Genomic DNA, 288,358 nt, shown 5'->3' with positions numbered 1-288,358 from the left:
TAAGTAACACACTTTGTGACTATGGAGACTCCAAACTCGATAGATTACATAAGTACCATAGATGTTCGTTTGCCTACTGTTTTATTTCTACAGAGTGATTTTTTCCACCGTGTTGAAATTACATGAATTGATCGATGAGAGGATACGGAACAGAAAAGGTTTAACGAACTTATATCCGGAAATGCGTGGTTTCCATGCTGCAGACCATTTATTCAAACATACTTTATTACAGAGACTGTAGTCTAATATGCGCTGTACCATGCAGCTGTGGCTGACGTATGCATGGTTTCCTCCTAGAGGGTGGTACTGTTCCTCAAACGTCATGCCCTAGCGCCCCGTCTTGCCATGGTAATTAGTAATGTTGTGTCCGACTAACTTCTCTTGCTCTCTCACCTAGTGGTGGTTGTGACACAGCGTTGTGCACCATGGTTCCGTATTCGAATCGAGAGCGAGAGCTTGTCGACACGGTGTTTACTTACGGAAAGGCAAATGGCAACGGGCACCGGGCAGCAAGGTTTTATCAAGAGACCGATCCCCACCGACAACAACAACAGCATTCAATGTTTGCAACAGTGTTTCGCCGTTTGTTTGAGACACAGTCGTTGCAGGAAGCGGGAAATCATGAAAGATGTACCCGAAATGTTCGGACACCATACTTTGAGGAAAATATGACTAACACAGTGAAAGGAGACCACCGTGTCAGCACCAGGCAGTTGGCCCAGCAATATAGGGTAAGCCAGACGGTCGCGTGGTCTATAACAATTGTTGCTACCTTTATGACTTACAGAGTATGCAGGGTTTACTATCGACAGACTTCCCATATCGGAAGCAGTTTTTTCAATGGTTTCTTCACGATTCGGGTGTTTGTGTCATCCATCATATCCCCGGATGAGGCCACCTTTTACGTGACATGGTACCTTCAACTTACATAACAGTTATCTGTGCGATAGTATGCAGAACCCACATAGTATGGTGACAGCGAATCATGAGCATCCGCGTAACGGGTAACGAGAATGTGTGGATAAGGATCATTGGCTGTCGTAGTTTGGGGCAAGTCTTCCTTTGACGCCGCCTAAAAGGCCGGAACTATCGGCGTTCCTTGCGGGTGACTTTTCTGCCCTGCTGGAAGAAGTGCCCTTACTGATTCAAAGAGTTATTAGACTGTTAAGAAATTGTGCTCTTGTCCACTTGGCCATTAACGTCGTGACGCATCTCAGTCATGTCTTCCCTGGTTGATTGATAGGAGGAGGGTACGCCGGCCGCGGTGGTCTCGCGGTTCTAGGCGCGCAGTCCGGAACCGTGCGACTGCTACGGTCGCAGGTTCGAATCCTGCCTCGGGCATGGATGTGTGTGATGTCCTTAGGTTAGTTAGGTTTAAGTAGTTCTAAGTTCTAGGGGACTAATGACCACAGCAGTTGAGTCCCATAGTGCTCAGAGCCATTTGAACCATTTTTGAGGAGGGTACGCAGTGGAATGGCCTGCTCGTTCACCGGATCACAGCCCGTGCGGTTTCTAGTTATGGGACTATTTCATAAGTATCGTGTATGCAGAGCCAACTCTAGGTGTGGAAACATTGGAGCAGCGTACTCACGCTGCCTTCGACACTGTTCGGGTGCAGCTTGGCAGATGTGAACGAGTGAGAGAGAACTTGCTAAGGCGCGAACACGCATGTGTTGAGGCACATAGAAACCATTTTCAACACATGTCTCTGTAACAATGCATGAATAAATAAATCGTCTCTAACACAGAGACCATGCATTTCCGGACACGACGTTCATTAAATCTTTTTTATCCCGTATCCTCTCATAGATCAGTCACTAGAGTTTGTTCACGGTGGAGAAAAATCACTCTGTTTATATGTATTTTTCAGTATATCAAAAATCCATATGATAAATAAGGAAAAGTATCAGCAGAGAAATAAGAGTTTCCAAATCAAGTAAACTAACCTGACTGGAGAATAGCTGTTCTGAGATTCTGGCTGAGAGTGCACCTCAAGTGTAAGAAAGCGTTAGTGGAGAAAATACTTATGTCCGGATTCCGTAATGCAACTTGGCCGTTGGCACGCGCACAAAACCAAGAGATGACAGCTTATCCGGAATCCCCGACGACGGAACAAGGCGTCGCCCAAACCGACGTGTCCAGCGGGCGGCGGCAGGAGTCCAGCCGGCAGCCAAGGCCGCGCCGTCCCTATAAGAGCGGCAGCCGGCGCTTCGCACAGTAGTCTCTGCAGTCCGCGCAGCACACACACATCTCAAAACACCATGAAGGCTTTCGTAAGTACCGGCCACGGTAGCTCGTAGCACAGCGTAAGAGGCGGTGAGCATGGGTAGATATCTACCACTCCAACCTCCAGATATCAGACACTCAGGTCCTTACCAAACGTTGTATGTCGATAGAATAACAACCAAAACACCGATTAAGTTCGTGCTGTGTGCTGTCGTTCAGTAGAAAATGCGTAAACGGCAATTAAGAGTGGCCCCAGAACCACGGAGCATAGGAAAAGCGAATGTATGGGGGAATGATTTGAAGATGTCGTTGGTAGAGCGCCATGTCATCGTACCAAAGATCCGCTGTTTAAACCCCCCGGCACGTTAGCTCAGGTGTTCCGTCAGAAGGTTAGCTGCCCTTCGTAATTAAAAATCTGAATGACTGTATCAACAGTGAACTTCAACGCGTGTCATGGAAACTCTGCCACGAACTAATGCAACAAACAATAACGCCGATGACGACTTTTTTAACTGTTCTGGCTTGAAACCGTTATATGGAGAAACATTTTCCTGATATATAGAAGTAGTTTTCTGAGTTTGTAGCAATGTTCTTTTGGCAGTCTGCATTGCTTTGTTAGCTGAAAGTAGCAAACCTATAGAGCACATTTGTATAGATAGGTGTGGTGTTACGTCTCACAGACCGTCATTAGGAAAGAACATCATCAGGACACTTTGAACGCGGGATATTTGGTACAATGACCTGGCGCTCTACCAAATCGTCCTCGCGAGATCTTCATACTATTTCCTGATACATACAGTTATCCTGCGCCCAGTAGTTCTGGTTTAACTTTTAATTACTGTTTAAGAGCATCTTCTGCTGGACAACAGCACACAATACGAACTAAATCGATGTTTTGGTTGATACTCTGTCATTGCCATTGGGTACCAATATGGCTGTGTGACATCTGGAGGTTTGCGTGTAAGTAACAATAAGAGCAGGCTCCTCCTACCCACGGTAACGTTTCTTGCCCTGGTTCGTAGCAGTTGTCTCCAGTATGTGACCAGTTTCGCTAGGACACATACAGTAAAATACCTAGCCATATCAGAGAAGTTGTTAATGTCTTTCTTTCTTCCACGTGAACCTTTATCCCACAATGGTTGCAGGGTCAGCGTGGTTACAATGGAATTGGCAAGGTTAATTGAAAGGGATGGCCGGATGCCCTTCCTGAAGCCACCCCATACACCTGAGAATCAGTTTACCCCAGTTGTCTGCGTCCAGTGTAAATCATGAAATAGTGCAGTAGTGTTACAAATGTCTGCGTGTCGTGTAACTGAGGCGGGATGTGGGGACCAGCCAGGTATTCAGCTAGTGGGATGTGGAAAACCGCCTAAAAACGACATCCAGGCTGGCCGACACACCAGCCAACGTCGTTAATCCACAGGGCTGATTCGATCCGGGGCCGGCGCGTCTACCCGAGTCCAGGAAGCAGGTCTCGGCTAACATGGCGGGTCAGAAGTTGTTAATACCTATACTGGCTAAAGTAAGAACATTCAGGTACCTGAGAGCTCTACACCTGAGGAGGATGTTCCCTTTGGAAGTCAGAAAGTATCGCTACTGTTAATGACCTATGTTAAAGATATAGAAAACACTATTAGTTGGTACAATGATCTGATAGTTCCACGAGATTGTGGAGAAATCCATCCAATTCATAACGACAAATCAATATGCACTCAAGTGTTACAGTTAGCTGTCAATGTGTCGGAACATTTACTTGTCCATTCCACAAAACGTTGTAAACATAGACTTCATGAGTTCTCGAGTTCCAAGGCCTGTTCAGACGAAGTTTAGCTTTGTTTAATTTATACTTTCCTCTTCAAATTTTCTTTACCAGGGTATGTTATGATGGATTTTCGTTCATCAAAACTGTGTATGTTACATATATCTGTGTTTCTGCTGTCCACAGGTGTGCTCTTTCCTCGTAGTGCTGCTGGTGGCGGCCGTGTTGGCCCAGGAGAAGGCCAAGGAGACCCTGAAGGGCGCCGAGGCCTACTACGCCTACGCCGCCCCCTACGCCTACAGCGCCTTCGGCTACCCCGCCGTCAGCGCCTACTCCGCCTACCCTTACGCTGCCGTCGGCTACCCCTACTACTACCGCTAAGAAGACATCAATTCTGACATGATGTCCCCTGTACTGATTCTTCTGCTTGTCTCTTTTCTCTAAATACAACTCTATCACAAAACAAAAAGTTGTGTCGATTTGATTTCTAATCTTATAACATTAACCCTTTACAAAAAAAATTAATATGTAGTATGCCACTAGGTCAATTATTCTGAGATAAACCACACATTTTTAATGTAATATCACCCATTTTTAAAGTCTGTTTAACGATATATACTCACTACACAAAATAACACAGGCTGTAGCTCCACAGGGAATCATCAATATGCAGTACAAAATTTAGCTGCCAAAAAACATCCGTCTCATTTCTCGAAGTAAATGGCTATAAAACCAGCTAAGTTCAGAAACCAGTATTTTACAAAGCATGCCTCTCATTCCAGATATTTTGGATGATTACTTAAATAAAATGATGACCTGATTTTCAGAATAATGGTCTCATTTCATGCACCTTCATTACTGTTATACACAAGGTGAGTCTGAAATAGAATGTGTCATCAGTTTCAGAGATCAGAATCAACATGTTGTTGTTGTTTGTGTCTTCAGTCCTGAGACTGGTTTGATGCAGCTCTCCATGCTACTCTATCCTGTGCAAGCTTCCTCATCTCCCAGTACCTACTGCTACCTACATCCTTCTGAATCTGCTTAGTGTATTCATCTCTTGGTCTCCCTCTACGATTTTTACCCTCCACGCTGCCCTCCAATACTAAATTTGTGATCCCTTGATGCCTCAAAACATGTCCTACTAACCGATGCCTTCTTCTAGTCAAGTTGTGCCACAAACTTCTCTTCTCCCCAATCCTATTCATTACCTCCTCATCAGTTACGTGATCTATCCACCTTATCTTCAGCATTCTCCTGTAGCACCACATTTCGAAAGCTTCTAAACTCTTCTTGTCCAAACTAGTTATCGTCCATGTTTCACTTCCATACATGGCTACACTCCAAACAAATACTTTCAGAAACAACTTCCTGATACATAAATCTATATTCGATGTTAACAAATTTCTCTTCTTCAGAAACGCTTTCCTAGAATCAACATACGAGTATAAATGCTCACACTGCATCCCATTCTCTGTATGTTAGTATTTGGAGAAGGGGAGTATAATGGAAGGCATGTTTATCGAGATGTCTCTTATAGAATTTAGCATTTTGTGAATCACACAGTATTATTTCATCTTGAAGGATGTGTCAATGTCACACTATTTTCATATCTCACACTGATTAAATACACATCTGTCATCATTAAACAATGCTGGTAAGAAATGATGACTTATGATACAAAAAGTAACTACTTGACTTTGCTTATCTTATTTATTATTAACAGCAAAACACAGATGGCTAACGTGAACGTCTGAACGATTGTATCAAGCACCACTCAATACTACACTCACGTTTTATCTGGACATGAATAAGCATCTAATCCAAGACCACCTAACCAAAGCTTCATTGTGGAGTTAGACATATCGAGTAGTTCATTTGTGCCGGTTGTTGTGCCACGGCGGTTCTAGGGGCTTCAGTCTAAAACCGCGTGACCGCTACAGTCGCAGGTTCGAATCCTGCCTCGGGCATGGATGTGTGTGATGTCCTTAGATTAGTTAGGTTTAAGTAGTTCTAAGTTCTAAGGGACTGATGACCTCAGATGACAAGACCCATAGCGCTCAGAGCCATTTTCACATTTCTTCATGATAGTTGCTGTCAATCGGTATACAATAGGAAGTAAACCTTGCTGTTGTTCACACGAGAACAAAACGAATTTTTACACTACAACAACCAGAGTTTACGTTATATAAAAATCTCAAATACTCCATTACAGGGAATAACAGCTAATCTCTGTAGCAGGAAACCTGCTCGAATCGAGGTACCGAAATCTGTGTCGTACAACTACAGTAATCAACTTGTTCTCCTTAATACTTAATTAAATAAGAAAGGGAGGAACTGCGTAGGACGGCGCAACGCATCAAAGTCGACAGCCTTACTACAGTGCAATATATGAAACGCATTGAATACCGCTTCTGATTTTCACTGTAATCTAGAGATTAATGTTTGTAACACCCCAAGTAACCCGATAACCCAAATAAGAATGTCATGATAATTTAAAGTAGAGAACAGTGTTATTCTGACAGGTACGACGAGATAATGAACTTAAATTATTGGAGATATTATAGTTGGATTCAACCTTCATCAAAGTGAACAGTTACCAAAAAAATGAACATAGTATCGAAGACTGCAATACCTGATTAGCCTGGAGCAGGAAACATTAATACGACCACACGAAGATAACACGAATATGCCGATTGTAGAAGTTGTCGCAATTGTCACGATCACCGAACTGAAAAGAATCGTAATTGATCTGATCCTTAGGTGTGCGTGTGGTGTGATGATTATAAACTAACTGCTAAGAAGGAAGAATAAAATTGTTCGTCAGTAATGGAAGTCACATGTGTTGGCTCCATCATTAATTGAACTGTGTGAAAGTTGATGATCAAAATTAATTAACTGTAAACTTTTTGATTTGACTTGATGAACATTGAGCATTGAAAGTAGTGTTTTTCCAAGATAATATCACGACGCACGAAAGCAAAATAGCGTTATAGATTATCTCTGGATTTGCGTCGTGCCGTAGTGAACAATTCTGCCTAGCAACGTAACAACAACTACTGATACTGAATTTTTCCTCGCTTCAGTGGTGTGAAACGACGCCGCTGATGAATGATTCACTCAATACTGCAGTAACTAACTAACCGGGCGTAGCAAATCGTCATAAAACCATGACAGACAATTAAAATCAGCAGTTCGCATCGCTGAGAAGAAAGTGCGGACTCGCAAACGGGCTATCATACATTACGCGAGGACCAATTTTCTTTAGAGATTTTCAGGTGCTGGTCCACGTTATCCGACGTGGACAACCATCACTGAGCGTCGCGTCTCCATTCCACCGACCGAGCTGCAGCAGCAGCGGCTCAACATCAACAGCGACAACAAAAAGGGGAGAGGGGACGTCACATGTTCCTGCTGTAGCACGTATAACAGTGTCGTCCTCACATTATGACACTTGCTACAGTAAAACAGAGACGCCTACATACAGTTTGTAAACCTACCCGTTGTTAGACAGACGCAAATCAGTTTTCGATGTAAAAGATATGTCAGTTCAGGAATGTTGCTGAAATAAACATCCAGTGAGATCTAATACTGTAGTGCGCTATGAAAGCTGTTTCATACGATAGCATCCTGGTGTAAAACGTTCTCAGTCGTCTTGAAGCGTCAAATTAAAAATTCGAGCTTTCATCGCTTGCTTCCATCATCCTCACGAGGATAGGTAGACGGGGATTTACTTCATCTTAAGGGATGCTTGCCAAAAATCGCTATCTGGTACTCTACAGAGATATTCGTTGTTAATCTTTAATTGATACAACCTGTGTGCAGTAGAATATAGTTTAAGTAGAGTTAGTCATTTAATCATTCATTTATCAGGTTCCTTGAGACCATGCTAGACAAACGAACCTAGTCGTGGAACGACTCAGTACATAGTTTACAGAATGATGACTAGAAAAATGCCATATCATCAGCTATGCGGGGAATTCATGTATATAATACGAGGATGTTATAAGGAAACCTTTCGACTTACATTTGAAACGGGATTTATCATTCATTTTTTTTTTAGTTCCGTTGAAAATCTACTGAAAATTAACCTGCTGAACACCTTCCTGTACACGGTTTGTGGTAGTCTTATCCAACTACACGTCGACTTCCGGTTTAGTGTTCACTGAATGAATGTTGCAGTTTCCTCTGAATGATCCAATACTGTCGACAGCAACTCCCGTGATATGACACATGAACAGGTATGGTACAGTTAGATACACAGATACATAGAAATAATAAGCAACAGTTTGGATGTAGAATATCATGCAGGAGGAAGATGAAGATGTTACGCAGTATGCTGTCCCATTCCAGTTACAGAATTTCACTTCAGTCATTACTGCAAAGTGAATGCATTACATCAAAAAAACAGAAAGTTCTCGGAACGAAATTGAAACTGTGCTGTTAGTTGTGCAACAACTTTCAGAGCAGAATATTGGTCTTCAACATGTTACACCTATCTTGTGTGCTTATGAAACTATAAGCGATCCACTAGAATTGTGAAAAATGTGTAATAATCAATTCCTGACAACTGCAAGATAAATCAAAATATTACTGCTGTATGTGAATGTAGAACTCTCGAAATTTGGTATTCCAAGAGTTTTGTCACGTGTACCTAAAATGAAAGATAAAGATGACTCAGTTATTAAAACATAAAGAATAAAGACTTCAGTGGATACAATGAACTGTCAAGTAGTATTCGGTAGATCAAAGTATCACATGCGAGCTTTGTACTGTCGACTATACAAAGGGACCATCAGGTGCGGTCGGTTTCCTGTCCGATTGATTCCTTAGTAAATCCTCTTTATAAAAAGTGTCAAAGAGATAGTGTTTTCGAAAGAACGTGACAAAGTCCTTCAAGGCAGTAGATGAACGTCTTAGTACATATAACTTTTTGCTAGTCTCGCTATTTGGTTCAAGAAAGGAGTATCCATAGAATTTTGATTTTATTCTTTTGTGTGTGAGGTCCTGACAGGGCTACAGAATAGACTGAGAACCAAAGAGTATTCCCGACACATTTAACACACAGAGAAAATATTTCAGCATCAATGATATGCCATTAAATATTAGAGGTGACTCAAAAATGTTTCTGTTCGGAGATGACTCAAGTGTTGTTGTTAAAGATGTGGAAAATGATTGAAATGATGTGGCTAGTAGGTTAGTCGGTAACGTAAGATGGATCAACGCTTAACTGCAACAAACGCTATGCATGTAGTTTCTTAAATTGATATCTTGTAAAAGTGTTGTCCCAAAATGGACAAACCGTAAGTGAGGTCGGTTGTTTTAACTTTTTCGACAGAGGGAATATGAAAAGGATTCTCGCAAGTGCCACGTTCAAGATCTTGTGCAAAAACTGAATGCTGCCATCTTCAGCACAGGATTAATCTCCACTGTATGTGAAACTGAAACGGGAATACTTATTTACTTTGCTCTATTTCAGTCAGTAATCTCCTATTTCAAAATATTCTGAGACAGATTTGTGCACTGACAAGGAATATTCTTAGCTGAGAAAAGAGTAGTAAGATCTACAGTGTCAGTTCATGAACTTTGTGTAGGTCTTTGCTCAGGTTTTTCGGAACTGTAACTGTACCATACCTATTCATGTGTCACATCATGGAATTTTTTGTCGACAGTATTGGATCATTCAGACGAATACAAAATTGTTAAGGCTTTCGTGGCCACTTGTTGACAAACTGCCTATTGGCTTTTGTCTCCGGTTCTTCGTCCGACGTTCATGTAATGATTTTTCTGACGTTTCGCCAGCACAAGTGGCTGGCATTGTCACAGCTTCACCCTCCATTGCCGGTGGTGAACTCCACCGGCAATGGAGGGTGAAGCTTTTTTCTTTTTATTTTTTAGAAGGTTAACCTTATAAGATAAGAAACGAAATTGACACAACTCTTTGTTTTGTGATATAGTTGTATTTAGAGAAAAGAGAGAAACAGAAGAATCAGTACAGGAGACATCATGTCAGAATTGATGTCTTCTTAGCGGTAGTAGTAGGGGTAGCCGACGGCAGCGTAAGGGTAGGCGGAGTAGGCGCTGACGGCGGGGTAGCCGAAGGCGCTGTAGGCGTAGGGGGCGGCGTAGGCGTAGTAGGCCTCGGCGCCCTTCAGGGTCTCCTTGGCCTTCTCCTGGGCCAACACGGCCGCCACCAGCAGCACTACGAGGAAAGAGCAGACCTGTGGACAGCAGAAACACAGGTATATGTAACACACAGTGTTTTAGTGAAAGAAAATCCATCATGATATACCCTGGTAAAGAAAATTTTAAAGAGAAAAGTATAAACTAAACTAAGCCTTCGTCTGAACAAGCCTTGGAACTCGTGAACTCATAAAGTCTATGTTTACGTCGTTTTCTGAAATGGATAAGTAAATGTTCTTACACAATGACAGCTAACTGTGACACTTCAGTCCATGTTAATATGACGTTATGAATTGGCTGTATTTGGCCGTAATCTCGTGAAAGTATCGGATAAATGTAGTAACTAATAATATTTTCTAAATCTTTAACATAGGTCATTGACAGTAGCGATACCTTTTCAATTCCAAAGGGAACACCCTTCCTGAGGTGTAGGGCTGGCAGGTACCGCAATGTTCTGCATTTAGCCAGTAAAATTTAAAGGCATTAACGACTTCTCTGATATGGATAGACATTCTACTGTATGTCTTCTAGATAGGCTGGTCGCATACTGAGGAAAATTACTACGAACCAGTGCAAGAAACGTTACCCAGATGTCAGACACCCACTTCGGTAGCAAACATTGTGTGTCGACAGAGTATGAATCAAAACACCCATTTCGGTCGTAGACTGTGCTGTCGTCCAGCAGAACATCCTTAAGCAGCAATTAAAAGTTACACCAGAACTACTGATCGTAGGATAAGTGTCTGTATTAGGGAATGGTTTGAAGATCTCGCGTGGACGATTTGGTAACGCGCCAGGTTAGCGTACCAAAGATTTAGCGTTCAAAGTCCCTTGAAGACGATTTTTTTTTAACTGTGATCTGTCAGCCGGAACACCACACCTATCTATACAAATGTACTCTGTAGGTTTGCTACTTTCAGCTAAGAAAGCGAAAGCAGACTGCCAAAAGAACATTGCTACAAACTCCGAAAAGACCTTTCACATATCAGGAAAATGTTCCTCCATGTAACGGTTTCACGTGTAAACAATTGAAAAAATTGTCATCGGTGTTTTTTTTATGTAATTTTGCTCGTTATTGTTTGTTACTTTTGTTCGTGGAAGACGTCCCATGACATACGCTGAAGCTCACTGTTGGTCCAGTCATTCAGATTTTTAATTACAGAGGGCAGCTAACCCTCTGACGGAACAAACTGAGCTAACGTGCCGGCGGATTTAAACGGCGGATCTCTGTTACGATGATCTGGCGCTCTACCAACGAGATCTTCAAATCATTCCCCCATACATACGCTTTTCCTATGCGCCGTAGTTCTGATGTTACTTTTAATTACCTTTACACATTTTCTACTTGACGACAGCCCACAGCATGAACTTATTCGGTGTTTTTGTTGATGCTCTATCGACATACAACATTTGGTAAGGACCTGAGTGTCTGATATCTGGAGGTTTGAGTGTTAGATATCTACCAATGCTCACCACCTCTTACACTGTGCTACGAGCTACTGTGGCCGGTACTTACAAAAGCCTTCATGGTGTTTTGAGATGTGTGTGTGCTGCGCGGACTGCAGAGACTACTGTGCGAAGCTCCGGCGGCCGCTCTTATACGGACGGCGCGGCCTTGGCTGCCGGCTGGACTCCTGCCGCTGCCCGCTGGACACGTCGGTTTGGGCGACGCCTTGTTCCGTCGTCGGGGATTCCGGATAAGCTGTCATCTCTTGGTTTTGTGCGCGTGCCAACGGCCACGCTGCATTACGGAATCTGGGCATAAGTATTTTCTTCACTAACGCGTTCTTACACTTCAAGTGCATTGTCAGCCATGCACTGAGAACATCTCTTCACCAGAATGAGATTTTCACTCTGCAGCGGAGTGTGCGATGATATGAAACTTACTGGCAGATTAAAACAGTGTGCCGGACCGAGACACGAACTCGGAACCTTTCCCTTTCGCGGGCAAGTGCTCTACCAACTTTTTTTTAAAATTTTGGACTTTGTTGTTTTTTTACATAATGGAGTAACAATAATAAACATAAACCGCTGCTTGCATTTTTTTATATAAGACGATGACCTTTATAAAAGAAAACATTTCAAGGAAACGTAAATAAGTGGAGTCTGTTTTTTTTCAGTTTTGTGTAACGATAACAAACATAAACTGCTTCTAGCATTTTCTTTAAATATATAAGACGATGACTTTTATAAAATAAAATTTTTCTGGGAAACGTAAATAAATGGACTTCTTTTTTTTATATAATAGTGAAAAAAAATCCTGCTTCTGTCTGCACGAAACAATAACGGTCTACGTTCCTCTTTTGGGCGCGTATCTCGCTAATCCCGTTATACCTCGCGTTGGTGCCGGGTACGTCTTCACGTGTGGTTGTGTATCCTCTCCACTGTCCAGGTCTTTTCTTGTTCTGATACTTATACATTACATTCTCCTGCCCGGGACACCCCAAACTGGGTAGGGGATCAAGCATTTGACGATAGTTCAAATGATTTTAAGTTGGTATGGACTTAATCAAGAGTGCCGTGTGCGCTGTGTCAGTATTTGATAGCAGAATTCGTGAGTCGTTAAAACACGATGATACTAAAGCTTTGAGTTTAGTAATTTTGTCCGAAGTGGTTCGTGTTGTGTTTCCTGTTATACTAGTTAGTGCACACTCCAGTGGATTTTGGTGTTGCAAATGGTTAGGGGAGATTCATGAAGGCACGCTCTAAGGTACTTGAGTGTCAGCCATGAGTGTACTTTTTTATAATATAGAGGCGTACTACGAGGTAATAATGTCGTTGTGTATGTGAATTACTTTCGCATTGAGCTCTGCTCTCGAAGTTTTTCTTCACAGCGAATCAAGCACAGGAAAACTCGCATCGGAGGTGAGCTATAATAGAAAGCGTATTTTGCCGATATGTATTGTTAGCGACGTAACCATTGAGACTACATTGCCGAATTTGAACCATTTCAGAGCGGGATTTCCGTGTGCTACCATTGGTTCTGGATTTGCTAGTTGGTACGCGAGAAGCCAGCATTTGAATAGACTCATATTTTGAAAATCTGAAATTTAATTTGAGATTTTGAGGCTTTATTTTGACGATTTTTTTGTATTTTTCAGCTCGTTTAGTGTGGGGCTGCTAGTTTTATAAAGTCACAATCGTGGACTGGTCATTGTAAAGCTCTTACAATTAAAAGAAAAGAAAATAATCTTTCATTAGTTTAAAATAAATGTTACTCCCCGAGTTGCCATTTAACCATAACTAAGAAAGGAAAAATCTGTCAGTAATTTATTATAAGAAGGTAAGAATTTGAAAGGAATGCAAAAGTTACAGTTCTGTCAGTAGCAAGTAGCATGAGCACGCTGAAGTAAGCGATTAAATCTGCACAGTTGAATTGAGAATAGTTGAACGAAACAGGGTCATCCCCAACTAACAATGGGACTGACATTCACAAAAGAAAAGTATGTTTACTTTCATATACTTAGTCATTATTATTATTATTATTATTATTACTATTATTATTATTATTATTATTATTCTTGATTGTTATAATTATTTCTTGTTGTTATAATTATCATTGTACTACTGTTATAATCTCTATGTTTTTCTTTAACATCAATACTGCATAATACGTTATATGTCCTTAATGTTATGTAGAAACTGTAACTCGTTCAATCTGAGTATGCCTGGTTAGGTGTAAGAGAGGGCCTCAAGGCCCTAATCTTGCCAGGTCAAATAAATGCATAAATAAATAAAATAAAAGTCTACAGCCTTCTGGCTTAAAACATCAAAGTAATTTCATAAGACGTTGCCACTGAAATATTACGGTTAATTAAACACTGGAGTCGGTGAGAGTATTTCTAAACAGTTTATCAAAAGAATGAACTGATATATACACTGAAGCTCCAAAGAAACTGGTACAGGCGTGCGTATTCAAATACAGAGATATGTAAACAGACCGGATATAAGACAACATGTGTCTGGCGCAATTGTTTGATCGGTTACTGCTGCTGCTACGGCAGGTTATCAAGATTTGAGTGAGTTTGAACGTGGTGTTATAGTCGGAGCACGAGCATTGGGACACAGCATCTCCGAGGTAGCGACGAAGTGGGTTTTATCACATACGACCATTTCACAAGTGTACCGTGAATACTAGGAATCTGATAAAACATCAAATCTCCGACATCTCTGCTGCCGGAAAAAGATCCTGCAAGAACGGGATTAATGACCACTGAAGGGAGTCGTTCAAGTGCAACCATTCCCCAGATTGCTGCTGATTTCAATTCTGGGCCATCAACAAGAGTCAGCGTGTGAACCATTCAACGAAACATCATCGATATGGGCTTTCGGAGCCGAAGGCACACTCGTGTAACCTTAATGACTGCACGACACAAAGTTTTACGCCTCGCCTGGGCCCGTCAACACCGACATTGGACTGTTGATGAGTGGAAACATGTTGCCTGTTCTGATGAGTCTCTCTTCAAATTGCATCAAGCGGATGGATGTGTACTGATACGGAGACAACCTCATGAATTCACAAATCCTGCATGTCAGCAGGGAACTGTTCATGCTGGTGGAGGGTCTGTAATGGTGTGGGACGTTTACAGTTGGAGTGATCTGGGACTCCTGATACGTCTAGATACGACTCTGACAGGTAACACATACGTGAGAATCCTGTTTGATCATCTGCATCCATTCATGTCCACGTGCATTCCGATTGCGTTGGACTATTCCAGCAGGACAATGCGACACCCTATACGCCCAGAGCTGCTACAGAGTGGCTTCGAGAACATTCTTCTGGGTTTAACCACTTCCGCTGGCCACCGAACTCCCCAGACATGAACATTATTGAGCATATCTCAGATGCCTTGCAACTTGCTGCTCAGAAGAGATCTCCACCCCTCGTACTCTTCCGGATTTATCAAAAACCCTGCGGGATTCGTGGTGTCAGTTCCCTCCAGCACTACTTCAAACATTGCTCGAGTCCATGCCACCTTGTGTTGCGGCACTCCTGCGTGCTTGCGGGGCCCGTACACGATATTAGGCAGGTGTACCGGCTTTTTAGATCTTTAGTGTATCTAAAGACATTACTAAGCATTTATTGGTAGCGGAACAAGTAACCAGAGGTGTCGCCTAAGGAAGTTTATGTACTTTGTCTTAGTAACAATTTGTTTCTCTGGAATTGGACTTCGAAATATATTACGAAAATAATTTGAATCTGAAACTTTTCAACACTTTAGTGATTTCTAAATGATTGATGGTATGTAAACGTTAAAGTTCAAACTATCATGATACTGAGGTCGTATTTTGATGCAAAAAAAATGTGTTTCAGTTATTTAGTTGAATATTGCTACATGCTAACTCACGTATCCATACTATACATACGTATTGAGTGAATAGATACACAGGAGTCTGAATAATCTAAATGATACAACTTAATATCAATTGTTGCTGTTGTAGTCTTCAGTCCTGAGGCTAGTTTGATGCAGTTCTCCATGTACTCTATCCTGTGCAAACTTCTTCATCTCCCAGTACGTACTGCAACCTACAGCCTTCTGTATCTGCTTAGTCTATTCATCTCTTGGTCTCCCTCTACGATTTTTACCATCCAATCTGCCCTCCAATACTAAATCAGTGATCCGTTGATGCCTCAGAACATGTACAACCAACCGCTCCCTTCTCCTAGTCAATTTGTGTGACAAGTTTCTCTTCTCCCCAAAGTTAATTACAGCTGAAGAATAATTTATTTGTGAATAAGGGTTTCCTATAGTACTGGGAGATTGACTTGCCATTTCGAGCAAGCATAAGGTTACATATTAGTCACATCCCTGCTCGTACAGCGTTTCTAGGAATCTCCGTTCCTCTGAGAGGTTGGATAGAATTCTATGGCACTTCTTCACGATTAATTATCAGTTTTATTTTATTTATAACGTTTCCTCGGTTTTTTCGTGCACTGTGACTGGATGTTGCTGCTGGAACGCTTTAACAGACTAGTTACATGGACGTTCGTAGACTGCAATTCCGGCGCAGTGCAAGTTCACCCACACAGCTGTACTAGATCTCGGTGTGCAACACCAAGTGCTTGCCCATAGTAACAGCAATCAATATACAAGAACGCATTATCAGCGGTCAAAGATTACTCAAAAATGCTTTACTCGGATAACTGAATGGTAGCTGTAATAATTAATACATATTCCACGATGAAGATAATCGATAAATTTATGACAAAAATTTTTTTTAGGAATTTGTTGTAAGGTATTATAGGACCAAACTGCTGAGGTCATCGGTCCCTAAGCTTACACACTATTTAATCTGACTTAAACTACCTTACGCTAAGGACAACACACACACACACACACACGCACGCCCGAGGGAAGACTCCAACCTCCGACGGGGGGAGCCGTTCGAACCGTGACAAGGCGCCCTTAGACCGCTCAGCTACCCCTCGTGGCAAATTTACAACTGTCAAAAAGAATGACAAATATAGAGCCACGAAAGGGTATAGGAGCCTAACAGTATCAATCTCTCTGATGGACTAGGTTTTCCTGGATTATGTTCATATGGTCTGAAATGCGATTTCGCTGTAAATACATACACAGCCCTAGAGGACTGCGCTGAGTAGCCCCGTTAGTGTTAGTGATTCATTTGTCACGGTCATCTACGATTGGATGGTGCACAGGAGACCTTTCAGGAGACTGAGGGCAGTGACAGAGTGAGTTTAAAGGTGAACAGCGTTCGTAACATTCATTCTAGAGTATGATCACGCCCCACCGACGAGTACATACTCTTGGCGAACAGCTTCAGTCATTTGATCGGCGTCGCATTGAGGGCCTGCTCGAAGCTGGATGGACGTAACGACTGATTGCTCCTTGTGTTAGACACAGTGTACCGGTGGTGTGTCGCTGTTTTAAACAATGGTCTGTGGAATATTCTCACACCGGTAGACCACGTTCTCGATGTCCGCGTAGCATAGGCGCACGTAAGGATCGACGCATTGATGGTCGGACGAAAACAGGGCAAATGTGGCACCTGCTGTGTTTCCAGAGACGCCTGGTAACCGTCTGATTGCAGCAGGAATTAGATCACGTATGTCTCTGGCCAGACTACCAATGGCACCAGAAACCGACAACCACGGCTGCTCTGGTATTGTGAAAGATTTTGCTGGAGAGTGGAATGGCGCCTTGCTGTCTGCAGTGATGCGAATGGTGGACGTACACATACATGACGTAGACATGGTAAGCTGTCTATTACAGACAGCATTCAGCAATGACACACAGGTCCCACCCCAGACTGCATGGTGTGGAGACCATCAATAACAGTCACGTTTGGCCTTTCACTGAATTGCAACAAAAGATCGAACATGGATGGGCTCTGCATTGGTACCACTGTTTGGCCACCATATACTGTTGCAAGTAGGTTTCATTTGGTCTCAATCTTTTGTCGTACACTTCTACAATCATGAACTACATGTCACTTCACTTAAGCAAAGTGACCTTGCATTTACATTTTTTTCCGGCAGTATAGATCTTATCTTTCGTTTCGCTTATCTTAGTTGCCTTTGTTTCATCTTCACTCCCTTCAACCACAGTGCACTCTATGGTGTGTCATCTGCCATCTGGTTGTACAGGCAACTAGAAACCTCGTTTTTTTCGCCCGGCCTCTTCTCCCCGACCAGCTGGCCGTCCCATCAAGCACTCGCCAATTTCTCTCCCGCCGTGAGGTCAGTTCAGAGGCAACACAACCTCCAACAGGGCTATGGCTAGTAAGGCACCAGTTGGAGGACAGCTGTACATTATGTGCTGTTGTTGTTGTGTTCTTCAGTCAGAAGACTGCTTTGATGCAACTTTCCTTGTTAGTCTATACAAACCTCTTCCTCTCTGCATAACCACATCCATCTGAACATGCCTACTGTATTCAGCTCTTTGTCTCCCTCTACAATCTTTAGCCCCCACACTTCCCTCCAATACTAACATGACGATCCCTCGATGTCTCAGTACGCTTTTTATCAAGCGATGTATTCTTTTAGTCAAGTTGTGCCACAAATGCTTTTGTTCACTTCTCATTACGTACCTGATCTACCAAATTCATCTCCAGCGTTCTTCTGAGACATCATATTTCAAAAGCTTCTATTCAATTCTCGTCCGAAATGCTTAGCGTCCACCTTTCATTTCTGTACAAGCCTACACTACAGACAAATACTTTCAGAAAGCGCTTCCTAACACATTCATTTATATTGGAACTTAATAATTTCCTCTTTTTCAGAAATTCTTTCCCTGCTGTAACCAGTCTTCATTTCATAGCAAAATTCATCAGCTGGCTTTAGTGTCTCATTTCCTAGTGTAATTCCCTCGCCATCTCCTGATTAAATGCGACTAAATTCCATTGCTCTTGATTTGATTTTGTGGATCCTCATCTTACATCCTTTAGTTCTTCTGAAATTCCAAATTCTTTGTTGTCTCTGACAGAATTACAATATCGACGGCAAACCTCAAAGTTTTCATTTCTTCTCCTTTGATTCCTTCTCCAAATTTTTCTTTGGTTTCTTTTGTTTATTGCTCAATATACAGAGTGAACAACACCGGGGATATGTTATAACCCTGTTCACTCTCTTCTCAACTGCTGCTCCCGTTCCATGCCCTTCGATTCTTGTAACTGCCGTCTGTTTCTGTACAAGTTGTATATAACCTTTCGCTCCCTGTATTTTGCCCCTGCCACCTTCAGTCTTTCAAAGAGTACATTCCAATGGGCATTGTGAAAGCTTTCTCCAAATCTACACTCCTGGAAATGGAAAAAAGAACACATTGACACCGGTGTGTCAGACCCACCATACTTGCTCCGGACACTGCGAGAGGGCTGTACAAGCAATGATCACACGCACGGCACAGCGGACACACCAGGAACCGCGGTGTTGGCCGTCGAAAGGCGCTAGCTGCGCAGCATTTGTGCACCGCCGCCGTCAGTGTCAGCCAGTTCGCCGTGGCATACGGAGCTCCATCGCAGTCTTTAACACTGGTAGCATGCCGCGACAGCGTGGACGTGAACCGTATGTGCAGTTGACGGACTTTGAGCGGGGGCGTATAGTGGGCATGCGGGAGGCCGGGTGGACGTACCGCCGAATTGCTCAACACGTGGGGCGTGAGGTCTCCACAGTACATCGATGTTGTCGCCAGTGGTCGGCGGAAGGTGCACGTGCCCGTCGACCTGGGACCGGACCACAGCGACGCACAGATGCGCCCCAAGACCGTAGGATCCTATGCAGTGCCGTGGGGGACCGCACCGCCACTTCCCAGCAAATTAGGGACACTGTTGCTCCTGGGGTATCGGCGAGGACCATTCGCAACCGTCTCCATGAAGCTGGGCTACGGTCCCGCACACTGTTAGGCCGTCTTCCGCTCACGCCCCAACATCGTGCAGCCCGCCTCCAGTGGTGTCGCGACAGGCGTGAATGGAGGGACGAATGGAGACGTGTCGTCTTCAGCGAGGAGAGTCGCTTCTGCCTTGGTGCCAATGATGGTCGTATGCTTGTTTGGCGCCGTGCAGGTGAGCGCCACAATCAGGACTGCATACGACCGAGGCACACAGGGCCAACACCCGGCATCATGGTGTGGGGAGCGATCTCCTACACTGGCCGTACACCTCTGGTGATCGTCGAGGGGACACTGAATAGTGCACGGTACATCCCAACCCTCATCGAACCCATCGTTCTACCATTCATAGACCGGCAAGGGAACTTGCTGTTCCAACAGGACAATGCACGTCCGCATGTATCCCGTGCCACCCAACGTGCTCTAGAAGGTGTAAGTCAACTACCCTGGCCAGCAAGATCTCCGGATCTGTCCCCCATTGAGCATGTTTGGGACTGGATGAAGCGTCGTCTCACGCGATCTGCACGTCCAGCACGAACGCTGGTCCAACTGAGGCGCCAGGTGGAAATGGCATGACAAGCCGTTCCACAGGACTACATCCAGCATCTCTACGATCGTCTCCATGGGAGAGTAGCAGCCTGCATTGCTGCGAAAGGTGGATATACACTGTACTAGTGTCGACATTGTGCATGCTCTGTTGCCTGTGTCTATGTGCCTGTGGTTCTGTCAGTGTGACCATGTGATGTATCTGACCCCAGGAATGTGTCAATAAAGTTTCCCCTTCCTGGGACAATAAATTCAAGGTGTTCTTATTTCAATTTCCAGGAGTGTATGAAAGCTATAGACGTAGGTTTGCCTTTCCTTAACCTATGTTCTAAGATAAGTCGTAGGGTCAGTACTGCCTTGCAAGTTCCTACATTTCTCTGGAACCCAAATTGATCTTCCCAGAGGTCGGCTTCCACTAGTTTTTCCCTCTTCTGTAAAAAATTCGAGTTTTTTTGCCAACGTGACTTGTTAAACTGATAGTTCTGTAACGTTCACGCCTTCCAGCACCTGCTTTATTTGCAATTGGAATTTCTTTATGAAGTCTAAGGGTATTTCCCCTGCCGCAAACATCTTGCATACCACATGGTACTCTGCCATGGCTGTCTCTCCCAAGAGCATGAATAGTCAATTCCAGGGGCCTTGTTTCAAATTAGGCCTTGCAATGCATTCTCAAATTATTCTCACAGTATCGTATCTCCCATCTCATCTTCCTTTGCTTTTCTCTACCCTTTCTATAATATTACGTCCAAGTTCATTTTCTCTGTATACCCCCCTTTATATATTTCTTCCAGCTTTCCCTTATATGCTTACTACTCGTTTTCCATTTCAGCTCTTGATATTCGTACGGTTGCTTCTGCTTTCTTCTTAATCTTCCTGTAGACAGTAGCTATATTTCCCATAGCTGTAAGTGCTTCTGTATCCATTCATTTGTCCTCTACTGACATCAGCTTAACCATTTTTGCACTTCATGTCAATCTCATTTTTCGATGTCTATATTCACTTACGCCAACTTCATTTACTGCATTTTTATATTTCCTCCTCTCATCACTTAAATTCTTTTGTATTCTTATTTTGTACACGCGTTTCGACACGGAGAGAACTTAGTGAATAAAACACATATAATAAATGAACATAGCACTTTATTTAATGCTGAAAGAATACTCATCTTTTGTTGCTCTCGAATCTACTGTGAATTTAGATGACAAGCGTGGGATTATATAACTCTTATTTCACCATAAATATACAAGAAGCAGCTGCAGACATCGTCGTATTGAAAATTTGTCGTATTTGAACACTGAATGTTCTATGCACCACTATTGTTTAACACTTGTCAGCACGATTACAGCTCTGTACTCAGTACACACTAGGTCGACATGAACGCGGCAGAATGAGGACTCACGGTACCAGACACAAGCAACTACAGGCGGGGTGGAACCAGAAGTCAGCTTTCCTCCTGCGACGTATATCAAAGTAGGCAGCGCGGCGGTGGCGCGTAGCTGTGCTGGGAGAACCGGCTGGAGCCTCACTGGATTGGCGCCGCCGGTGACGCTATTTTCGGTAGTCGACTGCTAGAGCGAAGTTGTCGATAGTCGACGACACTGGAAATGCAACATCTCCCTTGAGATACAAGTATTTCTACTAGGCCTTGCTTTTTACCGATTTCTTCCTCTGCAACTTTAGCTGTCTTATCTCCCAACTCGACCCATTCACCTTCTACTGTATTCCTTTCCCCATTTTCAGTCCAACGTTGCTTAATGCTCCCTTGAAACCCCCAACAGCTTCAATTTTCCACATTTTTGCAATCTTTTCACTTTTAATCTGCAGTTCATTACCAATAAATAATGGTCGGAGTCCATGTCTGCCCCTGGAAATTTTCTGGTTTCTAAATCTTTGTCTTAGCATAGCCTGCTACAAGAGGTGGAGTTCGTGTGCCTAATATGGATCGTCCTTACCGGTATTCACTGTAAGACAAAAAAATGCACACCATGAAGGAGTTGTACAAATTGACATTCACCCGGGTATCGGCGGAAAATGCAAAATTGTGAACTGTGGCGGCTGATGGAGGATTGTGTGACGCTGCAGCCCAATTCCACCGTGCAGCTGGCAAGAATAGCAGACAGGGGATATATCGACACCAGAGCAAAAATCTGCGAATTTCATTTCGTGCACTCAGTTGGGCAATACCTAAGCCTCACAGACAAGCAGGTGAACAACATATGCAGATGTCAGCATTTGAGAGAAGATGTGTAGTTGAGCGCAAAGAAGCTGGTTGGTGTAATCGGTCGTTACCTCGATATTTCAATAGGAGCGATGCCACTGTTCGACAGTGTTCGCAGGAATGGTTGAACCACGACCGAACACAGTTTCAAGAAAGAAGCAGTCGACCTAGAGAGGTGACAGAACGTAACGACCGAGAAATCGCCAAAGAGGCGCTCAGAGCCCGAACTCATCATTATCACTGAACCGACGTGCACCTGGTGCTCCAGTGACCACAAGAATCATTAATTGGTGGCTCGCAGAAAATGGCTGACGTCACGGCGTCCCTTGCGTCGACTGTCATTGACCTTTGTACACCAACGAGCTCGTGTGCAATGGTGTCACTTACATATGGTCTGGCATCTTATTGACTGATCAGAATGTCTTCAGTGGTGAGTCCAGCTTCAACCTCAGTGCCGACGACCAGCGTTGACATGTCTGGAGACGTCCTGGACAGTGGTGGGATATAGACCTCACTCTCGTTCAGCATACGGCCCGACAACCGGGGTGATGGTCTGGGATCCCATTTAGTTTCACAGCATGACACTTTATCATTATCTTAGTTCATAGCGGTACTTCGACGATATTCTCCAACCCGTTCTGTAGCCCTTCGCGGTAAGCCATCCGTGCTTACATTTCACCGAGATAATGACCGCCAGCACCCGCAAGAATGTCTACTGCATGTATTCGCGCTTCAAAACCCTACTTTGGCCAGTAAGGTCGCCCCGATGTCTCCCCATTTGAGAACGTTTGTAGCATTATGGGCAGGGCCCTCCAACGAGCCAGGAAGTTTGACGATCTATCGCGCCAACTGGACAGTACTTTGCGTGATATCCCTCAGGAGGAAATTTAACGTCAGCCAATTTCAAGCCCAATAGCTGCTCCCAATAGCTGCTTGCATAAGGACCATAGGTGACCAATGCGTTATTGACTTGCTCAATTTGCGAAGTTCTTTCTCTTGAATAAATCATTCATTTTTTTCTGAAACTGTAGTCCTTTGTCTCCGATTTCCGTCCCATTCGGATAATTCCACATGGTGCGTCAGTTTATTTATTCATTTTTGTCTTAGAGTTATTTCTGTTTTGTAATTATCGTCACTCGCATCTTGATTTTCTTAGCGTTCTAATGCGCTGTAAAGACCACGTTTCTCTTTGCGTGATAGAAGATATCGAAACCGGTCATAGCTGTCAACGCTACGCGCCTGTAGCAACAAATAAATTTGTTTCGCAAAATGTATAAGATTTCCGGTTTACTGGCTGTGACAAACGGTGATAAATACTACAGAAGAAGAATGATGCACGGATTCAGTGTCTCGGCAAAGTGATTGTACCGACAGCCGGCACGCTCTAATAAGTGCGGTCTCGCCAAGAATCGATGACTCGTATACGATGGACAACTGCCGATAGTCGTCGACAGAGGCGGATAAATAATATAAACAGCAATTACGATGTTTAATGGCGAGGGCCATTGGCACCTCGTCCTGAAACCATTCCACAATAACAACGTTGCCCATAGCAGTTGTGATCTAATTCAGACAGGATTGCTGATGTCCTTCCTGTTTGGATACTTCTACAGTTTTTAGTGGTCGTGTAGCTACTCCTTTCCCAAGCTAGGTAAACAATCGGACTTATTAACGGCAGTGTGAGAAGGTTCGTACAACTACATAATTACGCTGACGACTCAGTACTTGCAACCAGGTGTAGCTCAATTAAACATTGAAAAGAAATCCTAATGGAGGACCTAAATGTAGTGGGAAACTACTTTAGAAAATGGAGAAAATGTCACCAAGAAGGTTTCCTGCTTCCACCTAAATAATGAACGCGCAAGATGAAAGCTGTACATACAGTTCGAAAATACTACTATCTATCTATATCCGAATCCCGCTCCAGCTACTGCCGGGTCTGGGTGCTGACGAGTCCTCTCCATTTGGCTCGGTCCTCCCACCACTTTTCTTCCTCCACTTGCTGCCAGGTCACACCTCTCCTTTCAACAGATATTCTCACTCCCCTTTTTCCACCGTGTTCTTGGGCGTCCTCTTGGTCTTTTCCCATCCATCTTTAGTTCTTCCATAATTTTGGGGAGTCTCTGCCCATGCATCCTCTTAACATGGCCATACCATCTTAATCTCTTTCTTTCAATTTCTGCTCTCATACTTTCTGGTTAGAGGTCCTTTCTAATCTCTACATTCCTTACTCTGTTCATTTTTGTTTTTCCCTTAACTGCTCTGAGAAATTTCATTTCCCCTGCTTGCAGTCTGCTCCAGTCCCTTTCTGTCATTGTTCATGTTTCTCCACCATAGGTGACAATAGGGATGTAATAATTCTTATACATAAGGAGTTTTGCTCTTTCTGACAGCTCATTATTCCAAATCAGATGTTTTATTGTTTGGTACAAATTGCCTCCCTTCTGTAACCTCCTATTAATTTCGTTAGTTATTCTTCCATCCCTAGATATTTCAGTCCCTAAATAAGTGAAACTTTCTACCACTTTGAGGGGTTCTCCATTCACGGTAATATTTCCATTGATTCCTGTCTCTCTTCCAAATACCATTACTTCACTCTTATCTTTATTTATTTTTAATCCATACCTTTTCATTATTTCCTTCCACGCATCAAGCTGTAACTGTACATCTACCTCTTTATCACACCATATTACCATATAATCTGCAAAAACTATCTTTTTGTCTTTTTCTTTTACTATATCTTTAACTGCCCTATTCATTCCCTCCATCACAACATTAAAAAGCGCAGGGGATAGAATACTTCCTTGCTTAAGTCCTTGTCTTATTTCGAAGTATTCAGAGTTCCCCAAAGGTGTTCTAATTCTACAATTGTGGCCTCTGTACATTGTCTTTATAACATTAATGTATCCATCTTCTGTATCTATCTTCTTCAGTTCTTCCCAGAGTCTTTCCCTGTCAACTGAGTCATATGCCTTTTCTATGTCTATAAAAACCATTATCACCCTTTTGTTATACTCCCAACTTTTTTCCATCAGTTGACGGATAGAAAATATCAGGTCGATCGTGCTCCTTCCTTTCCTAAACCCATGCTGTTCTTCACTCAGCTCCTTTTCTATCTTTTCACTTATTTGATTTAGTACAATTCTTTCAAAAATCTTGGCTGTATGACTCTTGAGGGTTATTCCTCTGTAGTTTTTACAAAGTCTTTTATTGCCTTTCTTGAAGATGGGAACAATGTCTCCTGTTCTCCAGTCGTCAGGTATTTTACTATTTCTCCACACGCTTGATAGTACTCTATACAGCCACTGCATTCGTACTGGACCTGCTGGTCTCATCAAGTCCACTGATACTTCATCAGGTCCTGGGGCTTTCCCCCCATTCATCTTCTTCACAGCTTTCTCCATTTCTTCCCGTGTAATTTGTCCTAATTTTGCTTTCCAACTTCTCCCAAGTTCTCCATTATTTGTTGTTTCCTCTTGTACCTGTTCCTCAGCGTTTAACAGCTTCTTAAAAAGTTCTTTCCAGAGATCTTTTATATTCCCTGGATCTTCAGTTATGGTACCGTCCTCTGTTTCCATTTTTACTGGTACTTTAGAAGCCTTCCTTTTTATTTTTCATCGTTTTATAGAACATTTTTTATTGCTCATCACATCTTCTTCAAGTTTTTTTGTAAACTCCTCCCATGCCTTTTTCTTTGCTGTTTCCACTATTTCTTTGCACTTCTTCTTTTCCTCTATATATCGTTTATGGTCTTCGTCATTTTTAGTTTTCCACCATTTTCTCCATGCTCCATTTTTTCTTCTAACTGCTTGGATTGTGGTATCATCCCACCAACTTGTCTGTCTTATTTTTTTCCTTTCCAGATGTTCTGCCACACACTTTTTGTGCTGCTTCGACTAAAGTGTCTTTGAATAAACTCCATTCTTTTCCTACATCGCAGAAAACTTCCTTTGGCAATTTTTGTGTTATTAATTCTCTGTACTTCTCAGCACATTCACTCTCCTTCAATTTCCAATCCCGTATCCTCATCACTTTCTTCTGTTTTCTATTTTTCACACACTGATTCATTTTCTATTGTCCCACCAGTAATCTATGGTCTCCATCTGCACTCACAATTGGAATTACCTTCACATTTGTTACTTTCTCTCCCCATTCCCTATCTACTAGAATATAATCAATTATACTCTTCGTTCTTCAATCCCAACTGTATCTGGTGATAACATGACTTTCTCTCTTCATAAACCAGCTGTTTGCTATTTTCATTCCATTCCTCTGGCACAAATCCAGGAGTCTTTCCCCTTCTTCATTTCTGCCTCCAAATCCAAAACACCCCAATACTTGCTCAAATCCCTTTCTGCCTTTGCCTACCTGTGCATTTAAATCTCCCATCACTACATTAGCACTCTCTATATGGTTTTCCAACACTACTCTTAGAATTTTAAAAAAAACTTGATAATACCCTTTCTTTCAGAGAGCATCTAACAAAGAGAGTCGAAGATTTAAGAACAAGAAAGAACGTCGTCCGAGGTAATGTAGTACAGTCTGAGGAGCATCGACATAACGCCCCGCGCTCATCTACTTCTCAGCCTCTGAATACTGTGCACCAGTCTGACGAAACAGTCCTTATGCACAAAAAATAGACATCGAGTTAAATAAGACCATGAGAAGTCAGTCCCTGCGCAATGACAACCAGCACTAAGTCACACTCCATCCATTCAATTAAGACGAATAAATGCTTCTACAAAGAAGCACAAAAAGATTGAGGATGATAAAATCTACCTATCCATCCATATATCGACGATGCAAACCAGAACCCATTTCGCTCTAGATGGCGACCAACAAAACAACATGGATCGCTGTGAAAGATGAGTTAAACATTACAACCGCCTGGGCTCAATAAAGGCCTGAATGACAAAATAATAATATGCCTTGTAGCACGTAAACACAACCAAGATATGACATACCACAAGAAACACGGTCAGTGACGGCGGAGAATCATAAACCATCAGACACGTCATAAAATAATGCCCTACAAGACTTCCTGCTGGCGACAGTTTACATACATAGTTTACACACATACGTAGCCGGCCGGGGTGGCCTTGCGGTTCTAGTCGCTCCAGTCTGGAACCGAGCGACCGCTACGGTCGCAGGTTCGAATCCTGCCTCGAGCATGAATGTGTGTGATGTCCATAGGTTAGTTAGGTTTAATTAGTTCTAAGTTCTAAGCGACTGACGACATCAGAAGTTAAGTAGCATAGTGCTCAGAGCCGTTTGAACCATTTGAACACATACGTAAATACATACACACATATAAACATACAAACATACGTACCCTGTATGTTCTTTTGTAATGTTTTATTATTTATTATTGTCCACACTCTGTTATTATCTTTGTAAACCGTCGTCTCCATTTTTTGTAAAGGTCTCGTTGCCACTGCTGTGGAGGCCGAGTTGCCACTGTTGTTGCGATAGGCCGAGTTTGAGATTTCGTGAAACGGTTTCTGGTGCAATTCTCCATTAAGATAATTTCTCCCTGTCACGATTACACAGCAACACCCCATCGTCAGGTAACAGGTCAGGAGAAAGGAGGTTCTACAACAGTCCAACAAATTATGAATAAAGTCACACAAACTAGTCGATATCTTCATCCTCGGCGCCGCCCGTGGCGCTGGTGGACCTCGCGCAAGAACGAGTCTGGTGGCACTGGCGCCACCTCACATACACTACTGGCCATTAAAATTGCTACACCACGAAGGCGACGTGCTACAGACGCGAAATTTAACCGACAGGAAGTAGATGCTGTGATATGCAAATGATTAGCTTTTCAGAGCATTCACACAAGGTTGGCGCCGATGGCGACACCTACAACGTGCTGACATGAGCCACGATTCCAACCCTTTCTCAAACAGCAGATGACCGGCGTTGCCTGGTGAAACGTTGTGGTGACGCCTCGTGTAAGGAGGAGAAGTGCGTACCATCACGTTTCCGTCCTTGATAAAGGTCGGGTTGTAGACTATCGCGATTGCGGTTTATCGTATCGCGAGACTGCTGCTCGCGTTGCTCGAGATCCACTGACTGTTGGCAGAATATGGAATCGGTGGGTTCAGGAGGGTAATACGAAACGTCATGCTGCATACCAACGGCCTTGTATCATTAGCAGTCGAGATGTCAGGCATGGCTGTAACTGACCGTGCAGCCACGTCTCGATCCCTGAGTCAGCATATGTGGACGTTTGCAAGACAAACAACCATCTACACGAACAGTTCGACAACGTTTGAGGCAGCATGGACTATCAGTTCGGAGACCATGGCTGCGGTTACCCTTGACGCTGCATCACAGACAGGAGCGCCTGCGATTGTGTACTCAATGACGAACCTGGGTGGACGAATGGCAAAACGTCATTTTTCGGTTGAATCCAGGTTCTGTTTACAGCATCATGATGGTGACATCGCGGTGAACGCAAATTGGAAGCGTGTATTCGTCATCGCCATACTGGCGTTGAAACGTCCCCTTAGAAAAATTATACACAGAATTTTTCGAAGGGGACGTTTCAGCGTATCACTCGGCGTGATGGTATGGGGTGCCATTGGTTACACGTCTCGGTCACCTCTTGTTCGCATTGACGGCACTCTGAACAGTGGACGCTACATTTCAGATGTGTTACGACCCGTGGCTCTACCCATCATTCGATCCCTGCGAAACCTTACATTTCAGTAGGATAATGCACGACCGCATGTTGCAGGTCCTGTCCGGGCCTTTCTAGATACAGAAAATGTTCGGCTGCTGCCCTGGCCAGCACGTTCTCCAGATCTCTCACCAACTGAAAACTTCTGGTCAATGGTGGCCGAGCAACTGGCTAGTCACAATACGGTAGTCACTACTCTTGATGAACTGTGGTATCGTGTTGAAGCTGCATGGGCAGCTGTACCTGTACACACCATCCAAGCTATGTTTGACTCAATGCGCAGGCGTATCAAGGCCGTTATTACGGCCAGAGGTGGTTGTTGTGGGTACTGATTTCTCAGGATCTATGCACCCAAACTGCGTGAAAATGTAATCACATGTCAGTTCTAATATTAAATATTTGTCCAATGAATAGTCGTTAATCATCTGCATTTCTTCATGGTGTAGCAATTTTAATGGCCAGTAGTGTATTTGTGCCTGTGGTGCTTTTGCCCTGACTCGGACGATACAGCAGGTACTTCTATATGTAGGATCCTAGAAAGGATCGCTAGTTTTGATGTGTCCAATTATGATCTTTATATTAAAAAAGACATAAACAAAATACACAAACCTGTTAAACACACATTCCCGTATCAGGTATGACATATGACCGCCTTCAAGGCGCTGGCGTGCAGGTACTCTGTGAATTTCGCTATGACTGCCTGACAGGACTCAACCTGCATTTCGCCAATAACACGTCGAATTTCCTCCTTTAACTAGCGCAAGTTTCGTCGTTTATTGACATGGAATGGAGGCGTTGGCGTGTAGCTAATTTGCCGCTCACCACCACATACCAAAAGGAACAAGCGTACGTGGAAAGGGATGGGGTGTGGACGGCTCGCCACACCCTGGCCCAGCTGTTGGGTGTTCTTGTTCGACTTTGGTATGGAGCTGTCGTGCCTGATAGACGCGGTAGTAATCTCTCGTGTTCGGCGTCCTCGTCGCCGGTAGATCCTCGGTCATGTAGCTCAATTCGACCAGGAAATCGTGAATGTGTGTGAGAGACAGAGCTATGTGGCCCACGGCGACCGGTGGACAGAGATATCGGATCTCACCTAGACCACGGTTAACCTCTTAGCATGAAATAATCCTTATCTAATAATGAGAATCAAAATCGATATAGGGATTAATGAACACAGGTTCGTCGTAGCGAGACTGAGTATCGTTATCCAGAATCCCCAAAAATTATACAACGAAAAAATACTTATTCATAAAAGCAGTTAAAAATTCGCTTGACGCCTTCCTGAGGGACAATCTCCACTCCTTCCAAATTAACAATGTAAGGAGTAAATGTGGCCTGAATTCAAAGAAAGAGTATCGACACAATTGACAGGTTTACACCAAATAACTTAACAAATGACGGATCTGATCCTCCTTGGTACACAAAATAGGTCAGGAACCATTGAAGAAACAACGAAGAAAGCATACCAAATTTAAACGAAGGCAACATCCACAAATTGGCTTTCTTTTACAGAAGCTCGAAATGTAGCGTGGACTTCAATGTGAAATACTTATAACAGTTTCCACAACGAAACGTAGTCTCGAAACCTGGCAGAAAATCCGAATAGATTCTAGTCTATGTAAAGTATCTAGCAGCAAGACGCAGTCAAGGCCTTCTCTGAACGATAGCAATGGAAATACGAGCGCTATCCCGAAAGTAAGTTCCGATCGGTCTTTAAGTGGAAACCACTTGGAAAATAAAAATGTTTTATTTGCTACAGTTGGTTACACCTTCCAGCCACATCTCTACATAGTCACCGCTCCGACTTGGACATTTCTCGTAGCTTTGTACCAACTTTCCAATACCCTACAAAATCCTTTTCTTAGAAGGCAGCCGCCTGTGGTATCCGCCATACCTCCACTCTGATTTGCAGCTCCTTGTCTGTGCCAAAACGTTGCCTTCATAGCCAGAAATTCATGTGAGCAGAGATGAAACTCAGAGGGAGCCAATTAAGGGCTGTATAGTGAGTGATTAAACACTTACCACCAAAAACACTGGAGGTATATCTTCATTGCCCGCGCAGAATGCGGCAGAAAATTGGCAAGAAGGAGAAACTGTATGACAGTCATGTTATGTGGGATGTATGATATCAGGGGAAGTCTCCCACCAGGCCCTCATACTTGCTGGGAAACACTATTTTCTAGGCATCTTCACGTGCTCAACGTGCGCTCAGAAATGAAAAGAGCGATGTGACGCGATCGATGGGCCTAATAGAGACACTCTTCGACACATACATGCAAAGCTTCATCGGACTTTCACAGTAGTCTCCATTCCGTGACCGATCGGAACTCACTTTCCGGAAAGACCTGGTACTATCGATGAAAGTGCTGTTAAAGCAGAGTTACTAAACACAGCCTTCCGAAATTCCTTCACCAAAGAAGACGAAGTAAATAATCAAAAATTAAAATCAAGAACAGCTCCCAATATGAGTAACTTAGAAGTAGACATCGTCTGAGTAGAGAAACAACTTAAATTAATTAATAAAAGCAAGTCTTCCAGTCCATATTTTCTACCAATTAGGCAGTAGGATCAGTCCACTAAATTCGGAATACTTGTCAGTTGATCTAGAATTATCTGAAGACTTTATGCAAGCATTTCAAGATAAATTAGATAAGCTTAATATAGCACATAATCAAAAATTATGTGAAGACTTCATGAGAGAATATCAAGATAAATTAAATTAGGATGATATATCACGCACACCAAATTATCTTAATATTTTGTAATAAAATTTAAAGAAGAAGTTATCTAGAAAAATATTTTCAGTTGCCAAAAATTATTTCAATTATTCAAGCAATACTAATAAAACCTATTGAAATATTACATACTATAGAAGAAGATTGTTCTATATTCTTAATTGACCAAGATTATCTGCTTGTAGAAACTAAATGTAATCATATTCTTCATAAAGATCGTATTAATAAATTGTTAGCAATCCAGATCATTCTACTTGTCCAAAGTATATAAATTTAATTAAAATTTTATACATGATGAAGAATAATTATATCATGGATTAATTGTTCTTTCTTATACTCATTGTTCCAAAGTTACTTTCATTCCTTGTTATAAATTTACAGAATTAGAATTAAAATTAAATCTTAATATCTGTTCACAGTTTCAATGTCTAGCATCGACTGTATACAATTACTTTGTAATTCTTTTTATTATGCTGTAATAACATATTAGTTATATTGGAAGCTTTCATCAAATAATTTTAAAAGAACAAAGGTTAGTCCTAAATGCTGATCTTAACTTTGAAGAACCACATGAGGCAATAAAATATCTGTTTCTCTGTTTATTTGTTGTACTATTACAATTTCATTATATTATATTACAATTACATAATCAGTCATTCCATTTAAATTTTCTGTATGTGCATCCTTAATTTTGCTTACATTTTAAAAATAAGTTATCTGACTGCGATGCATGTCTTTAATTTTATATTCTCCATGTTTATGAACTGATGGTAAAACTTCTTCATGAATCCAATCTTGAGGATCTACTACAAAAGATATCTTGGACTTCATAACCAAGGAATTTAACAGGCTCATTAACGAATTTTCTTATTTTTCTCTACATTTAGGTAGCATCATTTTACCGCTACTGAAATTTTTATATCTTTTACAGTATTTTTTCTTAACATGCAGTTTTACAGCTTCTCTAGACCGAGCATATTCTCAAAGATCAGCCTGGCAACAAATTATATGCATACTTACGAAAGCACTAGTAACAAAGAAACTGGGCTATTGTTGTCTGCATTATGTCTTTCTTCCTCTTTATAAAGTGGTTTTACTAACGAATATTTCAATCTGGCAGTAAACTGACTGAAATAGACTGTCATTGGTATGGCGTGAATTCGTGGAAGGCCATGCCTCAGGTTCAACACCACTTGTGGATGAAAACTTCTAGATTTATTTCGTGAAAACATTTAAAATTTCCCTGTACAATGGAATGAAGCAAAAGGCCAGTTAACAATAACCAGTAACCACTGAGCTCCATAAGAACTTAAAAATTTGCTTTGAAATTCATTCTCTTTTCAAAAAAAAAATGCGACAAGATCAACATCAGAGTGCTTAAAGGCTCCGAATTTACTCTAAAATACTTTCTGAAAAAAATTAACAACCAGGTCAAAATCAATAACCACCAAGCGTCGGAAGACTTAGAAAGAGCCTTTAAATTTTTAAGAACTACAACAAGTCAGGATCAATACAGAGTCAAAGAAGGCTTGTAAATACCGTCCACAGCTTACTACCAAGAGGTCACTTCAGCGGACGGCAACATAATGGGCAGCGGCAGCAACACACTTTCGATGGAAAACAAATAGCATAAGCTTCTCGTGAAACAGAGCACACATACATTCCAGTTAAAAAAGGAGTCAGGCAACTGTATTTTAAACCTGTGCTGTAGTAACGAATTTTCTACACCATGTGCTCTGGGTACATAAAGCAAGGACCGGAAAAACTTAGTAAATACAGAAAATATACTCGTGACAACAGTCTGAAAAATATAAGGATTCGACTACGGAGCTTTAAATTGACTAGCAAATCAAACTTTTACTTCGGAATAGCTACACATCATCACACAATAACACACTCAAATGGTTCTGAGCACTATGGGACTTAACATCTGGGGTCATCAGTCCTCTAGACCTAGAACAACTTAAACCTAACTAACCTAAGGACATCACACATATCCAGGCTCGAGGTAGGATTCGAAACTGCGATCGTAGCAGCCGCATTGTTCCGGATTGAAGTGCCTAGAAGCTACATCTACATCTACATCCATACTCCGCAAGCCACCTGACGGTGTGTGGCGGAGGGTACCCTGAGTACCTCTATCGGTTCTCCCTTCTATTCCAGTCTCGTATTGTACGTGGAAAGAAGGATTGTCGGTATGCTTCTGTGTGGGCTCTAATATCTCTAATTTTATCCTCTTCGCGAGATATACGTAGGAGGGAGCAATATACTGCTTGACTCTTCGGTGAAGGTATGTTCTCTAAACTTTAACAAAAGCCCGTACCGAGCTACTGAGCGTCTCTCCTGCAGAGTCTTCCACTGGAGTTTATCTATCATCTCCGTAACGCTTTCGCGATTACTAAATGATCCTGTAACGAAGCGCGGTGCTCTCCGTTGGATCTTCTCTATCTCTTTTATCAACCCTATCTGGTGCGAATCCCACACTGCTGAGCAGTATTCAAGCAGTGGGCGAACAAGCGTACTGTAACCTACTTCCTTTGTTGTCGGATTGCATTTTCTTAGGATTCTTCCAATGAATCTCAGTCTGGCCACAGCGGCCGGCCTAACACACTCAACACTGCCAAGTCGCTCTTAAGACTTACCATCTTTACTCATCCAAGATCCAATCTAGAGTGACGAGAGGACGCCCTCCCTGCAACGAACTTCCCCCAGCAGCCGGAAGAGACCAGAGGAATCCTTTGCGCCACCAGTTTATCTACTGTCGAATGATTACCAAAAGAGTAAAAATCTCTTTGCTTAGACTGAGAAAGCTATGTTGGCTACACTGTTGCTACCACAGCAGGCTGCCAGATGCTGTACTTCATATAAGATCAATTGAAGGACTTATTTCAATAGTGGTACAAGTCCATTTTTGTTCATCCTGAGATACAGAGTCCTAAAGTTAAATGAGCGCTGAAAAATCTGCATTTGAGATACTATAAATATTCAAGCATATGGCTTCTTGCTAGAGATGAACCTTTCTTTCTGTTTGTTTGGCTCATTAATTTCAGAAGCATTATAGACAGAAAAGTGGAGGTAATGGAGTTGTAACACTATTGAAAGAAGCCCTTCAATTCAACACGCTCGCTCACTCACTCATTCGTACACATCATGCAGAGAGAGAGAGGAAATTTGGGAGCACAAAATATAGATAATGTAAATAAGACCAGAACCTTACTGGAGAAATTGATACTTTACTGTGATTGTGTGTCACTGAATGAGGAAAAGCACGAAGTACAAAATAAAATGACAAATAACTGAGCGTGAGAGCACGAAATACAAGTTAAATACAATGAAACGAATCTAACAGAGACGTTTCACAGGTATTCCTGGTGAAACCAAGCAGTAACACGGATTGCTGAATAAAAACACTACCGACGAGTAACGGAATAGACAAATTCTTAATGACTACCAATTTAATTGTCCATGAAAAATCGTGTCTCACGTATCAGAGGCAACACTTGGCCAGTAACTGCCGGACATCTTTGCATAGTCGTAGGCATAGGTGGTATTATACACAACCCACCATATTCCAAATACCAATGGCAATCTAGCAAAGAAACTGTGCTGCATCAGTGTAACAGACCACAGACTGGTTCTTGGTAAAATTCAGCAAAAAGCATACGGTAAGGAACAGCCGTTAAGGCCGCGGATACGAGCACGTCGGCTAGGGGGTTTGCGGCGACCGCTCTCAGTTGGGCGCGTATGGCAACATCTATTAGGTCTCGTGCCTCGTGTCACGCACCGGATGATCCCCTTCTCCTCACAGGAAACATGCTTTATGACTGGAAAGTTTTAATGGTAATTTATGGGGTTTGCTGCCTTGACCTTGGAATTCGGACTCTAGCCCCTTTTGGCTGGTTGCGCTACTCGTTTGCAAATCTCAAAGCCTCCATGCAAGACAACAATTTGTTCAATTCAAAAGAAGTAATATGATTCTGGGCGAATACTTTCCGTGACTGATCTCATGCCCTGGAGAATGTTGGGCACATTGCCACGTTCCGCGACCGTCATCTACAAAGCGGTAACTACCGTGCGAACACGCTCTATATATTCGGGTAAATTCTCAGTAGGCCCTTGTACCCGCCAGTAATGGTAGCGCTCTAATTCATTACGGACGCGGGGTTATAACTACAACTGTATCACAATGCCCCGTTCCCTAAGTATTTCCGAAAGTACACTTCTCAGTGAACCTCGGGTCAAGGAAAATATAATAAATGCAATATAACTGAGTAGGGAACCTGCAAGGCATCAGCATGAATCTCACAGCCAGGCCGTTGTGGCCGAGCGGTTCTAGGCGCTTCAGTCGTGAACCGCGCTGCTGTTACAGTCGCCGTTTCGTAGTTACAAGTCTAGGGGACTGATGACCTCAGATGTTAAGTCCCATAGCGCTTAGAGCCATTTGAACCATTTGAATCTCAAAACGGACGATCACCCATAACAGCTCTTCAACTTGGGGCAGTTGGTCAAAGACTAGATTGTAAACGCCCCGTAACAAATGTGTAACTAGGTTAGACAACTTTCTACAGCAGATCTATCACGAATGTTAGCATCAGTATCCTAGCCCGCCTCACCTGGGTGGCGCCACCCCTCTGTGTCACCCGCCTCTTCCAAACTTATCGCACTGGTGGTTACTTGTAAATACACTCCTGGAACTGGAAAAAAGAACACATTGACACCGGTGTGTCAGACCCACCATACTTGCTCCGAACACTGCGAGAGGGCTGTACAAGCAATGATCACACGCACGGCACAGCGGACACACCAGGAACCACGGTGTTGGCCGTCGAATGGCGCTAGCTGCGCAGCATTTCTGCACCGCCGCCGTCAGTGTCAGCCAGTTTGCCGTGGCATACGGAGCTCCATCGCAGTCTTTAACACTGGTAGCATGCCGCGACAGCGTGCACGTGAACCGTATGTGCAGTTGACGGACTTTGAGCGAGGGCGTATAGTGGGCATGCGGGAGGTCGGGTGGACGTACCGCCGAATTGCTCAACACGTGGGGCGTGAGGTCTCCACAGTACATCGATGTTGTCGCCAGTGGTCGGCGGAAGGTGCACGTGCCCGTCGACCTGGGACCGGACCGCAGTGACGTACGGATGCACGCCAAGACCGTAGGATCCTACGCAGTGCCGTAGGGGACCGCACCGCCACTTCGCAGCAAATTAGGGACACTGTTGCTCCTGGGGTACCGGCGAGGACCATTCGCAACCGTCTCCATGAAGCTGGTCTACGGTCCCGCACACCGTTAGGCCGTCTTCCGCTCACGCCCCAACATCGTGCAGCCCGCCTCCAGTGGTGTCGCGACAGGCGTGAATGGAGGGACGAATGGAGACGTGTCGTCTTCAGCGATGAGAGTCGCTTCTGCCTTGGTGCCAATGATGGTCGTATGCGTGTTTGGCGCCGTGCAGGTGAGCGCCACAATCAGGACTGCATACGACCGAGGCACACAGGGCCAACACCCGGCATCATGGTGTAGGGACACTGAATAGTGCACGGTACATCCAAACTGTCATCGAACCCATCGTTCTACCATTCCTTAGACCGGCAAGGGAACTTGCTGTTCCAACAGGACAATGCCCGTGCCACCCAACGTGCTCTAGAAGGTGTAAGTCAACTACCCTGTCCAGCAAGATCTCCGGATCTGTCCCCCATTGAGCATGTTTGGGACTGGATGAAGCGTCGTCTCACGCGGTCTGCACGTCCAGCACGAACGCTGGTCCAACTGAGGCGCTAGGTGGAAATGGCATGGCAAGCCGTTCCACAGGACTACATCCAGCATCTCTACGATCGTCTCCATGGGAGAATAGCAGCCTGGATTGCTGCGAAAGGTGGATATACACTGTACTAGTGCCGACATTGTGCATGCTCTGTTGCCTGTGTCTATGTGCCTGTGGTTCTGTCAGTGTGATCATGTGATGTATCTGACCCCAGGAATGTGTCAATAAAGTTTCCCCTTCCTGGGACAATGAATTCACGGTGTTCTTATTTCAATTTCCAGGAGTGTACTTGGCACGAGAAAACAATTGAATAGGCTAGTTGTCTTGTTCCTTAGTAAGAGGAAGGGGCCTCAGATCAGAGATACGGTTCCGCAGTGGAAACTCGAGTCTGAACACTCGCTGTCTGCTTGCTACTCGACTTTCCTTTTGATGTAGTGTTATCACTGAGCTCAGTCACTGATAACACTAGAACAAATAGAAAGCACTGCACCTAGCTCGACAGTTAGGTCGGAGCAAATACGAATCCGGCTGTCTAAGGACGCGCGAAACCTAGCTGTTGACTCAGCAAAGCGGCCTCCTGTTGGTTGCCGCCATGACTTAAGGTTATATTCAAGATGATCCCTTTTTAAATAGGCCAGGCCAAGGAAGCTACTGGGATCCATCTCCAATAATACGCCCCTGCATAACCACAACAAATATTGGACAAGAATATTAACCAGTAATGCAGTCACTAATGAAACCACGAGAGATGCCAACAAGGCGACGACAAACTCCTTTCCCCTGCTCCCCGCCCCTTTTCGCACTAAGGAACAATTACGCTTTCAGCTACCATTGAAATTTACTGTCATTGGTTGCGAAAGGATTTCATGGAAGGGACAAGCTCCAGGTTCAACGCCCCTTGTGGTTAACATCTAGATTTACTTCGTGAAAACTTTTTTTTTTTTTTTTTTTTTTTTACAGTGGAATGAAGCGAAAGCCAGTTAACCACTTTTCACTTTAGACTGCCTGCATGCTTAGTTGCAGGTTGCTTTGTTAACATTTGCAGGACCCACACAGCATCGTGCAAATACACACGTATCAAACAGCCAATTACCATACCTAGGAGCCACCATCTTGCTCTGCTAGTTCCATCTCTGACCCCTACTCCACCATTTCTAGTCTCATAGTTCGCTCTGGCCCCTGCTCTGTCAACTATGTTCTCACAGTTTGAGCTCTGACTCTAGCTATGCCATCTTTGATGTCGTAGCTCATTTATTTGTAAATCTTTTGATCTGTGTGACCGCCACGAAGTCCTCTCCTGTGCCAACATTTTCGTCTCATAGTAACACTTCCGACCTATGTCCTCAATAACGAGGGTGAAAACCTTAAATTTGTAATAACAAATCGAAACTTCGCACCGTTATCCTGTAAGCTGGTAAGCGTGCTACAAACAGCGTGCAGAATGGCCTGTAGGTGGCAGCGTGCAGGTGCACACATACCGTCGCGGTATCAGTATAAAGATGGCAGTCCCAGTTGCTACTTGCACCAGGGAAGAACAGCGTTCTGTTATTAGGTTTTCGCGTAGTGAAGGTGTGAAACCTATTGAAATTCATCGACGAGTGAAGGTTCAGTACGGTGATGCATGTTTGTCACAGCAGCAAGTCTACGAATGGAGTAGGGAGTTCGAAAGTGATGTGGCTTCAGTAGAAGATGCTCCTCGTCCAAATCAGGCACAACGAGTTGTGACTCTACAGAACACTGCAGCAGTTGAAGCCATAGTGAAGGAAAACCGCCGAGTGACACTGAATGACAGTGCAGCATGTTTACAGATTAGTCATGGGTCAGCACAGCACATTGTGCATGATGCGCTCCAGTTTCACAAAGTGTCTCCAAGATGGGTGCCACGGCAGCTGACTCCTGAAACGCGAAAACGACGTGTTGATGCTTGTGAAGAATTTCTTCGGCACTTTGAACGAGAAGATGGTGGCTTCCTTGCAAGAATGGTTACTGGGGATGAAACCTTGGTTCACTTGCACCAACCGGAAACGAAGAGAGAGTGCAAGGAATGGCGCCATTCCTCATCACCAAAACCAAATAAGTTTCGAACAGGACCATAAGCAGGGTATGTTATGCTGACACTCTTTCCGGACGAAAAAGGCGTCATTTTGGAGCATTACATGCCTAGAGGGACCACTGTTACCAGTGCATCATACACAGATCTCCTAAGAAATCATCTGCGGCCTGCAATCAAATCAAAGCGACGTGGTTTGCTGTCATCAGGTGTCCTTTTGCAACATGACAACGCAAGGCCACACGCTGCCCGTACAACAGTTGCAACAGTCACAGACCTGCATCTTGAGTGTCTTCCGCATCTACCATACTCACCAGACCTTGTCCCAAGTTATTTCCATGTGTTTGCACTATTCAAAGACGCGGTAGGAGGAAAGAAGTTCCGTTCTGATAAAGAGGTACGCCACGCGATGCATGAGTGGTTGCGTGGACTACCAAAAGATTTTTTTTCTAAAGGAATTTATGCGCTTTGTAAGCACTGGAGGACTTGCATTGAGCGTGGGGGATACTATATTGAAAAGTGATACAACTTTGTACCACTTCCACACAATCAATAATATTTTAATAAATATTTAAGGTTTTCATTTGTCTCACCCTCGTATTTGCTGTACGTATTCAGTTTCCTGCCTTCCTCTACAGTTTTTACACTCTAAAACTTAGTGTCGTGGAGGTTAGTCCCTGCTGCTTTAACGCTTGTCCTATCATCCTGTGCCTTCTTCTTGTCAGTGTTTTTCATTAACTCCTTTCCTCTTTGTAACCAGTGAATTTAGTCTGTATAAATTGGTGAACGGCGGTCGTGCGCCTTTCTAGGTTCGTGCACGCTCCAGACCGCATACTGTAATATTCAGTTTCTTTGTTTGTCAGATTACTAGATAATTCAGATGTAAGTATAGATTATTAGTTAAATATTAATCTGGCTGAATTTCGTAAGTAGCTACGATGTAAAAATTACTGTATGTATGTGAAACCCTGATCCGATGTAAGATAGGACAGGGTGTCTCACGTATGACACAAACGTTGTGATCACCATAGTACATGTTCCATTACCAGGGAGACAAGCTACAATGTCCACGTACTTCACGCTCTCATTATCTGTCTCTGGCACGTACACTACTGGCCATTAAAATTACAAATTTAACCGACAGGAAGAAGATGCTGTGATATGCAAATGATTAGCTTTTCAGAGCACTCACACAAGGTTGGCGCCGGTGGCGACACCTACAACGTGCTGACATGAGGAAAGTTTGCAACCTATTTCTTATACACAAACAGCAGTTGACCTGCGTTGCCAGGTGAAACGTTGTTGGGACGCCTCGTTTAAGGAGGATAAATGCGTACCACCACGTTTCGACTCTGATAAACGTAAGATTGTAGCCTATAGCGATTGCGGTTTTGTCGTATCGCGACATTGCTGCTCGCGTTGGTGGAGATCCAATGACTGTTAGCAGAATATGGAATCGGTGGGTTCAGGAGGGTAATACGGAACACCGTGCTTGGTCCCAACGGCCTTGTATCACTAGCAGTCGACATGACAGGCATCTTAACAGCATGGCTGTAACGGATCGCGCAGCCACGTCTCGATCCCTGAGTCAGATAGGGACGTTTCCAAGACAACAACCATCTGTACGAACAGTTCTACGCCGTTTGCAGCAGCATGGACTATCAGCTCCGAGACCATGGCTGTGGTTACCCTTGACGCTGCATCACAGACAGGAGCGCCTGCGATGGTGTACTCAACGACGAAGCAGAATGCACGAATGGCGAAACGTCATTTTTTCGGATGAATCCAGGTTCTATTTACAGAAACATGATGGTCGCATCCTTGTTTGGCAACATCGCGGTGAACACACATTGGAAGCAAGTATTCGTCATCGCCACACTGGCGTATCACCTGGCGTGATGGTATAGGGTGCCATTGGTTACACGTCTCGGTCACCTCTTGTTCGCATTGACGGAACTGTGAACAGTGGACGTTACATTTCAGATGTGTTACGACCCGTGGCTCTACCCTTTATTCGATACCTGCCAAAGCCTACATTTCAGCAGGATAATGCAAGACCGCAATTTGCAGGTCCTCTACAGGCCTTCTACTGGCCTGGCCAGAACTTGCTCCAGATCTCTCACCAATTTAAAAGGTCTGGTCAATGTTGGCAGAGCAACTGGCTCGTCAGAATACGCCAGTCACTACTCTTGATGAACTGTGGTATGGTGTTGAAGCCACATGGGCAGCTGTACCTGTACAAGTCATCCAAGCTCTGTTTGACTCAATGCCCAGGCGTATGAATGCCGTTATTACGGCCAGAGGTGGCTGTTCAGGTTACTGATTCCTCAGGATCTATGGACCCAAATTGTGTGAAAATGTAATCACATGTCAGTTTTAGTATAATATATCTGTCCAATGAATACCCGTTAATCATCTGCATTTCTTCTTGGTGTAGCAATTTAAATGGCTAGTAGGGCATTATATTGTTCTTAGTCGTTTTAAGACGACTTACGAGCGACCTCAAAAAGAAGTCCACGAAACTTATGCGCCACACAGGATTTTAGAGTAGGTGTTAAATATTGCTGATAAATCGACTGTTCAATATATATTCGTCCCTGCTGCATAAGTTTGTATTGTCACAAACGACAACCATTCATCAATTAATGTACAGTAGATTCATTAGGTACAAAGAGCGAACTGCGAGATCAAAGATGGCAGAGTAGAAATCAACCTAGAAGAACAAGGATGACAGAGCAGATGGTTTTCAGTTCGAACAAGCAGACCAAGATGATGGCTCAGGGGATATGTAGAAAGAGCTATGTGACGAAGATGTCGGAGCAGGTGACGGAGATGAGACAGTGAGAAAAAAACTGATGGAGCAGGGGCTCAGAAATCGAGTTAACAAAGCAAGATGCCATCTCTGGGATGCATAGAACGAGCTACTACTGCAAAAATGGAGGAGGAGGAGGTCGAACTACCAAAGTACGATGGTGGCTCTGGGATACATAATGATTGGCTGTTTCATTTCTTATGGCAGTAAAGTTCTGGTGGGCTATGATTGAGGGAGAAAACTGATAGTGCATGTGCATGCGTGTGTGTGTGTGTGTGTGTGTGTGTGTGTGTGTGTGTGTGCGTGCGTGTGTGTCTGTGCGTCTGCGAAACAAAGCAGCCTGCCGCTCTCCTCATGGCAGTCCTGTATGTGTGTGTGTGTGTGTGTGTGTGTGTGTGTGTGTGTGTGTGTGTGCGTGCGTGTGTGTCTGTGCGTCTGCGAAACAAAGCAGCCTGCCGCTCTCCTCATGGCAGTCCTGTGTGTGTGTGTGTGTGTGTGTGTGCGTGTGTGTGTGTGTGTCTGTGTGTCTGCGAAACAAAGCAGCCTGCCACTCTCCTCATGGCAGTCCTGTGTGTGTGTGTGTGTGTGTGTGTGTGTGTCTGCGAAACAATGCATCCTGCCACTCTCCTCATGGCAGTCCTGTGTGTATGTGTGTGTGTGTGTGTGTGTGTGTGTGTGTGTGTGTGTGTGCGAAACAAAGCGGACTGCCGCTCTCCTCATGGCAGTCCTGCCCCTGCATGTGGACAACCCAAAAGTAAGAAATCGTATCTTGCCCAGAGAGGACTTTGTCCTCCTACCGTCGCTCTCATAACCGGGCATGAATTTTGGTTCTCTAGACGAATGTTACTGTTTCACGAGTGTGCATACTTTCAACACGCCCACACCTCAGGCTGAGCAGATAAGCAGCTGCCTCAGTCAAGCTGCTATCTGGATAGTGTTGTTTAGTGAACGCGACGAAGCCTTAATTGAAGCAAATAAATATCGTTTGTTCCCATGGAAATTTTAATGTGTGACTTTGAGTGTCTTTTGGCCTTTGACACTAAACTACATTCAAATTTTGTTGTTGTGGTGATTTCGGCGGAAATTGCAAGGAGCCAGTTGGAAGCGGTATGTGAACAGTTAGCGGTATACATATTCCATTCCAAAAATCGAATCTCTGCATCTTTCCTCAAAGTGCTTCGCTTTGCTGCAGTATGTTAATTAATGACTCTGGAGTAGTGAGAAGTTAAACTTGTCTCAGGAGGCTAATGTGAGGCTCGCGACCGGTCGTGGAAGTGATTTCACACCCGTTGTTGTGCAAAGATTGACTCTGGGTTCTCCGACAAAAGCCTGCAAATAAATCAGGGAAGCAGTAAGTCGCGCAATTTGACTCGCACGCCGTGCGTCGTGAAGAGCGTTTGTAAACTAAACGATCGCGACTGAGACTACGGCGACAGCACGGCATCTCAGAGGACGGACGAAAGGATCGTTCCGTCTCGTCTCTAAATTTTTTTCTTACTACTTTCGGATATGTTCCGCCTTAATTCCTTTCAGTATTACTATCCGTGAATCATGATCTGACACGCCATTGCCAGCTTTTCTCACAATAGCCCTATCAATTGGAGAACAATGTTTGAAGATATTGTCTGTGGTAGTGCAGCTGCCCTCCTTGGTTCTGGTGGTGTGGCGATGAAGGGGGGGGGGGGGGGGGGGACGCGAGTTCTTTTCTCTACTCTACTGTACCTGCTTTTAGTCATAGTGTTTTACTTCCGGTACAGATAATAAGTCCACCTACTTCGATAAGTTTCTTGAAGTTCATCCCTTTCACTCTGTGTTAATGTATACTGGTTCAGCTGATGAAAAGCAGAGTTGAAAAAGAAAATACCTTACAAACAAAGGCCGCGTAACTCAAGCTTGGAGGCAGTAGTTCGTAGGAAAATATAGGGGGGTTCGGGATTCTAATCACTTGCACAAAAAGTTCACACGAAACTCTGAAAAATACGGAAAAAAATCTATTTCAAGGATTTAGATCTGTCCATGACAGTCAGTGCACCATTACGGAGGGAGATATACGAGACTGGTATCTCTTAATTGCAAATGTGAAGAACATTATTGATTTTGAGGCTTCTTCTACATGGTCAAACAGATTCAGTAAATTATATGGTAAAGAAAGACGCAAAATTACGAAGTTTGCCTCAATTAAACGTATAGAGGAGACGTCACTAGTATAGAGACATTCAGAGTTAACGTGAAGATGAAGCTTCTTGTTCTCCCCTAAGGTGTATAAAGCCAGTCAGTTAGGTTTCGTGTAAGAACTACATGCAAACCGCATTTCATCGTTCTGAGGAGAAACAAGTTTAGTGTCGCTTGTGCATTCGATGAATTCAAAATGACACGTGTATTCAATAATGTCAGTGATAAATATCAGTGGATTACTGTTTCCAAAATTTTCGTCTGTCTTTAGGAACATCATAGGAAATTAGAACCAGAAAGTGGAAATGGGCTGTTTACTTCCAAAAATTTTGTAATCAACATTACAAAATCTGAAAAAATGTACACCGCGAGCCGCAATTTCCTTGTAACTGAACCTCAAGTTGCGATACGTAAAAGCCACGTATAACACCATATATCAAGCTTGCTGCTTTGACCGTGTATTTACTTAATGGGTAGAGGGTATCGAACAGTAATGTCGTAGCTATGTCAATTAGTAGAAAACTGAAAGGCTATATTTTGGAAGTAATGAAGGTTGTGAAGTTCACGTGAGTGAAACAACTAACGGTCGCCAGCCTAATTAGGCATAATAATTTGATACATTATGTCTAAAGTAAAATGAAACTGAATTGCTAGAGTGACATCCGTTAATACTTCTTTTAAATAGTGCAATGAATACACACGACTACCGGACGAGGTGAGTAGTGGGTAGCAGTAGCTACTATTTCCTCAAATCAGCAATCCTAGGAAGTTAAATGATATTTCGATCATAGCAATAATAGTTACTATCTCAATCATTAACCAATTCAGCACTAAGATGTTACTCAAGACATCATGAGACTAAAACTGGACATGACAAGAGCAATTTTGAGATTCACACACATGTTTATATCACTGGAATTATTATTGAAAACCACTCACACAAACATACTGGTCCATATTATGATACATATCTGAGTTGCTGAACCAGGCGGAGCAGTGGCGCAATAGTCGTGGCAAGCAGGTGGCGGCTATCTGTTCTCAATCTATTGCTGTTGAATTCTCTTTATAAATTCTTCTCGGCGAGAGCCATTCCATAATAACAAGAGAACCATACGAAAACCGAAACCACATCCGAGGCAATTTCAATATAAACTGGCATTCAAATGCCTCACTTGGTACCCTCGATGTTAACCGGCTAGCCACTGAACTGCGTAGCGTGCTCCCCCAGTAGCCGCCCAGATCGATCAGCAAATCCACCTTTTAGCGTGCGCCAGGCCACTTACGTAGCGGAGGGGGTTCCCTAAGCACGAACCAGTTTTTTACCTTCATATTTATCTTTCTTAATATTCATATTTTATAAAGTTTCATTACTTTTAAACATTATTAAGTTTTTTGTAATAAGTACATTACAAACTTCAACTTCTTCTGACAATTCAAAGATCTTCACTAGTAAAGAACAACTACTTCATAGTCACCTTACACATAATTACACTGTATAAACAATTTACAATCGATATTGGTGTTACAAATGGGAGAAAATAATTTTCAGTGTTACATCCGAAATGCTAACATTTGTAGAATATAATTCATTGTTTTTGATGGACTTGACATACAGACAGCTCTATCAATATAATTCGGATTCCACCCAGAACTAATACGGGGGTTCAGCATCTCGATAAAAAGTTTTCAGCAGTACAAAACATTTTTCAGAAGCTGTCAGAGAACATATTTTTCGATAGCTCTTTGTCGTTTTAGGTTCATAAGCGGAACATCATTGTTAAATTTCAGTCATTTCTGCATTGTCTGTTTGTATCATCACATTTTACGAGACTGATGACGTATGTCTAGCACACAGCACAGTACGCAGAACAACGGCCACATCATTTCTTACTCCATTCCGGTAATATCTAAATAAAACTATTAATCAGTGTAAAGTGTGTCAATGCATTAATTTTTCTTTTATCAGGTGTGCCCGGTGTAAGGAAAATGTTTGTTTTCGTCATCCGTAACTGCGAGTTTTCCTGACAACTGCAGAGAATAAGCAAGGGACCGTTTCATTGTTAGTAAAATATACCTTATTCAAATAACATAATAAGTACTTCGCTACAGAAATTGTTATACAATACTTAATTTCAACAAATTAAAGTCCCAACTGATGCAAGTCGTCTATTATGTAACATCATACACTGCCTTGATTTTTTTTTCCTCTGCGAGTTACGTGTGTAACAATTACACAATTACACCTACAGCAATCGATATGGACTGCAAGTTATTAAAAAATTTATGATCTGACATATTTCCGATATGGTATAAGTGCTTAAAATTCGCACGTGCACTTCGAATTTTACGCTATGTGGTGCTACGTTCTCGTTTCACAGCTGCGTCTTCTTGTTCACCGATTCACACACTGGGCAGGCAAGGGCTATACAAATCGCTGCTACAAGCGGTTCTTTGTGCTGTAAAAATAAGCAACTTTAGCATCTTTCAAAAAAATACTTGCAGTGCGTCATAGCAGCTAAAATTCTGAGAGGTCACTTCTTACGGTGTGAAAAACTTCAGAATACATTTTGACAAGTCGGTTTGAACCATTCCCTTATATGGTTCCCGAGTGACCCTTCAGGAAACAGTACTGCAGCGTAAAAGTCTACACTTAGTGCGGGGAATACTTACTTCCGACTGATTAATGACATGGACAGCCAATCAGAAAAGCTCCTGCCCTCAAATACTTCAGATAGTTCTTCATTCATCCTATAGGAACTTCTGAATTCAAATAAAAACAAAACCAAGTCCGAATTATTTCCGGAAATAAAATATTAATTCATTTAACACCTAACCTTCCTTCTGGCTGCTTTCATACAACAGCCTACACACAGGACAAGAGTTACATGTTTACACAAGATTTCTACACACATACTTTTACATAGTTTTCAATATAATAAAACATTCACACTACACGTATGTCCTACACACATTCTCTCCCTCTGTCCACAACAGTTACATCACAAAAAAATTATAAAAGAATAATTCTGAAATGCTTACTTTTACTTCAGCAAACTATTGTAGGAAAGCAAAGATAATTTTTAGAAAAAAATTTATACAAACTGATGTTTTAGTTGTAGTTTCAGACTACATCATAAGTTAATATATTACAATTGCTAACTCTGTTTTTCAGTGCAAGAAAAGTTATCACAGTTTTCAGGTAAAGTTTTGTATCTCCGAAAGTATTAAATGTAATGAGCTGATGTAAAACAGTCGTAGTAGCAACAGAAGACTGTATATGGTAAGAATGTCTTCCACGAGAAATGAGTGTGTTGGGGGGACGCTACAAATGTAGAGTGTGGACATAAAACGTGAGAATGTGGGTCTCGTGGGAGGCGTGTGCGAGATAATTCCTGCAGTCGCGCTATCCTCTGCCCCCTCGGTGGCTTAGATACAGCCGGCACGGTAGCTCAGCGTGTTCGCTCAGAGGGTTAGCAGCCCTCTGTAATAAAAAAACTGAGCTAATCGATCAACAACGAACTTAAACGGATGTCTTACGACGTCTGCCCCGAGCATATGCAAGGAACAAAAGCGAACAAAATGAGATTAAAATAAAAAAAGATGGATAGAGTGCCTGCCATCTAAGCAGGAAATACCGGGTTCGAGTCCCGGTCGGGGCAAACATTTTCAGCTGTCCCCGTTGATATATATCGATGCCCGTTAGCAGTTGAATGTATTAATACAATTCTAATACTAAACTTCGTGATGTGTGTAATGCTGTACTATAAAATCCCAAGAATTGACACACATGTTTTAGCACCAATTAATGGTTTTGTATCATTTTAACAAGATTCAAATCTGCTTTTCGCCTAAATACATTCGACAAAATATTTACCTTCATCGATGTGTTGTACAATATCATTCACAATCAAGCAAGTGACGTTTTGTGCTGTGCCCGTAAAATCTAAGTACTACGCTACTTGGTGACTGAGAGAACATTTTCCTACAAAACGTGTCTGAGGTACGAGAACCTTCGAAAAGGAAAAATGTCAACTATAAACCCATCTATTGCGAAAGGTTTTGACAACCTTGATAACCACATGGGTTTGAGATTTCTGAATTAATTTAAATTTATTGTCACTTGAAAAGTATCTCGGCAGTATTATAACCAATTCCCCGGAAGCAGCTTCCAAAGTCTCTTGGATACGTATGGAAAACTCTGAAAAATGAGCTGACTGTAGTCTACGGTATTGAAGAGCTTATAAATAAAACCGTGAGGGAACTTGAAAAATTAATGAGCACTAAATCAATGCCAAACAAAAGTTTTCATCATTTTAATATGTAAGAGTAAATAATGTATACAGTGCCTGTGAATATATCTTCAGTAGAAAGATCATTTTCAGAGCTGAAGAAGCTACTCTAAAAGTTCAGCTAACGAGGGACTGTCTCATTTGGAATTAATTCAGTTGAAGCTTGCCCCGTAGGAGAGCTCAGAAAAAATGAACATTTAATGGAGGCGATGGTTACTAAATATGCTTCCCAAGAAAGAAACATGGAATTTCAGTTCCGTTGACCTTACAGAGATGATCCACAGAGCTAGATATTAGGCCTGATTATTGCAATGCCCATTCTTTCAGATTAAATGTTATGAACTGTTATTTCAGTCTTTAAGATTAAATTTTACTGTTTTAAGTTAAAATATTAGTAGTTGTATTATCGACACGAACCTGTTCCGTGACTTACTATTATTTACTTAAAATTATAATATTACAATTATCAGTTAATTTATTAAAAATATATTTATAATTACTATGTAATTAATTTATTTTAGTACTGATCAGCTACCGAGGGAAACAGTGCGCAAGAGCACACAGTGTTGCAGGTGCGGACAGAACGACACAAAACAAGGAAACGAGACATTCTTCAACATCAAGGAATGATAATTCATGTGAATGATAATTCGTGTCATAATATGAATGTGATTGCTATCGAATTTAATAAGAGGTCACGATTGTAGTACTACTAAATTATTGCATTACACATCTGTCCCCCTTACACACATCAAAAAAGTTTTGCATCACCCCAGTTACAGGAACTCCTGAAGATAGACGTAGACTGTGGATATTGTACCCTTTGACTCTTCAGAGATGTCACTAAGCCTGCCAAAAGATGTAAACAACTATGCAAGAGAGGTGCCTATTAGGGGTCCGACAGCCGATCAGTTCCAGTCTTTCCACGAGGAAGGAGGTACACGGCTCGTGTTGTCTGTAGTTCAACCATGCCTAGACGGTCAGTACCGCCGTTCGATCAAGTGTGCATTGTTACTTTGTGCCAGGAAGGACTCTCAACAAAGGAATAGTCCAGGGGTCTCGGAGTAAACAAAGCGGTGTTGTTCGGACATGGTGGAGTTACAGAGAGGCAGGAACTGTCGATGACACGCTTCGCTCAGGCTGCAATCGATAACCGCTACCTACAGAGGAACCGTGACAGCAATGCCACCATGTTGGGAAATGCTTTTCGTGCAGCCACAGGACGTCGTGTTATGACTCAGACTGTGCGTAATAGGCTGCATGATGCGCAACTTTACCCCCGACGTCCATGGTGAGGTCGATCTTTGCAACCACGACACCATGCAGCGCGGTGCAGGCCCAACAACATGCCGAATGGACCGCTCAGGATTGGCATCACGTTCTCCTCACCGGTGAGTGTCTGATATGCCTTCAACCAGACAACGGTAGGAGACGTGTTTCGAGGCAACCCACTCAGCCTGAACGCCTGAGACACACTGCCCAGCGAGTGCAGCAAGGTGGAGGTTCCCCGCTGTTTAGGGGTGTCCCCGCTGTTTAGGGGTGGCATTATGTGGGGCTGACGTACGCCGCTCGTGATCATGGAAGGCGCCGTAACGGGTGTACGACACGCAAATGCCATACTCCGACCAATAGTGCAACCCTATTGGCAGCATATTGCCGAGGCTTTAGTCTGCATGGACGACAATACGCAACCCCATCGTGCACATCTTGTGATTGACTTCCTTCAGGTTAACGACATCGCTCGACTAGAGTGGCCCGTATGTTCTCCAGACATGAACCCTGCCGAGCATGCCAAAGGCTGTTTATGGACGACGTGATCCACCAGCCACTCTGAGGGATCTAAGCCGGATCGCCGTTGAGGAGTGGGACAATCTGGACCAACAGTGCCTTGATGAACTTGTGGACAGTATGCCACTACGAATACAGGCATGCATCAATATGAGAGGACGTTCTACTGCGTATTAGAGGTACCGGTGTGTACAGCAGTCTGCACCACCACTTCTGAAGGCCTCGCTGTTTGGTGGTACAACATGCAATGTGTGGTTCTCATAAGCAAAAAAATGGGCGGAATTGATGTTTATGTTGGCCTCTGTTCCAATTTTCTGTACAGGTTACGGAACTCCCGGAACCGAGGTGATGCAAAGCTTTTTTTTGATGTGTGTATTATATCAACGACTCTTCAGAATATTTAGAATAATTAACGCAAAGAAGGGTGAGTGTTGTACTGGGGTTATCTAGGCGTGCATGATGTTTCCTGGTCGGTGTTTTTGCCTAGCGACGGATTTTAGGACCACATGGAGCAATGCGCACTAGAGGCCGCCATAAGCAGTATCTGACATTATCTACTGTTTTTGTTGTTCTGACACATGAGGTTTTGTGCACTGTTTTCAAAATTTGTCTTCTACAGATCCAGGTAACATGAAATGTATTAACTAGTTAGAATATATTACTAACTCTTCATTTACAAATGTTACAGTGAGCGAAATTTTATATATTTTTAAAACTAAACTGCGCTAAAGAATTAAACTCTCACTTTTTTTCAAAAGCAGTTAGTTTTCCCCTGCTACTTGCATAAGCGTGGCGCCCTGCGAGGCCACCCTCAGACTCGGCAACGCTTCAGACAGCAAGGTATCGACACATGAAAAAAAAAGGCCAGAGTTCAGGTGTTCATGTGACTAGTGAGGTGGATCCAAATGTCACATTGCCCCAAATTTCACCAAGTTCTGCTGAAGGTCACCGTGGACGTGTCATATGTTTGGAAGCCACACACCGTCAGGTGACTTGCGGAGTATGTAGAAGCTCGTTACTGCCTCCCTCGCTCTACTTCTACTCACATATCACCAACACCACTTTGCTTGACGCCTCTGCGGTTGAGGTCTGATCCGCAGTGCACAGCATTGAAATCCCGCGATTTCTTGTGAGCTGCTGAGGAAAACATTTTATACACATCCCCACTCAGAATCTCAGAATAGACACGAAAAGGCCTTGGGGAGGTGGTGTAAAGAGCGTTAGTGAAGCCACGTAAATAAAACAGCAATGGGTTGCTCTAAGACTGCTCAGTTTGGCAACGCCCTTAGTGCCACCCATGCACCGTTCTTGAGCACTTTACAAATGTACCTGTACAGCGACAACCCTTCAGCAATTCCCTGGTGCCTGCAGGGAGGCAGCCTCTCGACGCCATTCAGCTGAGTGGCACTATACTGTTGCTCTAGCGCTTAATTGCGGCCATGCGGAATCTGAACTATGACGAATCTGTAGATGTCAATGGTTGTGGTTGTATAGGTGCATTTCGTAAAGTGCTAAAAAGAGCTAAGTGGGTGGTGCAGAAGATTTTGCCGAACTAAGGTGGCGTAGATTGTGAGGTAACGGTTGGGTTGTGGCGCCCTGAAAATACAGGGCGAGTCAAAAGTCCATCGACACCTTCATAAGTTGGAAGATTACAGGGAAAATTGAAATGTGATGATGGCAACATGGGTTTGAGGTGGGACTGCAACTTTTGAAGTGCATGGCATTTATGGCCGCCATCTTGAAATTCTCCATTTTGGATTCAAGTCAGTTTTTTTTAATGGGAAGAGGGGTGTATGACTCATCAAATAACAGTCGCTTGAGCTCTGGAATTGAGTGGTGTAATTTGTTTTTGTCTATTTTGTATAGTTTAGAGTTTATTAATGTTCAAAGTTGGGAAATTACCTTCATACCGACTGCTACACCACATGTTCTATATGTTGGCCAACCCGTGCAATGCACAACTGTAGTCGCTGCCACTACATTAATAACTTCTAAACTTTTAAGGGGATTAAATGGCAATAAGAAAAGTGGTACAAGTGGGCAGCTTCTGTGTAGCGCTTTGCATTGGATATCTGATTGCGCTTTCTTTCTAAGAGACTCCATGGTTGGTTGGACTCGTTGTTGGAAGTTAGTCGCGAGCAATGATGGAAGTACTGTTGGGCAGTTGGAGGGGAACAGCCAGCAGTGATGGATGTTAGATGTGAGAAGTTAGCATTGATGGAGGGTAGAGGTCTGAAGTGCTGGCGTAGACTAACAACGCGGAAGTGTCCGACTTTGAGATTGAAAATTATTCATGATTGTATATCTTTGTACTGGATGTCAGTGACGATTTATATTCGTCTTTGAACTGGTTGTCACATTATTAATGTAAAAAATTACACTATTTGGTTTGCAACAAAATCTTTCCTTTTCTAATCACATGTCTATTGACAGTTAGTGGCTTTAGTAGCTAGAATCTTTTATTTACCAGCCAGTATTGACACTCGCTGTTTTGCAGTAGTTTTGTAATGAAGATTTTTCTGAGGTAAGAAATGTTTCAAATGGCTCTGAGTACTATGAGCTTAACGTCTGAGGTCATCAGTTCCCTAGAACTTAGAACTACTTAAACCTAACTAATCTAAGCACATCACACACATCCATGCCCAGGGAAGGATTCGAACCTGCGACCGCAGCGGTCCTGCGGCTTCAGACTGTAGCGCCTAGAACAGCACGGCTCTGAAGTAAGAGCTTAATGAAATGTATATGTTATTGTTATGATTTCTTTTTAGTCAGGATCATTCTTCTGAATTAATTATTTGAAGTCAGATCGCGTTGCACTTTAATATTGTGGGGCAGTGTTGACATGATAAGAAAAAGTAAAGAGAAAGAAGACGAAGTAAATATTCCAGAATTCAAATGGGGTACAGCTGCCAATATGAGTAACGTAAAAGTTTCAGTTTCTCAGTCATTCAGCGATTTAAGTACAGACAGACACATTTAAATAAAGAAGTTTCAAAATGTACAGAAAAAGTGCGTACAACGAAAGAGTAGGCTGAATGGAAGATGAGGAAATCTGACGAAGGAAAGTAAATCAAAAAGGAAAGTAATTACAAAAATAGTAACAGATAAGGAAAAATTATAGACATTAACTCTGTGTCATCAAAGTTGTCAGTGGAACTCATACTGAGATCACAGATATAAAAGGAGGTGACAGACGTATTGCTTTGTTTTTCTTCCTTTGGCCTTTTTTGCACTTTGACAGCTGAAAAATCTGGTTTGCTCAGCTGTAGGTGGCGTATCCGGGATCTCGACAGCAAAACAGGTGCATTGAACCGGCGGGGCGCGAGACCTGCTGCAGACAAAATAATGCAGCGTCAAGGCTGCCCGAGGCCGGGCTGCTATAAAGGAGGCCCCCGGCCCCGGGTCCACACAGCAGCCGCGAATCACAGGCATCGCTACTCCCCCTCCACGTCACACCATGAAGGCTTTCGTAAGTACCCTGGACCACTGCCGACTAGCAGTGATGCAAAAGCCGACCGGTTAAAACCTAGACCGGTATTTTACTTCTCAATAATTGATTCTTTTCGATGCTTGTTTAATCTGGCTTAGAATATGTGTTCTGTATGTTTTCCTAATGCACGGGGGGAAAAACAGGAACATCATTCAGCTATAGCAGTACTCTCAAAATTTTTAGTTTGTAAATAAATCTTTTTAAAAACAGAGTAAATTTTACTCGTAAAATTTCCTTTGGTTTAAAATATAGCCTAATTACAGAAAAGCGAAAACACGGTCAGCGCTGTTTGAACAGTAATGGCGATGGGAACGGCCAACAAATACGAGGGGTAAGCTTCGCAGAGACAGCAATACACCTGCAACCACGTGGCGTGTCCTGTTGTATGGTACGCATGTACATGCAGTGTGCGAGACTGTATGGTAGTTTCTCACTATTGTCGTTGGACGTTATTTGTATTACGTAATGGCACCGTCGCTAGTGTAGAAGCATTTTACGAATTGCGATTCCAGTCAACTACAACGCTCCATTTCCTTTAAAAGATTAAAACCGGAAGCCACAACAAACTGGCGACATAGTAATAGGAGGAAAAAAACTTAACAATTCATTCATTGTTTAAAATAAAAATAGAAAGTAGGTGGTCTGTATCCCATGCCTACATAATACGCTTTTATCTGCTTGCCGGCCAGAGTGGTCGAGCGGTTCTAGGCGCTACAGTCCGGAACCGCGCGACCGCTACGGTCGCAGGTTCGAATCCTGCCTCGGGTATGGATGTGTGTGATGTCTTTAGGTTAGTTAGGTTTAAGTAGTTCTAAGTTCTAGGGGACTGATGACCTCAGATGTTAAGTCCCATAGCGCTCATAGCCATTTGAACCATCTATCTGCTTGCAGCACTTGAAATCGAAATATTAACACGAATAAAAGAGTTTGTCAACCTCAATCTTCACCCTTTAGAAGTGAATATTCGTAATGCCCAAATAGAAGTATGATCCTCGATTATAACAGGATTTTTGAGCAGATTTTCCAAAAACTAGATTCAACAGGAGGATATTGGTGATATTTTGTAGTCTTCAGTCACTTATCAGTTTTCTAGAATATCTGCGAAAGGTAGGAGGACTAATTTTTCTTTTATTTACGTATCTAATTTAATATTTTGATTCTATGTATTTTGAAACTGAAGGAGTCAAAATTTCTCAATCTTTGCTCGATTTCTACGTTCATTACAGGAAATAATGCGTATGAAAAAACGGAATCGATTATTTCAGAAACCAGTTATTTTGAACAGTCTCGACACTCAGGATAAACTGACGCTGAAACCAACCGACATCACCGAAAACAGATTGTTTCAGCGATAACCACCATCCCCACTAATTATGAAACCAGAATTCCTTCATTTCTGATGAATGCCCAGCTGGTTGATAGAACTTGTGCAATAATGTCATTCTGCTTCTGGTCTTTAGAAATCTGAGTAGTAGTTTCAGTGATGAGTATTGCGCAACATCCTACAAATTCTGTGAACCGACCTTGGAAACAAGGTGTGTTGAGTGCATTGGCAGGTTTCCCCCGAGAAGACTTCTGTAAATACATTCCTGTGCTGAAGAACAGCTTGTGTAATCTCAAATGGATAAATCTGTACCAGTCTCTTAAACTAACAGCACTTTGTTCAGTACTACATATCTCCATTTAAACATAAATAGTAACTTGTCATATATTCCCATTAACGAATGAGATCATGATGACAATATATTTAAGCAAAATCGATTTTGGAATTACTGAAACCCAGTATCGTACTCATTCAATGACGCTACGAAATCGATAATGGAGTATCTGCTCGGGAGTAGGGTCGCACATACTACGCGGTATATTATGTACGCTATATTATGACGTAAGTGCTAACTATCAGTATCACATATTGAATTTGTTTTTCTTTAATGCTTCTGAGCAAGTTCTTGAAAGCACAATAATTTAGTCATGTTCCAAGGAACCTTATGAAGGAGTTGAGCGACTCAGATATCACCTGGATCGTGGCTGTTAGTGGGAATTACATTTCATGAATAAAAAAAGTGAATTTGTACAGCAATGTTTACTTTTCTCCTTGATTCACTAATACCTACATAATATAAAGTTCTCCACTGCGAAATGCTGTATGTTTTAGAAGGCTGATATGTAAGGATTTTGACTAATTCACAAGTAAGACGTGCATATATAACCATTTCGTGTAAAGTGCTGAACTATTATGATGTGTCGATTAAGAGATGCCTCTTGAGAACTTCCTTGGCATCTGTTACTTAAATCATTCAGTTAAATGAAAGTGATGATATTCAATTGTGTAAAGTTGTTCTCTGAATTTTAATTATAAGGCTACGGACTGACCTTTAAACAAAAGTAGCACTACACCAGAGAAGCCATCTGGCGATAGACACTTACTCGCGTGAAGCTGAGTTGGGTGGCTGCTGTTGTATAATAGGATGAAAATTTCTATAGTTCAGAAAATTTGATCTCCTAATACGATCTTAGAAGAACGAACCTCGGGATGTCATTGACCAGTAGCCAAAAGAACTACCAGTGGTTATATCAGAGATTATATACATGGTGTTTTATAACTTACGTTACACACTTCTAGAGACGGTTGAGGGGCCATAATAGGTCAACCTTTACATAGGAACCCATGTCCAGAAACGTCAGTCAACGCCACTACAGAGCGTCAGAGTTACAGATAGACTGGCGTATTTTGACGAGTCAGCTGCTCGGCCACCATTGACCAGACGTTTTCAGTTGGAGAGAGATCTGGAAAATGTGCTGGCCAGCGCAACAGTCGAACATTTTCTGTACCCAGAAAGGCCCGTACAGGACCTTCAACATGCGGTCGTGCATTATCCTGCTGAAATGTTGGGTTACGCAGGGATTGAATGAAGGGTAGAGCCACAGGTCGTAACACATATGAAATGTAACGTCCACTGTTCAAAGTGCCGTCAATGCGAACAAGAGGTGACCGAGACGTGTAACCAATGGCACCGCATGTGATACTCCAGTATGGCGACGACGAATGCACGCTTCCAAATGCGCGTTCACCGCGATGTCGCCAAACACGGATGCGACCATCATGATTCTTTAAACAGAACCTGGATTCATCCGAAAAAATGACGTTTCGCCATTTGGGCACCGAGGTTCGTCGTTGAGTACACCATCGGAGGCGCTCCTGTCTGTGATGCAGCGTCAAGGGTAACAGCAGCCACGGTCTCCGAGCTGATAGTCCATGCTGCTGCCAACGTCGTCGAACTGTTCGTGCAGATGGTTGTTGTCTTGCAAACGTCGCCATCTGTTGACTCAGGGATCGAGATGTGGGTGCACGATCCGTTACAGCCCTGCGGATAAGATGCCTGTCATCTCCACTGCTAGTGATGCGAGGCCGTTGGGATCCAGCACGGCGTTCCATATTACCCTCCTGGACCTACCGATTCCATAGTCTACTAACAGTCATTGCATCTCGACCAACGTGAGCAGCAGTGTCGCGATACGATAAACCGCAATCGCGGTAGGCTACAATCCGACCTTTATCAAAGTCGGAAACGTGATGATACGCATTTATCCTCCTTACACGAGGCATCACAACAACGTTTCACGAGGCAACGCAGGTCAACTGCTGTTTGTGTATGAGAAATCGGTTGGAAACTTTCCTCATGTCAGCACGTTGTAGGTGTCACCACCGGCGCCAACCTTGTGTGAATGCTCTGAAAAGCTAATCATTTGCATATCACAGCATCTTCTTCCTGTCGGTTAAATTTCGCGTCTGTAGCACGTCATCTTCGTGGTGTAGCAATTTTAATGGCCAGTAGTGTATATATATATTCATGGTGATTCCGTGATCATGTTGCAAATGTTCTAGGATGATGGATAAAGATAAATGTGAATTTGAGGTAAGTGGCACTGTGCCGGAAACGAACGAGTCGAAAGTTTCAAGCAAAAATCGTTTTCATACCTCTGACAGTGTAATAGATGTTCTAGTACTGTTGTTGCTGACTGTAACTTTTGGAGGTGCTGACTGTAACCTTTAGAGGCGATAGTACGGATCAAAACAAGAAAAAAATTTCCCGTAAACAGGGGCTCTAAAATGCGTACCTTATGGGCTATGAGCACTTGTCCACTAAAGGTGATGTGTTTCACAGTAGCGAAAGTGAACAAGTGAACACAACTTCTCAGCTTCGTATTTTAGAGTCCATGTTTACTGGACATTTTCCCTTGTTTTGGTCCATACTACTATTTCTGTAAGTTGCCTACTGTACAATTTTAGCAACAACAGCACCAGTACCTGTATTCCAGTGTCAAAGTATCAGAACGATTTTCGCTTATAACTTTTGACTCGTTCGTTTATGGTACAGGGACCTCAACCTCAGATTAATACATTTATCCCTCTTCATCATTCTAGAAAGTCTGTAACGTCACCATGGAATCAACCTGTGGGTACGTGCATTTACAGGCACAGGCGCCTTTAACTTTGACGCTCTGTAACGTGACTGGATGACGTTTACGTACATTGGTTCCTATAGAAAACTTGATCTTCTAAGGACCCTTTAAAAACCTCTAGAAGTGTGTAACACGAATTGTGAACGCACTCTGTGTATGTAGAAAAGACAGATGTGTGTAGGCTCTGATAAAATAAAAGCTAATGCTAGAAACTGACGTTTTACACAGTCTCTGCTGCAATATGCCTGAAAAAAGCTTCGAATCATTCGCCTGAAGTATCAGATACCAGTGTATGTTATACTTCATATCTTCACCGTATTTCATGTCTGTCTGGCTACTTATATTTCACCGCTGTCCACAGGTGTGCTCCTTCCTCGTAGTGCTGCTGGTGGCGGCCGTGTTGGCCCAGGAGAAGGCCAAGGAGACCCTGAAGGGCGCCGAGGCCTACTACGCCTACGCCGCCCCCTACGCCTACAGCGCCTTCGGCTACCCCGCCGTCAGCGCCTACTCCGCCTACCCTTACGCTGCTGCTGGCTACCCCTACTACTACCGCTGAAAATGGACACGACTTCTATGAGGAGGCATTTCTCACTTCAGTGACTACTGTACTCTCTTCGTTCCTTCAATAAATACAACTTATCTCAAAACATACCATTTTTTTATTTTTTTATTTAATCGTTTGGTGATTTTATACAATATACAGTTGATATAAGGCAAATGATTTAATACAATATGCACATGATATAAGACAAGATTAAACCTTAAAGTCCGTGTTTTTCAACCAGTTAATTAAGCTAGGTGTGACAGTGAACAAGTCATCGGGAATTCCAGGGTATGAATGAAGTGGACAGCGTTGGACTAAATGTTCAATTGTCTGCTCTTCTTGATTACATTCACACATTGGTGAACTGATCCAGCCCCATTTGTACCTGAAGTAGCTACAACAACCATGTCCAGTCCTTAACCTGTTGAGGTGGCACCAAAGTTTCATCAGTAGGTCAAAACTTTTTGGCTTATTTGTGGGATCAAGGTGATGGGCTCTTGTTCCCAATGTTTTCGTTGATCATTCATGCTTCCAGCTCTCATTTAGATCAAAACCATCCTCGATGAGTTGTCCTGCAGTAACACTTGCTGGTCTTCTTGATCTTAATCGTTGCTGTGGCGGATGACAGAATTCCTGGTGCAGTAGTAGAGAGGATGATGCAGAGATTTTCTTGGCCTCCCTCAGTAGAGCTTGTTTCCGCCTTACGTGAGGTGGAGGGATGTGACCAGTACAGGTAACCAGTGGCATGGGGTTGATTTGATGGAACCAGTAATGCAGCGCATACAATATGCCCGGAAACATGGCTAATAACCGTCCTTTTCAGGATCATCCAACTAGAGACGAGAGTACATACCATGGAGTTGTGTCAATCAATTCCCGTTGCCTGTGCAACATCTGGCAATACTCTAGATACTAATTACACAGACAAGGATTCTTGGTTGGAAGAACTATGATGTAAATTCTACTTACAAACATTCAAAAGGAATAATTAATTTAAATTGGCATTAAGGTTCTAGTGATTTCCTCACTGGATTCCAAAAGATAAGAAAAGATTGGGTTGATGACCTAATGGAAAGCGGATAGGTGACAATAGAGAAAATGGATGATCAACATGGATACCCATAGCGCTTATTGCTCTAGAGATCTAGAGATGTCACATAATCTTCCCCACACAACACAGGGCAACCGCAAGTGTTGACGATCGGATGTCACGTCGTGAGTGCATTGCCATATAGGCCGATTTGAATGTGGGCTGTTAGGAACCGCGCGGCCGCTACGGTCGCAGGTTCTCATCCTGCCTCGGGCATGAATGTGTGTGATGTCCTTAGGTTAGTTAGTTTTAAGTAGTTCTAAGTTCTAGGGGACTGATGACCTCAGATGTTAAGTCCCATAGTGCTCAGATCCATTTTTGTTAGGAACCCTATTCTTACAGAACAATATGGGGATAAATAGGCTTCAGCAGATAATGAGAGACTCACGTCCCTTTCCTTTCACATGATTTTTGGACACTTAGTGAATATGTATACACTAGGTGATCAAGAGCCCGTTTGTCAAACACCTGTGGTCGCCCTGCGTAGACGTTTACATGTGTAGAAACGTTGTGTCTGAGGTATTTCCAAATACAGCCTAGATACTGTTGAGCTCATAAAAAGTAATTCTGATGTAATCTCCGATTTTCACCGAATATCGTCTCATTTTCAAGGTCAGTTAGTTCATGACATGCTGTTATGCAGTTACCTGTAACTAACTGCTCATGTATCGTAAGCATTTATGCTCTACGCCAGATCAGTTCTGACACATTGTCTTCTGTACTGATTCTCCTGTTTCATTCTTCTCGCTGAACAAAACGAAATGACTTGTTTCTTTTTGTACAGTCGTTGGTTCCTTTCTCTAAACCTCTTCTGTTATACACAGACAGCTGGAAACTAACAAAAATTGATTAAAGTAGTTAAAATCTACTTCGAATGCAGTACATAAATTTCTGATCAGCAGTTTATTGCAGTTTTTGCAAAGCTTCCATATAGTGTTATCCGTGATGTAGTATGTACAGTGGCAGCTCATACAAAATTTTACCAGTGCACTACAGTGTGGTGGCCTATAGCTTTTTTACGTACAAATATAGTAATCGTAACAAAATTAAACAATTAATGTTATGTGTATAAATTGAACAGTTTAAATATATTCAAATTTTATAATTAATCGTTATGCCAGCAGCAAGAATCGAACCCATGCTGGCAATTTACTAGTCAGCGTGTTTAACCACTATGATATCGCGCCTTAAATGGACGGCTACTCATAAATCTCTCATACTTTCCTCTCAAATTTTTCGAGAGTCTTCTACTTTTTCCTACGCCTCACTCAGGCAAAGTATTCTAGGAACTTGAAAGGGATATCAACCTGCTTCTACTAGCATGGCTTTATTTTATCTACTGTTTTTGTTAATAGAATCAATGAACTTTTGATATCAGCAAACATCTTTTTAATTTAGTAATATATGGCAAATGATTGACTTCATATTAAATATTTCTTCATAATATCATCTGGTCTTCCTAAAACGACCTTCATATTCATAGAAATTACTCTCCAGTGTTTTTTTTTTTCTTCTGTTTCGGTATAATCTCGGAAAATATATAATATGCAACTGGTTACAAAGAAATTCTTCTGAAGTTGTTAACATCCTATTTATTGTCTTTCTTCGTAGTGGAAGTGTCAGGGTCACCTTCCACTCTCCTGGGACCTTGTCTGTGTTCCAGTTTTTCTCAAAGATTGACTTTATCTCATTTTTAATTTTTGGCAGATTCCATTTCATAAGTGCTGCTGTAATAGAGCCTCTTCCACTAGCTTTAAAAGGTTTTTAATGAATTGTTCAATTTGTTTGATAATCTTCTTCTAGATTTTCTTGAGTTTTTGAGTATTCCAGCTTCATTGATAAACCGGGTAAAATCTTTATCTAGATTTTCGTGAGTGTTTGAGTATTCGAGCTTATGGATTGGTGCTGGACGAGTAAGAAACTGATCAAAATATTCTGCAAGTATACCGAAATTTTCAATTTTATGTAAGCCAAAGAGGTGAGCTGTGTCTCATGTGGATTTTTATCTGAAGTAGTTATATATAACCCTTCAGATCTCACTTTCTCCTCCACAGATCTATTGGAAAAGAGCCTCTTTACTAGATCGTCTGTAGAAAACACCTCCATACAAAATTTCCTCGTATATTAACTTTTTCTACCACCATCTAACTTGTTGATATAGAAGGGTAGTAACGTAACTAAATTGAATATGTAAATTTATAAAACGAACTGTTTAAATATATTTAAATTTCATAATGAATCATTTAACATTGTGAGAAATAAAATACAATGAACAAAATGTTGGTAACCACAGTAACCTAGTCTGGGTCGATGAATTACAAGTCCATTCTCTACACCACTCGCCCACAGCACCGTTACGACAATGTCTCCCCCAAAAAAAACATATTCTACGGTTGCACAGTACGCTACATGCAGTTTCAAAGAAAACTAATGACCTGGTGCTGTGAGCAGCGTCGCGCTCGTAGTGCTGGAAGGACGAAGTCACAACAGACAGCTGTGTCCCTTCTGTGAGCTAATCGTAGCGTGCCTGACCATCATTTCAGCCGTCAACACTGGCTTCAGCTCATAGAGAGCACTACAAAATATGTTTTCGTCCGTTTTGTTTGCACACCGGCATGCATTCGAAGAGAAATGGCTTAATTTTTGAGCAATTTCCCTCTCAAATGGCATAGTTTTAGTATGATATTTACAGCACGTAAATAACCGTCCGCCGCTGGGTACGTACAAAAGAAAAAGGGGCGAAGGGAAAAGGGGGGGGGGAGGGAAGAAGGTGGGACACGTATGTCTCACATAAGAGGGCGACTAGTGAAAAAATTACATGTAACGGTGTCACGAAAGTTGGATACATACATTGATGTACCACAAAGAAAAAAAGATTGAGAAATGCGGGGCCAGAGACTGAGGTCTGAAACGTATAGTAACGTTAGTCATTTCTTTGTTGCACTGCCGGTGTTGTTGACTTTCATCCTTGTCTGATGTTCCGTTAATGTTGCCTCATACCCTCAATAACTCTGCAATTATTCAATGGGCTATCATTTGAAACGAGTTCACACAAATTATATTTACAGGAAGACGATACAGCTGTTATATGCTCCGTATTCTCACATAAGATAGAGAGAAATATTGCACATAGTTAAGCACAAATCATTGTGTGTGCGTAAAAAAATAGCTTTAGACATTTAAGTAAACGGGAAGCACTTGGTGTAATTTACACTGGGAAACGCATTATAAATGATAACTGATTCAGACGTCACAGTGAAAGGTCGCAGTTATTATCAATGGACTTCAAATAACTTGTGTACGACCGAACTGCTGTTTCCATTTTTGCGCAATACTTCGACGACAGACCCAGTTGTCTTCTTCAGTTGCTGTGAGTTGTGCTGTTTTGTGTACTCGCTGTCTGCACTCCAGGCAGATTGTGATCTGTTGTTGGTCTCGCGCCGCTATTTATAGCTGACTGTGAGTTCGACTCATCATGCCCACTATGTTCTTTCGAGCTCTTTTGTCTTACAGAGCCCGCATTGACATTTCGCGAAACGCAGATACTTCAGTGTTTCCCAGCACTGATGGATGTGATGCCTGGCGAGATCTTAACAAATTGAGTGTCGGATACCAAGCCTTGTTTAAACCAGAACCCATCTCCCTGTTTATCAGGTTTACCGACATCTTGATCTTGATAGATTCCTTAATCACGCTGTCCGAGTCATTTCATGATTTTATTAGAACCACACTCGGAAATAGTTGATTTGCCTGACTGTTTTAGTCGGGTGTGTCGCTGTCGTTCCTTGTATCTTTTCTACACCGTTCTAATGGTCTGCCCAAGGTTAGACAAGCCACATTCGTAGCGAATGCGGAACACACACGATTTTCGGCGACCTAGATTGTCTTTAGAATTCCAAAGAAGACTTTTTAATTTTGTTGAGGAAAGTCAAAATTAAGAACACCTAAGAAAGAAGTGGAGACTGAGAAGGAGAAAGAGAATGCAGGAATTGCTTACCTGTCTTATGCTGGCCCGATATCTGGAAAGACTGATAGACTGCTACGGGAACGTGGCACCCAAAGAACATAAAAAAAAACAACGCACAACGAAGGAATTATCCGTATGGTACGGAAATCGGTAGATGAGCAAGTAATTACAATTCGGGAAAATTAGTACATTTATTCAAGAGAAAGAGCTTCAGAAATCGAGCGAATGGGTCCAAATGGTTCAAGTGGTTCTGGGCACTATGAGACTTAACATCTGAGGTCTTCAGTCCCCTAGACTTAGAACTACTTAAACTTAACTGACCTAAGGACATCACACACATCCATGCCCGAGGCAGGATTCGAACATGCGACCGTAGCAGCAGCGCGGCTCCGGACTGAAGCGCCTAGAATCGCTCGGCCACAGTGGCAGGTCCACCTCTGGCCCTTACACAAGCAGTTATTCGCCTTGGCATTGATTGGTAGAGTTGCCAGACTCTGTCCAACCGACGCGATGGATCGTGAAACTCCGGAGCTGGTCGGTTGGTGTGCCCGTAATGCTCCAGACGTTCTCAGGGAGACATCCGAAGACCTTGCTGGCTGAGGTAGGGTTTTGCAAGCACGAAGACAAGCAACAGAACATCTCGCCGTTTGCGGACGGGCATTATCTTGCTGAAATGTAAACTCAGGATGGCTTGCCACGAAGGGCAACAAAATGGGCCGTAGAATATCGTTGAAGTACCGCTCTGGTGTAAGACTGGCACGGATGACAACCAATGGGGCCTTTTTATGAAAATAAATGACACCTATGCCTTAACTCTTGGTTTCCAGGTCGTATGGTGAGCAATCAGGTTGGAACACCCCTCACGCCCGCTGTCTGGTACGTCTTCAGACACGTGTTCGGGCTGGTATCTCACTGGAGTACAATTGTCTTCAGTGATGAGCCCCGCTTGGGACTGATGACCAGCGAAAACGTGTCTGGAAACGCCCGGGACAACGGCAATAAACAAATCAAAATCATCCATTTTTTTGAAATTGTAATCATTTGTTTGTCTGTAGACTGCAGATGCATATTACGTCTATTGACTTCCATAGCATTCGGATAATTCCTTCGTGGTGCACCGTACTCTTTTTTCTTCTTACGGTGTATTTAGCTACTATCACGATAAACAAAGATAGCGAGTCTTCTTTGTATTGCTAAACGCGCTGACGTTACTGCTCCCGCTTCTGCTGCAATGAATCCATAGGTAAGTACTCAGCAGACTCTGATATTTCTAAAAACAGTCTAGATCGCATTCTAAGATGCTGAACAGCATTTCGTGAACAGAGTTTCAGGAACAGCATTTCTACGTTCTCTTCATTGGTGTACATTGGACTCATTCAAAACCTGCGGTTGAAGACGGTTGACTGAATGATCGGTCGACATTTTTCTTCTGTGTCTGTTTACAAAAAAATGGTTCAAATGGCTCTGAGCACTATGGGACTCAACTGCTGTGGTCATCAGTCCCCTAAAACTTAGAACTACTTAAACCTAACTAACCTAAGGACATCACACACATCCATGCCCGAGGCAGGATTCCAACCCGCGACCGTAGCAGTTGCACGGTTCCGGACTGCGCGCATAGAACCGCGAGACCACCGCGGCCGGCTCTGTTTACAAGCAACAGAACATCTCGCCGTATGGGGACGGGCATTATCTTGCTGAAATGTAAACTCAGGATGGCTTGCCACGAAGGGCAACAAAATGGGCCGTAGAATATCGTTGAAGTACCACTCTGGTGCAAGCTGACGAGTTACGCTAACCCAGGTGTGCTAGCACACGTGCATCAAAGCCAGTTTTCATGTTACAGTTTTAATAATGTCATGTTCACGTCAATGGCCCAGTGCGATACGTATTCGGGCGGAACTCGAGGAGAGGAAGTCTGTTAGCGAATAAAAGGTATAGTGTGCTGTGTAGAACGATACGTACTGCTACTCACGTTTCCGTACACCAATTCACGAGAAACCCAAATATCATGGTTAACAGCAGCGTTAATAACAGTTTTTATTTTAATTTTGCTTTTGAATAAAAAGTTATTTACGCTGGTCAACATAATTGGGACACCATGTGTATGTATTATTTTCAATATGATGCCACTTTCTCGTGTCAGAATGCCAGTGTAACCAACACAATTTCATGCAACCATGACAGTTAGTTGGGCTTTTACTACACCTCCCCCTAACATGCCCTGCACATATTGCAAAGAAGACCAACTTTCGTGTGTTTACGATCCAGTCATTGGAGACGGAGTCCGCCCCCGGTAACTGAGTGGTCAGCGCGACAGAATATCACTCCTAAGGGCACGCGTTAGATTCCAGGCTGGGTCGGAGATTTTCTCCTCTCAGAGACTGGGTGTTGTGTTGTCCTAATCATCATTTCATCCTCGTCGACGCGCAAGTCGCCGAAGTCGCGTCAAATCGAAAGACGGCGAACGGTCTAGCCGATGGGAGGCTCTAGTCACACGACATTTATTTTATTGGAGACGGAGTACAGGCTCGCTTTCGGCAGAATATTGCTCGTGACCTTTTAAAGGAAAGGAAGCATCCCAGTGTTTACGGAAATCGCCGGAAACGTAAATATGGTGGGGCATTTAAACCGTTGTTCTAATGTATAAGAAAAGTGGCGTCAAAAGTATTGCAACACTAAGAACGAGTTATGCGACATAAACGAAAGCTACTAGGCGTGTTTCTGCATCTGAAAGATTACGTCTACTCAGATTTCACGCTTGTCGCATAAGAGTGGCGCTAGTAGCCGCCCAACGAGTATGCAAGTCAGGTTTACTTTACATCCACGATGTAACGGTCGTGATCGTCAATTAACTTTGAGATTGGACGTGGTGAGTTGACGCCAGTCAAGAACGCCTTTAAGGCGACAGAGACGCCTCATCAACAACTTACTGAATATTATTGAGGTCGTGTAATGGTGCTAAAAAAAGCTTGATGTTACTCCTGCGATATTACAGAAGGACTTGGCAGGAGTGTAGCCACTGGTGCAAATGGTTCAAATGGCTCTGAGCACTATGGGACTCAACTGCTGTGGTCATAAGCCCCCTAGAACTTAAAACTACTTAAACCTAACCAACCTAAGGACATCACACACATCCATGCCCGAGGCAGGATTCGAACCTGCGACCGTAGCAGTCATGCGGTTCCGGACTGAGCGCCTAGAACCGCTAGACCACCGCGGCCGGCGTAGGCACTGTACATGGCTGTTGACAACGATTCTTCTTCTTCTTCTCCTTCTTCTTCTTTCTTAGCTCTACAGCTCATGATGAGCCTTGGCCTCTTCTACAATTTCCTTCCATTTCTCTCGGTTCTTTGCCTCTTCTTTGGCAGAAGAGCCAACATCGTGTTACTAGAGGAGGCTGAAATGCACGCGTTTTAGCTCACGCAGGCTGGCGTGAGGAGGGAAGAACTATACTGACGTGAGGTCTAGAACATGACAAGGAATGAGAATTCAAAAAGCGAACGTAATTAGTTTGACACTTAACTTTAATCCATTAATGATGAACGTCGCTCTTGACGGTACATGATTCACAATATTATCTGTTCAGAATTATAGTAACTGAATATGGCGCCTTGCTAGGTCGTAGCAAATGACGTAGATGAAGGCTATGCTAAACTGCCGTCTCTGCAAATGAGAACGTATGTAGACAGTGAACCATCGCCAGCAAAGTCGGCTGTACACTGGGGCGAGTGCTAGGGAGTCTCTCTAGACTAGACCTGCCGTGTGGCGGGGCTCGGTCTGCAATCACTGATAGAGGCGACACGCGGGTCCGACGTATACTACCGGACCGCGGCCGATTTAAAGGCTACCACCTAGCAAGTGTGGTGTCTGGCGGTGACACCACAAGTACTCTCCAGTGTCTGTAGCCCATCTTCCTCAGATCTTCCATTACTTCATCTTCACATCTGTCTCTTGGTCGACCACATCCTCTCTGCCCTCATGGCTTTCCTTGTAATATTCTTTTTGGTACTTCTGTATCATTCATGAGAGCCACATGTCTCGCCTTCCTCAGTCTGTAAGATTTCACTATCCTTCTGGTGGGTCGGTCGTTGTATACGATGCACAACTCATGGGGTATCTCCTCCTCCTCCATCTTCCTCTTTCACAGATTGGCCGATAATTCGTCTACGTACCTTTCTTTCAAATGCATCCAGTGTTTCAATATCTTTAGCTGTTAATGTCCAGGCTTCAGAGGCATATATAAGCACTGGTCATATAAGTGATTTATACATAGTTAATTTTGAAGTACGAGTCAGGAGCCTTGAGGACAGAAGTCTCGTTAGGGCAAAATAGGCTCTGTTGGCAAGTATTAATCTCTGCTTGATTTCATAGGAGGTATCATTTAGATGTGTAACTGTCGAGCCCTGGTACTTAAAATATTCAACTCTCTCAAATGTATAATTGCCCATTGTTATTGCATTTGGCATATTTTCTCTATGTGCTTTTCCAGCTTCCATACATTTTGTTTTTTGTTCATTAATAATTAACCACTGGCCTGTTCAAGAGCTGTAAATGTTTCTTCCATTGCTTTTTGGGTTCTTGCTATTATACCTATGTCATCTGCGTAGGCCAGTATCTGCTCTGATTTATAGAAGAAGGTTTGCGTTTCTCATCACCTTCTACAGGGCGGCATTAAAGACAAGGCATGCCAATACATCCCCTTGTCGTACTCCATTTTTAATACTCAATGTATTGGACGTCATTCCTCCTATTCTTACACTACCTTGCGTTTCGCTCATTGTCATTCTCACCAGCCTTACCAAATTTCTCGAGATTCCCAGTTCATCTAGAGCTTGATATAAACTGCTCTCTATTTATGCTATCATATGCTATTTTGAAATCTAAAAAGAGGTGATGCGTGCCAACTCCGTATTCGTTTATTTTTCCAGGATTTGTCTTAAGGTGAATATTTGATCTATAGTTGACTTCGCAGGAAGGAATCCGCAATAGTACGGCCCCGTCTCCCTCTGTATGATCGGGAGTATTCTGTCGAATAGTATATTATAGAGTATTTTATATCCCAAATTAAGTAGTGTGATCCCTCTGTAATTGCCACACTCCATCTGACAACGATTACCACGAGAATATACGGCCGCAAGAAGATCGGGCTCAGGACGGCCACGTGGCACTACCGAACTGAAAGAACAGAGTGTTCGGCTTATGGCTCTGGCGCATATTACCGCATCTACAGCAGCAATTGCTGGCAGCTTTTGGCGCCACAGTGACACAATGAGCTGTTACAAATTGGTTCCTTCAAGGACAGCTCTGAGCCGGACGCCCTGCAGCGTGCGTTTCATTGTCTCCAAACCGCCGCCATTTTCGATTTCAGTGGTTCAAAATGGTTCAAGTGGCTCTGAGCACTATGGCACTTAACATCTGAGGTCATCAGTCCCCTAGACTTAGAATTACTTAAACCTAACTAACCTAAGGACATCACACACATCCATGCCCGAGGCAGGATTCGAACCTGCGACCGTAGCGGTCGCGCGGTTCGAGACTGTAGCGCCTAGAACCGCTCGGCCACCACGGCCGGCGATTTCAGAGGTGTCAAGCGAGATCTCATTGGAGAGCTGTGTGGAGTTCTGTCTTGTTTTTAGATGAAAGCTGGTTCTCCGTCGGTGCCAGCGGTGACCGTGTGTTCATTAGAAGGAGACCAGTTCTGCTTACTAGACACACTGCGCCTACACCTGGAGTTACGGTGTGGATGCGATTTCTCACGCACTGCAAGTTTGTACGTCAGTCTGGTCATCCAACCTGTTGTGCTACTGTTCATGAACAGATTTCCAGGGTGCGTTTTTCAACAGGATAACACTCGCACGCATACTCTACAGAGGGTCGACACGATGTTTTGACCTTCTCGATTACCAGATCTATCTCCATTCGAGCACATATGGGAAATTATCGGACAACAACTCCAGGCGTCATCTACAAATAGCATCAACCGTCCCTGTATTGCCCGAACAAGTGCAGCATTATGAATCACCTTGAAGGAAATTACTTATTGATACATAACCAACACGGACTCAGAAAATATCGTTCTTGTGCAACGTAGCTAGCTCTTTAATCACATGAAGTAATGAGTGATGTCGACAAGGGATCTCAGATCGATTCCATACTCCTACATTTCCAGAAGGCTTTCGATACCGTTCCTTCGTTCCTCATAAGCGACTACTAATCAAATTGCGTGCATATGGAGTATCGTCTCAGTTGTGTGACTGGATTCGTGATTTCCTCTCAGAGAGGTCACAGTTCGTAGTGATCGACAGTAAATCATCGAGTAAAACAGAAGTCATATCTGGCGTTCCGCAAGGTAGTGTCATTGCCCCTCTGCTGTTCTTGATTTACATAAATGATCTAGGTGATCTGAGCAGCCTCCTTAGATTGTTTGCAGACGACTCTGTAATTTACCGTCCAGTAAAATCATCTGACGATCAATTCCAATTACAAAATGATCTAGAGACTATTTCTGTATGGTGCGAAAAGTGGCAATTGGCACTAAACAAAGAAAAGTATCCAGATGGATACTAAAAGAAATCCGAGAAATTTTGGATATACCACAAATCTCACAAATCTAAGGGCTGCCAAAGCGGATAAATACCTAGGAATTACAATAACCAGCAACTTAAATTGGAAAGACCACATAGATAATATTGTGGGGAAGGCGAAACAAAGACTGCGCTTTGTTGGCAGGACACTTAGAAGATGTTACAAACCCACTAAAGAGACAGCCTACATTACACTTGTCCGCCCTCTGCTGGAATATTGCTGCGCGGTGTGGGATCCTTACCTGGTAGGATTGACGGAGGACATCGAAAAAGTGCAAAGAAGGGCAGCGCGTTTCGTGTTATCGCGCAATAGGGGTGAGAGTGTCACTGATGTGATACGCGGGCTGGGTGGCAGTCACTGAAACAAAGGCGGATTTTTTTCCGACGAGATATACTTACGAAATTTCAATCACCAATTTTCTCTTCCGAATGCAAAAATATTTTGTTGACACACCCCTACGTAGGGAGAAATGATCATCATAATAAAATAAGAGAAATCAGAGCTCGAACAGAAAGATTTATGTGTTCCTTTTCCCCACGCGCCATTCGAGGGTGGAATCGTAGAGAAGTAGTATGAAAATGGTTCTATGAACCCTCTGCCAGGCACTTAAGTGTGAATTGCGGAGCAACCATGTAGATGTAGATGTAGAACTCCAGACCATAAACTGACAAACGACACCAGTACAACACAATTCATGCACGTTTACATGCTTGCATCCAACATTATGGCGATTACACCGGTTGTTAATGTGCAAGCATTTCACATTTGCAATTGCTTATCTCATACTTATATTAACTTGTGATCCTCCAACCTTAATCACTTAAATAATTTACCTACACAAATGCATTCTCGAAATTTCATTACCTTATATCTGTTATTTTCGGCGTTGCGATTTTCTTTCCGTCAGTGTACGTGTGTTGGCACTTCGCCAAATCTCTCGGCGCGTTTACTCCATCACCACCTGATTCGACTAACGTTGTTATGTAAATCCGGTAACTATCAAATACCGGTAAATAATCCTAAACGGAATTACATTACAGTTTAACGGTCAACATCAAGAACTGAAGATGGAACGGTAGCTCATAAATACAGCTATTCAAGGATATCAATTGTAGCCATCTTTCGAAGTAACTATACTGAAGTGATTTGAAAAAAAAAAACTATGGCGAACGCTCATCAGGATAGCTTTACATAGAAGTGAACTTAGGTCTCCATGAGTACCTATTCTCATAACTACTCCTTCAGGTCGACAGAATCTCACATATGAGGTGACCCAGACACGGTAAAGTGATATCACAATTTGAAGCACTGTTCGCGTAGATACTTCTTTCACAAACGTAAAAGGCTATACCACATGCTCAAATATGATGCGAAGGACAAGATCATTAAGGTGAAAATTCTTTTATTATACTCCACAATTGACAGTTCTATTACCAACAGTTTGACACTAGAATATACGAGTACAGAGAGGATGTCCGCTGAGACCTAAGGTGAACGGGATTAATTCTCCAGACGCACTTTTTTAGCCAAAATGGTTCAAATGGCTCTGAGCACTATGCGACTTAACTTCTGAGGTCATCAGTCGCCTAGAACGTAGAACTAATTAAACCTAGCTAACCTAGCGGTCGCTCGGTTCCAGACTGCAGCGCCTACAACCGCACGGCCACTCCGGCCGGCACTTCTTTAGCCAGTCACTTATCGGACAAAGTTGAAAATCTTGTCGGACAAAGGAAAGATTTGTGAAGGATTCAAAACAGTTTTTAGAAACATTACTCACAAGAAACTGAATTTCTGACGAGTTGCAACGTGAAATTCTTATTTACTAACATCAAGGAATTTGAAACTATGGAGATCATTGGGGTAAAACTAGTCCAGATATGTGAGACATGATAGAGTTATACCTGCAGTCGGACTGTTTTGAAAATAAAGGAAAATTTTCTACCTGATGGTGCTGCTATGGGCTCAACTTTGTCACCAGAACCACCTGACACATTTATGGAGAATTTCGAGCAAACCTCAGGTGTGCGGATCTAAAACCACCTTGCTGGCTCTGTGATGGGGATGACATGTACATCGTGGCTGTGTAGTAAGGGCGAGCTACATAGATTTCCTAAATAACATTTCTCTGAATGTCAACTTTATCTTGGAGACAGAGGTCGGCCACCGGTACGTAAATGTGTTGATCTTTAGAAGACCTGAGAATATCTAGGACACAAAGTTTATATTAAGTCTACTAACAGACAACGCTTCGCATCACCACCCAACCCCAGAAGCTAGCAGTTTTGAGCACTGTCTTATTATCTTCGTGTGCATTCCACGTCAGTGACAATAATAGCTAAACATTGTTACCGACTTGTAAGAACATTTTTCCCTTAACACGGCCTTAAGAGGAAGCAGTGATAATAACGCAAACAAGAAAAACAAAGAATCTCGATCTCACTCTCTAAGATTAGCGTCTGTTACTATATTAACCGACTGCATATGCCAAATCCTTCGGAAGAATAGAATAAGGACTACATTTCTCAGTCAAAACATTACAAAATTCTTCCCACGACCTACCACGGACGTGATTGATAGTGTCCACCCACTGGGGTCTATGAACCGAATTGTGGTTGTCGCGAAGTATAGATAGATGAGAAACGAAGGTCACCGCTTTTGTCTTGGTGGTGGGGGGGGGGGGGGGGGGGGGGGGACGGTGACTTAAGTGCACAAAACAGCTGAGGTGATATCCGTCGAGAAGAATGCTTAGAGACCGTTAACAACACGGACGTTTAACACAAAATGCAGAATCTGTACGGCATAGATTTAAACAACATACGATTGCTGGACATAAAAAATAGTATTTACACAAACAAAGTTCGAGAAGCAATTGAAACAATGAAGAAAGAGTGAACTTTCAATAGAAATAAAGGTAGTACTGTAAATATCCAGCCACGGTGACAAGGAATGTAAACAACTATCTCGAAAACCTCTTGGCGCAGGAGAACAACAATATTTTGATAAGGTTCCCCCTGTCTCTCACTGCCTGCAATCAGTTTTTACTCAGAGACGACCGCTGACCAAAGGCAGGCTGAAAATATTTACCCAGTAATTCCACTTCTCCAGAGGAGTGCGAGAAAATAGCGTTTTGTAAGTGGACAGGCCACATCCGTCCCAAAGATACAGAAGAAAACTAAAGTGGTGTGGTGCAAACGTCTAGTACTTTAGAAGTTCGAATAGGAATATAACGCAGCCTAACAACTCCGATCATTGCCAAACAGCCACGAAAATTTGCGTACCTTCTTATACGGTACTGTCTTTTGTGATTCACTGAGTGCTCAGCTTCTCTTCTGTCCAAAGCACGGTGTGGAAAGCTGCTCGCTATAGAACTGCTCACGTTCGTGTAGTTGATGTACGTACAAAATGACAATATATTCGAGGCGCATAATGCAGGGCTGTAGTTCGGCAGCTGCGGATTAATGGCCACCTGCCTGAGCTTGTCTCGTCAGAGCACCGTTATAGGTGATTATGTTGCCAAACCTGCCGCTGCTAACCAGTCGTGCATGCTGTACTCGGGGTCTGGTACACGGGTAACGCCCACAGAACACATATAAAAAAGTTCGGTATGGAGCTGCGTGTCTGCGGGTAAAATGTATGGGTAGTTTGTGTTGTCCACTTCGACCACATTCACGCAATCTCCAAACGATACTTAAAGGCATTTACATTACCTATGCAGGGATGACGAATTCATTATTTGACACCGATTAATAGTTTTCTCAGAACAGGGTACGAGAAATTTGTTCCTTGGACATTCAATTATTGTAGAAGGATCCACACAGTTGTGATTCTAATAGTTCTCTACAAAATTTTGATTGTTCTATTCCTCAACAATCGTCGGGACTGTCAGCAACGATCCTAGCAATCTCGAAAATCATGATTTCGACACAAATATAACATGTCATCGGTTATTTTACATGTCATTCAGTTACCGCCACATTCCCAACCTTGGGGATGGTATTCGCATATATGGCTTACCACTAACAGCATACTTCTTTTCCACCAGCATGCCTCGTTGTAGTACGTTTGGTCGAAATAATCAGTCACTCCATGGTTCCCTTTATCTTCAGATTTCGCATTCTGCCTCTCTCCGCTAACATCTAGGGTGCTAATGATACTTCATCCCAGTAGTGTATTGTTGCAGATAGTATTCAGTTTGATGGAAATTACTCCAGGCATTCAACAGTAACTAATTTCATATGTAACATCCCATTTCCACTCCTAGGGATTTTAATCTATTTAACCCTCCCCCCCCCCCCCATGTTATTCTTACCCATCAATAAGTCATATGTGTATTATGATGGTTAAAAGGTTCCAGGTAGCACTGCTGAAAATTATACACTCATACACACACACACATTTACATAGTAGCTTGGTGCATAAGTTCGTAGAGTTTTTCCATAAGTTTAACAAACACAACAGATACACACAACAGACACTTCAGTCATCAGTAATATAATCTCCCTACTTTTTACAACAGTCTGCCAACGCTCGGCTAACTTTCCGATTCCAAGTCACATGGGTCTGAGGCGAAGAACTCGTCGATCTATGTTAGGAGCGTAATTTCATCCGGAAAGGGTGTTCCTTGAAGGTTGTTAGATAGAAAGCAGAAGAAGTGAAGATCTGAGGGCGCAGGATCAGGTAAATAAGGCGTCTGTGGAAAGAATTACCGACCTACCTGCTGTAAAGTACTTTTTGTCAGTCTAGTAGAATGTGGCGGACGTTCTCGTGAAATAGCATCACTTCACGTCGTATTCCTGGTCGCTGTTCCTGTATCGCGTTTGCAAGACATCTCAGTTGCTGACAATACGTATCAGCAGTGCTGGTTACACCTCGGGGAAGCAATTCATAGTACACCACATGGCCGCTGTTCCACCAGACGGATAACATTATCTTTCGTGAATGCACGCAGGTCTTTCTACGGGGAGTTGCTGCTTTGTTTGGGCTCAGCCATTCCCTTCATTTTCTTATGTTACCATAAGGATACCATTTACCATCACCATAATGGTACTGGGTAGGAATGGTCAGTGTTGTTCACAAGTCAGTTGATGACAAGCAAGCAGAGATGCACGAAGGGCCACCTGCCGAGTTTTGTGATATGGCTTAGAGCATGCAGTACCCTTACACCAGATTTTTGAACCTTCCCCATTGCATGCAAATGTCGTACTATGGTGCAGTTCCTCAAATTTGCCAGGTGTCGAGTACACTAATGTGGAACATTGTGGATTAATGTGTTTAAAAGATCTTCATCAAACTTCGAAGGCGTTCCTGAATGTGTACAGTCACTAACGTTTAAACTATCCACCTGAACCTTCCTGAAAAAAAAAGAGAACTCCACTTTCTTGCCGTGCTGTATCCAATGGCAATATCCCCACACATGGCGCCAATGTTTCTGGCTGCCTTCACTGCCGTCACCCCAATATTGGTCTGCAGCTCGAGGTCTAGTGGTTAGTGCTGCTGCCTCCGGATCGCTGGCTCCTGGGTTTGACTCTGTAATGTGACATGCCGTCTAGTGAATGCCAGGCATAGTCAAGGCGCAATGGTAGAGAAAGTGGACTCTTATGCCATCTGTGGGCCAGAACTGAAGGCAAAGTGGAAGTCCTTGCAGGAGACAATGTCTGGCTCGTCCTGCACTCTGACAGCGAAATAACAAAAGAATTAAACTAAACAATATTGTAATGTGTAGCAGAAATATAAATGTAATATTTCTTTAATATATGAAAATGACCGTAATTGAATATTGTAATGCTATGGTATGTTTAATTGTAAATAGAGAAATTGGCATAATGTAAAATAATGTTCAGGTATGGGGGGAATCCCCGAGAATGAGAACAGTGTACAGGTTGGCGCGTAATATTGGCAGTAGAAGTAAGATGGCGTCGCTCTCAGGCAGAACAACTGTTAAGTGGCGTAAAAGTGACTGCCGGTGTGTGCGCTACGGTTACGTTGTTAACAGACCATTTAGAAGTGAGCTGAAAACAGATATGGACTTCTTTTATCGTATGGCTACAAGCTAAATGGACAGTGAGGCTAGTAAGACGCGGTATTTCGACGGAGATGGACTGTGAGCGGCAAAATAGTACGGTTTCCCGCTCTGGGGTACATGGCACGGCATGGTGCAATGCTGTGTTAATTGCGACGAGTTGCTTGTGCCAACGGCGAGGCGTGAAGGGACCAGCAGCCGCATCCAATTGCGTATTGTGATCTCAATAATCGATGAGGTCCATTGGTGAGCTCACTTCGGTAGCAACGAACTAGAAGTTATCTTACAGGAGTATTATTATGAACAGTGGTTGTTACACCGACGCCATTACCAGTATATTTATATTTTGTGAATCAGTTTGTATAATAGTCAAACCAAGCTCTCTACAGTGTGTAAAGTTGGGAGGAAATAATAATTTTGTGGTTTAAATTGCGTTCCTCGAGTGTAATCAATAACTTAAAGGAATTACCTCATTATTATCCCATAATCAGTGATTTCTATGTGCTGCAACGTCAGTGAAAAGTTATGGTGCGTGAGTTTCGGCGTAGCTATATTACAAGAGAAAATAGTCGGAATTAACGCCGAAATTGCCAGCACACGCCGCTTCATGCAACGGATGGAAGATGCCAGCTCGATGTCGTGGCTTTTCAGTACATTGCCATAGTCAAAAATTACTCGTTTCCGTCCAAGCAAAGTGATTCTCAATTAGTGTTTTCAGTAACTATATTGACAAGCAGATCTATATTTTTCTTCAATTAAGCGTCCAAGGAAATTGCTGGCACCACAGTACACATTGCGCCTTCAGCACAATGCAAGCTCAGTAACATTAAATTCAGTAATAACAATTTGTGTAGTTTACATTAACCTAAAACAAGTTCAAGTGTTTATCATGTGTGTTTATGTATTGTGAAACGATTTCAGGCTGTGGTATGGTTTTAAATGAATGATGTCCTCTGGGTAGGCAATATCAAACATACAGAATTAAGTGCTCCCTATTCACTCGCTTCAAAGAGACTGTCAGTGATACTAATAATTAAATATAGACGTAAAAATAAGTTTGTTACGCGCCATTGTCATAATTTATTCCAAAAATTCCGTGTAGTAGTTTAATCACCTATTACACACGAGAGCCACTTTCGGGATGCTGCATGGTCTAATAATAATACAGTAAATTCGGGTAGTGGCATCACAACTATCATCCGGGTCGATGGTTTTCTTCACCCGTGGACTAGGTGTTTGTGTGGTCCTCATCATTTCCTCATCATGAGAAAAAATGGCGAGACTGGACTGTGAAACCATTAGAAATTTGTACGGGCGCTGTTAACCGCATTGTTGAGCGCTCCACAAATCAAAACATCTTCATTATTATCACTCCTCTATTGACCTCTGCCAGAAGAATATGTCGGAAATGTTGCGATTTCTCCACTTAGCCCTCCATTTTCTAACTTTTACAGCTCACTCGCTACCTCCAAATAACAATATGACAGAATGTAAACTCAAATATCAGCAATGAAGTACAAAAATAAAACACGACAATCGATAAATAAACCCATAACAACCGGAATACCAACATGCAAACCGCAAATGCTACGAACTTAAACATCAATCTAATGTATATCATCTGACCAAAAAAAATTAAGTATCCAAAAGCCCCTATCGGATGTCACTGCAACATCATATAAACAGAGTGGTCCATTGATAGTGGGCCTAATATCTCACAAAATAAGCAGCAAACGAAAAAACTACAAAGAACGAAAATCGTCTAGCTTGAAGGGGGAAAACCAGATGGCACTATGTGTGGCCCGCTAGATGGCGCTGCCATAGGTCAAACGGATATCAACTGCGTTTTTTTTTTAAAGGGAACCCCAATTTTTTATTACATATTCGTTTAGTACATAAAGAAATATGAAGGTTTTAGTTCGACCACTTTTTTCGCACTGTGATAGATGGCGCTGTAATAGTCACAAACGTGTAAGTATGTGGTATCACGTAACATTCCACCAGTTCGGACGGTATTTGCTTCGTGATACATAACCCGTGTTAAAATGGACCGTTTACCAATTGCGGAAAAGGTTGTTATCCTGTTGATGTATGGCTATTGTGATCTAAATGCCCAACGAGCGTGTGCTGTGTATGCTGCTCGGTATCCTGGACGTCATCATCCAGGTGTCCGGACCGTTCGCCGGATTGTTACATTATTTCTATGCACCAGGAATTGCATGGCGACGTCATGTACAGTTCTGCCACTGGGCACAAGAGAAATTACGGGACGATGACAGATTTTTTGCACGCGTTCTATTTAGCGACGAAGCGTCATTCACCAACAGCGGTAACGTAAACGGGCATAATATGGACTACTGGGCAACGGAAAATCTACGACGGCTGTGACAAGTGGAACATCAGCGCCCTTGGCGGGTTAATGTAAGGTGCGGCATTATTGGAGGAAGGAGAATTGGCCCCCATTTTATCAATGGCAATCTAAATGGTGCAATGTATGCTGATTTCGTATGTAATGTTCTACCGATGTTACTACAAGATGTTTCACTGCATGACAGAGATTGGCGATGTACTTCCAACGTGATGGATGTCCGGCACATAGCTCACGTGCGTTTGAAGCAGTATTGAATAGCATATTTCATGACAGGTGGATTGGTCATCATATAATCATGGCCTGCATGTTCACCGGATCTGGTGTCCCCGGCTTTCTTTCTGTGGGGAAAGTTGAAGGATATTTGTTATCGTGATCCACCGACAATGCCTGACATCTACATCTACATCTACATTCATACTCCGCAAGCCACCCAACGGTGTGTGGCAGAGGGCACTTTACGTGCCACTGTCATTACCTCCCTTTTCTGTTCCAGTCACGTATGGTTCGCGGGAAGAACGACTGTCTGAAAACCTCCGTGTGCACTCGAATCTCTCTAATTTTAAATTCGTGATCTCCACGGGAGGTATAAGTGGGGGGAGGCAGTATATTCAATACCTCGTCCAGAAACGCACCCTCTCGAAACCTGGCGAGCGAGCTACACCGCGATGCAGAGCGCCTCTCTTGCAGAGTCTGCCACTTGAGTTTGCTAAACATCTACGTAACGCTATCACGTTTACCAAATAACCCTCTGACGAAACGCGCCGGTCTTCTTTGGATCTTCTCTATCTCCTCCGTCAACCCGATCTGGTACGGATCCCACACTGATGAGCAATACTCAAGTATAGGTCGAACGAGTGTTTTGTAAGCCACCTCCTTTGTTGATGGACTACATTTTCTAAGGACTCTCCCAATTAATCTCAACCTCATACCCGCCTTACCAACAATTAATTTTATATGATCATCCCATTTCAAATCGTTCCGCACGCATACTCCCAGATATTTAACAGAAGTAACTGCTACCAGTGTTTATTCCGCTATCATATAATCATACAATAAAGGATCCTTCTTTCTATGTATTCGCAATACATTACATTTGTCTATGTTAAGGGTAAGTTGCCACTCCCTACACCAAGTGCCTATCCGTTGCAGATCTTCCTGCATTTCGCTACAATTTTCTAATCCTGCAACTTCTCTGTATACTACAGCATCATCCGCAAAAAGCTGCATGGAACTTCCGATACTATCTATTAGGTAATTTGTATATATTGTGAAAAGCAATGGTCCCATAACACTCCCCTGTAGCATGCCAGAGATTACTTTAACGTCTGTAGACGTCTCTCCATTGATAACAACATGCTGTGTTCTGTTTGCTAAAAACTCTTCAATCCAGCCACACAGCTGGTCTGATATTCCGTAGGCTCTTACTTTGTTTATCAGGCGACAGTGCGGAACTGTATCAAACGCCTTCCGGAAGTCAAGGAAAATAGCATCTACCTGGGAGCCTGTATCTAATAATTTCTGGGTCTCATGAACAAATAAAGCGAGTTGGGTCTCACACGATCGCTGTTTCCGGAATCCATGTTGATTCCTACAGAGTAGATTCTGAGTTTCCAAAAACGACATGATACTCGAGCAAAAACATGTTCTAAAATTCGACAACAGATCGACGTCAGAGATATAGGTCTATAGTTTTGTGCATCAGCTCGACGAGCCTCCTTGAAGACTGGGACTACCTGTGCTCTTTTCCATTCATCTGGAAACTTCCGCTCCTCTACAGACTTGCGGTACACGGCTGTTAGAAAGGGGGCAAGTTCTTTCGCGTACTCTGTGTAGAATCGAATTGGTATTTCGTCAGGTCCAGTGGACTTTCCTCTGTTGAGTGATTTCAGTTGCTTTTCTATTCCTTGGACACTTATTTCGATGTCAGCCATTTTTTCGTTTTTGCGAGGATTTAGAGAAGGAACTGCAGTGCTGTCTTCCTCTGTGAAACAGCTTTGGAAAAATGTGTTTAGTATTTCAGCTTTATGTGTGTCATCCTCTGTTTCAAAGCCATCAACATCCCGGAGTGTCGGGATATGTTGTTTCGAGAAACTTACTGATTTAACGTAAGACCAGAACTTCCTAGGATTTTCTGTCAAGTCGGTACATAGAATTTTACTTTAGACTTCACTAAACGCTTCACGCATAGCCCTCCTTACGCTAACTTTGACATCGTTTAGGTTCAGTTTGTCTGAGAGGTTTTGGCTGCGTTTAAACTTGGAGTGAAGCTCTCTTTGCTTCTGCAGTAGTTTCCTAACTTTGTTGTTGAACCACGGTGGGTTTTTCCCGTCCCTCACAGTTTTACTCGGCACGTACCTGTCTAAAACGCATTTTACAATTGCCTTAAACTTTTCCATAAACACTCGACATTGTCAGTGTCGGAACAGAAATTTTCGTTTTGATCTGTTAGGTAGCCTGAAATCTGCCTTCTATTACTCTTGCTAAACAGATAAACCTTCCTCCCTTTTTTTATATTCCTATTAACTTCCATATTCAGGGATGCTGCAACGGCCTTATGATCACTGATTCCCTGTCCTGCAATTACAGAGTTGGAAAGTTCGGGTCTGTTTGTTATCAGTAGGTCCAATATGTTATCTCCACGAGTCGGTTCTCTGTTTAATTGCTCGAGGTAATTTTCGGATAGTACACTCAGTATAATGTCACTTGTTGCTCTGTCCCTACCACCCGTCCTAAACATCTGAGTATCCCAGTCTATATCTGGTAAATTGAAATCTCCACCTAAGACTATAAAATGCTGAGGAAATTTATGTGAAATGTATTCCAAATTTTCTCGCAGCTGTTCTGCCACTAATTCTGCTGAGTCGGGAGGTCGGTAAAAGGAGCCAATTATTAACCTAGCTCGGTTGTTGAGTGTAACCTCCACCCATAATATTTCACAGGAACTATCCACTTCTACTTCACTACAGGATAATCTACTACTAACAGCGACGAACACGCCACCACCGGTTGCATGCAATCTATCCTTTCTAAACACCGTCTGTGCCTTTGTAAAAATTTCGGCTGAATTTATCTCTGGCTTCAGCCAGCTTTCTGTACCTATAACGATTTCAGCTTCGGTGCTTTCTATCAGCGCTTGAAGTTCTGGTACTTTACCAATGCAGTTTCGACAGTTTACAATTACAATACCGATTGCTGCTTGTCCCCGCTTGTCCTGACTTTGCCCTGCACCCTTTGAGGCTGTTGCCCTTTTTGTACTTGCCCGAGGCTATCTAACCTAAAAAACCGCCCAGTCCACGCCACACAGCCCCTGCTACCTGTGTAGCCGCTTGCTGCGTGTAGTGGACTCCTGACCTATCCAGCAGAACCCGAAACCCCACCACCCTATGGCGCAAGTCGAGGAATCTGCAGCCCACACGGTCGCAGAACTGTCTCAGCCTCTGATTCAGACCCTCCACTCGGCTCTGTACCAAAGGTCCGCAGTCAGTCCTGTCGACGATGCTGCAGATGGTGAGTTCTGCTTTCATCCCGCTAGCGAGACTGGCAGTCTTCACCAAACCTCATACGTCAGCGCATTGTCAGTGGATGTGCGAACATTACGGAAGGCGAACTACTCGCTGTTGAGAGGAGTGTCGTTGCACGTATTGCCAAAAGCATTGAGGTTGACGGACATGATTTTGAGCATTTATTGTATTAATGTGGTATTTACGGGTAATCACACTGTAACAAAGGTACGTGTATCACATTGGAACAACCGAAATAAAATGTTCAAACGTACCTACGTTCTGTATTTTAATTTAAAAAACCAATGTGTTACCAACTGTTCGTCTAAAATTGTGAGCCAAATGTTTTCACTATTACAGCGCCATCTATCACAAAGCGAGAAAAGTGGTCCAACTAAAACACTCATATTTCTTTACGTACTAAACGAATATGTAATAAAAAATGTGGGCCCCTATTTAAAAAAAAAAACGCAGCTGAATCCCTATGGCATTGCCATCTAGCGGGACAATCATAGCGCCATCTGGCTTCCCCCTTCAAGCTAGACAAGTTTCGTTCTTTGTAGTTATTTCATTTGACGTTTATTTCGTAAGATATTGTCCCGGTTACGATCTATGGACTACCCTGCATACATGTAATTTGTAAGTAAATGATTACAATCACAATCTTCCGTGACAGATGGAATGGCCACCAAAGTGCAATTGTATTGTTCGTATTTAATGTTTTTATCAGGCTTGTTTGAATATACACTCCTGGAAATTGAAATAAGAACACCGTAAATTCATTGTCCCAGGAAGGGGAATATTTATTGACACATTCCTGGGGTCAGATACATCACATGATCACACTGACAGAACCACAGGCACATAGATACAGGTAACAGAGCATGCACAATGTCGTCACTAGTACAGTGTATATCCACCTTTCGCAGCAATGCAGGCTGCTATTCTCCCATGGAGATGATCGTAGAGATGCTGGATGTAGTCCTGTGGAATGGCTTGCCATGCCATTTCCACGTGGCGCCTCAGTTGGACCAGCGTTCGTGCTGGACGTGCAGACCGCGTGAGAAGACGCTTCATCCAGTCCCAAACATGCTCAATGGGGGACAGATCCGGAGATCTTGCTGGCCAGGGTAGTTGACTTACACCTTCTAGAGCACGTTGGGTGGCACGGGATACATGCGGACGTGCATTGTCCTGTTAGAACAGCAAGTTCCCTTGCCGGTTTAGGAATGGTAGAACGATGGGTTCGATGACGGTTTGGATGTACCGTGCACTATTCAGTGTCCCCTCGACGATCACCAGAGGTGTACGGCCAGTGTAGGAGATCGCTCCCCACACCATGATGCCGGGTGTTGGCCCTGTGTGCCTCGGTCGTATGCAGTCCTGATTGTGGCGCTCACCTGCACGGCGCCAAACACGCATACGACCATCATTGGCACCAGGGCAGAAGCGACTCTCATCGCTGAAGACGACACGTCTCCATTCGTCCCTCCATTCACGCCTGTCGCGACACCACTGGAGGCGGGCTGCACGATGTTGGGGCGTGAGCGGAAGACGTCCTAACGGTATGCGGGACCGTAGCCCAGCTTCATGGAGACGGTTGCGAATGGTCCTCGCCGATACCCCAGGAGCAACAGTGTCCCTAATTTGCTGGGAAGTGGCGGTGCGGTCCCCTACGGCACTGCGTAGGATCCTACGGTCTTAGCGTGCATCCGTGCGTCGCTGCGTCCGGTCCCAGGTCGACGGGCACGTGCACCTTCCGCCGACCACTGGCGACAACATCGATGTACTGTGGAGACCTCACGCCCCACGTGTTGAGCAATTCGGCGGTACGTTCACCCGGCCTCCCGCATGCCCACTATACGCCCTCGCTCAAAGTCCGTCAACTGCACATACGGTTCACGTCCACGCTGTCGCGGCATGCTACCAGTGTTAAAGACTGCGATGGAGCTCCGTATGCCACGGCAAACTGGCTGACACTGACGGCGGCGGTGCACAAATGCTGCGCAGCTAGCGCCATTCGACGGCCAACACCGCGGTTCCTGGTGTGTCCGCTGTGCCGTGCGTGTGATCATTGCTTGTACAGCCCTCTCGCAGTGTCAGGAGAAGTATGGTGGGTCTGACACACCGGTGTCAATGTGTTCTTTTTTCCATTTCCATGAGTGTATAACGGGAGTGGACAGCTCAGAGTTTGAATAACGAGGGATGTCGGGTATTCGTATGTGACTGTGCTATCAATAACTGACACAGTTTGAATGGAGTCTTGTCGTGGATCTCTACTGGGCCAACTGGTCGAACTGTGCGATATCCAGACCTGTGTGGCATTCGGATGTAGCAAAGGCCCAGTGTTGAACTGCGTGGGAACGTGAGGGTGGGCCACCTCGTCATTTAAACTGAGCTCGTTTACGTTTGACCACAACAAGGGAGGATCACCAAGTTGCGCGTCAACCATATCAGTAGGCCTTCACATCCGTGCCTCCTATCCGAGAACAGGTATGGTATTGGCTGGAGGCTAGCAGCAGCCGAACTGGGGAATTGCGGTCCCATTTGTAAGCAGCCGTTAAGACCACGACACGAATGTCAGAGTTTGGAGTGGTGCCTTGAGTGGGAAGCTGACGAACGGCGTCCCATTCTGTTGAGCGATGAATCACAGCTCTGCACCCCCAGATGACAATCGTCGGCGTATATGGCGCCGGCCTGGCGAAGGGTCCCTTTCTTCCAATGTTTTGTAGAGGTTTAATGACGGTACATCAGGCGTCATGGTTTAAGAAGCCATAGGCTGAAGCTTACTAAGATGTGGCAACGCCGCAATGACTTCTTGGCGGGAAGGTCGAATTACTGAAGGAAAATCGGTCCCTTGGGCTATCTCCATTAACCTAAGAATCATCATCATTTCAGACTGATTATGATTTTCAGCGTTCAGTCTGGAGCATAGTCCCCTTTATAAGATTCTTCCATGATCCCCTATTCCGTGCTAACATTGGTGCCTCTTCTGATGTTAAGCCTATTACTTCAAAATAATTCTTAACCGAATCCAGGTACCTTCTCCTTGGTCTGCCCCGACTCCTCCTACCCTCTACTGCTGAACCCATGAGTCTCTTGGGTAACCTTCCTTCTCCCATGCGTGTAACATGACCCCACCACCTAAGCCTGTTCGCCCTGACTGCTACATCTATAGAGTTCATTCCCAGTTTTTCTTTGGTTCCTCATTGTGGCCACCCTCCTGCCATTGTTCCCATCTATTAGTACCTGCAATCATCCTAGCTACTTTCATATCTGTAACCTCAACCTTATTGATAAGGTGCCCTGAATCCCAGCTTTCGCTCCCATACAACAAATTTGGTCGAAAGATTGAACGGTGCACAGGTAACTTAGTCTCGTTACTGACTTCCTTCTTGCAGAACAGAGTAGATCGTAGCTGAGCACTCACTGCTTTAGCTTTGCTACACCTCGCTTCCAGTTCCTTCACTATGTTGTCATCCTGTGAGAATATGCATCCTAAGTACTTGAAACTGTCCACCTATTCTAACTTTGTTCCTCCTATTTGGCACTCAATCCGTTTATATCTCTTTCCACTGACATTACTTTCGCTTTGGAGATGTTAATCTTCATACCATAGTCCTTACATTTCCGGTCTAGCTCTGAAATATTACTTTGCAAACTTTCAATCGCATCTGCCATCACAACTAAGTCATCCGCATATGCAAGACTGCTTATTTTGTGTTCACATATCTTAATCTCACCCAGCCAGTCTATTGTTTTCAACATATGATCCATAAATAATACGAACGTCAGTGGTGACAAGTTGCAGCCTTGTCTTACCCCTGAAACTACTCTGAACCATGAACTCAATTTACCGCCAACTCTAACTGCTGCCTGACTATCCTTGTAAAGACCTTTAATTGCTTGCAAAAGTTGGCCTCCTATTCCATAATCTCATAGAACAGACAATAACTTCATCCTAGGAACCCGGTCATATGCCTTTTCTAGATCTATAAAGCATAGATACAATTCCCTGTTCCACTCATAACACTTCTCCATGATTTGCCGTAAGCTAAAGATCTGGTCCTGACAACCTCTAAGTGGCCTAAACCCACACTGATTTTCCTCTAATTGGTCCTCAACTAATACTCGCACTTTCCTTTCAACAATACCTGAGAAGATTTTACCCACAACGCTGATTAAAGAGATACCTCTGTAGTTGTTACAATCTTTTCTGTTTCCATGTTTAAAGATTGGTGTGATTACTGCTTTTGTCCAGTCTGATGGAACCTGTCCCGACTCCCAGGCCATTTCAATTATCCTGTGTAGCCATTTAAGACCTGACATTCCACTGTATTTTATGAGTTCCGACTTAATTTCATCCACCGCAGCTGCTTTATTGCACTGCAATGTATTGACCATTTTCACCATTTCCCCAAATGTGATCCTATTTCCATCCTCATTCCTATCCCATTGTACATCGAAATCTGAAACATTACTGATCGTATTTTCACCTACATTGAGCAACTCTTCAAAATATTCCCTCCATCTGCCCAAGGAATCCACAGGATTCACAAGCAGTTTTCCTGACCTGTCCAAAATACTTGTCATTTCCTTCTTACCTCCCTTTCGAAGACTGCTAATTACACTCCAGAATGGTTTTCCAGCAGCTTGACCCAAAGTCTCCAGCCTGTTTCCAAAGTCTTCCCAAGATTTCTTCTTGGATGCTGCAATTATCTGTTTGTCTTTGTTTCTTTCTCCAGCATAACTTTCTCTGTCTACCTGAGTTCTAGTATGTAGCCATTTATGATACGCCTTTTTCTTCCTTTTACAGGCTGCCTTGACTGTGTCATTTCACCAAGCTGTTTACTTCATCCTACCTTTACAAATTACTGTTCCAAGACATTTTTACTGTGTCCCTGTACCTTGTCCATTCCTTTTCCAGTGACTGTAACTGGCTACATTCAACTAACTGGTACCTTTCAGAGATCATTGTTATGTACTTGTGCCTGATTTCCTTATCCTGAAGTTTCTCCACTCATCCTCCTACATATAGACCTGACCTCCTGCACTTTCGGCCTCACAATACCAATTTCGCTGCAGATTAAATAATGATCAGTGTCATCAAAGAATCCCCTGAATACACGTGTGCCCCTCACAGCCTTCCTGAATTCCTGAACTCTTATTATATAGTGAATGACAGATCTGGTTCCCCTGCCTTCCCAAGTATACCGGTGAATGTTCTTATGTTTAAAAAAGGAGTTTCTGATTACTAAGCCCATACTGGCACAGAAATCCAAGAGTTGTTTCCCGTACCTGTTGGCCTCCACATCCTCTCCAAATTTACCCATAATCTTTTCATACCCTTCTATTCGATTTCCAATCCTGGCATTAAAATCACCCATGAGCAGAACACTGTCCTTGTCCTTTACTCTAACAACTACATCACTGAGTGCATCATAAAAACTATCCATCTTATCTTGATCTGTCCCATCACAATGTGAATATACTGACACAATTCTAATTTTCTTCCTAGACACTGTCAAATCTATCCACATCAGTCGTTTGTTTACATACCTTATTGCAACTACGTTGGGTTTCATTTCTTTCCTGATGTAAAGCCCTACACCCCATTGTGCTATTCCTGCTTTGACTCCTGACAGGTAGACCTTGTATTCTCCCACTTCCTCTTCTTTCTCACCCCTTACCCGAATGTCACTAACAGCTAAAACATCCAGCCCCATCTTACTTGCAGCCTCTGCCAGCTCTGCCTTCTTCCCAGAGTAGCCCCCATTGATAATAATAGCTCCCCATCGCATTACCATTTGTTTGCCGAGTCGTATCTTAGGAGTCCCTGGTTTGTCAGTTAGAGGTGGGACTCCGTCACTTCCAAAGGTCCAAGGCATTTTGCTCTGATTGTTGCCAGCATCATATTTAAGGTACTAGGGGAGCAGGTTGTTAGCCTTACTTGCTCCGAGTCCCATTGTGTTTTACCCCTAAACGGTTGAGGAACTAACCGGTGGATTTGTTAGTCTTTGCCGTATGAGCACAAAGGTGACCACAACTCAGAAAATGTCCGAGATGCCCAGCCTTATTCCAAAGTAACTGGTATCCCGATTGTCGGGACCACTTACTTGGCCACTCATACGTTGCCCGTGGTTCATGAACTAGGACATGACTACAGGAACACACACCATGAACCACTAACCTAAGAATACGACAGGAAAATTTTGGCGGGAAAAGAAGTCAATTGGGCTACCTCCACTAGCCTAAGTCATCCAACCACCACCTCGTCGGTCTCCATACAGCTACTGGAGAGGAAGGTGTGTACTTCATTTATTTTCAGTGGGAAACTGGAACAATTTGTTTAGGGATAGGTTACACATAGTTTCTTTGTTACACTGATATAAAACACTTATCCTGACATGCAGGGATCACGGTACATAGCCTACAAACCCAGATGCAGGACAGGAAGGAGTGTACTCTATTTATTTTCAGTTGGAGAGCTGCAAAAATTTATGTAGGGGTTGGATTTCACGTAATTTATTTGTTATGCTGATACAAAACACTCGCCCCAATATACTTGAGGTCACAATACATAGCCTATGGACCTGCAAACTACTCGTAAATTATCGAAACAATGCAGTACACTGACGTACAGACACTCAAACAACTCGTAAATTGTCAAAATAAGGCATGTTAAACGCTCTGCTAACAAGCTCACTAATTGCAAACTGTGAAAATAATGTACTGCACAGCCTACAATGTGTTCACAAATTAAAGCAGTATACTGATGTTCACTACATGTAAAATTGTCAAAATAATGCCTGTATAATACTCTGCAAAAACTCTCGCAAAGTTTAAACAGCTGAAATATGCAGTGCACAAACACCCATTGCATGGTAAAATGCTTTGGAACTATCGTTAAGAAATTCGATCGTGACATATCAGCGATCTGTTGCCTACAGTGGTCCAAGGTGTGCACGCCAGGGTGGAGCGCTGACACAGGTCCTGCCCATCCCATAGGCGAGATGCGCCTAGGCATGCACACCTGGTCACTGTGGCTGGTATGCTGAAGTATAGCCTTTGTACCTGTGGGTCCAGCATGGATTATCATCAACACTAGGAGACACGCTCCTCTAATTTCTAAGTGTGCTGGCCTGTCCCACAGGTGAGAAGCATCTGACTGTCACCCATATGTGAAAGACGACTTGTTCAGAGCTACTATACTTGTCAGCTCTATGACACGGCCTAGCGACCCAGACTCGCAGGTGCGACAATAAGGTTGTCAGAATTGTACTGACATCGCATGTCTATGTAAATGACAGCCCTCTGGACATGCTATAGAAGTCTGTTTCACTGCTTTCGGAAACTATTTACGAAAATCTCTAAGAATACCACAGGATGCATTCTTCCCAGCGATCGTAACGAGATAGCCTGTCCATTACATATCACTCCTTCCCAGAAATCGTAAAGTGCCGCAGAAATAGTTTGCTGCTTTTGTTGCAGGAGCTTTCGTGATATCTCAAATTGTCTGCATGGAAATCCTTGTCCTCTTGTCCTAACAAGACAGTCTGTACAAAACAGAGGTCAGCACAATTTACTAAGGTCTGTGGCGACCTACCTTCGAGGAAGATAAGCATGTAATAGTTAAAAGATTGTCAATGTTATGCAGACATCTCATATCGATGTAGCTGACGGCCAACTGTCTCTCTGGACTGACGAATACTATAGAAATCTTTTGCACTGCTTTCAGAAAGTGTTTACAAAAATATCCCAGAATAACAACAAATGCATTCTTCCTGATGGCCCCAATGAGGCACCCTAACCATCACATGTTACCCTTCTTGGATATTGTGATGTCCTGCTTTCAACAAACGTCTCAGAAACAGCAAAATTTCGCTCCTGTTCTCGCCACTAAAAGCCTTCATCAACTCTGTGCATGTTTGCAGAAACACCGTTAATGATAAAAGCATTCTTGTTGTTTGGAAAGATAGGCGATGATGACATCAAGCCCTTACATGAAATAGTGACGTCCCATAAAAGATTCTCGTTGGCTCTCCATTCATAAATCTCTCTCATTGGTCGCCTATGGCTCTTACTGAATTTACTTGCCAAACTGCTGTTACTGTCAGTGTGGCAGCACTGTCCCCCATTTTTTTCTGCAGACAGACAAATTATGAGGCTTTGAGTGGCAAAACTATTTTGTACAGATCGAAAAAAACATGCAGCAGTCATATTGCACTGACAGTTAAATCCTGCAAACGTGGTCTACAGATCATGAAATATGGAAAGATACTTCTTCAATTACACTGCTCTGCCACTGATGATGAGAGCTCAAATACTTCAGCGTGAAACTGATCTCCAAACCTGCTGTATCACCATATATCAGCCGGCCCCGGTGGCCGAGCGGTTCTAGGCGCCTCAGTCCGGAACCGCGCGACTGCTACCGTTGCGGGTTCGAATCCTGCCTCGGGCATGGATGTGTGTAATTTCCTTAGGTTAGTTAGGTTTAAGTAGTTCTAAGTTCTAGGGGACTGATGACCTCAGATGTTAAGTCCCATAGTGCTCAGAGCCATTTGAACCACATATCATATCAAAGTGGTAAACACACAATTCGTATCCTGCACCACACAAAATCATCACTGCTGCATCCTGCACATAGATATCGACCACCTGACACTCGTAAATATACCGCAAAGACAGATAGCGTAACGACATGAACCATGTATACACCACACAGCGCTAGATATTTCCTGCGAGCTCGGTAGGAAAATGGTTCAAATGGTTCTGAGCACTATGGGACTTAACATCTGAGGTCATCAGCCACCTAGAACTTAGAACTACTTAAACCTAACTAACCTAAGGACGTCACACACATACATGCCTGAGGCAGGATTCAAACCTGGGACCGTAGCGGTCGTGCGGTTCCTGACTGAAGGGCCTAGAACCTCTCGGCCACACCGGCCAGCTCCCCGCTCGGTAGAATATCCAACACTGAGGTCACGAGTCATCTGCCCGAGCACACACACTGGCCTGATGATCGACCAGAGCACTCACAGTGGACTGTGCTCCCTCCCCAAACTGTTGCACAAAGACTAGGCTGCTTCCCACTGCATATGACTTGCTTGCTTGTGTTCTACACCCACATCAAGAGTCTGGGATTACAAGAACACTTGTATCTTCACATCGTTTGCCTGAATATCATGCCATTTACTCGATATTTCTCGATATCAATCACATAGTTTGCAAGTCTTTAGGCTACGTATTGTGACCCTAAGCACGTTGGGGTGAGTGTTTTGTATCAGCATAATACCTAAATTACGTGAAATCCACTCTCTAAATATATTTTTACAGCATCCCAACTGAAAATAAATACACTCCTTCCTGTCCTGCATCTGGGTCTGTAGGGTGCGTACTGTGATCCCTGCACATCAGGGCGAGTGTTTTATATCAGTGTAATAAAGAAACTACATGAAATCCATCCCTAAGTAAATTGTTCCACCTTCCCTGTGAACATAAATAAAGTACACTTCTTCTTCTCTAGCAGCTTGAATGGAGACTGACCGTTTCCCCCCCAATTCCGATGAAGAGGTGGTGGTTGGATGACTAAGGTTAGTGTTGGTAGCCCAATTGACCCTATTTTCCCGCCATCCCCCCCCCCCCCCCCGATTTTCCCGCCTTTTCTTAGTTTGGCGGATGTGTACCAATGGACCTACTTTCCCATCAAAATTTAAACTTCCTGTCATGACATCATTGAAATGTGCCGCATCTATGGCGGCCATATTGGCCACAATGCAGAGTGGGATGATGGCCCTGTTGTTGTTCTACTATTAACAGCTGCCAGAACTCCACCTGTGTCTGTCCTTTGTTAGGGATTGCCCACAGCCAGTAGGCAAGTGTCGGGCATGTGGAGCAAGTGGCGCCCATACGATGGAGATGCATTCATGCATCCTTCAGCCAACTGAGCGAGCTTGAAAGTACTCAGATTGTGGCCTTCGAGTAGCGGCACGATCCTACTGGAGAAGTGCCACACATGTTGGATGTGCTGCGTCAGTAGTGCGATGATGACTGTACCAGTGGTCACGTAATCATTCTCACGCCCATAGACGAGGTTCTGAATGTCCATAGAGCACAGATGACGGCTAAGATACTCATATTGTAAGGGCAGCAGTGGCAGATCGTACAGCTACCGCAGCACAGACAAGAGGAGTTGTTAGCCCAGACGTATCAACACGAACTATTCTAAACCAATTATTAGCAGTGAGATTATGTACATGTGACAGAATCGACGTGCACGGTTGGACTGGAGCCGCCAGAGAGTCGACTGGAAGATGGAATGGCGCGCTGTGGTCTTTAGCGATGAAAGCAGATTCTGTCTTCATGCAAGTGATGGTCGTTTGGGCCTGCAAGATACACTCGGTAAGTGCTGATCGACGAGTGCGTTGGTTCAAGAAACACTGGCCCATCCCAGGTTTTATGGTCTGGGGTGAGATAAGCTATATCTCTCGTTCACCTTTGGTGTTCCTGGACGCGACGCTAACCTGCACTCAGTTTGTGCAGAATGTCGTTAGACTCATTCTTTTGCCGTTCTTGCAACAGGAAGGTGATGTGTTGTTCCAACACGATAATGCTCACCCACAAACTGCCCGTGAAATCAACGTTGTCTCTGCAAGAGCAGCAACATCCCTGGCCAACACAGTCTCCCGACTTGTCCCCAATCGAGCGTGTGTGAGATATGATGAAACCAGAAGTTGCTCGAGCTCCTTGTCAACCAACAACTCTTACAGCAATACATGAACAGGTCGAGCAGGTATAGCATAACACACCCGAGGACAGCTCCTGCATTGCCACCCGTCTACAACACATGGGTGTTCCAGCAGGAGTCACACCTCGTACCTCAGAACTGCTTGTGTTATTCACCTGTAAGTGTCATCATTTCATGAACTCCAAATGCACTGTTGCAACAGTGAATTGGAAAGCTCTAGAATTAAGAGTTAATTTTTTCCGACAGTGTATGTGCCAACAGTAACTAGAAGAAAGGGCAGGGTGGTGCAACCATGTTAAGGCATCAAGGAACAACTCTCACAGTACTATGCAACACAAAGAGAAAAGCTGTGGGAGAAGAAATAGACTGTAATGTAACAGACTTTCAACGCGCGTTGTTAGCTGTAGCTAAACGTATAAGAAATTCCATTTCGGAAATCGTTAGGGAATTCATTATTCCGAGATCCACAGTGTCAAAAGTGTACAGAGAATACCAAATTTCAGGCATTACCTCTCTGCACAGACAACGCAGTAGCCTGCAGCCTCCATTTAACCACCGACAACAGTGGCGTTTGCGTAGAGTTGTCAATGCTAACATTGCATGAAATAGCCGCAGAAATCAGTGTATCGTATCCGTTAGGACAGGGCGGCTAAATTTGACGTTACTGATCTACGGACCCGAGTGCCTTTGTTAACAGCACGACATCGCCTGCAGCTCCTATCCTGTGGTCGTGATCGAATCACGTTTACTCCATACGACCCGAACACCTTGCGCTGGTGAGATGAGCCCCGATTTTAGTTGGTAAGAGGTGATGGTAGCGTTCGACAGTGGCGCAGACCCCAAGAAACCATAGACCCAAGTTGTCAACAAGCCACTATGCAAGATTGGTGGCGGCTTTATGTTTACATGAAATGGATTGGGTCCTCTGGTCCAACCGAACCGATCATTGACTGGAAGTGGTTACGTTTGGCTACTTGTTCACAGACCACGATGGAATTTTAATGGATGACAGTGGACCATGTCCTTAATTTGAAGAATATGCAGGATAGTTCGAAAGAATGATAGAGCCACGCCGATCTCCCGATATGAATCCCATCGAACATTTGTGGGATATAATCGAGAGGTGAGTTTGTGCGCACCAGTAACATTTTCTCAATTATGAACGGCTGCAGAGACAGCATGCATCAATGTTTCTGCAGGAGACTTCCAGCAACTTGTTGAGTCCACGCCACGCCGACTTGCTCCACTACGCCAGACAAAAGGAGCTCCGATAGATGTCAGGAGCTATCCCATGGCTTCTGTCAACTCGGTGTATATGCTCCAAATAACTGAGGACGTTGGGCCTAAGTGATGTTGTGCAATGAGAAATTGTGCACAGGAGAGGATACTGTCGAAGATCAAATCAGTTACACAACTGATTACCCCGTCAGAAAAAAGGATGATTCATTGGAGAAATATATTATACTAGAACTGACATATGATTATATTTTCACGCAATTTGGATGCATAGATACTGAGAAATCAGTACCCAAAACAACCACCTCTGGCCGTAATAACGGCCTTGATACGCCTGGGCATTGAGTCAAACAGAGCTTGGATGACGTGTACAGGTACAGCTGCCCATGCAGCTTCAACACGATACCACAGTTCATCAAGAGTAGTGAATGGGGTATTGTGACGAGCCAGTTGATCGGATACCATTGACCAGACGTTTTCAATTGGTGAGAGATGTGGAGAATGTGCTGGCCAGGGCAGTAGTCGAACAGTTTCTCTATCCAGAGAGGCCCGTACAGGACCTGCAACATGCAGTAGTGCATTAACCTGCTGAAATGTACGGTTTCGCACGGATCGAGTGAAGGGTAGAGCCACGGATCGTAACACATCTGAAATGTACCGTCCATTGTTCAAAGTGCTGTCAGTGCGAACAAGAGGTGACCGAGACGTGTAACCAATGACGCCCCATACCATCACGCCGGGTGATAAGCCAGTATGGCGATGACGAATACAAGCTTCCAAAATGCGTTCACCGCGATGTCGCCAAACACAGATGCTGTAAACAGAACCTGGATTCATCCGAAAAAAAGACATTATGCCATTCGCTCACCCAGGTTCGCCGTTGAGTACACCATCGCAGGCGCTTCTGTCTGTGATGCAGCGTCAAGGCTAACCGCAGCCATGGTCTCCGAGCTGATAGTCCACGATGCTGCAAACGGCGTCCAACTGTTGGTGCAGATGGTTGTTGTCTTGCAAACGTCCCCATCTGTTGACTCAGGGATCGAGACGTGACTGCACGATCCGTTACAGCTTTGCGGATAAGATGTCTGTCATCTCGACTGCTAGTTATACGAGGCCGTTGGGATCCAGCACGGCGTTCAGTATTACCCTCCTGAACCCACCGATTCCATATTCTGCTAACAGTCGTTGGATCTCGACCAACGCGAGCAGCAATGTCGCGATACGATAAACCGCAATCGCGATAGGCTACAATCCGACCTTTATCAAAGTCGGAAACGTGATGGTACGTATTTCTTCTCCTTACACGAGGCATCACGACAATGTTTCAGCAGGCAATCTTGGTCTGTTTGTGTATGAGAAATCGGTTGGAAATTTTCCTCATGTCAGCACGTTGTAGGTGTCGCTACCGGCGTCAACCTTGTGCGAATGCTCTGAAAAGCTAATCATTCGCACATCACAGCATCTTCTTCCTGTCGCGTCTGTAGCACGTCATCATCGTGGTGTAGCAATTTTAATGGCGAGGAGTGTAATTTCGTAACAAAGACAAGCTATACACTGATGTTTTGAATAATGAAGTGTAATCAAACATGTGTATGACACAGTCACATTACAGATTGGTGGTATCAGATAATTAGATCGACCGAGCTTCGCTCCTGATTCTCGCACAGTGGTCGTTCTCTCAGAAGTGCTTCGCCACTGAGCATTAGATCTGTGAGAAGGCGTCCCAGTCTGGAAGAGTTCCAAGCCATCAGTCAGCAGTTGGCAGGCCTCCTGTGGCAGCAGTCACGAGCTAGGGGCGTGGGAGACGGAGCCGCGCTGGCGTGTAATTCGCAGGGCGTGGCCGGACCACCTCTGGCCAGTCCCATTTCGTGCACAGCGCGGTTTCCGTGTCCGCCCGGCCCCCAAACATAGACACCCAGCACGAGCTCGCGTCAGAGATAATTACAATGCCGTACTGTGCCCGGAGACTCACCACTGATTAGTGCTGACTATTTCGATGCTGCAAAATACTAACACAGATCCTTTACAGAAGAATGGACAAACTGGTAGAAACATCGGGGAGGATGAGTTACGATTCCGGACATGGTTAGCAATATATGAGGCAATACTGGCCCTAAAATTATCTTGGAAGATAGGTTAAGGAAAGGCAAACCTACGTCTTTAGCATTTGTTGACTTACAGAATGATTTTGACTATGTATACTCGAATACACTCTCTGAAATTCTAATGGTAGCAGGGGTAAAATGAAAGGAGTGAAAGGCTATTTACAACTTGTACAGAAACCACACGGCAGTTAAAAAGAGTCGAGGGATATGAGAGGTTAGCAGAAGGGAGTGAAACAGGGTTGTAGTCTCTGATGTTATGCAATGTGTACATTGAGCAAGCAATGAAGGAATCCAAAGAAAAGTTACAGTACAGAGAATATAAATGAAAACTTTGAGGTTTGCCGATGACATCGTAATTCTGTCAGAGACAGCAAAAGACTTGGAAGAGCAGTTGACCGGAATGGACAGTCTCTGGAAAGGCGGATACAAGATGGACATCAACAAAAGCAAAACAAGGGTAATGGAATTAAACCACGCGATGGTGAGGGAATCACATTAGGAAACGAGAGACTTAATAGTACAGTAGATGAGGTTTGTTATTTGGGCAACAAAATAAGTGATGGTGGTCGGAGTAGAAGGAATATAAAATGCACACTGGCAATCGGAAGAAAAATTTTTCTGAAGCGGAGAGATTTGTTAACATCGAATATAGATTTAAATGTTAGGAAGACTTTTTTGGAAGTGTTTGTATGGAGTGTAGCCGAGTAAGGAAGTGAAATATCGATGATAAACGGTTTAGGCAAGAAGAGAATAGAAGTTTTTGAACTGTAGTGCTACAGGAGACTGCTGAAGATTAGATGGGTAGCACACGTAATTAATGAGGGGGTGATGAATAGAACTAGGGAGAAAAGGAATTTGTGGCACAACCTGGCCTGAAGAAGCGATCGGTTGATAGAAAACGTTCTGAGACATCAAGGGATAAGCAATTTAGTACTTGAAGAAATTGTGGGGTAAAAACTTTAAAGGGAGACGAAGAGATGAATACAGTAAGCAGACTCGGAATGATTTAAGTTGCAATAGCTATTCAGAGATGAAGAGGATTGCACAGGATAGAGTAGCATGGAGGGCTGCATCAAATCAGTCTCCGGACTGAAGATCACAACTAGTAGTTCATTTTTCTGGACTTAAGACTTCAACGACACTACATTTCTCGGCAAATATCACTACAATTTTGGTTGCTAGTAAAATTCAGGAAACTACCATAGTGAGGCTCATTTATCCCTCCCAGTATAGAGTGTCCCAGAATGTTTACCTTGATTTAAAGTGGTCACAGTTTGAGGATTTGCAATGGTGCAAGAATTAAACTGGGACAATATTCGTGGATTGTACTTTATAAAAAAGCTTTGAAAATGTTCAGAGTTTCTGCTTTTGCTTTGCCACACTTAGCTTCAGTTCCTGTGTTATCCACAAATGTCTGGGCACTAAATTTGTGGTCAGAATTTCTTTGGATTTTGTGAGAGATCTTTCGGTATTATTGCGGTACAGTAGGCTTTGAAGGTTTCACACATTGCGCTCTTGACATTCGAACGCAGTTCATTCACTATCTATGTACAGCCTTTGCATTGTTTTATAGTTATTGTGCTGTAGCATGTGTTTCTTAACCAGTTTCTTTGCAGCGACTGTATCCCAGAAGAGGCTTGCCTCGCAGCAAGAACTGTTCTGCTAGGTATATCTACTCAATGCACGTCATCTATTCTTGTAAACTTGAGCATCAGTTGTTCTACATCCTCCTGTCCAGATTGTCGAGACCTAGATGTTTCTAATTTCGCACAGAGATATGAGACTACTGGTTGTTTATCTATTTTCCTGAATGTATAAATCTTTCTAGTAGTTTTAACCGCCCTTCGTTATTTGGTAAGGTCTCATGGTCACTGACATCAATTTCAACGGGCATATCCTCAAAGAGATCAGGTCTATCTAGTGCCAATAGGTCTAACAGAATTCTATCGCCAATAGGCCTCCCAGCTCTTGTGTTCTAAATCATTTTCATGTCACGCCCACCACTTACAAATTCAACTGACTGTTGAGTAATTAAAGTCTACTCCGATGATGACAATTTGATTGGGGAACACACGTACTAGAGAATAGATATTCTCCTAGATCTTCCTGTGAGGCTTTCGGTTAGAGGTGCAGGTGAGTAGAGAGGTCGATGGAGGTATCCAGTTATAAGTTTATGATTGCCTTTGATACTGAGTTTTCGGCAGGGCTGCATTTCATTCAATATTACGCTAATACTTCGGCGTCCTATAGATCTGTTATCGTCTGAACTGGAGATAAACTGAAGGAGGCTTTCCTACTGACCAAATCGACTGGCAGCAGATTTACGGCACGTCTCTGAACAGCTTGGATGACTCCTTTAATCTGGCTTGGTGAATACCGCAAACACTCAAGCAACACGGAAGAATGGTATTCTCAAGTGTTCTGTACACTGCCTTACAGGCGCGCAACGCTTTCACAGGACTCTGCCTGCAAACCGTGTTCACTTTTTACTACAAGTTAGTTTATGTCCTCGGTCTCTTTTCATTTCATACCGTTTCGTACGTTAAGCCTAAATATTTTAATAATTTTTTATTTAATTTTCTTGATCGCAAAGTTTTACAAGCAGAATTATCGGTTTCGGCTGTACAACAGCCATCGTCGGAATCTACAATAGAATTAAAAGAAGAAAGAAAAAACATGTCTGTCTTCTACAATAAGAGATTAAAAACAAAGGACAGAAAATATAGTACAGGCACGATATGCACATCTATCATTCTGTTGCACAGCAACAAATCATAAACCTGTAACAATAATGTAAGTAAAACTGCTGTGCCTGCTTTTCAGCCGCACATGTATAGGACTCAAAGACATCCTACAAGTCGTTGATGCATGCACGAAGTACATGTAATCATACAAAGTACTTAAAAAGAGGTTCATTTAGACGTATAGTTATTAAAGTATTCTCAGTTGCATTTAAGTAAGCAGAATTATTCCAGAATGAGATTTTCACTCTACAGCGGAGTGTGCGCTCGGGACCCGAGTTCGAGTCTCGGCCCGGCACACAGTTTAAATCTGCCAGGAAGTTTCAAGCAGAATTATTGTATGTATTTAACTATTTGAGAAATATATTTGTCTTCTGACATCTTATTATGGATTCTTCCTGTACTTATTGGTAAATACTTCCATTTTTAACATTGAATAACACATACACTGTCTTTGTTCTACTTACTTCTGTTTACTTCGAACTAGTTTTCGCCTTATTGGGCCATCTTCAAAAAAAAATGACAAGCGTCACGTGGCAATTTATTGCTGGTCAGAATTTAACAAAACGTTTTGTTCATGATGCACGCACTGGAAGACTTCAGAATTGAACTGGCTCACTACAACCCCCATATGCGTTTAGACCATTAATAGGTCTAGAAAAACACGGTCGAGCAACTTGAAAGTCGCTCATCGATTCCACGGTTGGTTTAAACACGGCATAACGATGTTTAGTGGCAGTATCCCATCCCATGTCTCACACAGCTCTTAAATCACATGGCATGTTTGCCTTCTCCTGATTTCCATACACTGCGGTCCGGGTCTTTCACCTTTCAGTTTATCTTTTTTTCACCTAATAACAGCGTGTGCCAATCGGAACCACACTGCAAATACTATATCATAGCATCATCCTTACGTTTCTAATAGCCTTCCCTCCCCGCCCACTCTTTTCAGCATGTCAGTTATTTGTCCTTTAGCCGTCCGCTGTGGCCGAGCAGTTCTAGGCTCTTCAGTCTCGAAACGCGCTGCTGCTACGGTCGCAGGTTCAAATCCTGCCTCGGCAATGGATTTGTGTGATCTGGCTCTGGGCACTATTGGACTTAACATCTATGGTCATCACTCCCCTAGAACGTAGAACAACTTAAACCTAACTAAGCTAAGGACATCACACAACACCCAGCCATCACGAGGCAGAGAAAATCCCTGACCCCGCCGGGAATCGAATCCGGGAACCCGGGCGTGGGAAGAGAGAACGCTACCGCACGACCACAAGATGCCGGCATTTGTCTGATCTCCTTATGTTAGTGAGGTTTAAATAGTTCGAACAGATATTGAATTTAATTGATGAAAGGAGAAAATACAAAAATGCAGCAAATGAAACAGGCAAAAAGGAATACAAACATCTCAAAAATGAGATCAACAGGAAGTACAAAACGGCTAAGCAGGGATGGCTAGAGGACAAATGTCAGGATGTAGAGTCGTATATCACTAGGGGTAAGATAGATACTGCCTATAGGAAAATTAAAGAGACCTTTTGAGAAAAGAGAACCACTTGCATGAATATCAAAAGCTCAGATGGAAAACCCAGTTCTAAGCAATGAAGGGAAAGCAGAAAGGTGGAAGGAGTATATAGAGGGTCTATACAAGGGCGATGTTCTTGAGGACAATATTATGGAAATGGAAGAGGATGTAGATGAAGATGAAATAGGAGATATGATACTGCGTGAAGAGTATGAGAGAGCACTGAAAGACCTAAGTCGAAACAAGGCCCTGGGAGTAGACAACATTCCATTAGAACTGCTGACAGCCTTGGGAGAGGCAGTCCTGACAAAACTCTACCATCTGGTGAGCAAAATGTATGAGACAGGCGAAATACCCTCAGACTTCAAAAAGAATATAATAATTCCAATCCCAAAGAAAGCAGGTGCAGACAGATGTGAAAATTACCGAAATATCAGTTTAATAAGTCACGGCTGGAAAATACTAACGCAAATTCTTTACAGACGAATTGAAAAACTGGTAGAAGCCGACCTCGGGGAAGATCAGTTTGGATTCCGTAGAAATGTTGGAACAAGTGAGGCAATACTGATCTTGCGACTTATCTTAGAAAATAGATTAAGGAAAGGCAAACCTACATATCTAGCATTTGTAGACTTAGAGAAAGCTTTTGACAATGTTGACTGGCATACTCTCTTTCAAACCTGAAGGAGACAGGGGAAAAATACGGGGAGCGAAAATCTATCTACAATTTGTACAGAAACCAGATGACAGCTATAAAAGTCGAGGGGCATGAAAGGGAAGCAGTGGTTGGGAAGTGAGTGAGACAGGGTTGTAGTCTATCCGCGATGTTCTTCAATCTGTATATTGAGCAATCAATAAAGGAAACAAAAGAAAAATTTGGAGTAGGAATTAAAAACCACGGAGAAGAAATAAAAACTTTTAGGTTCACTGATGACATTGTAATTCTGTCGGAGACAGCAAAGGACTTGGAAGAGCAGCTGAACGGAATGGATAGCGTCTTGAAAGGAGGATATAAGAAGAACATCAACAAACACAGAACTAGGATAATGGAATGTAGTCGAATTAAATCGGGTGATGCTGCGGGAAATAGATTAGGAAATGAGGCGCTTAATGTAGTAAATGAGTTTTGCTATTTGGGAAGAAAAACAACTGATGATGGTCGAAGTAGAGAGGATATAAAATGTAGACTGGCAATGGCAAAGAAAGAGTTTCTGAAGAAGAGATATTTGTTAACATCGAGTATAGATTTAAGTGTCAGGAAGTAGTTTCTGAAAGTATATGTATGGAGTGTAGCCATACATGGAAGTGAAACGTGGACGATAAATAGTTTTGACAAGAAGAGACTGAAGCTTTCGAAATGTGGTGCTACAGAAAAATAGTGAAGATTAGATGGGTAGATGACATAACTAATGAGGAGGTATTGAATAGAATTGGGGAGAAGATAAGTTTGTGGCACAACTTAACTAGAAGAAGGGATCGGTTGGTAGGACATATTCTGAGGCATCAAGGGAACACCAGTTTAGTATTGGAGGGCAGCGTGGAGTGAAAAAATCGTAGAGGGAGACCAAGAGATGAATACACTAAGCAGATTCAGAAGGATGTAGGTTGCAGTAGGTACTGGGAGATGAAGAGGCTTGCACAGGATAGAACAGCACGGAGACCTGCATCAAACCAGTCTCTGTACTGAAGACCACAACAACAACAAAGTCTAGGGGACTGATGACGTCAGATGTTAAGTCCCATAGTTCTTAGAGGCATTTGAACCATTTATCCCTCCATTCACTATACCCGTTGTGGATGACGAACTACGAGTGCGATTTAACTTGGCAGTTTATGTTATATGCAACCAGTCACGTTTTGAATTTCATACGATGCATTGGACAGTTAACTAGTTTTCGAACCTTTTCAGGCTCACCAGGAGCTGGAGGTGTTACAGGACCATTATCCTTTGGAGCAAGTGCAGTTAGACGCTGGCGTCACGGAGATTAAACTGCCTCATGATATCCTACAAGATCTCCAACTGACGTCGAGACCGCAGTGGCTCAAATGGTACAATAAATAGTAACAAACGTGACTGGTTGCATATAACTTACACAAACCGCCTATTTGACCCTTATATTTCGTTCTTGGCTCTTAATATTTAAAAGTTTGTAAGGCTTGTAGCTCGCTTGATGTTCTAAGCATAATAACTTTGTAACTGGTATCCTTAGAACACAAGTTTCTACTAAATACCTTTTGACATTCAACAGTAAACTATTGACGAAGTTCTTTACAGGAAAGGCTATGGTAATACTCCACACGCTTATTAGTATAAAACAGAAAAACAAAGCGTTCATGAGTATAGTAATGTGGCTTGCGTGTTGTTTTCAGAATTATTCACTTCCGCATCCGTTGTTATTGCCGAAACGTAAGCTTGAGTACCGATTTGAGGTCAGCAGAAAGTAGTGAGTTCAGGGACAAGACGAGGTATTTTGCGTGCTGTGGCGCGGTACTAAATCCAGTGCAAGACAAGGCTGTTGTTCATCGCTGTACACAATGGCCGGCTACGACCTGAGGGACTCTAAAAACGCCCCCTCTTGTACTGGGTCGTAACTCTGTCGGCCTTGCCCGCTTCATTGTGCCCATGCGTAATTGAAGCTCCACCTGCATCTCGTTGCTTCAAGGACGCACGGCACGTTTCCCCCTCTTAATTAGGGAAGAGTTACAAGCGTTTCACAGATAGGGGGAGCAACAAATCAGTGAGCAACTGCAAACTTTCCCTTGTCCGTTGTCCAGCAGGGCAACAGGTCGTAATGGACGGATTCTGAACGAGGAGGAGTCCGTTTCCCACAGTTCCGTTTGGAAACGTTCCTTTTCCATTTAATTCTTCTGGGCCCAAGGGACCATCCGAGCGAAGGCTACTTGGTAGTAGAAAGACTCAACTATAACAATTACGTAAATCTGCTGAACATTTTAAAAATGAATCAGGAACGCAATAAAAATATCGAAACAATATAAAAAATCACAATAAATGATATGTTTAAATACAATACTAGAGTCTACAAAAAGTAAATTCTGTACATGATAAAAGGAGTATACCAAAAGGAAGCTTTCCTACTTCCTGGCGTTTGTCGGACAAACTTTTCATTTATGCTCACGGTCTATTGAAAATAGGGCCTGCAGAATAGTGTACATTTTTTTCCAGTTAATGTTCACTGTGCAACGACCATATAAAACAAGGTGTAGGAAAATCAGGTGCCAGGTTGAAATTAATTAATGTTCATCAGTCTGGCACACTTACCTGTTTGGATTAACAAAGAAGCGCGGCGCATTTCGTCACAGGTTTCTATAAGAAAAACTTCAGTAACAGCTGATACAAGTGCGCTGTTATGAGTCACAGAGACGTTTACTATTATAATTCAGACAGCGAGCATTCCAAGAAGAACCAATCAACAGAAGATAGCTGCAATGACGTATGTTACACCATGAAGCACGTCCAATATTTATCAAACCTATATTTCGTTCATGATATGAAAAAAACCTGATATAAACAAACAGAAACGTGATGATTGGTCACCAGCTGTAGGAAGTAGGTCCTAGTTATGTGTTATATATCTTATTATTTTCTTACTTTAAATGAAACTTTAAGACATTCTGATGTATTAACAGCCATCGAAGATTTTCTTGCCGGCCGCGGTGGTCTAGCGGTTCTAGGCGCTCAGTCTGGAACCGCGCGCCTGCTACGGTCGCAGGTTCGAATCCTGCCTCGGGCATGGATGTTTGTAATGTCCTTAGGTTAGTTAGGTTTAAGTAGTTCTACGTTATAGGGGACTGATGACCACAGATGTTAAGTCCCATAGTGCTCAGAGCCATTTGAACCATTTGAAGATTTTCTTAACCACAAAATGGCTATGAGCACTATGAGACTTAACTGCTGAGGTCATCAGTCCCCTAGAACTTAGAACTACTTAAACCTAACTAACCTAAGGATATGACACACACCCATGCCCGAAACCTAACTAACCTAAGGATATGACACACACCCATGCCCGAAGCAGGATTCGAACCTGCGACCGTAGCGGTCGCGCGGTTCCAGACTGTCGCGCCTAGAACCGCTCGGTCAATACGCCCGGCTCTTAATCACACTTTTATTCATAAATCGTGTACAATCGCAGTCTATGAAAACGCTGTAGTTGTTCTTTGACCGTCGCGTTGTTAATAGGCACACCGAAAATACACTACTGGCCATAAAAATTGCTACACCAAGAAGAAATGCAGATGATAACGGGTATTCCATGGACAAATATACACTCCTGGAAATTGAAATAAGAACACCGTGAATTCATTGTCCCAGGAAGGGGAAACTTTATTGACACATTCCTGGGGTCAGATACATCACATGATCACACTGACAGAACCACAGGCACACAGACACAGGCAACAGAGTATCCACAATGTCGGCACTAGTACAGTGTATATCCACATTTCGCAGCAATGCAGGCTGCTATTCTCCTATGGAGACGATCGTAGAGATGCTGGATGTAGTCCTGTGGAACGGCTTGCCATGCCATTTCCGCCTGGCGCCTCGGTTGGACCAGCGTTCGTCCTGGACCTGCAGACCGCGTGAGACGACGCTTCATCCAGTCCCAAACATGCTCAATGGGGGACAGATCCGGCGATCTTGCTGGCCAGGGTAGTTGACTCACACCTTCTAGAGCACGTTGGGTGGCACGGGATACATGCGGACGTGCACTGTCCTGTTGGAACAGCAAGTTTCCTTGCCGGTCTAGGAATGGTAGAACGATGGGTTCGATGACGGTTTGGATGTACCGTGCACTATTCAGTGTCCTCTCGACGATCACCAGACGTGTACGGCCAGTGTAGGAGATCGCTCTACCAGACGTGTACGGCCAGTGTAGGAGATCGCTCTCCACACCATGATGCCGGGTGTTGGCCCTGTGTGCCTCGGTCGTATGCAGTCCTGATTGTGGCGCTCACCTGCACGGCGCCAAACACGCATACGACCATCATTGGCACCAAGGCAGAAGCGACTCTCATCGCTGAAGACGACACGTCTCCATTCGTCCCTCCATTCACGCCTGTCGCGACACCACTGGAGGCGGGCTGCACGATGTTGGGGCGTGAGCGGAAGACGGCCTAACGGTGTGCGGGACCGTAGCCCAGCTTCATGGAGACGGTTGCGAATGGTCCTCGCCGATACCCCAGGAGCAACAGTGTCCCTAATTTGCTGGGAAGTGGCGGTGCGGTCCCCGACGGCACTGCGTAGGATCCTACGGTCTTGGCGTGCATCCGTTCGTCGCTGCGGTCCGGTCCCAGGTCGACGGGCACGTGCACCTTCCGCCGATCACTGGCGACAACATCGATGTACTGTGGAGACCTCACGCCCCACGTGTTGAGCAATTCGGCGGTACGTCCACCCGGCCTCCCGCATGCCCACTATACGCCCTCGCTCAAAGTCCGTCAACTGCAAATACGGTTCACGTCCACGCTGTCGCGGCATGCTACCAGTGTTAAAGACTGCGATGGAGCTCCGTATGCCACGGCAAACTGGCTGACACTGACGGCGGCGGTGCACAAATGCTGCGCAGCTAGCGCCATTCGACGGCCAACACAGCGGTTCCTGGTGTGTCCGCTGTGCCGTGCGTGTGATCATTGCTTGTACAGCCCTCTCGCAGTGTCCGGAGCAAGTATGGTGGGTCTGACACACCGGTGTCAATGTGTTCTTTTTTCCATTTCCAGGAGTGTATTATACTACAAGTGACATGTGATTACCTTTTCACGCAATTTGGATGCATACATCCTGAGATGTCAGTACCCAGAACAACCGATTCTGGCTGTAATAACGGCCTTGATACGCCTGGGCATTGAGTCAAACAGAGCTTGGATGGCATGTGTAAGTACAGCAGCCCATGCAACTTCAACACGATACCACAGTTCATCAAGAGTAGTGATTGGCGTATTGCGACGAGCCAATTGCTCGGCCACCATTGCCTAGACGTTTACGATTGGTGAGAGATCTGGAGAATGTGCTGTCCAGGGCAGTAGTCGAACATTTTCTGTATCCAGAAAGGCCCGTACAGGACCTGCAACATGCGGTCGTGCATTATCCTGCTGAAATGTAGGGTTTCGCAGGAATCGAATGAAGGATAGAGCCACGGGTCGTAACACATTTGAAATGTGACGTCCACTGTTCAAAGTTCCGTCGATGCGAACAAGAGGTGACCGAGACGTGTAACCAATGGCACCCCAGACCATCACGCTGGGTGATAGGCCAGTATGGCTATGACGAATACACGCTTCCAATGTGCGTTCACCGCGATGTCGCCAAACACGGATGCGACCATCGTCATGCCTTTAACAGAACCTGGATTTATCCGAAAAAATGACGTTTTGCCATTCGTGAACCCAGGTCTGTCGTTGAGTACACTGTCGGATTCGCTCCTGTCTGTGATGTAGCGTCAAGGGTAACCGACGCCATGGTCTCCGAGCTGATAGTCAATGCTGCTGCAAACGTCGTCGAACTGTTCGTGCAGATGGTTGTTGTCTGGCAAACGTCCCCATCTGTTGACTCAGGGATCGAGACGTGACTGCACGATCCGTTATAGCCATGCTGATAAGATGCTTGTCATCTCGACTGCTAGTGATATGAGGCCGTTGGGATAAAGCACGGCGTTCCGTATTACCCTTCTGAACCCACCGATTCCATATTCTGCTAACTGTCACTGGATCTCTACCAACGCGAGCAGCAATGTCGCGATACGATACACCGCAATCGCGATAGGCTACAATCGGACATTTATCAAAACCTACATCTACATTTATACTCCGCAAGCCACCCAACGGCGTGTGGCGGAGGGCACTTTACGTGCCACTGTGTGAAACGTGATGGTACGCATTTCTCCTCCTTACACGAGGCATCACAACAACGTTTCACCAGGCAACGCCGGTCAACTGCTGTTTGTGTATGAGAAATCGGTTGGAAACTTTCCTCATGTCAGCACGTTGTAGGTGTCGCCACCGGCGCCAACCTTGTGTGAATGCTCTGAAAAGCTAATAATTTGCATAACACAGCATATTCTTCCTGTCGGTTAATCTTCGTGGTGTAGCAATTATAATGGCCAGTAGTGTAGCTGACGCTGCTTCCTGCACCTTAATGGAACAAGCGCATGGTACACCATTAGAACGGCGTGAAATAGATCTACATCTACATCTACGTGGTTACTGTGCAATTCACACTTAAGTGACTGGCAGAGGGTTCATCGAACCATTTTCATACTACTTCTCTACAATTACACTCTCGAATGAAATGTTTCTCAAAATTTTGCGGAGAAAATCGGCTTTGAAGATGTCCGAGCAGCTTTGTTTGTTAAAGTGGCTAATCGTCTTCTGTGGATTGCTGGTTCGAAACTTCTTGTGTTCTTCCATGGCTAAAAATGGTTCAAATGGCTCTGAGCACTATGGGACTCAACAGCTGTGGTCATTAGTCCCCTAGAACTTAGAACTAATTAAACCTAACTAACCTAAGGACATCACACACATCCATGCCCGAGGTAGGATTCGAACCTGCGACCGTAAAGGTCTAACGTTTTCGGACTGAGCGCCTAGAACCGCGAGACCACCGCGGCCGGCCTGTTCTTTCATTTCTGACAGTTTGTTTTCGTTCATTTCGAATACCTACGTCATATAAAATTCTTCAAATGCATGCTGATTTGCACATATCTAATCATGACTTCTTATGATAAATGAACATCTTGTTCCTAATCACATAATGCACACAAAATCCTAGTTTCTATAGCAAATGTAAATCCTTAACTATCGATATTTTCTAGAAGATTATTAATAAAGATTATTTATATTAAGAAAATTTTCCGAATTAAATTTTTGGGAGAAAAATCAAAAATCTCACACGAGACAGAGCAAGAAGCGTCGTATAAACACGGAAAACAATGATTTTCACGGCATCGAACACACTGCAAAAACGTGTATTTTGCGGTTACTACCGTCCCACCGAAATCGCAGACAAAAGAACTGAACTTTTCGCAAAGCAAGGGATTTAAATAATGCGCGAAGCTTTATCGGACGTCACTGCCTAACATTGGAGGGGCGCAGAACACGACGTCAAAAAGAGTAGGAGACAATATGGCACTTGGATGGCTTTGTGGATTGTGTTATTGATCGTCCCGTTATCAACGAAGCAGATGACAGTTCCAGTAGTGACAGATTCGGTTATGGAAACAGTTTAGAGTTTACCAGACGACTCAATGTAGGTAATACCTTCAGTGGCTTTAATATTTAACTAATGTATTCGGTGAAATCCGTGCAACACGTTTTTGCAGCACACATAGCTCACGCAGAAAAATTACCCTTTATTTAGTTTAGGACTTTTCATTACTCTTGTTTTTAATCACAATGCAATATTAGTTAAGAACAAAAGCATGTTATGTTTCCCGTCTTGTCGCCGGAGTTTTTCAGTACAGTTTGACAGTATATTATTTCTTTCTCCTTAAAAATTAAATGATATTCGAAGCTATATTGTTTCTCTGCTCTCTCTTTTTACCTCTTAACTCCAGCCGTTCACGTCACAGCACCTTAATTGGTCCAGATGGCTAGCCAGTGCTGTCAGGTAAAGCTGTTGTCCCTCATTTTCTCTCATTGTCAGTAGACGTGAGCGTAACGTACAACATGAAACGCATCTTTATTACTGTAACTTGATCGTACTCAAGACAGCTTGGCTTGTTCTCCACGTGAAACGAATCCGAATGAGATTCCAGCGAACTCGGAAGAATGCATTGTGTAATGTTTACATTAGGTATATTCTTACGGTAAATGCAGTTTAGTGAGATGCTCATCACTGACGGGTATTAAATGATTGAATATTCACTCATTCAAAAGTGGTGTCAACATCAGTGTGAGTTGGGGATCAACGACCATCTTCTGGCACCTGAATGATATCACAACAAAAAACCTGGGTGTACAAAAGTCATAAAGATAAGAAATACGAAAGATAACTTACGAAAAATTGGGTGCTGCAACTCACATTTCAATCATGTTTAGCCATAAAAAGTATTAGCTGTCAAATTCATGAATAATAATACAGAGGAACAATAATTTTCCCACATCAGCAACCTTCTTTATGCATACACAACGTATATAATCTGAACATAACACGAGTAGCCAAAGTACTTGTAGCCTCAAAAATAACATCATAAAGATGTCCACTCGATATAAATCATGACATGGAAAGATAATTTTAAGATAAAAAATAACCATAACTACAACGATTACAGTACAGTCATAAGTCCTGGTTAGCGGTTTCCCATGTCTAAGTAACATAATGGAAAACTTAATCATTTGTTCCCTTTTTCCGATCTGTTGGTGTATGTTTTCTGTCACAGGTTACAACATTTACATTATTGTCATGTAATTTCTATTAAACTGTAAGCACTTTGTCATGTGTATATAAATTAACAGAACAAAAAATTTCTGAAAGAGTTTCTGGTATCTGATGCTTGTGCTTAACGTATGTCCAGTTTCCTGTTGTGTGTGTATCACAAAGATTGGTGATGTGGATGAGTTATTCGTGAATTTGAAAGTTAATGCGATTTTATGGTTCAGCATGTTTAACATGTGACTTGCAGTAGTCAAGTTTTCGTAAAATACTTTTCGTATTTCATGTTTTTATAACGTTATGTACATTGCGTTGTTGTTGTCATATCCATTTTTAACGTCGATTCAGATGCCAGACGATGGTCTAGGGCCAGTAATGTCTGGTGTCGAATCTTTGGAGATGAAATGATTGATCGACACTACACTGTAGGTGCTCTGATAGATGAGATGCATTTTCGAGACTTTAGATGCTCTCCTTGATAATGGTGGTCTAGACATCGTATGTGGATGCACCACGATGGTCACCAAGCCCATGTTATACAAGGACCTAATTAAAGATTTCCTGAAACATAGGACACCGTGACCCTCAGGAAGGTCCCGTACGATCCCTCGATTTAACACCAGCAGATTTAATTTTCAATAAAAATATGTATTTTCCGTCACAGAAACCACACCCCTAGTCGACTTCGAACAGTGCCAAAACGGATCTTGTCACTCCGTGAGTCAAGCAGCTTTACATCTCTTCTACAGGTTGTTCAGAGGGCGCATTGAGATGCTCATTCATAAAAATGGGCTCTCGTTTGAACATTTCACTTAACCGATCATACCGCCACCAGAACATCTATCTGAATTCAGCCCATTATATGCAGGATATTGCATTCACAGCTAAAACTGACTAGCTAAAACTGATAGATAATTGATTTTAATTTACAATGTTTGTTACCTTCAAGCATTAAAGTGATTTGTATACAGTTGGTTTAAATACGTCAGCTACTTGACAAAAAATCGATGTTCTATTTAAAAAACTGTAACTGCTTGTAACTCTGGAAAATAACTAAATTAATTAAATTCCCAACCCAACAGAATAGTTTCGTTTTGCGAAAGGCTTGCTGAGGTCTATATCGTGAACATCCATATTCTCCTACTGATCTTTCCTCCTTACAAATAATTTACAGCCTAACAGTTCGGATTTGAATTATCGTATTATTCACTTAATGTCGTATAATACTTGGAGAATGGATTGATCACGTATAATCGGTGCCTGTAGAGTCCATTAGCCACGCGGCGTAGTCGCGCGGTCTTGGGTGCCTTGCCACGGTTCGCGCGGCTGCCTCCGTCGGAGGTTCGAGTTGTCCCTCGAGCATGGGTGTGTGTGTTGTCCTTATGGTAAGATAGTTTAAGTTAGATTAAGTAGTGCGTAAGCCTACGGACCGATGACCTCTGCAGTTTGTTCCCTTAAGAACTTACCACAAACTTCCAAAAATGTTCATTAAACATTATGCTTTCTTTTAATTCCGAGTTGTTTAATCCGTGTAGTGAATCAAACGGCGACTTTGGCGTTATTCCATATTGCTCGCCTATGTCGTTTCACATATTTCATTCGGAGTCGTGGCTGCATGCTTTGTTTGAACCTGACACGGGGGTGAAGGCAACTGTCGGTGTTGCTCGTGTTTGTGCTATGTAATGCATATCTCTGTCCGTAGGTTTTCGCAGATGGCGGAACCAGCAACTACGAGGGTTGGAAATTAAATAGTGGCAACTATTTATTCGCAACCGATAGAAAAGAGTTACATGTTTGCACTTGTTACTGTCTTTCAAAGTAATCACCAGCGTTGTGTAGAACCCGTTGCCAGCGATGTGCAAGGTGTAGTATACCGTCAATAGAGCCTGTTCTGTTTGTGGTGCGATTGGAGCGGTCTACTGCCTGTCGAATCTCTGGAATAGTTCTGAAGTAAATGCCACGAAGTGTTTCTTTCATCCTGGAAATCAAATCAAATCAAAGTCACAAGGACTTGATTGCGGGGAGTATGGTGTATGGTACAGTACTTCCCAGTCCCATCGACCGAACAGAGCAGCCACGGCTTGCGCTTATGCACCTGCGCATTGTTGTGCAAAATGATGGGTGGGTTGCGTAGAACGTTTCGCCGCTTCTTTCGCAAAGCTGGTCGCAGGTGATGCTCCAAAAACGAACAGCAATACCGTGCATTGACGGTCTGCAGTGGAGGAACGTAATGCGGTAGGATAACACCGTCAAATTACAGGCAGTGGACCGCTCCATTCGCACCATCTACAGAACAGGCTCTTCTAACGGTATAATACGCCTTCCACATCGCTGGTAAGGGGTTCTACACAACGCTGGTGAATACTCTGAAGGACAGTAACAGGTGCAAACTTGTAACTCTTTTTTATCGGTTGTGAATAAATAGTTGCCACTATTTAAGTTCCAATCCTCGTATAAGTGTTAGCATCACCCGCTTCTCACTTTCAAATGAGGGTGCACTCTGGACAAATACCTTCGAGTATATTTGCTGACACATTTATATTAAAGTTTCCTACAACCTCTCTATGCTTTGACATTTATACGCTCATGTTCGAAAAAAAAAAAAACAGAACACCTTGAACGACTAGAGATACGACGTTCATATTTAGTGTGTTCTGCCGAAATGATTAGCATTACAGTCACCTCGGTTCAGCTTTTGTCCTGTTGCCGAGTAGGCGCACGGTCCGCCATGGGCCGTGATAGCTTGTTCCATGCATGATGGCATCGAAAAGTATCAGGTGCGAATGGTGTCCTGTGGTAAAGCCATCCATGCTGCATTCAAAAAACAAATGGTTCAAATGGCTCTGAACACTATGGGACTTAACGTCTGTGGTCATCAGTCCCCTAGAACTTAGAACTACTTAAACCTAACTAACCTAAGGACATCACACACATCCAAGCCCGAGGCAGGATTTGAACCTGCGACCGTAGCGGTCACGCGGTTCCAGACTGAAGCGCCTAGAACCGCACGGCCACACCGGCCGGCCATGCTGCATTCACCTGGTTGCAAAATTCATCTGTGGTGGATGACATTGTTTGACAGCGCTGCACCCGTCGTTTCATCATATCCCAAACATATTCGATTGGCGACTTGTCTGGTGATCTCGCGAGACATGGCAAAAAAGGCTGACACCCTGTGATACCATTTATATAAATGATATGCCCCCTAGTATTGTGGGTAACTCTAAAATATTTCTGTTTGCTGATGGCACTAGCTTGGTAGTAAAGGTTGTTGCGTGCAACATTGACTCGGTTTCAAATAGTGCAGTACACAGAAAACAAACTAACGTTAAATCACAGTAAGGCTCAGTTTTTACAGTTTCTAACACACAATTCAACAAAATCTGACGTTTTAATTTCACAGAACGGTGATATGATTAGTGAATCTGAACAGTTCAAATTTCTAGGTGTTGAGATAGATAGTAAGCTATCGTGGAAAGCCCACGTTCAGGATCTTGTTCAGACTTAATACTGCCATGTTTACTATTCGAACGATATCAAAAGTGAGTGATACTTCTACACGTAAATCAGTCTACTTTGCTTACTTCCAATCACTTATGTCGTTTGGTATTATATTTTGGTGTAACTCTTCCCATTCTACAAGGATGTTTTTGGCTCGGAAACGGGAGGTTCGGGCAGTAAGTGGTGTGTGTTCACAAACCTCTTGTCGACCTCTGTTCACGAGTCTGGGTATTTTGACATTGGCCTCTCAATATGTATATTCCTTATTGTCGTTTCTTGTTACCAATATAAGTTTATTCTCAAGAATAAGCAGCTTTCGCTCGGTTAATACTCGGCAGAAATCAAACCTGCATTTGGATCGGACTTCCTTAACTCTTGTGCAAAAAGGCGTGCAGTATACTGCTGCATCCATTTTCAATAAGCTGCCAGTCGAATTCAAAAATCTTAGCAGTAATCCACGCGCTTTCAAATCGAAACTGAAAAGTTTCCTCATGGGTCACGCCTTCTATTCTGTCGAGGGGTTCCTTGAAAAATTAAGCTGATTCTTATTGTATTGCTCATAGCGTTTACTTAAACTTAGCGACTGACTTATTTCAGGTTCAGGAACATTTATTTTTATCTGTTATTACTTTTATGTTGTAAGTTCATGTACTGACACGTCCATGGCCTTAGAGATTTGCTCCTCAATTTGGTCCTAAGGAACTTTTTCGGGCAGTAACATGTGGTCATGCAATGTCTTGCTGAAAAATGGCGTTTGTGGTGTTGTGCAGAAGGGATACGGCTATGGGTCGTAGAATCTCATTCACGTATGCCACACTGGACACAGTGCCCTGGACACCCACCAACTGCGATTTGTGGTTTTACCCAATAGCACGCCACACCTTAAGGTCGTGAGTTGGCGCTGTACATCTAGTGTGCATGTAGTCACTGTTATACCATCCCCCCCCCCTCCCCCCTGCGGCGAACTAATGTGCGGGCGACCATCATATTCAAACAGACAGAACCTGGATGCTTCTGAAAACACTATCCGATGCCGTTGCTGTCCGCAGTGACGTCGTTTCATACACCACTGCCGTCTAGCATGTTTCTGCACATTCCTCAAAGGTGGGTGGAGAAGTGGACGAAGGGCACGTAACCCATGTCGTAATAAACGGTGACGGTCTCTCACTCCTGATAGTGTACTCTGTTCCACTGTTGCTCCAGAGCCGAGAAGGACGAAGATCTGTCCTGCAATGCCATTAGGATGAGATGTCGATCTTCCCGGAGGGGTGGCGGAGGGAGGGAGGGGGGGGGAGAAGTCTGGGTGGTGTGACCTGACCCATCTCGTCGTGTTCTACGTCCTTTCGTGAACCATTCTGCACACACACACGCACACACACACACTCACACACACACGTTGGACTGCCGAAATACTTCGCCCCACACGAGCAGCAATTTTCTGGATGAATGCATCACATTCTCCCATGACAATAACGTGCCCTCTTTCAAATTCACTGATTTGACGATACGGTTCACTCTTACGTCTGCGAAGCATCCTGCATCCTGCACGTCTCCTCAAATCAAACTGATCCATTACCTTCGGGTTTATAGCAGCAACGAGAGCAGCAGGTACATATTACCGGTAGGGACTGTTGCGCTGCGATATCGATGTTCACCTTCAACCCACGGGCCGATATGGTTCAAATGCCAATCATTTCTGTGCAACATACTAACGTACATGTCCTGTGAGTGTGAACGTCTTAACTCTAGCCTTTAAACTTTTTCTGTTTTTCTTCTGAGCTTGAGTATATTAACGACAAGAGATTGTAATCCTTCTGTAGGCCATAGTGTTCGAACAACAGCTTTTGCAGTAAGCTACCAACACTTCTCGGCCCGTCACGTCATCTAATGAGACTGTCATTGGACACGTGTACACGTACTTTAATAACCTACAAAAAATAATGGTAACATAAAATGTGTTTGTAATAGGAGTAATGGACAGAGCCTATACTAATCTGCGTCTTGAAATGATTTGCTGAACTCCTCCCTGAGTACCCACGACAATGTTTTTTTTATTACCCAGTGTCTTCTTTCCTACTTGATGTATAACAATATTTTAAGAACAGGAAGAGGTTGTGACCAGTTCTTTATTCTTTGGTGAAATTGTGGCAGCCGCTTCAATCATGATGACGATGAACAACTTTTTTGGGGTTGTTGCCATTTTTAGTAACTGACAAACACTGTTGCCAGGGTTGCAAGCATGGGCCTGCGAGGAATCAAGCAAGCAGCAATTTACTTTAGCCTTGGCGAAGAATATTTGTCCGGCCACACCCAGTCCATAAGCAGGCGCTTTGCACGAATCCCGGAGGGCATTGCTGTCAGCGGGCGATTATTAAGAAGTCTTTCAGGCTGATACACCATCAAGATATTACGGGCCTCAGTATTTAGAGTTACCGCACAGTCACCATCGTTTCACTATCATTAGTATGGGAGCAGTCCAGGAGTCTTTTCCTAGAGGTGTTCAAGGTCAGGTAATTCCTCGTGTACTGTAGTGCTATAAGGCAGCTTCTTTTTTCTTCTTCTTCTCCTTCTTTTTCTTTTCGATGTTCATTTTCAGAGATCTGTGCGCTTTGACATGAGTACTCAGGACGAGTTAGATTACACATTAAATAACGTACTGTCTTCATTTAATCAGACAGTTTTTATTATGCAAAAGCCTATGTGTCTGCAACGGTCATAATTTTGGTTCAAATGGCTCTGAGCACTATGGTACTTAACATCTATGGTCATCAGTCCCCTAGAACTTAGAACTACTTAAACCTAACTAACCTAAGGACATCACACAACACCCAGCCATCACGAGGCAGAGAAAATACCCGACCCCGCCGGGAATCGAACCCGGGAACCCGGGCGTGGGAAGCGAGAACGCTACCGCACGACTACGAGATGCGGGAGTCATGATTTTGACCTACACCTCCATCTACATTTACATCTACATGGATACTCTGCAAACCAAATTTAAGTGTCTGGCAGAGTGTTCATCGAACCACCTTCACAATTCTCTGTTATTTCAATCTCCTATAGCGCGAGGAAAGAACGAACACCTACATCTTTCCGTATGAGCTCTATCTTGTCGTGGTGATCGTTTCACCCTATGTAGGTCGGCATCAGCAATTTTTTTTCGCATTCGGAGGAGAAATTTGGTGATTGAAATTTGGTGAGAAGATTTCGTCGCAACGAAAAACGCCCTTTTTTTAATGATGTCCACCCCAAATCGTGTATCATGTCAGTGACACTGTCTCCCATATTTCGCGATAATACAAAACGTGCTGCCCTTCTTTGAAATTTTTCGATATAGTACGTCAATCCTATCTGGTGAGGATACCACACTGCGCAGCAGCATTCTAAAAGAGCACGGACAAGGGTAGTGTAGTCAGTCTCCTTAGTAGATCTGTTACATTTTCTAAGTCTCCTGCCAATAAAACGCAGTCTTTGGTTAGCCTTCCAATTTAAGTTGTTCGTAATTGTAATTCGTAGGTATCTAGGTATTTAGTTGAATTTACGGCCTTTAGATTTGACTGATCTATCGTGTAACGGAAGTTAACGGATTTCTTTTAGCACTCATGTAGATGACCTCACACTTTTCGTTATTTAGGGTCAACTGCCAATTTTCGCATCATTCAGATAGCTTTTCTAAATCGTTTTGCAATTTGCTTTGATCTTCTGATGACTTTGTTAGTCGATAAACGACAGCGTCATCCGCAAACAACCTAGAGGCTGCTCAGATTGTCTCTTAAATAGTTTATATAGATAAGGAACAACAAAGGGCCTATAACACTACCTTGGGGAACGCCTGAAATCACTTATGTTTTACTCGATGACTTTCCGTCAATTACTACCCACAGTAACGTCTCTGACAGGAAATCACAAATCCAGTCACATAATTGAGACGATATTCCACAAGCTCGCAATTTCACTACGAGCAGACTGAGTGGCACAGCGCCAGAAGCCTTCCGAAAACCCAGAAATACGAAACCGATCTGAAATCCCTTGTCAATGGCACTCAACAAAAAATGGTTCAAATGTCTCTAAGCACTGCGGGACTTAACATCTGAGACCATCAGTCACCTAGCCTTAGAACTACTTAAACCTAACTAACCTAAGTACACCATACACATCCATTCCTGAGGCAGGATTCGAACCTGCGACCGTAGCAGCAGCGCGGTTCCGGACTGAAGCGCCTATAACCGCTCAGCCACAGCGGCTGACTAGCACTCAACACTTCATGCGAGTAAAAGCTGATTGCGTTTCACAAGAACAATGTTTACTAAATCCATGTTGACTGTGTGTCAGTACACCATTTTCTTCGAGGTAATTCATAGTGTTCGATTCTGCAGCATATCGACGTTAATATACAGGCTTGTAATTTAATGGATTACTCCTACTACCGTTTTTGAATATTGATGTGGCCTGTGCATTTTTCCAATCTTTGGGTACCGATCTTTTGTCGAGCGAACGGCTGTATACGATTGTTAAGTATGGATATGGAGCTAATTCATGAGCATATCCTGTAAATACTAATCTAATCTAATGTAATCTCGGAACCTAGTTGGTATGCAGTCTGGCTCCGAAGACTTGCTTTTATTTAGTGATATAAGTTGCTTCACTACTCCGAAGATATTTACTTCTGCGCTATGTTGGCAGCTGTTCTCGATTCTAATTCTGGAATATTTACTTCGTCTTCTTTTGTGAAGGCATTTCGGAAGGCTGTGTTTAGTAACTCTGCTTTGGCAGCATGGTCTTCGATAGTACACCATGCATTCAAAAGTATCCGGACACCTGGCTGAAAATGACTTACAAGTTCGTGGCGCCCTCCATCGGTAATTCTGGAATTTAATATGGTGTTGGCACACCCTTAGCCTCGATGACAGCTTCCAATCTCACAGGCATACATTCAATCAGGTGCTGAAAGGTTTCTTGGGGAATGGCAGCCCATTCTTCACAAAGTGCTGCACTGAGGAGATGTATCGATGTCGGTCGGTGAGGCCTGGCACGAAGTCGGCGTTCCAAAACATCCCGAAAGTGTTCTGAATTTGTATCCCGCCTGGAAGGCTGCGCGCGGGTAGGAGCAGGAGCAGGAAAAACACGTCGGCACTGCACGTAAGTAAAAGTGGGTTACTGGTGTAAAAAACAAGTTAACACATGGTTACATACCTCGAAATGAGGTGCGAAGCTAAGACCCGTCGTATGTAGAGCAAAGCTGAAGCGAAGTGTCCCGACCGTTTGCCCTTGATCAAATGGACTGAATCTGCAACGGAGTTCGTAGATCTTAACAGCGCCTGCTAGAGTGCGCTGTCGTCGGAGTCTCGTAGTAGTGCCAACTTAACTTACGCCGTGGCATCGTAGCTATCAATTCCACACTGCAGGATTCAAGTCAGCACTCTGTGCAGGCCAGTCCATTACATGGATGTTGCTGTCGTGTAACCACACCGCCACAGGCCGTCCATTATGACCAGGTGCTCGATCGTGTTTAAAGATCCAATCGCCATACCCGAATTGCTCTTCAACAGTGGGAAGCAAGAAGGTGCTTAAAACATCAATGTAGACTTGTGCTGTGATAGTGTCACGCAAAGCAACAAGGGGTGCCAGCCCCCTCCATGAGAAACACAACCACTCCATAACACCATCGCTTCCGAATTTTACTGTTGGTACTACACACACTGGTAGAAGACATTCACCGGGCATTCGCCACACCCACAACCTGTCACCGGATTGACACATTGTGTACCGTGATTCGTCACTCCACACAACGTTTTTCCACTGTTCAATCTTCCAACGTTTACGTTCCTTATACCAAGCGAGGGGTCGTTCGGCATTTACCGGCGTGATGTGTGGCTTATGAGCAGCCGCTCGAACATGAAATCCGTTTTCTCACCTCCTGCCTAACTGTCATAGTACTAGCAGTGGATCCTGATGCAGTTTGTAATTCCTGTGTGATGATCTGGATTTGTGTCTGCCTATTACACATTACGACCCTCTTCAAATGTCGGTGGTCTTTGTCAGTCAACAGACGAGGTTGGCCTGTGCGCTTTTGTGCTTCACGTTTCCACTTCGCATCGGAAACCGTGGACCTAGGGATGTTTAGGAGTGTGGAAATGTCGCGTACAGACGTATGACGCAAGTGACACCCAATCACATGACCTAATTCGAAGTCCATGAGTTCCGCGTAGCGACCTATTCTGATCTCTCACGATGTCTAATGACTATTGTGGACGCTGATATGGAGTACTTGACAGTAGGTAGCAACACAATGCACCTAATATGAGAATCGTATGTTTTTGGGGGTGTTCGAATACTTTTGATCACATAGTGTATCTCCATTGCTATCGCGCAGAGAAGGCACTGATTGTGTCTTGCCATAAGGATACTTCACATATGACCAAAATTTCGTTGGATTTTCTGTCAGGTTTCGTCGTAAAGTTTTATTGTGGAAACTATTTTACGCATCTCGCATTGGAGTCCGCGCTAAATTTCGAGCTTCTGTAAAAGATCGCTAATCTTGGGGAGTTGCGTCTGTTTAAATTTGGCATGTCTGTTTCGTTGTTTCTGCAGCTGTATTCTGACTCGTTTTGTGTACCAAGGAGGATCAGCTCCGGCGTTCGTTAATTTATTTGGTGGAAATCTTTCACTTGTCGCCAATACAACTTCTTTGAATTCAAGCCACATGTGGTTTACACTTATATTATTAATTTGGAAGGTGTCAACTGAATTTTTATTTGCTTTTTGCGTAGGTATATTTTTCGTTTATTTTTGGAGGATATGGGAGTTACAGTATTCAACCTCGCACGACAACCCTGTGTTCACCAATCCTTGTATCCGTTTTGATGATTGCTATTAGTTCAGGATTATTTGTTGCTAAGAGTGTTTTCGTAACCGTTTACTATTCGCGTGGGTTCCTAAACTGACTGCTCCAAAGATTTTTCAGAGATAGGATTTACCGCAATTGTTGTTGTTGTTGTTGTCTTCAGTCCTGAGACTGGTTTGATGGAGCTCTCCATGCAACTCTATCCTGTGCAAGCTTCTTCATCTGCCAGTATCTACTGCACCGTACATCCTTCTGAATCTGCTTAGTGTATTCATCTCTTGGTCTCCCTCTATGATTTTTACCCTCCACGCTGCCCTCCAATGCTAAATTTGTGATCCCTTGATGCCTAAAAACATGTCCTACCAACCGATCCCTTCTTCTAGTGAAGTTGTGCTACAAACTTCTCTTCTCCCCAGTCCTATTCAATACCTCCTCATTAGTTACGTGATCTATCCACCTTATCTTCAGCATTCTTCTGTAGCACCACATTTCGAAAGCTTCTATTTTCTTCTTGTCCGAACTAGCTATCGTCCATGTTTCACTTCCATACATGGCTACACTCCAAACAAATACTTTCAGAAACGACTTCCTGATACATAAATCTATATTCGATGTTAACAAATTTCTCTTCTTCAGAAACGCTTTCCTTGCCATTGCCAGTCTACATTTTATATCCTCTCTACTTCGACCATCATCAGTTATTTTACTTCACAAATAGCAAAACTCCTTTACTACTTTAAGTGTCTCATTCCCTAATCTAATTCCCTCAGCATCACCCGATTTAATTTGACTGCATTCCATTATCCTCGTTTTGCTTGTGTTGATGTTGATCTTATATCCTCCTTTCAAGACACTGTCCATTCCGTTCAACTGCTCTTCCAAGTCGTTTGCCGTCTCTGACAGAACTACAATGTCATCGGCGAACCTCAAAGTTTTTACTTCTTCTCCATGAATTACAGATGATATTTTATATGTGCCTCAGGAATTAAACATGTATTTTCGCCAACATATCGAGGCTAAATTAAAGTCACCACTAAATATAATCGTATGAGTCGTGTACATGTTTGAAAACAAACTCAAGTTTTCTTTGAACCTTTCAGCAACTGTATCATCTGAATTGGGAGGGTGGTAAAATGGATCCAGTTATTATTTTATACCGATTGCCAACAATTACCTCTGCCAATACTAACTCACAGGAACTATCTATTTCAGTTTCGAAACAAGGTAAACTACTTCTAACAGCAAGAAACACGACACCGCCAACCGCGTTTAGCCTATCTTTTCGGAACACCATTAGGTTCTTCGCAAAAATTTCGGTTGAGCTTATCTCCGGCTTTAGCCAGCTTTCAGTGCCTATAAAGATTTGAATATCAGTGCTTTCTGTCAGCGTTTGGAGCTCTGGTACGTTCCCAACACAGCTACGACAATATACAACTAATATACCGATGGTTTCTGTATCTATGTTCTTTCTGTGTTCGGCCTGCACCCTTTGTGGCTGAAGCCTTTCTTGTGTTTTACCGAGACCCTTTAACCCAAAAAGCTGCCCAGTCCACGCCACACAGCCACTGCATATAGTGGACACCTGACCTATTCAACCACCCTTTGGCGAAAGTCGAGGAATCTGCAGCCTACACCGTCGCAGAACCGTCGGAGCCTCTGATTCAGACCCTTCAATCGGCTCTGTACCAGAGGGCCGCAATCGGCCCCGTCGACTACGATGCACATGGTCAGCTCTACTTTCATGTTGTAATCAAGACTGACAGCCTTTATCACTTCTGTTAGCCACTCGAAACCAGAGAGAATCAGTTCCAATTACAATTGACACCACCTACAGTTGGCTACACCCTGTGCTCTTCATGGTGTCCACGAGGACCTGTTCCACATCTGGGATGACTCCACGTGGTATGCACACGGAGTGCATATTGGTTTTCTTTCCCTTATTGGTAGCCATGTCCCTAAGGGGCCCAACAACGCACCTAATTTTCGAGCTCTCAACTATCAATAATCCCACCCTCTGTGACTGTCCAGGTCTTGTAAGCTGAGAGGTTCCCTCTGAAACAGGACAGGTGACGGCATCTGCCTGAGTGACAGTGTCAGCCACAGACGGCAACTGGAACCTGTTTGTCAGACAAACTTGGGAGGCCTTATGTGTGGTGACCTGGGAAGTCTTTTGCTGCCTGATACGCTCCAGGGTGACCTTCCACTCGACAACAGGTGAGGAGTCAACCCCAGTGCAAGCAGTAACTGGGCTGGCCATCGGCGAGGACCGATCAGAGGACTCAGACGTGCTAGATATCCATTGTGTCCCCACAGCCGGTCCACAACAGTGGTGCCCATCCACTACAGCCTCAAGCTGTGTAACTGAAGCCATCACAGCTTCGAGATGAGAGCGAAGTGTTATTAACTTGGCTCGTATCTGCACACAAAAATCGCAGTCCCTGCTCATACATAAGACAGTGTAAAACTAAACTGCGCAGATAAACAGACTACTGGCATGTGCTCAACTGTAGACACTGACGAAAACACAGGAGCTGTGTCTAATTAGATTAATATGCAGAATTCAAAAACCTAACTATCGAAGCACTCAGGTGAAACTAAATAATTCGCCCCTGATTAGGAACTTGTAATATTTCACAAAATCGGTTTACTTTCAGACGCAAACGAAAACGTGAAAACTGTGGCAATCAGATATTAAATTAACACGCTGAAACTCAAGAAACTAAACTATTAAACCACACAGATGATATTATACAATTCACCCCTCTTTAGAGTTGTGATCTGGTAGCAGCATTGCAAACATTTGCATGTGTAAGTAGGCGAACGCTGAGATACTGGAGATAGGCCTATTGAGAATATGTGCTGCCAGCTATATATTTCTGTAGAGTACGTGATGTAATTTGGCTTTCACAAGTATATTTATAAGTCATCTATACACAATGGTCACTTGATAATAGTCATAAAGGCTGAAATCATGGGATCATCGTGTAATTTAGTCTAAGCAGTACAGAGGACGATGGCAAAACTATTCTGCATAATATGAATGGTGTATGAGACATGCAAAAAATTCTCAGATTTCAGGAAGAACGTAATAATTCCAGTTGCAAAAACTGACGTGCTTACTGGTATGAATATTAACGATCTACCACTTTAATGAGTCATGGTTTCAAAATACTGACATGTACTATTTACAGAGGAGTTGAAAAACTTGTAGAGATAATGTCGAGCAAAATAAATTTTTGTTCAGGAGAAATGTAGGAACACACAAGTTAATAATGACCCCAGGACTTATGTTAGAATCAATGCTCTGAGCACTATGGGACTTAACATCTGAGGTCATCAGTCCCCTAGAAAGTAGAACTACTTAAACCTAACTAACCTAAGGACATCACACACATCCATGCCCGAGGCAGGATTCGAACCTGCGACCATAGCGGCCGCGCCGTTCCACACTGAAGCGCCTAGAACCGCTCGGCCAATGAGGCCGTTTTGTTTACATCAAATATTATAGCACACACTTATATTAAAATAAGATTAAATACGTGAATGTTAGAAAAGAAATTAGATGTGACAAGCCGCTAACCCCTGCCTCTAACACTCCATCTTACCAATCATAAACGCTACCTTGGCGCCAAGCCACTTGTAGCATATTCCAGCGCTACTCACTATAGTACACGGATACCAAGTCACTGGTAGCATATTCCCACTTGCCAAAAGCTTTAATTGTAGCTATGTTACTAACTGAAATTTAGTTATAACGAATTGTGCCAAGAACAATACGTTTTTGGTGGATCCTCAATGTGTCTTTGTCTTCAAAATGCATACTCTCATAATACGCAACTTACAATAATTCTTTTGCCACGGATATGATGTTTCTCATTATTTTCTTGCAACGAATCACACAGTTAACAACGGGCTTTCGAGTGATTCTCAATTTGCTGGTGATCAGAAAATTCATATATATGTATAGGCTTGAACGGAATGGCCAATAATGCGCCTCACAATTCTGTGCTGAAGGGAGATGCCGTGCATGTAACGTAGGTGGCGTTGTGCCATATCATTGGTCAACGATCAGACGCACGCTCAGAATATCTGACATCAGCGGCTTACTGAACAGTTACTGCTCTGCTTCTCAGGATAAAAGTTCATCCACGTTCTCCGTACTTTAGCGGAAAAACGTACCCTGTGGCTTCATTATCAGAAACTACGTCGTTTACAGTGTCGCCGCACCCCGTGGTCGTGCGGTAGCGTCTTCGCTTCCCACGCCCGGGTTCCCGGGTTCGGTCCCGGCGGGGTCAGGGATTTTCTTTGCCTCGTGATGCCTGGATGTTGTGTGATGTCCTTAGGTTAGTTAGGTTTAAGTAGTTCTAAGTTCTAGGGGACTGATGACTATCGATGTTAAGTCCCATAGTGCTCAGAGCCATTTGTTTACAGTGTCGTATGTGGACTACCTTACTGCTGTGCTTTTTTATAGGGCTAATTATTAAGGCAACGAAATGAAATTACCTAGTTTGTATACGAGTATTAGCGAAGCTGCGTCCAGCAGTCATTGGAGAAAAATCATATCTAAGTGGATAAGGATTAAAATTTTGTTTATCTCTAACTGGGCACCTAAAAAAATTACGTTTAGCTACGACATTTTGGGTTGTCGAGTGTTCTGCCGGATATCAGAGTCGTACTTGCACGATATTTCGGTAGCTTAACTCGTTACCTTATTCAGGTGCGACCTGAGACCTAAGACTCAGTCTCAGGTCGCACCTGATGAAGGTAACGAGTTACGCTACGGAAATATCGTGCAAGTACGACGCTGATGTCCGGCAGGACACCTACAACCCAAGATGTCATTAGATGGCCGGGAAAGCCTGAAGAATTACGTTTAGCTAATTTAACCACTACTAACTGCGGTCTGCAAACATAATCGGTATTACCTGTGGCAAGTTTGTTGAAATGCACGCGCTTCCACATTGTTGGTGATTGGCCGACTTTTCGTGGCCATAACTACACGTCACTCCACTTCCAACATAAAGATATTCAGAAAATACGGCTACTGGAATGCATAAAACACAGAATTGAGAACGTTCGGGTACTTGTTAATCTGAGGTGATGAGATTGACGTACAAGAAGAAATAGCCCCATCCCCATGTGAGATGACTCATAAGTACCCAAAAAGAGACTGGGATTTTCGCAGTATGTCTCGAATGTAGCTGAGCGTATATTTCAGGGGCTTGATGGAATTCTCTTGGACCCTGCTTTGGACTTTAAAATTGCAGTTCATTTTACATACTATACATGTCTTCGATTGTCTAAAGCAAGTTCTTACGATGAGTGGTGTCTGGTAGGAATTTAGCGCCCATCTGGTAGATCATTGGTCAACGGTGGCGTCCCCAATCACACTACTGGCATCTGTCCTGCGCGCCTCGAAGGCTCGAGTGAGGTACTGGCGCAGTGAGGCTCGGTGAAACGTCTGATTATGCTGGATGACACGCATGCAGTTCATAATGTTTGACCTGCCGAGAATTCTCCCGGGTTGTATAGCCGTGGTCCATGGAACTCTTCATCCCTGACGTTTCGTCCAAGGCTACGTTGGACATCTTCGGAGGTGCTCCTAGTTGTGCTGAATCTTGCCGACTCACGAGTCGGACGTCGAAGAACGGCCTAAACCCCGTAGAAAGTGGGCGTGGTCTGGATTTCACGTGATAGCAGAGATAAACCTACGTCAAGGATAAAATATAACTATTGATCATAGTACGTCAAAGCAGTTGCCACGACTGCTTGTATGTTTGGTAGCAAAGGAGGCAGATTGTTAGTGAAACACATTTTTCATTAAAATGGCCAACACGCCATTTCACAAATGTCATTCTTTCCCTAAACGTTACGACAACATATTGCAGGAATGTGCCAGGCAATAGTTTCTCTGGTGCAATGAGCGTCAAACTTTTTTCATCAAGAGACAATACACATTTTGAGACGTTATCTCGGGCTGCATATGTACCGATCTTGTTGTTAATTGGTAACCTACCTAAGCTGGTATGTTACGAGCCCCCAAAAGACTAGCTACACTAAGGACGTGAAAAGTTTGGCGCCGGGGCCCAAGTACTGACCATATAAAGTCGGCACAATTCGGGACACTTCTATCGACTCTTCTCTGTTTCACACTGCAGACACTTCGACAACCCGACAGTTCTGATACTATAATAATCTCACAAAGTATTGTTCTGTTGTCTATGTGAATGAATGATTCATTAATAACAGCCGCTCGGAGTGGCCGAGCGGTTCTAGGCACTTCAGTCGGGAACCGCCCGACGGCTACGGTCGCAGGTTCGAATCCTGCCTCGGGCATGGATATGTGTGTTGTCCTTAGGTTAGTTAGATTTAAGTAGTTCTAAGTTCTATGGGACTGATGACCGCAGATGTTAAGTCCCATAGTGCTCAGAGGCATTTGAACCATATTTGATTAATAACAATAATTCGACTTAATATTTAAATTCATTTTGCGATATGGGATACAATTTTAGATATTTACTAATGTTTTGAATGTCGTTTTTCTTCTACCCATTTTATTACATTACAATAGCCTTAATTACATTTCATATTCCTTGCTACGAAAACGTACCACATCTTTACTAGTTGCACATTCAAGAATCCATGTTATTTCAGTGTCAAAATTTATACCATAATTGCTGATCGGTATAATTCCTGCATACCCAAGAGTTATCCGGGCTGGAAGACAAATAATAAAATATTCGCCCTCTCACATCCTCTAACGGCGCAGTGGCAGCGATACCCGACCCCGCTGATTCTGCGGTAAGCTGCCAATTGTATTTACCTCAGGGCCGCATTCATGAACGTGAAGTCCGCAGCTCGTGGTCGTGCGGTAGCGTTCTCGTTTCCTGCGCCCGGGTTGCTGTGTGCGATTCCCGGCGGGGTTAGGGATTTTCTCTGCCTCGTGATGACTGGGTGTTGTGTGATGTCCTTAGGCTAGTTAGGTTTAAGTAGTTCTAAGTTCTAGGGGACTGATGACTATAGATGTTAAGTGCCACAGTGCTCAGAGCCATGAACGTGAATTAAAATTAATCATATCTTGAAATACGACTGTCTCTGCACTTTTGTTTACTACTGAATAGGAAAATTACGCTCAAGAATCACACAATGTTAGTCCCTCATTCTCAGTTTTGCTGTTAGTTGCTAGATGCATATTATTACACACGGTGCATAGGAAAATTTCCGTCAAAGATCCTAGAAAATAAAGGAAACAACTGTTAGAAGCAAAATACCTTTATTGGTCTTCAAAGCAATTGACATTAACTACATCACACTTCTGACATCGGTTGTAAAGCTGTTGGGCAAACGCTTCTTGTGAAATTTAAAATTTTTAGCAAGCATTCTGTAATTGGAGAAAAGCAACAATCGTTACAAAATGACAAAAATCAAATAAAAACAGTCTCCATCGCTTTTACAGATTTTTATTCGTTAGCAACAGGTTTCGGCTTTTTCCTCGGACCATCTTCAGGCTTTTCCTCCCATTACGGGCGCTGGTGCCAGCAGAAGGAGCGAGACCCTAACATTTGCATCTACATCTACATGGATACTCCGCAAATCACATTTAAGTGCCTGGCAGAGGGTTCATCGAACCAACTTCACAATTCTCTATTATTATACGATAAACCGCAATCGCGAAAGGCTACAGTCAAATTCTGAAACGTGATGGTACGCATTTCTCCTCTTTACACGAGGCATCACAACAACGTTTCACCAGGCAACGCCGGTCAACTGCTGTTTGTGTAAGAGAAATCGGTTGGAAACTTTCCTCATGTCAGCACGTTGTAGGTGTCGCCACCGGCGCCAACCTTGTGATAATGCTCTGGAAAGCTAATCATTTGCATATCACAGCATCTTTTTCCTGTCGGTTAAATTTCACGTCTGTAGCACGTCATCTTCGTGGTGTAGCAATTTTAATGGCCAGTAGTTTACAGTAATTGCAAGAAAATCTCGTCTTTCAAACACCACAGGAGAGGTTCACTGATGGAATAAACACACAACTTTTTAGTAGTCCATAAGCTGTCATGCAAAGCACTACCCCAGCCGCCCACATCCAAACTGCATACGGTGAGAACATTCCAGAAGGCAAACTACGGCGGCATTCTCTCTCCAAAAGCGAGAAATCTGCCACAATGGACGGTGTTGTGCATATAGCTCAGAATACAGCAAATGCTACAGCCACCATGTCAACAGACTGTCCCCTCTGTCAGTACCTGCTGCCGCCTTGTACCAACACCCACACACTAACCGCGGCACGGGTCCCGCCTTTTCCTTACTCACAAACAGCTATCAACCGACCGGATCAGTGCGTCACTCGCTTCTGCTACCGGGACGCCAGTCAGTCAGAGGATTCAAATATAGCACAACGCCGCCAACGCTCACTTACGTCTCAGCACAAGTTTCATTCCTGCTGCCACTTGATTTTTCTTTGTCAAGTATCCAGATGTGTTCTACTGGTTATTTTGTGTTGTCTTATATTGTCATAGCTTTCTTTAAGATGGCGTATGCAAACGCTTTACAATAAATGAATTTATCAGCGACCGAGATGTCTCCGAAAATTTGTTACGTGCCGAGTCTGAATGGTTCAAAATGGCTATGAGCACTATGGAACTTAACATCAGAGGTCATCAGTCCCCTAGAACTTAGAACTAATTACACTTAACTAACCTAAGGACATCACACACATCTATGTCCGAGGCAGAATTCGAACCTGCCACCTAGCAGTCGCGCGGTTCCAGACTGAAGCGCCTAGAACCTCTCGGCCACACCGGCCGGCAGTCTGAATGGACGCTTGTGTTAAACACACATGAGTTCGTCAGACAAATGGTTAAATAATTTATGGAGGCTGTGGTCCCGCAGACAAAGAGACTGACGTCTGTGAAGCATCTAACAATAAATCGTAAACTCCGTCCACAGTCACAGGCGGACCCGTCGCTACCGCCGTGTCACTGTCTGACAATGACGTTACTGAGTGCGGTATGGAGGGACATGGTGTCAGCATACCGGTCTGTCTGCCGTTGTCAGTTTTCGTGATCCGGAACCGCTACTGTTCGGTGAAGCAGCTTCTCCATTGGTCTGGCGAGGTCGAGTGCACTGTATTCCAGTCCTCCCAACGACGGAAAAACCCTGGGAGTACCTCGAATCGATTTCGAGTCCTCCGAATGACAGTCAAATGCGCTGGTCACTCAGTTGAGAGAGGGAGATGTAATAACAAAACAATCTACGTACCGACAACAGCCCAATCATACTTTTTTTGGGGTACACTGGATGCCACTTTCACCGTTAATGTCTTCCAGTTCACGTACAGTGACGTAGAGGGTTCGCTCAGATAGAAAGTCTTTAAAACAGCCGTACACCCGATATTCCGTAAGGACGCATCTTGTTTATTAGGCGAAGATGCGGAACAGTATCGAAGGCTTCCAGAATGTTATCTACAAGGTCAGTGTTTGAGGAATTTACGTTCACTTCGACGGGGTTGTTTAAATGCAAAAAAAAAAAAAAAAAAAAAAAAAAAAAAAAAACGTTATTTCAAATGTCTTCCATAATTCTCATAATTCTACAACACACTGACTTCAACCTCCAGACCTGCGATGTTTCTGAAAGGCAGAAACGACCTACGTCATTTGCTGATCACGTGAGACATTCTGTTGTTGAAGGCATACGACGTACTGTTCGTAAGAGAGGGTACAGCTTTGATGCATATTCCATATAGACTGTCACGAACAGCCAGTCAGGTCTAGACACCTTTCTCTGAATCAGCATCTACATCTATACTGCGCAAGCCACCTCACGACGTGTGGGGCAGAGTACTTTGTGTACTACTCTGTCACTCTCCCCCTTTCTTGTTTTCCTGCTCCAGCAGTGAATGGTTCGCGGAAAGAACGATTGTGACAACTGTCAGTGTGAGGTCGAATCTCTTGAATTTTACCTTCATGGTTTCTTCTCGAATATACGTAGGATTAAACAACATACTGACTGACCCACCTGGGAACGTCTGCTCTCGGACTTTTAACGCTAAACACTCCGTGATGCAGAATGCCTCTCTTGCAACATTTCCCGCTGAATTAGGTTGAGCCGGCCGCTGTGATCGAGCGGTTCTAGGCGCTTCAGTCCGGAAGCGCGCTGCTGCTACGGTCGCAGTTTCGAATCCTGCCTCGGGCATGCATGTGTGTGATGTCCTTAGGTTAGTTAGGTTTAAGTAGTTCTAAGTTCTAGGGGACTCATGACGTCAGAAGTTAAGTCCCATAGTGCTCAGAGCCATTTGAACCATTTTGAACACCGGTCCCGTCAGATCAACAAAGTTCAGCGCTATCTGTTGGCACTTGGATGAGAACTGTCCGATATGCCGAGCGCTGTTGGCGACCAGGGTTCACACTCAGCCCTTGTGAGATCAATCGAGGAACTACTTGACTGAGAAGTTGCTACTCCGAAGTCTAGTGGACTGATGACCTCAGATGTTGAGTCCCATAGTGCTTACAACCATTTCTTTGAATTAGGTTGAGCATCAGCGTCACGCTTTCGCGCTTACTAAATGGACCTGAACCCGTAACGAAAAGTGCTGCTCTTCTTTGGATTTTTTTAATTTCCTCTATCAGTCCTACCTAGTACGGATTCTAGACTGACGAACAATACTCAAGTATCGCTCGAACGAGAGTTTTCCTGTCATAACGGACTGTCTTATTTCTATGCCACCCATTTTCGCGTCAGAGCGAAGATCAAAAAGAGAAATTGCTTTTCAGTCATTTCCTGTGAATCAATTTCAGAATGCAAATGTCCTTCTTCACTCTATCATATTTCGGTGTCTTCATGATCAACCAGTGTCTACTTCCAGGTCTACATAATTGTGCCGCGCGGGGTAGCCGCGGGGTTTAAGGCGCCTTGTCACGGATCGAGTGGCTGCCCCCGTCGGAGGTTCGAGTCCTCCCTCGGGCATGGGTGTGTGTGTTGTCCTTATTGTAAGTTAGTTTAAGTTAGATTAAGTAGTGTGTAAGCTTAGTGACCAATGACCTCAGCAGTTTGGTGCGATTGGCCTTACCACAAATTTCCAGATTACATAATTTCTCTGCAATTCACGCTTAGGCGCCTGGCAGAGGTTTCAATTGACTCCCTTCACACTCTTTCTCTACCGATCCACTTTCGAACAGCGCGAGGAAAACGAACATTTAAATCTTTGCGTGCGAGCTCTGATTTCCCTTATTGTGCTACGGTGATCATTTCTCACTATAAAATGAGTATTAATAATATATTTTCGCATTCAGATGGGAAAGTCAGTAATTAAAATTTCAGAAAAGATCCCGCCGCATCTAAAAAGCCTTTGTTTTAGTTATTGCCAACCAACTGGCGTATCATATTCGTGCCACACTCTCGCCTATTTCACGAAGGTACGAAACTAGCCACCCTTCTTTGAACATTTTCTGTGTTCTCTGTCAGTCCTATCTGGTACGATTCCCATACTGCGAAGCAATACTCCAGAAGAGGACGGACAAGCATGGTGTAGGCAATGCTTCAGCAGACTTGTTGTATGTTCTAGGTGTTCTGCTAGTAAAACGCAGCCTTTGGTTCGGTTTCGCTAAAACGTTATCTATGTGATCGTTCCGATTTAATCTCTTCGTAACTGTAATGATAAATTATTTAGTTGAATTGACAGCCTTTAGATTTGTGTGATTTATCGCCTAACCGAAATGCAATGACTTTCTTTTAGTACTCGTGTGGATGACTTCACACTTTTCATTATTTAGAGCCAGTTGTCACTTGTCTCACAGATACCTTGTCTAAATCATTTTCCAATTGATTTTCGCCTTCTGGTGACTTAACGAAATGGTAAATGACAGTATCATCTTCCAACCATCTATGAGGGCTTCTCACATTGTCTGCTACCCTACGTTATTCATATAGAAGAGAAAGAGAACACCTATAACACTTCTGTTTTACCTCTGTGACTTTCCGCTAAATACTGCGAACTTCTGTTTTACCCGTGACTTACCGCTAAATACTGCGAACTGTTACCTTTCTGACAAGAAATCACAAATCTAACCGCACAACTGAGATGACACTTTATGGGCATTCAATGTGATTGGAAATCTCTTGTGAGGAACGGTGCCAAAATCCTTCAGGAAAATTAGAAACATGGAATCAATTTCATATCCCTTGTCTCATTATTTCGTGTGAATAAAGAACTAGTTGTATTTCACAAGAATAATATGTTCTGGATCCAAGCTGACTGTGTGTCAATGGAACGTTTGCTTCGAGGTATTTCATAATGTTCTGACACATTGCATGTTCTAATATCCTACTATAAATCGACGTCAGTGAAATGGTTTTGTAATTCAGTCCATTACTCCTATTTCCTTTCTTGATTATTGATGTGATCTGTGCATTGGGGTACAGATCAAATGGTTCAAATGGCTCTGAGCACTATGGGACAACATCTGAGCTCATCAGTCCCCTAGAACTTAGAACTACTTAAGCCTAACTAATCTAAGGACATCACACACATCCATGCCCGCGGCAGGAGTCGAACTTGCGACCGTAGTGGTCGCGTAGTTCCAGACTGAAGCGCCTAGAAACGCTCGGCCATACCGGCCAGCAGGGTACGGATCATTGTGCTATATGAGTGCTGAGTATAGAGTTGTTGTATCAGTACTCTGAAAGGAAGATAACTGGTACACAAGATAAATTCACTTCCATAGTTATATATTTTGGGAAGCAACGAAGCCCCTGGGATCAAGTATGGGGACAGAATGACGTGCTCGCCAGAGGATGCTGGCGTGTTCTGCAGAGGCGACTGTGCGGGAGGCGGTGGCGGTTGTCCTTGTTGCGGGCATCGGGGGATACCACAGGTGGTCCATCGTCCGCATGGCCGGGCGTGGTGGCCAGTCCAAGGTCGAACGGCTGAGGACCACCTCCCGGTATATAAAGGACGGCGCGCGCCGGACCTGCATCACGGTATCCAGCCGAGCTCAATCAGACACCATGAAGGCTTTCGTAAGTACTGCACGCTCTCTCCATTTAGCTACCTTATTTGCTGTTCTGGGACTGTTCGTCGCCTCAAGCGTTTGCCTTCTTGAGCCACTCTAGAGGAAGAGGAGGAGGGGACTGGTGTTTAACGTCCCGTCGACAACGTGTCATTCGGGATTAGATGGGCCACGCTAGAAGTCTCTTACCCAAGAATATTTATCCAGAGGTTGAAGTTTTTACATTTATATCGTAATATCACACATTCTTGCCGCGCTATGATACCGCAGATGCTTTTAGTAAAAGAATACATCATAGTGCTTCAATTCCGTTTCTTAGGACACAAATGTTAAGAGCGATCCAAGCTATGTGCTATAGTGGTTAAAATACTAGTATCCTACTTGGCTGAAGTGAAGTTCAGATTGCTGTAGGTTCACTCCCACTTAGATTTCTTGTGATTTCCCTACATTTCTCCAATCGAACTTCACAATGATTCTTCCAACAGACCACAACCTATTCCATCCACATTATCCTGCAACCAACAGGCTCCCTCTAAAATGTGCCTTTCATTTAAATATTCTACTTAATTCAGTTTCGTTTCTATATATAAGAATAGATTCTAAGAATAACGCTTGGATTGTAAATAAATTAATGAAACATACTGCACCAGTTTTGTCGACAAATAATTCGATAACATAAACTGAGAAGTAGAACAATATCTGTAAAACATGATTTTTTTTAATGTTGTAAAGCCGCTTCAACTGTGTAGCTTCCTTAGTTCTTATACGAAGCTAGGAGGGTAGAATGTCGCACTGAGGCATTGGAAGATGCATGTGAAAGTTCAGTTGTTCTGGCTCTGCGAGCAAAACGTGTCTTTTTCTGTAGTTTATTATTCAAACCACTGACTTAGAATAGCTGACACAAGTCATGTCACACTATTCGAAGTTAAAACATACGCTCTCTGAGATATATTTCTGAAGCAGAACGCTGGGTACAGGTACTTGAGCGACCCATTATTCACTACTGTTCGAATTTTTGGGATCCCCACCTGGTCGGATTAAAGGCAGAAATCGAAGCAATTCCTAGGCTAGGTTCTAGATTTGTTACCAGTCGGCTGGATCAGAAGGGGAATATTAAGGAAATGCTCCGTTAGCTTAGATGGCATTTCTTGAAGGGAGGAAGATGATCTTGTAGCTATACACTGTTTAGGAAGCTTCGAGAACCATAATTGCGACGTAGAGCAGAACAATTCTGCAACCTCCGGAACTAATCTCACGTAAGCACAAAATAAAAGTTATTATTTCTGGAATAGCGGCAAAAAGGCAGCCATTTTCTACTCTCTCTCCATTTATGAACGAGATAGGAAAGTACGTGACTAGCAATGTTATAAATAACTGTTTCCATACATTGTACAGTGTCTTGAGGTGTGTGTTGATTAGATATCGGTATCACTAGTAACAGTGACAAGCATCTTCGCACTACTGCAGAGGAGCCGATGTATTTTATTTTACCGACTGGATGAACGATGTTGAAGCACATTTTAGGAAGGCGTGGTTACAAGAAAAGTGTCCACAAATTTTCAATAATCTTATTTACACCATTACTGCAAATGCATTTAAAAGATTGTTGTAGAATAATTCTGATGATGAAGACATGCTCCTTCGAAACTCGTCAGTCCTAGCGTATTTACATTGTGAAAAGCAGTTGAACCCACATTTTAATATTACGTTTAACAACCATGACCTTGCATCCATCATGGATAATATCAAAATTTGATCATTTCAGTTACATTATTGACTAGAAAGATTCTTTTTTGAGTCATCAATCTAGTGACTGATTTTAAGCTGTAATTCATCTTCTCCTACTTCCATCTAACCTCTCCAGCTTTACATAACTACTACACCACAAACTCTTTAAAACCTCTTTTGCACAGTCTAATGTTTGTCTGCCCCTGCCATTTCCCGTTTTCACTTCTTCCAACAGTGTCAAGTTTACCTTTCTGAGGTACCGCAGCAGATGTCCCACAAATATGTCCCTCATTCTTTCGTCACCTGCTCCTTTTGTTACTTTTCGATTTCGTACAGCATCTGTCCAGTTAATTGCCAACATTCTTCGATAGCGCCATATCTCACACGTACCTCCAGCATAGCCGTGGTCGTCATCGCACGTCTTTGTGGAGATGCTCGACTCGGAGGTAACCCGATCCGAATACTGCTGCTGGACGGAACTTTCACTGCCAGTATTCGGCCGGCAGCGGGTGGGTAGGTGGTAGCCTGAACTTCCTGTACACCAGTCTTTTTGACGATGTCACGAATTAAATACCACACCTCTCCACAGAGTCTCGTGGACTGAGGGCAAGTGGCACCATGGGATGGGCATGTTAAGCTCAGTAGCTGCCTTGTTGCCATTCGAGAGAAGCAGGCTGTCTGCTGGCACCAGGTGGTTAATCCTCTCCGTTGTCTTATCATCATCATACAACACAAAAATACCTCTACACTTCACACACATCCATTACACTTACCTACACTCTACAAATACGTGTACGACAAAACTCGCACAAACGCGCAAGGGAACTGGACAACGTGCACCGAGGAAAGACGCCTTTCTTACATTCTGATACTCCACGGATATCTCAACCAACAATGACATACGACATTGACCTTCATATCTCAACCGCTTTTCTTCGCTGAATTTCCAGTTGTCCTCATTTACTTCCATACAATTCTTTGCTCTAGGAATTCACTTTTCTTTTCCAAAACAGTCTCTGACATCAGAATAAATTTTTCACTGGTTAAAATTTTTGCCGCGGTGGTAACACCAGTCCAGCCGGTCGCAGGTTCGAATTCTGCCTCGGGCATGGATGTGTGTGATGTCCTTAGGTTAGTTAGTTTTAAGTAGTTCTAAGTTCTAGGGGACTCATGACGTCAGAAGTTAAGTCCCATAGTGCTCAGAGCCATTTGAACCATTTTGAACACCGGTCCCGTCAGATCAACAAAGTTCAGCGCTATCTGTTGGCACTTGGATGAGAACTGTCCGATATGCCGAGCGCTGTTGGCGACCAGGGTTCACACTCAGCCCTTGTGAGGTCAATCGAGGAACTACTTGACTGAGAAGTTGCTACTCCGATCTCGTAAACTAACAAAAACTAGGATGGCGGTGTACTGATCACCTACTCCTAGATACCCGCATCCAATGAGGCCTGTAGGTTGAGTATAACAGGGCGGTCGGTCGGTACCGTCTTACCTTCCGAAGCCTGTTCGGACGGAGTTTATTTTTTCAGTTTTAAAAGTTTTCTACAACTCCGACGCTCTAATTCTGATGCCTTCACCGAGCGAGGTAGCGCAGTAGCTTGGTAGGGCGACAGTTCAAATTCACATCGAGTCGCTCCAGATTTAGTTTTCCTTGATTTCGCTAAATCGCTCCAAGCAAATGATGGGATGGTTCCTTTGAAAAGGCATGCCCGATTTCCTTGCCATCCTTGACACAATGCGAGCATGTGCTCTGTCTCTAATGACCTTGATGTCGACAGGACGTTAAACTCTATCTTCCTTTCCGACGCTTCCTTGCTTTATTCATCAGATATACTTTCTAGAAATTAAACGTGTTTCAGTTGTTCCACTACACTGTCTTTCCCAATTTTGACTTTGTGTAAATATTAACCCGTTTTTACTATGAACTACCTTCAACTTGGACTTAGTATGGTGTACATCTGTTCGCAGGTGTGCTCTCTCCTCGTAGTGCTGCTGGTGGCGGCCGTGTTGGCCCAGGAGAAGGCCAAGGAGACCCTGAAGGGCGCCGAGGCCTACTACGCCTACGCCGCCCCCTACGCCTACAGCGCCTTCGGCTACCCCGCCGTCAGCGCCTACTCCGCCTACCCTTACGCTGCCGTCGGCTACCCCTACTACTACCGCTGAACACAAACTTGGATATGAAAACACACTTGCTGTAACCTTTCACTCTCTTCCTTCTTCTAATAAACAGCTTTAAACAAAAGAAAAACTCTTTCAATTTTCACTTCATCCTGTCACAAACTTCACTACAATTGAAACTTCCTGGTAGATTAAAACTGTGTGCCGGACCGAGACTCGAACTCAGGAAATGTAAAGGTCCCGAGTTCGAATCTCTGTCCAGAACACAGTTTTAACCTGCCAGGAAGTTTCATATCAGAGCACACTCCGCTGCGGAGTGAAAATCTCTTTCTTCACTACATTTACTGGAATGTACACGTATGACAAGAATGCTGCACTAAGTCCATAAATATGTACGCAAAATCTAACATTGTCTAAAGAAATAGTTATCATAGACCCACAATGCACAGAGATATCGACCAATACCGTGAATAAACTTAAATATATTCTTTGAAGTATCTGGGAAAAGAAACAGAAACTGAAAGTTATTTACAACATGTACAGGAAACAACTGCAGTTCAACATTTCGTATGACGTGAAAGGGAGACTGTAGTTATAAAGGAATTGAAATAGAGTTGTAGAATGTATCCAATGTGATACCATCTGTGCACTGCGCAAACAGTTAAGCAGTCAACAGAGAAATTTAGAAAAGATTGAAGATTTAGGGAGAAAAACAAAAACTCTAAGGTGTGCTAGTGGTATAATTCTCTCATCGACGTCAAACCATATTAAAGAACAGCTGATCACACTGAGTAGTTGAGTAGTATACTGGAAAGAGGTTACAAGATGATCAGCGACAAAGTGAAACAAGCATAGCGTATTGTAGTCGAATTAAGTCAAGTAATACTTGGGGAATCAGATGAGTTTTGCTATTTGGATTGCAAAATAACTGAATAGCAGAAATGAAAAGGCTATAAAATGTACGCTTCTAATAGTAAGTAAAGCTTCTCTGGAAAAGGAAAATATTTTAACAGCAAACATAAGTTTAGGTGTTAGGAACTCTTAATTAAAAGTATTTGTTTGAAATGTACTTTTAAATGGAAAGGAAATGTGAACATAAATAGTACAAAAAATAAAGGAATAAAAGTTTTTGAAATGTGACATTCCATAAGAATTCTGTGATCATGATGCTGGTCATGGTGATGGTGATGCAAGTGCTTTGAAAGGATTTAACTACAGAGCTTTTAATCCCTCCATCATCACATGCTGTTCGGAGATGTAGGTGGAGAACTGTTTCTCGCAGTTTAGATAGTAAGAATGCCATCATGTGTGCCAGTTAATTGTCAAAAATAAAATTCACATCTCACGAAAGCCAGACTAAGTTCATTGTGTACAGACACAAAAAAAATTGTAAAGTAATGTGCGTAATTTTTACCTTTTATGCTCAAGGATGCAGTAGGCAAAATTTTTGTGCTATTTATGGAAGGTTCACAAGCAAAGAACCGATTGAAACTTCCTGGGAGATTAAAATTGTGCGCCCGACCGAGACTCGAACTCGGGACCTTTGCTTTTCGCGGGCATGTGTTCTACCATCTGAGCTACCGAAGCACGACCCACGCCTGGTACTCACAGCTTTACTTCCACCAGTACCTCGTCTCCTACCTTCCAATTACAGAAGCTCTCCTGCGAACTTTGCAGAACTAGCACTCCTGAAAGAAAGGATATTGCGGAGACATGGCTTAGCCACAGCCTGCGGGACGTTTCCAGAATGAGATTTTTACTCTGCAGCGGAGTGTGCGCTGATATGAAACTTCCTGGCAGATTAAAACTGTGTGCCCGACCGAGACTCGAACTCGGGACCTTTGCTTTTCGCGGGCATGTGCTCTACCATCTGAGCTACCGAAGCACGACCCACGCCTGGTACTCATAGCTTTACTTCCACCAGTACCTCGTCTCCTACCTTCCAATTACAGAAGCTCTCCTGCGAACTTTGCAGAACTAGCACTCCTGAAAGAAAGGATATTGCGGAGACATGGCTTAGCCACAGCCTGCGGGACGTTTCCAGAATGAGATTTTTACTCTGCAGCGGAGTGTGCGCTGATATGAAACTTCCTGGCAGATTAAAACTGTGTGCCCGACCGAGACTCGAACTCGGGACCTTTGCTTTTCGCGGGCATGTGCTCTACCATCTGAGCTACCGAAGCACGACCCACGCCTGGTACTCATAGCTTTACTTCCACCAGTACCTCGTCTCCTACCTTCCAATTACAGAAGCTCTCCTGCGAACTTTGCAGAACTAGCACTCCTGAAAGAAAGGATATTGCGGAGACACGGCTTAGCCACAGCCTGGGGGATGTTTCCAGAATCAGATTTTCACTCTGCAGCGGAGTGTGCGCTGATATGAAACTTCCTGGCAGATTAAAACTGTGTGCCCCACCGAGACTCGAACTCGGGAAGGTAGGAGACGAGGTACTGGCAGAAGTAAAGCTGTGAGTAGCGGGCGTGACTCGTGCTTCGGTAGCTAAGATGGTAGAGCACTTGCCCGTGAAAGGCAAAGGTCCCGAGGTCGAGTCTCGGTCGGGCACACAGTTTTAATCTGGCAAGAAGTTTCATATCAGCGCACACTCCCCTGCAGAGGGAAAATCTCATTCCAAAGAACCGATTGATTAGATGGTTAGAGCAGGTGTCGTAACTAATGAACAAGTTATGCATAGAACTGGCAAAAAAGAGGTTTATGACACTGCTTGACTAAAAGAAGAAATAAGGTGATAGAACGCATCCTGAGATACGACAGAATATTTAATTTAGTAACTGAAAGAGTCGTGGGACACAAAAATTGTAGAGGGAGACTATGTCTCGAATACAGCAAGCACCTTCAAACGGATGTAGGCTGGAGAAACTGTACAGCGGTGGAGAGGATTACACACGATACGAGAATACATTAACGAGGAGAGCTGCACCAAACCAGCAGAAATGAAAATGTTTTACTTCCACTATCCCATTGTGTTGCCTTTTGAAGACTTATTCTCCTTGATACACGTCATTTTAAGTTACATAATAAAAAAGGGCAACTCTAAGAGCAATAAACGTGGCTGTCAAGTGGAGGGTTGAGAGAGGTAAACATACAAACGCAGCATCATTCATAGTCACACACACAGTCCTTCATTGTCTAAACTAAATATCATTTCCATCAAGGTCAAGAATTATTCCTCAGGCCATTCAGTTTTGAACAGTTAATTCTATCAAAACCATTAAATGAACTACAAGCATTGAAGTTCCAACTGATTACTGAGTTCTAATACAAACATTACGTAAGTCAGTCCTGTTCGTCCAGAATGGCGGCAATGATCGAAACCAAAGAATTGCACACTCACTCAAGTTCTGAGTTTTAGCCAAGCCATTAACTCAGATTCTAATAATCTTGCGCCCAAAATGGCTTTAATTTTAATCATCATGAGTTGTCAATCAGACAGTAAACTGAAATGACTGAAACTTTGAAATCAAATTTTGTTACAGTAATTCATTCCGACCGTAATACGATTACATGCCCAAATGGGGATAACAGTTAAGACACGAAGTTCTCATTTAAAGCAGTAAATAAAAGAACATAGAAGCACAAATGTTAAATAACTCCAGTATTAAAAGTTAGATTTCAGTAAATAATTAACGTTGACAACAAAAAAACTTTACTCCCGAATAGCGGTGACAATAAGACCACATCTGATTTTAAATGACAATAATTAATCATACAAAAATTTAGGGCATTGATACAAAAAACAATTTAAAAGATATTGAAATGATACCCACAGAAAATTAATCCCTGCCAATCATCCAATTATACAAATGGTTTTGAGCACTGTGGGACTTAACTTCTGAGGCCATCAGTCCCCTAGAACCTAGAAGTAGTTAAACCTAACTAACCTAAGGACATCACACGTCCATGAACGAGGCAGGATTCTAACCTTCGACCATAGCGGTCCTGCGGTTCCAGACTGTAGCGCCTAGAACCGCTAGGCCACCCCGGCCAGCGCCAATTATACAGCAAGGCATCACAATAACCAAGCGACTGAAGAGGTGACCACCCCAAAGTGCGGCCAAACTCTTCGACAGAACGAGCAGGCGCAGTCGCTGTCCCCACGGTTGGAAATACCGGACAGACGCAGAGGTACATCAGCACTCACTGAACGGAACCAGTGTCCATTAATTCCCAGCGATCAGAAAATGTCTGCCTCCAGCAGGTCTCTCTAACCGCCTCGCTGAAAACACAGGGAAGCGACGCACCTGCTCCTTGTGTGGCTCGGTCCACTGATGACAAACCGAACAGCTGCTCGCGCTGTGGCCTTCCAGTCGTAGAGCAGACGGGAAGGTAAACACCAGGCGAGACCCGAAAGAAGGCGAGGTCTGCTCTTTGAAACGTCCCCTTAGAAAAATTATACATGACTGTGCTTAAACTGGCACACAATAATTTTTAGCGCAACGCAATCTGACTTTCAATCATCCCTACAAAAGAATGGCTCTGACTAACATTAACCTATACCTTTCACAAATCACTTACCTCACAAAAATCTTCGTTACTCGAACGACTGCAATACAGCGAGCGCCACTACTGCCAGCTAAATAAAAGATTCAAACTACGGGAGGCACTAACTACTGATAGGCACAGTTAGCAAATGAAAGATTTTGATACAGAACAAACAATGTATTTACCTCAGTAGCGTTCAAAAGTCATAATGTATATAGCAAATCATGACATCGAGTCTTACTAAATTTCAAAACTCTGCCATCTCTCTCCCCACATCCACCACTGCTGGCGGCTCACCTCCAACTGCGCAACGCTACGCGCTGTTAACAGCCAATTGCCCAACACTACGATGGCAGACAACAATGCAAACTAGCCACAGACTGCACACAGCACAGCCAGTGATTTTCATACAAAGCGCTACGTGGCGTTACCAATAACAAAACCTAAACAGCCTATTTACATAGCCGTCATGCTCCCCACAAAAAATTTTACAAATTGATTTGGGCAGTGTCCAATAATGATTTGATAAAAAAATTTTATAATTACAATAACAAAGATATCAAATGCACACACTTGTTGATACAATGTTGGTCAAAAGCTAAAATTTTCTCACAGTCCATAAAGACAGTCCTGATCATTCATCACAGTAAAATTGCAGTGTTTTTTTTTCTCAAAGTGTGAGCAGTAAAAGAAAATGTACACAGAAGTAGTGGATTTCCATGCAGTCTTGAAGAAGCAGTGTTGTCCTTCCAACGGAAAGACAGTGCTGACTCTTGACATGCAGACAGGTAATGGGCCACAACAGAGCAAACCCACCGCAGAGTCAGTCGAAGTTTTTAAGAATATTGGTAGGTAGGTCATCACAGAGCAGACCCACTTTAGTCATGGTAGAGATTATGGTATTGGTGGGCCACCAGAGGTGCAGACCCACTGCAGTCCTTGTAGAAATAATAACTCTCAATAAGCGGTTTTACCTGTGAAATGTGGTGCAATCTTTTACCCTTTCCAGTGAGCAGAGTTTCAACTTCGAAGCATTTATCATTTTGTATACGTCGGTAAGGAATGCTAAAATTTGCTCAAGGTTAGCGTCTATGTTATTTTTCTCTGAGCCAGGCGGCGCGCGTGGCTGCCTGCGGTGAGAGTCATTGTCTGCTATCTCCTTGTTGGCGTGCGTCGTTATTGGGATTTGGAGACCTAACTTCTACAAATTCTCCTTGTCGAGAGGGCCCTGCCCTGTTTAAATACCGCCAGTTCTGATGCAATTCAGGTCTGTCGTTACGATCATATCGTCTGTCGTCATATCGGTAGATTCCATAGTTTCTTTCTTGTCGGTCACGTGGTGGGGAATTTCTTCCTGAATCGTAACTGCGCGCTGAACTGTTGCGTCTGAAGTTATTCTGTCTCCCTTGATAATAATTGTTTTTGTTCCCATATTGTCTGTTTCTACTGTAATCTGTGTCATATTCATTACTACGGAAATGCGATCTTTCTCTGTAACTATTATTACTCTGCCAGTGGTTATCATATGGGTGGTGTCTGTTTTGGTCACGATTTGCATTGTAAGAATAGACTTGTCGTGTCCAGTTATTGTTTCTGTCGTCACGGAATTGTGACGGATGTGACCTGTAGTGATTATTTTCCTGTTTCGCATTCCCGCTACTGTCTGGGTCAATTTCTAATTCTTGTAAGAGTCCCTGAAAACCTTCAATGTCGTCTTTGCAACGCCCTGCCAAAATAATCTGTCGTAAATGTTCAGGTAATTTGATTAAGCAAATGCGGATGAGTTCTGAGGGGCCGTATGGGTTTGAAAGATACTGATTCTTATGTAACATGTCTTCGAAATATTTGACAAGACTGGAAAATTCAGATTGTTCGAAATGTTTCATCATTATGATGCTTTGTTTTACTCGGTCTTGTGTAGCTTGAGACCAATATGCTGAGAGGAAGGCATGATAAAATTCTCCTTCACTGTGACAATAGTGAATGACCGATCGCATTCTTACAGCTGGTTCATTCTCCAAGTAGCCACACATAAATTCTAACCTGTGCTCCAATTACCATTTGGGAGGAAAACAATGAGAGAATTGATGAAACCATGCTTGTGGATGAATGTCGTTGTCAGAATTCTTAAATGTTTTGAACCTACGTGTAGTAATGAACAGCTTATAGTCAAAATCATCGTGTCGTCGAGTCGCACATCGCTCATTGTTACGTCGTGTCGGCGGTTCCATCTCAAAATTCGGTGCACCTTGCCAATTTCTTTCATGATTTCCGAAATGCCCTGTGTCATTATTTTGTGGTTGTTCCGTATTTCTATGTCCATCTTCCCGTACTGGAGCGCGAGTGTCCTCTGAAATATGTAATTCTTGTATTACTTGTGCCAACTGATCTTTTACTTCCCGGATTTCTCTTTTGTACTGTGTATTGATTTGATTTTGATTTTGTTTGAATTTTCTAATTTGTTCACACTCTTCAGTGTGAGTGAAGGCTACAGGTCTTGTGTCATTCAGATCATCATCCACCTTTGTAGATAAGTTAGTGAACTGATCCGAAAGTTCGGCTACTTTATCCGATAGTGAAATTATTTCCTCTGTGTTTTTCTGAACCAAGTTTCGGAGTGTCCATTTGTGTTGAAATCGTATCTACTGTGTCCTTTAAGTTTTCCTGAGTTTTTGCAAGTTACGTAACCCAATCGGTAGATGCAACTGAGTCAATTTTAGCTTGCAAGGTCTCATGATTTTCATGAACAATAGTTTGCAGTTCTTTTATGACTGCTTCGTGATCCTGCAATGCATTTTCATGCCGCGAAAAAATAGGTTGATAATGCTCACAAATTTGTGTTTTTACGTCATTACAGACTTTTTGACATTTCGATTCAATGTTATGTAACTCAGTAGTTAAATCTTCACGTGTTTGTTCAAGTGTGGCGTCTAGCTTCCGAAGATTCTGTTCCATTTGTCTAACTTTTGAAGATTATGTCCCATTTGTTTCTGATTTTGTTCAAGCGTTGTGTCTAACTTTTGTAGCCTTTGTCCCATTTGTTGCATTAACTGTAATAACAGTGCACTGGTGTCTGAAACATGTTCCTCAGTGCTATTCGGCAGTGCATTTGAACCGGCAATATTCGCATTTTGAAAAGCAGAAAATGTGTCTTGATTTATTTGAGAAAACGGTGAGGACGCAAAACCTGAATCTACAGTATTTGCAAGATTGTGTCCTGTAATTTCGGAATCCTGAGGCGAGCTGTTGCCGACCGATCGATCGATAATGCTTCCCTGTTCACTAATTGTTTCACTGCCTACACCATTATTTGCAGCCCGCTCCATTTCCCTATGCACAGTTACCAAATTACTACTTTGAACATTAGTTAATTCCTTGCATGGTGGCGCTAACACACTGCTTTCGTCTTCACTGTCATTTCTCAGTTTACCTTGGAGCCTAGTATTAAGTTTTTCACACGCCATTATTGTCACAATATTTCACACGACAACACAGAAAAACACAATTTGAAGAGCAAAAATAAGAGAACACATTAACATAGCACTGAAAATAATATCTAGTTAATTGCAAGAGCAGCTGCGAAATACTTCGTGCAAAACTACATGCATGCCACAACTATTTTACTGTACAACAATGAAAGACTGCAACTACAAAGGAGATTCTCTCTGCAATTACGCGCTAGCAATAAATAAAATCTACACTAATTACACAAACTACAAGAAAAAACAGAAGATTCCAGTGAGGTATCCTCCGCTAAGGGTCGACATATGAAACGCCCCCTTAGAAAAATTATACATGACTGTGCTTAAACTGACACACAATAATTTTTAGCGCAACGCAATCTGACTTTCAAAAATCCCTACAAAAGAATGGCTCTGACTAACATTAACCTATACCTTTCACAAATCACTTACCTCACAAAAATCTTCGTTACACGAACGACTGCAATACAGCGAGGGCCACTACTGCCAGCTAAATAAAAGATTCTAACTACGGAAGGCACTAGCTACTGATAGGCATAGTTAGCGAATGAAAGATTTTAATAGAGAACAAACAATGTATTTACCTCAATAGTCATAATATATAAATCAGTTCATGACATCCACTCTTACAAATTTCAAAACTCCGCCATCTCTCTCCCCACATCCACCACTGCTGGCGGCTCACCTCCAACTGCGCAACGCTACGCGCTGTTAACAGCCAACTGCCCAACACTACAGTGGCAGACAACAATGCAAACTAGCCACAGACTGCACACAGCACAGCCAGTGTTTTTCATACAAAGCGCTACGTGGCGCTACCAATAATAAAACCTAAACAGCCTACTTACATCTTGACCAGCGTCAGTTTCCGACGTCCCTCGCTGGTTACGAGCCACCTCGTGCTGCGAGAAAAGGCCGGCAGTCGGTGCTGCAGACCCATCAAAGGGCGAGACAGAAAGATAGTATGAAGGCGAATTGATAAAGAGCAGCCAGTCACACGGCTCACCTGTTATGGTTTAATAACTGCAATCAGTTACTTCTAAGCAAGGACACAAAATAGTTGCGTCTGCAAAATTATGTATGTTCTCCGTTAGCAGAAGCTGCTCTACCTTGGAAAATCCACTTGCGTCGGTTGTCTCCAAAGGAAGCACAAACTCTTCAATCTTGTTAAAATTCTCACACAACATAGTGGCACACGTAATCCAAGATCCACAGCGAGTAATTATCGGGATATTTGGAATGGGCAGGCCAGTGAGTTCGACGACTCGGAGCGTTCAGTCGAATCTTCTTCAGGGTAGAGACGAACTGGTTTAGATGTCCTTTTCGTTCCTTATGGATTCAGAAACACTGTGAAGGGCGTGGAACAAGCATGCCACAAGTTTCAACTTGGGGGACAAACGTTTCATTTGGTTAACATATGAAAATATGTATTCTGCCTGGTCCATAGCAACCAGAAGAACTTTTTCAATCTCGATAGCACTAGGCCACAGTTTTTGACCGAATTCCGTGATTAATTGCATTACTGTACTGGCATTGGCTTTCTACAGCCCATACATTTTGAACAACATGAGATAAACTTCCTGTTGCTGAGGTAAAAGCTAGTATCATTGCATTGAGTCTATCGTTTCATCCAGAATGATTTGTACATCACACTCAAACTCTTTCTCCTTGATTCTATATGTGGATTTTTTATAATAGGCTCCATTTAGATTTTCGCTTAAAGTACTCTCGTCAGGTATTGACGTTGTTGTGTATTTTTAAAGAAATCCCTTGAAGGCCTGATAGTACTCCATACTGAGTTGAATGTCTGCTCATCTAGGAGCTGCATGCAAGTCAATGTTAAATTTCCTAAAATTTTGGCTCTCTGAAGAACACTGCTCAAGAGTATTTCGCCACAGAGGCCGTGATTGGTTTGAAGAGTTTCGTTCTTTTGATGTTTAGAACTGGAAATGTGTTTTCTGTCGTGATCTTGCTGGTGTTTTTCATCTAACAAAATTCCTGAATCGCAGACATCACAAACAGTTCCATCGGTTTCTATGGAAATAGAAAAAAAGTCAGGCTCTGGACATCATCGGCATGGTAAAGTTTAGTAATGCATTCGTTTAGCAAGAAACTCACGTGCACTAACAACAGGCTACCGATTGGGGGAAATTTAGAGAGATATAATGAAATGCACTTATTTTCATTTGCACTAGTGCAAACCATTTATTGTGGTAAAATGAAAGAAAGAGGATATGTCATAATACAGTCCCACTTTTACTGAAAGAGGTAGGAAAACTATTTCCATGTTCACTGCAAGCTGAGGAGACGTTAGCTGAGAATTTCAGATTGATTAGGAACCCCATAAACTGGAATTAAACCCGGAAGTCATTTATGTTGTAAAAAATAAAATGCGCTCGAGAAGATTACTGAAAAGCTGCAGTGAAATAGAAAAGGGATGAAGGGGATTGTGACGTGGTTGGTCGAGGAGAAAAGGGATAAAGATCCCAAAAAAGATTAAAGGAGGTAAGAAAAAACGGTTTCTTTACGTAACTAGAGGCAAAATTTCGAACTGTGGAACTGTGGTACCTTTCCGAAGAGCTTTATTTACCCTCATAAAAAAGGTGCGAACTTAAAGTCCGAAAACTAGTCATGTTATAAAATGTCAAAATGCTACAGTACTAGAATATTCGGCGTTTCTGTGAGATTCAGAGTTCTTCCTCAAAGTGTCAACATTTTAGTATCTTAACACTAGCTCTCCGTCTTCAGGCCACAAGTGGCCCGTCGGGACCAACCGACCGCCGTGTACTCCTCAGCTGAGGATGCAGATACTAGGATCGTGTGGTCAGCACACTGCTCTCCCGTTCGCTATAATGGTTTCCTTTGACCGGAGCCGCCTCTATTCCGTCAAGTAGCTCCTCAATTGGCAACACGAGGCTGAGTGCACCTCGAAAAACGGCAACAGTGCATGGCGCCCCGGATCCCATCCAAGTGCCGGCCACACCCGACAGCGCTTAACTTCGGTTGTCTGACTGGAACCGGTGTATCCACTGCGGCAAGGCCGTTGCCTTTCGTATCATAGCATTTTAGTAGTTCATAATATGACACGGCAGTACATCCATGATGATTTCAATAAGTTTTATTCTGTCAATTGTACATGAAGTTTCCAACTCAGGGGTATTCACCGTTGGGTTATTAGCTTAAAAAAGTTATAGCGATTATAACAACGATTTTATTATGAATTAGTTCATGGAATAACTTGTTGCGTACGAGTTCGTATCCAACAGTAAGGAGGAGTGGACTACAGAATGATTCGGCGAGTGTCGTTGTGGAAAAGCTTGGCAAAAGCTGAAATAACTAGAGAACAAGTTAGCACAAAACAAGATTTACTTAATTTGTATTTCTTCAAACATAAGATGATTCACTACGAGTAATACGCTCCTGGAAATTGAAATAAGAACACCGTGAATTCATTGTCCCAGGAAGGGGAAACTTTATTGACACATTCCTGGGGTCAGATACATCACATGATCACACTGACAGAACCACAGGCACATACACACAGGCAACAGAGCATGCACAATGTCGGCACTAGTACAGTGTATATCCACCTTTCGCAGCAATGCAGGCTGCTATTCTCCCATGGAGACGATCGTAGAGATGCTGGATGTAGTCCTGTGGAACGGCTTGCCATGCCATTTCCACCTGGCGCCTCAGTTGGACCAGCGTTCGTGCTGGACGTGCAGACCGCGTGAGCCGACGCTTCATCCAGTCCCAAACATGCTCAATGGGGGACAGATCCGGAGATCTTGCTGGCCACGGTAGTTGACTTACACCTTCTAGAGCACGTTGGGTGGCACGGGATAAATGCGGACGTGCATTGTCCTGTTGGAACAGCAAGTTCCCTTGCCGGTTTAGGAATGGTAGAACGATGGGTTCGATGACGGTTTGGATGTACCGTGCACTATTCAGTGTCCCCTCGACGATCACCAGAGGTGTACGGCCAGTGTAGGAGATCGCTCCCCACACCATGATGCCGGGTGTTGGCCCTGTGTGCCTCGGTCGTATGCAGTCCTGATTGTGGCGCTCACCTGCACGGCGCCAAACACGCATACGACCATCATTGGCACCAAGGCAGAAGCGACTCTCATCGCTGAAGACGACACGTCTCCATTCGTCCCTCCATTCACGCCTGTCGCGACACCACTGGAGGCGGGCTGCATGATGTTGGGGCGTGAGCGGAAGACGGCTAACGGTGTGCGGGACCGTAGCCCAGCTTCATGGAGACGGTTGCGAATGGTACTCGCCGATACCCCAGGAGCAACAGTGTCCCTAATTTGCTGGGAAGTGGCGGTGCGGTCCCCTACGGCACTGCGTAGGATCCTACGGTCTTGGCGTGCATCCGTGCGTCGCTGCGGTCCGGTCCCAGGTCGACGGGCACGTGCACCTTCCGCCGACCACTGGCGACAACATCGATGTACTGTGGAGACCTCACGCCCCACGTGTTGAGCAATTCGGCGGTACGTCCACCCGGCCTCCCGCATGCCCACTATACGCCCTCGCTCAAAGTCCGTCAACTGCACATACGGTTCACGTCCACGCTGTCGCGGCATGCTACCAGTGTTAAAGCCTGCGATGGAGCTCCGTATGCCACGGCAAACTGGCTGACACTGACGGCGGCGGTGCACAAATGCTGCGCAGCTAGCGCCATTCGACGGCCAACACCGCGGTTCCTGGTGTGTCCGCTGTGCCGTGCGTGTGATCATTGCCTGTACAGCCCACTCGAAGTGTCTGGAGCAAGTATGGTGGGTCTGACACACCGGTGTCAATGTGTTCTTTTTTCCATTTCCAGGAGTGTACACAAATAATAGAATCCAGCTCACACAGCGTCAGCAAGGAGGACGCTCTCTGAACTAAAGCGTGGACAATGGTGTTGGCGCCGTGACAAAGCGGCGTCCGCACAGTGAAGTGGCTCCGAGTGCAAGTGGAGCGTCTGGCTGCCACCAGCCGTCCTACACTGCAGTGGCAGAGGGCGCTCGTGGTACTGAATTGCTGGAGGTGTGGCTCAGCAGGAGAGCGCCATTTGCTCCGCCATATCCCACCCAACCACTTTCAGTGTCTTGTGGAAACTTGCCTTACTTAAAGACACCGATAGGGTATTACCAATATGTGATAGCACACAACTGCTAGATGTCAGGGTCCACTGTACACAATATTTCAGATAGCGACCACACTGCCATCGTCACGTGTGCCTGGTCCGCCAGATCCCACATTACCACTATCGGTACCACACAACTGCTAGATGTCAGGGTCCAATGTACACAATATTTCAGGTAGCGACCACACTGACATCGCCACGTGTGCCTGGTCCGCCAGATCCCACATTACCACTATCGGTACCACACAACTGCTAGATGTCAGGGTCCAATGTACACAATACTTCAGATAGAGACCACACTGCCATCGTCACGTGTGCCTGGTCCGCCAGATCCCACATTACCACTATCGGTGTCAGACAGAATCTTACAATTCCATTGCCAACTCAAAAACGCACAACTGCTACATGTACGTGTCCAACACGTACAGTATTTCGGCATATAGCATCGTCAGGTGCGCTGACAAGCTGACCACTTTTGGGCTTGTGTGGCTCTTTTATCTCTTCCCGCACACCTTCTGATCCGCCATTCTACCCAACATCTGCGCCCAGCACCTCCCTACCCTATCTCCCACCTGTCACATCGCTTCATCCTAGGTTCACGCGCACGTCCATATGCTTGCGGCGCCTTTACTGTTCCTTCACCTACCGCTTCACTCTGTTTGTTGTGGGATATCTCCTTCCTCTTCTTAGTCACACTAGTTGCAGGTTCTCAGACCTTACTAAGAATGTAACTGCTACCACGATTGGTCAGCAGTTCTCTTCCTCGATTCTTGATAGATTCGTTAGTGACAGAGTCCCAGGAGTTAGAAATCTGTATCAGAAACATAGTATGGTCTTAACCTATTCCCTTTAATTCCGACAGCCCATGTTCCGTGACCTCCGACTTCTTAGGCTGCAACAATTTCGTGTGTTGTTGGTGTCCTTGGCAACGATCTTCGACAGTAGGATTCTCGTAGTCCAAAGTTTTCTTTGGCATTACTAAGCAGTACCTATGTTTTAGCTAGAGGGCTGAAAACCGCCTTCACTTGCTATCTGCGGAGAGGTCGTCGTATCTTTCCAGATAATGTGTCACAAAAAGGAATAAATGCAACCGTCGCATTCTCTTGACTATACTCTTCTGTTTCCGTTGGCTATACAGCGGGTGCAGCACCTAGAGAACTCCGAATTTGCAACTACTTGCAAACGTTCTTCTCGAACATCGTCCTCAGACGTTCCACTTCTTGGCTGAGACTCCCATTGTCACAAAAAGGTGCGAGCCCTGTGTAGGCTGTTGATGTTTTGAGCACATCATCCCTCTGCATCCACAATAGCCGAATATTCTAGAAACAAGGCATAACTCGACAAGCCAAGAACAAAACTGGTTGCGTTTACAAAGGAGGGAAAATCTATTTCGGAACTGAAAAGCCTTAAACTAGAAGTGGATTTCGAGAACAGATTTGGAGGTGTTCACATGACCACCCAGAAGCGGTATTAGGAAATCGGTTTACAAAATCTGGTTTTGGGAGCCACATGTAAACGGTTAGCTGTTTACTACACTGTTACTGGCTGAAGAGGGTAGTCGGGAGGAGTGTCTTGCGTCACATGATGACGACGACATCATAGATAAGGACGGCGCGCCCTTTCACGTGGGCATGGCATGCCACCATCTTGGATTTTTAATTTCCTACCACTGCCAACGACTGCAGTGCCGTGACATCATCGCCAGGTCACGGCAGAAGATATAACTGCGCTGTAGTCAGCATAGATATAATGCTATTGCTTATCGTTTATTTCGTGGTCGCCAGATTTCGTGGTAAGTTTATCCTTAATCTCATTTCTGGTACTCTCCATTACATTCGTTTCTTTTTTACTTACTCTCAGTCCATAGCGTGTGGTCATTAGAATGATCATTCTATTCAACAGGTCCTGTAATTCTTCATCAGTTTTGTTGAGGTAGCAATACCATCAGTGAATCTTACCACTCGTATCTGTTCACACTGAATTTTAATCCAGTTCGGCAACTTTTTTTGATTTTACACATGGAAATACTGTAAGTAATTTTTGTTTATAATTACTTTTGAAAAATGTGCAAGAAATTCAGATCGTTCACATGCTTTTGAACCCAGCAAAGACTAGGCCCCCTGAGCAGTTTGTCCTCGGTCTTCCATTATTACCTTTCCCTCTTTAATCTGTTCATGTTGTATATTGCCCATCTTCCCTATAGCTTACATCTACCCTCTTGAGAACTTTGAGAGTCTTCCACAATTTTACGTTTTCGAACACTTTTTCGAATTGGATGAATCCCATGAGCTTGACTTGATTTCCGTCATCAAGTGCAGTGCCAGAACTGCCTCTCTGTCGCCTTTACCTTTCCTCAAGCCAAACTTATCGTCATTTAAGTGCTCTATCTGAAGACTACCTTGAGCAGTTAAACAGAAAACCGACTCGTGGCGATTACATATTTGACCTTCTGGTGACAAACAGACCCGAACTATTTGAAACAGTTAACGCAGAACAGGGAATCAGCGATCATAAAGTGGTTACTGCATCGATGATTTCAGCCGTAAATAGAAATATTAAAAAAGGTAGGAAGAATTTCCTGTTTAGTAAAAGTGGCAAAAAGCAGATTTCAGAGTACCTGACGGACCAACACAAAAGTTTTGTTTTAAGTACAGATAGTGTTGAGGATCAGCGGACAAAGTTTAAAACCATCGTACAATATGGGTTAGATGAGTATGTGCCAAGCAGGATCGTAAGAGATGGAAAAGAGCCACCGTGGTACAACAACCGAGTTAGAAAACTGCTGCGGAAGCAAAGGGAACTTTACAGCACAAATAAACATAGCCAAAGCCTTGCAGACAAACAAAAATTACGCGAATCAAAATGTAATGTGAGGAAGGCCATACGAGAGGCGTTCAATGAATTCGAAAGTAGAGTTCTATCTACTGACTTGGTAGAAAATCCTAAGAAATTTTGGTCTTATGTCAAAGCGGTAGGTGGACCAAAACAAAATGTCCAGATACTCTGTGACCAAAATGGTACTCAAACAGAGGATGACAGACTAAAGGCCGAAATACTAAATGTCTTTTTCCAAAGCTGTTTCACAGAGGAGGACTGCACTGTAGTTCCTTCTCTAGATTGTCGCACAGATGACAAAATGGTAGATATCGAAATAGACGACAGAGGGATAGAGAAACAATTAAAATAGCTCAAAAGAGGAAAGGCCGCTGGACCTGGTGGGATACCAGTTCGATTGTATACAGAGTACGCGAAGGAACTTGCCCCCCTTCTTGCAGCGGTGTACCGTAGGTCTCTAAAAGAGCGTAGCGTTCCAAAGTATTGGAAAAGGTCACAGGTCATCCCCGTTTTCAAGAAGGGATGTCGAACAGATGTGCAGAACTACAGACCTATATCTCTAACGTCGATCAGTTGCAGAATTTTGGAACACGTATTATGTTCGAGTATAATGACTTTTCTGGAAACTAGAAACTTACTCTGTAGGAATCAGCAAGGGTTTCGAAAAAGACGATCGTGTGAAACCCAGCTCGCGCTATTCGTCTGTGCTAAATGGCTCTGAGCACTATGGGACTCAACTGCTGTGGTCATCAGTCCCCTAGAACTTAGAACTACTTAAACCTAACTAACCTAAGGACATCACACACATCCATGCCCGAAGCAGGATTCGAACCTGCGACCTTAGCAGTCGCACGGTTCCGGATTGGAGCGCTTAGAACCGCGAGACCACTGCGGCCGGCGCGCGCTATTCGTCTACGAGACTCAGAGGGCCATAGACACGGGATCCCAAGTAGATGCCGTGCTTCTTGACTTCCGCAAGGCGCTCGATACTGTTCCTCACAGTCGTTTAATGAGCAAAGTAAGAGCATGTGGACTATCAGACCAACTGTGTGATTGGATTGAAGAGTTCCTAGATAACAGAACGCAGCATGTCATTCTCAATGGAGAGACGTGTTCCGAAGTAAGAGTGATTTCTGGTGTGCCGCAGGAGAGTGTCGTAGGACCGTTGCTAATCACAATATACACAAATGACCTTGTGGATGACATCGGAAGTTCACTGAGGCTTTCTGCGGATGATGCTGTAGTATTTCGAGAGGTTGTTACAATGGAAATTGTAGTGAAATGCAGGAGGATGTGCAGCGAATTGACGCATGGTGCAGGGTTCAAATGGTTCAAATGGCTCTGAGCACTATGGGACTTAACATCTATGGCCACCAGTCCCCTAGAACTTAGAACTACTTAAACCTAACTAACCTAAGGACATCACACACATACATGCCCGAGGCAGGATTCGAACCTGTGACCGTAGCGGTCACGCAGTTCCAGACTGAAGCGCCTAGAACCGCACGGCCACACCGGCCGGCCATGGTGCAGGGAATGGAAATTGAATCTCGATGTAGACAAGTGTAATGTGTAGCGAATACATAGAAAGAAAGGTCCCATATCATTATCAGGTCAACAACTGGAAGCAGTTAATTCCATAAATTATCTGGGAGTACGCATTAGGAGTGATTTAAAATGGAATGATCATATAAAGTTGATCGTCGGTAAAGCAGATGCCAGACTGGGATTCATTGGAAGAATCCCAAGGAAATACAGTCCAAAAACAAAGGAAGTAGGTTACAGTATACTTGTTCGCCCACTGCTTGAATACTGCTCAGCAGTGTGGGATCCGTACCAGATAGGGTTGATAGAAGAGATAGAGAAGATCCAACGGAGGGCAGCGCGCTTCGTTACAAGATCATTTAGTAATCGCGAAAGCGTTACGGAGATGATAGATAAACTACAGTGGAAGACTCAGCAGGAGAGACGTTCAGTAGCTCGGTACGGGCCTGTGTTGAAGTTTCGAGAACATACCTTCACCGAGGAGTCAAGCAGTATATTGCTCCCTCCTGCGTATATCTCGCGAAGAGACCATGAGGATAAAATCAGAGAGATTAGAGCCCACACAGAGGCATACCGACAATCCTTCTTTCCACGAACAATACGAGACTGGAATAGAAGGGAGAACCGATAGAGGTACTCAAGGTACCCTCCGCCACACACCGTCAGGTGGCTTGCGGAGTATGGATGTAGATGTAGATGTAGATTTGACAGATGCTTATTTTTTTTCCTTTCTTCCGTATACTCTGTCTGCCAAACTTTTGCGATTGCCCTTTTCGGAGATTTCCGTCTCTTTTCAGCTGAACTGCCTATTGTGTTATTCATTATAGCAGTATTTACAGCCTTAGAGAAATGCACTGAAATCTCCCTCAGTATTAGATTCATTAATGTCGTTGGTCCATGAATTTCACGTCTTCATCTCAATACTCAGTATTGAAATTATAAATCAATTTGTGACCATAGCCGTCCGCAAGCGATGCACATATCCCTTCCCGAATCGAAGGTACCGTTTTATTCATTACAGATTTCCCATGCCTTTCTAGAAATTATCATATTGAACGTCATATTTAGAACTGCCGTGCACTGCGCATAATAATGTCGTTATAGCAACTACTATATACTTTAATTATTTTGCATGTTAGACTATTCACGGGAAACCAGCGGCGATTTCAGTAGTGTCCTACACGCAAGGCTGATGTAAACAGAAGAGAGCCGAAACAGAGCCTCCAATCTTTTCTCTGCCTTTTCATCATATAGCTCTCATCGGGCTGCAGAAAACGATCTGTTCAGGATCCTTCGCAGGTGGAGTCCGACATCAGTTTCCTACACATCATAAGCACGGCTGCATTGTAACTGCCGACATCGGTTTACAGTTTCCTCAAGGACACCAGCTGTCCCTACTAAAAACCACAATCGCAAAATTGGACTGTGGACCGCAGGATACACCATTTCTTTCGCGGTGTGAGGAAGAGACTAAAGCTCAAACGTATCGATCCCAGCCGCGGTACGGTCCACTATTTAACAGTGCAGGGCCCTGACCCCACGCACTTGAGTCTGAGGCCGGCACCAGCATGCACAAGTGGGAAAAAAGACTTCCCAGAATACATTACACTTAAACGTCAACAATATTCAAGAGACCATGCACGCAATGCTCAGAGGCGAAGACCAATGGACCATGCTGAACATGCTCATTGATAATATAACCAAAGCGATCTATAAAGAGTATGTCCGAGCCAGACAAAGAGCTTACATGAAAAATAGGAAATTACAAGGTGGAATCGGGTGATTTTACTGATCCCCGCAAGATCGTAAAAGGAAATGAAGAAGTGCCCTAAATAGACAACACAGTCGCTCAGAAAATAACATTAATCTCAACAACTCTACATCCAAGTACAAAAAGAACAATCTGATAAAATATTGTGAAGACAATGGTTAGAAGTTAATGCTTAGTTAATACGAGATCTAAAGTAGATTTTAGATTCAGATGAAGAGCTTTGATTGGCCGTCAGCGGCTTGATGTACAATTACAAGACAATCACTGTCATACAAACGTGGTGAAGGGACATTCTTCCATTATTATCTTTCATATCTTCTGTTTCTATTCTTCAAAAAGATATGGTTAAGGTTTAAATTTCAATGTTCCAACATTTTGTTAATTTCATAAATAAAAGATGATCAACAAGAAGTATTAAAACAAAAGATGAACAAAGAAAAAAAAAGAAAAACGATAAAGAAAACAGAAAGAAATGAAATACAAAAGCCTGCCTCCACGTGACGTATACTGGCAACGGCGCGATGATCTGTACGTATTACCTCTGATCCCACGGGCCATCAAATGGTTCAAATGGCTCTGAGCACTATAGGACTTAATATCAGAGGCCATGAAGCCACCTAGAACTTAGAACTACTTAAACCTAACTAACCTAAGGACATCACACACATCCTTGCCCGAGGCAGGATTCGAACCTGAGACCGTAGCGGTCACGCGGTTCCAGAGTGTAGCGCCTAGAACCGCTCGGCCACTCGGGCCGGCTGCCTCACGGGCCATCGCACCGGCTAAATGGCTATAAGAACAAATAAGAACAAACCACAAGCAAGCAGAAGGTGGGTCATAAAGAAAAAAGCAACAAATGAAAACATGAATAAGAAAAGTGAAATGTCAAGTGTGGGCATAGAAGACCCGCCACGACTTTGGGGAAATATATTCAGTTTTGCGCAGCAGAGCGATTTCATATTGGCATGTGGTGTCTGTTATGTCGGACGTGTCCAACAGATCACACACCATTCATGGTACAGCGGCCATAAACAAACTATATTGCGAGAAATCAAGACTTCAGAAGCCTAGAGACATTGAAATAAATCAATGGTGGACACCGACAATTTGTAACAGACCGGCACTCGGAACTACACTCCTGGAAATGGAAAAAAGAACACATTGACACCGGTGTGTCAGACCCACCATACTTGCTCCGGACACTGCGAGAGGGCTGTACAGGCAATGATCACACGCACGGCAAAGCGGACACATCCGGAACAGCGGTGTTGGCCGTCGAATGGCGCTAGCTGCGCAGCATTTGTGCACCGCCGCCGTCAGTGTCAGCCAGTTTGCCGTGGCGTACGGAGCTCCATCGCAGTCTTTAACACTGGTAGCATGCCGCGACAGCGTGGACGTGAACCGTATGTGCAGTTGACGGACTTTGAGCGAGGGCGTATAGTGGGCATGCGGGAGGCCGGGTGGACGTACCGCCGATTTGCTCAACACGTGGGGCGTGAGGTCTCCACAGTACATCGATGTTGTCGCCAGTGGCCGGCGGAAGGTGCACGTGCCCGTCGACCTGGGACCGGACCGCAGCGACACACGGATGCACGCCAAGACCGTAAGATCCTACGCAGTGCCTTAGGGGACCGCACCGCCACTTCCCAGCAAATTAGGGACACTGTTTGCTCCTGGGGTATCGGCGAGGACCATTCGCAACCGTCTCCATGAAGCTGGGCTACGGTCCCGCACACCGTTAGGACGTCTTCCGCTCACGCCCCAACATCGTGCAGCCCGCCTCCAGTGGTGTCGCGACAGGCGTGAATGGAGGGACGAATGGAGACGTGTCGTCTTCAGCGATGAGAGTCGCTTCTGCCCTGGTGCCAATGATGGTCGTATGCGTGTTTGGCGCCGTGCAGGTGAGCGCCACAATCAGGACTGCATACGACCGAGGCACACAGGGCCAACACCCGGCATCATGGTGTGGGGAGCGATCTCCTACACTGGCCGTACACCTCTGGTGATCGTCGAGGGGACACTGAATAGTGCACGGTACATCCAAACCGTCATCGAACCCATCGTTCTACCATTCCTAGACCGGCAAGGGAACTTGCTGTTCCAACAGGACAATGCACGTCCGCATGTATCCCGTGCCACCAAACGTGCTCTAGAAGCTGTAAGTCAACTACCCTGGCCAGCAAGATCTCCGGATCTGTCCCCCATTGAGCATGTTTGGGACTGGATGAAGCGTCGTCTCACGCGGTCTGCACGTCCAGCACGAACGCTGGTCCAACTGAGTCGCCAGGTGGAAATGGCATGGCAAGCCGTTCCACAGGACTACATCCAGCATCTCTACGATCGTCTCCATGGGAGAATAGCAGCCTACATTGCTGCGAAAGGTGGATATACACTGTACTAGTGCCGATGTTGTGTATGCTCTGTTTCCTGTGTCTATGTGCCTGTGGTTCTGTCAGTGTGATCATGTGATGTATCTGACCCCAGGAATGTGTCAATAAAGTTTCCCCTTCCTGGGACAATGAATTCACGGTGTTCTTATTTCAATTTCCAGGAGTGTATAATGATCCCCTTCTCTAGAATGGTTGCCAGAACTGGCTCAGCCATCCGGGCACACTTCCTGTCCAACCCAAATTCTCAGTCTGTCAGTAGGAAGTAGCGGCCCCTGCTTGGAACATTCGCTAAGCCCCACGTGGTTTCGGAATATATGGTGCATCCGCACTGAAAGTAACTAGAGCCGTCCTCGCTCGTTGTTGTTGTTGTTGTTGTTGTTGTGGCCTTCAGTCCTGAGACTGGTTTGATGCAGCTCTCCGTGCCACTCTATCCTGTGCAAGCCTCTTCATCTCACAGTACTTACTGCAGCCTACATCCTTCTGAATCTGCTTAGTGTATACATCTCTTGGTCTCCATCTACGATTTTTACCCTCCACGCTGCCCTCCAATGCTAAATTTGTGATCCCTTGATGCCTCAGAACATGTCCTACCAACCCGTCCCTTCTTCTTGTCATAAATTCCTCTTCTCCCCAATTCTATTCAATTCCCCCTCATTAGTTATGTGATCTACCCATATAATCTTCAGCATTCTTCTGTAGCACCACATTTCGAAAGCTTCTATTTATCGTCCACGTTTCACTTCCATACATGGCAACACTCCTTACAAATACTTTCAGAAATGACTTCCTCACACTTAAATCTATACTCGATGTTAACAAATTTCTCTTCTTCAGAAACGCTTTCCTTGCCATTGCCAGTCTACATTTTATATGCTCTCTACTTCGACCATCATCAGTTATTTTGCTCCCCAAATAGCAAAACTCCTTTACTACTTTAAGTGTCTCATTTCCTAATCTCATTCCCTCAGCATCACTCGACTTGAATTAAGACTACATTCCATTATCCTCGTTTTTTCTTTGTTGATGTTCATCTTATATCCTTCTTTTAAGACACTGTCCATTCCGTTCAGCTGTTCTTCCAGGTCCTTTGCTGTCTCTGACAGAATTACAATGTCATCGGCGAACCTCAAAGTTTTTATTTCTTCTCCATGGATTTTAATTCCTACTCCAAATTTTTTCGTTTCCTTTACTGCTTGCTCAATATACAGATTCAATAGCATCAGGGAGAGGCTACAACCCGGTCTCACTCCCTTCCCAACCACTGCTTCCCTTTCATGTCCCTCGCCTCTTATAACTGCCATCTGGTTTCTGTTCAAATTGTAAATAGCCTTCGCTCCCTGTATTTTACCCTTGCTACCTTTAGAATTTGAAAGAGAGTATTCCAGTCAACATTGTCAAAAGCTTTCTCTAAGTCTACAAATGCTAGAAACGTAGATTTACCCTTCCTTAATCTAGTTTCTAATATAAGTCGTAGAGTCAGTATTGCCTCACGTGTTCCATCATTTCTATGGAATCCAAACTGATCTTTCCCGAGGTCGGCTTCTACTAGTTTTTCCATTCGTTTGTAAAGAATTCGCGTTAGTATTTTGCAGCTGTGACTTATTAAACTGATATTTCGGTAATTTTCACATCTGTCAACACCTGCTTTCTCTGGGATTGGAAATGGATCCTCGCTCGTATACTTGTTGATATGTTGTGGTGCCTGTTCCGTCGGACATGTCCAAGCAGTGGGGCTTTAGGATGGGGATACTGCTTGAGCGTGACAAGTTGAGAATTTAACAATATTGGAGAAGGAAAGTTGTTACGATATTGCGAAGATGCTGAGTTGCAGATAGACACAACAAAAAGACTCTCACAGTTAAAGCTTTCGGCGATTGCCTTTCGTCAACAATAGACACACATACGGACACACATACACTGGTCTCAGTTGCCTGAGACTGTAGTCATGTGTGTGAGTTGCGTCTGAGTGAGCGTGTGAGTGTGTGTGCGTGTGCGTATATGTGTCTATTGTTGACAAAGGCCAATGGCCGAAAGCTTTAACTGTGAGAGTCTTCTTGTAGTGTCTATCTGCAATTCAGCATCTCCGCTATATGGTGAGTAGCAACTTTCCTTTTCTGATATTGTTACATTCCATCCTGGATTTTCCATTGTTTGATGTAGGTTGAGAATTTTGGTTGATAGGAAATGTGTCCAGATGGCTGATGGTGTTGAAATAACCTTTCTAGAAAATCATAGCGTCGGGGTTTAGGTCCCAGTCCAGCATAAGTTTTCAGCCTTCACCATTTATTTATTTCAATACCTCTAGGAAGATTAAATCATGATTTCTGGTAATACAGCGCGATTTTAGTCGGCCATGCCATACTGAAGGTATTTTTATCCCCTTCATTTATTGAAGAAAATGGATCTGCTGAACTGGGACAACACCTGAGACAACAAATGTCAAATTGAAATAAAGGGACATCTTCTTCGGTAATTTGGAGCTATTCATACTCGGTTGGATGCAGTTCATCGCAACGTGCAAAGTTATGAATCCTTCAGTTCACTTGGCAAAGCTACACAATAATCTGTCAACCTGGTGAGAGAAGAGAAAACTTTTTTTTTCAGTTTCAGACCAAAGAATCGGTTTAACAAGCAATATAAGAGTTATTTTGCGTCTAATGCTGGAACTGGGTTACACCTTACCCCAACAAACCAAAACAAATTGCTTTCAAAACAAGTTATGTTCAATTCTGTGTCAGCCGACATAGAAAACTGCAGTAAGTCCACTAACATGGTGATAAGGTTTTTTAAGCAAAAAAGAGATATACGTGAATCGAAGTTGAATAAGCATTTCTTAAAGTTTGTCTCCAGTTTCTCCGCTTTGAGGACTATTACTCATTGGCATTCTTTATGTTGAACATTATTTTCTCAGTCATTTTCAGTTTTGTTTCTATTTTATATTGCTCATTTTCAGTGTCACACTAACATTTTTGCCGTATGAATAAAAATATCTTTTTTATTATTTTGTTGTTCTGTTGCCTTAATCATTCGACAAGCTGATTGTAGTCGTGTGAGGATGCAATTTTACATCGTGTAATGACAAGTGATTATATAAAAGCTTATAAAATATATGAGTATAAAATAGATATATAGCAATCGTTTCCATTCATTAATTCAAATAATCTACCTTCAAAAGTATTGAGTGGATAAAAATCAATTCTAAGGCGCACTATAAGGTTTGTGTACCTCCTGTTAAATTTAATACTTGTGGCAAGACATGCTCTTATATCCAGAAATCAATTGCATAAAGCACAAATATTTTGATAATTCGGAATCTTGTGCCTCCTTATTTGATAAATTTCTAATTGTTGCCGTCGCCGAGGGGGAGGGGGGGGGATGAATTCCTGTCCTGTGGTAATCTTTTCATCCCATAGTAGCAATTATTTGCTGGATGTATCCCATTCTTTCTCTTCCTCTACGGTTTCCACCGTCTACAGCTCCCTCTGGCATCATGGAATCTATTCCCTGTTGTCTTAATAGATGTCCTGTCATCCTGTCCCTTCTTCTTATCAGCGTTTTCCATAAATTCCGATTCTGCGAAGAACCTCCTCATTCCCTACCTTTTCAGTCCGCCTAATTTTCAACATTCTTCTGTATCACTACATCTCACATCCTTCTGTTTCCTCTGTTTCGTTTTTCCTCTGTTTCGTTTTCCCACCCATGCATCATGCAATGCTGTACTCCAAATGTACATTCTCAGAATGTCTTCCTCAAATTAAGGTCCATGTTTGAAACTAGTAGACTTACCTTAGACAGAAGTGCCCTTTTTGCCTTACTAGTCCGCTTTTTATTTTGCTGCCTTGGTAGCAGAGTACTTCGCGATTACCAGTTATGATGGTAAGTTTCTCGCTGTTCTCATTTCTGCTATTTCTCACTACTTTCGTCTTTCTTCGATTTACTCTCAATCCGTATTCTGTACTCACAAGACAGTTCCATTCAACAGGTCCTGTGTTATTGACATTAATATCATTTCACCTTGAATTTTAATCCTACTCTTGAACATTGCTTTTATTTCCGTCTTTGCTGCTTCGACGTACAGATAGAACAACAAGGGCGAAAGACTAAATCCCTTTCTTCTACCGTTTTTGATCCGCGCACTACGTTCTTGGTCTTCCACTCCTATTGTTCCCTCTTGGTTCTTGTACATATTGCATATTACCCGTCTTTCCGTATACCACACCCCTATTTTTATCAGGATTTCGAACATCAACCACTTTACAATGTGGAACGCTTTTTCCAGGTCGATAAATCTTACGAATGCGTCTTGATTTTTCTTAGTCTTGCTTCCATAATCCACCGCAACGTGCTCGTAACTATACATGAGGGAACATTTGTTGAAGCTCCTGTCCTCTACGTCTATGATTCATGGCCCTCGCCCACTATCTGACAAACGATGCGCCATATTCGCACGGTAATACGAAGAATATCCGGCTCTCAATATTGTTTTCGCATCTATAGCTGCTTCGGACCGGAATCCAATTTGCCGTTAGCACCAACGGCTTCGTTTTTCGGCACGTCGCCAATAAATCGCTTGAGCGGCAGCCACGAATAAGACAACCGCGCCACGCCCTGTTCCGCTAACCGTCAAACTTGTACCACACGTACACGGTCGCTGCCAGAATTGAACACGGCCGAACTATTGCAAGGTGGCATAGGTTGTCGCTTGCCATGAAAGCAACACCAAATTTTTCAGCTATTGGCGTCAGAATAAAGGAATGGCTAACATACTCTCATTGACTGTAAAGTTTATGAAAGATGATATTACGTAACAATGAATTAACTTTCACACATTGTGACCGTTCACTCTGTCCTTCAGTATTATTCGAGTGACTACTTTCTTATCCACTAACACAAAATGAGGATTTAGCGTTTAAAACAGCTATTGGTGGTCTGTTTATTCACTCACATTAGGAGTGATAAGGTGCCAAACTATGCATAGGAGTTGAAAGCAAACTGTTAATTACTTTCTCGTACTGGTTCTTATATCACTGAGACTTCTACTCGTTTTATCTCATTGTTATTCAGGTACTACCAATCATGGGAGATTTATTTTCTTAGCCTGAAAAACATACAAACATGTTTGCAATGTCTTGTTAACAGCAACCGCTGTACGTATATATTTTTCTACGTAAAAAGAAATGAAAATGTAACCTTCATTTGAGCGCTAAATAAAAAAAAACAGATACTTGGAGATATATCTGTTCCTGATACCAAGGATGTATCAAAAATACTTAAACGAAATCTACACAAAAAAAACCAACTGAACTTAAATTGAGAAATCCTTAGATATTTCTAGTTATGATTGAAATGTCTTTGTATGATGGCTAGAAGCTATTGGAAACTCATGGTAATTCCTGACAGTATCATAGGTCGAGTAAACCACATAATATATTTAAAAAGTCTTCTTGCTTCTTCCCGTGCAGAAAACTATCAGTTAATGGGCTCTAACATCTTCAGACAGTGTAGGCTTTCTTGAAACGCAGATAAAGCTTATCTTGGTTTCATTAACTAATGTCTGTGTTATTATCTCAGGTAAAAATTCAAAGGACGGAAGAAAGGTGAGCGTGTAGATTCACTGTAACGCAGTGATTCTTATCAGTTGAATAGAAGTCCGTTTACGCTACAATATCACATAATATAGTCATATGTATTATCGGTTAGTTGCTCTCCTAACATTAAAAAGCGTTTGTTCTTAAATAACTGTACAAAGTTTGTCATGATAACGAAGGAATTCCAATTATCTTCTGATTTTCATGCATGACTGATCAACTGCATGTAAAAGATAGATAACTAAGATTTCTGAGAATGAATATCTTTGACTTATTATTAACATTTACGTGATATGCGGTGAATGGCATAGATTCTATTGCATCACTCTGACTACATCGTATATCAACTTCATTAAGCTGTTGCAGTCCATGAAGGGTATCACACTTCGTCGGTTCTGGTTATGTAATGTAAATAAAATGCTATGCTTTAATTAATAGCCGGCCGGAGTGGCCGAGCGGTTCTAGGCGCTGCAGTCTGGAACCGCACGACCGCTACGGTCGCAGGTTCGAATCCTGCCCCTGGCATGGATGTGTGTGATGTCCTTAGCTCAGTTAGGTTTAAGTAGTTCTAAGTTCTACGGGACTGATGACCTCAGAAGTTAAGTCCCATAGTGCTCAGAGCCATTTGAACCCATTTTTTTTAATTATTAATGAATCAGTTAATATAGCCACATTATACCTTAATTCATTGACGAATATTTATAGAGAAAGGTTTTAGTGATAGAAACTACTTTTGCATACATAATCTACGTCTACATACGCACTCTGCAAGACACTGTACGGTGCTTGGCAGAGGTTACCTTCTAGATGCTGTACAAAATACTGTGGCCAGTAGATGTGCAGTTGGCAGAGCATGTGCGGATAGAGTGGTAGTTGTGGGGGTTATGGGCAGGCGCTGTAGCGGAAATATCGAGCACTGGAAAGGAAGTACCGTTCTAAACTGAAACTCCCATTTTTTTGTAAACATTAACTAGAGCCCCTCCACGCCCATACCTGCATGCTGACCAAAACAGTCTATCACTTCTTCTTTGGCTAGTATCTGAAAAGAATTCCACTGAAAATGTATCCATTTATATTTGCTTGGTGTGTTACCCATTTATAATTTCTTACGCCTAAACACAGTGGAGTTTGCAAAAAAGTCATCTTACTAACATGTTGCAGAGTCACATTTGTGAGACCATTCTGAAACAGTCGTTTATTAAGTTTAGTAAGTGATGAACTGAGGAAACACACACACACACACACACACACACACACACACACACACACACACACACACACACACAAACGTATATGGTGAGTAGCAACTTTCCTTCTCAGAATATTGTTACATTCCATCCTGGCTTTTCCATTGTAAAAAAAAAACTGTTTATTATTCAAAAAGTAATCGCCATAAATGTTAATACATATATCCCAGTGTGGGACAAGGCGGTAATGCCTTCGTGGAAAAATGCGGTTGCCTACGGAACCATGATTGTATCCAGGCGTGCACATCTTCTTTCAAAGCAAATTGACGACCACGAATCTCCTTCTTCAGGGCACAACGATGTGGAAACCGAATGGGCGAGCTCACATGTTTAGACTACGCTGCAGAAGTGTCGCCGAGAAGAGCTTACACGTCCTCCGCACAGTCCCGATCTCTCTCCATGCGATTTCAATATTTTTGCAGCCCTGAAGAAAGAGATTCTCGGCCGTCGATTTGCTTCTGTTGTTAGATATTGCCCACTCGTTGCTTATAGGGTGCCTAAAGCATGCCGCGTTCTTGGAATGCTATACAATTCAAACAAATAACAATAGTGCTCTTATTTCTGCAAAGCAACTTGACAATACTTAACTTTGGAGTTACATTGGTGTCGAAAGTGAAATTCAAATAGCAATAGTCTTCGCTATAGTCGAAGTCCAAGTAAGCACTTGATACGGATCACTACAATCTGTTCTGCGAGTGCCGGTTTACAACCGTCCACTAATGTCCGTATACGGAGCCAGAATGAGCGCTAATGTCTGCCGAGACTGGCAAGAGCGGCGCACATGTTCACTTCTTGCAGGTGTCGCTCCTGGCGCAGTGCGATCCTTTTGTCAGTGGGCTATTGGCTAGACTCCAGTCCCAGGTCTGGTCTGATGCTTGTTAAGCTCGTGGGTTTTTTTTTTTTTCACTAAACAGCACTACAGGCCGATGTCAAATGGCTTCCTGTTTTCTACAGCACTATGTATCGCATGGAGGAAAAGAGCGAGCTGAGTTTCGCATGATCTCTGTTTGTGGAAACCAAGTTGATTTTTATGGAGGAGTTTTTCGTTCTCCAAATGCAAATACTTGAGCATAAGACATTTTCCATAATTCTACAACACATTGACGTGAACGGCCTATAATTAAGTGGATTTATCCTACGACCCTTCTTGAAAATGGGAATGAACTGAGTCTTTCTCCAGTCGCTAGGCGCCCTTCGTTGCTCCAGAGAACAAAGATAAACAGTTGCTATAAGCGAAGCAAGTTCTTTCGCGTAATCTTTGTAGAATCTTACAGGTATCTCATCTGACTCTTATCCTTTCCACTACTAAGCCAATGTAGCTGCTTTTCTATTCCGCAATCGGTTGTCTCAGTATCTCCCATTTCGGTGTCCGTAAGATGATTGAAAGGAGGGACCGTATTGCGATCTTCCACGGTGAAAGAATTTCGGAAGATCGAATATAGCAGTTCGGCCTCCTCTCTGTTATCTTCCGATAAGGTGCCAGTATGCTCACTGAGTGGCTGAACAGATGATTTCGGACCGTTTACTGATTTAACATAAGACATCTCTTGGGGTTTTTAGTCAGGTCGGTTGACAAAATTTTTCTTTCAAAGTCGTTGAACGCTTGTCCATTGCACTCCTTAAGAGCATTGTCTCTTCGCTCTGCTTTTGTTAGTCAGCTGCGTTTTGATCTCTCTTGAATTTGTCATGAAGCTCTCTTTCTGTACGCTGCAGTTTTGTAACACAGCTATTGAACCACAGAGGATCTTAGTACCTTGCTTGAAATGTACGTGTCTAAGGCAAATTGAAGGACGCTTTTGATTTTTTTCTTAATTTGAGCTCCACATCTTCATCTTCAGCACTAAATATTTGAGATTGGCTACTCAGATATTCTGCAGTTTGTATCTTGTCATTCTTGCTAAGCAAAAATATTTTCCCATCTTTCTTAACATTTCTCGTAATACCTGTGGTCGCAGTTGCTATCACAGCCTGATGATCTATCACTTTAAGTACAAGTCTGTTTGTAGCTAGGAGATCTAAGGTATTTCCTTCTCGAGTCGGGAAAACCATCCGCTCGAAGTAATTTTCGGACAAGACATTGTAATGACGTCACAAAAATCCCTGTCACTGGCGCCAGTTTTGATGGCATGACTGTCCCCAATCTATACCTAGCGAGCCGAAGTCACCTCCTATTACAATAACATGATCAGGAAAGTTATGAACAATATATTCTGCAACTTCTCTCTGAAATGCTTTACCACTACAGCTCCTGACCCGGGCAGTCTATAACAGCATCCGATTCTCATTTCTAACCAATCTTTGATGCTTCACCAAGATCAGTTCAAATTTTGAGTCCGCGACGCTGCAATAAATACGCTGCCATCATTGGGGAATAACCTATCCTTGGGATAAATATTCCACTCTGAACTTAGGATTTTGTTGCTATTGACTTCTGGTTTCAACCACCTTTCTGTTCCTAACACTATCAGTGCATTATAGCTTCCAGTAAGCGATACTAATTCTGGGGACTTTCCTTGGATGCTACTGCAGTTTTCTAATATCATATTATTCTTTCCAATATCCACTCTGCGAGGACGAGCATTCTCTGAGAACTTTGTGGCTGATGTATCTTCCGTTTTTGTAGGCCTTCGTCTCTGATCCCAAGAGGGTTCCTGTAACCTAAAAAACTCCCATGGGCGCGACCCATGTACCCCTCTACCCTAGTAGCCCTTTCCTGCACGTAGTTTACCCCTGACCTATTAGATGACATCGAGAAACTCGCATTCGCAGAATCGTCTGAGCTTCTCGTTTAGACCTTCCACTGCGCTCCTGACCAGAGGATCATAATCTACTCGGATACGATGCTACAAATAATGAGCTTAGCCTGCGCCCTATGTGCAGGGCTAGTTGCTTTCACTAAATCAGCCATCCGCCGAAGGGAATCGCAGACAGCCTCAGAATTCAAGTGTTAGGTGTCAACCGTGCCGACATGTGCCTCTATTTGCAGTCATCTGCACCCATTGTGCCACTGATAGTGTCTCCTTCACGGCTCAGACGAGATCCCCACAAACATATCGAGAGCACACTGGCATTCTTTTCCACCCTGTCTGGGCTCCATTACCCGCCTAACATTGGAGCTCCAATAAACAGTATACATACCTTCTGCACTTGTCTGGACTGGGCAGTAAAATCGGCCACTGGCCCAACAAGACAATCACTCCATCCTCGCTCATAAGTATTATCAACATTGGGCAGCACCTCGGACCTACAGCTAAGGTGTAAGGGGCCAACCGGTCGGCCCATTCAATTTTTCGCCTTCTGCCGGTGACATGGGAGCCCACCACTGTTCTCGACTGAGGATGGACTGGTCACATGTCGTGTAGTGGAAGATACAGCTACAACCAGGTCACCAAGAGTTTCCAAAGGCACAAAAGGTGTCTCAAGTCTCGCCACTGGCGGTCTGATGTCACTGCAGCTTTGAGCTAGCTCACTGAACACAACTGGACAGCACACAGGCAAACAAAGAACTGAGAGTACGAACTGGCTGCTCTATAACGCTCAAACTACTCGACTGTGTTGCTGTAAGTTCACATCACTAAAACTACGATACACACAAAAATCTTTTAGACAGAGCTAAAGGCGATGCTAATAACCACTGTTACAAAATGAAATCTGCAAGCTGCTACATAAATACCAGCTCACTGACCAAAAGTGGACAACCCACAGGAAGACAGAGTACACAATGTGAACATTCATTTACTTAATACCACTGAATGATTCCTACGTAAAAATAAAGTTCTTTCATTAGCCTTTGGTCTTTTGAATTGGTACCCCAGTGGAGACCACCATAGATACTGCCGAATGTCAAATATCAGTACAAATATTACCAAATCATAGCTCACTGTAGCTATAAAATCCGTCGACTTCATCGGAATCTGCACGTTCAGTTGATTTCACCAAAAAACAAAAACATAGGAAATGTCATCCTTGGGCAATAGTGCATCGACTTACGCATGCATGTGTAATGTGACAACGTGCCATCTAGGGAATGCCAGTCATAGTCAAGGCACAATGGTAGACAAAGTCGACGCTTTTGATATCTGTGGGCCAGAATCGAAGGCAAAACAGAAGTGCTTCCGCAGCTAAATTAAATAACACTATGCGGGAGACAGTGTCTGGCTTGTTGTGCACTCTGACAGCGAAATAACAAAAGAATTAAACTAAATAATATTGTTACGTGTAGTAAAAATATAAATGTAATATTGCTTTAATATATGAAAATGAGTGTAATTGAATATTGTAATGCTATGGTACGTTTAACTGTAAATAGAGAACTTGGCGTAACGCAAAATAATGTTCAGGTATGGGGGGAATCCCCGAGAATGAGAACAGTGTACAGGTTGGCGCGTAATATTGGCGGTAGAAGTAAGATGGCGTCGCTCTCAGACAGAACAACTGTTCAGTGGCGTAAAAGTGACTGCCGGTGTGTGCTACGGCAACGTTGTTAACAGACCATTTACAAGTGAACTGAAAACAGATATGGACTTCGTTTATCGTGTGGCTACAAGCTAAATGGACAGTGAGGCTAGTAAGAGGCGGTATTTCGACGGAGATGGACTGTGAGCGGCAAAATAGTACGGTTTCCCGCTCTGGGATACATGGTACTGTATGGTGCAATGCCGCATAAATTGCGACGAGTTGCTTGTGCCAACGGCGAGGTGTGAAGGGACCAGCAGCCGCATCCAATGGCGTATTGTGATCTCTATAACTGATGAGGTCCATTGGTGAGCTCACTTCGGTAGCAACGAACTAGAAGTTAACTTACAAGAGTATTATTATGAACAGTGGTTGTTACACCGACGCCATTACCAGTATATTTATATTTTATGAATCAGTTTGTGTAATAGTCAAACCAAGCTCTCTACAGTGTGTAAAGTTTGGAGGCAATAATAATATTGTGGTTTAAATTGCATTCCCCGAGTGTAATCAATTATTTAAAGGAAGTAGCTCATTATTATCCCATATCCAGTGATTTCTATGTGCTGCAACTTCAGTGAAAAGTTATGGTGCGTGAGTATCGGCGTAGCTACATTTCAAAAGAAAATACAATTAACACCGAAATTGCCAGCAGACGCCGCTTCATGCAACGAATGGAAGATGCCAGGTACTGTGCAACCATCCAGCTTGATGTGGTGGCTTTTCAATACATTGCCATAGTCAAAAATTACTCGGTTCCGTCCGAGCAACGTGATTCTCAATTAGTGTTTTCAGTAACTATATTGACAAGCAGATCTATATTGTTCTTCAATTAAGCGTCCAAGGAAATTGCTGCCACCACAGTACACATTGTGCCTTCAGCGCGATGCTAGCTCAATAACATTAAATTTAGTAATTACAATTTGTGCAGTTTACATTAACCTAAAACCAGTTCAAGTGTTTATCATGTGTGTTTATGTATTGTGAAATGATTTCAGGCTGTGGTATTGTTTTAAATCAATAATGTCCTCCTGCTAGGCAGTATAAAACATACAGAATTAAGTGCTCCCTGTTCACTCACTTCAAACAGATTGTCAGTGCTACTAATAATCAAATATAGACGTAAAAATAAGTTTGTTACGCGCCATTGTCATTATTTATTCCTAAAATTCCGTGTAGTAGTTGGATCAACATAGGGTGTCTATTCAAACCTATTACACGCGAGAGCAGCTTTCCAGAAGTCCGATGTCGCATGGTCTAATAACAGTAAATTCTGGTAGTGGCATCGCACATGGTCTTAGCCACTCTTCTATCGGTATGAAACGTGAGCACAAAAGCAGTCGTTCACCAACTAATGTAGTCGACAGCTGCAATGCAGGAGGATCTGCAGCGAATTGACGCATGGTGCAGGGAATGGCAATTGAATCTCAATGTAGACAAGTGTAATGTGCTGCGAATACATAGACAGATAGATCCCTTATCATTTAGCTACAAAATAGCAGGTCAGCAACTGGAAGCAATTAATTCCATAAATTATCTGGGAGTACACATTAGGAGTGATTTAAAATGGAATGATCATATAAAGTTGATCGTCGGTAAAGCAGATGCCAGATTGAGATTCATTGGAATAATCCTAAGGAAATGCAATCCGAAAACAAAGGAAGTAGGTTACAGTACGCTTGTTCGCCCACTGCTTGAATACTGCTCAACAGTGTGGGATCCGTACCAGATAGGGTTGATAGAAGAGATAGAGAAGATCCAACAGAGAGCAGCGCGCTTCGTTACAGGATCATTTAGTAATCGCGAAAGCGTTACGGAGATGATAGATAAACTCCAGTGGAAGACTCTGCAGGAGAGACGCTCAGTAGCTCGGTTCGGGCTTTTGTTAAAGTTTCGAGAACATACCTTCACCATATAGTCAAGCAGTATATTGCTCCCTCCTACGTATATCTCGCGATGAGACCATGAGGATAAAATCAGAGAGATTAGAGCCCACACAGAAGCATACCGACAATCATTTTTTCCACGGACAATACGAGACTGAAATAGAAGGGAGAACCGGTAGAGGTACTCAGGGTACCCTCCGCCACACACCGTCAGGTGGCTTGCGGAGTATGGATGTAGATGTAGACCTGCTCAAGCTGTCTGCTGCTCTCGCCCCAACTGCAGGCGCAGGTACTGGGATGAAGTTTAGCGGAAAACGTGACATGGGTGAGTCCTTTCACTGACTAAAACCTTCATCGTCTCCCTGTCTGTGTGTGCAGGAAGTTTATACAGCCTCCTAGGACCTTTGCTTTGTCGCCTTTAAAGGTTTAATAGTGTGTACAGAGTCAGCTCCTACCGAAAACAACATTTTGCAATCCCAAACAATATTTCACTGAATGGATAAACAGTTAGTAGTGTTGCAGCGAGGCTGCCTCGTCCTTCAAAACGTTCATAGCATATGATAATGACTATTAGATTAGAGAATAATAAAGCGCACGCACATATAAGTTTCGTAACATGTTAGCTATTTCGGCATATCGGCAATTCTGAGGTTTGCTCATTTATTGACCATATCAACGCATAAAATCTTAAGTTTGTTTCTTTAAATTAATTAGCTGACATCTAACAATTCAGAAATTTTCAGATAGTGAACCTCGAGATGGTTCACTGAAGCACCGATAGTGGTAGCGGAAAGATAAACGACATCGTAAGGACGGTTGCAGGTCTCGCATTGTATTACATATTGACTTTCAGTTGTGGACTACTCAGTCAAAAACAAAATTCTCGATTATTGTGCAGATTTATATCCCTGCACTTGTGGCGTATACCAGATATGTTTCTGTACTTGCCGACCGGTGTGGCCGAGTGGTTCTAGGCGCTTCAGTCTGGAACCGTGTGACCGCTACGGTCGTAGGTTCGAATCCTGCCGCGGGCATGGATGTACGTGATGTCCTTAGGTTAGTTAGCTTTATTAAGTTCTAAGTTCTAGGGGACTGATGACCTCAGATGGTAAGTCCCATAGTGCTCAGAGCCATTTGAACCATTTCTTTCTCTACTTCTCTAAAACCATATCAGACCTGGCTAAGAATGTCACAAGATTCAGTCGTCTCACATTCGTCTAACTTACTTCGGTAATATTCCACACATCTATAGTTTAAACGATTAACCCTAGTAGCAATTACGCATACGCTCTCTGTAAAACGATAAACTGCTGAGGGAGTGAACCCTAAGATTCTGCACTACAGGTATCGTGTAAAGTACACATTACAGCCATTCAGTGCTTACAATTAATTACCACAAACAAATCCGCTCAGAACCAGTTCATGCCTTCAATCTCTTTAACTGCATACACATCCCAACTGGGAATACCAACATAATGAACTCCAGTACTCTATGTTTCATATCAGCATCCAAAAAATTTAGTCAGAATTCATGAATAAGCGAAAAACACTGTTATTGATAATTTCCCTGAGTATTTATAGATCCAAGCACACGAAGCCGAAGTCGCAGGTAATGACAGAGCAGGACGCGCATTTCTTTGTCCGCACGCTGACTGAGATTTTATTTCCCTGTTAGGCTTCTAGTTTTACTACGACATCTACTCCCACGGCATACATTTTTTTCGATCATAACACAATGCAAAACTATGCTCCATCAGGAAATATAATCAGTACAAAATGGAGCTAGTTATTAGTTACATGAAAACTTCATTATTTTAGTCCTACTCATGCAACTACTTTTAAAAACAAGGTTTTTCTTTGCATACTGCCAGTTTTTAAATAGAAATTCTTGCATGTAATACAAGGAGCTTTCCACGAGAAATGATTTTAGGTTAGATTCAGAATTTTATTTACTACCTGTCAGACATTTTATTTCATTGGGAAAATGATCAAAGACTTTTGTAGCTGCATACTGAACTCCTTTTTGAGCCAGTGACCGCTTTAATAAGGGGAAATAAGTGCAGATATAGACTTCATTGTTCTACTCAAATTGTGAAGGAATATCTACATATGACGAATTTCATTAACTAATACAGGTATTGCCTAGTTCTTTGAAGACACCCATGACATTAACTCTAGCAACAATTATGTATACGGTCTCTGTAAAACGGTAAGCTGTTAAGGAGCAAACTCTAAGATTCTGCACTACATGTATGGTGTAAAGTACACATTTACGGCCATTCAATGCTTACAATTAATAAATACAACCAAATCCGCTCAGAACCAGTACATGTCTTCAATCTCTTGAATTGCTGTGCATACACATCCTAACTAGGATTGCACATCCGTGGGTGAACACCACATATTATACATACTGCTTGGTTTAGTGTAATCAGCTGATTGTACGTAATTAGTTATCCTAGGAAACTATTCCATAACATGTCATAGAGTGTAAATAAGCAAAATGTGTTTGTTTCCAAGAATAGCAATTACATGGAGAACTTAAGTTGCTGAACATGATTTTTGGAGAAGCTCAGTAATATACGTCTTTCAATTCAAGTTTCCGTCAATAAGTACACCCAAAAATTTGAAGCAACCTATGATATTTACTGACTCCTGCTCATGTGCTACAACGATTGTTGGTACGACTATTTGTTGTGCAGAAATGAATATTGTGTGTCTGCCAGTGTGTTTTTGTTTTCAAAAGTTTAGGCAAGCCAATTTTTCAAGAATTCTTTGGAAAATATCATATACAATACATTTTTCTTTTTCTGTAATGGGTTATATTATAGCACTAGCATTTCTGCTTCTTAAATGTTAAGTAGGAGGTCATAAATTTAACCCTGTGGAACTTCCTGTGTGATTTCTCCCCAGTAAATATATAGTTTTCTCCCGTTACAACGTTGTTTCAAATATTCCACACAACGTTTTTTTCATTCTGTTTGTTAAGTATGCTTCATAACAGCTGTGTATAAAGCCCTCAGTTCCATAAAACTACAGTTTTTGTAGAGGGTAATATCATCTACTCAGTCAAACCCCTTGGAAAGGTCACAAAAACCACCAGCTGGCGATATTTATTATTTACAGCTTGTTCTGTTTGACGACAGAATGTATAATTAACATTCTCAGTAGAGCAAGCCATCTATAATCCAAACTGTGACATATCAAATAATTTTTTCCTCGTTAAGTGTGAGCCTACTCTTGAGTACATTACTTTTTCGAATATTTTGGAAAACGATGTCTGTAAGGAAATTGGATGACGGTTGTTTAAGTCTGTCTTATCATCTTCCATATGCAGGGGTTTAACGAATGCATATTTTTTTAAAGAAATCATGTACTCGTTATGCATTGCTTTGCTAAAGACATTACTTATGAAGTCGGCACAGTTTTTCATAAATTTTTTTTAAGTTCCATCAAGACCAATTAATCATTTGCTTCTTAGTATTTGTGTGCCCATATTTATTTCAGTGAACGGTTTGGTGTATTTCTAGCTACTTAAAGTTTTGTGGAATTACATATTTAAGGGATTCTCTTGCTTCTTCAGCTGTACAGTTTTATCCTATTTTCTGCTGCTACATTTAGAAAAATTTGTTTAAAGTGCTCATAAATTATGAATTATGTGACAGCACAGTCATTTAACTTATTTTTATGGTGGCTTGTGCACTGACTGTTTTTCCAGTCTTCCATTTGACAATATCCCAAACAGTTTTCAACTTATTATCTGGATAATTAATTTCTGTCAGTATGGATTTTCTGAATAACTTTTTAGGAAAGTAAGTTACAAACACTAAAACGAATTTACTGTGGAATAAAATGAATTTGACATTACCATCTCATTCCATATACCTCTATTCTCATTCCAAATCTATTCTTTTAACTTACTTCGGAAACATTGCATTGTGTTCTGACGAAGCTCACTGCTTTGTGTGAACCTGTCTTACGACTGTAAGGTGCTACATTTTTGTTTATTTCCATTACTTTCCGTCGTGATCAGATAGTCCATTAGTATCTGGGCACACATTAATTATTTCAGGCTGAGTACTGTCTATAAAAATGTTATGAATCAGTGTCCTACTATAGTGCTGCATACGAGCTGGAAAGTGGGCTACTGAAATTAGACTGAAACACAAAAATATTTATTCTAATTCATTTTTTCTTGTTCGTATACTTTAAGAAATCTATGTATCCCCATAAACTACTAACAGTTTCTTCTTGTCTGACAAGAACTATCTGACTGACTTCTCATAAATGACTGGAAGTTTCCTAGAAGGGATCGGTCGACTGTTACAATTGTCAGTAAAGTATTGTGTAATAAAAAGCCACAAGCAGATGCGTCTAGGCTCTGGTCAACACAAAAGCTATTTGTTTCAATACTGTTGACTTTATGTCCAACTTGTACACACGTTGTAACACTTTCTCTTTCAGTGTTAGCTCTACATGAAAAGGATGCTAGTCAATGACCTGTGATATTTAACTTTAATCATGGCGGATGTAACAAATGCTGCCATGGAAAAAAACCTGATGATAGAAAAATAAAATTAAAAACTCGTATAATGAAATATCCAATGATGTGGCAAAGGTGGCCACTCAAGATGGCGCATTAGAAATATTAAAACAGCAGCATCAGCTAGGACGACCATACAATAGTTTGGGGGGGGGGGGGGGACAAAACAGGGGTGGCATGGAGTATTTTTAATATTTTTGTAGACCAATGGTGACTTGTAAGTAGACATAAAAAGTTCCAGTTCCGACATTGTTAAAATCCCCTGCGCAATACCGATTTTACAATCACTGTCTGAAAAAAAACACCTCAATACAATATATTTTTTCCTTTCTCTAAGAGCTAGGGGGAGCAGGCGCCCCACCCCCTTGCTCCCAGGTTACCCCCTCTCGAATCCCCCTTCCCCTTTTTTCCCTGGGTACAGCCACTATTGAACATCAACCACAAAGGCTGTTGCCCAGTTGCATAGTTTTTTTGCTAACTGAAGAAGTGAATTTTATGTGCCGCTGTAAGTAATGGCCTTTTGAAAAGTATTTAACTCCATAGGTCCACCGCACGCTGTTGTTCTTGTGGTCTCCAGTCCAAAGACTGGTTTGATGCAGTTCTCAATGCTACCCTAATCTGTACAGGACTCATAATCTCTGAATAATTAGTACAACCTCCTCAATATACTTACTGTATTCATCTGTTGGTCTCCCTCTAGAATTTTTACCCCTCACAATTTCCTCTAGTACTAAATAGGTGTTTCCTTGATGTCTCGGAATGTGTTCTATCGACGGATCCCTTCTTCTAGTCACACACAAATTTCTTTTCTACTATTCAATTCAGTTCTTTCTCTTTAGCTGCGTGATCTACCCATCTAATCCTCAGCATTCTTCTCTAACACCGCATTTCAAAAAAATTTATTTTCTTTTTATCTAAACTGCTTGTCGTCCATGTTTCACTTCCATACATGGTTACACTCCAGACAAATGCCTTCAGAAAAAATTTCCTATCACTTAAATCTATATTCGGTGTTAACAAATTTCTCTCGAACAGAAATGATTTTCTTTCCATTGCCAGTCAATATTTTATATACTCTCCATTCCGGCCACAATCAGTTATATTGCTATCCAAATAACAAAACATATCTATTACTTTTAATGTCTCGTTTCCTAATCTAGTTCCATTGGCATCACCTCATGCAATTCGACTACATTCCGTTACACTTGTTTTGCTATTGTTGATTTTCCTCTTATATCCTCCTTTCAAGTCGCTGTCCATTCCGCCAGCTACTCTTCCAAGTCATTTGCTGTCTCGGACAGAATTACAGTGTCATCAGCAAACTTCAAAACTTTTTAAAAAAAAGCATATTTGTGCCATCAGTTGCACAATTACCTGCTTATTTCTACCGGTTTCGATTATTACAACCATCTCCACAGGAGAAAAACAGTGTACAGTACATGAATGGATCCAACATACATTTTCGTTATGTATGAGGCAACCAAATGTAGAACGTATATGGCTGTGATTGAATAACTTCGGGGATACACTACAACTCTCACTCTCTTCTCAACAAATGCTTCCCCTTCATGCCCCTCTATTCTGATAACTGCCGTCTGGTTTCTGTATAAGCTGTAAATAACCTTTTGCTTCCTGTGTTTTACCCCTGCTACCTTCAGAATTTCAAAGATAGTATTCCAGTGCACATTGCCAAAAGCTTTCTGTAAGTTTACAAATGCTATAAACGTAGGTTTGTCTGTCCGCAACCTATCTTACACGTTTCGCTGTGTTCACTCGGTAACTGGCTGAGACGGCCCTGTATTCGCTATCAGCACGAATTACAGTCCGGCTTGAAGCTTATTGATACTGACAACGCATGAAACTTGTCTCCAGTCCCTTCACCCAAGACCGTTTTAGGATCTCCACTTCTTGGAGAGTTCGCGTTGATACGCCAATAAATCAGGCAACTGCAGTCACATTGCGGTCATGAGCAGGTCCATTGGAGACATTGCCTTTCTGTCGGCCTGTCACGCCCCCATGCCCACCTCTCTAGCTGCGCTGGCAGACTAGCAACGCATACAGACCACCTCACTGCCATAACTTAGGTCGGAGGTGAAGGGAGACCTGATGGCCAGGAACCAGTTCTACACTATCAACAGCGCTGCAAAGCAACCAGCGTACTCCTACAAGGGGATAAATAATGAGCCACGTTGATTATTTCAACATTCACAGTGATCATACAGAGAGTCGTCTAATTCCTCCTAATAAAATGTCGGACCTCCTTTTATCCGGCGGGGTGTAGCATACCGACGTGGCAAGGACTCAACAAGTCACTGGAGGTTCCATGCAGAAATACTGAACTATGCTGCCTCTACAGCCATCCATAATTGCGAAGCTGTTACTGGTGCAGGACGTTGTGTGCAAACTGACCTCTCGCTTATGTCTCCTAAATGATTGGTTTCACGTCGGGCGATCTTCCTGGCCAAATTATTCACTAGAATTGTCCAAAATGTTCTTCAAACGTAAAAAACTGTAGCCCGGTGACTTGGTGCATCGTTATGGGAACATCAAGTCCGTGAATGGCTGCAAATAGTCTCCATGCAGTCAAACATAATCACTTCCAGTCAGTGATTGGTTCAGCTGGTCCAGAGGACGGTTTAAATGGCTCTGAGCACTATGGGACTTAACATCAGAGGTCATCCGTCCCCTAGAACTTAGAACCACTTAAACCTATGGAACTAAGGACATCACACACATCCATGCCCGAGGCAGGATTCGAACCTGCGACCGTAGCGGCTGCGCCACTCCACACTGAAGCGCCTTGAACCGCTCGGCCACTGCGGCCGGCGGACCAGAGGACCCAGTCCATTGTTTGTAAACACAACCCAGACCATTATGAAACCACAACCAGCTTGCGCAGTGCCTTGTTGACAACATGGGTCCATGACTTCGTGAGGCCTGCGCCGCACCCAAACCCTACCATCAGCTCTTACAATTGAAATCGGCACCCGTCTGACCAGGTCACTGCCACGAGCCCAGGTGAGTCGCTATAGGCGATGTGCTGTTAGCAGAGGCTCTCAAGTCGGTCGTCTGCTGCCACAGCCCATTAATGACGAATTTCGCCGGACTGTCCTAATGGATGCATTCGTTGTACCTCCCACACTGATTTCTGCGATTATTTAACGGAGAGTTGCTTTTCTGTTAGCACTAACAACTCTACGCAAACGCCGTTGCTCTCGGTAGTTAAGTGAAAGCCGTTGGCAACTGCACTGTCGTTGGCGAGAGGCAATGCCTGAAGCTTCGCACTTTCGGCACACTCTTGATACTGTGAATCTCGACATATTGAATTCCCTAACGATTTCCTAAATGGAATGTCCCACGCATCTAGCTCCAACTACGAAGGTTAGTAAATTATTATATGCAATTTAGTTATATTTTTGTTTATTTTGGTACTACTTTCGTTGATGACGCATGCTTTGTTTTTTTGTTGTCATGTCTTTGCACAATTCATCGCAGCGCCTGCAGAACAAGGTGCTCAGGTGGGGCCTGCACGCCCCGCCACTCACGACAATTGTCACTCTCCACGAGGAGCTGCTATGTTAGTTTCGTTGTCGCTATTCTGCTGTTAATCATGGCTGCTCCGCTGTGTATTTGCACCAAAAGAAGAGCAACGCTCAGTGATCCGTTTTTTGTGGTCGGAAGGCGTATCAGGGGCCGAAATTAATCGAAGACTTTCGGTACAATACGGGAAAAGTGTTTCGCTATAACGGAGTGTCTACGAATGGATTGAAAAATTCCGAAATGGTCGCGCAAGTGTTACGCACGACGAAGGAGCCGGACGACCGCTTACCGCCACAAATAAAGAAACCATTGAGAGTTCACGTGAAATGATTCTCTCAGACAGACGATTAACTATTGACCAAGTGGCTCATCATCTGCAAATTAGTCACGGTTCTGCCTACGAAATCATCCACAACAGACTTGAGTTTCATAAAGTTTGTGCAAGATGGGTCCCAAAACAACTCACACAGTTGCATAAGCCGGTCGGTGTGGCCGAGCGGTTCTAGGTGCTTCAGTCTGGAACCGTGCGACCGCTACGGTCGCAGGTTCGAATCCTGCCTCGGGCATGGATGAGTGTGATGTCCTTAGGTTAGTTAGGTTTAAGTAGTTCTAGGTTCTAGGGGACTGATGACCTCAGATGTTAAGTCCCATAGTGCTCCGAGCCATTTGAACCATTTTTGAACAGTTGCATAAACATATGCTCTTGGACATCTGCAAAAAACATTTGGATCGCTATGGTAACTAAGTGGACAACTTTTTAGACGGAATCATTACTGGTGACGAAAAATGGATCCATCATTACGATCCGAAGAGTAAACGGCAGGGTATGTAACGGAAACATCCGAATTCGCCGAGCAAGAAAAAGTTCAAGACCCAACCGTCCGCAGGAAAACTGATGCTTACGGTTTTTGAGACGCACAGGGTCCAGTACTGGAACATTATTGCGAAAAAGGCACAACAATAAACAGTGTACGTTACAGTGAGATGCTTACTGACAGGTTAAAGACTGTAATTCGAAGCAAACACCGAAGGTTTCTGTCAAAAGCAGTTGTGTTGCAGCAAGAAAATGTCCGTCCGGATACTGCTGAAACGCTCCAGAAACTCACATTTGAAGTACTGGATCATCCTCCATATACTCCCGATCTTGCCCGTTCTATCACTTGTTTGGCACACTCAGACAGGCATTAAGGGGCTGAGAATTTGCCTCGGACAAAGCAGTGAAAGAAGCGCTGCATTCGTGCCTCGCAACTCAACCGAGAACCTTGTTGTGTGACCGCATCAGGAAGCTTGTACAACGATGGACCAAGTGCGTTGAAACGTAGGGAGACGATGTCAAAAAATGATGTTTTTGTAAGTTTCCTATTTGGTCACAATAAAATTTTATAACTAATTTGTGGCAAAAAATCAACTACCCTCGTACCACTCCGAGTTCAAGGTCTGTTAATTCCCATCGTGCTGCCATAATGACGTGGTAAACTTTCCATAAGAATCATCTGAGTACAAATGGTAGCTCCGTCAATGCATTGCCCTTTTACACCTTGTGTACGAGATACTAACGACATCTGTATATATGCATGTAGCTATCCCCTGACCTTTGTTACATCAGTCTATGTTCTGTCTTAATTTCCATGATAAATATGTTATGGACACTACCGTTTTCCAGGAGGGCTACAGCACTTTTCATAGGGCTGTAGATATACGATGCTGGTTTGACCAACACTGAGGCAGCCGTTCATACTTTGACTGGCCCATTTGTGCACCCTGTCTCAATCTCATAATAAATGTCAGAGACTGTATGGTATATCGGGTGAAACGCAGCAGTTAACATCTCCACAATATGGCAGCTTCAAGAGATGTAATCATTACTGAGTGGCTTCAGCTCGACGTGGTATACATGAAGAACCTCTTCGCCGACTAACTAAGACTACTGGCAAGCCCCATGTGATCAGTTTCTTCTCCATTCTGCTTTCTTGTACGATGTAACATGCTCAAGATTTTCACTTCTGTCTTTCATTTGGATGGCATCAGTTTCTTTGTCTTTGTGATAAGTATAACTGGAATTTATTCACATTGAAAAGAGGTGCAATTCATTACAAAATGGTTCAAATGGATCTAAGCACTATAGGACTTAACATCTGAGGTTATAAGTCCTCTAGACTTAGAACTACTTAAACCTAACTAACCTGTGGACATAACACACATCCATGCCCGAGGCATGATTCGAACCTGCGACCGCAGGAGCAGTGCGGTTCGGAACTGAAGCGCCTAGAACCGCTAGGCGCAATTCATTACATCAAGTGGAAGTGTTGTCCAAGTCTATCTGCAATTCCATCTACGATAGATTCCTGTTTACTGTAGCTGTGACTTTACGAACGTCACCACGAGTGCCGGCACTTGAACATCCTGCGGCGGTCGGCAGCTGACAGGAGTGCGCCTTCGAAGCGCGATCTGCAGGGTTTAGAGGGCGCTGTGGTGGATGGCGTCTGCAGCTCGGCCATGGTCAGCGAGGTTGGCGGGGGGGGGGGGGGGGGGGTAGGGGGGGGGTGAGAGCTCGGCTTTGGTGGAACAGACTGTGAGAAGCTTGTGGCCAATTCTGTCGCTATTTTAACGCGGCAATTCAGCATTGGATGCTAGCAGTATGGACCTTACGTTTGACTGGGACAACAAGCGAAGTTAGCTTAGTGTACAGCCAGCATATGCTTTAACAGTGGTCTTACGGGTCAGATCTGGCGATAACCTTGACAGTTCGGTTGCTCTATTTGTTATAGTTAGGTTTCCTTAATCTGTTTTCGCTACCCCACCTGTTATTAGCAATCACTTGTGTGTTAAAGACGTCCTTGTATATTTCCTTATCATTATATATATTAATTCCGTTTGCTTCGAGAATTGAGTTGAGATTTGGCCGATTAGAGTCTGTTGACTAATTCCTCACAACGGAACCTCCCCATAGCATCCCCCTCAGATTTAGTTATAAGTTGATAAGTGGATAGGCCTTGAAAAACTGAACACAGATCAATCGAGAAAACAGGAAGAAGTTGTGTGGAACTATGAAAAAAAAAAGCAAAGTACACAAACTGAGTAGTCCATGCGCAAGATAGGCAACATCAAGGATAGTGTGAGCTTAGGAGCGCCGTGGTCCCGTTGTTAGCGTGATCGGCTGCGAAACGAGAGGTCATTGGTTTAAGTCTTCCCTCGAGTGAAAAGTGTAATTTTTTATTTTCAGACGATTATCTGCCCGTCCGTCCGATGCGAGGTAACTGCGCCGTAGTATGGGGACGCTACACCTAAACAAACATCAAAATAAAACATATGTTTTGACACAGCACATGGAAAACTGTGCGACTGTGAAACTGTTGCATTCTTTTGTTGCAGTTTATGTGACAAACTCTTATGTTTTCATCACTTTTTTGGGAGTGATTATCACATCTACAAGAAAACCAAAATCGGGCAAGGTAGAAGAATCTTTTTACCCATTCGCCAAGTGTACAAGATAGGTGGGTCGACAACATATTCATGTCATGTGACGCACATGCCGTCACCTGTGTCGTATAGAATATATATGACGTGTTTTCTTGTGGAGAAATCGGTTGACCTATGACCTTGCGATCAAATGTTTTCGGTTCCCATTGGAGAGGCACGTCCTTTCGTCTACTAATCGCACGGTTTTGCGGTACGGTCGCAAAACACAAACACTAAACTTATTACAGTGAACAGAAACGTCAATGAACTAACGGACAGATCATAACTTTGCGAAAATAAAGAAAGTAAACTTTTCACTCGAGGGAAGACTTGAACCAAGGACCTCGTGCGCCGCCGCTGCTCACGCTAACCACGGGACCATAGCGCTCCTGAGCTCACAGTGTCCTTGATGTTGCCTATCTTGCACATGGACTATTCAGATTGTATATTTTCCTTATTTTTTTCATAGTCCCACATAACTTCTTCCTTTTTTCTCGACTGATCTGTTTTCTCGATTGATCCGTGTTCAATTTTTCAAGGCCTATCCACTGTGCCAACTTATAACTAAATCTGAGGGGGGGGGGGGGGGGGGGTGCGATGTGGAGGTTCCCTTGTCAGTGTATATTGTCGTTCGACTGATCTGTGGCGTGCTTGTATTGTCATGAGACAACTAATTTATATTGCAACCTTGACGTGGAATGTATTCGTGGATAATCGTCTTTGGCGAAGAAATAATTTTAGTTATTTAAATGACTTGTTTATTATCAAATCTGCAATGTGGGCTCGTATGTTCTTCGAACAAAACGATGTTGAGTCCCAGTAAAACAACAAAATTCTTTCCGTAGACAGATTACTGGGAAGATTTCTTGGATGGATTAATGAATATATATATGTCCGTGTGTGTGTGTGTGTGTGTGTGTGTGTGTGTGTGTGTGTGTGTGTGTGTGTTCCACATCTCCTCCTGAACCAGACTTCGTAAATCATAATTCAAGAGATCTGATATCACAAACAATGAAATGCATGAAAAACTGCCACATCATGCATAATGATTAAATCTATTACTTCTGTAATAAAATTATTTAAAAACAATCTTGGTCGCAGCCGATGTTTCCTTCCGACCGATTTCGGTCTTTTTAGTACGGGCCATTTGGATGACGGTGATGGCGTCTGACCCTCTGTGGGCGCCTCACTCATTTTGACCTCTGTGTTATTAAGTATATGAGAATACATTAGTATCCACATATGGCGCTAAATACACCTACAGAATTATAGCATGGTAGGTAGAGGCACGACGTAATAAACACGGAGATGCGTGAAAAAAAAAATACAGCTTCCAGAATTACGTTTTAATACATTTATTATTAACTGCTAAGACACTGCTACAGTCGACTCAACTTAAGAAAATCCTTGAAGCCTGGCAGCGGTTTCGACAGCTTTCAACTGCCAAGTTCACAAAGAGGCGTTGCCGCAGGAACTTTTACAAAATCACGTTGTTAACACGTGAAGCACCTACGCTCTGCTTACGGAAACTGTTTCAAATTTCAAAGATGTTTTCAAAAATGCAGGGAAATGAAAATTTTTTGATTCACACTAGAAACACAGTTCATTTTTGTTTACGTTTCTAATCGAAAATTGGGAAAATGAATACCAGGATAATGCCGGGTTTGTCAGACAGTTCCACAACAAATCGTCGTTGATCTACATATCCAGATATTTTGTCACTGTGTGCCAGAGACCGCCAATTGGGTAATCAATTACTGCCATGTTGTGCTTAAATACTGAAGCTCATCTACGAGCCCTGCAACAAGTTTTGCTACCGAGCGAGGTGGCGTAGTGGTTAGCACACTGGACTCGCATTCGGGAGGACGACGGTTCAATCCCGTCACCGGCCATCCTGATTTAGGTTTTCCGTGATTTCCCTAAATCGCTTCAGGCAAATGCCGGGAAGGTTCCTTTGAAAGGGCACGGCCGATTTCCTTCCCCACCCTTCCCTAACCCGAGCTTGCGCTCCGTCTCTAATGACCTCGTTGTCGACGGGACGTTAAACACTAAGATTCTCCTCCAAGTTTTGCTCCGGTGTAGGACTGTGCATTTCGTTACATTTTTCTAGCTTTACAACTTCCCTATGAATAGCAGCTTCCTCTGCAGTCTCCTGCGATCCCGCCGTGTCATTTACATACAGTGATTAGTAACATGTCTACGACATTTCCTATCGGCAAATCTTTAGTTGCTTTCTCCTCTATGACTTTTCGCTTTTGAGAGCACTGATCTGTATTTACTAGGGAACTTTCTGTTCAGTAAAAAAATTCTTCCAGTCTTCAGTAAGGCTTCATAATTTGTCTTCTGGACGTCAAGAAACATGGCAATAGAACTGACACAAGTGTTTATTGTGTTCTAGATCTCATGGAGAAACAGCGCCTATGATATTCACACGACTGTGTTTTCGAGTAATTCATGTTGACTCTCACAGTGAAATAATTCAGAAAGACATAACACACAAGGTAATGGAATGAAAATGTTTGAGATGGCTATACACGTATCATATAATACAATTATTATTCAATTAATTTAACACACAGATGAAACTTACAAATATCTCACAAAAGAATAGACAAGTGAGTGAGTGAGCCAGCGGCCTCCAGAGACAAGGACGTGCTTCTTCTTCCTTTTCCAGCCGCACGTTTTACTAATTTCAGAGTAATTAAACACTACTGTGATTCCATAAAAATGTTTAGACTAACATGTTTTCTCCGTTAAGATGTAAGTTTCATGGATGTACACCTAAGATGCACCTTTCTTCTAGTACAAGACAATTTTCATTTATTTTGAAAGTTATACTTCAGTATGTAATGTGTTCCATTATCAGACTAAGTGATTACTCGTCGTTTTACAGTTTTTGTTCATATTCTGCATGTTGTTGGCAAAGACAATCAATCAGAATGTACATAATGTGCTGACTCATTCTGGTACACGCATCATGGCACCTTATATATAATTCTGTGTGTTCAATGTATGTTCTGTTGACTAGTTCCACATCACAAAGTTTATCGTCCCCGTTTAAAATATTTTAATCTGGGACATTATTATCGTATTTAGCGCATTCATTTACGTGTTCCAGGCGAAAACAGCCTATAGCTACGCGCAACTTTCCTATGACATGTCTTGAGAACATTTATTTACTTTATTTATTTATTTCATTAACAGTAGAGATTAACCCACCGTCTTGAAACGTAAGGTGGCTCGGATGCTTCCGAATCTAATAGCAAAGATTTCTCATTGTTACAGTCTTGTTGATATACAGTTGTTAATACTTTTTTTTAAATAATTTAAAGAACATAATATATAAAGATGTCTCTGAGGCTACAGCGAAATGAACGCTTAGCGATTGTTAAAATGATTCCATAAAATCTGTTACTACCTAGTTGATGAGAAAATAATTTATACAATGTAAATGTCAAACAAAAATAAAATAAAATGTAACACAATGAGTGTGGTTCAGAATAATTTGTAATATATAGAGTGAAGTAATATGCTGTATTTGGATGAGTAATACAGTCTAAGTAGGATGTTGGTTAGTAACGGCTTATTTCTATCTATTTCAGATGAGAAGGTCTCGGTACAACCTCGAATGGTTTGCGCTGATGTGTGTTTACTCAGATTATACAGATTAAATGCTCATTGAGCACAGTGGTGTCCAATACTCCTCCCATTCGCTTGGAACGATTTGTTTCTCAAGTGATCTAGGATAAGATGCTGTTCCGAATGCGAAAATATTTTGTTGAGCCCAGCCTACATAGGTAGGAATGATCATCAAAACAAAATAAGAGAAATCAGAGCTCGAACAGAAAGGTTTAGGTGTTCGTTTTTCCCGTGCGCTGTTCGGGAGTGGAATGGTAGAGAGATAGTATGATTGTAGTTCGATGAACCCTCTGCCAAGCAGTTAAATGTGAATTGCAGAGTAATCATGTAGATGAAGGTGTAGATTAAGTTATTTTGCACAATTAATAAGGAATAGAGCAAGAGGAAAGACTGTAGTAACAGTGAGTCCATGCAGAATGAGTTGGTGTCTGTCTTCAAAGAATGAAGTGTCAGGGCGACACGATGACCGCCACGTAACTGCAGTGCGCTCTGTATTAGAAGCTTGGCCTGAAGTCAAGGACACAGCAAGTCCGGTTGTGCAGCGGGCGTTGCCGTCGATAGAATTCGGCCGTGTCCAGTATAAATACAGGGCCAGGCCAGCTGATCGGCATCACATCGCAGCCGCAACACGCCGCTACATCATGAAGGCTTTCGTAAGTACACACAACCACTCGGTAAATTCGGCTCAGCTTCAAACAGATGGTCGTTATTGTTTTTCCTGAGAAACCGTGGTCACGTTAGCTACCTTCAAACAAGATACAGTTTTTTGTTATTGGATCACATAACTTCATGCCGCTCTCATTCACATGATATTCTCCTCTTTCGTATGCATTACACAACTGCTAACGAATATTTTTGCTCAGAAGTTACAGGAGTTATGCATCGTCTTTGTCTTTGAGTTTGATGGTAGTTGCAGAATAAAGCTGCTATAATGTTTAACGATTGTAATGCAAAATAACGCAAGTATAGAAGTAAATCCATGTTGCCTAGATTTCTAACTACGAGTACATAGACTGTCTGAAATTTTATGACCATGGATTTCTGGTTGGTCCTTCAAAGAAACAGTCTCTAACAACCTACTTACGACATAATCTGACGACCTCTGTTACAAATTCGATAATGCAGAACAATTGCGGCGAAAAAAATCATCAGCCATTGCCTAGACTGTAGACAAACACATATCCAGTGCATTAATAGGAGACTGGTAGGACCCAACTTCGCACATCACAGACGGACAATCATTAAAAAAAGCAGAGAATATTATACTCTAGCAGCAAAAGAGAATTCAGGGAAGTTGGTAGAGAAATTTTAATGAAAGATCACGAATCCCTAATAAGGATTGTATGTGAAACCTACAATAAGATTCACTGCCAGATTTTTCAGAAACATGAGAAACTTATAGGATATTCTTGTCATATGTAAACTCAATAAACAGATCCAAAACTTCTATCCTGCCTCCTGTGCATCAGTCTGCCATTCAAAGAGAAGATGACAGACATACGCCCAAAATATTTTATTAAACATTCAACAATTTCTTCACGAATGAGGATAACTAGACTACCAATGCTTTGCCGTCACACACATTCAGAAATAAGAGATAGCGAAGTACATATAATGGAATAATTTTGTTGTTGTTGAATTTTCAGGTCTGTTCTCTCCTCGTTGTCCTGCTGGTGGCGGCCGTGTTGGCCCAGGAGAAGGCCAAGGAGACCCTGAAGGGCGCCGAGGCCTACTACGCCTACGCCGCCCCCTACGCCTACAGCGCCTTCGGCTACCCCGCCGTCAGCGCCTACTCCGCCTACCCTTACGCTGCTGCTGGCTACCCCTACTACTACCGCTAAACACGAACGCTTCAGTGGGGAAGTCATCGATGTAATCAACGCCTTCACAATAAATAAAATTTGTATATAGCAAAATTAAATTATATCTGATTGCTTTCATCAGCCGTACACCCATACCACAAAGAAGTCCATCAGTCTAGTATGACTGTAACAGACAGAAGAAGCAGAAATGCTTACATAGCAAGTCTCACAAAGAAAAAGGTAATAGGTAAAACAACGCTACAGCAACTGAATATGAACTGGAAGTATACAAAATTAAATTCTCTTCTATAACAAAATAACATGCAGGACTAAACCTGTGCTTTGGCCAAGCAAATTTAGCCATTATAATAATCACAGTGGACATTGTTATCGGTGATTAACCACAATTCATGTAAACTGTAGGTGAGCTATATTTCAGTGCCATGCTGATATAACTTACTGTCTCATTGTGTAATAATTTGTTAAATTGGTCTATAATTTTTATATATGGTTGGTTCCAGCCTTAAATCTTAATGGATAAAACACGACTATCTCTTGTCATTACTGTGGCATCAGCATCAGGCAGTATGTGTTTTCGTTAGCAGAGAGGCATGCAAACTAGAAGCTATTTGTTGGTGGAAACATTGCAGTGACATCAAGATTTGAGTTGGAAAAATTCTTGTTAAGGCTGATGTAAAGCTAGTACATTTGCCTCTCATGATACTTAGTGCTCACTGCTTGTTATATACAGGTGTCCAAGTGCTTTTAATCAGAGAGTGTATATCATCATGTAGCTTCTGAATAATAAGCTGCATTAACTTTTCTTCATTAATAAATTACTTACCAAACAACTGCAACTCAACAGCAATCAACAACCTGCCTCTTTGCCATTGCCAGCTGAACAAGAAGTCTTTGAAACCCAAAGTTACACTCATACAAAATATCTACATTAATTATTCCATATTTTCTAATATTTAATCTGTAATGAAACATTTTAGAGGACACCGTTTTTTTAAGTAAATTCGTATTGCAAGCTGTATTAAAATTTTATATATTAAAAATTATTAATTTCATTTGGTGAGATCATGAGGTAGCTACCAAACAGTTTAGTCAAAATTTAAAATATGGTTCAAATAGCTCTACTAGATAAGTGTTTGACAAATATTTGTTAGTGAAATTTATAGTAATATATTTTAGTACAGGATGACATGTATCTATCAACTTATAATTATGTGGGCAATATACCATAACAGTCAAACTAAATGGCAATGTTGTGACTGATATGGATCACAAGTTGTACATACTTTTGACAATCACTTTTTAAATGTAGCAGCAAAAATCGAATCCAGAAGTTCTGTTGAGGAAGCAAGAGAATATCTTAAAAATGCCGTTCCATGTAACTTCCTTCACTGAAATTAATAGAATTATAAAAATTCTAAAAAACGAAACCTCATATGGTGTTGATGGAATTTCAAACAGAACTCTGAAACGTTGTTCCAGCTTAATAAATACTGTCTTTAGTGATATAGGCAATTAACCACTGACATAAGGAATTTTGGCAGATAGGTTAAAATGTGCAGTTGCTAGGAAGAAGACAAGATGAACTTAAACAATTATCGTCTAGTTTCTTTGCTGATGTCTTCTCCCAAAATTTTCCAAATAGCCATGTACTCAAGAGTAGTCTCACACTTTACTAGACACATTTTAGTTGCCAACTCACAGTTTAGATTCCAGGGGAGATGCTCGACTCAGAATGCTATTGCTACATCCATTTATCAATGTGTAGCACAAGCCTTAAATGATAATGTATATCCAGGTGCCACTTCTTTCATCTGTTTAGAGTATCTATTTCTATCGCTTGCGCCTCTGTACGGCATTGCGCGTGGTGTTGGCGTGGTTAAATAGGATTTGGCATATTAATTGGAAGGGGTGGCCGGATACTCTTCCTGCCGCCACCCCGTTCCCCCAGGACGTAATCAGAGTACCCCATCTGTCTGCCGCAAGCGTAAAACATGGAAAAGTGCAGAGGTATGTCAAATGTCTGTGAGTCGTTAACTGAGGCGCGACGTGGGGACCAGTCCAGTATTCACCTAGAGAGATGTGGAAAACCGCCTAAAAACCACATCCAGGCTGGCTGGAACACCAGCCCTCGTCGTTAATCCAGCAGGCGGACTCGACCCAGGGCCAGCGCATACCCAAGTCCAAGAAGCAGCGCATTAGTGCTCTCGGCGAACCTGGCGGGTCTCATCTGTCTCATCACAGTCAGAGTATCTGACTGTGTAAATCACGCGACTCTCTTGGATAAACTCAAGTTTCATGGAACTGATGATGGCATTACACACAGCTGGTTAAATCACACTAAACAAAAAGAATGCAAAAGATTGTGCTGAATAATTCAAGCAGTGTAGGAAGGTGCTGGTAAACCTTTGGGGATGTGAGGTCATGGTCCAAGAAACTCTTCTGTCGCTGACGTTTCGTCCAGGACTGCGCTGGACATCTTCAGAAGCGCTCCTCCGCTGAGTCTTGCCAACTAACTGATCAGACGTCTGAGAGTGAAATATATACTGTAGTAAAGGGGACGTGGTCGATGTGAAAGAGATAAATAGAATTTTGCGACCATCATAAAACTCTTATTCGCTTATGACATTCGTCACAAATAATCCATCAAAATTTGAGAAGAACAGTGATTTTTAATGTAAATTAAAATCAGTTCTCCTGAACAACTCCTATTCCATTTACTAATTCCCAGTTAAAAACTGGTAGCCAGTAAAAAAAGGGTTCTGTACAGACTTGTATACAACATGTATATAACTAAGTTTTTATGGAACCTGGAACCATCACTTAATTATAGACTCTTTGCCTGTTATCAATGCAGGCAAAATATTGGTTCCTAGAATTGCAAGACTGTATCAAAAGCTCCACAACAGTTCCTCAGACTAGCCTATACATACAAAAAGAAACAAGTGATAGATTCCAGTTTATGTATCTAGTGAGAGAGAAGATTTATTAAATATTTTTATTTACTTACTTACGTATGACTACAACTTACCTTTTATGTTGGCTTTGAGTAGTGTTCGTTTATTATGCTTTGACAGATCATGAAAGCAATGTATGTTCATATAGCGAAAGATTTTTTATGTGATGTAACTACAATTTAAGAAGTTTCAAATTATTTTACTTTACTTGTGCTGTGAAACCTTACTTCTTGCCGAACCTCATGATCCTAGGTCAAAGGGAAGTACCCTATAGGCTTTGATCAGTGAGTTTGCGAATATCACAATATGTAACATAAATGATCGTATCTTCTGACTACGTTGATTTAGCAGCTTACAATTTTTACATCGCCAAGAGAGCGCAGCCCTTAGTATGTGACACAAATTTGAATTCGATATATCAAACCGTTCCAGAGATAAAGGGTCTTAACAGACTGACAAACAGAAGATTGATAAAAAGTGACAAAAAATGTTTTTCGTCTTATATAATTGCAAACTAACAATTTTCATATTTTTCCTTTACTTGTACTATGAAACCTTGCTTCTTGCAATTTTCATGATTCTACATCAACAGGAGGCTCCCTATATGTTCTGATGAGAGTTTTCGAGTATCAACATATATGACATAAATCACCATGTCACTTGACTGAAGTGAGTTATAATCTTAAAATATTTAAACCTCCAACGAACTACAGAGCATAATGTGTGACATAAATTTGAGCTTGATACATCTACCCGTTCTTGAGAAAAAGGGTTCTTAACAATCGGGCAGAAAGACAGACAACAAAACAATCCTATAAGGGTTCTGTTCTTGCACACTGAGGCACGGAACCCTAAAAACAGAAAACTTTGTTTTTTGTGTGTAGTTGCATGATTACTACTAAACTAATAAATTGATCATCAATGCTAACACCAATCATGTAAATGTGTCCTGTAAACTTACTAGTTCCACATTGTTTCGAGAAAAGAATTGTTCAAATGACCTACAGAACAAGTAACTAATTAACAGAAACACAGCAAATGCAAGTAGTAATTTAATAATTTAGTACTAATTATGAAATTTAAAAACATAAATTGGCAATTACTACAGTACAGCTTTAATGTGCTGTGAGAATTGTTGCGCCATCCTGCTTAAAGTACTCTTGGCTGCAATTCCAGAATGAGGACATTAACGTTTGCAACATGCCTGGCACCAACCTCAAAAACATAGGGACCAGAACTGGATGTATTCCCTTCTAACATATCCAGTCATGAAGTAGTTTGCTTCATCAGATATCACCAATGAAGTAATCTAAAGCCACTCTAATTAATTAAATAGTGACAGTGGACCACATTGCTGCAAATGCCGAGAAAGTCATTGACTTTATTCTTTTATCCACACTTCCAAGTACACATAGAATGTTTCCGAATATGTACATTCATGGTCCCCAGCCCTACATTGATACCGGTGAAAGTCGTTTTCCAATAGCTGTTAGTGTTCCAGAGATATTTTGGGTGGACAAGATAGCTGGGACGCCTTTTCACTATAAGTATAGCACTTAAAAGGACTGGACGAATGGGGGATTGAACAACATTACATTCGTTATGGAGTACAAGATTGAACAGCATTTATTGATAAAAGTGAATCCTAAAACAAACTCAGACAAGAAGCAACGCAGTAATTTTCTTTACGATTACAGAAACATCCAGTTAAACTTCAGACTGAATGGTGAATATTTAAGCATCAGAAACGAGTTTCTTGCTTAAGACTGTTTTGATTCTGTTACTCGCTGTTTTCCACCTTCTACCAAGACACGCTCCACATATCCGACAGCCCAGTACAGCGACAAATTCAGGACTGTCTGGGACGGCCCACACAATCCAGGCCAGGCATCAGAGACCAGACGCAGACAACCGCTTGCTTCCCACACTACTTCATTCCTGCTCGCCAGTATTGAGACTCAATACCGTACCCTGTCCCCTATCGCCAAATGTCAGCTCACCTGCAAGCTGGACACGATCTTTCGACTCGCGGCATGGCCCATATATACCAGGACGTTTTATTTTGTTGAAGCTTCTCTAATCTAACTATTAGCGTGATTGATTTCGGTGTGTTCTCACGTCCAAGCGTCATAACTCTAGCCAAATACTGCACCATCTACGATGAATGGAAAAAAATTCAGATAAGCATTAGGTATTTTTCGCGAAGATTGAGGTTCCCATTCTGGAATATGATACGGTGGCTAGGTTAGAGGGTGGCGAGTTTTGGCTCAGATAAGTGTCCCTCTTGAAAATATTAACTTTTCATCTGAATCTTTACGTATGAAGTTTCCAGATACTGAGTTGTTGCAAATTTAAAAAAAACTGTATATATAGGTACATACACTACTGGCCAATAAAATTGCTACACCACGAAGATGCCGTGCTACAGACGCGAAATTTTACGGGCACGAAGAAGATGCTGTGATATGGAAATGATTAGCTTTTCAGAGCATTCACATAAGGTTGGCGTCGGTGGCGACACCTACAACGTGCTGACATGAGGAAAGTTTCCAACCGATTTCTCATACACAAACAGCAGTTGATCGGGGTTGACTGGTGAAACGTTGTTGTGGTGCCTCGTGTAAGGAGGAGAAATGCGTACCATTATGTTTCCGACTTTGATAAAGGTAGGATTGTAGTGCATCGCGATTGCGGTTTATCGTATCGCGACATTGCTGCTCGCGTTGGTCGAGATCCAATGACTGTTAGCAGAATATGGAATACGTGAGTTCGGGAGGTTAATACGGAACGCCGTGCTTGATTCCAACGGCCTCGTACCACTAGTAGTCGAGATGACAGACATCTTATCCGCATGACTGTAACGCATCGCGCTGCCACGTCTCGATCCCTGAGTCAACAGATGGGGACGTTTGCAAGGCAACAACCATCTGAACGAACAGTGCGACGACGTTTGCAGCAGCATGGACTATCAGCTCGGAGACCATAGCTGCGGTTACCCTTGACGCTGCATCAGAGACAGGAGCGCCTGCGATGGTGTACTCAACGACGAACCTGGATGCACGAATGGCACAACATCATTTTTTCGGATGAATACAGGTTCTGTTTACAGCATCATGATGGTCGCATCCGTGTTTGGCGACATCGCGGTGAACGCACATTGGAAGCGTGTATTCGTCATCGCCATACTGGAGTATCACTCGGCGTGATGGTATGGGGTGTCATTGGTTACACGTCTCGGTCACGTCTTGTTCGCATTGACGGCACTGTGAACAGTGGACGTTACATTTCAGATGCGTTACGTCCCGTGGCTCTATCCTTCATTCGATCCTTGCGAAACCCTACATTTCAGCAGGATAACGCACGACCTCATTTTGCAGGTCCTGTACGTGTCTTTATGGATACAGAAAATGTTCGACTGCTGCCCTGGCCAGCACATTCTCCAGATCTCTCACCAATTGAAAACGTGTGGTCAATGGTGGCCGAGCAACTAGCCTGTCACAATACACCAGTCACTACTCTTGATGAACTGTGGTATCACGTTGAAGTTGCAGGGGCAGCTGTACCTGTGCACGCCATCTAGCAAGTGGAAAGACTGCACTAACAGTGAGTAACATACAAACTGAATTGGCTTCAGTCTTTAAAGAATAAAGGGCCGAAGTGACACGCTGACCGCCACGCAACTGCAGTGCACTCCGTGTTCCCAGGTGGGTGATTAGTTTTGGGAGCTTGTCGTCAAGTCAAGGACACAGCAAGCGGTCGATTCGCTGAGCCCCGTTGTGCAGCGGGCGTTGTCGTCACTCGAGGTCGGCTGTGTCCAGTATAAATACAGGGCCAGGCCAGCTGATCGGCATCAGTTCGCAGCTCCAACAGCCGCTACATCATGAAGGCTTTCGTAAGTACAACCGCCACCTGGTTAATTCGGCTCAGCTCCGCACACATGGTCGTTACTGTTTTCCCTGAGAAACTATGGCTACGTTATCTACCTTCAACAAGATGCACTTTTTTGTTGATGGCTCACATAAGTACAAAACGCTCTCATTCTTATAATACTACTCTTTCTTCTATATCCTACAAGTGGTAAAAAATATTTTTGCCCGATAGTTCCTGAAATTTTGCTTCAGATCTCTCTTTCTTTATCCTGATCGTTGCAGAATATAGCTGGTAAATGGCTTAAGGGTGGGAATACAAAATCGTATCTGTGAAGAAGAACGTCCTGGATACCTAGACGTCTGATGTAAAGAGCATAACTACGAGGACAGTAAGTGTCTGAAATTTTATGATCTTAGATTTCGTGTCTGATGACGTCTGTTTCAAATTCGACAAACGCAGAATAATTGTGGTTAAAGCTCAAAGAAATAATCAACCATTGTCTAGACAATAGACGTACCCAGTACCATAACAGAAGACCCCGTCTTGGTGTACCATATACAGAGAATCATGTATAAACTGAGGCTATTACACTCTGACAATGAAAAAGATGTAGAAAACTTAACGGAAGTCCATGAAACTACAACAAGGACTGTATGTGAAGCCTGCAGTATCTTTCACTGTAGCATCTGGGTTAAAATTAGAAAATTATAGGAAAGTTTGGTCATTTATTAACTCTACAAACGGATCCTGTCTCTCATACCCTACTCTAGCATTGAGATTGAGGATGACAGACATACAGCTAAAATATTTAATGACATATTTAACTATTCATATATGAAGGTACCACTTCACCAGGGTTTCATTGTCACACACATTCACAAATAAGTGACACTAAAGTATGTGTAGCCCACCTGGCTAGCCGCGCAGCCTAACGCGCTCCTTCCCACATGAAAAGGCGTGCTGATCCCTGGCACGAATCCACCCAGTGGATTAGCGTCGAGATCCAGTGTGCTGGGCAGCCTGTAGATGGTTTTTAATGCGGTTTTCCATCTATCTCAGCGAATGCGGGCTGGTTCCCCTTATTCCGCCTCAGTTACACTATATCAGCGATTACTGCACAAACACTGTCTCCATGTACGCATACACCATAATTACTCTACCACAGAATCATTTGGGGTTACACTCGTCTGGCATGAGACAGGGCTGAACCACACAATAATCCTGGTCCAGTGTGGGGTGGTCGTGGGGTGGGTGGACTACTGTAGCCTGTTGTGTGGTCATGAACCACTGAGAACTATAGCCGGACGAAGCCTTTCCGTTGTTTCTAGGTCCCCAGTTTAACACACAATACACAATGTAATTTTTTTGTTCTTGTTCAATTTGCAGGTTTGCTCTTTCCTCGTAGTCCTGCTGGTGGCGGCCGTGTTGGCCCAGGAGAAGGCCAAGGAGACCCTGAAGGGCGCCGAGGCCTACTACGCCTACGCCGCCCCCTACGCCTACAGCGCCTTCGGCTACCCCGCCGTCAGCGCCTACTCCGCCTACCCTTACGCTGCCGTCGGCTACCCCTACTACTACCGCTGAACAGGGACGTTACAGTGGGGAAGTCATCTATGTAATCAACGCCTTCACAATAAATAAAATTTGTATTTAACAAAATTAAATTATATCTGTTTGCTTACATCAGCTGTACACCATTACCACAAAGAAGTCCAACAGTCTAGTATGACTGTAACAGACAGAAGAAACAGAAATGTTTGCATAGCAAGTCTGATAAAGAAGAAGGTAACAGGTAGCAGAAGTCTAAAGCAACTGTATATGAACTACAAATGCAGAAAATTAAATCCTCTTCTACTCGTACAATAATATCACACACTGGACTAAACACTATCTCGGAAACCTGTGCTTGGCCCTGCTAATGTAGTCATTATGATCGTTGCAGTAGGGATTGCATTCGCTGTGTAACAGCAGATGAGGTAAACTGTAATTTTTTTAGTTTATTTCAGCTGATATAACTTATCATCTCTTTGTTTACGTTTTTCTGTAATTTTTATATATAGTTGATCCACACTCAAATCCTTATCTACAAACGATGAGTATGTGTTTATGCAGAAGGTGGTGTATATTTTGGTTAGCAGAGAAACATACAAACGAGAAGTTTTTTATTGAAGAAAACACTATAGTGAAGAGAAGAATTCAATTGGAGAAATCCTTTTCAAGCAGATGCAAACCCAGTGCATCTGCCTCTCGTGTCATTTACTGTTCAATTCCACGTTACAAAGAGGTGTGGGGGTACTTTTAATCACATAGTGTGTATCAGCATGTAGGTTCTGAATAATAGTTGGCAATGAACATTTTTTATTAATACTTGATTTACCACATTGCTGCAACTCAGCAGCAATCACGAATCTGCTTATTTGCCACTGCTAGTTGCAGAAGAAGACTTTGAAACCCAAGGTTCAAAACAGGGTCAAAAGGCTCTAAGCACTATGGGACTTAACATCTGAGGTCATCAGTCCCCTTGACTTAGAACTGAGTAAACCTAACCAACCTAAGGACTTCAGACACATCCATGCCCGAGAAAAGGATTCGAACCTGCGACCGTAGCAGCCGTGTGGTTCCAGTTTGAAGCGTCTAGAACCGTTCTGCCACAGCGGCCGGCCAAACCCAAGGTTACACTTACACAAAATATCTACATTAAATGTGTCACACATTCTTATGTTTAACCTGTAATGGAACAGTTTCCTCAACTTAGAATAAATTCACGTCGATGCTACAGAATATATCATAGTGTTTTGAAGATTTCATATCAAACACATTATCTAAATGCGGAAAGTAGTTGAACTTTTTCGCAAGGTACTGTAAGTAGGCTGTTTAGGTTTTTATGTTGGTAACGTCACGTAGCGGTCTGTATGAAACTCAGTGGCTCTGCAGTGTGCAGTCTGTGGCTGGTTGGCATTGTTAGAATATTTGCTATTGTAGTGTTGGGCAGTTGGATGTGAACAGCGCGTAGCGTCGGGCAGTTGGAGCTGAGCTGCCAGTTGTGGTGGATGTGGAAAGAGAGATGCCAGAGTTTTGAGAGGTTACTATGAGCGAACGATCTGGACGTGTTTCCACCAGAAAAAGGAAATTTGTAAAGATGGATGTCATGAATTGTTAGATATATATATATATATTGACTTTTGAACATTATTAAGGTAAATACATTGTTTATTCTCTATCAAAATATTTCATTCGCTAACTATCCCTATCAGTAGTTAGTGCCTTCAGTAGTTAGAATCTTTTTTCTTTGCTGGCAGTATTGGCGCTCGCTGTATTGCAGCAACTCGAGTAACGAAGATTTTTGTGAGGTAAGTGATTCATGAAAGGTATAGGTTATTGTTCGTCAAGGCCATTGTTTTGTAGAGATTATTGGAAGTCAGACTGCGTTGGGCTAAAAATATGGTGTGACAGTTTAGTGTTGATCAGAATAAGTAAAGAGAGAAATGTCTGAGAACGTTCAGTTTTGCTCAGCTGTTTGAAAATCAAATAACGTAAGAGGTTTATCAGCACAGTAATTCATAAATTTTTCTAAGGGGACGTTTCAGTAGGTATAACATTTATTCAAGTTTACTTATTACCACATCGTAAAAATGACGATTATTCGCGGCTACACAATACTTCAGGCGTTTCACCCAGTTTTTGAAAACATCTTACGTAACTGCTGGGGGACTTCTGGAAATTTCGTCATGAAATCGATCTTTTGACGGTTGAAAGCTTCTTGGCCTGTCGCAGTATTCTCTCACCTTCAAATAACCCCATAGGTAACGGTCTGGCACGGTTAATCAGACAAGGGTTACCACCACACTTCACGGAGAACTTACAACGTCATGTTGGGTGTGTTGCATGTTGAGCCGTCTGGCTAGAACAAAGTTTTCCTAACGAACGACTAGGGCTTGGGTGTAAACCGCTACGCGCACGTGCTAAAGGTCGGTTGACTGGCAGACGCATGGAAGTTCCTTACCCAGTTCAATATGCTCCACGAGCAGAATTGGATATTGCAGCTAAATCTTCAAATACTTACGAATGGCTCATTACATGCGCGCGACAGTTTCGTCGTAGCGAAAATAGTACACCACACCTAAGGGACGATGTTGCTTCGACCCTTGTGACATAATTGCTGGTATGTCCATGGGATGAAACTAGGCACTCCGCACTAGGAAAAGACGGCGCCATCGTCGTCGTATCTTGTTTCTAGCGCGCGTTATCTAAATCTGAAATCGTCAAAACATTGTTAGGCACCATGTACATAAAAATTTAGGGAATACGTTAAAAATTATTAATTTCATTTGAGAATATTCCGAGTTAGCTACCAAGCAGCTTAGGCAAAATTTGGAGAAATATGATTCAAACAGCTTGAATAGATACATGTTCTCAAAAATATCTGTGTAGCGAAATTTACTTCAATATATTTTATTATTTTTTATGGCACAAATTGCGTCTATCAGCTTCTAATGATAACAGAATCATGGTGCATGCAAGTACTAATTTTGATACAATTGTGAAATACAAATACATGAATTCGTTGTTACTACGGAGTGGAACACAGATGGTCAGACATAACTACACCTTGGAAATAACTTCCTGCAAATGTCTTCCGTTTGCTGGATGCACTCGTGAAGGCATCGCTGGATAGCTTCCGTAAAAGTCGTTCACATTCCTGAGAAACTGCTCTTATTTCAAATCGAATGGTAGTCAACTATTGTTGCTCTGAGCACTATGGGACTTAACATCTGAGGTCATCAGCCCCCTAGAACTTAGAACTACTTAAACCTAACTAACCTAAGGATATCACACACATCCATACCCGAGGTAGAATTCGAACCTGCGACCGTAGCCGTCTGCCACATTTTATTTTCGTTACGCAGAAGATGGCGCTGTAATCGAAAAAATTAAAATTGGTAGAACATTGTATGTTTCAAAACGCTATCCAATGACACTTGGTGCGAGGGTATGACAGGAAATTTTTTTCGCAACTTTTAATAGGACAGCACTGACTGTTATGATAAGCCATAGTTCGTTACACGGCCACAGTGGTGCATCCAGCAGACCTTTTTCGTTTTGGCGGAGGAATACAGTATTGAGAATGTGGTTTCGCATTAGAAGTTTTGAAACAATTGCCTCTCCGTTCTTGGAGTGTGGAGGTGGGGTTTTAATTCAAGTGTTATTGGACAGCATTTTGAAACATACGATTTTTCACCCATTTCCATTTTTCAAGTTACTGTGTCATGTATAGCAAACGAAAAAATGTTCCAGAGAAAACTTATTCAGGGACGCTGTAGATGGCGCTGACGAATGACACTTCCTGTGACCATTTGCCGTTTCTTCCTTGTGTGTTGTAGATGACAGGGGTAGCAGCGTTTGTCATACACGATACACATAATTGTACTTTGACTTACACAATGCTGGCGATCCAGTTGCTTGGAGCTTGTACTAAGGTTCATCTCAATATCCTGTGCAATTCAAATGGCTCTAAGCACTATGGGACTTAACATCTGAGGTCACCAGTACCCTAAACTCAGAACTACTTAAACCTAACTAACCTAAGGACATCACACACATCCACGCCCGAGGCAGGATTCGAACCTGCGACTGTGGCAACAGCGCGGTCCCGGACTGAAAGAATTCAGTCCTCCACATCTGAAGTACGTACAGCCCGGTTCCTCCCTAAACGTTCGTTTGTCTAAAAGGACCCTTGGTTACATAGATGCCCAGAAGGGGTTTCAAACGTTATGTGTGTGGTTGGTGTCTGTGAGTATACTTGTTATGATATAGCTTTGCTGCCTCTTGGCCGTTTCCATCTGCTTGGAAGTACACAAACACCATCTCGGCTTGTTCCCGACATGAATATTGGACCAGTCTGCTGCTTTCAGTATGCTAAGTCATTCACCCAACCTGCAACACGCGAGAAACACTTTGCAAATGTTCCGAGTAACTGTCATTCGTTAGTGCCATCTACCGTGGCAACGATGCATCTCCCGACTCATGTACACAGGACCTTTTCCCTCCATTTCGAGTCAGGAAACCGTCCTTGCAGTTTGTCGGTTTCATTAATGTGAACCCTAGATATTAAATGAGGATGCCTGATTTTGGTGAGTCCCCTCTAATCTCACCATCAGGGTAACTAATTTCGGTGTGTTTGGTACAAATGGCTCTAAGCACTATGGGACTTAACTTCTGAGGCCATCAGTCCCCCAGAACTTACAACTACTTAAACCTAACTAACCTAAGGATATCACACACATCCATGCCCGAGACAGGATTCGAACCTGCGACCGTAGCGGTATCAGACAGTAGCGCCTAAAACAGCTCGGCCACCCCGGCCGACCTTTGGTGTGTTCTCCAGTGCAACAGCGTAACTCTGGTGTTGATTACTACACCATCTATGACGAATGGAGGAAACTGTTCCAGGAAATCCCTTGGAATTTCTTGATGTAGAATCCGAATCTGCAATGAAAATGAAATTTCCATTTGAAAATTAGAAGATGCCTCACCCCTTCCCCCTGGGAACGGCCTGATGAGATGTAACACGTACAGGTGTCCCCCTTGAAAATATTAAATTTTCATTTGGCACATTTTTTACCTCTGATGCGTATTGTTCCAGATATTTAATTTTTCCAAATTAAAACAAACGCTCTGTACACAGTTGAAGCACCTAAAATTTGCACCGCAAATACACTCCTGGAAATTGAAATAAGAACAGCGTGAATTCATTGTCCCAGGAAGGGGAAACTTTATTGACACATTCCTGGGGTCAGATACATCACATGATCAAACTGACACAACCACAGGCACATAGACACAGGCAACAGAGCATGCACAACGTCGGCACTAGTACAGTGTATATCCACCTTTCGCAGCAATGCAGGCTGCTATTCACCCATGGAGACGATCGTAGAGATGCTGGATGTAGTCCTGTGGAACGGCTTGCCATGCCATTTCCACCTGGCGCCTCAGTTGGACCAGCGTTCGTGCTGGACGTGCAGACCGCGTGAGACGACGCTTCATCCAGTCCCAAACATGCTCAATGGGGGACAGATCCGGAGATCTTGCTGGCCAGGGTAGTTGACTTACACCTTCTAGAGCACGTTGAATGGCACGGGATACATGCGGACGTGCATTGTCCTGTTGGAACAGCAAGTTCCCTTGCCGGTCTAGGAATGGTAGAACGATGGGTTCGATGACGGTTTGGATGTACAGTGCACTATTCAGTGTCCCCTCGACGATCACCAGAGGTGTACGGCCAGTGTAGGAGATCGCTCCCCACACCATGATGCCGGGTGTTGGCCCTGTGTGCCTCGGTCGTATGCAGTCCTGATTGTGGCGCTCACCTGCACGGCGCCAAACACGCATACGACCATCATTGCCACCAAGGCAGAAGCGACTCTCATCGCTGAAGACGACACGTCTCCATTCGTCCCTCCATTCACGCCTGTCGCGACACCACTGGAGGCGGGCTGCACGATGTTGGGGCGTGAGCGGAAGACGGCCTAACGGTGTGCGGGACCGTAGCCCAGCTTCATGGAGACGGTTGCGAATGGTCCTCGCCGATACCCCAGGAGAAACAGTGTCCCTAATTTGCTGGGAAGTGGCGGTGCGGTCCCCTACGGCACTGCGTAGGATCCTACGGTCTTGGCGTGCATCCGTGCGTCGCTGCGGTCCGGCCCCAGGTCGACGGGCACGTGCACCTTCCGCCGACCACTGGCGACAACATCGATGTACTGTGGAGACCTCACGCCCCACGTGTTGAGCAATTCGGCGGTACGTCCAACCGGCCTCCCGCATGCCCACTATACGCCCTCGCTCAAAGTCCGTCAACTGCACATACGGTTCACGTCCACGCTGTAGCGGCATGCTACCAGTGTTTAAGACTGCGATGGAGCTCCGTATGCCACGGCAAACTGGCTGACACTGACGGCGGCGGTGCACAAATGCTGCGCAGCTAGCGCCATTCGACGGCCAACACCGCGGTTCCTGGTGTGTCCGCTGTGCCGTGCGTGTGATCATTGCTTGTACAGCCCTATCGCAGTGTCCGGAGCAAGTATGGTGGGTCTGACACACTGGTGTCAATGTGTTCTTTTTTCCATTTCCAGGAGTGTAGAATGTCAGTTGTGTTCGATGCTGGATTCAAGTGCAAGTCACTTGCGAGCTATCCTGTTTTGAAAAGTTGCCCCACCGACACTTCTTTGTGCCACTCAACCGGCGTCGTTGCTAAGTACGACGTTGTTATGCTTGGTTACAGTGTGCTTATGTGTTTCTTGAGTGCATTTCGACATGCTGATTAGTTGGTGTGTATCAGTCCAAGCAATAGGTTGTGAGTGGATGAAGGCATTTACCTATGGAAAAAAAGGCGACATGCTAATGGTGTATGGAGCGTATAGGAAGCATGCAATTATTACTTGTATGGAGTACGTGGCAAGAAATCGCAATCGACGTCAACCAACTCGGCAAGCTTTTCAACCATTTACGTGAAATTGGTATTGTGACACCTAGACAAAGTAACAGAAGGAAAAAAGTGACGACCGAAGAGGGGAAACTAATGTTTTTGCTGCTGTTGGAGTTGATCCGCACGTTAGTTCCGGGTCAACCACACGAGAAAGTGGCTGGCTCAAATGGTTCAAATGGCTCTGAGCACTATGGGACTTAACATCTGGGGTCATCAGTACCGTAGAACTCATAACTACTTAAACTAACTAACCTAAGGACATCACACATATACATGCCCGAGGCAAGATTCGAAGCTGCGACTGTAGTGGTCGCGCGGTTCCAGATTGAAGCGCTTAGAACCGTTCGGCCACAAGCTGCCGGCGAGAAAGTGGAGTGGGTCAGACAGGCGTCCTACGCATTTTCCATGGACATATGTTGCATCCCTGTCGATTAAAAGTAAAAACCAACCACAATTATAAGTCTCTAATATCGGTCTAAAACGAATTAATAAGTAAACCCCTGCAGTAACAAGAGTAGAAGAGTGAACGAAAGCAGAAACAGGAGTAGGAGCAGCTGTAGCAGCAGGAAGTCAAGAAGAAAAAGGAATTTGAGCTCTTTTGGTTATAGCCGATCTGCCTCCATCCAGTGCGGAGTAGAAACGATTATGAGAACCGTGTAAACTTCTGCACATGGTCGTTAAGACAGGATAATCCATATGAGTCGTGTTTCCATATGAATTACGTTTACCAGTCATGGCCAAATAAAGCACCGAAACATACACTGTTGTTCTGTTGACAACCATAGTTGGCTTCGTCTGGCGGAACGTCAGCGTTCATGGAGTGTAAATGTGTGGTGTGGTATAGTGAACCGTCAGCTCACGGGCCCGTTTCTCATAGACGGAGCACTGAACACGCACAAGTATCATAACGGACCACCTTCCATGAATACTAAGATACGTTCTTCTGCAGACTACAAGGAACCTGTGGTATCAATATGACGGCTGTCCAGACCACTGTGTGCCGCGCCGGGTAGCCGCGCAGTCCAAGGCGCCCCGCCACGGTTCGTGTGGCTTCCTCCCTCGGAGGTTCGAGTCCTCACTCGGGCATGGGTGTGTGTGTTGTCCTGACCGTAAGTTACTTTACGTTGGATTAAGCTAGTGTGTAAGCCGAGGGGCCGATGACCTCGGAACTTTGGTCCCACAGGAAGTTACCACAAATTTCCAAATTCCCAGCCCATAGTTCACAATGTACTACAACTTGTCTTCACGAGTTGTTTACAAATCGATGGACTGGACGCAGAGGATCTGTACCTTGGGCGGACCATTCCCCGTCCTTGGCTGTAGGCTTTTCCTGTGGGGAAAGCTTAAAAAACGCTCTCTACAAAGACATACCAACTACATCAGATGTTATGCAGCGACGCATTACGGCAGTCTGCTCGGACATCTCCGCTGAAAAGCTAGAACGCGTGCAGAATTCGTCCCATACCAGATTGGATGCGTGTATTGCCGCAGCCGGTAGTCATTTTGAACACAGCCTATGATGTTATCATTTCAGTTTGTTTAGTGGCTAACAATACGAGACCCTGACTACCAATCCATTCTGTAAAAACCGCATATTATTCCATATCCCCACGCGTGCATTATCTTCAGCATGGAAAGAAGTAAGAAATATTTTGTTGGGAAACTACGCATGTGAGCGTACTTTGTATTACTATGATTGTAATAATTTTATCTAATAGTCAATGTAAGGGAGAATCGATTGCAGATTGGCCCTGTAAAATTCATACACTTCAGGTTTTTGAAGCTGTCCATTTAGCAATTTTCTATGTGTCTTCATGAAAAATGCACCATTCTAATCGAATGACGCTTCTATGCATATGTATCTTTGTGTATATAAATGCTATGAAAAATGAAACAGTATTTTAGTTGATGTTCACATGTGTGCAAAAGTAAAGTGAAATACGAACTTAACAAAGTGCAAAATGTGAAGTGAACTAGAGTCATTAATCAAAATTGTCTATATTATCATAACTAGAGATAAGAGGTTTTAACTACAACAGAAGCCAGATTACAATTTTTTTACAAATAATTGTCAACAAATTTTTCTTATTGGGGATGGGAGGGGGAGGGGGTGTTTGATGTCCTACATTGACGACGTAATGACTTGTACGTTGTTACGCTTAAAGCTGCTTGGAGCCATCACGGGCATTCCAATATAGGAAATCAGAGACACAACGCAGAGAGTAGGCAAAAGTGGTAGTGTTTAGGTTAACTGAGCTAAATAGTAACGCTAGAGCCGTGCAAATTGCAGACGCTCTGTGCAGCTGTACTGGAGCAGAAGTTCCACTTCAGAGAATTAACTGGTAACTCCACCCACCGCCTAGACGCTGTCGTAAGGTGTCACTGTAGAAGATGGACAAGAAAGGCGAGTCTTAGGCAGGAAGCTTGATGTTTGCTCCTGGGAACTGCAACGTCACAGACTAGAGTGTTGCTATACAGCAGTCCCCACTCCCGAAAGGACTGGGGGACTAAGTGACGTAAAGCACTATTACTGCTGACCATAAAAAGAGTCGCAGTGACGTTTAGCTTTGAGCTGAACGTTGTTGCTACTAAATTTGGAGTTTGCTAATGAAAGAATCGTCCTTATCTGCCGTGTGGGACAAGGAGAGGAATCTAAATGTGGTTGGCTGGAGACGCAATGGAGGTGGTCAGTGACTTGTCAGAGTGACCAAAGCTTGTTAAGCGCCGATGGATTTGAGGGCCGACTACAAAGGGAAAAATATTGCACCGCCCCGATTCCTTAAAAACCCATGTTTTTGTATTCAGATCGGTGGGGCGCCTCGGTAAGCACCAACATATCCGTTTTCCTCACCTCTTCTCTCAAGTTTGTACTGAACATGCAGCCAATGTTCGCTATTGCGGGTAGCCTTCACCCCATGGCTTCATACACTGCCTTTTGTTGTGCAATCAACTGCCTCCTTTGCTTTCCCTAATTTTTAGAATTAGCCTTGAGTGTAGTAGTTTGTCTGATCACTAATAAATAGTCTTAATTAGTACTCCTGAATTCCATGAGTCTTCTGCGGCAAACACCTTTCGAGTCGCAAAATCCGTGCCTTTCATAGGTGCCCTGTGATAGTATTTAAAGCTTCACTAGAAATTTGTCTTTTTGCATTTCTTCCTCACCGCTCGAAAATTGCAGAATGAGTCCACCCGCCCTGTCTTTCCTCTATCCTGTGTTACGACACGACAACCTTACACCACCAGGGGGATAGCAGATGTAATGGTAAGGGTTTCAACGTCGTTCGGCAACACATAACCTAGGGGCATGCTACCACAGCGCCATCTGTGTTTACCCTTTAATAGGGAATGCTCACCGCCAGAAGAATCAATATAATGCAAACGTGTGAAGCAACTAGGCTACCACGACACGGAGATGCACTCGTGCGTCCTACAGCCGACCGAGCGAGATTCAAGGGGATCAAATTCTCTCCTGCCGGGTGGTAGGATGATCCGTTCGGAGATATTTTTATGTGATATAATCACAGTTTAACGAGATTCTTTTTTTTTTTTTTTTGCTTTACTTGTACTGTGAAAGCTAACTTCTTGCCGATTTTCACGAGTCTATATCAATGGGAAGTACGCTATAGGTTTTGATGAGCGATAGTATCAATAGATGCAGCATAAATGACCGTATCGTTTGAGTGCTTCAATTTAGAAGCTTAAAATTGTTACAGCGCCAAGTGCCCATAGCCCTTAGTATGTCAAACAAATTTGAATTAGATACACCAAACTTCTCCAGAGATAAAGGGTCTTAACAGATGGGCAAACATAACACGAATAAAAATATTCTAAAACATTTTTTCCTGTTATAAAACTACAAATTATTAACTTTTGGATTTTTGTACTTAACATGTACTGTGAAGCAATACTTCTTTCCAATTTTCTTGATTCTGGGTCGACGGGAAACATCCTGTAGGTTCTGATGAGTAAGTTTTCGAGTATCAAAATATGTGACATAAATGGCCATGTCTTTTGATTTTAGTGACTTAGAATCTTAAAATATTTCAAACCTCCAAGAAACTACAGAGTTTAATATGTGAATAAATTTGAAAATAGTAAATCTATCTGTTTCTTAGATAAATGGTTCTTATTAGTCTGACAGACAGAGGAACAACAAAACGACTCCATAAGGGTTCTGTATCTGCATATTGAGGCACGGAAAGCAAAAAATAAATAAATAAATAAATAAATAAAAAATAAAAAATCTGTTTTTAAGTGCAGTTGCATGAGTAAGACTAAACTAGTGTGTTCACCAATCATGTATATATGTCCTGTAAGCTTACTAGTTCCACAGTGTTTCAATAAAAGAATCGTTCAGATGAACTGCCGAATACGTAACTAAGAGAAACACGGCAAATGCAAGTAGTAATTTGATAATTTAGTACTAATTATCAAATATAAATACATATATTGGCTGTTACTGCAGCATGTACCACATATTGGCACACATCATTACACACTGGAAATAACTTTTTCCAAATATCTCCTGCTTTCTGGATGCACTCGTCAAGGCATCGCTGGATGTTTTGCATAAGAAGCCTTAACATACCCTGTGAAACTGCGCTTATTTCAAGTCGAATGGCAGTCTTAAGTTCAACAAATGTCTGCAACTGATTGGGAAAGACCTTTTATTTCAAGTAATCCCAAGGGAAGTAATCTGGAGCTGTTAAATCAGAGGAATGTGATGGCTATGTCAAATCGCCAAGGTGGGATATCAAACAGTGTGGAAAAGTGTGTCAAAGTATGATAGTACTGTGGCGCGCTGTGTGAACCGCTCTGACATCCTGCTTAAAGTAAATTTTATTTAGCAGTCCTCGTGCCTGCAACTGCGGATTGAGGAAATTAAGTTTTGCTACGTGCCCAGCACCAGACTCAAAAATATAGGAACCCGAAGTGGGTGTTTTATCTAGCAACATATCTAATCATGAAAAAGTTTGCTTCATTGGATAATATCAATGAAATAATCTAAAGTCACTCTAATTAATTAAATAGCGACCGTGGACCACATTACTGCACATGTCGAACCAGTCACCGACTTTACTCTTTTACCCCCGCTTCCAAATATACATACACACACCAGTTAGTCATGTCTGTTTCGTACAAATCATCCTTAAAACGAAGTAAGAAACTGTTCCAATCTCTACATCTACTTTGCATTTCATACTTCAGTGTTTGTTCGAAGGTTCATTGAACTCCCTTCAGACTATTTCGATACCATTTCTCCTTATGTAGGTATGCCTCAACAACATATTTTAGCATTCAGAAGAGAAAGTTGGTGACTAAAAGATCTCGCCTTGCTTCCGACCAAGGTATTTACAGAAAAAAGAGTTATACAAGTTACCGAAGCTGAAACAGGCCTCCCTACGATACCGCGTAGAGAACGACAAATTAAAATAAAAAAATTCTTTCATACTCATAATAATATCGCTTCAACACACACACATATATACGTTTCTATTTCTTTCTCGACCATTCAACTGTACTTATAATAAGACAACTTAAAAATAGTTTCGATCCCCATCTAGATCTGACAAATTTCCAGGTGTTTTGTCTTGGTTGTCATACAAGTGTCGTCACTGAAAATCCCCTTCCACATATTCCCCTTTGCCCTACTCCCACACTTTCATTTTATGTGACTGAAGGAGCATGTAACTGCATCTACTTGATTAGTAAAGAACGTTTCACAAAAGTTACTTGAGCATGAAAATTGTTGCCGTCATTTACAATACTGCAACCAACAAATATGAGCGAATTTAATATTCTCGCCTCACTATCGACGAGAGGGTGCTGGAAAGTAAATCCATCGAATTTTTAATGTGATAACTTTTACAGCTGTTTGAGGAAAACGACCTTTACTAACATTCTACATTTTATTCTTCATGTCTACATATTTACTGTTAGAGGGCTCCGAATTGTAGCGTGTAGCATGGCGTTGACTAACGTAACTGTGTTGATGCGTGAGTTACAGCATGCTGCAGTCGAGTTTAGAATTCGAATAGTTCAACATGTAGAAAACGCTTTCGATCAGCATGCCAGACCACAAACGAGAGCCGCAACATTTGCAACCATTCGACACCTTGTGGTTACTGTCATGCACCATCTTCCAATGCACTCTCGACATAACCTCAACAGATTTTCATCTGTTTCCTAAGCCGTAAAACAAACGTCGAGGACCTCTATTTGATAGTGACGAGTGGACGTTCTGAGTCCATCAACAAACTCACACCTACTACAGTGCTGGAGTCAGAAAACTATTCTCCCACTGGGATACATGTGTTAGTCGCCAGTGTCACTGCGTCGAGAAATAAATATGTAAACATGAAGAATAAGTACTTTTACCATTTATCCCAGCAACCTCGAATATTGTGGATATAACATATACACAGTTTTTTTTAAATGTTATGTCTTCCCGTTCTCGTGTACATATTAGGTCTTTACATTCTCGTACTGCTGCTACGGGTTTTTAATCTTACAGTGTATATTTTACTAGATGTTGTTGTTGTGGTCTTCAGTCCAGAGACTGGTTTGATGCAGTTCTCCATACAACTCTATCCTGTGCAAGCTCCTTCATCTCCCAGTACCTGCTGCAACCTACATCCTTCTGAATCTGCTTAGTGTATTCATCTCTTGGTCTCCCTCTCCGATTTTTACCCTCCACTCTGCCTTCCAATACTAAATTGGTGATCCCTTGATGCCTCAGAACATGTCCTACCAACTTGACTTCTAGTCAAGTTGTGCCACAAATTTCTCTTCTTCCCAATTCTATTCAATGCCTCCTCATTAGTTACGTGATCTACCCATCAAATCTTCAGCATTATTCTGTAGCACCACATTTCGAAAGCTTCTATTCTCTTTTTTTTTCCAAACTACTTATCGTCCATGTTTCACTTCCATACATGGCTACACTCCATACAAATACTTTTAGAAACGACTTCCTAACACTTAAATCTATACTCGATGTTAACAAATTTCTCTTCTTCAGAAACGCTTTCCTTGCCATTGCCAGTCTACATTTTATATCCTCTCTACTTCGACCATCATCAGTTATTTTGCTCCCCAAATAGCAAAACTCCTTTACTACTTTAAGTGTCTCATTTCCAAATCTCATTCCCTCAGCATCACCAGACTTAATTCGACTTCATTCCATTAGTCTCGTTTTGCTTTTGTTGATGTTCATCTTATATCCTCCTTTCAAGACACTGTCCATTCCGTTCAACTGCTCTTCCAGGTCCTTTGCTGTCTGTGACATAATTACAACCACATCGGCGAATCTCAAAGTTTTCATTTTTCGCCATGGATTTTAATACCCACTCAGAATTTTTCTTTTGCTTCATTTACCGCTTGCTCAATATACAGATTGAACAACGTCGGGGATAGGCTACAACCCCGTCTCACTGCCTTCCCAATCACTGCTCCCCTTTCGTGGCCCTCGACTCTTATAACTGTCATCTGGTTTCTGTACAAATTGTAGTATATCATATATGTACCAAGCTGAATTGAATTTCTTCCAAATGTTTCAGATTACATGTTACCTTTTCCCCACCCCAATTCGACAAACTGAGTTTGCCTTGCACCTACAGTAATTGTCTGCTGGTACAAAGTGAAGTGTGTCCCTAATAGTACTGAAATTACTTCAGGCTTTCCAGAGTAATATTGTGTTGTATACAAAAACACACAACGCACTAATTTTAAAACAAGGCATACTGCAGCAATATGTCGACCTCAGTGATCCACAGGCTAAGCCAGCAAATTTACTTTCCTCTCGTCTTTCCAAAAAGAAAAGCCAGTATGTATATTAAATGCAATGTCGATATTTCAATCGACACTCCTTCTCTTGAGCAAGAATTCAACAACCATGCGAGTACCCAAAACACACGACAGAAAGTGCAGTTACTGCTCCATGTACAACACAACGCTTCTCATATGCCAAGCAAACAAAAGGTTATCCAACAGCAAGAAAACTTCAGCTTGAGCGCTAAGACGCAAACAGTTAAATTTCAGTGCTAGGTGCTAGGACGTCCAATAAGAAATATTAAATTCGTAAGGCAGCAAAACCTTAACATACACATACACTAAGTGGAAAACGGTACAGATTGAGCTTACCCAACCGCGGCGACAGGTTTCAGTCAGAATACAAACGGCTTGCCGTCGGAATAACTAACTTTCCAGGCACTACACGTTAGCACGCTCACGTACACAAACATAGTGACAGGGACGCACAAGGAGGATTGCATGACATGATAACCACCCTAGGAATTCTAACGGAACAATACACAACCTGCTCATCCGCTTTATTAAATGAATGCTCGGAGGACGCCTGCTTCCCGCTACAAGTAGTTGGCCACGATCGTAGGTTAAGTTTGAAGACAACAGTAAAATGCGCCCCTCGGCCGGTAACAGTCCCCCAGCTGCCAGCTACCGTGTACTGGCTCCGTGCAGTCACGCAGTTCTGGTCACTAACACGCTGTTTTCCGACTTCTGCCAAGACACGCCCCGCATATCCGACGGCCCAACACGGCGACAAATTGAGGATTCCCTGGGACGACCGACACGACCCAGACCATGTATCAGAGACCGGAGACACCCGACCTCTTGCTTGCCACCCTACTTCCTTCTTGTTCGCCAGTTCAACTCCAAGATAGCGAGACTCTATACCGTAGCCCCTCCCACTCTGGCCCAAGATCTGACCAGTTCCAAGTCGGATACGATCTTTCGTCTAGCGGCACGGCCATAGTATTTATATGGATGCTTGATTTTATAAATTGTCCCTCATCATCACCATGATTGATTTCGGTTTGTTCTCACGTCTAACCGTCATAACTCTCACCAATTTCTGCTCCATCTGCTACGAATGGCAAAATTTCAGATAAACAATAGGTATTTTTAGTGTAGAATCCGAATCTGCAGTCAAATTAGGGAGTTCCATTTAAATAAAAAAAAGGGGGCTGTGTTAGACTGTGGCGAGTTTTAGCACAGACAGGTGTCTCCCTTGAAAATATTAACTTTCCATCTGGAACATTCTTTAGTGCCGGCCGCTGTGACCGAGCGGTTCTAGGCTCTACAGTCTGGAACCTGCTTTTGCTACGGTCGCTAGTTCGAATCCCGCCTCGGGCATGGATGTTGTGATGTCCTTAGGATAGTTAGGTTTAAGTAGTTCTACGTCTAGGGGACAGATGACCTCAGATGTTAAGTCCCATACTGCTTAGAGCCATTTGAACCATTCTTTACGTATGATGTGTATTCTTCCAGATTGTTGCAAGTAAAAACAAACACCCAATATACATGGTGTCCCATTTATCTTGACCACCCTAAATAACTGTTTGTCCAGACGAAAATTACAAAATGTTTCAACAAAATAATCTTTAGCCGTTAGGGAACATCAATCAGTAGGAATGCCTTCGTTGTAGCTTTGTTTTTTACAAAGGTTTGAACAGCGGTATGACTTTTTTAAACGGCACCCTCTATTTTTCATTCGGTAATTCATTTGCTCTCCTAAAGACCTATTTAAAAATGTATATCAGTGTACCAATCACTGAAACACAACGTTATTAACTACATAAAACAACATTGACGTTGACGCTCCCATCGCTTAGTGCAGGTTCGCAGGGTGATGGAACACATCAACATGCTGTCACTGACGAAGGACAAATGTAAACACAGGTAGAATGTACACCCGTCATTCCCTCAACCGTCGTCAGTTGAAGAGCAGTGTGAGTAGAATCTACACCAATTAAGAGAAGTTAGAAATGCCAATCTACTGTATTATGTACGGTTACATTTATTACAGTACTTTAGTCTTTTTAAATACTGTTGTGTAGTGTAGGAATACAGTAAAGGCTTTCCTTCCTACAAAATGCATCGACGAAATGTTTCTTTTAGTGTTGTTGTTGTTGTCCAAGATAGGCGAAATGCTACGCAGGCAGCGGAACTATACAGAGAGCGATATCCTGACAAGAACCCACCTCCCTGAAGGATGTTTTCACGTCTTGTTGCGACGCTTCAGAGAATAGGAATTTTCAAAGCACGACAACGTAATCGTCGTAGCACTCGCACAGACCAAGCTGCCGAAGTTACTGTTCTCGCTTCCGTAGCTATGAATCGACATGTGAGCACACAACAGCTTGAACACGAGACTCGCATTCCTAAAACTAGTGTACATCGTATTCTTACACGTCATCGGTTCCATCAATACCATGTACACCTACATCAAGAATTGCATAGGAACGGTTTCCAGAATCGTGTACAGTTCTGTCAGTGGACACTGCCGCAAATCCTTGCCAACCCGAACTTCTTCTCCAATGATAAATGTTGCTTCTCAAAGGACAGGTAAATACAAGGAACATGCATTATTGGTCCAGCGACAATCCACGATGGCTTAGACAGGTGGAACATCAGCACAATAGAGAGTTAACGTCTGGTTTGGGATGCTTGGTACTACAATTATTGGGCGTTATTTCATCAATGGTAGTCTAAACGGCACAGCGTATGCCAACTTCCTCAGAGTAATTGTTCCTCCTCTTCTGGATCAAGTGAAGCTATGAACCAGAATGCTTATGTGGTATCGACACGATGGATGACGTGTCCTGAACCGAAGGTATCCTGCCAGATGGATTGGTCTAGGAGGAACAGTTACTTGGCCTGTTAGGTCTCCTGATTTAAATCCTCTAGACTTTTTTCTTTGGGAATTAATTAAAGACGTTGTCTACCGCGATATTCCAACAACTCCAGAGGACATGCAGGAAGTATCGTGCTTGCTTGTAATTCTCTTCAGAAGGCAACACTGGAAGCAGTAAATAATTCTTTCATTCAACGAGTGCACCAGTGTATCGGAATCCAGGGTCACCATTTGAGCATCTCTGAATGTTCTATTCCTGGGCATGCTACAGGAGCGTTCAAGTCAATTGTGTGCTATGCTTTTACTTGGCTTTCATTTGTTTTCTGACAACTCCAGCAAATGGACGAGTTTGTGATCCCGGCCTCAAAGTCAGTGTTGTGTTACGTAATTAATAACGTTGTGTTTCAGTGAATGGTACACTGTGATGCATTTTTGAATAGGTCTTTGGGAGAAGAAATGAATTACTGAACACAAAAAACAGAGTTCCATTTAAAAAAAGTCATACCGCTGTTCATATCTTCGTAAAAAACAAAGCTACATCGAAGGCAATCATCCTGATTGATGTCCACCTGACGACTAAAGAACATTTTCTTGAAACATTTTGTAATTTGCTTCTGGACAAACAGTTCTTTAGGGTGGTCAAGATAAGTGGGACACCCTGTATATAAGAACATGTATACGTAAGTCTACACTTAAGCGTAACTGTCCTATGACGTCTATTAAAAATGGTAATGAAATGTAGGTTTTTTGAATCGCTTTAAATGATTTATTGCTCAAGCGACATTGGATACCTTTCTGGTAAGAAGAGGTTAAATTGTTTTGCACAATTCAAATGGAATCGTCCAAGTTGGACGACTACAGTAACAGTGAGTAACATTAGTGTCTGTACAGAATACGTTTGCCTCTGTCTTGAAGGAATAAAGTGTCGGGGCGACACGGTGACCGCCACGTAACTACAGCCTGCTCCGTGTTCCCGGGTGGGTGATTAGTTTTGGAAGCTTGTCGTCAAGTCAAGGACACAGCAGGCGGTCGATTCGCTGAGCCCCGTTGTGCAGCGGGCGTTGTCGTCGCCCGAGGTCGGCCGTGTCCAGTATAAATACAGGGCCAGGCCAGCTGATCGGCATCACATCGCAGCCGCAACACGCCGCTACATCATGAAGGCTTTCGTAAGTACAAGCGTCAGCTCAGCTCCAAACAGATGGTCGTTATTGTTTTTCCTGAGGAACTGTGCTCATGTTACCTACTTTCAACGAGATATACTTCTTTAGTTGTTGGATCACCTCATAACTACATGCCGATCTCATTCTCATCAACCGAGCGAGGTGGCGCAGTGGTTAGCACACTGGACTCGCATTCGGGAGGACGACAGTTGAATCCTGCGTCCAGCCATCCTGATTTAGGTTTTCTGTGGTTTCCCTAGATAGCTCCAAGCGAATGCCGGGATGGTTCCTTCCAAAGGGCACGGCCCACTTCCTTCCCCACCCTTCCCTAATCCGATGAGACCGATGACCTCGCTGTCTGGCCTCCTCCCCCAAAACAAACCAATCCCAGCCCATTTTCATCATATCCTTCTCTTTCTTCTGTATTCTCCAATTGGTAAAGAATATTTTTGTCCAATAATTCCAGGATTTTTTCGTCGTATTTATCTTTCATTTTAATGGTCGCTGCAGAATAAAAATGCTGAAGGCTTCGACGATAAATGAATGCAGAATAACATAACTAAGAAAGGAAGTCCTTCTGCATTTAAGGGCTAAAACTATGAGTACAGAGAGTGAAATTTTATGACCTGAGATTTCTGTTTTTTTCTCCAGCGTTCTACTTATGGTATTATTAGACAGCATGTACCTCACATCTGCAAACACAGAACAACTGTGGTTAAAACAAGGAAACCATCACCCATGGTCCAGATTAAACATACATATATACAGTACAGTTATAAATCGCAAGTACCAACCTATGTGTATTATATACAGAGAATATTGCGAAAACAGAGACTATTACTTTCTGGCAACAGAAGTGAATTCAGGAAAGTTGATAGAGCAACGGTAATGAAAGGACATTAATCTTTAACAAGGGCTGTATGTGAAGGCTACAGGAACTTTCACTATCGTATCCTCGTGAAAAATCAGAAAATTTTAGGACATTCTGGTCACTTGTAAACTCAAAAACAAGACCCAAAAATCTGTCCTGTCTCTCGTGCACAAGTCAATATGTAATTCAATATCTAATAATTTATTCACGAATGAGGTTACCACCATACAAATCTTTCACTGTCAAACACATAATATACTGAAATAAGTATAATGGAATTATTTTCTACTTGTTCAATTCGCAGGTCTGCTCTTTCCTCGTAGTGCTGCTGGTGGCGGCCGTGTTGGCCCAGGAGAAGGCCAAGGAGACCCTGAAGGGCGCCGAGGCCTACTACGCCTACGCCGCCCCCTACGCCTACAGCGCCTTCGGCTACCCCGCCGTCAGCGCCTACTCCGCCTACCCTTACGCCGCTGCGGGCTACCCCTACTACTACCGCTGAACATATACTTTATAGTGGGGAAGTCATCGATGTAATAACCGTCTTTGCAACAAATAAAATTTGTACATAGCAAAATTAAATTATTTCTCTTTTCTTACATCAGCCATACACCCTTGCCACAAAGAAGTCCAGCAGCCTAGTATGACTGTAACAGACGGAATAAACAGAAATGCTTACATAGCAAGTCTGATGAAGAAGAAGGTAACAGGTAGCAGAAATCTAAAGCAACTGTATATGAACTAGGAAAGCACAAAATTAAATGCTCTTTTACAGTAATATCACAGACTGGACTAAACACTATTTGGAAAACCTGTGTTTGGCCCTCCAAATGTAGCCGTTATGGTCATTGCAGTAGGGATTGCCTTCGCTGTGTAACAGCAGTTAAGGTAAATTGTAATACAGTATATTACAGTATAATGCTAATATAAATTACCATCTTTTTGTTTACGTTTTTATGCAATTTTTATATGCAGTTGATTCCAGACTCAACTCTTAATCTACAAACGACGAGTATCTGTTGATGTAGAAGTTGGCGTATATTTTACACTCCTGTAAATTGAAATAAGAACACCGTGAATTCATTGTCCCAGGAAGGGGAAACTTTATTGACACATTCCTGGGGTCAGATACATCACATGATCACACTGACAGAACCACAGGCACATAGACACAGGCAACAGAGCATGCACAATGACGGCACTAGTGCAGTGTATATCCACCTTTCGCAGCAATGCAGGCTGCTATTCTCCCACGGACACGATCGTAGAGATGCTGGATGTAGTCCTGTGGAACGGCTTGCCATGCCATTTCCACCTGGCGCCTCAGTTGGACCAGCGTTCGTGCTGGATGTGCAGACCGCGTGAGACGACGCTTCATCCAGTCCCAAACATGCTCAATGGGGGACAGATCCGGGCCCGCATCTCGTGGTCGTGCGGTAGCGTTCTCGCTTCCCACGCCCGGGTTCCCGGGTTCGATTCCCGGCGGGGTCAGGGATTTTCTCTGCCTCGTGATGGCTGGGTGTTGTGTGCTGTCCTTAGGTTAGTTAGGTTTAAGTAGTTCTAAGTTCTAGGGGACTGATAACCATAGATGTTAAGTCCCATAGTGCTCAGAGCCATTTTTTGACAGATCCGGAGATCTTGCTGGCCAGGGTAGTTGACTTACAACTTCTAAAGCACGTTGGGTGTACGGGATACATGCGGACGTGCATTGTCCTGTTGGAACAGCAAGTTCCCTTGCTGGTCTAGGAATGGTAGAACGATGGGTTCGATGACGGTTTGGATGTACAGTGCACTATTCAGTGTCCCCTCGACGATCACCAGAGGTGTACGGCCAGTGTAGGAGATCGCTCCCCACACAATGATGCCGGGTGTTGGTCCTGTGTGCCTCGGTCGTATGCAGTCCTGATTGTGGCGCTCACCTGCACGGCGCCAAACACGCATACCACCATCATTGGCACCAAGGCAGAAGCGACTCTCATCGCTGAAGACGACACGTCTCCATTCGTCCCTCCATTCACGCCTGTCGCGACACAACTGGTGGCGGGCTGCACGATGTTGGGGCGTGAGCGGAAGACGGCCTAACGGTGTGCGGGACCGTAGCCCAGCTTCATCTAGACGGTTGCGAATGGTCCTCGCCGATACCCCAGGAGCAACAGTGTCCCTAATTTGCTGGGAAGTGGCGGTGCGGTCCCCTACGGCACTGCGTAGGATCCTACGGTCTTGGCGTGCATCCGTGCGTCGCTGCGGTCCGGTCCCAGGTCGACGGGCACGTGCACCTTCCGCCAACCACTGGCGACAACATCGATGTACTGTGGAGACCTCACGCCCCACGTGTTGAGCAATTCGGCGGTACGTCCACCCGGCGTCCCGCATGCCCACTATACGCCCTCGCTCAAAGTCCGTCAACTGCACATACGGTTCACGTCCACGCTGTCGCGGCATGCTACCAGTGTTAAAGACTGCGATGGAGCTCCGTATGCCACGGCAAACTGGCTGACACTGACGACGGCGGTGCACAAATGCTGCGCAGCTAGCGCCATTCGACGGCCAACACCGCGGTTCCTGGTGTGTCCGCTGTGCCGTGCGTTTGATCATTGCTTGTACAGCCCTCTCGCAGTGTCCGGAGCAAGTATGGTGGGTCTGACACACCGGTGTCAATGTGTTCTTTTTTCCATTTCCAGGAGTGTAGTTAGCAGAGAGTCATGCAAACGAGAAGTTGTTTTATTGAAGAAAACACTACAGTTAAGAGAAGAATTCAGTTGGAGAAACCCTCTCGCGTCATTTACGGTTCAATTCCACGTAACAAAGAGGAGTGGGGGTACTTTTAATCACATAGAGTGTATCAGCATGTAGGTTCTGAATAATAGTTGGCAATGAACATTCTTTATTAATAATTGACTTACCATGTTGCTGCAGCTCAGCAGAAATCACGAATCTGCTTATTTGCCACTGCTAGTTGCAGAAGAAGTCTTTTAAAAACCCAAGGTTCCAAAAATGGTTCAAATGGCTCTGAGCACTATGGGACTTAACATCTGAGATCATCGGACTGAGTAAACTTAACTAAACTAAGGACATCACACACAACCATGCCTGGTTCAGGATTCGAACCTGCGACCGTAGCAGCCGCGTGGTTCCGGACTGAAGCGACTAGAACTGCTCGGCCACAATGGCCCGCCAAACCCAAGGTTACATTCGTACAAAATATCTACAATAACTGTGTCATACATTCATATGTATAATTTGTAATGGAACGGTTTCCTTAACTTAAAGTAAATTCACGTCGATGCTACAGAGTGTTTCATAGTGTTTTGACGATTTCAAATCAGACACATTAGCTAAATGCGAAAATTGGTTGAACATTTTCGCAAGGTACGTACAAGATCTATTCAAATTTACTTATTACCACACCGGAAAAATGACGATCATTCGCAGCTACACAATACTTCAGGCATTTCACCCAGTTTTTGAAAACATCTTATGTAACTGCTGGGAGAATTCTGGAAATTTCGTCATGAAATAGATCTTTTGACGGTTGAAAGCTTCTTGGCCTGTCGCAGTATATTCTCGCCTTCGAATAACCCCATAGGTAAAGATCTGGCACGGTTAAATCAGGCAAGGGTTACCACCGCACTTCATGGAGAACTTGCAAGGTCTTGTTGAATGGTGCGACGTCTTGCTGGAACCAAGTTTTCCTAACGAACGACGAGGGCTTGCCTGTAAACTGCTAGGCGCACGTTTGATGTTCTCGGCAGTTCAGACGGTTTTCGGAGGGTCGGTTGTCTGGCGGTTGCATGTAAGTTTCTTACTCAGTTCAGTATGCTCCACGAGCACAATTGGATACCGCAGCTGAATCTTAAAATACTTACGAATGGCTCCTTACATGTGCACGACAGATTCGTCGTGGCGAAAATAGCTCCCCACAGCTGATGAACGATGTTGCTTCGACCCTTGTGACACAATTTCTGGTATGTGCATGGGATGGAACTTCACACTCCGCACTACCAACAGACGGTGCCATCGTCGCCGTATCTTGTTTCTAGCGCGTGTTATTCAAATTTGAAATCGTCGAGACATTTTGAGGCACCAAGCACAAAAAAATTAGGGAATATGTTAAAAAAGTATTAATTTCATTTGAGAATATTCCCAGTTAGATACCAAGCAGTTTAGTCAAAATTTGGAGAAATATGATTCAAACAGCTTGAATAGATAAATGTTCTAAAAATATTTGTGAAGAGAAATTGATATCAATATATTTTATTGCAGGATCGCACATATTGTGTCTATCAGCTTCTAATGATAACAGAATCATGGTGCATGCAAGTACTAATTTTGATACAATTGAGAAATACAAATACATAAATTCGGTGTTACTACAGTATGGAACACATATGGGAAGACATAACTACACGTTGGAAAGAACTTCCTCCAAATAGATAAATGTTCTAAAAAGATCTGTGAAAAGAAATTGATATCAATATATTTTATTGCAGGATCGCACATATTGTGTCTATCAGCTTCTAATGATAACAGAATCATGGTGCATGCAAGTACTAATTTTGATACAATTGAGAAATACAAATACATAAATTCGGTGTTACTACAGTATGGAACACATATGGAGAGACATAACTACACGTTGGAAATAACTTCCTCCAAATGTCGCCCGTTTGCTGGATGGTCTCGTGAAAGCACCACTGGATAGCGTCCGTAAAAGTCCTTCACATTTTCTGCGAAACTGCGCTTATTTCAAATCGAATGGCAGTCAACAACTGTCTGCAACTGACCGGCAAAGACTCTTTCTTGCAGGCAATATCAAGGGAAGTAACTCAGAGCGGTTTAACCTAAGGAATGTGATGGTCAGGTCAAATCGCCAAGGTGAGATATCAAACGGCGTGGAAAAGTGTGCCAGAATATAACCATGCTGTGGTGTACTGTGTGAACCGTTGCGCCATCCGGCTGAAGGTAAATCTTATTCAGCAGTTGTCCTATCTGCAATTCCGGAACGAGGGAATTAACTTTTGCTACACACCCGGCACCAGCCTAAAAAAATAGGGGTCAGGTCTGGATGTCTAGCTTTCTAAGATATCCCGTCAGGAAATAGTTTCCTTTATCAGAATGGACCACATTGCTGCAAATGCCATGAAACTCATCGACTTTACTCTTTTAACCACAGTTTCAAGCACACATACACGCACCAGATCGTCATGTGTTTGTTTGGGACGAAAAATAATAACAAATAGTTTCAACCTTTTCATCTCCTTCTACGTGATAACTTTGCAGTTCATACTTAACAGCTTGGCTGAAGGTTCGTCGAACCACCCTAAAAACGTAGTGACTGAATTTTCATAAAAAGTTCTCGTCTCGGTTCCCATCTAGGTTTGTGCAAAAAAAAAGAAAACTGAGCTGTACAACTTACCAAATCTGAAACAGCCTTCCCCACTCTACAGAGTAGAAAACGAAAAGTAAAAACTAAAAAAAAATACTTTCACGCTCAAAAGAATATCACTTCAACACACACATATACATTTATAATAATATGACTTTCGACAGTACTTATAATGAAATACATTAAAAATAGTTTCAATCCCCACGTAGATCTGACTAAGATTTTTGGAATTTTTGTCTTGGATGGCAGATGAATGCCATTGATGGAAAAACCCTCCCAAATTTTCTCCAAACTTTTGTCTTATGTGACTGACTGACCATGTAACTGCGACTACTTAATTGGTTAAGACAGTTTTACAAAAGTTAGTTGAGCTTGTAAATCGATGACCTCATTAACGCTATCTCCGACTGTAAGTAACAAATATGAGCTCTTTTAATGTCATCACCTCACCATCTCTGAGGGCGTACTGAACTGTTAATTCCTCCCAATTTTTTACATGAATACGTTTAAATTTTTCTAAAGGAAACAAAAGTTATAAACATTCAACATCTTTATTCTTAATGTCTACATATTTGTCGATAGAGGGCTCCTAATTGTAATGTGTAACATGACGAAGTGTAACGTAACTGTAATGGTGCATGAGTTACAGCATGCTGTAATCGAGTTTAGAATTCGAGGAGTTCGTCAACACATAGAGCACAGCGTTGCAACAACTTCAAAAATTCAGCGCCTTGGGTCCAGTGTCATCCACCATCCCCCCTACAATCTTGACATAGCGCCATACGATTTTACGCGGATTTCACATTGATAGTGATGAAGAGGTTCAAGGAGAATCGAGGTTGTGACTCCGTCAACAAAGTCAAACATACTACAATGCTGATGTTAAGAAACTAGTCTCTTGTTGGGAGAAACGTGTTTGACGACAGGGTGATTATGTCCAGAAATAAATATGTAGACATGAAGAATCAGAACTCTTACTAATTAACCCAACTACCCCTAAAATTGTGGGTGTAACATTTATATAGTTTTATCTTAAATGTTATCCCTTCCCACCTTCATCTACTTGTTAGCCCTTCACATTCTCGTCCTACCGCTTGGGGTGCCAGCCATACACTATACATTTTACAAGATACTATATCTACATCTATCTACATGACGACTCTGCAATTCACATTTTTAAGTGCTTGGCAGAGGGTTCATCGAACCACAATCATACTATCTCTCTACTATTCCAATCCCTAACAGCGCACGGGAAAAACCTTTCTGTTCGAGCTCTGATTTCTCTTATTTTATATTGATGATCATTCCTACCTATGTAGGTTGTGCTCAACAAAATATTTTCGCATTCGGAAGAGAAAGTTGTTGACTGAAATTTCGTAAAAAGATCTCGCCGCGACGAAAAACGTCGTTGCTGTCATGACTTCCATCCCATTTCGCGTATCATATCTGCCACCCTCTCTCCCCTATTACGTGATAATACAAGACGAGCTGCCCTTTTTTGCACGCTTTCGATGTCCTCCGTCGATCTCACCTGGTAAGAATCCCACACCGCGCAGCAATATTCTAACAGAGGACGAACGAGTGTAGTGTAAGTTGTCTCTTTAGTGGACTTGTTGCATCTTCTAAGTGTCCTGCCAATGAAACGCAACCTTTGGCTCGCCTTCCCCACAATATTATCTGTGTGGTCTTTCCAACTGAAGTTGTTCGTAATTTTAACACCCAGGTACTTAGTTGAATTGACAGCTTTGAGAATTGTACTATTTATCGAGTAATCGAATTCGAACGGATTTCTTTTGGAACTCATGTGGATCACCTCACACTTTTCATTATTTAGCGTCAACTTCCACCTGCCACACCATACAGCAATCTTTTCTAAATCGCTTTGCAACTGATACTGGTCTTCGGATGACCTTACATATCATATATGTACCACGTTTTGTTGAATTTTCTCCTATTGTTTCAGAGTTTTGGTTACATATAATCTCTTTCCCACCCTAATCAGACAAATAGGGATTGTCTTGCAGCTACAGTAACTGTCTGCTGATACTTAGTAATACGTTGGCCAAATATAATTGAAATTACATCATGCTCTCCAGACTTATGCAGGGTTATACACAACACACATACATATACAGATATCAATATTAACTTGATAATCGGTTTCAGTTGACCATACAACCAAACCATCTACTGATCATGTTTCTTTCTGTAATTGTTATCTGAAGCATTATACCGCTTTAACGACACAAAGGCTGTTCAGTTTTCTGAAGACACTGAAACATCTCGAAAATAACACTTTGGATCCAAAAAAATTAAAATTATAATTTATTCGTCTCAGAGAGGGACATCAATGGCACAAAATTCAATCCCCCAACACACCTCATGTGTGGGGGGCAGAAGGCGTGCAATATTGAAATCTGAAATGGGAAACTTCATTTTTTTTTTGCAGATTCATATTCTACGGAAAAAAGAGTGTGTTTTGCCTGCCACATTTATTTTCGTTACGTAGCAGACGGCGCTGTAATCGAAAAAATGAAAATTGGTAGAACATTGTATGTTTCAAAAGGCTGTCCAGTGACACTTGAATTAACAACCACCTACACTGTGCGAGGGTAGGACAGGAAATTACACTCCTGGAAATGGAAAACACCGGTGTGTCAGACCCACCATACTTGCTCCGGACACTGCGAGATTGCTGTACAAGCAATGATCACACGCACGGCACAGCGGACACACCAGGAACCGCGGTGTTGGCCGTCGAATGGCGCTAGCTGCGCAGCATTTGTGCACCGCCGCCGTCAGTGTCAGCCAGTTTGCCGTGGCATACGGAGCTCCATCGCAGTCTTTAACACTGGTAGCATGCCGCGACAGCGTGGACGTGAACCGTACGTGCAGTTGACGGACTTTGAGCGAGGGCGTATAGTGGGCATGCGGGAGGTCGGGTGGACGTACCGCCGAATTGCTCAACACGTGGGGCGTGAGGTCTCCACAGTACATCGATGTTGTCGCCAGTGGTTGGCGGAAGGTGCACGTGCCCGTCGACCTGGGACCAGACCGCAGCGACGCACGGATGCACGCCAAGACCGTAGGATCCTACGCAGTGCCGTAGGGGACCGCACCGCCACTTCCCAGCAAATTAGGGACACTGTTGCTCCTGGGGTATCGGCGAGGACCATTCGCAACCGTCTAGATGAAGCTGGGCTACGGTCCCGCACACCGTTAGGCCGTCTTCCGCTCACGCCCCAACATCGTGCAGCCCGCCACCAGTGGTGTCGCGACAGACGTGAATGGAGGGACGAATGGAGACGTGTCGTCTTCAGCGATGAGAGTCGCTTCTGTCTTGGTGCCAATGATGGTCGTATGCGTGTTTGGCGCCGTGCAGGTGAGCGCCACAATCAGGACTGCATACGACCGAGGCACACAGGACCAACACCCGGCATCATGGTGTGGGGAGCGATCTCCTACACTGGCCGTACACCTCTGGTGATCGTCGAGGGGACACTGAATAGTGCACTGTACATCCAAACCGTCATCGAACCCATCGTTCTACCATTCCTAGACCGGCAAGGGAACTTGCTGTTCCAACAGGACAATGCACGTCCGCATGTATCCCGTACACCCAACGTGCTCTAGAAGGTGTAAGTCAACTACCCTGGCCAGCAAGATCTCCGGATCTGTCCCCCATTGAGCATGTTTGGGACTGGATGAAGCGTCGTCTCACGCGGTCTGCACGTCCAGCACGAACGCTGGTCCAACTGAGGCGCCAGGTGGAAATGGCATGGCAAGCCGTTCCACAGGACTACATCCAGCATCTTTACGATCGTCTCCATGGGAGAATAGCAGCCTGCATTGCTGCGAAAGGTGGATATACACTGTACTAGTGCCGACATTGTGCATGCTCTGTTGCCTGTGTCTATGTGCCTGTGGTTCTGTCAGTGTGATCATGTGATGTATCTGACCCCAGGAATGTGCCAATAAAGTTTCCCCTTCCTGGGACAATGAATTCACGGTGTTCTTATTTCAATTTCCGGGAGTGTATTTCGTAACTTTTAATACGACTGCACTGCCTGTCATGATAAGTTGTAGTTCGTTTCGTGGCCACAATGGTATGTCCAGCAGTCCACTTTTCGTTTTGTCGGAGGAATACACTGTTGAGAATGGGTTTCCTATTAGGAGTTTTGAAATAATTGCCTCTCCGGCCTCGCAGTGTGAACGGTTTTAATTCAAGTGTCATTGGACTGCATTGTAAAACATACGATTTTTCACCCACTTCCATTCTTCCGATTGCTGCGTCATGTATAACAAACTAAAAAATGTTTCAGACAAAACTTATGCTGGGTCGAATGTCTGAGTGTAAATGGAGGAGCAAATGTCCTATGAACATTTGTCTGGGAATTTATCGTTGCCACAGTACTTGGCGCTGACGAATGACACTTCCTCTGACCATTTGCCATTTGTTCTTTGTGTGTTGTAAGTGACAGGGATAGCAGCGTTTGTTATGTACGACACATATAACCGTACTTTGACTTACACCATGCCAGGAGCTTGTATTAGGGTTCATCTCAATATCCTGTATCATTTAGTCTTTCAGATCTGAAGTACGTACAGCCAGGCTCCTCTACATCTACATCTACACGGTTACTCTGCAATCCGCACTTAAGTAACTGACAGAGGGTTCATCGAACCGTTTTCATATTACTTTCCCTACCATTCCACTCTCCAATGACGCGTGGGAAAAAGGAACACCTAAACCTTTCCGTTCGAGATATGATTTCTCTTATTTTATTATTATGATCATTTCTCCCTACTTAGATGGGCCTCAACAAAATATTTTCGGATTCGGAAGAGAAAGTTGGTGATTGAAAATTTCGTAAACAGATCCCTCCGAAAAGAAAACCACCCCAACTCGCGTATCATATCAGTGACACTCTCACCCCTATTGCGCGATAACACGAAACGAGTTGCCCTTCTTTGCACTTTTTCGATGTCCGCCGTCAATCCTACCTGGTAAGGACCCCACATCGCGCAGCAGTATTCCACCAGAGGATGGACAAGTGTAATGTAGGCTGTCTCTTTAGTGGGTTTGTCGCATCTTCTAAGTGTTCTGCCAACAAAGCGCAGTCTTTGTTTCGCCTTCCCCACAATATTATCTATGTGGTCTTCCCAATTTAAGTAGCTCGTAACTGTAATTCCTAGGCATTTATTCGAATCGACAGCCCAGATTATCACCTGGCTGTAGAACATTAGGACTTTGTTTTTACGAAACAGATTTGATGATAGCCATTAAAGACCGAAACCGGTAATCTGTTAACAAAAAGTTTGTGACCATGTCGCAGCTTGTGATGGTTATTTGCTCCTACGGCGCACCGCGGTGAGCGCTTATGCATTTCTTCAAGACAATTTGGGCCCATCCCAAGCGTTATGCTCTGGAATGCGATAAGCTACAGTTCTCGTTCAACTTTGATGTTTCTGGAGGGGGCACTAACCAGCGCTCGGTATACACAGAATGTTGTTAGATTCGTTCTTTTGCTTTCTTAGATCAGGAAGGTGAGGTGTTGCTCCAACCAAATAACGCTCATCCACACATTGCCTGTGCAGAAACTTCCCTGGAGAGCACGATCGCCAGACTTGTCTCCAACCTAGCACGTGCTGGATATGACGTGACGAGGCGTGACTCCTGCGTCGAGTCAATCAACAATTCTTATGGAACTAAGTGAAATGGGCGAGCAGACATGGCATAACGTATCCCCAGACAGTATTCACCATCTGCACGATCAACTGGATGCCTATGTCAACACCTGCATTGCCGCCCATGGAGGCTACACTACAGGTCCTTCAGCACGGTACATCTGCACCGTTTCCGCTATTGATCTGCAAATGCAATCGTTTCATGCACTCCATATGCAACAATAAACATGATGTACTAATTTTTTGCTTCAGTGTATGTATGGACTTACACTTATGAACAGCTGTACTATGACTCTACTTACAACTGGTATCACATACATTTCTTTCCAGTCGCATGAAATGAATTATTGCTAAATGACATATGATGAGCTGCTGGCAGAAAGAAACTACGTTGTTTTTCACAATCCATATAGAATCAAGCAAGTGTCAAAGACTGCAGCAACAGTGACTAACATTAGGGTCATTAGTGTCTATACAGACTGAACTGGCTTCAGTCTTCAAGCAATTGAGTGCCGGGGCCATACGATGACCGCCACGTAAGTTAAGTGCTTTCAATGTTCTCAGATGCGTGATTAGTTTTGGAAGCTTGGCCTGCAGTCAAGGACATACCAGTTGGTCGATTCGCTGAGCCCGTGCGTGCAACGGGTGTTGTCGTCGGTCGAGGTCGCACGTGTCGAGTGCAAATACAGGGACAGACCAGATGAGCGGCGTGACATAGGAGCTGCAACACACCGCTACATCATGACGGTTTTGGTAAGTACACGCAGCACTCGAACAATTCGGCTCAGCTGCAAACAGGTGGTCGTTGAAACTGTGGCTATGGTAGCTACCTTAAACAAGATACATTATTTTGTTGCTGGGTCACAGAACTACATTTCGCTCTCATTGTCATTATATTCTTCTATTTCTTCTATATTCTATTTTGCCCGATGGATCCAGAAATTTTGCGCTGTATCTCTTTTTCATGTTATTGGTCGTAGCAAAATAAGGCTGGTAAAAAGCTTAAGGCTTGGAATACAGAATAATATACGTGAAGAAGTACATTCTTGGTACCAAGACTTCTGATTTAAGGGGTAAAACTACGAGTACAGGAAGTGTACGAAATTTTGTGCTTGGTCCGCCAAAGACACAGTCTCGAACAATATACACTACTGGCAACTAAAATTGCTACACCAGGATGATTACGTGCTACAGAAACGAAATTTAACCGACAGGAAGAAGATACTGCGATATGCAAATGATTAGTTTTCAGAGCATTCACACACGGCTGACGCCAGGGGCGACACCTAACACGTGCTGCCACGAGGAAAGCTTCCAACCGATTTCTCATACACAAACAGCTGTTCACCGGCGTTGCCTGCTGAAACGTTGTTGTGATGCCCCGTGTAAGGAGGAGAAATGCGTACTATCACGTTTCCGACTTTTATAAAGGTCGGATTGTAGTCTATCGCGATTGCGGTTTATCATATCGCCACATTGCTGCTCGCGCTGATCGAGGTCCAATGACTGTTAGCAGAATATGGAAACGGTGGGTTCAGGAGGGTAATACGGAACGCTGGATCCCAACGGCCCCATATCAGTAGCAGTCGAGATGACAGACATCTTATCCGCACAGCTGTAACGGATCTTGCAGCCGTGTCTCGATCCTTGAGTCAACAGATGGGGACGTTTGCAAGACAACAACCATCTGCACGAACAGTTCGACGTCGTTTCCAGGAGCATGGACCAGGTCGCAGACCGTGGCTGCGGTTACCCTTGACGCTGCATCACAGAGAGGAGCGCCTGCGATGGTGTACTCAACGACGAACCTGGGTGCACGAATGGCAAAACGTCATTTTTTCCGATGAATCCTGGTTCTGTTTACAGCATCATGATGGTCGCATCCTTGTTTGGCGACATCGCGGTGAACGCACATTGAAAGTGTGTATCTGTCATCGCCATACTGGCGTATCACCTGGCGTGATGGTATGGGGTGCCATTGGTTACACGTCTCGGTCACCTCTTGTTCTCATTGACGACACTTTGAACAGAGGACGTTACATTTCAGATGTGTTACGACCCGTGGCTCTACCCTTTATTCGATCCCTATGAAACCCTACATTTCAGCAGGATAATGTACGACCGCATGTTGCAGGTCCTGTACAGGCCTTTCTGGATACAGAAAATGTTCGACTGCTGTCCTGTCCAGCACATTCTCCAGATCTCTCACGCATTGAAAACGTCTGGTCACTGATGGCCGAGCAACTGGCTCGTCGAAATACGCCAGTCACTAGTCTTGATGAACTGTGGTATCGTGTTGAAGTTGCATGAGCAGTTGTACCTGTACACGCCACCCAAGCTCTGTTTGACTCAATGCCCAAGCGTATCAAGTCCGTTATTACGGCCAGAGGTGATTGTTCTGGGTACTGATTTCTCAGGATCTATGCACCCAAATTGCGTGAAAATGTAATCACATGTCAGTTCTAGCATAATATTTTTGTCCAATGAAGACCCGTTTATCATCTGCATTTTTTCTTGGTGTAGCAATTTTAATGGCCAGTAGTGTACTTAAGACATGATCTCACAACGTCTGTAGCAAATTCGACAAACACTGAACAACTGCGGTTAAAGCTCAAAGAAATCATCAATCACTGTTTGGACCATAGACAAATAGGTACCTGGTACCATAATTGAAGGCGCAAAGACACACCTCGGTGTACCATATATGAAGAATCTTGTATAAACAGGCTATTATACTGTAGCAACAAAACAGAATTCAGGGAAGTTGATAGAGAAATTTTAATAAAAGATCACGAATCCCTAACAAGGATTGTATGTGACGCCTACAATAAGATTCATTGCCAGATCTCTCAGAAATATGAGAAACTTATAGGATATTCTTGTCATATGTAAACTCAAAAAACAGATCCAAAACGTCTATCCTGCTTCCTGTGCATCAGTCTGGCATTCAGACAGAAGATGACAGACATAAGGCCAAAACATTTTATAAAACATCCAACAATTTCTTCACGAATGAGGATAAACAGGCTACCAATACTTCACCGACACACACATTCACAAACCAGAGATACTGAAGTATGTATCATGGAATTATTTTGTTATTGTTCTTGAATTATCAGGTCTGCTCTTTCCTTGTAGTCCTGCTGGTAGCGGCAGTGTTCGCCCAGGAGAAGGCCAAGGCGAACCCGAAGGGCGCCGAGGCCTACTACGCCTACGCCGCCCCCTACGCCTACAGCGCCTTCGGCTACCCCGCCGTCAGCGCCTACTCCGCCTTCACCTATGCTGCCGCCGTCTACCCTTCTACTCGTACTACCGCTGAACACGGACATTACAGTGGGGAAGTCATCGGTGTAATAAACGCCTTTGTAACAAATAAAATTTGTATGCACTTAAATTGTCTGTTTGCTTATGTCATCCATACATCCTTACCATTAAGACGTCCAACAGTCCACTATGAGCCAAACTGACAGCCAACTGTCCACTATGAGCGAAACTGACAGAAGAAACAGAAATGCTTACATAGCAAGTATGGCAAAGAAGAAGGTAATAGGTAACAGAAGGCTGAAGTAAATTTATATGAACTTGAAATGCAGAAAATTAAATCGTCTTCTACAATAAAATCAAACACTGGACTGAATTGTATCTGGGAAACAGGTGCTGGGGTCCAGGAAATGCAGCCATCATAATCATCACAGTGGGCATTGCTGTCGCTGTTCGTAGCAATTCAAGTAAACTGTAGGCGAGTCATGTTTTAGTATAATGCTGATCTAATTTACGATCTCGTTGTATAATAAGTTGTTGTATAATTTTATAAATGGTTGGTTCCAGGGTCAAATCTTATTCCACAAAAGACGAGTATCTCTTGGTGTGACTGTGACATCAGCAAAAGGGAGTTTGTATTTTTGTTAGCAGAGAGGCATCGAAATGAGAAGCTATTTATTGACGTCAAGATTTCATTTGTAAAAATCCTTTTTAAGGCTGACGAAAGGCTGGCACATCTACCTCACGTGACATTTAGCGTTCACTGCTTGTTACATACGGGTGTGCAAGTGCTTTTAATCAGATTGTGTATACCATTACATAGCTTCTGAATAATAAGCTGCATTAACTTTTCTGCATTAATAAATGACTTACCAACCAACTGCAACTCAGCAGCCATCAAGAATTCGCCTCTTTGCCATTGCCAGTTGAACAAGAAGTCTTTAAAATCCAAGATAACACTCAACAAAATATCTACATTAATTATTTCACATTTTCTAGTATTTAGTCTGTAATCGAACATTTCATAGGATAGTGTTTTTTTAACTTTAATTAAATTCATATTGCAAGCTACATTAAAATTTTGAGAATATGTTAAAAATTATTAACTTCATTTGATGAAGTCCTGAGGAAGCTACAAAACAGTTAGGTCATAACATTATAAAATATGATTTAAATTGCATTAATAGACAATTTTTTAACAAATATTTGTTTATATGTAAACTGTATGTGGAAGGAAAGGGAAAGTATTACTGATGTCAGCTGCATCGGGATATTAGACAGGTTCAGCAGTGACAAGTGAGAAAGAGTACTGGATTGGGATCTAGCAGGGGTTCCCTTGTTTACTAGGCAGATGTGTTAACCTCTGCACTATCTGGGACACAGTTTTATCACAACAGTGTGAACAATCTCAGCATACCTCATGCCACCCACACTGCCACCAAGCACCATCTACCTGCAGTCTTTACCCATTTCCGCGTGCTCGCTACTGTGATATTCCTGCAGGAGGCCAGATGTACTTGCGCACCCAGACAGAAAACGGCTGGTCCATTGCCCATCTAGGTGAATCAATTACACCAATGTGTGGTGTCTGTTCTTTTGAACATATCGAATGTGTCATATAAGTACATATAAACTGTGATTATAAAAAATAAAAATAGTTTCAGTCCACATCTAGATCTAACATAGACTTCCAGGTGTTTTGTATTGTTTGCCATACATGTGTTGTTATTGAAAATCGCCTTCCAAATATTCCCCTTTGCCCTACTAGAAATTTTTTTCATTTTATGTGACTGAAGAAGCATGTAACTGCATCTACTTGATGTGTCATACAAACTTTTATGTAGAGAAATTTATTTTAACATATTTCAGTACAGGGTGGTATACATTGTGTCTATCAGCTTGTAATGAAGTGTGCTAGATAGCATAACGATAAAACTAATTGATAATGTTGTACCTGAGAACTCGCAAATGTCAAGTACCTTTAATAATCACTTTCTAAAAGTAGCAGCAAAAATATGATTCAGTGTTTCTGTTGAAGAAGCAAGAGAATATCCTAAAAATGCCATTCACAAAACTTTAACCAATTAGAAGTAGCACCAACTTCCTTCATTGAAATTAATAGAATTACAAAATTTCTAAAATCAAAAGCTCATGTGGTGTTGATGAAATTGCAAACAGAATTCTGAAAATTTCTTCCTGCTTAATAAATAATGTCCTTAGTCACATATGCAAATCATTATTGGCACATGGAATTTTTTCAGACAAGTTAAAATGTGCATTTGTTAGGAAGGTGACAAGACAGATTTAAACGAATAACGTCCAATTTCCTTACTCATATCTTTCGCCAAAATACTCCAAATAACATATACTCAAGAGTAGTCTCACACTTAAGTAGAAACAATTAACCCATCAGCACACAGTTTGGATTCCAGAAGAGTTGCCTGACTGAGAATGCTATTTATACATTCACTTATCAAAATATGATACAAGCCTTAAACAATAAAGTATCTGTCAGTGGCATTTTTTGTCATCTTCCTAGGACATCTGATTGTGGAGATCATGTGACTCTCTTGGAAAAACTCTAGTTTCATCGAACTGATGGTATTATGCACAGCTGGTTTGAATCATAATTAACAAATAGAATGCAAAAGGTTGTGGAGAACAAAAAAATGTGTGAAATCTTATAAGACTTAACTGCTAAGGTCAACAGTCCCTAAACTTACACACTACTTAACGTAAGTTATCCTAAGGACAAACACACACACCCATGCCTGAGGGAGGACTCGCATCTCTGCCGGGATGCAGAACAATTTGAACAATGTAGGAAGGGGAGAAAATTTTAATCAATTGGAAGAAATCATAAAGGGAGTCTCACAGGGTTGACCACTTCATATTCAACAAGCAGAGTTGGTACTTTATGCACAAGATGCTAACGCTACAATAACACCCATTAGAGAGAAGGCAATGTAAGAGATTGTAATATTTCCAAAGACTCATAATTTGCTCTTAGAATATACTCTGACCAAATTTTGAAGAAACACCCAATATTCAGTCCAGTACATGTTGAATGCTACAGATTTTTGGGTGTACATATTGACGACAACTTCAACTGGAAGTAGCAAACTACAGACCTTCTACAACAGTTAAGATGAGCTATATTTGCTGTTCATATAATTACTAATCTTAGAAACAAACAAATTAGCCTCCAGACATATTTTCCATAATTTCACTGAATAATATCTTATGGAACAATTTTCTAGGATAACTCATCACTGAGAAAGAAAGTATTTATTCCACCAACCCAGCAATTATAACAATATGTGGTGTTCACCCATGGCTGTCATGTAAGTATCCCTTCAAGAAGCTAGGCACGTTAACTGTGAGATCACAATACATTTATTCGCTAGTGAAATTCGTCGTAAATAATCCATAACGATTTGAGAACACCAGTGATGTCCATACCAACAACACTAGAGAGAATAATGATCTTTATCACCCATTCTTCAAGTTGTCAGTGCCTGAGACGAGTTCAACATGCAGCAACAATAATCTTTGATCATATGCCCAAAAACATATAATGTCTGACAAGTAGCAAAGCATGTTTCCAATCTAACTTAAATTAATTTCTTCTGGACAACTCCTTCTGTTCCATCGATATATTCCATCGATATATCTCTATTTAAAATTGGTAGCCAAAAAAAGAAACAGAAAAAAAAACAAGAAACAAAAAGGCCCAGTTATATATGGATACACATAATTTATGACTCCTGGGTCTCGAATCTCAACGATCAACTTTATCTCTTATCACTATTGAAACTGCCACGATATTGGTTCCCTGAAGTCCAAGACCAAATCAAAATGTCACAATAGTTCCTTAGACTAGCCCAGACATACAAAAAGAAACGAGTGGGATATTTCAGTTTATATATGTAGAGAGACAAGATTTCATAAGACATTTTATGTACTTTCTAAAGGATGACTACAACTTACATTTTATGATTGCATGCAATAATGTTTGTCTATTATGCTTTTGACGGATTATGAATGCAGTTTATGTTCATATGGGGAAAGATATTTTTATTCGTTATAATCATAGTTTAACAAGTATCAGATCTTTTTAAATTACTTGTACTGTGAATCATAACTTCTTGCTGATTTTCACGATTCTACGTCAGTGGGAAGTGCGCTATAGGTTTTGATGAGAGAGAGTATCAGTACATGTTGCATAAATGGCAGTATCTTTTGAGTGCTTCTATTTAGAAGCTTACAATTGCTACATCGCCAATAGCCTGTAGCCCTTACTATGAGACACAAATTTGAATCTGATAAGCCAAACTGTTGAAGAGATAATGGGTCTTGACAGGTGGACAAACAGAACACAGATTAAAAAAATTACAAAATTGCTTTTTTTCCTGTTACAAAAATTCAGATTATTAATTTTAGACTTTTTGTATTTAAATTTACTATGAAAAATCGCTGACTGTCAATTTTCATGATTCTGGGTCGAAGGGAAGCACCATGTGGGTTCTGATAAGTGAGTTTTAGAGTACCAAACTATGTGACGTAAATGGCCGTGTCTTTTGACTGAAGTGACTTAGAATCTTAAAATAATTAAACCTTTAAGAAACTACAGAGTTTCATATGTGACATAAATTTGAACCTAATACATATACAAGTTTCTAAGAAAAAAGGTTCTTAACAGTCGGACGGACAGACGATCAACAAAGCAACTGCATAAGGGTTCTGCTTCTGCATATGCAGGCACGGAAAGCTAAAAATAAATAACATTGTTTTTTAAGTGCAGTTGCATGAGTAAGGCTAAACTTATAATGTGTTCATCAATGTTAACAACAGTCATGTATAGGAGTACATGTCCTGTAAGCTTACTAATTTCACATTGTTGCTGTAAAAGAATCGTTCAAATGACCTGCCGAATATGTAACTAACAGAAGCACGGGAAATGCAGGTACACTACTGGCCATTAAAATTTCTACACCAAGAAGAAATGCAGATGATAAACGGGTATTCATTGGACAAATATATTATACTACAACTGACATGTGATTACATTTTCACACAATTTTGGTGCAGAGATCCTGAGAAATCAGTACCCAGAACAACCACATCTGGCCGTAATAACGGCCTTGATACGCCTGGGCATTGAGTCAAACAGAGCTTGAGTGGGGTGTACAGGTACAACTGCTCATGCAACTTCAACACGATACCACAGTTCATCAAGACTAGTGACTGGCGTATTTCGACGAGCCAGTTGCTCGGCCATCAGTGACCAGACGTTTTCAATGCGTGAGAGATCTGGAGAATGTGCTGGACAGGACAGCAGTCGAACACTTTCTGTATCCAGAAAGGCCCGTACAGGACCTGCAACATGCGGTCGTGCAGTATCCTGCTGAAATGTAGGATTTCGTAGGGATCAAATGAAGGGTAGAGCGACGGGTCGAAACACATCTGAAATGTAACGTCCACTGTTCGAAGAGCCATCAATGCACACAAGAGGTGACCGAGACATATAACCATACCACCACGCCGGGTGATACGCCAGCAAGGCGATGACGAATACACATCTCCAATGTGTGGTCACCGCGATGTCGCCAAACACGGCTGCGACCATCATGATGCTGTAAACAGAACCGGGATTCATCAGAAAAAATGACGTTTTGCCATTCGTGCACCCAGGTTCGACATTGAGTAAAACCATCGCAGGCGCTCCTGTCTTTGATGCAGCTTCAAGGGTAACCGCAGCCATGGTATCTCAGCTGATTGTCCATGTTGCTGCAAACGTCGTCGAACTCTTCTTGCAGATGGTTGTTGTCTTGCAAACGTCCTCATCTGTTGACTCAGGGATCGAGACGTGGCTCCACGATCCGTTTCAGCCGTGCGGATACGATTAAATTTCGTGAAAAGATTTCGCCTCTCTTTCGATCAAAATTTTTGCAAAAAAAAAAAATGATCTTACAAGTTACCGAAGCTGAAACAGGCCTTCCTATGATACCACGTTGAGAATGAAAAATGAAAAAAAAAATACTTTCACTCTCAAAGGAATATCGCTTCCACAAACACACACACACACACACACACACACACACACACACACACACACACACGTTTTTAATTCTTTCTCGACCATTCGACGGTACTTTTAATAAAATAAGCTAAAAATAGTTTCAGTCCCCATCTAGATCTGACATAGACTTCCAGGTTTTGTCTTGGTTGTCATAGAAGTGTTGTTACTGAAAATCGCCTTCCAAATATTCCCCTTTGCCCTACTGGCAAACTTTCATTTTATGTGAAGGAAGGAAGACTTAACTGCTTCTACTTGATTAGTAAAGAAAGTTTTCATTTACAATACTGCAACCAACAAATATGAGCGCATTTAATATCCTCACCTCACCATCGACGAGAGCGTGCTGTGAAGAAAATACTTCGAATTGCTTATGTGATAAATTTTACAGCTTTTAAGGAAAACAAACTTGACTAGCATTCTACATCTTAATTCTTCATGTCGACATATTTACTGCTAGAGTGCTCCGAATTTCTGCGTGTAACATGGCGTTGAGTAACATAACTATGTCGATGCATGAGTTACAGAATGCTGAAATCAAGTTTAGAATTCGAACAGTTTATCAACACATAGAAAAAGCTTTCCTTCAGCATGACTTAGAAAAATTATACACAACTGTGCTTAAACTGACACACAATATTTTTAGCGCAACGCAATCTGACTTTCAGTAATCCCTACATAAGAATGGCCCTGACTAACATTAACCTATACCTTTCACAAATCACTTACCTCACAAAAAATCTTCGTTACTCGAACTACTGCAATACAGAGAGCACCACTACTGCCAGCTAAATAAAAGATTCAAACTACGGAAGGCACTAACTACTGATAGGCACAGTTAGCTAATGAAAGATTTTAATAGAGAACAAACAAGGTATTTACCTTAATAATCATAATATATTATATATATATCAGTTCATGACATCAATTCTTACAATTTTCAAAACTCCGCCATCTCTCTCCCCACGTCCACCACTGCTGGCGGCTCACCTCCAACTGCCCAACGCTACGCGCTGTTAGCATCCAGCTGCCTCTGCTCAACACTACAATGGCAGACAACAATGCAAACCAAACACACACTGCGCACAGCACAGCCAGTGATTTTTCATACCGAGCGCTACGTGGCGGTGGCGTTACCAATAAAAAAACCTAAACAGCCTACTTACATAGCCCCCATGCTCACCACAAAAAATTTTTACAAGTTGTTTTGGGCAGTGGCCAATAATGATTTGATAAAATTTTTCATAATCACTATAACAAAGATATGAAATGTACACACTTATCGATACAATGTTGGTCAAAAGCTAAATTTTTCTCACAGTCCATAAAGACAGTCCTGACCATTCATCAAAGTAAAATTGCAGTGTTTTTCTCAAAGTCTGAGTCGTAAAAGAAAATGCACACGGAAGTAGTGGATTTCCATGCAGTCTTGAAGAAGTAGTGTTGTCCTTCCAACGAAAGACAGTGCTGACTCTTGACATGTAGACAGGTAATGGGCCACAACAGAGCAAACTCACAGCATAGTCAGTCGACGTTGAAGACTATCGGTAGGTAGGTCATCACAGAGCAGACCCACTGTAGTCCTGGTAGAGATTACTATTGGCGGGCCACCAGAGGTGCAACTCATTCTCTTATATACCCTTCCCCCTCTTAAGCTAACTTAAATCTACTGAGCTCAGATGCTAAACTAAGGGACGAGGCAATGCAGCAGCACAAAACAATTTACACAAACACCAATGATAAAAAATGGAAATTGGGAAAAAATGGCAGCAATATTACAACTAATATAAGGCAATGCGCAGCAAACAAGAAAAATAAATCAGTAATAAAATTGGCTTAACCTAGTAATAAAAAGTGACATTCAGTAGCACTATGAATGGCAAACAGCCGCAGCAAATGCTATAACTTATACCTAAACATGACAAAGCTCAAGCAGAAAAAATGTTACACTAAAGACAACAATGCAGATAAGGACAATGTCTATTCACATCTTAATGTCTATGCAATTAAAGTGGTGCACCACAAAAACTAATGCTACAACAAATTACCAAGTACTTGAAAAGAAAATTATATATAAAGTTACTGTTATTAGTCGCTTTTTATTGCTCTTTCCATTGTAAGAGCTCCTTTTTCGAAGAATGTGGATCATAAATAATTATTTAATAGATCTGTCGACAGAAAGTGTTCACATTAGCAAATGCATTTAATTTTATAAAACCAATGCTGCAACACAGCTGGAAAACAGATATCAAATGAAATAATCAACTATGGACAAAGCATAAAAATATCATTCAATAGTCATGTGACATTTCATAAGTTAGTACAAATTCTCTCAACTCTCGTAGAAAGACGCTTGTCATTATCAGGTGTATAGATGTAAATAAGTATCTTTTCCAAGTAATGAGCGTGTCGTTTTTGCGACGCTTTCTACAAAGGAATGTCAATAGCGAGGATAATGGCCTCTTTACTTTTTTCTCCACCTGAGCCTCTGAAAGGCACACACTAATGACTTTTTCTCAAGGCGGCTGGCACACCTGGCCGCTCGCAACGCATTGTGTCACGGTCACCTACCTTCCTTACCGAAATATTTACGACAGCAGTTTCCGCTACAGTGACAGTCTCATGTAAAAATATTTTCACAGGTTGAGAATTTGCGTTACAAACGTGTAGAAAATAAAATCCTATAAATATAAGAGTGCCCAAAACATTTTCGACAGTATTATAATAGATTCATGCATGTACACACATTTCATAACTCTTAAAGTACGATTCTTGGCTTCCAACAACCTTTTTCACAAACCAGAGTCCCTAACCACTATTCATTATTCCTTACCTTATTCGTCGACACTTTTTCAATATTTCATCATAACAGATATGTAGCATAATCAAATAACTCATATAGCATCAGCTTATTGACCATAAACATACCACAACAGAATAATACACATAGTCATCGTAATAATAACATCATAACACCTCAGTCAAATCTCAAAATCGTCGTAGCTTCCACCAATAATTTCCAAACCTAAAAAAATTCTCTGCTCATCTCAAAAGTGTCATCTACCTCCAACGTACTTTAAAAATCGTGATCCCATACCAAATACATCATTCAAAACTCTCATAGTATCACAATGGTTCCGAAAAAGTATGAACAGTTCACAAAGTACAGACAAAATACAATTTCATAAGTGTGAAGTTATCCAACTGTGTAATTACGTAAACATCTGTCAATGATGTAGTATAATAAATGTTTGTTTCTCTCAGTTAAATGACCAGATAGCTGTGTAATTTATGTGTTAGAGAAATATGGTACCGATGTGTAAAGTTGTATAAGCAAATACCATATTAGCTAGGGCTCCTTGTGTTTGCCATACACATGGTACACAAAGTAAGCGTGTACCCCACTGAGGATTAATGTAATTATATCCTCAGATGTTACAGACTACAGCAATGGAATGAAATGTATCGCGGAAAACCTTTGTATCATTGTATTTCAAATATCTTTAAAAATAAATGTTTTAAGTACAAAATTAGTCACTCCAATACGCGTACTGTAGCGCTAAACTGTGCGTCGTGTTGTAAGATAATCTCTGTGGAAGTGTCGTAGCTATCGTCCTCCGAAAGCTATGTTCTACAGAAGTCAATGTACTTACCTCATGATAAACAAAAGTGAAATGCTTTGCGTATAGATATCGTAGTTACTACGCTTATTGCCGTGATGAAGTAAGTACTGTACTGTAACGTATTGTTGTGCTACAGAAAAGGCTGTCTCATTGTAGCTATACCACAAAGTTACTACTAAAACATGTTTTCCTTTCCAGAAGAATTCAGAAAAACTGTGCAGATATAAAAGAGATACACCGCAAAAGCACATTGTAAATTGTCACTCATTAATAGCGTCGTGATAAAATCGTGTAGCTGTCACATAAACTAACCACTGAGTCATCTGGTATCTAACAGAAAGTACTTTAAATCCAGAATTTATTTTTAAATAAACCAAAATGTTGCATTAAAATCTCATTAGCAGTACTGGTAAATGTTCTAAGTATGTGAGCCTTATAGTCGTTACGTAATCGTGCAACTAACAAGCAAGAATGTACATGCACAATAACACTGTGACGCCTGTTCACTATAACAATGCATTCGTAATATCTGTTTAAATAAGTTCTCTTGGTTCTTGACTGGATATTTAACTTCAAACATGGTTGCATGTTAACAGATTCTAAGTCTGACAAATTGTACTAGTAGCGTGAAGTGAAAAATTTTATGGCAAAGACAAAGTTAAAAAGCAGATTATCTTTCAATAAACGGTTTTACATGTGAAATGTGGTGTAAACCTTTACTCTTCCTAGTACGCAGAGTTTCAACTTCAACACAATTATCATGTTATGTACGTCGGTAAGGAATTCTAAAATTTTTCTCAAGATTAGCGTCTTATGTTATTTTTCTCGGAGCCAGCCGGCGCACGTGCCTGCCTGCGGTGCGAGTCATTGGCTGTTACCTCTTTGTTGGAGCGCGTCGTTACTGGGATTAGGAGACCTAACTTCTACAAATTCACCTTGCCGAGAGGGCCCTGGTCTGTTTGAATCCCGCCAGATCTGATGCAATTCAGGTCTGTCGTTACGATCATATCGTCTGTCGTCATGTCGGTAATTTCTGTAATTAATTTCTTGTCGGTCACGTGGTGGAGAATTTCTCCCTGAATCGTAACTGAGCGCTGGACCGTTGCGTCTGAAGTTATTCCGTCTCCCTTGATAATCATTATTTTGGTTCCCGTATTGTCTGTTTCTCTGATTGTCTCTGTGATATTCATTACTACGGAAATGTGATCTTTCTCTGTAACTATTACTCTGCCAGTGGTTGTCATATGGGTGGTGTCTGTTGTAGTCACGATTTGTGTTGTGAGAATGGCCTTGTCGTGTCCAGTTATTGTTTCTTTCATCGCGGAATTGCGACGGGTGAGACCTGTAGTGATTGTTTTCCTGTTTTCGCATCCCGCGACTGTCTGTGTCAATTTCTAATTCTTGTAAGAGTCCCTGAAAAGCTTCAATGTCGTCTTTGCAACGCCCTGCCAAAATAATATTCCTTAAATGTTCAGGCAATTTCATTATGCAAATGCGGATGAGTTCTGAAGGGCTATATGGGTTTGAAAGATATTGATTCTTATGCAACATGTCTTCAAAATATTTGACAAGACTGGAAAATTCAGATTGTTCAAAGTGTTTCATCATCATGATGCCATGTTTTACTCGGTCTTGTGTAGCTTGAGACCAATATGCTGAGAGGAAGGCATGATAAAATTCTCCTTCACTGTGACAATCGTGAATGACCGATCGCATTCTTACAGCTGGTTCATTCTCCAAGTAGCCACACATAAATTCTAATCTGTGCTCTAATGACCAGTTGGGAGGAAAACAATGAGAGAATCGATGAAGCCACACTTGTGGATGAATGTCGTTGCCAGAATTCTTAAATGTTTTGAATTTACGTGCAGTAATGAACAGCTTATAGTCAAAATCATCGTGTCAGCGAGTAGCATATCGGTCATTGTTACGTCGTGTCGGCGGTTCCATCTCAAAATTCGTTGCACCTTGCCAATTTCTTTCATGATTTCCGAAATGCCCTGTGTTATTATTTTGTGGCTTTTCCGTATTTCTAAATTCCTCTTCCCGTGTTGGAGCGCGAGTGTCCTCTGAAATATGTAATTTTTGTATTACCTGCGTCAACTGATCTTGTACTTCCCGGATTTCTTTTTTGTATTGCGTATTAATTTGATTCTGATTTTGTTTGAATTTCTTAATTTGTTCATACTCTTCTGTGTCAGTGATGGCTACAGGTCTTGTGTCATTCAGATCATCATCTACCTTTGCAGATAAATTAGTGAACTGATCCGAAAGTTCGGCTACTTTCTCCGATAGTGAACACATTTCCTCAGTGTGTTTTTCTGAACCAAGTTTCAGAGTGTCCATTTGAGTTGAAATCGAATCTACTGTGTCCTTTAAGTTTTCCTGAGTTCTTGCAAGTTGCGTAACCGAATCGGTGGATGCAACTGAGTCCATTTTAGCTTGCAAGGTGTCGCGATTTTCACGAACAATAGTTTGCAATTCTTTTATGGCTGCTTCGTGATTCTGTAATGCGTTTTCATGCTGCGAAAAAATAGGTTGAAAATGCTCACAAATTTGTGTTTTTACGTCATTACAGATTTTTTGACATTTCGATTCAATGTTATGTAACTCAGTAGTTAAATCTTCACGTGTTTGTTCAAGTGTGGTGTCTCACTTCCGAAGATTTTGTTCCATTGTGTCTAACTTTTGAAGATTATGTTCCACTGTGTCCAACTGTTGCTGTGTTTGTCTCAGGTGTTGTTCCATTGTGTCTAACTTTCGAAGATTTTGTTCCATTGTGTCTAACTTTTGAAGCTTTTACTGTGTTTGTCTCAGATTTTGTTCCATGATTTTGTTCCATTGTGTCTAACTTTTGAAGCTTTTGCTGTGTTTGTCTCTGATTTTGTTCCATTGTGTCTAACTTTTGAAGCTTTTGTCCCATTTGTTTCTGATTTTGTTCCATTTGTTGCATTAATTGCAATAATAATGTATTAGTGTCTGGAATCTGTTTTTCTATGCTTTTTGGCAGTGCATTTTCACCGGCAACATTTACATTTTGACAGGCAGAAAATGTCCCTTGACTCATTTGAGAAAACGGTGAGGACCCATAACCTAAGTCTACAGTATTTGCAATATTGTGTTCTGTCATTTCGGATTCCTGAGGCGAGCTCTTGCCGACTGAACGATGGATAATTGTTCCCTGTTCACTACTTGTTTCATTGTCTACACCATTATTTGCCGCCCGTTCCATTTCCCTATGCACAATTACCAAATTACTACTTCGAATGTCTGTTAATTCACTACACGGTGGTGCTGATAAGCGACGCTCGTCGTCACTATTATTTCTCAGTTTACTTTGGAGCCTAGTGTTACGTTTTTCACACGCGATTATTGTCACAATATTTCACACGATAACACATAAAAGCACAATTTGAAGAGCAAAAATAAGAGAACACATTAACATAGCACTAAAAATAATATCTAGTTAATTGCAAGCGAAGCTGCGAAATACTTGGTGCAACTCTACATGCATGCCACAACTGTTGTACTGTACAACAATGAAAGACTACAACTACAAAGGAGATTCTCTCTACAATTACGCGCTAGCAATAAACAAAATCTACATTAATTACACAAACTACAAGAAAAAAAATCAGAAGATTCCACTGAGGTATGCTCGGCTAAGAGTCGACATATGAAACGTCCCCTTATAACAATTTATATAAGACTGGTCTATGTGAAACGTCCTCTTTGAACAATTATACACGAATGTGCTTAAACTGACAAACAATATTTTTAGCGCAACGCAATCTGACTTTCAGTAATCCCTACATAAGAATGGCCCTGACTAACATTAACCTATACCTTTCACAAATCACTTACCTCACAAAAAATCTTCGTTACTCGAACTACTGCAATACAGCGAGCACCACTACTGCCAGCTAAATAAAAGATTCAAACTACGGAAGGCACTAACTACTGATAGGCACAGTTAGCTAATGAAAGATTTTAATAGAGAACAAACAATGTATTTACCTTAATAATCATAATATATTATATATATATCAGTTCATGACATCAATTCTTACAATTTTCAAAACTCCGCCATCTCTCTCCCCACGTCCACCACTGCTGGCGGCTCACCTCCAACTGCCCAACGCTACGCGCTGTTAGCATCCAGCTGCCTCTGCTCAACACTACAATAGCAGACAACAATGCAAACTAAACACACACTGCGCACAGCACAGCCAGTGATTTTTCATACCGAGCGCTACGTGGCGGCGGCGTTACCAATAAAAAAACCTAAACAGCCTACTTACAAATATCCTCACCTCATCATCGACGAGAGCGTGCTGAGAAGAAAATACTTCGAATTGCTTATGTGATAAATTTTACAGCTTTTAAGAAAAACAAACTTTACTAGTATTCTACATCTTAAATCTTCATGTCGACATATTTACTGCTAGAGTGCTCCGAATTTCTGCGTGTAACATGGCGTTGAGTAACATAACTATGTCGATGCATGAGTTACAGAATGCTGAAATCGAGTTTAGAATTCGAACAGTTTATCAACACATAGAAAAAGCTTTCCTTCAGCATGACAATTCCAGACCATAAACGAGAGGACCAACATTTGCAACTATTCGACGCCTTGTGTTTATTGTCATGCACCATCCTCCATGCATTACCAACATAGCCCCATTCGATTTTCATCCGTTTCCAAAACTGTAAAAACACTTCTAGGACTTCTCTTTGATAGAGGTGAGTGGAGGTTGTGAGTCCATCAACAAACTCAAACATACTACAGTGCTGGTATCAACAAACTGGTCTCCCACTGGGTGTAATGTATTAGTCGTCAGCGTGAACACGTCGAGAAATAAATATGTAAACTTGAAGAATAAGAACTTTTACTATTTATCCCAGCAACCTCAAATATTGTGTATATAACATATCCACAGTCTATTCTTAAATGTTATGCCTTCCCATTCTCACTGCATATTAGACCTTTACATTCTTGTAGTGCTATTAGAGGTTTTTAATCCTATTGCATTTTTTTTTGCTAGATACTATATCATATATGTACTGAACTGAGTTGAATTTCTTCCAAATGTATCAGAATACATGTTATCTCTTCCCCACCCCAATTCGACAAACAGAGCTTGTCTTACTCCTACAGTAATTGTCTGCTGATACTAAGTAAAGTGTGCCACTAATACTACTGAAATTACTTTAGGCTTTCCAGAGTAATGTTGTGTTGTACCCAAAAACACACATACATCTACAGGTATGGATCTTAACTAGATATCTGTTTTCGGTTAACCATACTACGAAACCACCTTCAGATTATCCTTTTTGTAATTAGTACCTGAAGCATTACACAGCGTTAACCATCATTCTCTGGTGTCTTAGGTAAAAGTATGAGCGGCAGACAGATGTTGGTCAGCCGAAACACGTCATACGGTTATTAAATGGTTGAACTGCGATCAAGACTATTAGAATTTATTCTAAGTAACATTATCAACTTGGTTCTTCTTCATGTTGTGCATACACTGGTGTCCAAAATTAGAGCAACAATCGGAAAGTTTGCAAGGTTGATTTTATTTTGCCACAAAACAATACAAACATGTGATAGTAAAGTAGAAACAGCGCAAAAGATTCGGAACACAAACAACTGCTACATGCATAAGGGTAGAGAAGAATGTTCTTCGTTTTTTCCAGTAAACGGATTTGCACACACATTCCGACAACTGGTTAATGCGCTCCGTGTGGGCTGTGACCCCCTCTGGCAGCAATACAGGTATGATAACGACGGGGCATGATGGGAATGTTGTCATTTATCTCATATTGAGATAACAACGTCCATTCTTCCTGCAGAGCTGCTCGCAGTCTTGGAGAGTGCTCGGTGGATGCTGACATGACGCAAGCCACCACCCTAGTGCATCCCAGACATGCTCTATGGGATTCAAATTGGCAGAGCGAACAGGTCACGACGTGCGTGCAATACTTTTTCCAAGAAAACATCAACCAGCCATGCTCTGTAAGGTGTAGCATTAACCTCCATCAGTACGAAGTCTGAGCCCACGGCACGTGCAAATGAGGCCCCACAATCTCGTCACGATGCCAGACAGCAGTTAAATCTTGTCGATTCACCTGTACAATTTCATGAATAGGGGTTCGAACATAAAAAAAAATCCCTGCTCACACCATCAGGGATCCTCCTCGATATCGTTCTCTTTCCACAATGTTTGGGTCCCGAAATCGCGTCCCACGTTCCCTCCAGATACGAATCCATGGATAATGATTCTAGAGATTAAATCAGGACTCATCTGTGAAAACAACATTGGCCCACTTTTCGATCGCCTGGGTGACATGTTAATGACTCCACTGATGTTCCCCTCTGTGAAGACCCGTCAGAGGTAGACATACTGCAGGTCTCTGACAACAAAGGCCACATTGCCCAAGCCTTCTGCAGACCGTTTGCCGCGATTCAACACATCCAGTGGATGCTGCGATCTCACATGCCAGTCGGCGTGCAGTGCTAAGGCGGTACTGTCGTGCCGTTACAGTAAAATGACGGTCCCCTTTTTCTGAGGTCACACGTTGTATTCGGGGTACAGTTTCGGTCTCTATAAACTGTCATATATATATATATATATGTGTGTGTGTGTGTGTGTGTGTGTGTGTGTGTGTGTGTGTGTGATGCATGTATGCTATAGGGATAGAACATGTAATGATTGAACGAGTGGGGAGTTGAACAACTTCCGTTACGGACAACAACATTGAATAGCATTTATTAATAACAAAAGCGAACCTTAAAACAGATTCAGACAAGGAGCAACGCAATAATTTTCTTTGAAATTAGGGAAATTGTGGGAACAACCAGTTAAGCATCGAAATGAATAGTGAATATTCAGTCAAAAACTGGTTCATATCGCTCTAAGCACTATGGGACTTAACATCTAAAATCATAGTCCCCTAGACTTAGAACTATTTAAACTTAACTGACCTAAGGACATCACACATATCGATGCCCGAGGTAGGATTCGAACCTGTGACCGCAGCAGCCTCGTCGTTCCAGACGGAAGCGCTTAGAACCGCTCGGCCACAGCGGCCTGCTAATATTCAATCACCAAGAAACAAATTTATTGTTTAAGACAGATCAGTTAAATTTAAATTCTAAACTGAACTGAGTTAGTTTTAAATCAACTGTGAAATATTAAATGGAAAAATTGTAACACAGTTAAAATTTCTAATGTCATATCGGCTTTCAAACAGCAGTACAATCGCCCAGGTCTTAACAGAGCGGAGAGTACTTTAAATTTCCTGAACTAAACAATAAACAGGAAAACACATTACTGCAGCATAACAGATTTCTCAAAATCAGGTTCTGTAGCCTAAGATCGAATGCGGGGCCGAAGAGCGTAAACAAGATTGGCCCTGACGTCATCAGGACCGCCACGCCTCACAATACTCTAGCTGAGGAACACTAATCAGCTGCTTCCAAAACACACAACGCACAAATTATAAAACAAGGAGCAAATACGTATAAGCATACTGCAGCAATATGTTGACTTCATTGATCCGCAGGCTAAGCCAGCAAATTTACTTTCTCTCGTCATTTCAAAAAGAAGAGCCGGTCTGTATACTAAATACAATGTCGATATTTCAATCGACTCTTCTACTCTTGAACAAGAATTCAGCAACCATGCGAGTACCCAAAACACACGACAGAAAGTACAGTTACTGCTCCATGTCCAACACAAAGCTTCTCATATGCAAAGCAAACAAAAGGTTATGCAACAGGAAGAAAACTTCAGCTTGAGCGCTAAAAATCAGACAGTTAAGTTTCAGTGCTAGGTGCTAGGACGTCCAATAAGAAACATTAAATATCTAACACAGAAAAAATCTTAACATACACATCCACCAAGTGGAATAACCGATAAACACCCCAGGGCGATGTTACCCACGGGAGATTAAGCTTCCCCAACCACGGCAACAGGTTACAGTCAGAATACAAGCGGCTTGCCGTCGGAATAACTAACTTTCCAGGCACTACACGTTAGCACGCTCACGTAGACAAACATAGTGACAGGGAGGCACAAGGAAGATTGCATGACATGATAACCACCCTAGGAAGTTCGTCACATCTGAATTCTAACGAAACAATACACAACCTGCTCACCCGGTTTATTAAATGAATGCTCGCAGGACACCTGCTTCCCGATACAAGTAGTTGGCCACGATCGTAGGTTAAGTTTGAAGACAACAGTAAAATGCGCCCCTCGGCCGGTAACAGTCCCCCAGCTGCCAGCTACCGTGTACTGGCTCCGCGCAGTCACGCAGTTCTGGTCACTAACACGCTGTTTTCCAACTTCTGCCAAGACACGCCCCGCATATCCGACGGCCCAACACGGCAACAAATTGGGGATTCCCTGAGACGGCCAAACCGGCCAAGACCGAAACCGGACGCACCTCACCTCCTGCTTGCCACACTACTTCCTTCTTGTTCGCCAGTTCAATTCCAAGATAGTGAGACTGTATACCGCAGCCCCTCCCCCTCTGGCCAAAGATCAGACCAGTTACAAGTCGGATGAGATCTTTCGACTCGCGGCACTTAATCAAATGTCAGTTCTAATCCCACTATATATATATATATATATATATATATATATATATATATATATATGTCAGTTCTAATCCCACTATATATATATATATATATATATATATATATATATATATATATATATATATGTCAGTTCTAATCCCACCATCACGGTGATTGATTTCGGTTGTCACGTCCAACCGTCATAACTCTCGCCTATTACTGCACCATATGCTACGAATGGCATAAATTCAGATGAACGCTAGGTATTTTTAGCGTAGAATCCGAATCTGCAGTGACAAAGGGGTTCTCATTTAGAAATGGAAAGAGGGGGCTGTGTCAGAGGGAGGCGAGTTTTAGCACAGACACGTGTCTCCCTTGAAGATATAAATATTTCGTCTGGAATATTCTTTACGTATATGTGTATTCTTCCAGACTGCTGCAAGTAAAAACAAACACCCAATATATTCTTTGAAGACAGAGGTCAACTTATTCTAAGTTGCTCACTGTTTTTGCAGTCTTTCCACTTACTCGATTCCATTTGAGTTGTACAAAACAACTTAACCTCTTCCTACCAATAGGTTACCCTATATCCCTTGAGCAATAAATTATTTAAAGCGATTCGAAAAAACTACATGTCATTACCATTTTTAACAGAAGTCATAGGACAGTTACGCTTAGCTGTAGACGTATGTATATATGGTGTCCCGCTTACCTTGACTACCCTAAATAACTGTTTGTCCAGATGTTTCAAGCAAATGTTCTTTAGCCATCAGCGGGACATCAATCAGCATGACTGTCTTCGTTGTAGCTTTGTTTTTTCACAAAGATATGAACAGCGGTATGACTTTTTTAAATGGCACTCTGTATTTTTTATTCGGTAATTCATTTACTCTCCTAAAGACCTACTCAAAAAGGTATCACAGTGTACCATTCACTGAAACACGACGTTATTAATTACATTACTGACGTTGACGCTCCCAGCGCTTAGTGCAGGTACTCGGGGTAATGGAACACATCCACGTGCTCACTTTGACAGAGGACAGATATCACTGTAAGTAGAACACACACCCGTCATTCCGTCAGTCATCGTCAGCTGAAGAGTTGTGTGAGTAGAATGTACACCAACGAAGAGAAGGTAGAAATGCTACTCATCTATGGGACATGTAAGTTAGCAGAACAGTAATTGTTTTCTTGTGTACGGTTACATTTATTACAGTAGTTTAGTGCTTCTAAATACTGTTGGAGTAGGCATACAGTAAAGGCTGTCCTTCCTACAAACTGCATCGACATATTGTTTCTTTTATTGTTGTTGTAGTTGAAGGTAGGCGAAATGCAACACAGGCAGCGGAACTGTACAGAGAGCGATATCCTGACAAGAACCACCTTCCCAACGGATGTTTTCTCGTCTTTTTGCGACGCTTCAGGAAACGAGAAGTTTCAACCCACGACAACGCAATCGTCGTAGCACTGGCACACACGAAGGTGCCTAAGTTACTGTTTTCGCTTCCGTAGCTATGAATCCACATGTGAGCACACGATAGCTTGAACACGAGACTGGCATTCCTAAAACCAGTGTACATCGTATTCTTACACGACACCGGTTCCATTCTCACCATGTACACCTCCATCAAGAATTGCATGGGAATGGTTTCCAGAATTGTGTACAGTTCTGTCAGTGGACACAGCCGCAAATCCTCGCCAACCCGAACTTCTTCTCCAATGATGAATGTTCCTTCTCAAAGGACAGGTAAATACAAGGAACATGCATTATTGGTCCAGCGACAATCCACGATGGCTTAGACAGGTGGAACATCAGCTCAATAGAGAGTTAACGTCTGGTTTGGGATGTTTGGTACTACAATTATTGGGGGTTATTTCATCAATGATAGTCTGAACGGCACACCGTATGGCAACTTCCTCAGAGTAATTGTTCCTCCTCTTCTGGATCAAGTGACGCTAAGAACCAGAATGCTTATGTGGTATCGACATGATGGATGTCGTGTCTTAAACCGAAGGTATTCCTGCCAGATGGATTGGTCTAGGAGGAACAGTTACTTGGCCTGTTAGGTGTCCTGATTCAAATCCTCTGAACTCTTTTCTTTGGGGATGCATTAAAGACGTTGTCTATAGTGATATTCCAACAACTCCAGAGGACATGCAGAAACGTATCGTGCTTGCTTGTAATTCTCTTCACCAGGCAACAATGGAAACAGTAAATAATTATTTCATTCAACGAGTGCAGCAGTGTATCTGTGCCCAGGGTCACCATTTGAGCACCTCTGAATGCCATTTAGAAAAGTCATAGCGCTGTTCAAATCTTAGCAAAAATAAATAATAAAAAAAGACCTTTAATGAAGGCAGTCATATTGATAGATGTCTCCCCTGATGGCTAAAGGACATTTGCTTGAAAAATTTTGTAATTTACAACTGGACAGACAGTTATTTATGGTGGTCAAAATAAGTGGGACACCCTGTAGATATGTACATACATACATAAATACATAGGTCTACAGTTAAGCGTAACTGTCCTATGACGTCTATTAAAAATGGTAATGACATATTCATAGATTTTTCGAATCACTTTAAATGATTTAAGGGACATACGATAACCTACTGGTAGGAAGAGGTTGTTTTACACAATCCAAATGGAATCGAGCAAGTGGAAAGACTGCAGTAACAGTGAGTAACATTTGTGTCCATACAGGTTTGCCTCTGTCTTCAAGGAATAAAGTGTCGGGGCGACACGGTGACCGCCACGTAACTACATTGCGCTCCGTGTTCTCAGGTGGGTGATTAGTTTTGGAAGCTTGTCGTCAAGTCAAGGACACAGCAGGCGGTCGATTCGCTGAGCCCCGTTGTGCAGCGGGCGTTGTCGTCTGTCGAGGTCGGCCGTGTCCAGTATAAATACAGGGCCAGGCCAGCTGATCGGCATCAGTTCGCAGCTCCAACAGCCGCTACATCATGAAGGCTTTCGTAAGTACAACCGCCACTTGGTTAATTCGGCTCAGCTTCAAACACATGGTCGTTGTTATGTTCGCTGAGAAACTGTGGTTATGTTAGCTGTCTTCAAGATACACTTCCTTTTGTTGTTGGATAACCTCATAACTACATGCTGCTGTCATTTTCATCAACCGAGCGAGGTGGCGCAGTGGTTAGCACACTGGACTCGCATTCGGGCGGACGACGGTTCAATCCCGCGTCCGGCTAACCTGATTTAGGTTTTCCGTGGTTTCACTAAATCGCTCCAGGCAAATGCCAGGATGGTTCCTTTCAAAGGGCACGGCCGACTTCCTTCCCCGTCCTTCCTTTATCCAATGAGACTGATGACCTCGCTGTCTGGACTCCTCCCCCAAAACAACCCAACCCCAACAAATTCTCATTATAGTCTTCTCTTTCTTCTGTATTCTTCAATTGGTAAAGAATATTTTTGCCCCATAATTCCAAGAATTTTTTCGTCATATTTATCTTCCATTTTATGGTCGCTGCACAATAAAAATGCTGAAAGGTTTAAGGATATGAATGCAGAATAATATAACTAATAAAGAAAATTCTTGATGTCTAGACTTCTTTATTTAAGGGCTAAAAGTAAGAGAGTGAAATTTTATGACCTGAGATTTCTGTTTTTTTCACCACAGACACAATCTCTAGCGATCTACTTACAGTATGATCTGAGAGCATGTAGTTCATATGTGCAAACACACTACAACTGTGGTTAAAACAAAGAAACCATCACCCACTGTCCACACTAGACATACATGTATTCTGTACAGTAATAAATCGCAAGGACCCACCTGGGTGTGTTATATACATAGAATGTTGCGAAAACAGAGACTATTACTATCTGGCAACAAAAGAGAATTCAGTTAAGTTGATAGAGCGACCTTAATGAAAGTACATTAATCTTTAACAAGGGCTTTATGTGAAGCCTACAATAACTTTCATTGCCGTATATTCGTGAAAAATTACAACATTTTAGGAAATTCTGGTCACTTGTAAACTCAATAACAAGACCCAAAAGTCTGTCCTGTCTCTCGTGCACGAGTCAAGCATTGAAACTGAAGGAGGCAGAAACAGAGCCAAAATATGTAATTCAGTATTTAATAATTTATTCGCAAATGAGGTTACCACCATATCAATGTTTCATTGTCATGCACATTCACCAATAAAAGATACTTAAATAAATATAATGGTCAGTTCGGAACCACACGGCTGCTAGCATCGCATATTCGAATCCTGCCTCGGGCATGGATGTGTGTGATGTCCTTAGGTTAGTTAGGTTTAAGTAGTTCTAACTTCTAGGGGACTGATGACCTCAGATGCTAAGTCCATTAGTGCTTAGAACCATTTGAACCATTTTGAAAGTATAATGGAATTATTTTCTGCTTTTTGAATTTGCAGGTGTGCTCTTTCCTCGTAGTGCTGCTGGTGGCGGCCGTGTTGGCCCAGGAGAAGGCCAAGGAGACCCTGAAGGGCGCCGAGGCCTACTACGCCTACGCCGCCCCCTACGCCTACAGCGCCCTCGGCTACCCCGCCGTCAGCGCCTACTCCGCCTACCCTTACGCTGCTGCTGGCTACCCCTACTACTACCGCTAAACACGAACGTTACAGGGGGGAAGTCATCGATGTAATAACCGTCTTTGCAACAAATAAAATTTGTACATAGCAAAATTAAATTATTTCTGTTTGCTTACATCACCCACATACCCTTGCCACAAAGATGTCCAACAGTCCATTATGACTGAAACAGACAGAAGAAAAAGAATTGCCTACATAGCAAGTCTGATAAGAAGGAGATAATACGTAACAAAAGGCTACAGCAACTGAATATGAGATGGAAATATACAAAATTATACTTTCTTCCACAATAAAATGACACAATGAATTAAACAGTGCCTGGGAAGCCAGTGCTTGAGTACTGAAATTTTAGATGATCAACCTAGTGGGGACAGCTTTCGCACTTTAAAGGTGTACATGAGTTACATTTCAGTAAAATGCTGACTTACGACCTCCACGCATAAGAACTTGCTCTAAATTTTTTATTTGTAGTTGGTTACAGACTCAGATCATAATGTCACATGAGCAGAAGGCGGTGTGTGTTTTGGTTAGAAAAGAGGCATGGAACGAGAAGCTTTTTATTGAAGGAAACACTCTACTCAAGTGAAGATTCCATTTGGAGGATTCCTTTTCACGACAGAGGAAAAGTCAGCACAGTTGGCTCTCATGCAGTTTCAATAGCAGTCATAAACCCCTTTATTTACCACTGCTAGTTGAACAAGTAGTCTGTGAAAACCACGGTTTCATGCATGTATAACCAAAGGAACACTGAATCGTACTTCTGAGCAACACACATCGTATTTATCTGCCAACACCGAGCCAGCGACTTCCATTTAAACCTTCTCCTCTGTATGGGAATATACATAACAAATTTACGAGCATAGGCTGCAGACACAGGGTTGAGGACATGTGGAACTTTGGGTCTGGCAGTGAGTGGTGTTCAAGTGGCCTAATCGTATGGCGACCGCTCGCGATATGCGGGTTCGAATTCCACTCCGGCACAAAGTTTCAGTGTCGTCAGTCCATTATACAGCTGACGGTTGTCACTAATCCCCAACTGTGAATACATTTCACACACTCTATACCGTCTTCACTTCCCTCCATCCGATTTTCATCTGTTTCCAAAACTTAAAGAACGCTTTGAAGGACATGACGTAGTGATGAAATGGTTAAAGCAGAGGTGAGAATGTCGATCCATTTACAAAGTCAAACCATTTTAATGATCTTACAATTAAATCAATACCATTAGCTGCTGACGGGCGTTGATATACATCAACAAAGACAGGTGAAAATGTGTGCCCTGACTGGGACTCTAACCCGGGATCTCTTGCTCATATGGCAGACGCTCTATCCATCTGAGCCACCGAAGGCACAGAGGATAGTGCGACTGCAGGGAATTATCTTTGTCACGCTTCCCGTGAGACCCACATTCTCAACTCATAGTCCACACACTACATTCGTAGTGCCCCTGCCATTATACCCATTACTCACGGCAGACAATCTACCGAGTCCCGTAAGAGTTCATGCAAATCTACATCTACATCCAGATACATACTCCGCAATCCACCATACGGTGGGTGGCGGATGGCACCTCGTACCACAACTAGCATCTCCTCTCCCTGTTCCACTCCCAAACAGAACGAGGGAAAAATGACTGCCTATATGCCTCTGTACGAGCCCTAATCTCTCTTATCTTATGTTTGTGGTCTTTCCGCGAAATGTAAGTTGACGGCAGTAAAAGTGTACTGCAGTCAGCCTCAAACACTGGTTCTCTAAATTTCCTCAGTAGCGATTCACGAAAAGAACGCCTCCTTTCCTCTAGAGACTCCCACCCGAAATCATTTGCATCCGGACTGAAGAAGGTCATCAGTTAACGGACGACAAACCAAAACGAAGCAGCAAAGAAACGAAAGTCGGAAGCGCATCAGAGACGTAAATTTGTGCAGTGATACGTGTGTCCAAGCCACAGCAACATAACAAAGCAGTCTTTACAAATGAGCAGGACAAAACTTGAGAAAACTCTTTCAATATAGAAAACATAATCCATGGTTCATAATGCATGGTTAACAAACTAGTCGAAATAGTTCGCTGTACAAAAGCTTCAAAAAACTTTACCGATGTTCAGCTCAACTACACAAAAACACATTTGGGACAGTGGCCGGCCGGGGTGGCCGAGCGCTTCTAGGCGCTACAGCCTGGAACCGCGCGACAGCTACGGTCGCAGGTTCGAATCCTGCCTCGGGCATTAGTGTGTGTGATGTCCTTAGGTTGGTTAGCTTTAAGTAGTTCTAAGTTCTAGGGGACTGATGACCTCAGAAGTTAAGTCCAATAGTGCTCAGAACCATTTGAACATTTGGGACACAAACACAAACTTGTCGCAGCTGAGGACTAGCAAAATACACTCCTGGAAATTGAAATAAGAACACCGTGAATTCATTGTCCCAGGAAGGGGAAACTTTATTGACACATTCCTGGGGTCAGATACATCACATGATCACACTGACAGAACCATAGGCACATAGATACAGGCAACAGAGCATGCACAATTTCGGCACTAGTACAGTGTATATCCACCTTTCGCAGCAATGCAGGCTGCTATTCTCCCATGGAGACGATGGTAGAGATGCTAGATGTAGTCCTGTGGAACGGCTTGCCATGCCATTTCCACCTGGCACCTCAGTTGGACCAGCGTTCGTGCTGGACGTGCAGACCGCGTGAGACGACGCTTCATCCAATCCCAAACATGCTCAATGGGGGACAGATCTGGAGATCTTGCTGGCCAGGGTAGTTGACTTACACCTTCTAGAGCACGTTGGGTGGCACGGGATACATGCGGACGTGCATTGTCCTGTTGGAACAACAATTTCTCTTGCCGGTCTAGGAATGGTAGAACGATGGGTTCGATGACGGTTTGGATGTACCGTGCACTATTCAGTGTCCCCTCGACGATCACCAGAGGTGTACGGCCAGTGTAGGAGATCGCTCCCCACACCATGATGCCGGGTGTTGGCCCTGTGTGCCTCGGTCGTATGCAATCCTGATTGTGGCGCTAACCTGCACGGCGCCAAACACGCATACGACCATCATTGGCACCAAGGCAGAAGCGACTCTCATCGCTGAAGACGACACGTCTCCATTCGTCCCTCCATTCACGCCTGTCGCGACACCACTGGAGGCGGGCTGCACGATGTTGGGGCGTGAGCGGAAGACGGCCTAACGGTGTGCGGGACCGTAGCCCAGCTTCATGGAGACGGTTGCGAATGGTCCTCGCCGATACCCCAGGAGCAACAGTGTCCCTAATTTGCTGGGAAGTGGCGGTGCGGTCCCCTACGGCACTGCGTAGGATCCTACAGTCTTGGCGTGCATCCGTGCGTCGCTGCGGTCCGGTCCCAGGTCGACGGGCACGTGCACCTTCCGCCGACCACTGGCGACAACATCGATGTACTGTGGAGACCTCACGCCCCACGTGTTGAGCAATTCAGCGGTACGTCCACCCAGCCTCCCGCATGCCCACTATATGCCCTCGCTCAAAGTCCGCAAATGCACATACGGTTCACGTCCACGCTGTCGCGGCATGCTACCAGTGTTAAAGACTGCGATGGAGCTCCGTATGCCACGGCAAACTGGCTGACACTGACGGCGGCGGTGCACAAATGCTGCGCAGCTAGCGCCATTCGACGGCCAACACCGCGGTTCCTGGTGTGTCCGCTGTGCCGTGCGTGTGATCATTGCTTGTGCAGCCCTCTCGCAGTGTCCGGAGCAAGTATGGTGGGTCTGACACACCGGTGTCAATGTGTTCTTTTTTCCATTTCCAGGAGTGTATAAGCGCACACTCCGCTGTAGAGTGAAAATCTCATCTCGTTCTAGAGACATCCCCCAGGCTGTGGCTAAGCCATGTTTCCGCAGTACCCTTTCTTTCAGGAGTGCTAGTTCTGTAAGGTTCGCAGGAGATCTTCTGTAAAGTTTGGAAGGTAGGAGACGAGGTACTGGTAGAAGTAACGCTGTGAGGAGCGGGCGTCAGTACTACTTCAGTAGCTCAGATGGCCGCCGGCACGGTAGCTCAGCGTGTTCGGTCAGAGGGTTTCACTGCCCTCTGTAATAAAAAAGTGAGTTAATCGATTAACAACGAACTTCAACGATTGTCTTGCGACGTCCACCCCGAGCAGTTGAAACGAACAAAACCGAATAGAATGGGATTTAAAAAAAAAAAAAAGGATGGTAGAGTACTTGCCCGCGAAAGGCAAAGGTCCCGAGTTCGAGTCTCGGTCGGGTACATAGTTTTAATCTGCCAGGAAGTTTCATAACAGCGCACACTCCGCTGCAGAGTGAAAATCTCATTCTGAAGAATAGAGAATATCACATAATTACATTGTATCGTGTTGTTACGTTTCAATGTCACTAGCACTAGATGTTGAGATAGGTTATATCGAGGAACTGAATAGGTAATTCAGTATGCAAATAAAGATAGGAATCTAATAATTATGGGGCACTGGAAAGTTATCGTAGGGGAAGAAATGTAAGACAGAGTTATCGGAGGATAAGGTCTCGGTAATACGGAATGAGAAGTCAGAAAATTTCCTTGGGTCTGCAATAAATTTCTGCTAGTAACAGTAATTACACAGTTCGAAAGTCACAAGAAAATGAGATACATTCAGAAAGGGCAGGGAGATGCAGGAAGATAGTTGCTAGCTTATGTATATCGCCTATTTCGTATAGAGGGGTGATACAAACAATTCCGAAATATGTTATAGGATATTAAGGAGTACCCAGAAGCAGGTGTAGACTCTGTTCACAATGTCGTAATGAGAAAGACTAGGCTGAAATAAAACAATCGTCGGAAGAATCAACGTACAATCACTGAGTAATAACAACGAGTATTCAAATTATTTTTAAGGCTATAGATACTGTGACAATAAATGTCAAGTATGTTGTTCAGCTGAGGAAAAAAAGACGTGTCGAAAGAAGCAATCACAGACGTTGGGAAAATAGTTCAAATGGCAATGAGCACTATGAGACTTAACGGTCAAACCGGCCGGCGACGTTGCGAAAGCAAATATAGATACAAGAAAAGTAACTGCGAAGGAATTGTGGATTTTTTTTTTTTTTTCATCAGTCTACTGACTGGTTTGATGCGGTCCGCAACGAATTCCTTTCCTGTGCTAACCTCTTCATCTCAGAGTAGCACTTGCAACCTACGTCCTCAATTATTTGCTTGACGTATTCCAATCTCTGTCTTCCTCTACAGTTTTTGCCCTCTACAGTTCCCTCTAGTACCATGGAAGTCATTCCCTCATGTCTTAGCAGATGTCCTATCATTCTGTCCCTTCTCCTTATCAGTGTTTTCCACATATTCCTTTTCTCTCCGATTCTGCGTAGAACCTCCTCATTCCTTCCTTATCAGTCCACCTAATTTTCAACATTCGTCTATAGCACCACATCTCAAATGCTTCGATTCTCTTCTGTTCCGGTTTTCCCACAGTCCATGTTTCACTACCATACAATGCTGTACTCCAGACGTACATCCTCAGAAATTTCTTCCTCAAATCAAGGCCGGTATTTGATATTAGTAGACTTCTCTTGGCCAGAAATGCCTTTTTTGCCATAGCGAGTCTGCTTTTGATGTCCTCGTTGCTCCGTCCGTCATCGGTTATTTTACTGCCTAGGTAGCAGCTCCGGCCGCGGTGGTCTCGCGGTTCTAGGCGCGCAGTCCGAAACCGTGCGACTGCTGCGGTCGCAGGTTCGAATCCTGCCTCGGGCATGGATGTGTGTGATGTCTTTAGGTTAGTTAGGTTTAAGTAGTTCTAAGTTCTAGGGGACTGATGACCACAGCAGTTGAGTCCCATAGTGCTCAGAGCCATTTGAACCTAGGTAGCAGAATTCCTTAACTTCACTGACTTCGTGACCATCAATCCTGATGTTAAGTTTCTCGCTGTTCTCATTTCTACTACTTCTCATTACCTTCGTTCTTCTCCGATTTAGTCTCAAACCATACTGTGTACTCATTAGACTGTTCATTCCGTTCAGCAGATCACTTAATTCTTCTTCACTTTCACTCAGGATAGCAATGTCATCAGCGAATCGTATCATTGATATCCTTTCACCTTGTATTTTAATTCCACTCCTGAACCTTTCTTTTATTTCCATCATTGCTTCCTCGATGTACAAATTGAAGAGTAGGGGCGAAAGGCTACAGCCTTGTCCTACACCCTTCTTAATACGAGCACTTCGTTCTTGATCGTCCACTCTTATTATTCCCTCTTGGTTGTTGTACATATTGCATATGACCCGTCTCTCCCTATAACTTGCCCCTACTTTTTTTCAGAATCTCGAACAGCTTGCACCATTTTATATTGTCGAACGCTTTTTCCAGGTCGACAAATCCTATGAACGTGTCTTGATTTTTCTTTAGCCTTGCTTCCATTATTAGCCGTAACGTCAGAATTGCCTCTGTCGTGCCTTTACTTTTCCTAAAGCCAAACTGATCGTCACCTAGCGCATTCTCAATTGTCTTTTCCATTCTTCTGTATATTATTCTTGTAAGCAACTTCGATGCATGAGCTGTTAAGCTGATTGTGCGATAAGAGAAGAAATATTTCAGTTGATCGACGAAAGAAGGAACTATAAAAATTTACGAGATTCTATGCTAAATATGACAGCTGAAGGAAGGCCAATCCCAGATGACGAATGCAGACAGCAGGTGGACAGCTTGGAATCACAAAGTTCAGGTGTCATGACGTAACAGTATCTAGGTCTGAGCTTAGTTTTATGGATGCAATTGTTTCATTCGCCGGTCAAGAGCTAAGTGAAAGTAGCTATTTTCTGTTCTTCTAGAAACATTAAGGGGCAATGGGTCCCTACAGTTTGCTACAGCGCAAGTGAGAATACCTGGACTTTTGTGATCTAGTAGCAGCAGTGCTGTGAGGTTTTGCAATGCGTTCACAGCTGCGGTAAATTCTTTGCCAGAGTGTCTCGTATCACAGCGCTTGGCTACAAAATAACGGACACTATTTGTATTCATTCAAGATGACAACGTTATTACTGACCTTTTCTGATGGTGGCCTACATCATCGACTAGGTCCTACCTGTTCTCGCATGTAAGGTAGTTAACTGACATGCGGTTGTCGTATCGGTATACAGGAGCTTCTAATGCGCAAGAAACAGTTTCAGAAAAGTAAATAGTGTGGTCTGACGAGTTTTCTTAATATGTCCCTCAATCATTGAAGCGTCTCGAACAAGCTATTTATAATCAATTAGCTTTCTTGTGAGCTTCCTGCCAAATGTTTTGTCTGTCATGGTTCCGTTCCAGGAACCGTAAAATACAGACACTGTTATTATACGACTGCAACACATGGTCCCATCAAAAGAGCCGCCCACTCTCTAAATAGGAAAACGACAGTATTTGTTTTCTCTAGTACACCGTTTATATCAGTTAATGGTCAGGACTAGACAGTGTTAAATGAGAAGCTGAGTTAATGGCCGTCAGAAGGTGCGCAGATGTTTATGACCCCAATAACAACGCAGATGTTACTACTACGAGCAGCATGTTTCATAACAAGACAGACCACCCAGTTCCTTGTCCTTGGACAAGTTCGCTATTAATGGACACTGTAGACGTACTGCGTAAAAGTTCATATATCCGTAGCTCTTCAGTGTTAGTCTCTTACTAACGGCTTCATTATGGAGAGGATTATTGGAGTTATTCCAGAACTGGCCAGCTGTCGATTTCCACGATGTTATTGCTGTGATGAGTAACTTGGGTACACAGAAGATAGAAATAAATTGTGGTTGGAATGTGGAAGCTGACTCAAACGAGTATTTGTATGCATGTTAATGCTGAAACCGTTAAAGTAAATAGGCTCTGTGGCTGAAATACAGGGTTGTTCAAAAAGTAACGCGGCCTTGTAGGAAAAGGGCTACGTTGCAAACGTTGTCGAAAGTGCCTTCCATTATGTGCTCCATATAACGGAATACGACGTGCATGTTACCTAACTCATTTTGTAATGTTTGTTGAAGAGCTGTACTGACATCTCGTTCAGTTTATTTCTGCCATCTTGAATAATGTGAGTTTTGTTATCAGAATCCTTAAGCTCCGCACAAGAAAAAGCCAGTTGGGTATTAATCAGGATACAGAGGGGACCACAGCCCCTCCTCAAGCACTTACCAATGAAACTACTGAGCTACGAATAGCGCTCTGTTGTTTGATGCCGCATTGTCTTGCTGAAAATATGAGTACTGCAAACAGTTTTCAGGTGTTTATAAATTGTTGCAGTGTGTGATGCTCCTTGTTCATTGTTTCATGAAACAATGTGATGTATATTAACACAACAATACCCACTTCTGATAGGGACTTTCTGTAGCCGGTATACATGAATTCTCTACATTCTCACAAGCATCAAAGTGGAATCATGTCTCGTTAGATTAAACCAATCATCTAGTTCTTAATTTGGCGTTACAGATGACATAATACACGCTTCTTCTTAATTTTGTGTTGTTGTTGATGTTGTTGTTGTGGTCTTCAGTCCAGAGACTGGTTTGATGCAGCAATCCATGCTACTCTATCCTGTGCAAGCTTCTTCATCTCCCAGTACCTACTGCAACCTACATCCTTCTGAATCTGCTTAGTGTATTCATCTCTTGCTCTCCCTCTACGATTTTTACCCTCCACGCTGCCCTCCAATACTAAATTGGTCATCGCTTGATGCCTCAGAAGATGTCCTACCAACCGATCCCTTCTTCCAGTCAAGTTGTGCCACAAATTTCTCTTCTCCCCAATTCTATTAAATACCTCCTCATTAGTTATGTGATCTATCCATCTAATCTTCCGTATTCTTCTGTAGCACCACATTTCGAAAGCTTCTATTCTCTTCCTGTCCGAACTATTTATTGCCCATGTTTCACTTCCATGCATGGCTACACTCCATACAAATACTTTCAGAGACGACTTCCTAACAGTTAAACCTATACTCGATGTTAACAAATTTCTCTTCTTCAGAAACGCTTTCCTTGCCATTGCCAGTCTACATTTTATATCCTCTCTTCTTTGACCATCATCATTTATTTTGCTCCCCAGATAACAAATCTCATTTACTACTTTAAGTGTCTCATTTCCTAATCTAATTTCCTCAACATCGCCCGATTTAATCTGACTACATTCCATTATCCTTGTTTTGCTTGGTGTTCATCTTATAACCTCCTTTCAGGATAATGTCCTTTGCGTTCAACTGCTCTTCCAGGTCCTGTGTTGTCTCTGACAGAATTACAATGTCATCGGCGAACCTCAAAGTTTTTATTTCCTCTCTATGGATTTTAATTCCTACTCCGAATTTTTCTTTTGTTTCCTTTACTGCTTGCTCAATATGCAGATTGAATAACATCGGGGATAGGCTACAACCCTGTCTCACTCCCTTCCCAACCACTGCTTCCCTTTCATGTCCCTTTGGCGTTACAGATGACATAATACACGGACAGGAAGCTACACGTTTACCGCAGTTTTCAGGTAGCAACTAATGAACAGCACGAACTCTGGGTGGACGCTTCTTTAAATATTGGTGTAATGATTTGCTGGTACAACCAACGGAGAGACCAGTGTGGCTAGATGGGTGTCACATAGACTTCACAAGATTCAAACAGTTTGCAGTTTGTACTTCAGTAAACGTTTCAGTCGACCAATTTTCCTGCCATATTTCCTGCCTCCTGTAAGGTGGGAAGGAGAGGCACACAGTAGTCAGTGGAAATTCCATTGGCTTCTATTATTCTAGTAAATTTAGATTTCGGCTATAAATAGCCATCCTCAGTGCATTTTCGTTATATTTCAACAAACGCGCAGCAGTTCCTGTCACCACGTATTCTTACAGTTGTACTGTCTGAACGATACTGAGCCATTTTCCTATAAGGCTGCGTTAATTTTTGAACAACCGTGTATTTTAGCCATAGAGCCCATTTACTTTAACAGACGCAGAACGTCCTGCCTATACACATGTAAGAAGGTATGGTACTATTAACTGCAGCGAGTCTGTCGAAATGTAACATAAATGTACTGAAGATAGCTATTTATTGCCAAAATGTAGATTAGCAAGAATAATAAAAGTTAACGGGCTTGCGACTGACTACTGTGTGCCTCTCCTTCCTTACAGTCTACGGTTGCTGTGCACGACGGTTCCAGATGAAATCGAAGTTGGTTCTGTAAGCTGTACAGTCGCTTGGTAGTGGATTTGTTTGGTACATACTGAGCATACTTATTGTGAAGGCACTTCAAATTTTTTCTTTGACTGATACATCTATTCCTATCTGCTGCAACGGACAACCAGGTTATCCTCAAACAAGGCATATAAATGAACACGCCTGATTAGCATATTATTTTAATCGCCATATGTTTTATACTGGTCGTACAACAATAGCTCAGACTGCCTAGTTGTTTGGAACTGTCAGCTATCACTGTCTTGCCTCGTTAGTATATCGTTTCAGGTAATATGTGTTTTGGACAGTAATGGAAAAATCTTAAACAGTTTAGAAGTGGAAATATTTAATGTGGTGTTCCATCGTGCCTTGCAACTAGTGTCGCACGAAGATCGAACTTTGCTCTTTGGCAAGTGCAGGTTAAGGTGCAAGTTAGATCAATAGCGTCACGTGTATTTTGATAAACAGCACACAGATTTTAGCTGTGCAAGTACTGTAAGTTACTACAGTATTGTTAAATCTTTATATACACATCAAAAAAAGTTTTGCGTCACCCCGGTCCCAGTAGTCCTGGACGTAGACGTCGACTGTGCACATTGTATCACAGACACAGTCCTTTTGACTGTTCAGAGATGTCACTAAAACCGCCCAAAGATGTAAACAACCATGCATGAGCAGCGCCTGATCAGTTCCAGTCCAGGTATACGGCTCGTGCTGTCTGTACATCAACCGTGCCTAGACGGTCAATACTGCGGTTCGATCGCCTCCGCATTGTTACTTTGTGCCAGGAAGGGCACTCAAGAAGGTAAGTGTCCAGGCGTCAAGCAGTGAACCAAAGCGATGTTGTTAGGACGTGGAGGAGATAGAGAGAGACAGGAACTGTCGATGACATGCCTCGCTTAGGCCGCCCAAGGGCTACTACTGCAGTGGATGACCGCTACCTTCGGATTATGGCTGAGAGGAACCCTGCCAGCAACGCCACCATGTTGAATAATGCTTCTCGTGCTGCCACAGCACGTCGTGGTACGATTCAAACTGTGCGCAATAGACTGCATGATGGGTAAATTCACTCCCGTCGTCCGTGGCGAGGTCCATCTTTGCAACCACGACACCATGCAGCGCGGTACAGATGGGCTCAAGTACATCCCGCATGGACCACAAAGGATTGGCATCACGTTACCTTCACCGCTGTGTTTCGCATATGCCTCCAACCACACTATCGTCGGGGAAGTGTTTTGGAGACTACCCGGTCAGGCTGAGCGCCTTAGACACACTGTCCAGCGAGTGGAGCAAGGTGGAGGTTCCCTACTGTTCTGGGGTAGTATTATGTGCGGCCAATGGGCGCCGCTGGTGGTCATGAAAGGCGCCGTAACGGCTGTACGATGCGTGAATGCCACCCTCCGAACGATAGTGCAGCCATATCGGCAGCATATTGGTGAGGCATTCGTCTTCATGGACTATAGTTCGCGCCCCCATCGTGCACATCTTGTGAATGACTTCCTTCAGGGTAACGACATCGCTCTACTAGAGTGACCAGCATGTTCTACAGACATGAACCCTAAGGAAGATGCCTGTAATAGATTGAAAAGGGCTGTTTATGGACGACGTGACCCACCAACCACTATGAGGAATCTACGCCGAATCGCCGTTGAGGATTGCGACAATCTGAGCCAACAGCGCCTTGATGAACTTGTGGATAGTATGCCATGACGAATACAGGCATGTATCAATGCAAGAGGATGTGCTACTCGGTACTAGGGGTGCTGGTGTGTACAGCAAACAGGAACACCACCCCTGAAAGTCTCGCTGAACTCGGAACCGAGGTGATGCAAAACTTTTTCTGACTTGTGTATATTTTGATAAATAATAAAGACATTTTAAACATGGAAATAACACAGTACCACTTGACATAAACGTGTGTGTGTGTGGGTGTGTGTGTGTTTCGCTAATGAAGTTTATGTATTTTTGGTAACAGTATAAACATTTTAGACATATCACTATTGTCAATATCTTTACATATGTTTGATAAATAATCCAGCTACTTCAAATACGTTTGAACAAGGCGGCAATTTACATAATTTCAGGTTGTTCGGATCCTTCTGAACATGAAGCCAATATATTTATTTCAAGTCTTTCAGATACATTTTGACATAAGCAAGATGGCGGCTCTGGGGCTACATACTGATCGGCTGGTCCATTTTAAAATAAAATTTACTGACGAGATAGAATGTTGCATACGGTGTTTGACATAAACATTTTTTTAATGAAGCATAAGGCAGTGTGTGTGTGTGTGTGTGAGAGAGAGAGAGAGAGAGAGAGAGAGAGAGTGAGAGAGAGAGCTAGAGACGGAGGGAGCAGGAGCGAGAGATCGATATACTACACATATACGTAAAAGTGCCCGGAGACTGCCATCCGTGCAGTGGTGAGAAAAACTGCCGCACGCCATGCGATTCCTCATCCAGATTCAAGACAAAAGTTCATCTAGCAAAATCAAATCGGTTGCATTTTGGAAACGTGTATATGAACACGAGGAGCTGGCGACACTGTCACATCATGCAACACATCTGATTGTACAAAAGTATACGTACCATACCATACACTGTCGTGCCACTCATCATACCTCAATGAATAGGCTCCTGCGATATCAAACCCACATCCACCATAGAGGTATTGTACGAATACTCATCAGGTTCCTTTTTTTTATTTTTTTAGATGTCCATTCAAAAGTTCTCGTCGTTTTTAAGCGGGACAACATTTTGTCGCATAATAGCCTATCACACGAGAGTGGGATCCATTAAACAGCATACATGTGTCTACTAACACCACAATGCATAACCATAATTGATTCTGTCAAGTCATGTAGAGCAGTTTCCCAATGGAGTGCACAGACGATGAATACTTCGATATGTTTTTGCTGCTGAGTGCAGAATGTTTCTCGTTGCCTGAAGCAAAGCCTTTGGCAATCCGGTAATCTTCGTCCACAAGTAATGGACAGAGGTCGTCCAAGGAGTGCACGTATTCCACAGAGGACGTGACTCTTGAAACCGTGCACCAGTCACCTCGGCGAAGTACCCGCGATATTGCAAGGCAGTTCCAGATATCTCAAAGACTGGTTGTTGAAGTGTTGCACTACGAAGAACTGCATCCATATCATCACACGTTATCTCGACGTCAGCGGCCAGAAGACCGAATCGACGAGTACAGTTTTGTGAATGGCTTTTCACCAAGTAGAAGATAGCGAACATTTTATAAACAAAGTGATATAGACTGACATTCATTCGTGAAGGTTTTTTTTTCCAACCTTCACGAAAGCTCTTATTGGTCGTAACACAATCCACATGTCACCCTTGTCTTTCAGGCACGTTTTGGCATAAACCTGTGGGTTGGAAACGTGTTAGGAGTGCTTTTGGACCCTTACCTATTGCCTGACAAGTTAGATGCGCCCTTGTATCGTACGTTTCTCTGCAACATCTGACCTGACGGAACAGAAGAATTTCCACTTGGTGTTGGCAATAGCTGTGGTTTAAGCATTTCCAGAGCGTTTCCAGAAAATGGAATGGTCCAATTTTCTGGCCGCAACACTCCTTAATCCACCAGATTTTTATATGTGTGGACACTTAAAGGAACAAGAGTATAGTACTCCGCCCATGGATTACACGAACTAATAGATCGCAGGCAGGCCAGTTCGGCAATGGTGGACGCTGGTGTGTTGTATGGGATCCAGCAAAGTGTGTTCGAGCGAGTGGCGAAGTGTCTGTAAATGCAATATGGTCGCTTTAAAATCGTATCTAAAGTTAACGTGGCCCGTACGTGTTGTTACCAGCTCTGTGAAGATAACCCTGGACGTCAAACTTACAGAATCGTATCATTACATATACCATAATGTGAAATCTAGTGTTGACTACTTACCATGTTTTTTGAATGTCACTAGATACAGGCGATGTTACTGTATCCACGATTATTTTCCATTGGCTTTCTTTGTGTCATGGACGAAGAAACGTGCTATAGGCTGGTGGGGTTTATATGGGGAAGGGGGAGGGGAGGGGGGACCAAACAGCGAGATCATCGGTCCCATCGGGTTGGGGAAGGATGGAGAAGGAAGTCAGTAGGTTGTGCCCTTTCAGAAGAACCATCCCGGCATTTGCCTGATTCATATTATGTCTTAATCTTTAAATAACGATAACAGTAACAGAAATACACAACATACAGCGCTGTGCAGGTTAAACTGGATATAATGTTGTGCTTTAACTGAAAAAAAAAGTCTGGCAGGAATATCAGTGAGTCTGCATATCCGTTCCCCACAGGAACAGCTCCGGCTGAGTGCTGACTTCATGCTACCTGTTCCTGGCCATGCTCCAGGTAATTACAGCATTATCAGGGCTCTGTTTTTCAAATCGCTTTTCTATTAAACGTATTACCGGGACTAGGTTTTGCTAAATACACTTTTGTCTTGATAAGGGGGGATAAATCGCTTGCCGACCGCCAAATACAGTATTTGTCTCTTCACACTGTACACTGTTTTAAACGGTTTTGCACCGCAACGTAAAATTCTATTCTGAACCCTAATGAATGATGCATAAAAATGGTTCAAATGCCTCTGCGCACTATGGGACTTAACATCTGAGTTCATCAGTACCCTAGAACTTAGAACAATTTGAACCTAACTAACCTAAGCACATCACACACATCCATGCTCGAGGCAGGATTCGAACCTGCGACCGTAGCGTTGGCGCGGTCCCAGACAGAAGCGCCTAGAACCACTCGGCCATACCGGCCGGCAATGATGCATACTGTACATGAAAATTATATTGATAGTATTGCGCTTGGGAGTTTCACAATTTATCATAAATCCACTTTTATTTTTGAACACGTATGCTGTTGAGTAGCAAACGTAGTGGAAATAAAGTGTAATAATCCCAAGGCCCCTGAACAGGTTTTAAAGAAACTCATATTGTACTATCGTCAGCTGTTATGAAATCCTTTATTGTTGCTGCGAGTTTCGATTGTTACTGATCATCATAATCTGATACAAGCGTTACGTTCCATCGGCCCTAGGAGACAAGGCGACAGAACTCGTTACACAGAACTGTTACATTGTAAAAAAGTTCCATTGTGTTTGTAAACCAACTGTACAACGTCTTCGCCTTCTGGAAACTGCGGAAACACATTACAGTTACACAGGACGTTCATACACCGTTTTCATTAAAGGCAGTTGTTTCTGAAATAAACATCTGTGACGTGAAAACCTGGCAATTAAGAAGTGTTTATGCTCTCTAGTACATAATCACTGAGGTTTTGCGCCCGCTTGTTGATATAATGCCCGGAGGCGTCTGTTTTGCTTTCTTTGGCCGACAGCATTTTATTTATTTGAGACGGTGTTGTCCGAGGGCGTTTCTGTGGTCATTACCGTCCCGCTTCCCACCTGTGGATCTCGTTCTCTGTGCGACAGGAATCTAAAAACCACTAACCCCTATGCTTTACTCCTCCTTGGTGAAGTTGTCAACATTGTTGCAGAGCTCGATTCATTCTCGTAACAAAAGAGTACAGTAATTCCTTTGTGGCGAGTGTCAGAAAATTAGGTCAGTTTGGGCAATCAAAGGGAGCATTTTTGGCAGTAAAAGAGGAATTTAAGATCATGTCGGTGTACAGTCGGGCGCACCCATGGTAGAAAGGCATACCAGTATCCAGTCAAGGTGGTCATAGGAGGATGTCGTTTTGTAGCGGAACGAAGTCTGAGAGCAATCAGGAGAGGGGAGGTTGTACGCTGTGCTTAGCTGGAGACCAAAGCCAGAGAGAGTCCTTACACCGTTAGATACTCTAGCAGTTTCCTGCAGCCAACACACGATTCTCCTCCCCTTAGGTTCGTCTAATGAACTACGCGAAACACTGCTCCAAGGATACAGAAGCAGCTACATGTATGTAAAGCTGGGCAAACGAACCAACCAACAGGAAATCCATGAACGTGATTAATACATCTACAACTAGAGCATAAGAAGCAGAAAGTAATGTATACAAAGAGAGAATTCTGAAAAAGGCCGTTCTCACTGCTACCGTTTTGAAGATCTGCAGTACTGAACAGAAATTTTATTCTACATCGATTACACAGGCCAACGATGGAAAAACGTTTTTGCTGAAAATACCTTACTCTTATGTTTTTTATAGTGGGAAATCCAATTATGATACTTAAAAAACTGTGTCACCCACCATTTCTTCACATTTTACAGTTAAATTTATTAAATTAAGCTATGTTTAAAGAATTTAACAACTTTTATATAGTTACAATAATTTGAAAAGGTGGTGTAAGGCCTAATGAATGTAGATGACTTTTGTAGCACTGCTGAAAAACATTTTCTGGCAAAAAAAGACCGATTCCATTTTTGTATTAACAGATGGTGTTTTGTTTACTGTCACCCTAACCTCACTGCCCCCGTTTCCTGTACATGTGCTCAGTACAAAGTCTAATCGTGGTTGTAAAAACTCTGCTGACAATTTTTGCTATATTTGTGGTGAATTTTAGATTAAAAAACACCATAGAAACATTACAGACTGTGTGAAAAAGGCTTATCTACCATACTTTGGATCTAAATTTGGTGATCAAGATAAATCTTGGGCGCCGCATAAGGTATGTTATGTGTGTGTGGAATATCTGAGAAAATAGTCCAAAAAGGAGAAAAAAGCCTTTAGATTTGTTATTCCTATGATATGGAGGGAGCCAAGAAACCATTCCGATGATTGCTACTTTTGCAGTGTTGATATTACTGCTCATAAATCGAAAAACAAGAAGGTAATAAGCTACCCTAACCTTCAGTCCGCCGTCCGACCAGTAGGGCATGGTGAAGATTTTCCGATTCCTGAACCATCAGATGATTTAAATTCTATTCCAACGGAAGTATTTTCTGACGTACAATCTGATTTCGATGAACCAGATGATGATGAATTCCATTGTAATACAGAAAGTCTAGGGCCCAAACTATTTACTCATACCGAGCTTAGCGATTTGGTTAGGGATCTGGACTTAATGAAAGAAAAAGCTGAGCTGCTTAGCTCTAAATGAAAAGAAAAGAACTTATTGGCAGTTGGAACCAGCATATACATCTATAGAAAGAGAGAGCGCCAATTTTCTAAGTTTTCTCAACAAGAAGGTGATTTAGTGTACTGCTCAGATATTCCCGGTCTGATGAAATAATATGGTACTGAATACAAAAAGAGAGACTGGAGGTTGTTTATTAATTCATCCAAAACTAGTGGTGTAAAAACGCTACCAAGGCCGCTGGAACACCAATATAATGGGGGACTACTGTTGGTCACTTCAACTAGAAGTTCAGCATGCGACGCATCGTAGAAAAAGCTACACAAGCAGCTTCAAAGAAAAAAGATAAAGAAAATACAAACAAATTCCAGCTAACATGTGAAACCTCTATTAACACATATCATTGTTTTAAGTAGCTTACAGTAAATACAAACGATGCTTATGTTGTAACAAAGTGTTTCATTAATTTCCTCGTTTACCGCAATGGATAGGATTTTTATACTATATATTAAAAAGCATATTGCTCGAACACTATGGGTGATACAAAAACGCTAAGGCTATATTTAGATTCATCTCATAAAAACCTATAAAGATCAGCTATCAAAGTAGAAAAAGTTTCTCAAAAATAATTTTTCGTTGGTCTGTGAATGTTTTTGAAGCTTCATGACTCGTTTTAAATGGACATCAATTTGCCAACTGTTATTATTTTATTGCGATGGATGTATGCATTACTTTGCACGTTCTATAACTGTGGTCAGATCTAATCTACCACTTTAATAAATTCTTTGAGCCCTTCCGCCAAAACATTGCAAACGCCTTGTACCAAGAAGCATATGGATGAAAAATGAACTTTAAAGACATAAAAATTTTCAATGTGTCGCGTCTGGCATCTCAAAAATGTCTGGCAGCTTAAAAAGTGGAAGAAAAGATTTTTTAAACGTTCACAACATAGTTGTTAATTAATTATTTAGTGTTGGTTGACTAGTTTTGAACTTCGCCCATTTCCACAGGCCACTTCTTACACAGAAAAACGTCGTTACGACTGGATGCATAGATTGTAGATAATGAAGGTATCATAAATGTATGGTCCATGCGGTAACTATTTACGTATTTGTATTTAGGATGTGTTTGGTGTGGACAGTTCTGTTTATGTCACCACACTTGAACGTATCTCAGATCTGCGTTCGAAGATGTCACAATTGTATTAATACCTTACTGTACCGTATTATGTTAATGTATGTGCAATATATATATATATATATATATATATATATATATATATATATATATGTGTGTGTGTGTGTGTGTGTGTGTGTGTGTGTGTGTGTGTGTGTGTGTATTTAATTGTGGTTCCTTCTTTACTCAGCATGACGTGATCCACGTGACAACGATATTTTATATACAGTGGAGAATTTGTTATCATTGTATTACGCTCGCTTATTTATTGCAGGCATTATCGCAATTTTGACAGGAACATACTCTACACTAGCATCATTTATAAAGTAGCCAAAACATGACGATATACCTATTCTCGCAGTTAAAAAAACGAATGCAACAAATGTAATAAAGCCTACGTTGGACACGCGATAGTTAACAGGATTTAAACGGGTAATGACTGAAATTTTCGAAAACATACATTCGGCACCATAGGAAAGACAAATTTCTTCCGTTTCAAACAATATATTATTATCTACTTTTCAATTGTTTATTTGGTGCTAAATGCTCTTTGGACAAATGCCTGCGGACTGGCCACGCCGTGCGACAGGCAAGGAATATCACCAAAAGATTTCTTGCCTGCCACAGTCATGCAAACAATAAAGACAATATGCAGGGACCTTGCAGATACAAAATTACATAGCATATGTCTACATGGCCATACACCAAACCTTAATGAAAGTTTCAACAGCTGCGTGTGGCAAGGAGTACCAAAAACAGTGTTTGTTCGATTGACAGTACCCAGGTGTAATAGATGCTGTCATCTGTTTCAGTGATGGTGTAATTAGCAAGACAAAACTAATGGACGAATTAGGCATCCAACAAGGAAATAATATGATAGTTGTGTTGAATGCCAAAGATTGTCAGCAAGTAGTTGAAGCTGAAAGAGTTGCGATAGTCAGCATTAACGGCCCAGAGTAAGGAAAAGATCCCTGAAAAGGTCCACAAAGGATGAAGAAGCAGGTGGCCAGTAACACACTGAGAAGAATCATTTCTCATTTTCTCGAAATTACATTTTCAGAACAAGTTATATCTTCACAATGATCTGAGCTATGTTCATCAAATTCCTCCACAGTGAGCCGCCTTTTGTACAGAATGTCGTATGTCTTAAACAATGAAAGATAATTAAATAGCTTTCCTTTAGTTAATGTCCTTCAGTGTTGGTACAAAACCGCAACTTCCTTCAAATTTCGAATCAAGAGTAACACGATATAAAAGCAAGGCGTAGATATGCAGCACGTTGAACCCCAGGTCCCCTTAAAACAAGATACACAGGATACATAAACAGAAGTGAAAATAACTTTTCACTTTTCAGCACACGCCTCAGAGAATAATACACACTCCATTGAAAATATCGAGAGAAATTTCACTACTTTACAGATGTCTTCAAAGGCCAATTGATGGACGACTAAGCTCACAGAACAAACGTTAACAAACAGAATCGTGCAGCAGAAAAATCATAGAAAATTTCCATAGCACCTTAATCAGCACATGAAAGGCACTTCACCATGCATTAATCATCAAATACGCGACTGCAAACAATTCCTAGAAACCCTCAAGAGTATCTTAATCAGCATTTGAATCGCAATCTACACAGCGATAATTATAACAGCGGAATACCATTGTTTGTAGATTTCATTGAAATACAAATTTAACGCGACTCACTGCTTTACTTCCTACAGATGGGGCGAGAGTTGTGTTTGGGTAGCTCAGTCGGTGCCGGTACGGTAGCTCAGCGTGTTCGGTCAGAGGGTTAGCTGCCACCTGTAATAAAAAAACTGAGTGAACGGATCAACGAAGAACCTGAACGGGTGTTATCGGACATCCGCCCCCGACAAATTCACCGAACAACACAGAACAAAATGAGATAAAAAAAAAGTGGGTAGAGCGCTTGCCCGCGATAGGCAAATGTCCCGAGTTCGAGTCTCGGTGTGGCACACAGTTTTAATCCGCCAGGAAGTTTCATATCAGCGCACACTCCGCGGCAGAGTGAAAATTTCATTGTGGTATCGACAAAACTGTTTCACAAAGAAATTAGCACCCACAGCACTACGTATGCTTTCCGTGGCAACTCTGTCCAAGTGTTCGTAAAAAATCGTCACTCTACGTGTAGAAACGTGATGTCACCTGGAACTCTAAGGAGTACTTCAGCAGCACCTTTTGAAAGCATCCTACTTGCTACTTAAACTTAAACTGAGCTCATAACTGGCATGACTTCAGTATTTATGCACTAAAAATGTTCCCCTTCCGAACAAAATTTTGCCCCATGAATAAAGAACAACATGATCTGACCTCTATTAATGATAATATTCGGCAGTAGGCAGGACGTTCACGGAGCAACGGGGATCTCTCACATGTGTTAAAGTATGCAAAAATATAACCAATACCTTCGATCATTCTAGGACAACTAAAAGTATAGAGAGAACGCTTGCGATGAAGATGTAGGCCTAACACCTATTCGCAAAAAGCATGAATGACCAAAGCCATGCTTAACATATTCAGGATAGCAGCATGTGTCTCGAAGTAATCAGCAGCTTCGACTTACGTCTTGTTTGCTGTAATCTACAAGCAACGAAATAAATATTTTATCTGACACTGGTTGTTTCTAGTGATTCCGCTGAAGGCAGAATATACTCAGCGAATTGTACTCACATCAGCTACGAATTAGGAAAAAGGATAAGTAACCATATGGAAGCTGAGCATGAAAAACATAATAATTTGTGACTTCTGGATGAACAATAATTAAAGAGAATCTGTAGTAACTTTCCATTTTTATTCAATAAGCAGTCACGAAAATTCAGTAAAAATATTACACTGTGAAACAATGCCATATATCATCAATATCTGAAAGAAGAGGAACCCCCATATAATCTCACATCACTTTGATAAACCATACAAATTATAAACATGAGTGTACTTATGTATGTATGTATCTCCTACTAATCCAATGGACCAATTTCAACAAAATTGGTACACATATAATTTACTGTCTGGAAAGAATGACTTTGGAAGTAATAACCACCCACCTATCAGGGGGGTGGGGTAGGGATGAAAAAGCAGTGTGGCTCTTGACGCTATTTATTTCTTTGCTTGCATGTTAAAGCAAACAAGAGGTAAGTTTAAGCTCCTGGCAACTTCGAGACACGTATTTCCATCCCAACTATGTTAAGTATGGCTTTGGTCATTCATGCTTTTTGCGGATATGTGTTAGACCATACAGAGCACTGCCTACATCGGCATCGCACGCGTTCTCTCTATACTTTTAGTTGTCATAAATGTATTAGTTATCCAGTATTTGAGAATGAGAACACAGACGCTGCCACAAACTTTACAAAAAAATTTGATTCCCTTACGAAACTTTTTCTCGCTGTCGATCACCCCAAAATGATGGAAGGAAAAACATTTATCGCTTACTGCAATTTCGTTATTCATTCAGTAAAACTCCATATCAAGCATGACGTTTTAATTTATCACCTCTTTACTTCTAACTGTATACGTGACACATTTTGCATACAGTATTCACATATACCATCAAAGTATCAGAAAAACTAGATCATTGTTCGACACTTAGTTCAGGAGATATGACCTCATAAACAGTGAATGCGAGAAAAATTACCGCCTAGTGCAAGACATTTAAATTTATCGCTACGTTGCTATTAACTCTATTCGCAACACTTTTCGCAAATAGTATCCACATTAGCCACTGAATTTACCTAGTAAAATATATCATCATACTACGACACATGGTTCAGGAGATACATATACAGCCATATCACGTACGACGTCTTAATTTATTATTTTTCCACTAATAACTCTATTCGCAACACATTTGTTAGGTAGTATCCACATAAACCGCTGAATGACCGACAAGAATAAATCACTGCATGACACGTAGTTCAGGAGACAACGTCATAAAATTTGAGCTGCATGAAACTGAAACTTCAGGGCGAAACTCACTGGACTTCATGTGAAATATGTGTACAAATACGCGTGAAATATTAGGGTGAGTCAAATAAAAACCTTACTTTTTTAGATATTATTTATTGTGCAGAAGTGGTACAAAGCTGTATCACCTTTCTACATAATCTCCTGCACACTCGATGCAAGTCCTCCAGCACTTACAAAGTGCATAAATTCCTTTAGAAAAAATAATCTTTTGGTAGTCCGCGCAACCACTCATGGACCGCGTGGCGTACCTCTTCATCAGAACGGAACTTCTGTCCTCCCATTGCGTCTTTGAGTGGTCCAAACATACGGAAATCACTTGGGGCCAGTTCTGGTGAGTATGGTGGATGAGGAAGACACTCAAAATGCAGGACTGTGATCGTTGCAACTGCTGTACGGGCAGTGTGGGGCCTTGCATTGTCATGCTGAAAAAGGACACCTGCCGACAGCAATCCATGTCACCTTGAGTTGATTGCAGGCCGCAGATGATTTTTAGGAAATCTGTGTATGATTCACTGGTGACAGTGGTCCCTCTAGGCATGTAACGCTCCAAAATGACGCATTTTTCGTCCCAAAAGAGAGTCAGCATAACCTTCTCTGCTGATGGTTCTGTTACAAACTTCTTTGGTTTTGGTGATGAGGAATGTCGCCATTCCTTGCTGACTCTCTTCGCTTCCGGTTGGTTGAAGTGAACCCAAGATTGTTCCCCAGTAACGATTCTAGCAAGGAAGCCATCACCTTCTCGTTCAAAGCGCTGAAGAAGTTCTTCACAGGCATCAACACGTCGTTCTCTCATTTCAGGAGTCAGCTGCCGTGGCACCCATCTTGCAGACACTTTGTGAAACTGGAGCACATCATGCACAGTGTGGTGGGCTGATCCATGACTAATCTGTAAACTTACTGCAATGTCATTCTGTGTCACGCTGCGGTTTTCCTTCACTATGGCTTCTACTGTGCCTGGCCTGGGCGAGGAGCATCTTCCACTGAAGTCACACCATTTGCGAACTTCTTACTCCATTCGTAGACTTGCTGCTGTAACAAACATGCATGACCGTATTGAACCTTCATTCGTCGATGAATTTCAATAGGTTTCACACCTTCACTAAGCAAAAACCGAATAATAGAACGTTGTTCTTCCCTGGTGCAAGTCGCAAGTGGAGCGGCCATCTTTATACTGATACTGCGACGGTATGTGTACATCTGCATTATGCTGTCACCTACAGGCCATTCTGCACGCTGTTTGTAGAAAGCTTACCAACTTACAGGATAATGGCGCGAAATTTCGATTTGTTATTACAAATTTAAGGTTTTCATTTGACTCACCCTCGTATGTTAAATATTTGTGAAACATATTTGACACGGGCGTATGCGAGCGACTCCACGGCTAAAAAGCTCATCTCGAACCCCTGGAACGATTTCAGTGAAATTTAGTGTACATGTTAGTTAAAAACTAGAAAGAGGTACTATAGGACTAAGAACCACCAGAATCCTATTGGAGTGAATGTGATAGCGTGGGGAGCTGAGGAAAAACGAGGAGATGGACAGAGATAGGAGAGGGGGAAACGGACAGAGAAAGGGGAGAGGAGGGGATGGACAGAGAAAGGGAAGACGAGGAGATGGACAGAGAAAGGAGGTGGGCAGAGATATGGGGAAGAAAAGACAGGCAAAGAGAGAGGGAAGAAGGAGATGAACAGAGGAGGATAAGCAAATAGACAAAGAGAGAGAACAGACGGTCAGAGAGAGGAGCATGAGGACATTGACAAAGACTGGGGGGAGGAGGTAGTGGAGAGAGAGATTGGATGATGGAAATGAACAGAGAGAGAAGGGCGTAAGAAATGGGCTAATAAAAGATTGGAATATATACATACCCAGGCAATGCCAGGTACACAGGTAGCATTAAATAATTGGAACACTAACGCGAACCATGAGCCACAACCGCCGTTGACTTGAGAGATCAATGTTAATGCTTGTACATGGAACAAATTCTTGATCGGGATAAGCAGATTTAACGTTGGTCACAAAGAAAAACACCCGTAGAGTTGAAAATCAGGCAAATAGAATATTACGCCGAAGCAAGTTAGCAAGCAAGCAACGCTCTCAATATGAATTCCTGAATGTTGTAACGTAAAGATGATAACCACCGCAGTACACATAACAAAGGTGCCTACCTTAAAGAAAAAGCAAAGGGCATTGGCTGCATGCAGCCCCCACACAAAGAGAAGTATATGACTGGACCGAGCGGTCAGCACAAGAGAAGTGATACGTGTACTGTCCGCATGGTCTAGTTAACTCATCCACCCAGTCGGTAGGACTCCGCCTTAGATTACAGCCTACAGAAATGCTCATACTATGCACACACAAAAGTGACTTCGCTAACAGACGAGAACAGTGCACAAGAGAGTCTTTCCACCTGCCTAACGATTTACAAGTTACATAGTGATATTTAACGCCATAAAAATGGCTATACAAAATACATATTGGCGACAATATATCCCAAATACGTTGTCGGGAAACATTACGGCCACAGGAATTGCAGTCATATGTACAACATACTAGCGACTGTTACCCGACAATGTTTGCGGCAACACATGTGCGGGCCAGAAGTGTTTGGACACACTATCGCCACAAAATGGACGAACGCGAGCTAGCGGTAGTGAGTAAGACTCTCCTGTTTTTACATCACACAAGTAATAAAGTTATCAGAAAGAAGAACAAAGGAAATCGGTTTTTGTGGATGCATCCATTTTTTAAGTAGGCGGAACGATTCAGCTTCAGAAAATTTCACTTGTGAATTGATGCTGTTTCAGAATTTTACTAGAATGTCGAAAAATGATTTCGAATGTCTTGTCCAGAGAATTAATCCTAGAATCGCTAAAACCAATACAAATATGAGAATCTGTATACCAGCTACAATACGACTTGTGGCCACTCTTCGGTTTTTAGGTACTGGTGGTTCCTATAGAAGTTTGATGTGTCTCTTTAAAGTGCTCTATTCTTCAGTAAGGCTCATGTCAGATAAGTATCTACTGCATTCTTTTGGTAAAAGAACTGAAAGATGTCATTCAAGGAAGTTTGAAATAAGAATGTAATTTTCTTTTACTTTTGTCCATCAGCAGACACTGTTTACACTACCAAATCGTGTTTCACTTATGTGTCGAGCTAATACGAAACTCACGGCATCAAATACAAACGGTGTGAATGAAGAACCACGTGCGCTTCTATTCTTCGGCCGGCCACAGTGGCCGAGCGGTTCTAGGTGCTTCAGCCTGGAACCGCATGACAGCTACGGTCGCAGGTTCGAATCCTGCCTCGGGCATGGATGTGTGTGATGTCCTTAGGTTGGTTAGGTTTAAGTAGTTTTATGTTCTAGGGGACTGAAAGTCCCATAGTGCTCAGAGCCATTTATCTTTGTTCTTCTACTACGACTTTTCCGCCTCGCACTGGCATAGGTTCGTGGACTTGGGAATTTTTGGTATGTTTCCTCAAGCATGATTCTGAACTTACCGGCCACAGCTTCCCAGCTATCCTTTTTGACACTGTGATCTTTGTGCACATTACTTTCGACATCGCATAGCTCTGGTCTGCCTCGGGCATGGATGTGTATGATGTCCTTAGGTTGGTTAGGTTTAAGTAGTTCTATGCTCTAGGGGACTGAAAGTCCCATAGTGCTCAGAGCCATTTATCTTTGTTCTTCTACTACGACTTTTCCGCCTCGCACTGGCATAGGTTCGTGGACTTGGGAATTTTTGGTATGTTTCCTCAAGCATGATTCTGAACTTATAGGCCACAGCTTCCCAGTTATCCTTTTTGACATTGCGATCTTTGTGCACATTACTTTCGACATCGCACAGCTCTGGTCTCAGACGAATCGCATTTATAAAAATTATTGTTTTCTACTTTGTCCACTCGTTCAATGCTACACACAACAAGCGCTCGACAATGAACTACGAAATAAGTACTACGTACGCCCAAACTTTCGAACCAAAGCGGAACGATATTGTTTACTCTCTGACACGTGACTGCAGCGCTGTCGAGAGAAGTAGGAAACACAGGTGAGAGCGAGGGAGAGCATTTACAGACGAGGACAGAGATAGATATTGCCGTGCATTACGGAATATTCCCCACCCTTGATGAACAACACAGCAACCCCTCGGCAAGAAGTCGACAACTACCTGCAACATCAGCAATATTGCCCAACCATACCTCAACCCTGCCTTCTATTGCAGGCAGCTGTGCAGCATTGTTGACGGCAACGCTGTTGCTGCCAAGTATTGCCGTAAAATAGGGCCCACCTAAAGATACGCTGACAGACGACTTTCACTTAACAAACAGCGGAACTACGTCGAAGCCGACCACCATCACCTCACTGTTGACAGGGAGTGGTCTCCGCTGTACCGGCCGGTATTGCGGCTCCGCCGGGCGGGTGATGGATCTGCGGCACTTGTCGCAAAGTCAAGGCCGCCGCCACCCGCCCACTCAGTGCTTTGGCGGGCGTTGCCTCCCCGGCAAGGCCGGCCGCTGCTGTATATATACTGGCACCGGCGGCAGCCAGGCACCACATGCAGCAGCCACACGCCCTTACACCACCATGAAGGCCTTCGTAAGTATTCAGCATCCTCGTCGATAAGGTCTGGAATCCAGTTACGAAACACTCGGTCGACTTGCAGTTAAGTGATGTTTCTACTTGAAGGCAACGTACTGGGCTACAGTGACTAAACATAACAGTGAATTATAATTTGATTGATTTAAACACCGGAATGTACCTGTAATTGATAATATGAAAGTATCAGTTCACAGTTGCAGGCTTAGGTAAACAGGTGTCAATTTTCTATCGGTAGGGGGAAATAAAATAATTCTTCTTTAAATATGGGTTTCGATCTTATGATAATCTTCAGGTATCGTAAAATAATTTGCAACATCTACATCCATACTCCGCAAGCCACGTGACGGTGTGTGGCGGAGGGTACCCTGAGTACCTCTATCGGTTCTCCCTTCTATTCCAGTGTCGTATTGTACGTGGAAAGAAGGATTGTCGGTATGCTTCTGTGTGGCCTCTAATCTCCCTGATTTTATCCTCATGGTCTCTTCGCGAGATATACGTAGGAGGGAGCAATATACTGCTTGACTCTTCAGTGAAGGTATGTTCTCGAAGCTTTAACAAAAGCCCGTACCGAGCTACTGAGCGTCTCTCCTGCAGGGTCTTCCACTGGAGTTTATCTATCATCTCCGTAACGCTGTTTGATGTGAAAGTCGATGCAGCATGTCATGAACTCACACAAATGCAGGATGCTTTTCGATCGGTACCGCTGGGATTTGCAGTGGCATGACAGAGGCTAGCACGAGTGGGGCTGGTTGTAGGAATCTGGAACATCCTATAATAATTAGTATTGGAATACTTTAGTAAGTAACTTTTACTCAACTTTGTCCTGCTACAACACAATTCTGGTATTACGTTTGTAATACATGCGCGAACTAGATGCTGCGAACATAGCGAGCTGAAGGCTATTCTAATCTGACTTCGCTCGTGACCTGTAGCTGACTCGGCCCGGTGCGATCTGCAAGTCTCTGTCTGTGCCACCGCTATCGATTATCGCAACCTCTAGCGTGGTGTCTAACGTTCACACCACACTGTTCGTGGCATCAAATAAAATAAAAGCCATTCCGCATCACGGGCGTCAATATTAAAATAAGTCGTATGTTAGGTAGTAAAATGTACTTACACAGTTAATTAATAATCTTTTTATTCTGTCATGATATGGTACTAACTTTTCGTGTGGGGGGTGCCTAATTTTACGATACCGAGAGCGGTTTCGAAAACTGACGTCTTTTCAAATATTTACGAGCTGTGGTGCACCAGATGAAAAAAATCTATTAAGGTGCAATATCCCTTCAATTAAGAGGTCTCTAGGGACGAGCCAAAAACTCGAATTGGACAAAAGTGAAGCAGGAAACTGACTGCAACTTTTTCAAAGCTGCCATCCTACAATTCGTGTCACAGGATTAAGGAGAACTTCCAACTAAATTACTGGTTGGAAATTTGAATTTCTCTCCACTACACTGTGAGTTTACTTTCCTAAGCACTGTCCCAACTCGCTCAGATTGTACTCTATGGTGTTGTTAAACTGCCATTCATCTGCAGCAGATGAATTACATAGAATGGTCGATACCTCCTCTTCTTCTAGAACATCCTCAAATGGCATGGAGTAGATATCAAATTTCGTGAAACTGTAACATCGACTGCACATATCCCAGAAGGGGGGCTTTAGAGAGAATATTGCACCACAATGTCGAATAATCATGGTCTAAGTTATCTAAAATGGGTCAAAATCAGATAGAAAATATCAAACTTTGTGGGTCTTTGAAGACCCTGGAAACATCCTACAGCCTCTAACACACCACTGACAGAGTAACAGTGGAAATTTTAATAATCATCTTACTTGCTCCAGCAGACACAGGCGCAGAAAAGGAGAATAATATAAGAAACTTACCACACGTTACATACTAGTATCAGTCATTTCGGAAGTAGACGACTCCATCTATTGTGCGTTTGTTACATGTTTGTTACATGAGTATAAAAGTTCTCAAAAATGGTTCAAATGACTCTGAGCACTATGGGACTTAATATCGGATGTCATCATTCACCTAGAACTTAGATCTACTTAAACCTAACTAACCTAAGGAAATCACACATCCAAGGCAGGATTCGAACCTAGGACTGTAGCAGTCGCGCGGTTCCGGACTGAAGCGCCTAGCACCGCTCGACTACCACGTCCGGCATGAAAGTACTCCCTTGGTCTACAAATTTTACTGTAATTAGCAAATTCGCAGGATCACTAAATACAATTTTATATGTTAAAAATGAAGAAATTCCTCCAGCTGTATTGAGGTGTTGGTTTGAAACTTCCTGGCAGATTAAAACTGTGTGCCGGAACGAGACTCGAACTCGGGACCTTTGCCTTTCGCGGGCAAGCGCAAGGTACTGGCGGAATTAAAGCTGTGAGGACGGGGCGTGACTCGTGCTTGGGTAGCTTAGACGGAAGAGCGCTTGCCCGCGAAAGGCAAAGGTTGCGAGTTCGAGTCTCGGTCGGGCACACAGTTTTAATCTGGTAGGAAGTTTCATATCAGCACACACTCCGCTGAAGAGTGAAAATTTCATTCTACGTGTTGGTTTTATTGGCAAATGGTTTCCATGTTGTAACATCATCTTCAGGACCATACTTGTTGACAGTAACCGTATGTGTCTAACACTAGTAGTCAGTGGTGAGATAGGCGTGTTCCATGCGGAAGGCTGGTAGTAACTGATTCCTATTGTTAGTCACATACGGTTACTGTCAACAAGTATGGGCCTGAAGATGATATTGTAACAACATCAAAACTAGTTGTCTGTAAAACCAAGACCTTGATTCAGCTGGAGGGATTTCGTCATTTTTCAACATATATTATATTAACTGACATCCCAAGTCGTCCCGTTCCAATTATGGATATACGAAGATTAAATACAATTTTAAATCAAACAGATCTGATTGATATTTGATAGTGAGTCAACAGATGTTTTGTTTCTTCTAGACTAGTAAAGATACAAAATGCAAAAGTGGCCGAGCTTCGCTGATACAAACCTCCAGATTTTTCATTTGGTCTTCGGTCTCAGTTCTGACCAATGTATAATATATTTACAAAAACCTCAAATACGTCAACTGTTAGCCCTAGACATATACTAAATTTTTGTGTTGTGCTCTTTGATGAGCGCAGCTCAAGTTTATTTTGCATAGGGAACTGCAAGAAATTAATTTTTTCCCCACCCCGCAGGTGTGCTCTCTCCTCGTAGTGCTGCTGGTGGCGGCCGTGTTGGCCCAGGAGAAGGCCAAGGAGACCCTGAAGGGCGCCGAGGCCTACTACGCCTACGCCGCCCCCTACGCCTACAGCGCCTTCGGCTACCCCGCCGTCAGCGCCTACTCCGCCTACCCTTACGCCGCTGCGGGCTACCCCTACTACTACCGCTGAACACGCCTCACTGGGCTTGTGCATCACTCTTGAGAAGCCGTGCCTATTGTACTTCAGATCACCAGTGCCATAAATAAATGTGTATATAGCAACAACTGCTTCCTTTCATTTACTGTTACGTATTAATCCTAACTCCTTAGTGCATACCACTGGATTTACACAGACGCGCACACACACAGTTAAAGAGAGGGGACGAGGGGACCAGGCAAGAAGGCGTGGATGGTGAGAGGGAAGGTGGTTGGATGGAAGTGAGAGATAGAAGAGGGGAGAGAGAAACAACTGCAACCTGACCTGACGAATATAGACACTAAAGTCCACTGTCTCAGCTATTAAAGGCATTGGATCCTTCAGTGGGGAAGGAATAACATGAGCTACTGTATGTAGTATTCGTACCTATAACACAGTAAATACACTCCTGGAAATTGAAATAAGAACACCGTGAATTCATTGTCCTAGGAAGGGGAAACTTTATTGACACTTTCCTGGGGTCAGATACATCACATGATCACACTGACAGAACCACAGGCACATAGACACAGGCAACAGAGCATGCACAATGTCGGCACTAGTACAGTGTATATCCACCTTTCGCAGCAATGCAGGCTGCTATTCTCCCATGGAGACGATCGTAGACATGCTGGATGTAGTCCTGTGGAACGGCTTGCCATGCCATTTCCACCTGGCGCCTCAGTTGGACCAGCGTTCGTGCTGGACGTGCAGACCGCGTGAGACGACGCTTCATCCAGTCCCAAACATGCTCAATAGGGGGACAGATCCGCAGATCTTGCCGGCCAGGGTAGTTGACTTACACCTTCTAGAGCACGTTGGGTGGCACGGGATACATGCGGACGTGCATTGTCCTGTTGGAACAGCAAGTTCCCTTGCCGGTCTAGGAATGGTAGAACGATGGGTTCGATGACGGTTTGGATGTACCGTGCACTATTCAGTGTCCCCTCGACGATCACCAGAGGTGTACGGCCAGTGTAGGAGATCGCTCCCCTCACCATGATGCCGGGTGTTGGCCCTGTGTGCCTCGGTCGTATGCAGTCCTGATTGTGGCGCTCACCTGCACAGCGCCAAACACGCATACGACCATCATTGGCACCAAGGCCGAAGCGACTCTCATCGCTGAAGACGACACGTCTCCATTCGTCCCTCCATTCACGCCTGTCGCGACACCACTGGAGGCGGGCTGCACGATGTTGGGGCGTGAGCGGAAGACGGCCTAACGGTGAGCGGGACAGTGGCCAGCTTCATGGAGACGGTTGCGAATGGTCCTCGCCGATACCCCAGGAGCAACAGTGTCCCTAATTTGCTGGGAAGTGGCGGTGCGGTCCCCTACGGCACTGCGTAGGATCCTACGGTCTTAGCGTGCATCCGTGAGTCGCTGCGGTCCGGTCCCAGGTCGACGGGCACGTGCACCTTCCGCCGACCACTGGCGACAACATCGATGTACTGTGGAGACCTCACGCTCCACGTGTTGAGCAATTCGGCGGTACGTCCACCCGGCCTCCCGCATGCCCACTATACGCCCTCGCTCAAAGTCCGTCAACTGCACACACGGTTCACGTCCACGCTGTCGCGGCATGCAACCAGTGTTAAGGACTGCGATGGAGCTCCGTATGCCACGGCAAACTGGCCGACACTGACGGCGGCGGTGCACAAATGCTGCGCAGCTAGCGCCATTCGACGGCCAACACCGCGGTTCCGGGTGTGTCCGCTGTGCCGTGCGTGTGATCATTGCTTGTGCAGCCCTCTCGCAGTGTCCGGAGCAAGTATGGTGGGTCTGACACACCGGTGTCAATGTGTTCTTTTTTCCATTTCCAGGAGTGTATGAGGCTTGGCCAGAAAGTAAGTTCCGATCGATCGCTAAACGGAAACCACAGTGAAAATCAGAAACAATTTATTTGCAAGAATTAGCTACACTTTCCAGATACTTCTCTACATAGCCGCCATTCCGACTTAGGCATTTATCGGAGCGTTATACCAAATTTCCAACACCATTGTCATAGAAGGCAGCCGCCTGTGCTTTCCGATAAATCTCTATGCTGGTCTACAGCACGTAGCCTGTGCCCAAGTGTTGTCTTCATATCCAGTGTCTCATGTGAACAGAGATGACACTCAGGACGAGCCAATAAGGGCTGTGTTGTGGGTGATCGAACACTTCCCATCGAAAAGGCTGCAGGATCGTCTTCACTTCCCCTGCAGAGTGCGGCTGAGAATTGCCATGAAGAAGGAAGTGCGTGGCAGTTGTGTTAGGTGGGCTGCATTCATTGTGGCGAAGCCTCTCGGCAGGCCTCCTACTCGGCGGGAGACATTGTTGTTCTAGGCACCTTTACTCGCTCACAACTGAAAAGAGCGTCTTAATGCGATCGACGGTCATACTAGAGACACTACCCAACACATCTGTGCAAAACTTCATCAGGTTTTCACCGAGATGCCCATTTCGTGACCGATCGGAACTTACTTTCTGGACAACCCTCGTATTTCGTGTCATTAAGTTCTAAAAAATTATGTAACAGAACAGTCTATGTTTCTATTAAAAATTAACTGTTTAGATTTCAAACGAAAGGTATAATTAATGTAAATTTCTCCATGAGTCATACCAGTGACAAATATAATATATTTAAGTGGAAACTATTTATCTTACAAGTGAATTAATTAAATGAGTATACAGTAATATTGTACTTTATAAAAAATTGGAATCAACATGTGACAGGTCTAGCGAGTATACTTCTCTATATTTCGAGTAGGTGTCTCACATTATCGATTTAAACACAGAAACAGCTATGGGCACACTAGCAACTACACTCCTGGAAATGGAAAAAAGAACACATTGACACCGGTGTGTCAGACCCACCATACTTGCTCCGGACACTGCGAGAGGGCTGTACAAGCAATGATCACACGCACGGCACAGCGGACACACCAGGAACCGCGGTGTTGGCCGTCGAATGGCGCTAGCTGCGCAGCATTTGTGCACCGCCGCCGTCAGTGTCAGCCAGTTTGCCGTGGCATACGGAGCTCCATCGCAGTCTTTAACACTGGTAGCATGCCGCGACAGCGTGGACGTGAACCGTATGTGCAGTTGACGGACTTTGAGCGAGGGCGTATTGTGGGCATGCGGGAGGCCGGGTGGACGTACCGCCGAATTGCTCAACAAGTGGGGCGTGAGGTCTCCACAGCACATCGATGTTGTCGCCAGTGGTCGGCGGAAGGTGCACGTGCCCGTCGACCTGGGACCGGACCGCAGCGACGCATGGATGCACGCCAAGACCGTAGGATCCTACGCAGTGCCGTAGGGGACCGCACCGCCACTTCCCAGCAAATTAGGGACACTGTTGCTCCTGGGGTATCGGCGAGGACCATTCGCAACCGTTTCCATGAAGCTGGGCTACGGTCCCGCACTCCGTTAGGCTGTCTTCCGCTCACGCCC

At 43.0% G+C, this 288,358-nt stretch overlaps 1 protein-coding gene and 3 long non-coding RNA genes across 10 annotated transcripts; 3 read left to right on the top strand and 1 right to left on the bottom strand.

The window, feature by feature from the left end:
• Nucleotides 1-2,133: 2,133 nt before the first annotated feature.
• On the top strand, nt 2,134-4,454 carry LOC126354926 (uncharacterized). Its single transcript, XR_007565398.1, has 2 exons — nt 2,134-2,273; nt 4,172-4,454. It is a non-coding gene; the product is annotated as an uncharacterized LOC126354926 (long non-coding RNA).
• Nucleotides 4,455-9,925: 5,471 nt separating this feature from the next.
• On the bottom strand, nt 9,926-11,841 carry LOC126354927 (uncharacterized). The gene is made up of 2 exons (XR_007565399.1): nt 11,685-11,841; nt 9,926-10,206 (listed from the first exon to the last, which is right to left on the bottom strand). It is a non-coding gene; the product is annotated as an uncharacterized LOC126354927 (long non-coding RNA).
• A 42,052-nt stretch (nt 11,842-53,893) lies between these two features.
• Nucleotides 53,894-285,017, top strand: LOC126354924 (uncharacterized). Of its 7 annotated transcripts, none has more exons than XR_007565396.1 (2): nt 53,894-54,038; nt 137,396-137,675. XR_007565396.1 is itself a non-coding variant. In XM_050005023.1 (2 exons), exons 1-2 carry the CDS (start codon nt 133,578-133,580, stop codon nt 284,920-284,922), a joined length of 324 nt encoding a protein of 107 aa, XP_049860980.1. In that variant the 5' UTR covers nt 133,563-133,577; the 3' UTR covers nt 284,923-285,017. The 7 variants fall into 7 exon arrangements, 4 of the variants coding, with proteins under 4 accessions (XP_049860980.1, XP_049860982.1, XP_049860979.1 ...); XM_050005023.1 differs by lacking the exons at nt 53,894-54,038; nt 137,396-137,675 and adding exons at nt 133,563-133,706; nt 284,728-285,017; XM_050005025.1 differs by lacking the exons at nt 53,894-54,038; nt 137,396-137,675 and adding exons at nt 133,563-133,706; nt 254,400-254,674.
• Nucleotides 196,150-197,871, top strand: LOC126354929 (uncharacterized). Its single transcript, XR_007565401.1, has 2 exons — nt 196,150-196,232; nt 197,597-197,871. It is a non-coding gene; the product is annotated as an uncharacterized LOC126354929 (long non-coding RNA).
• Nucleotides 285,018-288,358: the final 3,341 nt, after the last annotated feature.

Source organism: Schistocerca gregaria, chromosome 3, assembly GCF_023897955.1.
Source record: "Schistocerca gregaria isolate iqSchGreg1 chromosome 3, iqSchGreg1.2, whole genome shotgun sequence".
NCBI classification, from domain to species: Eukaryota; Metazoa; Arthropoda; class Insecta; order Orthoptera; family Acrididae; genus Schistocerca; species Schistocerca gregaria.
The sequence above is the reverse complement of the archived record's forward strand: the minus strand, read 5'-3'. Positions and strand labels throughout refer to the sequence as shown.

Bases quoted from the DNA above. Each gene is read 5' to 3' on its own strand.
- LOC126354924 (XM_050005023.1), top strand. From the start codon at position 133,578: ATGGCCGGGCGTGGTGGCCAGTCCAAGGTCGAACGGCTGAGGACCACC. The intron at 133,707-284,727 runs GTAAGTACTGCA...CCCACCCCGCAG, and splicing joins CAGACACCATGAAGGCTTTC to GTGTGCTCTCTCCTCGTAGT.